This window comes from Jaculus jaculus, chromosome 9 (genome assembly GCF_020740685.1).
Source record: "Jaculus jaculus isolate mJacJac1 chromosome 9, mJacJac1.mat.Y.cur, whole genome shotgun sequence".
Classification (NCBI taxonomy): Eukaryota; Metazoa; Chordata; class Mammalia; order Rodentia; family Dipodidae; genus Jaculus; species Jaculus jaculus.
The window spans coordinates 78,922,843-79,210,032 of NC_059110.1; the positions used below are offsets into that span (position 1 = coordinate 78,922,843).

Here is a 287,190-nt window from a genome sequence, read left to right on the forward strand (position 1 = left end):
TTCACAGTCCACACAGGGCCTCACACGTGTACCTTCAGCTCAGCCAGAGCTTGCTGCCAGAATATCCAAACCTGTGTTCACCCCCTTTTTCTCCACCCTTCCTAGGGTGTTCCAAGTGCTGGGTCTTCCTTACTGATCTGTTGTTTTGTCTTGTTTTTTGTTTTTCCAGGTAGGGTCTCAATCTAGTCCAGGCTGACCTGGAGTCACTCTCTAGTCTTCGGGTGGCCTTGAACTCATGGTGATCCTCCTACCTCTGCCTCCCAAGTGCTGGGATCAAAGGTGAATGCCACCATGCCCGGCTATTGCTTTGTTTTCTGAGGCAGAGTCTCATATATCCCAGAGAATGCCTCCAACCTCCCAAATGCTAGGATTACATGTATGTACTACGACACCTAGTTTAGAGGTTGTTGGACATTCAACCAGCAGCTTCTGCCAAGCGAGAGAAATATTTTACCAATTGAGCTACATTTCTTGCCCCTTACTGACTTTTCTTAAGTCACAGCCTTTCACTGTTTCCCTGGCTGGCTGGCCTTGTATAGCTGTACTTGGGTGTGTCTGTTCCTCTGAGCCACCCCTCTGCCTCAGCTAGTGTGTTCAGATGAGCATCTCTCTTATTTCAGTGTTTGTAAACCATGCTTCAACCTCTTCCTTCCTGGTAGAATCATTCATTCCCATCCCTGTGCCCTTGGGTCTTAGAGCTTTGGTCCCTCCCTCCCAATTCCAGCACCTTAAAATCCTTTATGGATATCCTTCCAAGATCCCTCCCTGCTGCTGTGAGGCATCTCTGAGACTATCTCAGGTGTGAGGAGCTGGCTACCACCACCTTTTCTGCTCCGAAAGCTCTTCTTTTTTATTATAGCCCCAGCTCCCAGGCACTGCATGTGGGCTCTTTGCTTTCTGCAGCCTTCCACTCTGCCCCCTTCCACTCTTACTCTTGGGGACCCTCAACCTCCACTTGTATCGAGCTCTTTCCCATCCCTGTCTCCGTGCCTCCCTCCCTAGCCTAGTCATGCATTTATTTCCCTTCTGCTTTGCTTCTTTCACAAGCATGTCCCACTTACACACCCACTCCCCTGCCTTCCTAGTCTTGAACTCCCGCTTGTGGGCTGCCAGTCACTGCCTGTATTGAAACTTGCTGTAGATTCCTGTCCATTGCTGGGGTGGGTCTTGAGCACCCTGAGTCTTTGTCCTTGGGAGCTCATGAGAGTGTGGGAGAATTGCAGTGAACTTTGTGACTCTGAGAGTCTGTGCATTAGGAAGACAGGAGCATTTTGATCCTGGCCATATGGGCTCTGCCATTGACCTCTAACCCTGGGTTCCCTGTAGCCTAAGCTGAGAGACACTGATTCCTTAGTAAGTCATGGGAAGCAAGGAGTCCTAGGACCACGGACACACTGGTTCAGCCACCAGAACATGTGTGGCCATGCTCGGGACCTCCCAAGAGAGCTCTAGCTCCAGGGCAGGCTTGAGGGGGCAGACTTACCCAGAGACTGAGAAAGGTCACGCGTGTGCTTTGGATTTAACACCAGCTCACATCTACCCCACATTTCACAACTCTCAGATGCATTTACATACATGCTGTCCTCTGTGAGTCATAAACCACCCTCTCCCCCGTCTTATATGCCAGCAGTAGCTCAGCTGGCTAAAATCTCATGTGACCTATGCCTCTGTGGTCCTAATATGGAAAATAGAGATACAGAAAGCATCCTTGCAGGGTTACTGTGAGAATTAAAGGATTTAGTGATAAAAACACCCAGATCAGCACCTGCTAATGAGTGCTCAATAAATGTTAATTCAGGTTTCTCACAGCAAACCTCATAAGTGGAAGCCTTGGCGTGTACTGAGGCACTGGGTTCTGAAATGCTTTCCTGCTTGCTTTGTCCTCTCACTCCAATGTGGCTCGTCACCATACCCTCAGCTGGACAGCCACTTAGCAACACTTTCCTAGCCTTGGCATTGGCTGCCCCATCCAGCTGGGTTGCTTGGCTTGCCTTAGATCCATACCCTTGTCCTTGGACTTCAAGGCTACCTTCCAAGGCACTTCCTATCCAAGTACTAACCAGGCTTAACTCTGCTCAGCTTATAACATTGGGTGTGTTCAGGATAGTATGGCATTAGACAAGAACTTTCTGAACCACAGCCTTTTGGTGTAGACACATTATTAGTCACCTTTACAGATGAAGAAATTGAATCTTATGGAAATGAAGGGACTTGGTCAAGGTCATATAGATAGAGTGACAAAGCCAGAAATCTCAGCATGTATCTTTCAACTTCTGGTCCAGTGTCCTTACATTGGTCACAGTTATGTCTTTGAAGTGGATAACTCTTTGAGACAGGATCTCAAGTAGCCTAGGCTGGCCTCAAACTCACTATGTAGCTGAGGATGACCTCGAACTTCTGATCCTCCTGCCCCCACATCCCAAGTGCTGAGATTACAGGTATGTGCCACCATGCTCAGTTTATGCTGGAGATGGAACTCAGTGCTTCATGAATGCTAGGCAAGCACTCTACCAACTGAGCTACTTTCTTGGCTTTCAAGTAGACAACTCTTTTTTTTTAAATATCTCAAAAATAACTTTATTTTCCCACTTGATGGATTACTATGCCAGCATAAACATTTATATTTTATAAAGGTTATTTCTTTATTTTTATTAGATATGGACATACTTAGTGTGTAACCATCACATGTTGATACCATTGTTTCCCTCATCCCTGCCCATTTTCCACAGAGGCCCTCCTCATTCGGATGCAGGTGAACCCCATGGGGATTGTGGGTCATACATTGTGAGGACAGCAGTCGGTCATGGGGGGAGAGGCAACTTGTGGCTCTAATAATCTTTCTGCCTCCTGTTCCATAAAATGCTCTGAGCCATGTTGGGTGTGTTTTAAGTCTACTTCAGTGATGGGCACTTAGCAGCCTCTATATCTCTGGTTTGGTAGGTCCTCAGTGTCTATCTCCTTCACCCTTGTGCTGATACCAGGTTCACTGAGAAAGCAGCACTCTTGCTCATTTCCCCAGTTCCTCTGTGGTTTCAGCTGGGGCTGTGGTGAAGTGTGATGGGTCATTTCTCTCCTCAGGTCCTGCTCCCATCTGAAAAAGAGAAGCAGATTCTCCACCAGAGAGTGAAGTCAGGACCAGTTAAACCATTATTAATTTAGAGTTTAAAGGGTGTAGAACCCTTATAGCTCAGTATTAGTGGGAGCTTGACATTGGAAAGCAAAATCATTATTTGGATATGATTCTCACTTTTTTTCCAATTCCAGATATGGTTTCCTTTCCACTGAATGGATTCATTAGCCAGTCCAAGAGCAATTGGTTACCCACCCTGGCTGTGTGCCACTATTGCACTTGTGTGAGCATCATGTCAGGTTGTTTGCTTCTGAGTAGCTTAGACTTTGAGTTGCTCAGACAGATGTTGGCCACTTTCCCCAGTAACTCATGTAGCACCTTCCAGCACTAGATGGGCTAACTGTCTGGGACTGGCTCTCTTCCGAATTCCAACCAGGTCTCTCCATGGTCTGTGCTGACAGCGTATAGTGTCTTTAGCAGTAGGGTCTTATCTTTATCCTCTGGTGGGTAACAATGTGTTAAGACAGAAGTCTGTCTTGTTTTGGGAGACCTGATCAACACCTTGTTGTGGATGTTAACCATGTCCTGGTACAGGGAATTATAGGCAAGCACCAAGGGAAAAGTAAAAAAAGAAAAAAAAAAAAGAGAAAAACAGAATCTAAGGTTAGGCTTCATCTTACCCTCTCCAGGGTCCTTCAATTCAGATGCTCCCCTGAGGTCCTATTGAGGGTTTCACCTTTTAGTTTAACTTCTAGCATATAGGATTCTGTGGTACCAGTTCAAATTGGATTCAGTTTTATTGTTGTTATTTTGATTTTTGTTTTTCAAGGTAGGGTCTCACTCTAGCTCAAGCTGACCTGGAATTCATTGTGTAGTCTCAGGGTGGCCTTGAACTCATGGTGATCCTCCTACCTCAGCCTCCAGAGTGCTGGGATTAAAGGCGTGCACCACCATGCCCAACTTGGATCCAGTTTTGAATCCCCCCTCAGGATGATCCAGGTTAGGAACAGCAAATGAGACCATATAACTATTGCCTTTCTGTGATTGTGTGAGTTCACTTAGAATAATCTGTTCCAAGTTCGACCATTTTTCTACAAATTTCATTGTGCCATTTTTTCTTACTGCTGAGTAGAATTCAATCATGTAGATATACCATATCTTGGTTATCCAATAATGGGTACCTGGGTTGATTCCACTTCTTAGCTATTATGAATTGAGCAGCTATAAACATGGTTGAGCAAATGTCTCTGAACTGAGGTGTGGAGCTTTTAAAGTAAATGCCTAGTAAGGAAATAATAGAGTCTATTGGTAACTCTATATTCATCTTTTTCAGGAGTCTCCAAATTGATTTCCACAGTGGTTGTAAAAGCTTACATTCCCACCAACAGTGAATGAATGTTCCTCTACATCCTCTCCAGCATTTGTTTTCATTTGATTTTTTAATGTTTGTTATACTGACTGGGGTAAGGTGGAATCTCATGGTTGTTATAATTTGCAGTTCCTTAATGGTTAGCGATATTGAACATTTTCTTAAGTGTTTGTTAGCCATTTGTAATTCTTTCTGTGAGAACTCCCTATTCAGTTCTCTGCCCTACCTTTGGAGTGAGTTGTTTGATTTTTTTTTTTATTGTTCAAGTTTTATTTTTTTACTTCTTTATAGATCCTAGATATTAGGCTTCTGTCAGTAGTATAGCTGGCAAAGATTTTCTCCCATTCAGTGGGTAACCTATTGGCCCTGCTTATGGTATGTTTGTCTGTACAAAAGCTTTTTAGCTTCATGAGATCCTATTGGTTGAGTGCTTGTTTAATTTCCTGAGATACTGGGATTTTGTTCAGGAAGTCTTTCCCAGTCATATTATAGAGTGTGCCTCCTATTTTTTCTTCTAATAGTTGAGGAGTTTCAGGTCTTATATTTAGGTCTTTAATCCATTTGGACTTGATTTTTGTGTATGGTAAAATGAGTGGGTCTAATTTCATTTTTCTACATATGATCATCCAATTTGTCCAACACTATTTGTTGAAGATGCTGTCTTTTCTCCATTCTACATTATTGGCACCTTTGTCAAAGATCAAGTAGCTGAAGTTAATTGACCTAAAGTCTGGGTCTTCAATTTTGTTCCACTGGTCTGTTTTTATTACAGTACCATGCTGTTTTGTTATTATGGCTTTGTAATATAGTTTTAGAACAGGTATGGTGATACCTCCAGTGTTGTTCCTCCCCCCCCCCCAGGATATGTTTGGATATCCTAGGTCTATTGCCATCCCACATAAATTTTGAGATCATTTTTTTCAATCTCTGCGAAGAATGATGCTGGTATTTTTATTGGTATTGCATTAAATCTGTATATTGCTTTGGTAGAATTGCCACTTTCACAATATTAATTCTACCTATCCAGGGGCATGGATGGTCTTTCCATCTTCTCAAGTCCTCCTTGATTTCTTTCTTGAGTTTTTTTTTTTTTTAAATAGATCTTCCACCTCCTTATTTAGTGTTGCTCTAAGGTTTTTTTTTTTTTTTTTTTTTTGATGCTATTGAAAATGGGACAGCCTCACTGATTTCTTTCTCTGTGTATTTTTCCTTTGCATATAGAAAAGCTACTGGGTTTTGTGCAGTTGATTTTGTATCCTGCCACTTTGCTGAAGGAATTTATCACCTTTAGGAGTTTTGAGATGAAGGTTCTTGGGTCACTTATGTACAGGATCATGTCATCTACAAATAGGGCTAACTTGACCTCTTCCTTTCCAATTTGAATCCCTTTTATTTCTTTTTCCTGTCTTATTGCTTGGGCTAGTACTTCCAGTACTATGTTGAAGAGCAGTGGTGAGAGTGGACACCCCTATGTTGTTCCCAATTTCAGAGGGAACTCCTTTAGTCTTTCCTCATTAAGTATTATTGGGCTTTAGGAGCTTTATATATAGCCTTTTTTGTGTTAAGATATAAACCCTCTATGCCTATTCTTTCCATTTTTTTTTCAAGCATTCTTTTTTAAAAATTTCGTTTGTTTATAATTTATTTGAGAGCAACAGACAGACAGACAGAGAGAATGGGTGCACCAGGGCCTCCAGCCACTGCAAACAAACTACAGATGCATGCACCACCTTGTGCATTTGGCTTATGTGGGTACTGGGGAGTTGAGCCTTGAACCAGGGTCCTTAGGCTTCACAGGCAAGCACTTAACCACTAAGCCATCTTTCTCTCCAGCCCCTCTTTCCAGTGTTTTGATCATGAAGTGGTATCATATTTTGTTGAAGGCCTTCTTTACATCCTTTAAGATGATTGTGTGGTTCTTATGGTTAAGTTTATTTATGTGATGTGTTATGTTGATTGATTTCCATATGTTCAACCATCCTTGCATCCCTGGGGTGAAGCCTTCTTGATTGAGGTGGATAATGCTTTTGATGTGTTGTGTGTTTGCAAGGATTTTGTTTAGGATCTTTGCATCTAAGTTCATTGGGGATATACTTTTTCTTTTCTTGTTGCATCTATGTCTTGTTTTGGTATTAGGGTGATTTGAGTTTCATAAAAGGAGTCAGGGAAGATTCCCTTGTCTCTGATTATTTGAAGCAGTTCTTCAATGAAGGTGTGATAGAATTCGGGTGAGAAGCCATCTGGTCTAGACTTGTGGGGGGGTTGGGTTGATGACCTTTTCAATCTCCATGGATGTGATAGGTTTGTTTAGGAGACTAATGTGCTCCGAGTTTAGTTTTGGTAGGTGGTATGTGTCTAAGAATTCATCAATTTCTTCCAGATTATTCAGTTTTGTCGGTTAGAGGTTTTAGAAGTATGCCATGATGATTCTTCCAATTTCATTGATGTCTGTTGTGACCTCTCCTTTTTCATTTCTGATTTTGTTAATTTGAGACTTCTCTCTTTTTGTTGTTTGATCAAATTGGGCAGGGGTGTGTCAGTCTTGTTTATTTTTTTCAAAGAACCAGGCTCTTCACTGATTTTTAAATTGTTTTCTTAGTTTCCAGTTCATTAATTCTGTTCTAATCTTGATTCTTTCTTTCCATTTGGAGCTCTTTGGGTTGGATTCTTCTTATTTTTCTATTGCCTTTAGTTGGACAGTTAGGTTATTAATTTGGGACCTCTATATCTTTGTAATGAAGGCATTTAGTGCTGTGAGTTTTTCCTTTAGGACTGTCTTTATTGCATCCCATAAGTTTTGGTAGGTTGGTTTTCATTATCATTCAATTCTAGGAATTTTTTTCTTCCTCGATACACTCATTGTTTAAAAGCATGTTGTTTAGTCTCCAGGAGCTGGTGGAGTTCTTAATGTGTCTCTTGTCTGACGTGATGCAGAAGTTACTTCACTTTTTCCTACTTTATGGAGGCACGCTTTATGGCTTAATATATGATGAGTTTTGGAGACGGTTCCATGGGCTGCTGAGAAGAATATGTATTCTGTAGAGTTGGAGTGGAAACTTCTGTAGATACCTTCTAGATCTAGTTGACCTATGATATTGTTGAGCTCTATTATTTCCCTGTTGATTTTTCTGCTTGGATGATCTGTCTATTGATGATGGTGTATTCAAGTCTCTGACTATGATGGTGTTGGTGTTTATTTCTGTTTTATTGTTAACTAGATTCTGTTTTATAAACTGCTGAACCTGGGTTTGGTGCATATATATTTATGATTGTAATGTGCCCATGTTAGACCATTCCCTTGATGAGTAAGAAGTGGCCTTCTTTGTTCTTTTGAAATACTTTTGCTTTTTTTTTTTTGGTTTTTCGAGGTAGGGTCTCACTCTAGCCCAGGCTGACCTGGAATTCATTATGGAGTCTCAGGGTGGCCTCGAACTCAAGGCAATCCTCCTCTGCCTCCCGAGTGCTGGGATTAAAGGCGTGTGCCACCACGCCCGGCCTTTTGAAATACTTTTGATTTGAAGTCTATTTTATCAGATATTACTATAAAACACCCTCTTGTTTTTTATTTTCATTTGCTTGGAATATCATTTTCTATCCTTTCACCCTGAGGAGGTATCTGTCTTTAGTGGTAAGATGGGTTTCTTGAAGACAGCAGATAGAAGGATCCAGTTTTTTTATCCATCCTGACGACCTGTGTCTTTTGATGAGCAAGTTAAAACCATTAATATTTAAAGTTATTACTGTGAAGTTTGAATTCATCCCTGCCATGATGAGGTGTTTTATGGGGTTTGGTGCTTTCTTGTGTTTTGCACTCCTTTAAGCCTGGTCTATTTTTGGTTATTATGATCTTCTTATTGGCTCTTGAGATTGGTTGGTTGACTCTTCTGTGTGGACTAGTCCCTCAAGGATTCTCTGTAGGCTTGGCTTTGTGTTCATATAACCATCATGGGAAGTTTTTCTTTCACCATCTATTACAAGGGATACTTTTGATACTTTTGCTGGGTAGAGTAGCTTGGGTTGGAAGCCATAGCTTTTCAGACTTTGAAGTGTTCCATTCTGGGCCCTTCTGGCTTTCAGGGTTTCCATTGAGAATTTTGATATAATTCTGATGGCATTGTCTTTTTATGTTGTGAATTGTTTCTCTCTTGCTGCTTTTAGCACTCTTTGTTTTCATTGTTAAGAGTTTTAACTATGATGTGTCTTGAAGAGTTTCTTCTTTGGTCCCATCTGTTTGGTGTTCTGTGGGCTTCTTGTATCTGGATGGGCCTTTCTTTTAGAGATTCAGAAAATTTTCGTCAATAATTTTGTTGAATACAGTCTCTATGCCTCTGGCCTGGATGTCCTCTTCTTCTGGTATAACCATGATCCTGATGTTTGGTCGTTTTAGGTGTCCCACAGTTCCCTCATATTCTGTTACTTGAGTTCTTGAACTTAGTGACGTTTTTGGCCTTTTGATCAATTGCTTCTGTCTTGTCTTCCAGATCAGAGGTTCTGTCTTCCACATGAGTAACTCTGTTAGTGAGGGGTTCTAGAAAGGCTTTTATAATTTCTATTTGATTCTTGTTTTCTCTTGTGTTATTTTGCATTGTGTCCATCTCCTTTTTGAGGTATGATTTAGTTCTAGTTCTGATTTTCTTGATTCTTCCTGGAATTCATCCTTGCATTTTATCAAGTCTTCATTAAGCCTAATCAACCACTTGTTGAAATATTCCATTTCTTGACTTACCTTAAATTCATTCATATCTCTTTTGAGGTTCTAACATTTTCTTCAATCAAGTTAAGCCTACTGTCAAAAGTTGAATGCTTGGGCTGGAGAGATGGCTTAGTGGTTAAGCGCTTGCCTGTGAAGCCTAAGGACCGCAGTTTGAGGCTCGATTCCCCAGGTCCCATGTTAGCCAGATGCACAAGGGGGCGCATGTGTCTGGAGTTCGTTTGCAGTGGCTGGAAGCCCTGGTGTGCCCATTCTCTCCCTCTCTATCGCTCTCAAATAAATAAATAAAAATTAAAAATTTTTTTTAAAAGTTGAATGCTCTAAGAGACAATTTTGTTTAATTTCTTTGATATGATTGTTGGTTTTTTGATGGTTTGCTTCCAGTTCAGCAATTCTTTTTATCAGGGTCTCATTGGTTGCTGTGTTTTCATTTTGGGGATGAATTTCTGTTTATTTTTCTATGATTTCATTGAAGGCTTCCACTGTAGGACTAGGCATCCTTGGTGAAGATCTTTCAGTTTTTTGACTTTCGTTGGCTTTTTTTGCATTGTTGTCTACCCATTTTAAAGAGACTCTTTATTTTATTGAGGAGGAAGTAAGTTTTTTTCCTTTGGCCCATGCACCCTCTGACTGAGGTAAACAGGGATGTTGGTAGCCAGTGGCCAGTCAGGATACCAGAGCAAAAGGCCTGATTCACAGCCCACACAAGGACCAGGCACAATGGGATCTACCAGGACCAGGGAAGTGGGAGGAGCCAGGGAACAGGGCTCTGGCCTACCCATTCCTTGTCATGCCTACCCACACACCCTCCTGCGCAGGGTACATGGACCAGGGAGCTGGAGGAGCCAGTCAGAAACACGTATCTGGCCTATTCACTCTACCCTGCCATGCCCGCCCTGTACACTGTCTGGCCACACCACAGCGCCCCCAAGTAGAAAACTCTTACATGGTCTAGCAGATCTTGGCAGCCGGGAAACTCAAGTGCAGCCTTCATGTTTAAAGGCAGCAAATCTTTGCTGTGGTCCTGCTCTGTGGTAGTTGTCTGCTTGGTCCTGGGCCTGTAAGGGTGACTGAAATGTGCTTCATTTGCTAAGGAAGCCCAACTCAGAGCCCAGGTCCCAGCTGCTACCTCCATCCTAGTCCCTCCCTTACCCCTATTCTCCTGCTGGAGCTGGACCCTGCCTGAAGTCCTGTGTGTCCTCAGAGTAGTGACAGACACTTCGTGCCTGGTACTTGCTGTGTGTTGGTGCTTGAATTCCATCAATACCTTTGATTCTCACACTAACTCAAATATTAGATTATTCACTCATCTTACCAGTGAAAGAAGCCATGTGAAGTAGAGATTTTATTACTACAAAGTAGCTGTCACTGAGTCAATCCAAGTACAGTGTTCTTTCCAATGCACCACAGTGACCCTCCTTGGGCCCTGGTGTCCAGACTGGTCCCTCCAGAATTTTCTGCCAAGACCTAGGCTTTGCTGTAGAGGCTTCAGCCACTCACTGTGCTGGGTCTCACCGGACCTCTGGTGCCAGGTGGCATGTGCTGACCTGGATGTGCTGGTGCCTGCCCTGGGCCTGGCTTGATCTTGGCTTGCTGTAAGCTGTCCAGCAGTATTTTGCACAGATGGCCTCCTGCCCAGGTCAGCTCAGTGGTTCACTCACCACTCTAGTTTCCTCCTTTGCTCTTTCCACTGCCCTGCTGCCACAGACATGGTACTCAGGCATAGCTTTCTCACGTTGCACCACATGGGCACCAAGGGCCTATTTAGCAGCCATGGCAAAAAGATAACTCTCGGGCTGGAGAGATGGCTCAAGCAGTTAAGGCGCTTGCCTGAAGAGCCTCATGACCCAGTTTTGATTCCCTAGCACCCACATAAAGCCAGATGCAGAAAGTGGCGCACACATCTGGAGTTCATTTGCAATGGCTAGAAGCCCTGGAGCACCCGTTCTCTTTCTCTGCTTGAAAATAAATAAATAAATAAATAAATAAATAAATAAATAAATAAATTTTTTTAAAAGACACTTATTCTCATAAGGATCAGCAGATGCCCCTTGGCTATAGCTCCCCAGGACAGGACAGCAGGATTAGATGAGAGTGGGGCCTATTATTGGAGGTGGGTCAGTTAGTGCTGCTCTGATTGGTCAGATGAGAATCACATGCCCTCTCTGGAACAGAATGGCTCAGCATCATCTCAATGGCAGGGTCCAGACCTGTGTGGACAGTACCCCATAGTGAAACTGAGGCTTTGCGTCCCAGGTCAGGAGAGCACGATGCACGAGTCAGACTGCCATCACACCTGGAACAAGCAGCACGGCTGAGGGTGCCGCTCAGAGGTGGTGTGTGTTAGCATGCAGTAGGCCAGGGCTCAAACCCAGCACACACACACACACACACACACACACACACACACACACACCTTCTTAAGACTAGGTAATAACAAACTGAAATTTGCATTATATTAAGGGTCACTGTTTCTGTGGAAAAGTCAGAATGAAAAGGAGCTGAAGTTGAGGGAAGGTGTGCTGGGCTACACATGGAAAGGAGGGGTTCTGCTGAGTGAGGATGGTAGTTGGGATGGAGGAGTATTTGATTTGGACCTTAAAGGGGAGAAGGGCCCTCCAGACAGAGGGAACAGCATGAACAATGTCGCAAGTCTTGAGGGAGGGTGAACATAGGTGTGAATAGATCATGACTAGACAATAACGGACCAGGGGCTTCTCCATGTCAGAGACAGCACAGGTGAACAGGAGAGCCTTGTGGCCGGGGTGGAGTGGGGCCTAGTGTGTATGAGGCAGTGGCAGCAGCTCCAGCATCACACAGGTTTTCTTCCTGGCAAGGAATCTTATCCTGCTTCAAGAAGATGTCCTTGAAGGAAACAGGCAACCTTCCCCCACCCATCCCTCCCTTCTCTTGAAAGCATGATCTGCCCGATTGCCCTCTCTCGAGTTCTCTAATCTCTATTTCATGTCTAAATGGGGATGTCTATAGGGAGCCCCAGGCCCTTGCCAAGTGCTCCATTTGTATTAATCAATCCCTGTGAGATCCAGCCCGGCATAAACTCTAGCCTCATGAAAACTGCACAGAGTCTGCAGGCACTGACTCTTATGGTGACTGGAACTATTGCACTGAGAACAATGGGAAGGGGACTATCAGGCAGATATTGAAGGCTGAGTGGCTGTGTCAAGGCTATAGTTGGAGCCCCATGGTTCATCTGCAAGTGTGCCCTCCCGCCTCAGCCTGGTCTCACCAGCGTCAGCTCTCAGAGACGGATCATGCATCTGCTCAGTGTGGAGTCTTAGCAATCCTCAGAGACCTGCAGAATCTCCTCCCAGCCCTCCAATGAGAAGCTGGCAGTCTTCGTCACCCATGTCAGGGGCTCTGGCCAATGTTTATTTTAGTGTCAGGAAGAAATTATAGGCATGTGTGCTGTAAATGTGAGGCTGACTGGGTGGCCAGGTCTGGGACTTGTGCTCTTTTTCTCAGTGTGTCCTGCCCTCCTTTTCCAGGCTGGGGCCTAACATTGACACAGTAGCACTGCAGTGTTGTCTTACGACCTGCTGTATGAAAGACCACTTGGGCCCAGGGGATAGGGATGCTGGCTTGGCTCACTAAAACTTTTAATCAACTCAGATAATTGTCCACAGCTTTAGACATGAACAAGCCCTAGACTCCTCATAGCAACTCAAGGGGTCTGTTTCCCATCTCAGCAAAGGGATCTGCTGAAACAAGTGTTACTGCTAATTTGAAATGCTGAAATTCCTTACAAACCAGATGTGGTGATACATATCTGTAATCCCAGCTACTTGGGAAGATGAGGCAGGAGAATAACAAGGTTGAGCCCAGCCTAGGCTACATAGTGAGTTCAAAGCCAGCCTGGAGAACTTAGGGTGACCATGCCTCAAAAGTGAAAAAGGGAGACTGGGGCTGGAGAGATGGCTTAGTGGTTAAGGTGCTTGCCTACAAAGCCTAAGGACCTAGGTTCAGTTCCCCCAGGACCCACATAAGCCAGATGCACAAGGTGTCACATGCATCTGGAGTTTGTTTGCAATGGCTGGAGACCCTAGCATGCCCATCCTCCCCCAATAAAAAAAAGGAGGGGGAGGAAGCTTGGCTCAGTGGTTAAGGCATTTGCCTAAAAAGCCTAACAATCTGGGTTTGATTCCTTGGTACCAACAAAAACCCAGATGCATAAAGTGGCACATGTATTTAGAGTTTGTAGTGGCTAGAGGTCCTAGTGTACCCATTCTTTTTCTCCCTCCCTCCCTCTCTCCTTGCACATAAAATTTCTTAAAAAATAAAATAAAATAAAAAAGACTGGAGAGATGGCTTAGTGGTTAAAGTACTTGTCTGTGAAGCCAAAGGACCCAGGTTCAATTCCCCAGAACCCACATAAACCAGATGCACAAGGTGGTGAAAGCATGTGGAGTTCATTTGCAGTGGCTAGAGGCCCTGGTGTGCCCATTCTCTCTAATAAATAAAAACTTTAAAAACAAAAGTAAAAAGAGGGCTGGAGAGATGACTTAATGGTTAAGGCGCTTGCCAATGAATCCTACGGACCCATGTTCAACTCTTCAGATCCCACATAATCCAGACACACAAGGTGGCACATACATCTGGAGTTGGACTGCAGTGGCTGTAGGCCCTGATGTGCCAATTCTCTCTCGCTCCCGATTTCACTATTGAATTAAATAAAAAAGAAAAGAAAAAGTTAAATGGTCAGGCTGGTGGCTCACTTCTATAATCCCAGTACTCAGGCTGAAGTAGGAAGATCACTATGAATATGAGGCCAGCCTGAGCTATAGAGTGAATTCCAGGTTAGCTCAGGCTAAAGTGAGACCCTGCCTCAAGAAATAAAACAAGCTGGGTGTAGTGGTGCATGCCTTTAAACCCAGCATTGGGGGACAGGGGTAGGAGGATTTTCACATGTTCAAGGCCACCCTGATGTCACATAGTGAATTCTAGGTCAGCCTGGGCTACAGTGAGACCCTACCTCAAAACAACAACAAAAACAAACAAATAAACAACAACAAAAAACACTCTCAAAACAAAACAAAGCAAAACGTGAAAAGAAATATAGTCCAAACAAAGTATTTACCTAAAATGTGCAAAGGCCTGAATTGGGTCCCCAGCACTGATGAGAAAGAGTTAGACCTCTGGACTTTATAAAAACACAGGTAAAAATGCATACACATATACAGTTATATACACCACATGCACATATATGCACATACACTTATAGGCACATACCTTCTGTATGCACTTGCACACACGCACACAAATGCATGTCCAGTTTTAGTGCTCTGAGTCTCCAGGTCAAGGAAGCCCAGGCTTTAGGTTAGGAGCCTAAAGAGAATGGTTTGGAGGCCTGGCCCCACCCCTTCAACACTCAAGTTGTTTCTGCACTTAGCAGTGTCCTTTTTTCAGTATCCCACTCGGGTAAACAGGAGCTTGTTACCGCATTTTCTGCAAATGGGAACAAAAGCCCAGAGTGGGACAGGAGTTCCAGAAAAATCACAGCCATCGTGGGACCAGACCCCAGGCCTGTGGCTGGTTCCGCTCCAGCTCAGTCACCTTTCCTCTGACTGGTGGTTAGTCCTTGCTCGCTTTCCAAGCACAAACAAAACAAAAACTGCCTCATCCCCCACCCCAGGAATTTCTAATTCCTTTCACTGCAGGGAAGGCAGCAGAAATCTACTTCTCAAATTCAGGTTCTCTGGCTCTTGGCCTAAGAAGGCTCCTAGTAAATTTTACTGTTAGGTTTCGGGATTCACAATGGAGGGCCAAGACAGTTTCTTGGCTTTGAGACTTTATTGTAATGGGGGAGAGGGAGAAAGTAGGCATGGGGGGTGGCAGGGGTGAGGAGAAGGAAGAAAAGGAGGATTACATGCAAACACACCTAGAGCAGGAAAGCCAGAAAAGGACCAGGGAGAGGATTTTATGGAGGGAGCAAAATTTCTCTGTGAGGGAAGGGCTGGTGTGCAGAGGTGTGAAGCTGGGGGAAGGTGGTCTTACCCTCTTACACCAGAAGTGTCTTCAATGACCATACCTGGAGGCAATCAGGTGGTAATGATGCAGGATTTTGTGGTTCAGGAGGGGTCCCCCAGAATTTATGAATCCCAGGTTTTGGGTTTTGTCCTACCTTTGATAAAGAATTAATAAAGACTGAAGCCAGGCGTGGTTGTGCATGCCTTTAATCCCAGCACTTGGGAGTCAGAGGTAAGAGGATCGCCATGAATTCAAGGCCACCCTGAGTCTACATAGTGAATTCCAGCTCAGCCTAAACTACAGTGAGACCATACCTCAAAAACAACAACAAAAAAAAAAAAAGGCTGGAGAGATGGCTTAGTGGTTAAGGGCTTGCCTGTGAAACCTAAGGACCTCTGTTCAAGGCTCAATTCCCCAGGACCCACATTAGCCAGATGCACAAGGGGGCGCACGCGTCTGGAGTTCATTTTCATGGCTGGAGGCCCTGGTGCGCCCATTCTCTCTCTCTCTCTCTCTCTCTCTCTCTCTCTCTCTCTCTCTCTGTCACTCTCAAATAAATAGCTAAAAACAAACAAAAAATTAAAAGTATTTTAAAAAATTAGTAAAGATGGACTCAAGAAGGATAAATTATTAAGTTTATTTAGGAAGAAATCTCAAATTGTGGGGTTTATTTAAAGAAGATTGGGTTCTAGGAAGGGAGGCTAAACACAGGGAAAATAGGAAGCACCCATGTGAAAACACTGTATAGTTTATAAGGTTTATTTAAGAGAAATCTTTTGAAAAGAACTGGAACACAGTTCTAAGCACATATACATCCAAGAGACTCAGAAAACACACATGGCATCCACCATGTGCTTTCCTAAAAAGTATCAAGCACAAGAGAAATTGAGGGTCTCTGGGAAAAACTGAAGTAAAGCCACAAGCATGCAGACTTGAGAGAAACTGAGGCTCTTAAAGAAAAATTAGGACTGGAGAGGTGGCTTAGCACTTAAGGTGCTTGCCTGCAAAGGTTCAATTCCCAGGACCCACGTAAGCCAGATGCACAAGGTGGTGGATGCTCTGGAGTTCCTTTGCAGTGGCTGGGTGACTGGAGACCCTGGTGCACCCGTTCTGTCTTTCTCTTTCTCAAATAAATAAAAATAGTTGTAGTCAGGTTTGCATTGCTGGTGGAAACCACCCAAACAAGAGCAGCTTGTGGGAAAAAAGAGGTTTATTTTGGCTTGCAGGCTCAAGAGGAAGCTCTACGATGGCAGGGGAAACGATGGCATGAGCAGAGGGTGGACATCACCCCCTGGCCAACATCAGGTGGACAGTAGCAGCAGGAGAATGTGCTAAACACTGGCATAGGGAAACTGGCTATAACACCCATAAGCCCATCCCAAAAAATACACTACCTCCAGAAGGTATTAATTCCCAAATCTCTATCAGCTGGGAATCTAGCATTCAGGATACCTAAGTTTATGGGGACACCTGAATCAAAACACCACAATAGTTAAAGAGAAATTAAGGTCAAGCTGCACGCATGTGAACTTGAGAGAAACTGGGGCTTTTAAAGAGAAGCTTCTAGCATGTGAAAAGCAGAATCTAGGAGCCTATGTAGGGAAACCTGGGAGGAACCCACATGACAATTAAAAGGACAATCGTTGAGGTTCAGGAAAAATACTGACGGGACAGATATCAAAGCCGAGACCAAGAGATTGCTAGAGGAAAGGAGTAACGATGAGAATTACACTCATGGTTACCCCTTGTTTAGAGAAATTACACAGGTAGCAAGCCTACAGCTGGTGAGAGCATCTACATGGTAGATTCAGAAACCAGAGGACAGTCATGCATGTCATCAAAGAGAGTAACTACCCCAAACTATAAAGCAGAGATAAGCAGACAAGTTTAGCTCAAGAAACAATGTAATGAATGGTGGGGTAGAGGTCAAACTCGTGTGTTCTCTCTTGAAGGCCACAATCTTTATAGCATCAGATTCAGGTATGTAAGGGGCAGACCTGATTGGCTGATAAATTTGGAGGATGAACCTGAGGGTCGGCCCACCCAGGTAGCGCAGTAGACTGTGGACAGCAGGGGGCGCTGTGGATCAGTCTCAATCTGACATTTTTGTCAAGAGTTTCTGTAGGACGTAGGTAGGACCTCTTGGTTCTCCTTGAGCTTCAATTCCTGAGACTGCCTTTTAAAAAGCTAGGTTTTCTCCTATCCTCCTGTAGCATGATCAGGTGGCAGGGGAGTGAGAGGGATGGGTTGAGAACTCCGGGACTCTAACATGCAGCTTGAAATAGAATTTGACAATCCTAGATGTCCTTATTTCCTTAAGATGAAATATTGCAATGTTGTGGCATTGAAAAACATACAACCTGTGGCAGCCTCAATCCAAAATCAACATCCTCTTTATTTTTTTAAATTTTTTTTTGTTTTTGTTTTAATTTAGTTATTTGAGAGTGACAGACAGAGAAAGAGGCAGATAGAGAATTGGTGTGCCAGGGCCTCCAGCCACTGCAAACAAATTCCAGATGCATGTGCCTCCCTGTGCATCTGGCTAATGTGGGTCCTGGGGAATTGAGCCTCGACCCGGGGTCCTTAGGCTTCACAGGCAAGCGCTTAACCACTAGGGCATCCCTCCGGCCCCTCAGCATCCTCTTTAGTCTGGCGGAGGCCTCTGGCCCCTGTCAGTAGTTTCCAACAGAGGAGGCACAAGACTCCTGAAAGGGGCGGTGCTGAATGCCCACTTCAGGTAAGAAGTGCCAGGCTTGGCTCACAGGCTCCTACAAGGCAAAGAGCTGCACTTGCTGAAGGTTTCTGGAACTCACAACCTTGGGAAGCTTTTTTTTTTTACAATTAATTTTTATTTTTATTTTTTGCCAGGAGGAGCTTTGGGGATTGTTGGCTCCACAACAACTTATATACCCAGTGTCTTGATTTGGAACTCATGCTATATGGTCCCCGTGGAAATTGTTCAGTCCTCGAAGGTGGCCATTTGGCTGCAGAACTACATCTCCCACTTTAAAGATCCCTGCTCTCCAGGTCCCACACCTTGGACGTATTCTTGAACCCTGCCATTAGCCAGTCAACCCTGGCTTGAGTACCGTGAATAGATGATTCTCCTTCGGACCGGTTCGTAGGTCTATTATATAGAAAGTCACCGTGAGCCAAGGTCTTTGCAAAAAGACAGTTGCTGTGATTCATGGTTCTCTGCCCTTTCTGGATGCTTCAGTTCCTGTCTGTTGCCAATCCTGTACTCAAGGCTTCCTTTGACCCTCTGAGACCCCAACAGACTGCTAAGCAAACTCCCTCTGGGCTTCCAAAAGCCTGAGGTCTGTGTTTGCACCTTACGGTGGTTACACATGTGTCATCCAGATCCCCTGACTGCTGCAAACGACACAGCCTGCACACTAACACACATTGCCACTTCTCCTGGCAGTGAAGGTTGGAAGGAAATTTCTCTTGGGGACACAGAGAGAGTAAAACAGACTCTTCATCATAAGTCAGGGCTGGTTCCCTACATCTCCACTGGAGGGTGTGAACTAGGATCTGGAGCCTGAAGTATCTGTCAGCCCCAGTGACACCGCTACTGCCCTATATTTTTGACATCCTCTCCTATCCTGGATAGTGCTTCTCCAATGGTGCTGGGCTGGTACCTGGACCGGTGAGTGAGATTAGGACACTGTGGACAGGGTCAGGTTACCTTCTAAGCTATTTGCCTTCCTCAGTGTGAAGAAGGTCCCACCCACATAGGATTCACTCTCCAGGTACTCAGAACTTGTCCATCATACTCTACAACACATCACTGTCAGGTTCTGGTTCAAGATAGAGAGGAACCAGACAACCATCTTAACATTTTTCAATTATTTATTACTTTATTACTATTATTTGAGAGAGAGAGAATAGGCACGCGAGGGCCTTTCAGCCACTGTGAACCAGATGTGTGCACCCCCTTGTGTGCATGTGCAACCCTGCACTCTTGCATCACTCTGTGCCTCTGATTATGTGGGACCTGGAGATTCAAACATGCATTCTTAGGCTTCACAGGCAAGCGCCTTAACCACTAAGCCATCTCTCAGCCCTATTTTAACTTTTTTTTTTTTTTCCTAGCTCAGGCTGACCAGGAATTCACTATGTAGTTTCAGGGTGGCCTTGAACTCATGGCAATTCTCCTACCTCTGCCTGCCTCCCAAGTGCTGAGATTAAAGGTATGTGCCATGACGCCCAGCTTTTGTTTTTTTTTTTAACTTAATACCAAGAGAAACCAGAGGGATAAGAAGCTTTGAGATGCTGAGCAACAGAACGGAGTGGGGTTTTAAGGGTTATTGGGGAAAGGAGGGAAACTGCCCCGTAATGGAGGTGTCTTGCTTGATGTGCTGAGGTGGGGGCTAGCAGAAGGTGGCATTCCCACTTCAGCCCAGTGGTACTCAATTACTATAAGACAAGGTAGTTCCAGAAACCCAGACCTAGTCTGAGCATTCCCAGGTGAGAAGAGGGAGGGGATATGAGATGGGGAGGCTCTCATACAGTCTCTGCCCCTTGCAGATTCCATGACTGAAGGCGGAAGCTTCCATGAACACTTTCCCTTTAGCCTTTGCTTCCTGCCTTTAGGATGGATTTACATAAAACAACCAGAGGGGATTTCTAAAACCACTTTCCTATTCCCCAGCAGCCCTTCTTGGCCAAGATGTTTCCTTGATGGACAGCGATCCTTCAGTTTGTAATTTAATTGGCACCTACTTTGTGAAATGTCTCCCAGGGAGATTTACAGGAGAGGCTGGGAAAGGGATGTTTCCATCTTCGTGTTGCCCGGAGTCCCTGGAGTGTCCTTTTGCTCGGCATGTAATCTAGTATATCTTTAATAAGTGGAGTCAATTCACTTTCAAAACCCTTGTAAAATTCAGCCTTTTAGTCATTCCAACCAGAAGCATTCAAATTGCAATATGAATAGATAGCCCAGCAGCCCAGGAGATCTGCCTAGGAGACCAGGTTGGCAGCTACATTGACATCCGTGGGAGGCTTCTGCCCAGACAAAGACAGCCATATCTATGCCTGGGAGAATCCTGCTGACTCAGTGCCTTCAAGCCTCCTGTACTTGCCAGGGCACCTCTCATGGGGATTCGGAAAGCCACAGGATCGCAGACAGGCTGCCAAGGCTCTGAGAAGCCCTTGGGACTAGCAGGCTCCCTGCTCAAACAAGGAATCACTCAGATAAGGCAGGCCAGTGAATAGCCTGAGGTTGTACCTCAGTTAGAGGCTTTTTGACATCCTGTGTCTTATTTCTGTATTTTTCCTTGTCTTCTTCCCTTCTGTGGTTAAGAAGAGAGTACAAGGTTGGAGATTCCCTGCTGGTTAAGGTGCTTGCCTGCAAAGCTTAACAACCCAGGTTCATTTCCCCAGTACCCACATACAGCCAGATGCACAAAGTGGTGCATACATCTGGAGTTTGTTTGTAGTGGCTGGAGGCCCTGGCGTACCTATTCTCTCTCTGCATGCAAACAGATAATTTTTTTTTTTTTAAAAAAAAGAAGAGAGTGTAGGCATCAGAAGCTTTAGATTTGAATTCTTCCTTTGTCACTTATAAGCCATGGGACCTTAAGAAAGATGCCTAACTTCTATGAGCCTCAGCTTTCTAGTCTTTAAAATAGGACATGGTCAGTGTCTTCCTCATTCTGTTTCTATGAAGATGAAAAGGAAGAGGTAACAAATAGAAAGCACATAAACACTTTCAGGCACATGATAGTGAACATCTGTTACTGTTATTACTATTATCTTTATGGAATAAAAATGTGTTATTACAATTGAGAGAAGTAGAACAAATATGCTGGCAGAGTTAGAAAACTAGGAAAGCCTCCCTAACAGGGAGGGATTTCTTCCACACAAGCTTTGAGCTGTTAGAGTCTCTCACCTTCCCTTTCTCCCTCCCTCCTCCTCCCTCTCCAGTGTTGGGGCTCAAACTCAGTCTTCTGTGTGTTAGGTAAGAACTCTACTGCAGAGCCACACCCCACCTTCAAGGTTCATTTCTGTTTTAAATGTCACCTTTCCATGATGGCTTCCACTAAGACCCTCCACACTTCTCCTGCCTCTGGGGAAGGTGTGGTGGGTACCATGCGCTCTAATATGGAGGAGAGAGGAAAAATTCCCCATTCCAGAGCTTGGTGAGGTTGCAGCCACTGCTGCCTATACAGGAGACTCCAGGAAGGAGTGATGGAACCCTGCACTGTTACATGTCAAAACATTTGAGCTCTAAAACCTGGCCAGGTTACTGGGCTTTGGTCTTATCATCAGTCAAGCACAGGCATTGATAGAAAGACCTCTCCAGAGACTACTTGGTGATGAACAACTTAGGAAAACAGAACATACCATGTAAGGCTCCAAGAATCTCTCCTGTGAGAACAGGCCAAGGGCAGGGAATGTTTTTTGCCACACCCATCACTTCTTAGAGTTAAAATAATCTTTGGCCACTCTGAGTTTCGGTTTCCTTACCTGTCCAATGGCAATGGTCAACAGAATGCTCTCTTCATTATGCTGTTGTGGGGAGAGCTCAAAGGTCATTTAGAGGAATGGGAAAAATTAAGCGAGGTACAGTGTGCATCAAAATAGTAAAACTAACCTAATATCCGTTGAGGCTAAATCCTGAAAAAAATGAAAAATAAGCCAACAGACAAGTATTCTATGATCTCACTCATGTGGAATGTAAAAAGGTCAACCTGACAGGTTGAGAGTAGAATGTGGGTGCCAGAGGCTGGGTAGAGGGAGAGGTCAGTTGGCAGATACAAAAAAGGAGCACTGGTGTTCTGCTGTACTGAATGGTGACTTTCATAGTGTATGGTATATTTCAAATTAGCTACAAGCAAATGTTCAACATTCTCTCTACAGAAAAATGACACACGCTTAGAGTGATTATATACATGTATACATATAATGTCCTTGATTTGATCATTGCATGATGTTATATGTATCAGAACACCACCATGTGTCTGTCAAAAATAAAACTTAGAATAATAATAATAAAGGGAACAGTAAGATGCAGACACACTACCCACTGCTATGCCCCTATATAATGTTTTAATGCATACACTCAGTTGTAGAATATTGGTGCACACACATCTGTGGGGAAAACTTTAGAAGGCAGATTGCAAATATGTAAATTTTAGAAAGGCTGCCCATTCAGATTGGGGTTTGAAGGCAAATAAAGGACTGTTCCCAGCCTGTTGGGAGATGCCACAAACTGATGGAAAGCATAGCAACTGACCTTGGGTTTGCACATCTCAGGTGAAAACCAAATGATGGCTCGGGCTCCAAGGACCCCTCAGGTTTTTCCAGCAGTGCCCCTCTGGGTGCCCTGTGCTTTACCAGCACACCCAGGCCTAGAAGCTGTGATGCATTCCAGAGCAGTGGAGTCAGGAAGGCAAGCCTTACCTGAGGCAAGGTGGAACACTGCCATAATAGATGTAGACAGCTTAATACATGCTGATAAAGCCCCATCTATTACACAATCTGTTTACATAATCTGATAGCAAATTCCTGCCCTCTTGGCTAATAGCACAGCATTAGTGATCACCCCCCCACCAAACACACACACACATTTAAGCATTGCTCCTTTAGTGCCTTATCACCCACAACTGTGTTTGACTTTCTGAGTTCTGGCATCTGTTATAAATAAATGCCACGTGTCGGGGGAGGGGGGGGGCGAGCTGGACATCCTGCTCCACTGGGTCTTTGCGAGGGGTGCGGACATGGAAGGCTTTCCACCCAGGCCTGACTTTCGTGTGGTTCAAGTTTAGGTGGAAAACAACAGGACTTGCCTGGGCTCAATTTAAACAGTCTTTACCTTAAAACAAATGTAAAGTACAGGTCCACTTGCAGAAGCAGGTAAACTGTGGGTGGCATTTCCATGGACAGTGGGGAGGGGTTGCAACAGATCCCACTGGATAGCCCCACTGAGTTCTCTCCTTACTGTCCCTCAGCTTAGAGCTATTGCATTTCTTCCTGCTCCGCTTGACACCCCCTTTTTTTATACACAAAACTTTTTACTGATGTCCATAATTATAGATAATACACCATAATTTCCTCCCCTCCCCCACTTTCCTCTTCTCAAATCCACTCTCCATCATATCTTCTCCCACTCTCAATTAGTCTCTTTTATTTTGATGTCATTATTTATTTTGATGTCATCATCTTTTACTCCTAATATGTGGGTCCTTTGACATCCTTTTTCTTTGAAAACCTTCCCATCACCTCACCAGACTCTTTCTAAAATCGTATGTGCAAGGACGGCTGGTAAGGGAGACAGAAGCCCACAGAACAGCACTCAAGCAAAGGAAAGCAAGGCAGAACCGCTGCAAGCTGTTCTGACATCCCAAGCCAAAACCTGATGAGGGCCAGCTTTTCTTTGAGTCTTGCTACGTAGCCCAGGCTGGCCTAGTCTCCCAAGTACTGGGATTCTAGGCATGTGCTACCACACTCGGCCAGTTCAACAGATTCTTCAGGATGTCCTCCAGTATCCTTTGGGCACAGAGAATCCTTGCACATATACACTGTCTAGCTTCTTTAGCCCACCCTGGTGGGAACAGTGTGGGGCAGGGGACACACTAATGGGAAAGTGCAACTTTCAGCTTGATCTGCCAAGTAGGATTTGTCTTGCCTGAGGCCCTTAGGGGTTCCCTAAGAGGCCACTGGTCAACATTAAGGGGACCTTCCTGTTTATTCAAGAGACCACAAATGAGACCCTGGGTGACACAGTGCCTCCTTTACAGCTTGTGCCTTAAGGGTGAGGCTATGGATGTATACAGAACTGGGGAAAGTGGCTCTCTCTAGGCTTGTGGGGACAGTCAGAGTCCTACTCCTTCCAGGAGTAAAGGCAGAAGCCCACACAAGATGGGCCCCAGATGCCAGTGAAGTAGCAGGAGTGACTCAATGGAAAGATACCCTGCATCAGTGTCCTGGACACTGGGCAAAATTAGGTAGCCTAGGGCAAGAAGGCAAGGGTGAGAACCAGAACACAGCAGTTCTGGAAGGCTGCAAAGACGAGCAGCTCAATCTGGAGTTGCTTTCTGTGACTGGAGGTGGTCCCCACAGATGGCAATGGAAGGACTTTGAAATGTGGGACTTAGTGAGGAGGTGGCTCACAGGACTTACAGCCAGGAGAACCCTGTGGAAGGGAGGAAGCTGCCATTGGCTCAGGTGAGGGGTGACCACAGGCTAATGGGGGCACATGAGCTGAGGAGAAAGGGGCCTGTGGCAACTTGGGAGAGATTTTCGGAGAAAGGGTGCCACAGTGCTGGGCCTCAGACAAGTATGCTCATCCTTGTCCATCATATCCTCTGGGCCATGGTCCATGGGCCCAGTTTGTGAAGGACACTGTGCAAGGCCACAAACCTGCTAGACACTTTGCCATCCTCCCCGAGGTGTGCATGATTCCCACGCAACTGCCTGTCATGATGTGATGTGGCACAAATCCCACTGGAGGTTATCCTACACGGAAGTCTATCCCAGAGGGGACAGAGAGACATTGAAATAAACTGGGCCTGGTGCAGCTGGCTTTCCATGGGCCATGCTGGCTTCCAGTGACTGTCACCTTTCCAAGGGTTGGGACGCCATCTGTCCAGGACTGATATCAAGGCCTGAGGTGTTTTGTGTTGAGGAATCAGCCTGCCACCAGTTCCCACTGCCTACCTGCCCGGATCTCTGCAATCTGTCCACATCTGTGTCCAAGTCCTCGGCGGGAACTGGCAGGCTGAACCTCTGCCCCACTTCCCCAGTTCTCAGGATTTAATGCTGTCTGAGCCCTGCAGCAGCTGTCCACTGTGAAGGCAAAGACACAATGAAGTGTGTATGGTTAGTGAACTGGGCCAGAAGCCCAGGTGTCAAAGAAAGACCTGGGTCTGGAACCTGCTGGGAGCCAGAGGCCGAAAGCATGGTGGACTCCTGTTCCTCCCTCCTCTAGGCAGCAAGGTCAGCTGCTGTAAATTGCTAGTTATTCCTTTCTTCAATTAAGGATGAGTCTTTTAATGCAGGAAGTGAACTCCCACCACTTAATCTAATGGCCTTGAGTCCCGATGTGTCGATGTGTCGGCTCTGTTTGAAGGCAGGACCAGAACTGCCTTGGCTGTGCTGTGCTGCTTGCTGGATTCCATATCCATCTCTCAGTGAGGGTTTCACACTGGGCTGGGGCTGCAAGGAAGGCTTAGAGGGGAGCTAGATGGAGCTGGGGAATCAGGGTTTGGGGTTGTCTTTCAGTTCAAGAGCTAAGTAAGGGAGGGTGAATTAATGAGATGACTTGGAAAGTTCCAGTGGCTTAGCACCTTACTTGTATACATCACCCATCCCTCCTAAGGGCACTAGTTTAGGTTTGTGATGACTAACCTGAGAGAGAGGAGGATCCCAGTGGCTCTGATAAGGTCTTCTACCAACTGTAAGCAGGATGCGTTTGCCTCGGTCAGTGTGTGTGAGTGTGCACACATGTATTCATACATGCATGTATGCATGCATATGCACATAGGAGACTGCCAGGAAACAGGGCTGCTGACGGCCGGTGATCACTGCTGCTGATGCAAGCCAAGAGGTGGGAAGGTGCCGGGGCCCCGCTGCACACCTTCTGTATTGTGTCTTCTGTGGCCATTTGTGCACTCACAGACAAGGTGGCCATATCAGGACATTGTGCAGGCTGCCAGGACTATGAAATTCCCACACCGGCAGGGGTCAGGGCACACACCTGAAATTGAATTCCATAGGACCATCAGCAATGAACTTTCTTAGCCTGTTTCCTTCTGTGTAAACTAAGATGGCTAAACAAGAGGATTCCAGAAAGCCAGGAGCATACTGTGTACCCGCCCATCCCCCGTTCACTGCTGTTCTAGTCCTGGGAAGTTCTGCAATGGTCAGTCCATGCTCTCCCTGCTGGTGACCAGTACATGAGCTGGTGAGCACATTTTGATTCATGACTTGGAGGCTTTTGAAATTCTAGGTCTATAGGGGCCTACATTTCTGACTTGTTCTGGCATTCAGAGGGGACAGACTCATGAATGGGTCAGAAGAATGCAGACTTCAGTTTAGATGAGAAGAACATTCTTTCGTCGTTGTTGTTGCTTCGAGGTAAGGTCTCACTCTAGCCCAGGCTGACCTGGATCTCACTCTGTATTCGCAGGCTGGCCTTGAACTCACGGTGATACTCCTACCTCTGTCACCTGAGTGCAGGGATTAACGGTGGCACCACCACACCCAGCTGGCTGGAAGAACATTCTTGCTGCTCATGCTAGTTGTGTGTCAAAAGAGAAGCGCTCTTGCCTGAGGTACTCAGGCCTTGGGTAGAATCACGAGGGAATAGAAGGGCTGCTTAACAGGCCATGGAGGCAGTCAAAGCCTCAGGATGGGGCATGCTGGATTACAAGTCCTCTGAGGCCACATGGCAGGGCAGGAACCATCTGATGCACAAGGTGGGAAGAAAGCTGGGCTCTGAGTAGTCAGAACCGTCCTCTGAAGAACAGCTGTCATGCACTGGGTCCAGCGGCAGGGAGTCTAGCAGCAGACTTGGGAGATTTTAGGAGCTACCAGGGGCTGGTCAGACATCCCTTAGACCCACCTAGCTGGCCTGGTCCTGGGCAGAAGAGAGAGGCCTCCTCTTCCTTGGGACCCTACCTCTCAGGCCCTACCTACCAAAAATGGCCACCTCCTGCCCTCCGTGCTGACTGGTATGTGGATCTGCTGCGGTCACTGGACAGAAGCCACAACCCAATGCTTCCCAGAGGCCTGCTCACTAGACTGTCTGCACCCCACGAAGAAGGTGGGAAAGTGGAAGGGTGGTGCACTGTCCCCTTCGAGCCCTAGTACCCCATAAAACCTGCTCATTCTGGAATCCAACGCAGATTTAATGGTGCAGCAGTTAGCCAAAGGCATCCTAACGACCCCTCTCTGGCTGGGGCAGGCTCTTAGGACACAGCCCCCTTGAGGGTGGTGGGGAGGGGGCTGGTGGAGGAGACCCCCGCCCCGCCACATTGTCCCTGATAGCTGACTTTCTTGATTTCCTGGGAACCTCCTTGGTCCCTGTCTTCCTTCCTTCCTCTTCCACTCTCTTCTGCAATTTCTCCGAATTTCTTTTTGTCTCCCATGGGTGTTTCTGCCCTGAGTGTCTCAGGATCACCGCGCCCCTGTCCCCATCCCTGTCTGGCCCTCAGTGTCTGGGGCTATGATCCGGAGTTTCTCGCTCGGTCCCGGCTTCGCCTCTCCGCGCGGGTCCGGGTCTCGGTGGCCGCCCGCCCCCCGCCCCACCTCGGCCGCCCCCCGCGCGCCGCAGCGCCGAGGCCGCGCGTGCCGGAGCGCGATGGGCTGGGGCGCGGCGGCCGCGGCCCCGGGGCGGGGGTGCGGGCCCGTGGGGGCGGCGTCGGGCGCCTTCCTCCGTCTGGCCCTCCCCGGCGGCGCGCGGAGGAAGGGGGCGGGGGGCCGGCGCGGCCGCCGCTCGGCGCCTTTAAGGGAGCGGGAGGGAGCGGCGAGGCGGCGGCGGCTGCGGTGGCGGCAGCCGAGGAGGCGAGCGGGGCGGGGGCGCGGCGCGGAGTCCGCTCGGGCCGGAGGCGCCGCGGCGGCCGGGGCCGGGGCCCGCGAGCGGCGAGGAGCGCGGGCAGCGCAGCGGGAGCCCGCCGCCCGGGACATGGCCAAGGCGGGCGGTGCAGGTGAGGGCGGGCGCGGGGCGGGGAGGGGCGGGCAGGGCCGGGGGAGGGACCCGCGCGGCGCGGGGCGGGGAGGGGCGGCCGGCCCAGGTGAGCCCCTGGCGCAGGTGAGAGGAGGTGCCGGGGGCTGTCCCGAGGGCTGCGCGCGCTCCGCGTCCTTCCGGCGCCCCCCGGTCACCTCGTGGGACGCCGCGTCCCTCTTGGAGAGCCCCGCAGGAAAGGGCAAGGTCTGCAGCTCCTCTGTTCCAGTCCTGCTGTTGGTTGGGAGCTACCTCCGGAGGCCCGGGGAAGACCCAGGCACCGGGACCGAAGGGGATGTCCCGCAGCCGCCGATCCATCCCACGCCCCCGCCACGCAAAGCCGGACGCGCCCCCTCGCCCTAATCACTCTATCTAGGGCATGGCAGTCCCCCACCCCACCCCCAGCTCGACCAGAGGATTCTGTTCTCTGGTCTGGTGGCCGGTGGCAGGAGGGGTGTTCCGCTGGTGCGGGCTAGGGAGCCGCCCCACCTCCCCCCACCTGACCTGGGGTAGGCTCAGGTGTTGGGGGAAGTCTGCAGGTGGGCTCTCTGCTGGGGTCCAGGGGCCTCTGTCCTCCGCAGGCTTTGCATTGTAGCCCGTGGTTCGGAGGAAGTGGGCGTTAGTGATTCCTTCATTCATCCACCTAGACATTCATTCACCAGTATCTGGCCTCTGTCAGGCCCTAAGCTGGGGTGCTGGAATCTGGAGAGGACCAGAACCAGTCCCGGTTTTGAACCCTGGGACCTCAAGGGACTCTGGGAGGCCAGGTTCAGGAAAACCTGTGCCCACAGGGCTGGCCATACGCAGGCCATGGCAGGGATGAGTTTAGCAGTCCTGAGCTTGGGAGCTGGCGTGTGAGAATCTGCCATGAACTCACACTCAGCTCATGACGTTGACAAGTGCCGTGCCATTCCCCTCAGCGGCCCGTGTGAACCCCACCTTTCCAACCACAAGGCATGGCAGTGATGGAATGCGTGTGAAGTCACCCGTCCACACTTTCAGACGTGAGCGCCACTGGGCTGGGTGCGTAAATCCTCCCTGCTCGGCTCTGCCCTACATACTGCGGTGACCCTTGCCAGGTCCTAATCCCTGTGCCAGTGCTGACAGTGTGACTTAGGCGCCTGAGTCTAGACTCCCTTTCTCAACCTGAAGAGCCCTGTCACAGTGGGGCTAGCTGTGTGAGACACCCAAGTACCAAACACATCTAAATACCCCCTTTCTCGCTTCCCTCCTGTGCCCCTCCTGATGGAGGCACAGTGAGATGACACCAGGAGGCAGGAAAAGGCTCCCTGCTCCCTTCTCTCTCCCTGGGCCAGGATCCCTTCCCACCCTCTTTTCACAATGGGAGGCTGTGTGTCCTGCCTACTGCCCACTCTGTATGTGCATCACGTGTGCACACATTCCTGGGTGCCTGGGCTCAGGTTTCCTGCCAGGGCACAGTGGTGGTAGCAGTAACAGTTAGCCACTTGTACTTGCACTGTACACCTAGCAATTTCTAAAGTCTTTTGCTCCCCGGTGGTTCTTGGAGGCAGCAAAAGACCATTTTCCTTTAAGACTTTGGAAACAGGTCCTCAGAGAAAGAGCTCGCTCAAGGTGGCCAGAGAGCCTGGACTCAAGGCCAAGTCTGTTGGACTGTAAGGACTTTTCACCATGCTCTCACTGAATTGAGAGTGGGACAGCCCCAGGTCCTCCGCCTTGGCCTATGTATTCTTTGATTCATGGGAAATTGTACCAGTGACAGGTGAGGAAAGTTCCCTGCTCCAGGCACTGTGGCCTTGTGTTATTCTAACACTCGGTTTTCCTGTTTCAATTTCACGCTTCGCCCTTTCCCTCCGGGCAAGCCAGACTCCCCTGCTCTGACCCACCTGCTTGGCCTCTCCCTTGCTCAGCTGCCACCTGGAGGAGGCTCTGCAGAAGGCCCTGGCAAGCTCTGACTACTTTCCCCCTCTCTCCAGACAACTTTGCATTTTGCAAATGCCGCTTCTCTTCTTTTTTTCAGGGGGGATGAGATGGGGGGATGTTCAAGGTAGGATCTTGCTCTAGTCCACAGTGACCTGAAATTAGTCTCAGGCTGACCTCAAACTCACAGATATCCTCCTACCTTAGCCTTACAAATGCTGGGATTAAAGGCATGTGCCACCACGCCTGGGTTCCCTTCTTTTCTTTAAGCTCCTAAACCCAGTGACTTGAAAACATAGGATTGTTTGTACATGGGAATCCTACCTCCTTCACCAGCCATATCTGTGCAGGATACATTGGTGAGCTTTTTTTTTAAAAAAAAATTTTTTTTTGGTTTATTTATTTATTTGAGAGCAACAGACAGAGAAAGGCAGATAGAGATGGGCACACCAGGGCCTCCAGCCACTGCAAACGAACTCCAAATGTGTGTGCCCCCTTGTGTATCTGGCTAATGTGGGTCCTGGGGAATCGAGCCTCGAACCAGGGTCCTTAGGTTTCACAGGCAAGCGCTTAACCGCTAAGCCATCTCTCCAGCCCCATTGGTGAGCTTCAAAACAGACAACCTGAGTCCCCCTCTTCTCTTTCTCTCTTCTCTCCCTTCCTCTCTCTCAGCAGGGTCTCACTGTAGCCCAGGTTGTCCTGAAACTTACTCTGTAGTCCAGGCCAGCCTTGAACTTACAATGATCCTCCTACCTCAACCTCCCAAGTGCTGTGATTAAAGGTCTGTACCACCATCCCTGGCCCAAGTTTACAGCTGGGGAAACTGAGTCCCAGGGAGAAGATATATGAGAGGTGTGGTGCTATCCAGATTGAAGGACAGAATGGCCAGGCCTTCCTTCTGCAGGGTGAGAGCAGCTAAAGGGATGCTGGAGGCCTGCACTAGGGGCCACAGGAACCTGCCGATAAGCGAGCTATCTGCTTCCTGACCTACCTGGGCTTTCCTCTCAAAACTGACTAGTAGCCCACCGACTGAGGGAAGAGACCAGGGTCTAGGTCTTGGGCTTCCATGGTCTCTGGCTCCAGGTCATCACATTGTGCTGAATGTCATTGCTAGAATTGTCCAGTATACAGCCTGAGCAGCCAGCCGTGGCTATGCCAGCTGAGCCAGAAGCTGGGGAGAGGCAGGCAGTTCAAGGACTTCCATGGAGCTAGGAGAAGCCAGGCACAAGAGGAAATGTCATCAGATTCCAGAAACGGTGGGCTAAATCTGCAGAAGGCAGATCCAACTGGGTTATTACCAGTTTCTGATTTCTTTAAAAGAAGCTTTATTTATTTGCAAGCAGAAAGACACACACACAGAGAGAATGAGAATGAATATGAATGAGAATAGGTGCACCAGGGCCCCAGCCACTGCACATGAACTCCAGATGTTTGTGCTACCCTGTGCATCTGGCTTTATGTGAGGAGCAGGGGGAAGACTCAGGACTCTATGATCATTCCCAGTATGGAGCCATAGAACAGAAGAGAAAACGAAGGCCTAGCCCATAGTGAAGGCCAGCTTCCTCTAGGAGATGGGCCTTCAAGGCTAGCAGAATTGGGACAGAAGGTAGCAAAAGCCAGGCTTCCAGGTTCTGCAAAAGCTGGGAAGAGTGTGCAGGGGCTGCCATGAGGCAGGCAGGAAGTACCCTATCTGGATGGGGTAGTGGGTTCCTAGAGGCACCATGCAGAGGGCAAAAAGAGCTCCAGAGAGCATGGAGCCAGCAGCATGGCAATAAGTCTTGGTTGTTTGGACAGATCCCTCTGGCACTACGTGAGGGCTTTGGTGAGGTTGGAGGGCCGCCAACCAGCAGCTGCCTTTGAAGGGTAGGGCTTGCTCTGGTTCCTGGCAGCAGTCTTGCCCCTCCCTTCCTGTGCACCTCTGTGTGGCCCTCTGCATCCCAACAGGCCAGCAGCATTGCTTTGTTGCTCTGGGATAGTGCAAGTGAGACGCTCCAGGTTCCTAGGCCAGGCAGAGACAGAGCAGGGTCTGGGCAGCTCCAGGGCTAGGACAGGCATGTTTGGAGAGCCCAAGAGGAGGCCACAGGGCTGGGCAGGCATTCCAGGCTGGAGGAACCAGTTTATGCCATTCTCAGGTGTTGGCTTGGGCTCCACAGGGAGGAGCTGCTCTGGAGAACAGTTAGCCTAGTAAAGTACTGCCCTGCCTGGCTCCAACCAGGAGGGGAGATGCAGGCACTGAGGTTTACAGCCCTGATTAACAAGGGGACATTGAGGGCCCAGTTATGTGTCCAGGGGCACAGGAAAGCATACTGACAGACCTTTGGAGCTGGATGTTCAGGCTTGTGTTGGGACCTTCATGGAGTCCTTCAGGAGATGTGTGTGTGTGTGTGTGTGTGTGTGTGTGTATGTGTGTGTGTGTGTGTGTGTCCTCACACCTTCTCTCAGGTGTACTTTGCTCTGCGGTGCCCAGGCATAGGGACCAGGGACCAGTGGCCCAGAGGAGGAAATGGCTGGAAGTGTGGAACAGGGAGCAGGACTTCTCTGCACTTTAGGAATTAACGCACATCTGGGAAACCTTAGGGACTTGGATCTCCCACTTACACTGTCGCAGGCTTAGGGTACCAGGATAATGTTCCTGTTTGATTTGGGGAGGGTCTACAGAACCCCCCCCCCCACACACACACACAGTGTTTTGCCCAGGAACCCTTCCTGGGTGTGTCGTAGTAAGACAGCACTCAGGTCCCTATAGAATCACCTTTCGTGGTGAAAACCTCGAGGCCCCAGTTTGAGACCCTTTGCAACTTCAGTCTTGGTATGGAGTCACCAAATGAGCAAATATGGTGTACCCCTTCTAGCATGTAACCGTGGGACTGGAGACTACCCCCTAGGTAGGTCCCAGTGACTTGCCTGTGTTTGGGCCTGACCCAGAATGTAAAGACATGGCTGGGCATCCTCCCTGCTGCTCTTTGGGGCTGTGGTTCAAGGTTGCAGTGTTTTTTCACATGCATCTCAGTCTACTGATTGTTCATGGATGGATGAGGCTTGGAGAGGCTTCTAGTCCACTTGTTAAATGTGCATGTTAGAAAACTGAGCCCAGCAAGGCAAATAGTCTTTCTTTAAGGATAAGGGCAGGAGTATGGATTCCAGAGACAGGCTTCGGTGGTTGGAGGCTTTGAGCAGAAACCAGCTGCCTTCTCCAGAATTCTCTGATTCCAGGGGAGTGAGAAAAGGTCCAGGGATCTGCCTACTGCTGGCTCCTTTCTTCTGGAAGCCTTTGGCATGCTTTCTCTTCTGATAGCCTGATAACATCTCTTGAGGATGGGATTATTCCCATTTTATGGAAGAAAAAAAATTGAGTCCCAGAAGGATCAAATGTCTGGTTCTAGATTCATCCATGAAGTTGGAGATGTGAAATTCATACCTTTCCACCCATCATTCCTGGGAGCTGCATTGTCTAACCTGTTATGGCTTGACTTTGAACTGACCACTCTGGGCCACAGTTTTTGCATTTGCAAAGTGAAAATGGGAAGAAGAGTTTGGGCTCCAGAGGAGCTTAGAGATTTTTGCAGCAGCAGCAGCTCTGCTCTTTGTGTCTTCAGGCCTGTAGCCTTTCCTGCCCAGGAAAGGACCTCAGCTAACCTCACAAGGATGGGGTTTGGAGGACTTAGGGATTGAGGGTCTCTGGAGAGCTGATGTGGAGAGCACAGCCTGCACCTTCTAGGGGTCTCCATCTGCAGTTAAGGCCTCTGGAAGGGGGTGGCCAGGCCCTCCTGAGGGAAGGGCTGGGGGTGGGAGGAGGGAGGAGAGCATGCATAAGAAATGAGTTTGGGAATCAAATGAGATCTGAGCTCCCCACCCACTCCCTCCAATCTCTCTACTCTCTCTCTTTTAAAATTCTTGTTTTCTAAAGAGAAAGAAAATGCAAAATTGCACCCCCTTTTGCAAGGGAATGGGAGTCTCAGTGAGTCACTCCGGAGATAAATGCCACCCCCAGGGTCCCACGTGTGTGCCTGTGGAGGCCCGCACAGCTGTATGGCCATAGCCCCTGAGGGTATGCATGTGGGAAGGGTGGACAGGGGGCCTTTGGCTTGTCTTAGTTCTGGGTGGGAGCTGGGTATCAGCAGAGGGACCTAGGCAGCTGGCCTGTGTTCTCTCGCCTCCCCCAGAAGAGACCAGGCAGAGGCCTGTGTGACCATCATCAGCATCCCCTCAGAGGCTGGGGTATGGTGTGGGGTGTGGCATGGCAGAGCCTCCTCTGGCTGGTGTGGTCCATAGTGTGGTACACTGGAGGCTTAAGGAGCCAGAGGTTGGCCTGTGCAGCCGGCTTCAAGGAAGCAGGGCTGAAGGGAAGGGATGGACCCATCTGCCCTTTGAAATTGGCATCCTCAGGTCAAGTTGACCTGGCTTGGTATGTGATGGAGGCCCTTCTCCACCTCGGTTGGCATGAAAACAGAGAGTGGTTGGGAGCCTGGGGAGTCAAAGCCCCCTGTCTCTGGGGACAGTCAGCCCATGGCAGGCAAGGCCAGGAGGAGGTGTTCCACTTCCCCACGAGCCATTATTCTGGGGGGAGGGAAAGTAGCCGTATGTTAGCTGGGGATGCCAAACAAGGGTTGGAAACAAAAATAGAAACACGCTGGCTCTGTCTGGGAGGGGCGCTGGGCGCTGGTGGCTCTGAGAGGCCTCTTCTGAGCCGACTGCTGCTGACGCTCTGTTTGCTTGGCTCTGGATATTTGCAGAGCACGTCCCATCCTGCACTCCTACCCTCCTCAGGGACAGACTTAGGTGTGCAAGATTTGTGACTGTGAGCTGAAGGAGGGTTGACAATCGGAAGGCTTTGTGCTTGTCCCTGGAGCTTGTCCTTCAGAGGTTCTGAGCATCCCTGGCCACCCATCACTCAGACACCTTTGACCTTTTCTGGATTGTCCCTGATTGGTTCTGATCCCCAGTCTCCTGGACCAGAACTCCCCTTTGGCACTGTGGTGGTATCATGGCTCTCACTTCCTGCCCCAAGAGTCTGGCCCACACCAAGCAACTTTAGAGTCATTCCTGGTGGCAAAAGGAGCTATTTTGAGCCTCTCATTAGGGGCCTGTGGGTGGGGGATGTGTTTATCCCTTGCTGCTTTTGTTTCCTTCTTGTGTAGTATAATCTGAGGCAGGGACGAGAGCGTTACCCACCCTGCCTCTGGGGGTCTGCTGGCAATGCCTGGCATTGTGATTTGGCACCAAATGGAAGGGCCTGGGGACAGAGGCAACCTTGGGCTCCATCCTTGCAATCTGGGAGTCGCAGGTGAGATGGAGTGTCTGTATTGAGTCATACTGGCCATTGCTAGGATTTGGGATCAGAGTGGTTAGGTGGGGAGCTAGCTGCCCCTCCTGCTGTTTGCTTCAGGTTGGTGGCTGGCGGTCACCTTCGATGGCCTTACTAAAACTGGGCTCACTGTTTCACTGAGGTGGTTGTCCCTGCAAGAACCTACAAAACATCCTCCAAGGAGCTTCTTGCTCCACCTTGGCCTCCCACTTCGTGGATGGGTGCATGGATCTCTATCTCTTACTCTCCTGCTCCCTGGAAGGGGGTCCTGGGGTGATTAGAGAGGGTGCATTCCTCTATCTCCTGAGCTGCCCTGTGTCATCCTTCAGGTGACAGTGGTAGGTGCTGTAGCGCTCTGTAGGGGGAGAGCAGAGCCTCTACCTTCTGGAGCTAGAATCTGGTGGGACAAAAGGGGGGCCATCTGGGCCTCGGGAAAATTGTTCCAAAGAATTCAGAACTGTTGGGAACCTAATTGGCAGAGAAAATGAAAGTATAATAGATAGCCAAAGCTATTAATCACTCATTATCTCCTAAATAAAGTAATTAAGGGGTATTTAAATGGCATATTTATAAGATACCAGCAGGTCTTCAAAAAGCACATCTTTCCCAAAGCAATTGGTTTGGCCAACTGGGCTGGGCATGGAGAGTAGTGTTCTACTCTCCACACCCCCACTCAGCTGCCCCTTCCCTTCCCCCTAGGAAAGGGCCATGACTATAAGCAAGGCAGCTTCCCTAGAGCTTGAGTCTTCCTTGTCTGCACCCCGGAATCCTAAGCCTTCCTGTGTGAACTCCCCTGACCTGTGGGAAGGTGAAATGAAATTCATGTGAATACTGTATAGCATCTTAGGTATGCTGTGACAATAACCTGTAAGTTACTGGATGCATCTCTGAGGGCTATGTTGGGTACCACTTGTGGCCGGGGCTGGACTCCTCCTCCTGTGCCTACTTTTGTCACTTGGTGTGTAACTGGGTTGAGGCTGGGTCTGTGGTCAGATTCGTGGCTTGCTTTGAGGCTGGTCGATGTCTGTGGCTGAGCTGAAGGTTTGGGTTGTGGTTGAGGTCAAGGGTTGGACGATGGCTGGTCTCATGACCTGAGTCACTGTCAGCTTGTGCACACATCCACAGTCCTTGAGTATGTTACCCATGGACCTGCCTGTCCTCCTGAAGGAGGAACCCTTCTCGGGTCCTCCAGGATGTTGGCTCCTGAAGCTGGATACCTCAGCAGACAGGCCCTCTGAGGTTCTTGACAGTCCCCTGAAACAGCCCAGCACACAGCTCATCAGTGGCACATCTAGCATTTTAGAAGATAGTTAGGACTGTTTCTATAGCAACCAACCCCCAACTGGCACTGGTTTCCTTCAATAATGCCTTTTTCTGGAAGCAGCCTCTCCTGGCCTCTCATCCTTCCCTGGGTGGCCACACAGCCCCTTCAAGGCTGGGCATGGGCTGACTGGCCCTAGACTGTCTGGTCCCCCACATGCACCCTAACCTACCAAGGAGGCTTGAGGGGGAAGCTCCCCAGAGAACAGCTTTTTCAAGGTCCTCACTGTGCTGGGCCACACTGAGTCCAAGAGCTTTTGTACCCAGCTGTGGGCTGGGAGGGGCCATGGGTGTCCTGCCACGTATCTGCTCAGAGTGAGCCCATGGCCTGGTGGCGCAGGCCAGTGGGGACACTGAGGAGGCAGGCACTAGCCCAGCCCTGGGTAGGGAAAACATCTCCTGCTTCTCCCAGCAGGAATGGGAAAGGGGTGAGATGGGAATGGAAGACTAGAATAAATGCCTGGAGAAGAGAAACCATGAAGGTTCCCAGCAGTCTGTGGCTGGAGCCCAGCCTGGTGTGAACAGAAGGGCTAGGAGAGAGGTCATTCCCTGAGTACAGGCAGGAGAAAGGAGGGACGCCCTTTCCAGGGGCCATAGGAGAAGTGCCTGTCCTTGGAAGCATTCACATAGGAAGAAGCAAAGAAAACTTCGTAGATAATCATGACTTATTACACCATTTAACCAGCCCTTTTACAGCACTGAAGGAGTCTGCGCACTATGCTAAACCCTTTTCAAATATTCACTCATTTGCACCTGTTTTACTCCATGTAAACACAACCATTATGCTTATTTAACAGAGGGGGAAACTGAGGCACAGAGTAATTGGTGAGCATCTGGGATTGGAACCAGGCCATTGGAAGTGGGCAGGTTCCCTGAAGGGAGGAGGAAAGCAGCTCAGTGGAGAAAGAGGAGGAGGAAGAAGAGTGAGAGAGGAGGCAGATCCCCGAGAGTCACCTGTCTGTCTATGGAGCCTGCCCAACTCCACAAAGCTCCACATGCACACATTCCCTCCGGATTCCTGCACCCCAGGGCAGCCTGAGGGATGGTGAGGTATGTTTAGTGTGTAACTCTGTATGCGCACCCAGGCCTGAGCATTTCAGCTGCATGGCTCAGAGTCTGACACTGGAGACAGTTTGTAGAGTCTACTCTCTGTGTCGTGGTGGACGGTGGAGGAGTGTACGGGCTGCACCCTCACCGCCTGCTCACCCTGTTGTCTGCTGGCAGGTAGGTGCTCCAGCCCATAGGGTCACCAGAATAGGGTCAGGTGCAGACCTGAGCAGGGCTGGACTGTTACTCAGAGGCAGCTAGGTACATACAATACGGGACCAGTGCTGGGAAGTCCCTGGCCAGGTTCAGATGCATTTGCTCTGTCCTGGAACTGGAGAGCCTCTGTGTTATGTGGATACCCCCAGAGCCATGCCTCCTAGCAGATGTCCAAGTCTCCTGCCTTGCCCTGACATACTGGGCCCCTTACTCTCAGGGAAAAAGTTACAGGTCTACTCTCTGGAAATGGTTCCGTCACCGTGGAGCCATACTTCCTCCTCCACTCTGCCTCAGCCTGCTCCTCCCCCCATACCTCTTCCTTTGAGGCGCAGCTTGAGTTCCGTCTCCTCCCCACCATCTAGAAAGACCGCTGGGCCTCCCCAGCCTGCAGGGCCCCACCTCAGCATGGTCCACCCCTGTGGCCCTGGCTGCACAGATTCAGCTTGTATGGAATCTGGCACAAGGGCCAGGCTGCCTGCCCTCTTTTCTGAGCAGGGCAAGACAGAGCAAGGCTGTGCCCCTGGGATGGCACACCCCAGTGCAGGGACAGTTCCAACTCTTCTGTGTCCCACACTCCTCTCCTCCTCCCCCAGGCACCATCTGGCCCAAGGTCTGGTCCAGGGAGTGAGTCTTGGCCAATGCCTCTACGTTTTCCTGTGTGCAGCCGCCTCTTTCCTGTGAGGTGTCCTCTCCTTCGGACAGGACTGTTGAGCACAAGCCAGTGTCCCCTTTAGGCTGGACTGCAGGGTCTGTGGGACAGTGGTTACTGTTTGTCTGTTGCTGAGATGAGGCCCTTGGGTAGCTGGAGCTAGTGATCCACATTTAATACCTTTAGCTGCACTTGTGCAGGAGACTTAGGCCCACGACAAGTTCTAGGAGACCACACTGGGCCCAAGGTGGTGGGTCAGTGGGTCTGGAGGCACAGTTGGGGTGACTCAAACAGCCCTTCTTCCTCATGGCCAGTTTAGGGGCTATCAAGGAGCCGTAGTTTCTTTCCTGGCAGGGCTGAAGTATTCCCTTCTCTCTGATGATGATTTTGGGCTTTAAGTCCGTGTGATCTTCAGGTGGAGGTGGGCTGAGGCTTGGAGGAGCTCTGCAGCCTGGGGGAAGACTGACGATAGCTTCGAGCCCCTTTGCAATCTTGCTCTGCCTTGAGCATGGGCTCTAGAGCTGACACATCTACCATCTCCATAGTGCCAGGAAGCAGGCTGCACACACTGGTGGCTGATCTCATTTAAACCTTCTAATAGAGAGGTAGGCTCTTGATACCCATCTTATAGATGAGAAGACCAAGGCTCAGAAAGGTTAACTTGCTTTAAATCAGACTAGCAGGTGATAGCACTGAATCCAGGCTTGTGTCACTCCAAAGCCAATGTGCCAACCTGCCTATTAAATCTTCCCTCATGCCTGAGAGCCAGTTTGTGTGTTGTTTAGGAACAGTCTCAGGAAGGGAGAGTGGCAGATCAGGCATATACCCCTCTAAGGAATATAGGCACACACAGCCATGCAGATTGAGTGACAGACACTTGTATCATACTAGGCCCTTCCCTACAGTAAAGAAGACATCCAAGGCTGGGAAGATAGCTCAGTGATTAAGGCACTTTTCTGCAAAGCCCAAATACCTGGGTTCAATTCCCCAGTCCCACATAAAGCCAGATGTACAAAGTGGTGCATGCATCTGGAGTTGTTTGCAACAGCTACAGGCCCTGGTGTGCCCATTCGCTCTCTGTCTCTCACCGCTTACAAATAATAAATAAATAAATAAACAAAATATATAAAGAAGGCATCCATTGAGGTTTTCCCACAGACACAAGAATACCCAGACACTAAAATGCAGACCTGCTAGGTGGATGATTCTAGAACTAAGGACCAAGGCTCCTAAGAGGAAGGCAGAGACTGCTATGATCCTCATCCAGCCACCCAACAGCAGGTGCTCAGTTATCGCTGGCCAAGAGAGGGAGTAGTGCAGAGAGGAGGAAGTTGCCTGTCCTGAGCTGCCGTAGTGGCCCCGCACAGTGCTCTGAGCACAGACCCCAGAGTGAGACAGATCTGCATTTCCATCCTGTCTCTACTGTTCACTGGCCTTGTGTCCTCCAGCAAATGCCTTTGCATCTCTGAGTCTGCCCACTCCTGTAAGTAGGGATTTGTCATGACCACCCCACTGGGCTTGGTCAGGGTGACTTTAGGTAACACGGGGAAAGCTGCTAACAGCTTGTCTGGCATCCTGCGCGCTCTCAGCAAGTCCTTGTTACTCACTCGCTACTTTGTCAGCCACTTCTTGGCCCTCTTCTGTATGGGGTCATGTATTAGACTCAGAAAATGCAGAGCAACTTAGCTCAGGGGCCCACCTTAAGGAGACTGTGCTTCTGGGACTCTGACCTCGCTGTCCTAGGCATCATGCCCTCCTCTTCTGACTCTGAAGACCTTTTGCAGCCTTTGGCATACCTCCCGTGTAGCCCCCCCACTCCCGCCCCCAGGAGACTTTCTGACACTCTTGGGCATCTGTATTTCTTTCTGCTTGTAATAGATGACAGACTCTGGGGAGAGGGAGGAACTGAAAACTCACCTGCTTCAAGCTTCCATCATGGCCCCACTTAGCCTGGATCCATTTGCTTTCTTGTTTCTTTTCTTTCTTTCCTTTTTTCCGCCCTCCCTCCCTCCCTCCCTTCCTTCCTTCCTTTCTTCTTTCTCTCCCTTTCTTTTGTTTTTTTGAGGTAGGGTCTTGCTCTAGTTCAAGCTGGCCTGGAATTCACTATGTAGTCGCAAGTTGACCTTGAACTCATGGCGATCCTTCGACCTCTGCCTCCTGCGTGCGTGCACCACCATACCCAGCTCCTCTCTTGTTTTAATGTCTCTCTCTCCAGAGGTTGTTTTGTATATACCCTGCCTGAGAGGTATGGTCTCCTTGTAGCCCAGGCTGACCTGAAATTCATTTTGTAGTCCCAAGCTGGCCTTGAACTCACACAACATTTCTCCTGCCTGTACTTGGATTACAGGTCTGTGTTACTGTGCTCTGCCTGACCTATGTCTTCTTTAAACAAGCTTACCATTACATTAAAAATCCACACAGGTATGCAGTTTGAAATGCTAGGAAGGTGATAGTAAACAAGACAGAATATTCAATTGAAAAGAAATTCAGGGCTAGTGAGATGGCTCAATGGTTAAGGTATTTGCTTGTAAAGGCTAAGGACCCAGGCTTGATTCCCCACTACCCACATAAAGCCAGGTGCTCAAAGTGGCACATGTATCTGGAATTCATTTGCAATGGCTGGAAGTCCTGGCATGCTCATTCTCTCTCAATCTGTCTCTCTCTCCTTGCAAATAAATAAAATAAAAACAAAAGAGGGCTGGAGAGATGGCTCAGTAGTTAAGGCACTTGCCTGCAAAGCCTGAGGACCCAGGTTCAATTCCCCAGTTCCCACATAAAGTCAGATGCACAAGGTGGTACATGTACCTGGAGTTCATTTGTAGCATTGGAGATCCTGGCACACCCATTCTCTCTCTCTCTCTCTCAAATAAATAAAATATTTAAAAAATAAAAAGAAAAGCAACTTAAGGATATATGTTAACCAAAAGGGAGGTCCCCAACAGTAAGATGGAGGACTGAGGAGCCGTCAGCTGCGCATGTGCAGAGACAGGGAGCCGGCAGTGTGGTTCAGCCTATGTAGCTGACATAGAGACCATGTGATGAGCGTGGCGGATTCCTCATCATGCTCCTTCAGCAGCTGTTGAGGTCCATGCTTGTGTGCCTGTCTAGTGGAAGGGACAGTCTGAGTTCTTCATCACCCTTTCCAGTGCTGGCCGGACCGTGGTTGTTTACTTGTTCCAGATGGTCCCCTGCAGAACATAAGCTTGCTGTGAGTCCCATCCTGTGCATTTTCTTCACCAGTGTCCGCAGCACTCCATGCGGTGTTTATGGAGTGGGGAGCTTCCTTTCATGACCACCAGTCCTTTCTTTCTCTTTTCTTGCCCCCTCTGACACAGCCTCCCTGTTCCTGCTCCTGCACTGCTCTGGGACTCCCAGAGGGATGCAGGGATCAGAGGCGATGAGCCCTGCGTAGAGGGAGGCTATGAGTATGCTGTGTGAGCACTCCAGAGTTCTCTTTTTCTTAGTCTCAGTGCACACTGTGAGCAGGAGCTTGGTAGAAAGGTCCATGCCTTTGGTCTTGGGTGGAGCATGTACTGTGCGTACATGAGCCCCTCCAAATGTAGAAACCTCTCACTCATCCATTCTTTTCATATAAGGAACTAATAGGTGCCAATGAAAATCTAGATGATTCCATCACTCCCTAAACTCTTGTTGACTGAGATTCCATACTCAGGAATTGAGTACATAAGAATGATAAATTTTCCTTATCATCCAAGTTCCTGCTTCTTAGGAATATAACAGATTTGGATAGCAAGGGATATTTGGATATTAGTTTAGTATGTATTAATATAGGAGGTAGGATAGTTTTTAATACCTTTGGTATTTGTTTATTGAGAAAAATATATTAAGTTAATGTAAATTTGGAAAGAATTTTAAATGATTGTATTTTTGAATCACAAAAATCTCCACGTATATTTGATTTATACCTAAGTATTTTTTTTTTTAAAATTTTTATTAACATTTTCCATGATTATAAAATATATCCCATGGTAAGATTTATACCTAAGTATTTTATACTATGGTAAACATTTAAAAAAATTTTAATTCTAGCTATTTATTATCAGTGACTCACATATATTATATATATATATATATATATATACACATTTGTATACATATATATATATTTTTGTTTGTTTGTTTGTTTGTTTTTGTTTTTCGAGATAAGGTCTCACTCTAGCCCAGGCTGACCTGGAATTCAACTATGTCATCTCAGGGTGGCCTTGAACTCATGGCAGTACTCCTACATTCTGCCTTCTGAGTGCTGGGATTAAAGGCGTGTGCCACCACGCCTGGCCTGACTCTTATGTTTTGATCCCAGTTCCATGATATACTTGCCTTTTAGTTCTATTAGCTTTTTTTCCTTTTTGGTAGCATTTGTACTTGTTTTCCATGTGGGCAATCATGTCATCTGAGCAACAAACAGGTTTGTCTCTTTCTTTCCAATCTGTATGTTTCATTTCTTTTTCTTTATTGCACTAGCTTAAACTTCCCCCACATACATTTGGAAAACAGTCCCACGTCAGTGGTTATTGTGCATTGGAATTCTCAGATATCCCTGCAGTAAATCCAAAGGCCAAGGTCACCCTCCCTTTTGTCCACCCTGGTGGGGCTCACAAGTTTCAGGGGACCTCATGAGGAGTATGGGGTAGAACTGATTTTCCATCTAAAAGTGACTCCACATAGGTGTTCCTGGTGGCCTCTGCTTTTCTGTGTCTCAGAATGTTCTCTGTCTTGGCTCCAAGCTGTGTCTATGTATACTGTATATGTATGTGGGAGTTTGTGGGGGCTAGAGCAGGAGCACTAGGCAGGTGGGCCATGTCCCTAGTACTTGACTTTGGCCTTTCCTTCCAGGAACTGGTTATGTACAGAGTAGAGAGCAGTGCCAGCCTCCTACAGGGTGCTGGGTGTGGTGAGCTGGGACCACAATAGGTTCCCCCATGGACTGCTTGAGGCTGGGGAGCTGTCCACCTCCCACTTGCTTTTTTTTTTTTTTCCCCCAAGGTAGGGTTTCACTCTAGCCCAGGCTGACCTGGAATTCACTATGCAGTCTCAGGGTGGCTTCGAACTCTCGGCGATCCTCCTACTTCTGCCTCTCAAGTGCTGGGATTAAAGGCATGCACCACCACACCTGTCTCCCACTTGCTTTTTGACACCTACTGTATGTCAGATGGACTTTTCAAATCTAAGGGTTAAATTTGGAGGGGGTTCTCTGTTCCTTGTCAGTTTCTCGTTATGTATATGTGAAAATTGAGGCAGCAACACTGTTGATAGAAGAACCCAGAGCTCTGTAGCCAAAGCCTCCACTCTAGGGAAAATGTAACCCATGTGCATGGAATTTTTACTGTATTTTATTGAAAATGGAATGATTGTAAGGTGTAGCCTTATTTGTATATATCACCAAGAAAGAATAAACAATGCCACTTAAAATCCTGATGTAGCATCACTTAAGTTACAGTCCAGTTTCAAAGATGTGCCTTAGAACTGTTTCTTCTGCCTCTTATCAAATTCAACTGTATATACAAAAGTCTTTACTGACATTTAAGTGCATATCTTCAAAAACATTTTAATGCATCTATAATGTATTTATGGAATAATTATTGTTCTTTTGATACTCACTGGATGTTAAGCATTGTACTGAACACTTGGATACATTTTGTTTAATCCTTGAATAAGTTTGCAAGGCAGGTATGGGCTACCCCCACAGTATGGATGAGGAAACTGAGGCACAGAGAGGAGAACAACTCATTTGACATCACACAGCTTCTAAGAGGCAAGTCGTGAGCTTGAATCTAGGCCTCTTAAACTTCAGAGCTGAGCTCTTAACCAACATGCTATGATATCCTTCAGCAGACTCCTTCCCCCCTCCCTTCCTCCCTCCTTTCCTTCCCTCCTTCCTTCCTTCCTTTCTTTTCTTCCTTTTTTTTTAAGATGGGTCCAGAGTGTTCTGGAATTTCCTTGTGTGTTTGTTGCTGCTTTTTTCTCTCCTAACCGTACCCCTGGGCATTTTCCCATGTCACTACAGAGCTACTTCATCCTTCCAGCATGTGCTGGGAACCCACTAGTTTTGGTATATATGGATGTAGGCAGCTCATACTGTATGGGTGGACACTGGAGTTTCTTCTGCAGCATTTGTTTTACTGGGACCCTGAGATGACCACCTATGTACCTCTGTCTTCAGGGACTTCTCTGATTATTTACTCAGGACAACTACCAGCTTGATTTTCTTCTAGTACTTCCATGGTTTTACTTTTTTTTAAATTATTGACAACTTCCATAATTATAGATAATAAACCATGATAATTCCCCCCCCCCAACACTTTCCCCTTTACAACTCTAGTCTCCATCATATCTCCTACCCCTCTCAATCAGTCTCTCTTTTCCTCTTATTGTACTGGTCTTGTGCAGGTAGAGCCAAGCATTGTAAGATCATGGATTTTCAGGGCATTTTGTATCTGAAAAAGTACATTGTCAGGAGTCCTAGCCTTCCTTTGGCTTTTATAGTCTTTCTGCCACTTCCTCTGCAATGAACTCTGAGCCTCGGAAGGTGTGATACAGATGTTTCAGTTCTGAGCACTCTTTTGTCACTTCTCAGCACCATGGTGTCTTTTGAGTCATCCCAGAGGTCACCACCATCTGAAAGAGAAGCTTCACCAACCAAAAGTAAGAGTAGCATTAATATATGGGTATGAACATTAAGAGCAGTGCTTACCGGGGCAGTTTGGTTAGTAGAGTATATGCATTTAGTCATACACCAGCAGATGTTACGCCCCTAGGGCTTTCCCTATCACAGGTTTTCAGTATCAAGCATTCCTTCCCATGGAGCAGGCCTCCAGTCCAATTAGAGAGCAGTTGGCTTTCTACATAACAGACATGACATTATTACCTTCATTGGCTCATTTGGCCTGGCTGGTCAAACTTAAGGCTTGCAGTATCCACTGTTGTTTATCTCCACTGATGACTTCTCTCTTTCCCATGGAGCTGCATGCAACATAGTTTTTTTTTTTTTTCTAGCTTTCTGTCAGTTGGTCTACACAGAGGAAGTTTTAAACTAAGCTCCAGCAAGATTTCTCAGTGACCTTGCAGCCCAAGCATGTAAAGTCTTCAGCAATAGGGTCTTACCATCTATTCTTAGTTTGGGAAACCAAGAGCTTCTGCAATGGCCTGTAATGTTTGGGGACATCTGGGACCTCCCTGGCCAGCAACTCACTGGAAGGTATTCTATCCCTGGCACTGAAAATTTTCTAGTAACAACCTATGGCTTCTGGGTGTGCCATTGTCCAAAAAGGTAGGTTTCCATATGACTTATTCATACCCTCTTAGATTTTGATTAACTCTCCCCCACCCTTCCTTTACTCAGTCTCTTCTCCTGCCCTCACTTATGCCTTTCCACCCTCAGTAATCTGTTTTTCTACTTACATATATACAATACCATCCCTTTAAGTTCTTCCCTCTCCTCCCTCCATCATAGCCCCTTTCTAGCTTACTGGCCTGAGCTACCAAGTTTTATTTCAACTCACATATGAGTGCAAACATTTGTAGCTAGGAGTCACATATGATTTATTTATTTTGGTGCTGCGGACCAAACCTAGATCCTTGCATTTACTAGAAAAGTGCTCATCCACTGAGCTAAAACCCCAATACCTAGGATACACATATGAGAGAGAACATGTGGTGCTTGGCTTTCTGGGCCTGGGTTACCTCACTAAGTATAATACTTTGTAGGTCCATCCATTTTCCTGAAAATTTCATAATTTCATTTTTTTTTTTTTTACTGCTGAATAGAACTCCATTGAATAAAAACACCACATCTTCATTATCCATTCATCAGCTGAGAGACATCTAGGCTGGTTCCATTTCCTAGCTATTGTGAATAGAGTGGCAATAAACACGGATGTGCAGGTGTCTTTAAGGTAGTGTGATGAGACCTTAAGACACGTGTCTAGAAGTGGTATAGCTGGTTCATGTGGTAAATCTATTTTTTTAGCTGTCTCAGGAACCTTCACACTGCTTTCCACCATGGCTATACCAGTTTACATTCCCACCAACAGTGTAGAAGGGTTCTTTTTTTGCATCTTTGCCAGCATTTATTGTCATTTAACTTCTTGATAATAGCCATTCTGAGAGGAGTGATATAGAATCTCAAAGTAGTTTTAATTTTCATTTTCCTGATGACTAAGGATGTAGAACATTTTTAAAAAATTATTTATTTATCTTTTTTTTATTTCAGTTTTCTGAGGTAGGGTCTTACACCAGGTCAGGCTAACCTAGAATTCACTATGTAGTCTCAGGGTGGCCTCGAACTCTTGGTGATCCTCCTACCTCTGCCTCCCAAGTGCTGGGATTCAGGTGTGCACCACCACACCTGGCTTATTTATCTTTTAATTTTATTTATTTTAGAGAGAGAAAGAGAGAGGGAGAGAATGGGCATGCCAGGGCCTCCATCCAGTGCAAACAAACTCCAGATGCATGCACCACCTTGTGCATCTGGGTTATGTGGGACCTGGGTAATTGAACTGAGGTCCTTTGGCTTTGCATGCAAACACCTTAACCACTAAGCCATCTTTCCAGCCCTTAGATTTATTTTCTTTGTTTATTTTTATGTATTTATTTGATAGCTACAGACAGAGAGAGAAAGAGGCAGAGAGAGAGAGAGAGAGAATGGGCGCACCAGGGCCTCCAGCCACTGCAAACAAACTCCAGATGCGTGCGCCCTCTTGTGTATCTGGCTAACGTGGGTCCTGGAGAATCGAGCCTTGAACTGGCATCCTTAGGCTTCACAGGCAAGCGCTTAACCGCTAAGACATCTCTCCAGCCCTAGATTTATTTTTTTAATGACAAATTCCATAATTATAGACAATAACCTATGGTAATTCCCTCCCTCCCCTAACTTTCTCTTTGCAACTCTACTCCCCATCATGTCCCTTTCCCATCTTAATTAGTCTCTCTTTTATTTTGATATCATTATCTTTTCCTTCTATTATGATGGTCTTGTGTAGGTAGTGTCAGGAACTGGGAATTCATGGATATTCAAGCCATTTTGTGTCTAGAGGAGTGCGTTTTAAGGAGTGCTAACCTTCTTTTGGCTCTTACATTCTTTCCATCACCTCTTCTGCAGTGGACCCTGAGCCTTGGAAGGTGTGTGAGTGCTGAGTAGTCATATGTCACTTCTTCTCAGCACCATGGTGCTTTCTGAGTCATCCCAAGGTCACTGCCATCTGAAAAAAGAAGCTTCTCTAACCAAAAGTGAGAGTAACATTAATATATGGGTATGAACATTAAAAGAAGTGCTTACTGGGCAGTTTGGTGAGCATAGTATATACATTTAGCCAGATACCACCATACATTATACTCCTAGGGCTCATGACTACCTCTGTTGTAGGTTTTCAGTATTAGGCATGTATTCCCTCCCATGGAGTGAGCCTCCAGTCCAATTAGAGAGTGGTTGGTTTCCCCCATAACGGACATGCCACTATTATACCCGTTGGCTCATTTGGCCTGGATGGCCAAATTTAACGCTTGCAGTATTCACTGTTTAGTATCTTCACTGGTGATTTCTCTCTCTCCCATTGAATTGCATGAAGTGTAACGTTCTAGCTTTCTGTCAGCTGGTTTACATGGAAGAGGTTTAAAGCTCAGCTCCAGCAGGATTCCTGAGTGACCTTGCAGCCAAAGTATGTGTAGTCTTCAGCAATAGGGTCTTATCATTTATTCCTGGTGGGAAACCCAGAACTTCTGCAATGGCCTGTAATGTTTTGAGGGTATCCAGGGATTCCTTGGCCAACAAGTCACTGGGAGGTATTCCATCCCTGGAACTGAAAATGTTCTAGTAACAATCTATGGCTTCTGGGTGTGCCATTGTCCATAAAAGTAGGTTTCTATATGACTTATTTATATCCTCTTAAATTTTGATTATCCCTCTCTCTATCATTCCTTTACTCAGTCTCTTCCCCTGACCTCACTTAGGCCTATCCACCTCCAGTAATCTGTTCTTCTACTTACATATGTACAATACCATCCCTTAAGTCCTTTTTCTATTCCCTTTATATCCCCTTTCTAGCTTACTGGCTTCTGCTATTGAGTTTTATTCCAACGCAAATAGAAGTCCAATCATTTGTAGCTAGAATTCACTTATGAAAACATATGACATTTGGCTTTCTGGGCTTAGGCTACCTCCCTAAGTATAATCCTTTCTAAACACCCATTTTCGTGAATATTTCACAATTTCATTTTTCTTTACTGCTGAGTAGAGCTCCATTGTATAAATGTGCCACATCTTCATTATCCACTTATCAGTTGAGGGACATCTAGGCTGGTTCCATTTCCTAGCTATTGTGAAAAGAACAGCAATAAACATGGATATGCAAGTATCTCTAAGGTAGTGAGATGAGTCCTTAGGATATATGCCTAGGAGTACTACAGCTAGGTCATATGGTAAATCTATTTTTAGCTGTCTTAGGAACTTCCACACTGATTTCCACAATGGCTGTACCAGATTGCATTCCCCCCAACAGTCTAGAAAGGTTCCTTTTTCTGTATCCTCACCAGAATTTATTGTCATTTGTTTTCTTGATGATAGCCATTCTGAGAAGAGTGAAATGGAATTGCAAAGTAGTTTTATTTTGCGTTTCTCTGATGGCTAGGAATGTGGAACATGTTTTCAGATGTTTATACGCCATCTGTAGCTCTTCTTTTGAGAACTTTCTATTTAGTTCCATAGCCCATTTTTAATTAGGTTGTTTGATTTCTTATAATTTAGTTTTCTGAGTTCTTTGTATATCCTGAATACTAATCCTCTGTCAGATGAATAGCTGGCAAAGATTTTCTCTCATTCTGTAGGTTGCTTCTTTGCTCTATTCACAGTGTCTTTTGCTATATAAAAGTGTTGTGATTTCATGAGGTCCCAGTGTTTGATTAGTGGTTTTATTTCTTGAGCCACTGGGGTGATAGTCACAAAGCCATTCCCTATACCCGTATGTTGAAGGGTTTTCCCTACTTTTTTCTCTAGAAGTTTCAGAGTTTCAGGTCTGTTATTAAGGTCTTTGATCCATCTGGACTTAATTCTTGTGCATGGAGAGAGATAAGGAGCTAGTTTAATCCTTCTACATAGAGATATCCAGTTTTCTGAGCACCATTTGTTGAAGAGGCTATCTTTTCTCCAATGACGACTGTTGGCATTTTTGTTGAGGATCAGGTGGCTGCAGCTGCCCAGACTTACATGTGGGTCCTCTATTCTGTTCCATTTATCTAAATGCCTTTTTTGTGCCAGTACCATGCTATTTTTCTAACTATGGCTCTGTAATATAGGTTAAAATCAGGTATGGTGATACCACCAGCCTTGTATATTTTTTGCTCAAATGTTTTTGGATATTTGAGAGTTTTTTGTGCTTCCAAATGAATTTTAGAATTGTTTTTTTCTATTTCTGTGAAGAATGCCATTGGAATTAAAAAAATGTTTTATTTTTATTTATTTATTTGAGAGTGAGAGAGAGATACAGAAATAGGGAGGTAGAGAGAGAGAGAATGGGCATGCCAGGGTCTCCAGCGACTGCAAACATACTCCAAATGCATGCACCTCCTTGTGCATCTGACTTATGTGGGTCCTGGGGAGTCAAACCTGGGTCCTTTGGGTTTACAAGCAAGTGCCTTAACTGCTAAGCCATATCTCCAGCCCTGCCATTGGAATTTTGATGAGGATTGCATTAAATGTGTAGATTGCTTTTGGTAACATTGCCATTTTTACAATATTGATTCTTCCAATCCAAGAACATGGGATGTCTTTCCATTTCCTAGTGTCTTTTGCAGTGTCTCTCTTGAGTGTTTTAAAGTTTTCATTGTAGAGATCCTTCATCTCCTTGGTTAAGTTTATTCCAATGTCCTTTTTTTCTGAGGCAATTATGAATGGAAATGATTCCCTGATTTCATCCTCAGCGTGTTTGTTATTAGTATATAGGAAGGCTACTGGTTTATATGTCTTTATTTTATATCCTGCTATGTTGCTAAAAGTGTTTATCAGTTCTAACAGTTTGCTGATAGAGTCTTTAGTGTCCTTTATGTATAGAATCATGTCATCTGCAAATAATGATAACTTGATCTCTTCCTTTCCAATTTGTATCCCTTTTATGTGTGTCTCTTGCCTTCATTGCTATGGCTAAGACTTCCAGTACTATGTTAAATAAAAGTGGGGACAGTGGACACCCCTGTCTTGTTACTGATTTTAGTGGAAAAGTTTTTCCCCATTTAGTATTATGTTGGCTGTAGGTTTGTCATAAATAGCCTGTATTATGTTGAGATATGTTCCTTCTACTCCCAGTTTCTGTAGGACTTTTACCATGAAGTGATGTTGGGTTTTGTTGAATGCCTTTTCTACATCTATTGAGATGATCATGTGATTATTTTTTGTCCTTCAGTCAATTTATATAGTGTATTACATTATTGATTTGCATATATTGCACCATCCCTGAATCTCTGCGATAAAGCCTACTTGGTCAGGGTGAATGATCATTTTGGTATATTCTTGTATTCTGTTTGCCAATATCTTGTTGAGAATTTTTGCCTCTATGTTCATGAGGGAGATTGGTCTATAATTTTTTTTTCCTGTTCTGTCTTTGTCTGGTTTTGGTATCAGGTGATGCTGGGTTCATAGAAGGAGTTTGGTTGAGTCCCTTCCTTTTCTGTTTTATGGAAAAGTTTGAGAAGCATTGTTGTTAGTTCTTCTATGAAGGTTTGGTAAAATTTACCAGTGAATCCATCTGGGCCTGGACTATTATTTGATTGGGAGGTTTTTGTTTTTAATAACTGCTTGGATCTCTACACATGTTATAGGTCTATTTAAGTGGTTAATCTCATCTTGATTTAATTTTGGTATGTCATATAAATCAAGGAAATCATTTCTTTCAGATTTTTGAACTTAGTGGAGTATATGTTCTTAAAGTTTGTTCTAATGATTTTCTGAATTTCTTTGGTATCTGTTGTATGGATGCCTTTTTCATCTCTAATTTTATTAATTTGTGTCTCTTCTCTTTCTTTTTGTCAGATTTGCTAAGGGTTTATCAATCTTGTTTATCCTTTAAAAGAACCAACTCTTTGTTTCATTGGTACTTTGTAATTGTTTTTTTGTTTCTATTTCATTAATTTCTGCCCTAATCTTTATTATTTCTTCCCATCTACTGATTTTTGGTTTGCTTTGTTCTTCTTTTTCCAAGGCCTTAAGGTAGGGCATTAAGTTGTTTACTTGTGGGCTTTCTAATTTCTTAATATAGGCACTTAAAGTTATAAATTTCCCTCTTAGGACTGCTTCCATCGTGTCTCAAAGGTTTTGATATGTTGCATTCTCATTATCATTTGAATCTATGAATTTTTTGATTTTCTTCTTGATTTCCTCATTGACCCATTCATCATTTAGTAGTATATTATTTAGTTTCCATGATTTTGTGTACACTGTATAACTTTTCTTGCTGTTGACTTGTACTTTAATCCCATTGTGATCAGATACAGTGCAAGGAATTATTTAAATTTTCCTGTATTTGTTAAGGTTTGCTTTGTGTCCTAATATGTGGTCTATTTTAGAGAATGTTCCATGTGCTGCTGTAAAGAATGTGTATTGTGCAGCATTTAGATGAAATGTCCTGTATATATGTTAGGTCCATTTGTTCTATGACTATGACCTCATTTAATCCGGGTGCTTCTTTTTTTTTTTTTTTTTTTGCCAGGATGACCTGTCAATTGATAAGAGTGGGGTTTTGAAGTCACCCACTACAACTGTGTTTAGTGTTATCTGTGACCTTAATTCTAAAAGCGTTTGTTTGATATAGTTGGGAGCCCCATGTTAGGTGCATATATATTCAGTATTGTAATGTCCTCCTGTTGGAGTGTGCATTTAAGCAATATAAAGTGACATTTTTTTTAATCTTTCCTAACTAATGTTGGTTTGAATTCTATCCTGTCAGATATTAGGATGGCTACACCAGCTTGTTTTCTAGGCCCCTTTGCTTAAAGTATTGTTTTCCAACCTTTCACTCCAAAGTAGTGTTCATCTTTTATGGAAAAGTGAGTTTCTTGGAGGCAACAAATAGAAAGATCCTGCTTTTTAACCCAGTCTGCAAACCTGTGTCTTTTGGTTGGGGCATTGAAGCTGTTGATTTTAAGAGTTATTATTCAAAGGTGTATATTTTTTCTTGCCATTCTTCTTGTTTTGTAGTTCTGGTTTTTCCTTTACCCTCTTGTATTTACTATTATTTGAGTGTGGTCTATTTTTTCCTGGTTCCTTATATATGTGCTTTTCTTTCTCTTCCACATGGAGGAGGTTTTAATTTTTATAATTAGGTTTGACTCTATCTTCAGTCACCAGCATTTCACACATCCAGTAGGTGTGCAAAGGTTTCATAGGTATGAGGGTGCTGCGTAAACCTCAGAATGCTCAGTAGACAGAACCAGAGAATGGGGGGCTTGCTTCTAGCACCGACTGTGCACCTGGCCTTGGTCCCAGGGCAGGAGGTGTGATGGAGCAGAGTTCAGAGCAGGAGGCCACTCTGTGCTTCTGTAGGCTCAGGAGGATCTTTAGCTTTGCACCCTGCAGCCATCATTTCTGAGCCTTCTGATACCCAGATACCAAATACACAGTAGTTCTGATCTTAACCATCTGAAGTTTGATCATTATCATCATTTGTAGAGGGGGAAACTGAGGCTGCGGGTGGAAAGTGAAAATGACCTTGCAGCTGCTAGTGGTAGAAACAGGGCAGAGTTGATACTCAAGTCTTCTTGAACTTGGGCTTGGACTTGTTTTCTCTCTGTTGGAGACTGAGTCCTGATCTGGCCTGCCCATCCTGTGTGTGGGTGACATTACTGGTGTTATCAAGACATCTGGTTTCACCTCCTCTACCCTCTTGTAGTTGGTCAAGGTCATATGACTTGCCTTGGCAGTGAAAAGAGGACAGAACATGTCATTTCTGGGCAGAGGTATTTAAGACTGGACCTGGTTTTCTATGCTCTTCTCCCTTGCTTTGCTAGACCTTGGAATCTCATTTTGTGTTGTCATAAGGAGGTGGCTCCTTTGAATGAGCACAATGACCAGAGGCCCCTCTGGCCCATGTGAGTGGGCAGCAAACTGGTATTGCTATAAGCAACTGGGGTAATCTTAAAGCAGCTCAGTTTATCTTATGCCAACTGATACACTGTGTCCTTGGCCAAGTCTCTTAGCTACCTCCAACTCTTGTCCTGTGGAGCTTCCTTAGAGAGGGTTTCAGGCTTACATGAAGGCACCACAGTGGGAAGGGTTAGTCTGGCCTGGGGCTGCAGAGGAAGAGGGCACAGATGTGGGTGTATGGCTGACCCTTGTGCAGAAGGTCTGAGACTGCCTCTGTCATATTGGACAACCGCTTAGTCTTGATTAACATGTGTGTTCACCTTGGCAGGTGGCCCTTCCCCGGGCGGCGGCACCCCCTGGCACCTTCGGAATGTTCTTAGTGACTCAGTGGAGAGCTCAGATGATGAATTCTTTGATGCTAGAGGTGAGTAAACTCCATGCCCACACCACTGGCTGGGTACTCTTTCTAGTGGCCCAAGAAAAGGATCACTTCTGGGGGTTAGTATTCCTTTCCCCTCAGACTTGCCCTTTGACACCCTATACTCATCCAGGTGGCGAGAGCAGGGGCTCAGTACCCATCTGTTTACTCTTTGAAGTTTTACCAACCCACACCCATGTGCGTGGAGCTGGGCTTGGTGTTTGGGTTACTGTGGAACATGGTGGGCATGGCCACTGCTCTCATCAGCTTCCAGTCTAGCACATGAGGTAAATGCTGCTAAAGACACCGAGGAAAATGCAGTCACTGATGGGGACTGATGTCATCAAGCAAAACGTAGCAGCTTATATGTGAGAGGATAAGGTCGGGCCGTCTGATTTGGTATAGGTGAGGTGTTCTTTCTGCAGAGCCAAGAAAGAAGAGCTGGCTAGGTGAGGGGCATTCCAGATACAAAAGACAGGAAGCATGGTAGCTCTGGACTAAGAAAACTTGAAGAACATTTCAGGCTTTGAAAGAAAGCCTATGTGGCAGGGTGGTGATACCCCAGGGGCTGGGATGCCTATGGTCTGTAGGTGACTTCTAAGATTGGCCTTATAGATGTAACGAGAGCCAGAGAGTTACAGTGGCCACTGGGGATGCTCATAGGTGCCATGGTGCATGGTGAGCATCAAAATAGTAACTAAAGGGACACCAAGTGATATTTCAGGCAGAAAATGCATGCACCAGCAAAGGCTCAGAGGTATGAGCATGCCAGACAGATACCAGGGGAGTGGGAGGTGAGTCAGCCTGAAAATCAGGAGGGAAGACACAGTAGCCATGCTCAGCTGGGTTGGGAAAAGGCAGTCAGCAGCACCAATGGTCTGCTCCCCAGCCAGCCTGCTTGGAAAGTCTTGGCTCTGTTGGAAGTCACCATAGTCAGTGTGTTGACTTATGTTTGAGAAGGTTCCAGGCAAACAAGGTCTTCAAGATGATGTGCTAGGTGAGATCTGGATTCAGAGAAGGACAGTGGAGACATGGTCTCAACATCCCCTTAACTTGTTCTCTGGTCTAAAGCAGCTCTTTTCCTTCCCCTGGCCTTAGTTTCCCTATCCTTATCAGCACTATGCAAATGGTGAATACCAATTTGGGTGAATTTTAGAGAAGTGTAGCTGGGTAGGAAAGCACTGTCCCTGCTGATGCCTCCCAGATCCTTGGCTCTGGGAAGAGAACCTCCTCCCCATCAACAGCCTTAAACTATCCCATTGGGGGTTCATGTCCTGTCTCCCTCCCTGTCTGGTTGCTCATGGCCATTTCTCCATACAACTGCCATTGTGTAGCACAACTACTACGTATTTTGTGGTTTTGTTTTATTTTTCAAGGTAGGGTCTCATTCCAGCTCAAGCTGACCTAGAATTCACAATGTAGTCTCAGGGTGGCATCAAAGTCATGGTGATCCTCCTACCTCTGGCTCCCGCGTGCTGGGATTAAAGGTGTGTGCCACCATGCCCAGCTTAACTACTATGTCTTGATGGACAAGAGAGTTTCATTTTGATATTTCTGCAGTTCATCAGGGCTCTGTGTCCCCAGGCAAGATGATGGTTTGCTGCAGGAGGCAGGTGTATCTGTTGACCCCTGGTCAGTGCTCCCTCTTGTAACCTGCTCATATGTTCTTGCATGTCCAGCAGCTGTGAGTCCTTCCTGCTCCCCTCTCTGGGGACTGTCGTCTTCCTCAGCTACCCTTCCTTCCCATGTTTGTCTTCTCCTCTGCCATCTCAGTGAACTTGGCCTTTTTTAAAATAGTTTTTTTTTGGTTTTTCTTTAATTTACTTTTATTATTTATTTATTTGCAAGGAGAGAGAGAGAGAAGAGAGACAGAGAGAATGGGCATACCATGGCCTATAGCCACTGCAAACAAACTCCAGACGCATGTGCCCCTTGTGCATCTGGCTTATGTGGGTCCTGGAGAATCAAATCTGGGTCCTTAGACTTTGCTGTCATATGCCTTAACCACTAAGTCATCTCTGCAGCCCTTGGCCTTTCTTCTCAGTTGCCCCACCTGCTCTTCCTTCCCTGTGTCTCACCACCACCTTCTTTTCTTTTTCTCTGCTACTCTCCCAGTATCCTTCTAGGGTGTGACCTCAAACTCAGACTATCTTTAATCTAGGAGGCCCCTTAATTTTTTTTTTTTTGAGGTAGGGTTTTACCCTAGCCCAGGCTGACCTGGAACTCCCTATGTAGTCTCAGGGTGGTCCTGAACTCATGGCGATCCTCCTGAGTGCTAGAATTAAAGGTGTGCACCACCATACCCAGCTCCCTTAAGATCTTTGAGTCCAATATTTCCACCTTATTTTATAAGTGGGAAACTGAGGCTAGGGAAACTTGGGTAAGACCACACATACCAAACCAGGGGCTACGATTCTACTTCATTTGCTCCCTTCTTCAAGAAGTGCTTAACTGGGCATCTAACTGCCCAGTGCCAGGCACCATCCTCTGTGTACAGGAGCAGACCACCCCACCCCAATCCTTATGGTTTTGTGGTGGTGGGTGGCAGGTGGCAAGTGGAAGACAATGCACAAATAAGGTGGATTGAGAATTGCCATAAACAAAGCAGCATGAGGGAACATTTACCTCTCGAAAGAAGCTATATGAATGGTAAACAATCACATGAAAAGTTGCTTAATGTTACCAGTCATCAAGGAAATGCAAGTGAAAACTGCCAAGATCCTGGCAGGTACCTATTAGAATAGCTTATTAAAATGACTGACCTGGGCTGGAGGGAAGGCTCAGTGGTCAGGATGCTTTCATGTGAAGATTGACAGCCCTGGTTTGATTCCCCAGTACCCACATAAAGCCAGATGCACAAAGTGGTGTGTGTGTCTGGAGCTGGTTTGCATTGGCTGGAAGCCCTGGCACATCCATTCTTTCTTTCTACCTGTCTCTCTCAAATAAATAAATAAAAACACTTTTTAAAAAAGTGACTGACAGATTGGAGGGATTGCTTAGTGGTTAAGGCATTTGCCTGCAAAGCCAAAGGACCCAGGTTCAATTTCCCCAGACCCATGTTAGCCAGATGCACAAGGAAGTGCACACGTTTGGAGTTTTTTTTTTTTTGCAGTGGCTAGAGAATCTGATGTAGCCATTCTCTCTCTCTTTCTCTCCCTCCCTTCCTTCTTCTTTTCCTCTTTCTCTGTCAAATAAAAATAAAATATTTTAAAAAAGACTGACTGAAGCCAGGTATGGTGGTGCATACTTTTAACCCCAATACTCATGAGGCAGAGGTAGGTGGATCGCTGTGTTTGAGGCCACCCTGAGACTACACAGTGAGTCTGAACTAGAGACCCTACCTTGAAAAGCCAAAATAAAACAAAACAAACAAAACACACAAAAAAAAACCAAAAACAAAAAACCCTCCCCAAACCAAAAACGGCTATGACTACCTGAATGTGGAAGAACTGGACCTTTCAAGCTGTGCTGGTGATAATGCAAAAGTTTGAAAATGATGACAAGCATGAGAGAAAGGCGGGGCGACCGCTGGGCGGTGGAGAGAAGGGCGGGGCCACCGCTGGGCCGTGGAGCGCCTGCGCAGCACGCGCCGGCCCTGACTCTGCTCGAAGGCACTTACTTCAGACGAGAACTGGTGCTAGCTTTCTTTATTCTAGCCCCAAAATGAAAACACTCAAATGCCATCAGTGAGTGAACAGATAAACAAAGTGTGCTTTAGGAAAAAGGAATAAACTGAGGTGTGCAGCACTGTGGAAATTCTTAATAGTCTAAGAGAACAATGTCAGACTGAAACAGCACTGTATGATCCCATTGACATAAGACTAGGAAATACCATCCACTGTAGGGACAGGAGCAGATGAGGGGTCTCTTAGAGTTCAGGAAGGGGATGATGGGTTTGTGGACAGTGTCTTGAAGGGGCGATTACTGGTATTTGCATATACCAAAACATCACATTGTGCTTTTTTATATTTTATTTTATTTATTTTAAAGAAAGAGGGGGGAGAAAGAGAGAGAGGAAGCAGCAGAGAGAGAGAGAATGGGTGCACCAGGGCCTCCAGCCACTGCAAATGAACTCTAGACACATGTGTCACCTTGTGCATCTCCTTATGTGGGTTCTGGGGAATGGAACCTGGGTCCTTAGGCTTCAGAGGCAAGAGCCTTAACCACTAAGCTATCTCTCTATCCTGCATTGTGCTTTTTAAATATAAACAGTTTAGCCAGGCATGGTGGTGCACGCTTTTAGTCCCAGTGCTCAGGAGGCAGAGGTAGGAGAATCACCGTGAGTTCAAGGCCACCCTGAGACTACATAGTGAATTCCAGGTCAGCCTGGGCTAGAGTGATAAATATAAACAGTTCAGTTTGCATCAAGTATACATGAGTAAGACTGTTAAAAAATGGAGGTTTATTCTCCATAAAATACAAGGGAACGTGAGCAAGTGGCTGGGAAGGAGGTCCCCAAAAGATAGGGCCCTGAGCCAAAAACTGAATAACTCCAGGACAGCCATGTGTGGAGCTGGTGGAAGAGTGTTCTGGATAGTGGGAACAGCTGGCATAGAGCATTGCCAGGAGGAATGAAATTGGCATTTTAAAATATTTTTTTCAGGGCCTCTAGCCACTGCAAACACACTCCAAATGCATGCACCCCCTTGTACATCTGACTTATGTGGGACCTGGGAAATTGAACCAGGGTCCTTAGGCTTTGCAGGCAAATGCCTTAACCACTAAGCCATTTCCCCAGCCCTTAAAATATTTTTATTTATTTACAAGCAGAGATACAGAATGAGGGGGGATGGGTGCACCAGGGCTTCTTGCCACTGCAAATGAACTCTAAATGGATGCACCACTTTGTGCATCTGGCTTTATGTAGGTACTGGGGAATTGACCCCAGGCTGTCAGGCTTTGTATGCAAATGCCTTTAAGTGCTGAACCTTTTCTCCAGGCCAAAATTAGCATTTTTTAGATTTTAGCATTTTTATTCACAACTTTCATATATGTACATAATGTATTTTGATCATAATCTTCTCCCATATGCTCCTCCCATCCTTTGGCTTTGGGCAAGGCATGGAGGCTGGTGAGCAAGAAGAGCCGCTTGGTGCTGCCGCCCCACTGTGCTCCAGACTCAGCCCAGGAGCCTTGTCTACAGGAGTCTTCCCTGTGTGCTCAGGTTGGCTCTGGGTGCCCGTATCTGTGCCCCAGGCAGCCAGAGATACAAACACAGAATCTCTAGTATGAGATAAGACTTGCCAAATGGAACCAGGCCTGGACCTTGAGTAACTGCACTGGCCATTGTGAGTAATGAAGGCTGCTGGCCGATGGGCAGCCTGGTTGGAAAACATGGGTAAGAAGAGTTTAGAAGGCCAGGTAGAAGACAGCCCAGGTTTTACAGGGTTCTGGCCATGAAAGGCTAAGTCCCGAGGAGCATTTTGCAGAATGTTGAGGCTAGACTACCTTGAAGCCTCTCTGCAGCTCTGAATACTTTGTGGGGCACTGAAGCAGGCTTGCCAGCCCTATTGTTTGTAAATAATCCAGGTCCATTCCTTCACTCTGATGGGAATACTTGTTTTCTTTTGGTTCTCCTCCCCAGCATCCAAGTAATGACTCCTCCCTTGTGAATATGCACAAACAAGCTGGGCTTAACCACTGCATGGCCAGCCACAGGAGAGGCTGGCAGTGGTGGAGCCTGGTTATGCTCTGGCTCTGAGGAGCTTCACCAAGAGCAAAGCACAGGGGAGGGGAATTCTCCAGCTTGAGGACCTTCTGTCCTTTGTCCATGTTGTGTATTATCTGTTCTCCATCTTCTGGTAGTTAGGGTTGGCCGGTCCTTTCTACCCACCAGGTCGGAGGCTGAGGTCTGTGGAGTTGGATGCCAGACTAGACAATCTGTTCATACCTCTAGCTCCCTGGTTTCCATAGAAACCAGGAGATGAAGGTGATGCTTAGTTAAATAATCCCATTTTATAGATGAGGACTCTAGGGCAAGGTCAGGTCTCATAGCTAATGAAGGGCTTCATTTAGATCTTGCTTTCATGGACTTGTTTTTTTTTTTTTTTTTTCTGTGATAATAGACACACTCCTGGAGTATCCAAGGGGGGACAAGAGGGAAGGGGAAGAGATGGGGTCAGAGGATCTGGTATTTTGTCATAGTCATGCTACTGACTGGCTGTATGAGCTCAGGCAACTCTCAAGTCTTTGGTTACAGTCCTTCTCTGGAAACAATAGGGATGGATGATTTATCTCATGGGTGAAGAGGCAGGAAGGCACTATAGGAAGGGGAGTGAAGATTGCTGCACAGGGGAACTGTTGTAGATGCAAGCCCTGAGTGTCTCATTGTCCCTCTGCCCTCTGGCAGCCTTTCCTTACATTGGGGGAAGGGAGGTAGAGAAGCAAATGCTTTGAGCTGGCCCCGAAGCTTCTGGGGGTAGGTGGAATGGGGCCATCACACGAGGAAGAGCAGTGGAGGAGTGTAAGGTGGGGTCTGTGCTAACTGAAGGGGAAGGCAAGGCCCCAGATCAGTGTGTATCCAGGTTCCTGGAAAGACTGGGGCTGCGGACCTGATACGGATGATATTTGATGTGTCTTCTGGAGAAGGGAACTGGGCCCTTGGGTCCCCAAGCTAGAGGCAAAGCTTCCCTGGCACAGGATGAGACTTCCTGAGCCCTAAAAGGAAGGAAAGTTCCTAGGCCCGGGCAGCTGTCCTGAAAGTGCACACGTAGACTTCAGCCAGGGGTCAAGGTCAGGGTTGTGCTGATGGTGGGTGAGCTCAGCCTGGAGTCTGGGCAGGAATTGGAGTGCTGTGGATGTGACTTGTCCATACTATGAGTCACCAAGGGATGAGAATCAGCATGCTGGAAAGAGTTATGAGAAGCAAAGTCAATACCCAGGATGGTTGCCCAGTTGATCCCTCTGGGTCCTCTGAGGGTGCTGTGGGGAGGCAGTTTTCCCAGTAGAGAAAGTAGAGCAAGGCTAGAGCTGTGCCTCAAGTGCTGTGCCAGATCAACTCTAAAAGGAGCCATCTCTGTGTGTGTGTGTGTGTGTGTGTGTGTGTGTGTGCGCGCACATGCTCTAGCATACATGACACCTCTCAGGGGATAAACTCATTGCTTTCAGAGTGAAGTTCTGAAGGCTGAGTGTGGAGACTGGGGGTAGGTAAGAGGCCCAGAGAGGGAGAGGGAGGCAGCCTGAGAACCAGGGGGCAGGAAGGAGGGTCAGGGAAAAGGGACAACCTGGGGAAGATTCAAGAAAGCAGAGAGGGAGGGAGTAAGAGTGGAGAGGCGCGCACTCACATACACACACATGCCCATGCACACAGCAAGAGAGAAGTGGGAAATTGAAACAGACAATGATCCAGAGGACAGACCGAGCCCAAGGGACAGGAAAAGCCTTGTATGGGGTAAGGATGCTGAGGAGATAAAACCTAGAGGAAGAAAATCCCCAGTGTAGTGACAGAGTTCTAAAAGGAAGCTCTTCCACACAGAAAACATGAGATCCTGAGAGAGGAGAGAGGGACAGATATGGGATGAGGGTTGAGCAAAGAAGGGAGAACAAAGCCACCCAGAGACTGTCAGGAAATGCAGAGACCCATGGGAAGGGACCCAGGGAGAACTGATCTGAAGGGGCAGGGCAGGAGGGGACCCAGCTGGGCCTGTGAGAGAAAGAGGTATTCCATGGAAAGCAAGAGGCCAAGACCAGAGGGAGCCAGCCTGGCCACACACAGACTTAGAAGAGAGAAGAGCCCAGGGCTGCACCAGCAGCATAGCCAGGGCTCCACCAAGGCTGTGACAGCCTCGCTTGCTTCTGGGATAGAACTTTCTGTATGGTAGGAAACATGGAAGAGCTGCATGTGCTGAGCACCTGCTGCATACCAGACCCTGGACCTGGAAACCTGCTATCTGGTCTTCCCATGTCTGGGTTCTTCACACCTCTCGTTTTCAGTAGAGCAGTGATTATATCCCCTATGCACATAGCAGATCTTCTAGAATCTAGTCACTGCAGGATGGATGTTAGAACAGACAAAGAAGTACCTCCTTGCTTGAGACAGAGAATTCAAGGTGTGTTACAAGCTGAGCCTGACTGCCTTGCTCTGGAGCAGGGACAGAAGTCATAGGAGATAATAGCATGGCTGGGACCAGGAATGAACAGTGGCAGTGTGATGATGTCAACCGTCAGGGTATATTGTCTCCATTTGGGTCCTTGCTATGTGCTCACAGCTCTTGTGGACACACGACCTGCCTCATCTCATTTAATCATCTCAGTCATCCTATAACAAGGTGTGACACTGATACTGTTTTACAGATGAGGAAACTGAGGCTTATAAAGCTGGAAGTACTTGTCCAAGGTCACCTAGCTAGCAGGCAGTGGGCCTAGGATTGAAAATAGTCCATCTAACCCCATAACTGAGCTTTTAACCTCTTTATGAGTCTGCTTCCTCAAGAACAATACCACGTTATATCTTTGCACAGCATTTTGGCTTGGTAGTTCTGTCAAATTTATTACATGTGTTGTCCCCGTGGAAGCTTGCTGCAGTTAGAAAGCTAGAGGTTTTATTGCCATTTTAAGGGATAAGAAAACAAACAGAGGCAGAGAGACATGTGCAAGAGCACAAAGCTCACCCATAGCAGAGTCTGCACGAGAGCCTGGCCAGAGCCCTTACCTGATGCCACTTATGGGTATAAACTCATCCCCAGAGGGCACATACCAGTGTGGGGCTGTCTGGGTGTATATGTGCTTCTTGGCTAAGCATCTGATATAGAATGTCCAGAGCAGGTTATCAAGACTGTTGGATTCTTAAACTTAAAAAAAAAAAGTTATTTATGAGAGAGAGATAGAGAGACTTGGCACACCAGGGCCTCCAGTCACTGCAGTCCAGCTCCAGGTGCGTGCACCAGCTTGTGTGTATGTGTGACCTTGTGTCACCTTGTACATCTGGATTATGTGGGTCCTGGGGAGTCAACCACAGGTCCTCAGGCTTTGCAGACAAGTGCCTTAATTGCTAAGCCATCTCTACAGCCCCTAAATGTTTTTTAAAGACAGGGTCTTGCTATGTAGCTCAGGCTGGCCTCAAACTCATGATCTTCCTGACTCAGACTCCTAGATTCTGGAATCATAGGTGTTCCAGTTAACTTCTCAGTGCTGGATAAATATCGAAGCAGACAGTTTGTGGGAGGAAGGAGGTTTCTTTCAGGTTTACAGAGTCCAGGGGAGCACCATCAATGGAGGAAGAAGCTGGCTCCCTTTCATAGATGCAAACAGAGATACTAACAACAGCCAGCAGCACGGAACAGCATGAACAGCCAGAACTCAAAACTGCCTTGAACACACCTAGTAGGGCTGGACTGGAGATCCTCCCCCAAACCCGCCTAGGGCTAGACCCCAGGGTCCACCCCCGTGGCATGCCCCCTCTAGCAGGGCCTGCTAGGGGCTGAAGTTATAAGCTCTACTTTAATAAAATACCTGGGTCTATGAGGCCATACATTTACACTACCACATTCAAACTACCACCTCTTGGCTTAAGGAGTTCCTTAGATAATATGTCTGGGTTTGGCTCCTGGCTCTAGGTAGTGATCTTGGGCAAGAATTGTTCAACTACTGTGTACCTCAGTTTTCTTACCAATAAAATAAAGTCATTAATAGTTGTTTCTTGTTAAATTTTTTGTGTGTATAAACATGCATGTATATTTGTGTTTTGACACATGTAAATGTGTAGATACATGTGCATGGAGAGATTAACACTGGCTGTCTTCCTCAACCACTGTCCATCTTATGTTTATTGAGATAGGCTCTTTTTTTTTAAAATTATTTTTTGTTTTTTTCTGAGGTAGGGTCTCACACTAGCTCATGCTGACCTGGAATTCACTATGTAGTCTAGGGTGGCCTTGAACTCACAGTGATCCTCCTACCTCTGTCTCCTTAGTGCTGGGATTAAATGCATGCGCCATCATTCCTGGCTTAAATTATTTTTAAAATATATTTATTTATTTATTTTGCAAGCACAGAGAGATAGAGAGAAGAGAGACAGAAAAATGGTCATGCCAGGGCCTCTAGTCACTACAAACAAATTCCAGGTGCATGTGCCATTTTGTGCCTCTGGTTTTAAGTGGGTCCTGGGAAATTGAACCTGGATCATTAGGTTTGCAGAAGTGCCTTAACCAATAAGCCAGGATCTTACACCAAACCCAGAGCTCACCAATTTAGCCAGATTAGATAACTGGCTTGCCCCAAGGATCTGCCTGTCTCCCCTATTCTGTACTGGGAGGTGGGAAACACCACACTTGGCATTTATGTGGGTGCTGGGGAACTGAACTCAAACTCTTACACTTATGAGGAAAATGCTTTACTAACTGAGCCATCTTCCTTGCCCCTTGTTAGAATTTTTATGGGTGTTAATATTTTCAAATTCCTTGTACCAGTCTCACCAGTAAGAGCCTCTTCATAAGGCTGTGACATTAGTCAAATAGGTAATTATAATAAGGATAAGGCAGGAGGCAGTGACTCAGGCAGAAATGGGATCTGGATTACAGAGCTCCAGTGTGAATCAGAACGCTGGACAGTTCCCATAGCTTTGGCTCCACCATATTGTTTCCATTTGCTGGATGAAGGTGTCTGCCAGGGCAGCAGATCTCACCTCTTTATTCTTAATTATTGCCAGATCTCACCCCTTCATTCTTAATTATCATGAGCGTGTAGGTTCTCCTCACAACCTTGCTTCCTCATTTATCAGGGAGGATGTGAAGCTCATCACCAGAAAGGGTCATCTCATTGGGATTGGAGGCAAGGAGGAGGAGAAAGCCTGTTGCTCTGGGTTTGTTTTTGCAGGATGATGGACTGTATATCAGGCATGTGTGTTGGTGGCAAGAGATTCATCAGCCTGTGTGACTAGGAAATATGACCTCACTGATTCCTTCAAGAATAATTAGTAAGCTCAGGCGGGGAAAGAAAGGACAAGAACAGAGACAATACTGGGAGAAGGGAGGGTAGAATGAAGTAACTTAAAGGTTTCTATAGGGGCTAGAGTGATGGCTCAGCAGTTAAGGTGCTTGCCTGCAATGCCTAATGACCCTGGTTTGATTTCCCAGTACCTATGTAAAGCCAGATGTACAAAGTGATGAATGTATTTGGAGTCTGCTGTGGCTAATGGTGCTGGTACACCCATTCTTTCTCCCTACCCCTCACTCCTTGAAAGTAAATAAATAAATAAAATATTTTATGAGAGAGAGAGAGAAAAACTAGAGAGAGAGAGAGAGAATTAGAATGAATTGGCATGCCAGGGCCTCCATCCATTCCAATCGAACTCCAGTTGTGTGTGCCAACTTGTGTGCATGTGCAACCTTGTGCATGCATTTCCTTGTGTGTCTGGCTTATGTGGGATATGGAAAGTTGAACATGGATCTTTAGGCTTCACAGGCAAGTGCCTTAACCACTAAGCCATCTCTCTAGCCCAAAGAAAATATTTTTAAAAAGATCCCTGGGCAGAGAGATGGCTTAGTGGTTAAGGCACTTGCCTGCAAAGCCCAAGGACCCAGGTTCAATGCCTCAGTACCCACATAAACCAGATGTACATGGTAGAATCCATTTGCAGTGGCTAGAGGCCCTGGAGCACCCATTCTCTTCCTTCCTTCCTTCCTTCTTCTCTCTCTCTCTCTCTCTCATATAAATAAATAAATAAAAATAAAAAAGGTTCCTATAGCTGAGATGGGAACTAAAGGCTCTGTATAGCTCATGCAGCTTAGAATCAAATGACTTCTGTTCTGTACTTAGCCCAGCGGTGCTCCTGTACCCCTCAAACCCTGATCCACTCAAGCCTTGCTGGTGAGTTAGTTCTCATGTGAAGAAATGAGCACAATGCCTTTCATCTATGGGCACTTTGTGTGCACCAAGGCCTTTATATTCCATTTCATGAGATCCTGCAAACAACTCTGTGAGTTGGCACATTGCCAGATTCATTTCACTAATGGGAAAACTGAGGTGCAGAGCAGTCCAGTCATTTCCAAAGAAAAATTGCTGACAAATAATGAGGTTTTGTCCTTTGTTTCCAAACACACTGCCTTTCAAGAAATACTACTCCCAGTGCCAGGCATGGATGGCTGCCTCCTCCTTACTTTCTCCCACTATGACATGTGATGGCCTGGAAAGGTGCAGCAACATTGCCTCCTTGCAATGGCACATTCCAGAATGTTTTATTTTATTTTATTTTTTTATTTTTTGTGTTTTTGAGGTAGAGTCTCACTCTGGTCGAGGCTGACCTGGAATTCACTATATAGTCTCAGGGTGGCCTCCAACTCACAGTGATTCTCCTACCTCTGCCTCCCAAGTGCTGGGATTAAAGGCGTGTGCCACCACGCCTGGCCAGAATGTTTTATTTTGACACTTACTACAGTACCTCCAGTAGTTCACATCTTGCGCTGGGGGAGTAGCTCAGTGGTTGATCCCTTGCCTACCATGTCCAAGGCCCTGGATTTAAGTGTACTTCAACTCATGCATGAAATAAGTAACCCTCAGACAGTTAGAGCCTCCTATAGCCCTGTCTGCTCACAGCCATCTCTCTTCCTTCCTATAGAGGAGGTGGCTGAAGGAAAGAATGCCATCCTCATTGGAATGAGCCAGTGGAACTCCAATGACCTGGTGGAGCAGATCGAGACCATGGGGAAGTTAGATGAGCATCAAGGTGAGCTTCTGCCTCTCCCAAGCCCAGACTGTGAATGTAGGCGGCTGCAGCGTGGTGTGTGCTGCCCATTCGGATCTCCTATGGAGAGTTATCCATCTGGGCATCTTCCCTCACAGCATCCTTGAACTCTGTCACCTACAGGAACTCTGGGGCATCTGTGGGGCTGTCTGTGGCACACAACTCCAGAGTATCTCCTTTCTCTGTAGAATGAGCACTGAGGAACATGGGTGACTAAGGGCAGGTACTGGGCCCAAGCTCCTGAACGGCCACATCTGTGGGGTTGAGCGCTGATAGGTAAGGGAGGCTGGCAACTGGAGGGGCCTTTGAGTAGGGTCAGGAGCTGAGGTTGAGACAGACAGACAGAATGGTTGTGCTAGGGCCTTCAGCCACCACAGATGAACTCCAGACATGTGTGCCCACTTGTTTGCATGTGTGACATTGCGTACTTGTGTCACTGTGCATCTGGCTTATGTGGGACCTGGAGATTTGAACATGTGTTCTTAGGCTTAAAAGGCAATCACCTCAACCACTAAGCAATCTCTCCAGCCTTCCTTTATTTTTGTAAATAAGGCTTGGATATTTTGTCCTTTTAAAAATATTTGTGACCCCCCCCCCCTCTTTCTCTCGCATAAGTGTGTGCATGCATACGTGCATGTGTATGGGTGCACCAGGGTCTCTTGCTGCTGCAAATGAAAACCGGGTGCTTGCACCACTATTGCATCTGGATTTATGTGGGTGCTGGGTAATCAAACCCAGGCAGGCAGGCTTTGCCTGAAAGCACGTTTAACCACTGAGCTATCTCCCCAGCCCCTCCTTTGCATTTTTAATTTTTCTATTTTTGTTATTTATGTGTGTGTATTTGTATGTGTGTATACGTATGGGTATGTGCATATGACAGTACACTTGTGGAGGTCAGAGGATAACCTCAGGGTATTTCTTCTCTCCTTCTACCTTATTTTGAGAAAGGGTCTCTCTTGTCACTGCTACTTGTGAGCTTCCAAATTCTCATGGCTCCACCTCCCATTGCTGCACGTTCATTGGTATTACATCACTTCATCCAGCTTTATGTGGGTGCTGAGGAGGATCTAACTCAGATCAGCAGGCTTGTGAGCAAGTGCCTTTAACTTTGACCTATCTCTCTAGTCTGCTTTTTTTTTTTTTTTTTTTTTTTTTTTTTTTTTTTGGTTTTTCAAGGTAGGGTCTCACTCTGGACCAGGCTGACCTGGATTTAACTATGTAGTCTCAGGGTGGCCTCGAACTCATGGGGATCCTCTTACCTCTGCCTCCCAAGTGCTGGGATTAAAGGCATGCGCCACCACGCCCAGCTTAGTCTGCTCTTTTGAAATACCTGGTCCTGGGCAATGCTAATATATAAAGAAAACAGGTTGGATTGACCCATAGTTACGGTGGCTGGGAAGTCCAAAGAGCATGATGTTCACACCTAGTGAGGGTCTCCTGGCCATGTCCCAATAGTGGGGAGTGTGTGTGAGAAGAGCAAGCAGTGTGAGCCAGAAAGGTCTCATTTCAGGAGAGAAAGCAAGAGATCAGGGAGGGTCCAGGTACCCTCTTTTGTAATAATCTGTTTTTGAGGAAACTAACTCACCCACAAAACCAGCATTAGTCCCTTTACAAGGCAATTATAGTCCAATTTCCTACTAGGTTCCACCTCTTCAAGGCTCTACCATCTCCCAATAATATTACATTAGTGACCAAACTCTAGCACATGAACCTTTGAAGTCAAGCACATTTAAACCCTAGCACTCTGGCTGGAGAGATTACTTAGTGGTTAAGACAGTTGCCTGTGAAGCCTAAAGACCCAGGTTTGTTTCCCAGTACCCACATAAGCCAGATGCACAAAGGTAGTGCATATATCTGGGGTTTGCAGTGGCTGGAAGTTGTGGTATGCCCATTCTTTTATCTGCCTCTCTCTCTCCCTCTCCTGTCTCTCTGATAAATAAATAAATAAATAAATAATTTAAAAACCCTAGCACTCATTTCCTCTTCTCCACCTTTTCTTGGCTCTGTCATTCTATAGTTCATGGCCTGGGACAAAGTTCCTGAGTAGGTAAGGCCCTCCTATCAGGAACTATCCAGCCAAATGGTCCTGGCCTAACCCACGAGAATAGCCATCTTACTCCTAGCACCTGCTCCTTTTCTTCTGGCCCATCCAGCTCCCCAGGATCAGGACCCTTCCCATGCCAGTGCACCATCTGGAGAGACGGTCAGGCCCAAGATGATGGTTCCATTTTACAACTGAAGAACCCGAGAGAAGTTGGGTCTGAGTTTTGTCCAGGGTCCTTCTAGGCTCTTAATTCCCAGTCCTGGGCTTCACTGCCAAGACTGGACAGAGGCTTGGCACAGTTTGGGCTCCCACAAAGTTAGACCAGAGAAACCCAGTCTTAAAAGAAAATGTTCCATGAGCCACTGTTAGTCACATCCAAGGAAGGGAGGGCTCTGCATGTAGCTTCCAAAACCAATTTAGAGGTACTGTTCCAACCTTGCAGCCATATATCTGCAGATGAACCCTTGCTCTGCTGTTTCCTTCACTGCAAGAGTCCCAGATGCTACCTGAAAGGGTTCATGTATTCCAGAACTTGCTTTTTAGCCATGCTTAGTAGCCGTCAAGAAACAAACGAAGTCTGTCTTCACCACTCAGCTGGCTCTCCTCCTCTCACTCCCACCCCTGCCTGTCTGCTAAAGGATGTGTGACTCAGACCCAGGGTGAGCTCAGCATGGGGTGAGGGAAAGGCAGTGTGAGGTGAAGGGTGCGGGGCATAGGGGAGAAGGAAGCAGAAGGGAGGTCCCTGGGAGAAACAGAAACCTATGGAGTGTGAGGATGAGGTTTGAACCTTAGTTTTGGCACTCTGGCTTTGTGGCCAGAGAAAATCTTATGACCTCTCTGACCTTCAATTTTTCTTTTTTTTTTTTAAATTTGTTAGTTAGTTTGTTTATTTATATTCAAGCAGAGAAACAGAGAGAATAAGACAGGTGGGAGAATAGGTGCACCAGGACCTCATGCCTCATGCCCCTGCAAATGAACCAGCTTGTTTCTTTACAGAAAGGGATACTAATAAAAAACAATATTTTGAGATTGAGGTGATACATACAAAATGCGTTCAACAACAGGTTGCTACAATGATGGAAGGCAGTGGGCAATCTTGCACAGGGGTGGTCCTAACCAAGCTTTGTGGTGCCCATGCATGACTGAATTAGGGCAGCAATTAGCTTCAGTGCAAGAGCTGAAGCTGTGTCTTCCTGGTGCAGAATGCAGGATGAGAGAAGGAAGAGTGGTTAGGAAGAACAAACCAGGTGCTTTTCCAGCTCCTTCTGAGTCCCACTCCCCTCTGGGATCATGTGAGTTCCCATGGCCCACAGGACATGCACATCAGTGTTCATTTCAGCAGTCATTTATGGAGCATAGCAGGAACCCAGCCTGTGCTCGATGTGGCAGAACAAGGAGAAGCAGGACTGCATTGTCACTGGAGGGGTCTGAGCTCAGTGGTAAGATGCTCCACAAGAGGCAGGCGGAGCAAAGGGCTAGAGAGAGTGGCTCTAGAGACTATATGGGGAGAGGAATTTCTGAGAATGCTTGCTGGAAAATTGCAATGAACATTGATGGTCTAGACAGAGCTAACCGTCCTGCCTCCTTCACGTTTCTGTCCTTAAACACAGTGCTCATTCCCGAGGCCTGCCTCTGGTAGCAATACCATGGCCAGTCACGGGCACCTCAGCCTCCCTCCATGATGATCTCGCAGGGTCTCCAGACTTGGATTTCTCGGTTGCGTCCTGCCTATATGACCCAACAACCTCTCATGCTCTGTAACTTGCAAATGGAGCTGGCCTTCCTCTGATACTTGAATTATGCCTTTTATTCTATACGAAACCATTTGTATCATATGTCACACAGGCACTTCTCAACTGCTCCAATATCCAGTTCTTGAGAATGTCAATTCTGTGCACAGTGTACCTACATCCATATGCTCCTGGGGTTTCCTTACTTATTTGTGTTTTCTTTTTTTTTTTTTTCTTTCTTTCTTTCTTTTTTCTTTTTTTTTTTTTCTTTTTTTTAGTTATTAGTTTTCTGAGCTAGGGTTTTGCTCTAGCCCAGGCTCACCAGAAATTCACTATGTAGTCTCAGGCTGGCCTTGAACTCACAGTGATCCTCCTACCTCTGCCTCCCAAATGCTGGGATTAAAGGTGTGTGCCACCATGCCTGGCTATCCTAATTTATTTATTTTTATTGTGGACTCATCGTAGCCATCCCCTTTTCTTTCCTGGGGATATTGGTGTGCCCTGGAACATGCAAATGTCCTTATGGTGACTAGGCTCATGTTTCTTTCTGTGGACTTGAGTGATTCAATTCCCTTGACTCTTTTATATGCTCAATTTACAGTCTAGGGTTTCTGCTCTATGTGGATGGCGTAAATTTAGACCTTGCACCCATATATGGCACAGGCTTAGGGTGTTAATTACTCATGTGTGACTTTTTTCTTTTTCACAGTCCGTGAATGGTTTCTTTGCTGCTGTCCCAAAGAAGTGGGGTGTGGTATGTGTGTGTATGTTCTTTTATGGCTGGAACAGATCCTCATGGACCCCTACTGAGAAGGGGTTCCACTTTAGCTCTTCCTCATCCACAGGCTGTGGTCAAGTTGGAAGTTGGCAGTTCATCCTCAGCCCCTAGCCTGAGAGCCTGCATTCATGTGATTTGAGGGTCCTGGGTCTCCCACATTGCAGCTCCTGCCTCCTCCTCCAGGGCACATCTGTCTTTGCTCTTATCCTTTGTATATCATATACAAAGCCTGTTAGTAAGATGTGCATTTTGGGTGATGTACATGTCACCAGCGTATATGTATTTTTACTAGGGTTTTTAGCATCAGCTCAGTGTACCTGACTTATTGTTGTCATCTGGTAATTGCTTGTCTGGGTATTTTTGCTTAGCATTCTTTTGATTTGTGGTAAAATACACATAACATAAAATTTACTTGTTTAGCCAAGTAGCATTGTTATATCATTGCATGGCATCACCACCCACCTCGGCAACTTGTTCTCATCTGAGATTGGCTCTCTGCCACGCAGCTAATTCCCCAGCTCAGCCCCCCACAACCAGCATTGTACTTTCTGTCTGTATGAACTTGACTTCTCTGGGTGTCCCATAAATGTATCATACGGTGTTTGTCCTTTTGCTTCTGGCTTTTTCATTAGCACAGTGTTTTTTTAGATGCATCCACATTGTAGCATCGATTCATTCCATTTTGTTGTTGAATAATTTTCCTCTTTTTCTCTCTCTCTTTCTCCCTCCCTCTCTCTCTCTCTGTGTGTGTGTGTGTGTGTGTAATCTACTGATGGACATTTGAGTTTTTTCTTTTCTTAGCTATTGTGACTAATGCTGCTGTGAACATTAGTGTGCAAATATTCACCTTATTCTTGAATACAGTCTTGTTGGATAAAAAAATCAAATAATACAAATAAAACCAAAATGTCTTTCTTCAGTATTCTTTCTATTGCAGACCTAATTGTAGCTTTGATCATAGTGCATAATCCTATGGTTCACTGTAGACATTAGTATAGCAAATTACTTGTTTCTTAACAGTAAGTCTTAGAGAGCTTTTCATATGAGGAAGTACAGATTCACCTTATTGTTTTCACCCGTACTATTGTGTTCTGTACAGTGATGTTCTATAATTTATATAACTGTTTTATAGTGGTAGACATTGGAATTTCCCATTATTAAAATAATGGGATAAAAAAATAAAAAATAAAATAATGGGATATAACATAAATATGAACACTGAAAATAATAAGAGTTGCTGCCAAATGATTTTCCATGAAGACTGTACAATGTGTATTTACACACTCACTATGTCCTATAATGTTGTGGGATATTATCCAACTAAAATTTTATCTGATTGAAGAATGAAAATACTTTATTGTTTTTATCTTTATTTAATTTCTGATGAGATTAAACATATCTTTGAGTGTTGATTAAGCCTATTTTTTCTTCTGACTTTCTTTTACAAATTTGTTTATTTATTTATTTGCACGTGTGCATGTGTTGAAGGTTTTGAGGCACAGCAGGGCATCTTGTCTCTGTGCAAATGTGTCTTGTGCCACTTTTTGCAACTGGCTTACATGGGCATCTTGTGCCACTTTGTATATCTGACTTAGGTGGGTACAGGGGAATTGAACCTGGGTCATTAGGCTTTGCAGGCAAGCACCCAACTGCTAAGCCATCTGTCTAATCCAAGAATGTGACTTTTTAAACCTAGGCCAGCAGCTTTGCAAGTAAGTGCCTTGAATCACTGAGCCATGCTCCCAGCCCCTCTTCTGACTTTCTTAAACATAATTTTTGTCCATCTCCTATTGGATTATTTGTTTTATTCTTTCCTTCCTTCCTTTCTTTTCTTTTTCTTTTTCCTTCAAGGTAGGATCTCTGGCCTAGGCTGACCTGGAACTCATTCTGTAGTTCCAGGCTGGCCTTAAACTCAGTGATCCTCCTGCCCTTGCCTCCTGAGTGATAAGATTAAAGGCATGTACCATCATGCCTGGCCTCTCCTTATTTTCTTTTAAGGAAATTTTTATATATTCTGGATATAAACTGTCCTCTATTGAATTATTACTTTTCTCTTTGCCATTACCAAGTCTGATAGGCAGCAATTTAAGACCAGAAGGGATTATATTGGCTCACCGTTCAGGGGATACAGCCCATTATGGCTGGGATGGCATGGTGGTGGGATCTTGCTTGAATCTCCTTGGATCAGGAAGCAAGAGAATACCTGCGCTCAGCCTTGCTTTCTCCTGTTGCCCATGAGATGGTGCTGCCCACATTCAGGGCAGGTCTTCCTACTTCATCTAATCCTCATGGAAACACCCTCAATGAGACATCCAAAGATGTGCCTCCCTAAGACCCTAGGCATTTCTTAATACAATCAAGTTGACAATAAAAAAAATTACACTCACAGCTATATATCTGAAATATTGCCAGTTTGTTAAAATTTCAGAATGTCAGTTGATTCTTTGTTCTTCTTAGTGTCATATCATTTAAAAATCTTAAGCTATATCCTTGCCAATACTTCTATTGCTTCTTTTTCTTTTCATTGTTTTGTTATTTATTTCTGATCCTCGTACCTCTGCCTCCTGAGTGCTGGGATTAAAGGCATGTGCCACCATGCCTGGCTTCTGATTTTAATTTTTAATTTTTATTTGAGACAGAGAGAGGGGAGAGAGACAGAATGGATGCGCCAGGGCCTCTAGCCACTTCAAACGAACTCCAGATGAATGCGCTACCTTGTGCATCTGGCTTATGTGGGACCTGGAGAATTGAATTTGAGTCCTTAGGCTTTGCAAGCAAGCACCTTAACCACTAAGCCATCTCTCTAGCCCTATTTTTCTTATTCTTTTTACAAGTTTATTACTTTGTGATTAGAGAATGTGACTTAAAAATTTAATATTTTATTTATTTGAGAGAGAGAGGAAAAGAGGCAGATAGAAAGAGAGAGGATGGGTGTGCAGGGCTTCTAACTACTGCAAATGAACTCCAGACACATGTGCCACTTTGTATATCTGACTTAGGTGGGTACAGGGGAATTGAACCTGGGTCATTAGGCTTTGCAGGCAAGCACCCAACTGCTAAGCCATCTGTCTAGTCCAAGAATGTGACTTTTTAAAAAATACTTTTATTTATTTATTTGCAGTAAGAAAGAGATGGGGAGAATGGGCATGGGAATTCCAAGGCCTCCAGCCACTGCAAATAGATTCCAGACGCATGTGCTACTTCATGGATCTTGCTTATAATGTGTACTGGGGAATCAAACCTGGGCCATCTGGTTTTGCAAGCAAGTGCCTTAATTTAACTGCTAAGACATCTCTCTAGCTCAAGAATTGCTTAAAAATGTTATTTTTTTTTTCAGAGTTCTTATCTAACACATGGCCTCTCTCTCTTTCATATGAGGCTTTATTTTTATTTTTATTTTTTGGTTTTTCGAGGTAGGATCTCACTCTAGCTCAGGCTGACCTGGAATTCACTATGTAATCTCACGGTGGCCTTGAACTCTTGGCGATCCTCCTACCTTTGCCTCCCAAGTACTGGGATTAAAGGCATGCACCACCATACCTGGCTCATATGAGGTTTAAAAATATATAGTACTTCTGTATGTTTGGTCCCAAGTTGTCTATTTAGTAGATCAAATATATCAATTAGTATAGCTTTTTCTTCTTTTTTTATATTTGTGATTGGGAAAAATCAGATTTCTTGCATATCTTGTTTTATTTCTAAAAAAAATTACACTTAAACACTCATTTGAAATTTGGTGTTTTCTGTCAGGATCTGGATTAGACTGGTATTTACATGCTCTTGATGAACAGTGAAGACCATTGGTGCCTCTTCTTCAACTCCTACCCATTTAGTTTCAAATTGTTGTCAGTTTTTTTTTGTTTTTTTTTTGTTTTTTCCTTTGATGTAGGGTCTCATTGTAACCCAGGCTGACCTGGAATTCACTTTGTAGACTCAGCTGGCCTCAAACTCACAGCGATCCTCCTACCTCTGCCCCCTCAGTGCTGAGATTAAAGGCATGAACCATCAGGCTGGGCTCAGATTGTGTCAATTCTTATTTCAATTTAATGTTAATGTTTAATGTTTTTCTTTGGGGCAGGGATTTATCCTCATTGTAGTGGTTATTGCTGTGACCTCGCTGCTCTTTCTTTTTGCCCTTCCCCAACCCTCTTCCTCATTCTTCCTCAGTAAATTATAGAAATATGACTCAGTCACATTCATCCTTTTTAGTGTATAGTTCTCACTGCTACTAAAGTTTCCAACTTCCTCTCCTGAATTTATTTCTGGTTTTCACTAGAATATGTCTGATTAATTCTGTAGGTAGGACTGTGAATAATAACTTCCCAAGTCCTTGGATTTCTAAAGATGCCTGTAATTTGCCTTCTAATTTGAAGATTCAAGATTGCTTATATCTGTAATCATTTTCTTATTTACCTCTGAAGATAATTGTCCATGGTTTTCTTGCAAATAGTACTGTTGGTGAGGAATTAGAGATAAACTTAATCCCCATTCCTTTTTGGGTAATCTGGGTTTTTCTCTCCTGGAAGCCTTTTAAGTGTTTAAATCTCTATTCTTCACATCCTGAAATCACAGTGTTGCTGAGGGAGATTTTTGCTGTCATTGTGCTTGCACCTGGTTGTTCTTGTTCATTGCTGTGAACTTTTCTTTTATTGTTCTTTCAAGTGTTTCTTTCCCTGTTTCGTCCTTCTAATGTTTATATTAGACAGATGCTGGAATTTTTCTGTGTCTCAACTTGTCCTTCTATCTTGTTTATTGGTTTTGTTTGGGTTCTGGAAGTTTTTCTTGGCTCTGAAAAAACATTTTGTCTATTTTCCTTTCATCAGCTCTTTCCATTCTGCTGGTCAGCATCTGTGGATTTCTTTCTTTTCAACATCACCTTTTTGTCTTTTTGTTTTCATTTGCTCTGGTTTTTTTTTCTGGCTAATAACCTGGTGTGCGTTTATATAGGAACCACTGGTTCATTCTGACTTAAAAAAAACTCTTTCTGCCTATTCTATTGAATTTTAGAATTTTCTGGCAAGAACAAGATGAGTGAGAACGTGCCACACAGTAAAGACTGGATTAATTAACCCAAGATTTCAAGTGAGATTATAGCACAGGGCAGGGGCCATCTGATTCTAATCATGTAAGAAAGCATACACCTGTCATTTACACTGTCCAAGTGAAATAGGACTTGCCAATTCATTTTTTTAAATTGATATGTAATTCACATACTGTGAAACTCACCCTTTTAATAGCTACAATAATGTGGTCTTAGTATACTTGTGAAGTTGTCAGCCATAACTACTATCTAGTTCCAGACCATTTCATGATCTTCTAGAGAAACTTGTAATAGGTTGTCAGGAAGAAAGAACTGATAGAATGAATACATATCATAAAAGGAGCTTTATTAGCTTAGCTTACACAATAGGGGCTGTGTAGTTCAACAATTGTCATCTGCATGCTGGAGAGGTTGAGAATCAGGAGATGCTTAGTGCACAAAGCTGCACATATCCCAAGCTGATACTGAAGGCCTAGAAGATTCCTCAAGGGTTGCTGGCCTTCAGTACATATTGGAAGGTCAAAGAAGTGGAAGTGTGATGTCATCAAGGAGAGATAGTAGAGGCAGGCAGCATAGATAGGGGAACTCACCAGCAGGAGGCAAAGGTGGGCAGGCAGGCAAGCAGCAGTGGGTTTTCCTTATACCTGGGCTGTCCACCAGTATGTTCATCCAGTCTAGAGGAGGGTCTTCTGCCTTCAACTGATCCTTCAGCTAATCCTGAAAATGCCCTCATGGACCTCCAGAGTCATCCCTCTTAGTTGATTCCAGATCCAATCAAGTTGACAATTGAGATTAACCATCATACAACCCCATATTGATTAGCAGATCTTCCTCCCATCCTTCTTATCCCTCTCCCCTGGGATTTCATATAAATATAATCAAACTGTGTGTGGCTCTGTGCCTGTGACTTCTTTCTCATGGCAAAATAGCCTTGAGGTTCATCTGCATTGTAGCATCAGTCAGTCCTTTATTCCAGTTTATGGCTGAATATTGTTCTGTTGTGTAAACAGACCACATTTTACTTATCTACCTATCAGTTGACGGATATCTAAATTGCTTCCACTTTTGGCTATTTTGATTGTTTTATTTAATTTTTTTTATTTGTTTGAGAGAAAGAGAGAAAGAGAGAGAGAGAGAGAGAAAGAGAGAGAGAGAGAGAATGGGTGTACCAGGGCCTCCAGCCACTGCAAATGAACTCCAGACGCATGCGCCTTCTTTTGCATATGGCTTATGTGGGTCCTGGGGAATCAAACCTGGGTCCTTTGGCTTTGAGGGCAAGTGCCTTAACTGCTAAGTTATCTCTCCAGCCCACTTTTTTTTTTTTTATTAGATTCAGTTATTTTTTATTTTATTTTTATTTATACTTTTGGCTATTTTGAATAATGTTTAAGTAGTCACATACATACAAGCTTTTTTTTTTGTCTCTGAGTGTATATACATTCAACTATCTTGGTACATTCCTAGGAGTAGAAATTTCTACATAATACAGCAATTTTATTTAACTTTTTTTTTTCGAGGTAGGGTATCACTGTAGCCCAGGCTAACCTGGAATTCACTATATAGTCTCAGGCTGGCTTTGAACTCATAGTGATCCTCCTACTTCTGCCTCTGGAATTAAAGGTGTAGTGGGATTAAAGGTATGCACTACCACTCCCAGCTTTATTTAACTTTTTGAAGACTTGCCAGACTTCCAAAGCAGCTGTACCATTTTCCATTCCCACCACGTGCTCCTTTTCCCCAGACTCTCACCAATGTTCTTATTCTCTTCCTGTTTGGTTCTAGTCAGTGGAAAGTGATTGCTCGTGGTGGTTTGACTTTTCATTTCGATAAGGACTGATGATGGTGAGCATCTTTTCTGTGATCTCTGGTCACTTATTTCTCTTTTGGAGAAATGCCCATTCAAATGTTTTGCTCATTGAGCTGTCTTTCTGTTAAGCTGGAAGAGCTGGAACTTTATCAGATGAATGTCATATAAATATTCCACTCCCCCATCTTGTGGTTGTCAGTTCATTTTCCTAATAATATCTTTTGAAATTTTATTTATTTGCCTATATGTACATATGTATGTATGTATGTATGTATGTATGTATGGGTACACAGGGGTCTCTTGACATTGCAAACAAATACTACTTTGCATCTGGCTTTATGTGGGTATTGGAAAGGGAACCTGGGATGGTAGGCTTTGTAAACAAGTGTCTTTAACTGCTGAGTCATCTCCAAGGACCTACATTGATACGTATATGTTCAGTAATCTTGCATTCCTGGTCCTTGACAGGTCTTGCCATGTTGCTGCATGTTGAAGTCAGCTTCATGTTGCTGGGATGAACTTCTAAAGCAAACACAGTTTATGGGAGGAAGGGATTTATTTGAAGCTTGCATATCCAGGGGAAGTTCCATAATGGCAGAAGAAGCTGGCCTGCCTTCATAGGTCCAAGCAGAGAGATCACCAAACAGCAGCCCCACGAGCAAGCCCACACAGCAGGGAGCTAGCAGGCAGCAGGGACCCAGGCAGAGCTGAGAAAGTTCCGCACACCTTTGGCCTGGAAATCTGATCCACCCCCAGTGACACCTCCTCCAGCCAGGTGGCTGGAAATTCAGGTTTTAATAAAACACCTGAGACTACTGGGGGATATACATTAAACTACCACAGGAAACTTTTATGCTCAGGCCTCATATGACTTTCAGAATAATTTGTACTAATGGCCTGTGAGCTGTCCCTTAAACAACTATCTAAAGCCAGAGCTCTTGTTCCTCAGAAAACAGTGTTAGCATTTTTACTGACAGGAAGGAAGCAGCCATTGCCTACATATTTCTCATCAGTTTCTCTGCCTCCAGCCTTCTAAAGATCTATTTTTTCCCTCTAGTTCATACCCAACTCTGGGTTATTGCATCCAGATACATACTTGCCACAGAGGAGTTGCTGGACCGTCTTAGTATCAGTTAAGAATTTCTCAGAAGAGCCGGGCGTGGTGGCGCACGCCTTTAATCCCAGCACATGGGAGGCAGAAGTAGGAGGATCACTGTGAGTTTGAGGTCACCCTGAGACTACATAGTGAATTCCAGGTCAACCTGAGTTAGAGTGAGACCCTACTTCGAAAAAAAAAAAAAAAAAAAAAAAAAAGAATTTCTTAGAAGCCAGGAGTGGTGGCAAAGGGAGGAGGATCACCTTGAGTGAATTCCAGGTCAACCTGAGCTATAGTGAGACGCAACCTCAAAAAAAAAAAAAAAAAAAAAAAAAGAACAATTAAGGATTAGATAGTCCACAGAAATCACACACATTTCCCTGTACTGTCTTTGCTGGTTTCCTTGATTTTTACTTAGTTATTTAAATATTTAGCAGTGTTTGGGTGTGTGCTCTACTTTGTCTTTGCCCTTGCCTGTTACCTATCTGAGTGACAGATTTGTCTGTTGACTGCAGCCTGCTGTCATGCAATCATTAGGGCCTGTTAGTATAAGTCACTGGGGGATTGAGCAGCTTCTGATTTAACCCTTTTGAGTATTTTCAGCTGCCCTGGGTGTCCTGTCCCTCAGAGGCCCATCCTTCCTCACACTTAGAGAGAGTCTTTGCTTGGCACAAGCAGGGATCAGGGAAGAGCTGTCTCATGTGCTGCAGAAGCCCGGCCCTTGAAGATACTTGCAAAATTCCATGGCCAAAGGTTCGTATCACTGAGCTAGCTGTGTCCTCTGAGCCGCCTCCACTGGTCCTTAGACATTCCTTTGCAGAATTAAGGCTAGGCTTTCCTCTCTCCTGGGCTGGCTATTATGGGCATGTGGCCTTCGCTGTCACACATAGCTCCACACTTAGATTGGAGCTGTCCCCATGCTGAAATTATTTTTTAAAAAGTAAGTTTATTTACTTATGATAAAGAGAGAGAGAGAGAGAGAGAGAGAGAGAGAGGAAGAGAATGGGCATGCTAGGGCCTCCAGTCACTGCAAACCAACTCCAGATGCATGCGCCACCATGTGCATCTGGCTTACATGGGTTCTGGGGAAGCAAATCTGGGTCCTTAGGCTTTGCAGCAACCACTAAGCCATCTCTCCAGCCCCATGTTGAAATTCTTAATGATTATGAGTAAGGGGCTCCATGCTTCCCTATTGTGCTGGGTCCTGCCAATTCTGTAGTCAGCCTGGCTCCCTCCATCTCTCAGCCAGTATAGATACCACAGATTGGGGTGGGGGTGGAAGGTAATGATTTTTTGAGGGGGCGGTGCTGTACAGTGTTGATTTGCAAAGGATATCCTTTCTTACTTTACATTGCTGTTGAGGAATAATTCATAGGAAAGCAATTAATGTCATTTTTAGAGATTTGGGGCATGTAGTCAATTTACCATATTTATGCAATCCCACTGTGATACTTCTAAAATAGAAGTCAGTAGCATTGTTCTGCTGTGGAATTAGGAACTAGGTCTTTGCTACCTGAAGACTGGAGCACAAAGCCCCCAGCCTGGCAGGAAAGGCTAGCCAGTTTGGTCCTAGCCCTCTTTCTAACAATTGCACTTTTCCAGGGCTAGTCAGGCTTCTGTTGTGACAGGAATCAAACATCCTTGTGCAGCTGCCATGGGGACCAATGAAGGGACATCAAACCATTGCTAAATCCCCTGATCCCTGAATGGTGTTCATGCCACCCAAGCTTTCCTCTCTTATGCCAATGGACAGGGACCTGCTTGCTGGCACTCAAGCCCACCTGGACTCTTTCATCTTCCTGCCTTTGTCCCTGTCCTCCTTTGCCGCTCCTTCCCGGGCAGGTAGGTAGTGCTGAGGGAAGGGCCAGGCCTGCTGGTTCCTCCCTGGGGGTTGAGGGGATGATGAGCGTCGGACAACCCAGACCTCTCCTGGCCACCGGAGAAAAACCACACTGAGTCTGGAGTCTTTTTGATGCAGGAACTTGCAGAAAAAAAAACTGCTTTATTGCTATGAGCAGTTGCCTATATCATGTTGAGGACGAAGGCGGGGATTTTAGGATGGGGGAAGAGGTAAGGGCCAATAGTAAACTTTAACTATTGAAATGGTAATTACAATTGCCACAGGGAGGTGGCAGGCCAGAAGCCATTAGGCGTCTTGCTGAGTCCTAGCTGGCCAGAGACAGGTCACCAAACTTTAGCTAGACTCAGGAAGTTCCACTAGGCCTCACGCCTGGGCCTTTCAGAGCCCAACTCTCCTTGGCTTCATCTCTAGCTGTGCTCTTCCTTCAGGAAGCTATCCTGATAGCCCAGCCTTTACTTTCCTTCTTGCCACGCATAGTTTATCTGTCCTTCATCTGCTCCCCGCCCAAATGCTTACAGTTTGTTGTGCCTTTCTGGGTGTGCACTTTCCCTCCCTGCCCTGGCATGTAAGGCCCTCTTGTCCTCAAAGCAGTAAAGGGATCTGAGGCATCTGTTACAGTTAGCTTTATGTTGCTGGACAAACACCCAAGCAAAAGCAGCTTATCTTTCAGGCTTACAAATTTCAGAAGTACAACATCAGTGGCAGAGGAAGTGGCATCATTTACACATGTCCATGCAAAGAGACATAACAAAACAGCCAGCAAACACCAACACTAGCAAGCCCCACAGAAACTCCCAGAGCTCAAAGTACTCTCTGCACACCTTAGGGTTGGACTCAGATCTGTCCCCAAACACACCTTAGGGCTGGACTCCAAGATCCCCTTCTCGCGCCAGGCTGCTGGAGACCCAAGTTACAAGCTCAATTCTTTGAAAATTTTTAAAAAATATTTATTTATTTATCTGCAAGAAGAGAGAGAGAGAGAGAGAGAGAGGGAGAGAAACAGAAAAAGAGAGGAGAGACAGTCAGAGAGAATGGGTGTGTCAGAGCCTCTAGCCACTGCAAACTCCAGAAGCAGGTGCCACTTTGTGCATCTGACGACATGGGTATTGGGGAATCAAACCTGGGTCCTTAGGCTTCACAGGCAAGTCTCTCAACTGCCAAGCCATCCCTCCAGCCCACAAGCTGAATTTTTAATCACAAATACCTCAGTCTATGGGGCTACACTTTCAAACTACCACAGCCTTCATGTGTTCCCTCACTCAATCATTATTCTGTATTAGATGCTCTGCCAGTGGACACTGGCGATACGTGGATCATTCAGGAGGTGGCTCAGGTTTGACTGGGTGCAGTCAGGTTTGCTGAGCTAACTGCTGTAACGAAATGGGAGCGAAGTGCAGAGGGAGCCACGGAGATGTGGAGCAGAGACTTGGAGGCTCCTGAGCTCCTCTGGGTTCAGGACAGATCAAGGAGGACATAGCCTACATACATAGGGGCAAGAATAAAGATGTGGAGGGATGTGAGAGATTTGGGAAGCACATGAAGTTTATCTTTATTTTTTAAATTTTTTGAGGTAGAGTCTTACTCTAGTCCAGGCTGATCTAGCACTCACTCTGTAGTCTCAGGCTGGTCTCAAACTCACAGTGATCCTCCTAACTCTGCTTCCCTAGTGCTGGGATTAAAAAAGGCATGGACCACCACACCCAGCAAGTTCATCTTTTTTTTTCCCTGTTTTATTATTATTATTAAACTTTATTTTTATTTATTTATTTGAGATAGAAAGAGGAAGAGAGAGGGAGAGAGAGAATGGGCACACCAGGACCTCCAGCCATTGCAAATGAACTCCAGATGCATGTGCCCCTTTGTGCATCAGGCTTACTTGGGTTCTGGGGAATTGAACCAAGGTCCTTTGGCTTTGCAGGCAAACACCTTAACTGCTAAGCCATCTCTCCAGCCCTAGCTTTCTTTTTCTTTCCTTTTCTTTTCCTTCTCTTCTCTTCTTTCTTTCATTTTTTATTTTTTATTTTTTTTGAGGTAGAGTCTCACTCCAGCCCAGGCTGACGTGGAATTCACTGTGTAATCTCGGGCTGGCCTCCAACTCACAGAGATTGTCCTGCCTCTGCCTCCCAAGTGCTGGGATTAAAGGCATGCACCACCATGCCTAGCTCCAGTCCTGTTTTCTAAAAAATATTTTTTATTAGTGTCAGGGCTACCTTCTTCCTGAGACAGTCCCTAGCCCTAACCAACTAGCTGCCCCTTTGGTTCACCTGAGCCAGAAGACAACTCACCACTACAAGGTTGTGTGTATATGTGTGTGTGTGTGTGTGTGTATACATACATACATATATATATATATATATATATATATATATATATATATATACACACACATATATGAAACCTTCTATATATATAACCCATATATAGGGGAGGGCATGCTCTCGGAGCTGCCTGACCACTTTGGAACTTCCATCTGTGGGTGAGCCGAGGAGAAGACTCCCTAGCCCTTACTCTCCACATGGGTTCTTTATCCCCTCCAGCTCCCCACATGGCAGGAGCTCCTTGAATTTTCTTTTCTCTCTTTTTTTTCCATAGTTTTTTTCCAGGCCCTCCACGTGGGATCTCTAGCCACGTGAATGCCTTTCCTTGGATCTGTATTTCCTTCAATAACTATAATAATAATATTGGGGTGTAAGTGTAGATGCCTCAGATCGGGGGATGGGAGATGAGTGTGAATTTTTATCTGCAGGTTGGGGGAGGCTCAGTGTTCTGGGAATACCCTGAGCAAAAGGGGTGAGTCTTTCCTTGCGAGCCTCCTTAATAAGCTCAGCTACCCGCTGGGAAGAATCTGCTTAGGGCTCTCAGTGCCTAGACACAGTAAAGCACAGGGCAAATGTGGTTTTACCTGTCCCTGCGGCTGCTCCCATAGGCTGCCCAGACACCACCTGGCAAAGCAGGTAGAGAATTCCCAGGTCCTCCTTCTCCAGGTCCCAGTGGCTGAAGTCTTCACCCAGCAGCTAGCCAATCCTTCCCTTGGAAGCAGGGAGAACCACACGTGTGTTGAAAACGATCTGGTTGGTGGCAACACATTTTGCTTCTCTTGCTGGAATGAACTGGTGGTATGCTGGAGGCAGGGTGGGAAGAGGAAGTCTAAGGTCATCCAGGAAGGTGTTAGTGAGGACTTAAGAGTCTCTTCTTAGGGGAGATGCTGAGGCTAGACTCCCAGGATCGTGTGAATTTGGGAAAGGCAGAAGTGGAGGCACTAGAGCCTGGGCAGCAGCAGCAGCCCCCTTGCTTGCAACAGCCCCTGGCACTCCTGCAGTAGAAGCCAGCTCTAGTAGAGGTGAGACAGTAGGGCCCAGGGGCCCCCAAAAACTCCAGGCCAAGTGGGGTCTCATTTAGGCAGTGGCTGAGCCAGCTGCACAGTTAGTTAATTACCCTCGTCCTGGGAGCCTGCTAATCAGGAAGCCGAGACTCAGCTCAACTCATTCCTCCTATTTGCTGGTGGTGGCTTTCAGGGAAGATGGAGCAGGCTGTGCTGAGCAGACAAGATCAGCCTCCTGCTATTGCACCCCTGCCCACTTATATTGTCAATAGTAGGCCTATTATGGTGATACATACCTGTAAACCCCACATTTGGGAGACTGAGGAAAGATGGCAAGTTCCAGGCCAGCCTAGACTATATAGCAAAACCATGTCTCGAAAAAGAAAATGAAACAATGAAAAGGGTAGACTCAAACAGGCGTGGTGGTGCATGACTTCAATACCAGCACTCAGAAGGTGGAGGTAGGACTGCTGTGAGTTTGAGGCCAGTTTGATACTACATAGTGAATTCTAGGATTCTAAGTCAGCCGAGGCTAGAGCGAGACCCTGCCTCAAAAAACCGAAAAACCAAAACAAACAAACAAAAAAGCCCCAAAAGAAAAGACAAGGCAGAGTCTCTTTCTTTCTGTCTTGCCTTGGTGGCCTTCTCACTCATCAGTCTCCAGACTTCTTGGATGCCTAGCTCAGGCTTCGCTGCAGGGAAAGCTAAGTCTGCAGGAAACACTGGTCAGTCCCCAAGACTCTGGGGTGTTCTCAGCACCCGTTGTAGGCAGCTCTTTCTCTGCTTCCCTCTTGCCACTCTCAGCCCAACCTCAGCCTCCTCTGCCTTGGTGAGCCCTGACCCACCCAGATACCTGAGCCCTTCCAGGAAGCCCCTCTTAGAATCTCCTGGAGGAGCCTAGTGAAAAAGCCCTCACTGGACCTGGGAGGAGGAAACCCACCATTTATGCAAACATCTGCTAAGTGACTGAGTCCCTCTGGGCCTCGCTCGCCATTCTGTGAAGGGACCTGTTTTGCAAGATGTAAATAGCTGTGATTTCTTATGTGAGCAGCACCAGCTGGGGCATAGGGCACCTGCACACGCAGGTGAAGTTTGCATGGTCTACACAGCCATGGCCCACTGACCTCTGTGGGAGCCCGGGAGCCTGGCTCTGACCTCCTTCCTACCACGCCCTTCTTCCTGTCTATGAGCATCTTGTGTGCTGGCATCTCAAGGTCATGGGCCTCCTGCCCTCACTCCTGTTCCCCCAGCAGCCTGGCTTTCAGGTCCTGCTCTACCTTCCCACCAGAGATTCTTTTAAAAATAAAATTTAAAATTTATTTTCTTTTACAGTGAGAGAGAAAGAGGAACAGAGAGAGAGAGAGAGAGAGAGAGAGAGAGAGAGAGAGAGAGAGAATTGGCACGCCAGGGCCTCAGCCACCACAATTGAACTCCAGACACTTGAACCACCTAGTGAACATGGGCAACCTTGCACTTGCCTCACTTTTGTGTGTCTGGTTTATGAGGGAACAGGAGAGTTGAACATGGGTCCTTAGACTTCTCAGGCAAGTGCCTTAACCACTAAGCCATCTCTCCAGCTTCCCCTTCCCACACCAGGGATTCTTGCTGGAGGAAATGTGTTTGCTTTGTGCTAATGAAAGCATTGAATGGGACCAGTGGCTCATAAACAGACTAGGTGTGGCATAGCTTTGGGCCTGGGGGAAGGACTCAGACGATGAATCAGACTGGGCCCATCCCTCAGCTGGGAGCCTTTCTCTCCTGGGCTCTAGCATATAGGAAGTGCCAGAGCCATTTCTGCTGTCAGGCCTCCAAAAGGCCCTGGGTTTTGGTTTTACTGTTCTCAATTCTGGTGATAGAACGTGACCTTGCCCAGGCACACAGGTCCTGTGGGCCTCAGGTGGTGCCCAGGTGTGATGCCTGTCTGGTCCCTGATCTGAGATCTGTGTGTGTGATGCTGGGTCTTTCCTTGTTTCTACCCCCATCTGGGTCACCACAGTCTATAGCTACCTCATCATGCTGGGCAGGAGCCAGTCCACAAGGACCTAGACCTTTCTTCTCTGACTGAGTCCCTCTTTGCTTGGCACAAGCAGGGATCAGGGAAGAGCAGCACACTGTCTCATGTGCTGCAGAAGCCCAGCCCTTGAAGATACTTGCAAAATTCCATGGCCAAAGGTTCCTACCCCTGAGCTAGCTGTGTCCTCTGAGCCGCCTCCACTGGTCCTTAGACATTCCTTTGCAGAATCAAGGCTAGGCTTTCCTTTCTCCTGGGCTGGCTATTGTGGGCATGTGGCCTTCACTGTCACACAGGCTCCACACTTAGATTGGAGCTGTCCCCATGTTGAAATTATTTTAAAAAGTAAGTTTATTTATTTATGATAAAGAGAGAGAGAGGCCGAGGTAGAAGGATTGCTGTGAGTTCAAGGCCACCCTGAGACTACAGAGTGAATTCCAGGTCACCCTGAGCTAGAGTGAGACCCTACCTCAAAAAACAAAACAAAACTAAACTTAAAAAAGGTAAATCAGTGAATAAAACAGTAAAGGAAACTTCCCTTCACTGAAAAGAGGAGGAAGACTGATTAGGATCCACGTAACATGAACTGAGAAGGCAGCTGTGGCAGGCAGAGGGCTCCGGCAGCAGGGTGAGGAGATCCAAAGGATGCTGTCGTGGGTGGTGAATGCAGAAGCAGGCATGTCTGGAAGAGGAGTCACTCACTGGGCCCTGAAGGACTTGGCGGGGTAGACTGGCTGACCTGGAGTCCTGCAGGGGAGGGGATGTGGCATCCTCTACTGGCCCCAGGAGAACTGTGGGCAGTCTTCCTTGTCTGTGCCTTGGAGGCCCTCCTCTTAGGACCAGGGTCCTTTGCAAGCTGCAGATACGTTTGTGAGGGAGCTCAGAGTCTGTAGGGAAGCTCTGGTCAAGGTGAGTATGGGGAAGTGTCCACAGAAGCTGGGAAGAGGCAAAACACACAGATGGAGAACCGAGGAGAGGGGCTGGGTAGATGTCTCTGTGGGTAGTGTTCGCTGTGCAAGCATGAAAACCTGAGCTTTTCTCTTTTATACTTATTTATTTGCAAGGAGAGAGAGAGGATGCATGAGCCACTTTGTGCATCTGCCTTTAGGTGGGTATTGGGGAATAGAACTTGGGTTGCCAGGCTTTTCAAACCAGCATCTTTAACAGCCCAGAACCTGAGTTAGTATCCCCAGTACCCACATAAGAGCTGGCTGTGATGGCATGTACCTGTAATTTCAGTGCTGGGGAGATGGAGCAGGAGTCTAGCCAAATCAGTGAGTCCCAGGTTCAGCAAGAAACCCTGCCTCAAAAAATAAGGTGGAAAATGACTGAAGAAGATACCCAATGTTGACCTCTGATTTCCACAAGCATGTGTGTGGCCACATACATATGAACATGCATACATACTATACATGCAGGGAAAAAAAAGGAACCAAGGAAAGGTTTGGGTTGGAGAGACATTTGTTTACTGTTGCCTGGGCACGGTGCCTAGCCCTGGCCCTCAGAGAACAGGATAAGGGAGGTGGACAGCAGCAGCTGTCAGCAGCATCTGTCAGCAGCTGCTTTCCAAGGTAAGAAAGGAGAGAGCCAGTGAAGATGGCCATGAGGTTGGAGCAGCATCAGGGAGCCAGGCCAGCATTCAGCAGTGGCATCATGGAGCTTCAGGTCTGGGTTTCACACGAAGTCCAGGAGCTAAGCCGCCAGCAGCTCCTAGGAAACTGTACCGAAGAGCTGAGCAGGGACTGGTCTGCTCACATTTCTTTTCTTTCCACAGGAGATGGTTCCGTACCATGCACGTCCAGCATCCTTCAGGAGAAACAGCGTGAGTGATTCCTGGCCCTGTGGAGTCTTTGCTTTCCCTTGGATGGGTGAAGCCCCTTGAACCTCATCCCTTCTCATCCTCCCAGAGCCCAGGGGACTTTTCCCTAGTTCACTCACAGGCAGAAGCAGAGGGCCTGTGCTCACTAAACCTGGTTTAGGGCCATTGTCCTAAGGCCTCTGGCTTCTGAATCCCCCACACTGGGCTGCTTGGTGTTGGAGCCAAAGTGAGGGTGAAGATGGTCACCCAAGGGTAAGGGGTGTGCCAGAGCAGACAGGACCGTGGGACGCCTGGTGAGTGTCCCTTCCACATGGACAAACGAAAGAGAAGAGGGGCAGGACTAGGGATCCAGTCTTGAGCTGGCAAGACTATTTCCTTTGGATGTCAACTTCCGGGAGCCATAGGAGCTACTGTGGTGACCAGGATCCGAGTGAATGAGGTCACGGAAGGCTGTGACACAGGACATAGTTCTTAAAGTCTCTTCACAAAGCACTCGTCTCTGCAGAGCCTGGGGCCCTGCGGTCAAGTTCTGGGATTTCCTGTCCTTGTCACTCTTTGGATCATACTGGCATCCCTATTCCTTCTGCTTTTTTTGTGTGTGAGATGAGCATAGGATTGGACTCAATAAAGGCATCCTAGCCAGGTGTAGTGGCTCACATTTTTAATCCCAGCACTTGGGAGGCAAGGGTAAGAGTATTGCCATAAGTTCAAAGCCACCCTGAGACTACAGAGTGAGTTCCAGGTCAGCCTGGACTAGAGTGAGACCTCACCTTGTAAAACTAAAAATCCAAAAGAGAAAAACATTCTGTGGACAAGCTAGATGTGGCTTGGTAGGTTGTGCCTGCGTCACATATCTTTGCTATGGGCACTATTGACTTCCACATGAGGCTGAGGCTGCGGGAGAGAGCCCAGACTCCCCTGCTTCTCCCTTCTGCTGTTCTGATAGTGGTTTTACCTTCAGAGGTGCTCAGCTCACTCTGCCCAACCCAGCTGCCTGGGCCCTAGCTTGAGACCTTCCCACCAGCTCTCTCCCACTCGGCTGTTGCTGCACATCCTTGGAGGGTGTGACAGCCTCGTTGTAGGCAACCTACATTCTCACCGGAGCCGCCGCACAGGTCTGCAGTGCAGCTTTCCCGCTTTCGGATGCCGTGGTATAATTCAAAGGTACAGGCCCTGCTGCATTGAGGGATGGGGGATATTAGTGATCCTGTCAAAGGCAGCCCCAGAGCTCAGCCTCAAGAGCACAAACAAGAGGATGGGCAGGGCAGGGCTGGGCGGGGACAGAAAGGCAGTCCAAAATGTACCTGCAGGATTTTGATTTGTGGAGGAGACTGAATGGCGATAGAGAGATGAATGCCATTCAAGGAGAAGTTGGGCACAAAGTTGCCAACACAGGGGACGTAACACAGAACTCCAGGCAGGGCCACAGGGGGAACCCAGAGGCGATGTCAGAGGACAGAAGTGAGTGAGGGGAAGGGCGGCTGCAGTGTGTGTTAAAAGGAGGGTGGGGGCAGGGTGGGGCGGGGTGCTGGGAAGATGGCCCAGCAACTAAAGGTGCTGGCTTCCAATGCCTGTGTAGCAGCCTGGGTTCAAGTCCCCAGCCACCCAGGTAACTCAGATGCAAAAAAAAAAAAAAAAAAAAAAAAAAAATTGGCGTAAGGATCTGGTGGCAAGAGGCCCTAGTGTGTCTCCCCCTCCACACCTTGTAATAAATACTTAAAAAGTAAGGGCAGGGACATAGGTCAGGATGAGCCACTTTGACTGTGGATCCCCAGCTGTTGGCACCTGGGCCTGGTTGACAGGGAATCCTGTCTTTGTGGGTGAGTCTTAGCTACAATAGGTGGCTGGGTGTGGATTAGGGTGGGGGTGGTTGCTTTGAAAGCTATGGTAATGGGCAGTTGTTTGGTTTCTGTAGAAGTCAACCAACATAGGATCCTCTCCCTTGTTGGGAAAGCCCTTGACACAATCATCATTAAGTAAAAAAAATCATGATCTGGACGTGGTGGCACATGCCTTTAATCCCAGCACTCGGGAGGCAGAGGTAGGAGGATCACTGTGAGTTCGAGGCCACCCTGAGACTCCATAGTGAATTCCAGGTCAGCCTGAGCCAGTGAGACCCTACCTTGAAAAACAAAAACAAAAACAACAACAACAACAACAAAAAATTCATGATATATCTACCAGAGATTAAGTGCCGAGACATCCATGCTGGGCCTTTTCTTGATATTTGTTAATTTTTAAAAAATATTTTTGCTTATTTATTTGCAAGTAGACAAGAGACAGGGGGAATGGGTGCACTAGGGCCTCCAGTCACTGCAAAAGGACTCCAGACATATGTACTACTTTGTGCATCTGGCATTATATGGGCACTAGGGAATTGAATTCTGGTCATTAGGCTTTGCAGGCAAGGACCTTAACTGTTAAGCTATCTCCCTAGTCCTCATTTATTATTTTTGAGGCAGAGCCTCACTCTGTTGCTCAGGTTGACCTCAAACTTTTCTTTTTATTTTATTGACAACTTCCATAATTGTAAACAATATCTCATGGTAATTTTCTCCCTCCCCACCCTTTCCCCTTTGAAATTCCACTCTCTGTCATATCCCCTCCCTCTCTATCAGTTTCTCTTTTATTTTTTTGATGTTATGATCTTTCTTCCTACTATGATGGTCTTGTATAGGTAGTTACTGGCATTGTGAGGTCATAGATATTCTGGCCTCAAGCAGTTTTTTTTTTTCTTTTTTGGTTTTTCCTAGAGTCTCACTCTAGCTCAGGCTGACCTGGAATTCACTGTGTAGTCTCAGGGTGGCCTCAAACTCTCGGTGATCATCCTTCTACCTCAGCCTCAGTAAAGATGTATGCCACCACACCTGGCAACAGCCTCAAACTTTTGGCAATATGTTCTGCCTCAGCCTCCCAAGTGCTTGGAGTACAGGTGTAAGCCACACAGCTCAGCTGGTGCCAGGCCTTTAGCAGAAGCTTGGAAGTGAAACCCGCATTGAGGGTTTGTCTCCAAGAGGCCAAACCACAGCTTCCTTTCCCACATTCCCCACAGACAGTTTTGAATTAATGGGACACTTAGTGCCTTCTGGGCCTCTCTGAAAAAAACTTCAATAGCAATAAAGCCATTTATTTGTGGTTATAGATTTTGATCAAAATTATATTGCTGAATGCTATCATCCAACACTGCTCCTTCAAGGTATTTTTAAAATATTTTATTTATTTATTTGAGAGAGAAAGAGGCAGAGAGAGGGAGAGAGAGAGGGGGAATGGGCACACCAGGGCCTCTAGCCACTGCAAACGAACACCAGATGCATGCACCCTCTTGTGCATCTGGCTTATGTGGGTCCTGGAGAATCAAACTGGGATCCTTTGGCTTTGCAAGCAAGTACCTTAACCAATAAGCCATCTCTCCAGCCCAAGGGTATTTTTATGTAAGGAATAATAGCTGATGTGCAAAAGCCTTTAGGATCCATCCAAACAGTGTCTTGGAGATGGTTTAGGCCAGTGAGACCCATGTCTAAACCCAGTATATCCAGCAGAGAGAAACCAGGCCTGGGATGGCCTTTTCTACAATGGTGAATGTCTTCAACTGAGAACATTGCTTTTCACATAATTCTGTACTTATGCCCTGCCTACATTTTTTTTGGGGGGGGGGGTTTCAAGGTAGGGTTTCACTCTAGCTCAGGCTGACCTGGCATTCACTATGTAGTCTCAGAGTAGCCTCGAACTCATGGTGTTCCTCCTACCTCTGCCTCCCGATTGCTGGGATTAAAGGTGTAAACCACCATGCCTGGCTTCAATTTTTTTAAAAATATCTTACTTATTTATTTATGACAGAAAAAGAAACAGAGATAAAGAGAGTATGGGCACACCAGGGCCTCTAGCCACTGCATATGAACTCCACACATGTGACCTGTTGTGCAGCTGGTTTACGTGGGTTCTGGGGAATTGAACCTGGGTCCTTAGGACTTGCAGGCAAATGCCGTAATCACTAAGCCATCTCCCCAGCCTCCAGCTTCAAGTTTTTTTCAATTTTTGGCATTAAAATCATTTTTCTTTTACGACATGATGGTGATAATTGGTGATAATGTGCTTGTTTGTTTTAAATTTGAAATTAGCAAAATAAAACTTTGTGACCCAAATTAAAAAAAAATAGCTGTGCCTTACATTTAAAATGTGTTTTTCCACTGACAGTGCACTTCTATGGATTTTGGTTTTTTAATATTTCCACTGGGTATTTGGAAACACTCTAAAAACAGGGAATGAGATGGGCCAGGAATCAGAAAGTCCAGAGGGCTGGTGTGGTCCTGCTTAAGCTTTAAAGGAAGAAGACCTTAGTTTAAAGCTGTGTTTCTGTCGAGTTGCTGTGATGCCTTAGGAAGGTCACTCAGTGCACTTATGGGAAGATACCTGTACTTTGTACTTCCTTGAGTTGCTGAAGGGATCACAGGTCATCCCCACAGCTCACCAGGATCTGTAGCTGGTGCATAGGAAGTGTCTTAGTATGTTTACTTCTTTTTGGCTTTTGGATAAGCCTTGACAACGGAAGCATCTAGGGCAGGCGTGAAAGGTGCGTCTCGTTGTCTTGTTGGCCCTCTGCTGATGCTGCGGCTGCTTCAGATAGCATTGCGTGGCAGTGTTTCCCCTTTGTATGGTTTGGATATGAGGTGCCTCCCCCTACAGGCTCGTGTGTTGGAGGCTTGGTCCCCAGCTGAGAGGTGGTTAGAACGTGAAGGCTCTACTTTTCTCAATAGATCAAGACATAGATGGACTCATAATTTGATGGCACTATTGGGAGGCGGGGCCTAGGTGGAGGGAGGAGGTTACTGGGCTTGTGTTCTTGGGATATATCTTGTTCTTTGCTCCCTTGTCCATCTCTGTCTGCTTCCTGGTCACTATGAAGTTCCTTCACACCCTTCCACCATGATGTGTTGTCTCACCACAGCCCAGATGTAGCACAGCCAGCTGGCTGTGGACTGAGACCTGAGCCAAAATAAATTCTTACTTCTTTAAATGGTTTCTCTCAGATATTTGGTCATAGCCATGAAAAAGCTAAATGAACACAGCCACTTACTGAGTCTTGCTGGGCCTCTCGGGCAGTGATGTGAGAGAAAGTTTGCATGAATGAGGCTGCCAGGCTCTGTTCTTGGTGGACTTGAGGCTGATGTGTTCTGTAATCCTCCTTCCTTTGTGGCTGCTAGACAGCCCTGCCACTGGACAGATGGCCTGGAAGCCCTTTGCCACTTGGGTGTGCTTGTCATTTAGAGACAAGAGGAAGAAGTCCAGGGAGCCATTGTACATTGGAAGGGGGTCCAGGCTGGTGGCCTTGGGCTAGGGCCCAGGGAACTTGGGTGTTTCCTTCTAGTTTGCTGTGCGGTCTTGGTCCCTATCTGGGGCCTGTCTGTATATGGAGTCCCTCCTGGACTGTCCTTCTAGGGGCTTCTAATTTTCTGTTGCTACCTCTTTGTCTTCTACTTTCCTTTGTCCACATCTCTTTCTATTTTTGTGTTCACGGGCACATTTGTGGTACTTTCCACGTGCCTGAGTATGCCAGATATGGATTTCCTCTTTCCTGAAAAGTGAATGTTACCATCTCACATATCCAAAGCTGAAACCTCGGCTCCTTCCAGAGTCTCCCATGATCACCACCCGGCCAGACTGGACCTCAGGGCAGTACATGGCCTCCAGCAGAGCTCTCCGACTCGTCCCTGCTCTGAGCCCCCATCCTTGCTTTATAGGAAGCCACAGCCTTCTCTCATGGGGCCTGCTTTGTCCCCCTGTACTACCCTCCTAGTCTCTAATGTTTCCCACTCCTGTTCTTCTCTGGAAGTTACAGGAAGTCCTGATCTCCCTTGCTTCCTTTCCTGTGTCTCTCACCACCTCTCCGCACACCTTCCCTCTCCCACCTCCTTTCTGGAGGACTCCCATAGCACAGTCTTCTCATGGGCCAATGACAAGGCCAAGGTCATTCCTTTCCCCACGAGGGGCTGGAGGCAGCCTCTTGCCCAGCAGATGGCAGGAAAGATATGGGTCACAGGGGACTCTCCCCTACTTCCATCATTAGGACTGCCAAATGGATGGCATGCTAAAAGCAAGGAGCAGGCTTCCACATCTGTCTGTGAGCTCTGGCCACCACTCTTGACACTCACTACTCCCAGAAAGGCTAAGGGTAGCATTGCTGGTTTGCGGAGCAGGGAGTCCCCTGCCTGTAACCAAGCCTTATGCAGGTCTTGAAGGAAGAGGTCAGATGGAGATGACCTCCTTAGACGGGCCCATCCCTACTCCTGCTGCCCTCAGCAGTCACTTGGGCTCTCAAGTGCTGCCCAGGCTCTTCCCTATGATCCCAGTGACACTTGAAACTGGCTAGGGCTGCAGCTATAACCACAGTGTCACAGTGAGAAGACAAAGATGGCCTGGAGCTAATGACTTCCCAAGGAAGGTGGCCTATCGGTCTTTCTCCACTCCACTATCCCCAGAGCTTACCATGCATGCCTGATTCGGACTTGAATTCCCTTTTTGTTCCCTGCAGTTTCTCCTCCCAGTTGCCCCAGGTGCGTGGGGAAGTACCTCATTCCCTTCTGCCACACAGGCACTGTCTTAAGAGCCAGTTTCACTATCACTCACCCCTCCTCCGGTCCTTTGGATCCAATACACAGTGTAGGAACATCCGAGGACATCTGAGGCTTCCTTCACCATGGGAATACTTAGCTGCTGTCCCTTTAGACCAGGCCCACATGGCCTTCAACAGTAGTCTAACACATGGCACCCAGACTCACTCCGGCAGTCAATTGGCTTTCTCAAGGACCATTGCTGGCATCAGCTACATCTGTATGGGAGGGCTGTGTTTGCACATCAAGTGGGACTATGAGCCTCCTCTGGGCTCCAGACAAGGACCTGGCAGGGGTCCATATTGAGCTCCAATTCTGGCCCCAGACTGACTGACTCTGTATCTTTACCCTTGTCCTGGCCTCTGTCTGAGCCACCCGTGAAACATAATGTATACCTGACGGGGTCCTGGCTTCAGGTCCTGCCTTTAGCTTGAGCTCAGATCCTCAGCTCCGAGAGGGAAGATGAGGACATCCTGGCATCACCCTCCACAGTAAGGGACAACCCAGTACCTAGGGTCAGTGATCAGAAGCCAACCTCCCTTCCTGTGTACTCTCAATCTGTGGTGCACCCAGGAGGACCCCCAGAGCATGGTGCATGAAACCCCTTGTCCACAGCTGGCCTCCCCTCCTCCGCCTGGTAACTGGTATCTTTTCCTGGCCTGTGTGGGCAGCTTGCTGAGCACAGCTGCAGACAAGCTATATTTAGCCGCCTTTAATGAGCTCAGGGTGGCAGACGTCCGCCTTGGGAGCACTTTCCTTGCATGTGTGCGTATGTCTGTGCTTGGCATTCTTCCTTCCTTCCTTTGTGTGTGTGTACATGTGTGTGTGTCCATCCCTATGGTGTATTCATTTACCTGGGGATAGTGTATGGCGAGTCTGTCTGTGTGGCCTCTGAGTTGTGTGGGGACCTATGCAGCTTCTGACACTTAAGAGGGTGCAGAATGAGAACAAATCATTAGTTTATTTACTTATTTAAAAAATATTTAATGAGCATCTTTATTGGCCAGTACTATGATACCCTCTGGGGATAAAACAGAGCAAAAGCAAATGAACACAGTCTACCTCTTAAGGCTTTTATAGTCTGGGAGATGGAGGAGAAAACAGTAATCATATAACCATAAAATTACAAGTTTAAGGATTTGTCCCAGGAAAGGGAGACTATGTGGGGGAAGGGATGGAAGGCTCCCAAGAGGAAGGGACAAAATGTCCATAGGAAATTTTTAGGTGCAGGAATAGCAAAAAAGTCCATGCATATGACACATGTGGTGAGAGGGGGAAGGGGATGTTTGCAGACAACTGGAGAGGCAGACATGGCTAAGTTTGGAGAGAGAAGAGGAGTGAGAAGGAGGGGTGGGGAGAGTGGGGCCTGTGAGCAGTCCGCAATTGGCCAGGATGTGTAAAGCTGGTGGAAGGGCAGGGCTGAAGGACGAGAGGACAGTTTTGTTGTCACCGTGATAGAATCTAACCTGTGACGTAGTGACAGTTCTAGCAGGAGAAGGAAGTTCACAAGTCCCACGGTCAGGTGGGCCTTGTGAAGGGACTCTATTCACAAATGCCTGACTTGGCAGTGGGTAGTTCCCCGAGGCCATATCCACCCCTGGGGTGGCTACCTGGAGAGCCCCTGGCAGAGAGGCAGCCTCCTTCTCCTTGGCCCATCCTGGCCAGAATCCAGGGACCCTTAGTTTCAGGGACAGAGCAGGCAATGCAGCTCAGGAGGGTGGTAGAGTCCACCCAGTGCTGGCTGCTGCCTCCATGTGGGGAGCCCCACTGTCCTCCGATTCTCTGTAAGGCAGCTCACAGCTCTCACCCAGCGGGCAGGGCAGGGCAGGACAGGACAGGGTAGGTTCTTTTCTTCATTCTCCTGCCACTGTGGCTGAGGGTCCTGTGTCTTCCCCATCACTGCCGTGTGAGGCCTTGAGCCATGCCCATGTGTGCTGGAGCTCTGCACCCATACTTGACAGCACAGAGGTCCTGAGCCCAGCCCCTGACCCCTTCTGCAGCCCTGGACACAAGATGTCTAGGCCTGGTGAGTTCTTCTTCCTTCTGAGGTTGGGAGGGGCCAGGCCCATCTCTTCCTTCAACCCTCCAATAGACTCTGGGGTTGGAACCTCTTCTGGGTTTGAAGGAATCGCTTGTGTTTTCAATTCCTCTTTTCCTGGGAACAAAAGAGCTTTCGGAAACAAAAGCCAGGAAGCTGTGCCACAGAGCTCAAGGCAAAGGAGTCAGCCCTGGCAGAAGTAACAATCAGGATCTCAGAGAGAAGAAAAATCACCAGGCTACATTTATTAAAAAAACCAACCACCCAACCAACTAACAAAAAAAACCTTACTTTTGATTTTTTTTTTTCCCCGAGGTAGGGTTTCACTCTAGTCTAGGCTGACCTGGAATTCACTCTGTACTCTCAGGGCGGCCTCGAATACATGGTGATCCTCCTACCTCTGCCTCCCGAGTGCTGGGATTAAAGACATGCGCCACCACACCCAGCTTGATGTGTTATTTTAGTAGTTCGTGCACGAACAAGGTATAAAACTCACCACGTCCATCTCCCCAGAAGTAGCGAGGATGACGAATTTCATATATTCCATTCCAGACCTAGTCTGTGCAAACATGAACATAGCCATAAATATACACTTCCATGTACTTTTATATATACCCCACACAGATGGGCGCACGCACTCGAGTGTTTCATTCTTCACCTTGCTTTCCTTGAATAACGACACAGCACGATCATCTTGCTGTCTCAGAATGTTCACAAGGACATTGATCTTGCCAATGGGTGTGTCCCACATTGCTATAATGCACTTGACTTAACCTGTCCTCTGTAGGTTGCTTCTCCTCCTTTGCTGTTATAAATCACATGGCAATGGTTAGCATTTTGCACATGGACTTGGCATTGATGGGTCGGTGGGGGGGGGCAACTGCAAGGAATGAAGGAAGCGTGTTTCCCACGGGGTATTGATAGTGGCTGATCTGAGAAATGAAGGCAGGGTATTGTGGGTAGTTTCAGTGAGCACTGCTCCAGCTTTGGGTTCACAGACTGAGTACCTTTTCATGTGTGTGAATCATTCCCGGTCCCTTGGGAGCCATTGCTCTGGAAGGGATGATTGAAGAAGGGCGTGGGCTAGATTGGGCTGTTGCAGTCCTTTGTGAGTGTAGACTTTCAAGCAGGGCCAGGTGCTGGCTTAACAGAGGGTCAGTATGGGGGTCAGACCCCAGTGCTTCAGGAAGCTCATGAACCTGAGGATACAGTCACTACTTACTTTCCCTCCTGACCATGGCTCACTCTGAGAGGAAAGGGCCATGGCCAAGGTATTCATTTGAAAGACCAGAGGCTACTCCTTTGTACTCACTTTCTAATGTCAGCATGAAAGAACCCTGCCCTGTTGACTCAAGTTCAATCCTCACCAGTATCCGTTAGCTTTCCTTGTTGCTAAGGACAAAATATGTGACAGATACAACTTAAAAGAGGAGATATTACTTTGACCCACAGTTTGGCCCATCATGGTGGGAAGACATGGCGTTAGGACTTGTAGAGTGGCTTGTTCACATCTTGGAAGATCAACCAAGAGTGGAACCGGAAGCAGGGCTGAGCTATAACCCTGAAAAGCCTGCCCCTGAGCCTGTATCTACCAGCTACACTCCATGTCCTCAACCTCCCCAAACTGTGCTACCAGCCAGGGACAAGTGTTCAAATGCATGAGCCCATGGGGAAGCCTTTCACACTCAAGCCACAATGTGTACCCACCTCTACGTATATCTCTAGAAAAGTCCCTTAGCCCTTCCAAACCTTGGTTTTCTCCTCTGTAAAAATGGGGAGGGCACCCTTGATCTCCAGGAGGAATGTGAAGATTACCAGAGACACTGGGTGAGGTCTGGAAACCTGAGACCCATCTTAGGAGGACTGTGGAACAAGTTTTCTTGTGGTGCTGTGTGGCAACCTGACTGGGTCTAGTACAAAATGGTGATGGCCAGGACCTGAGGTTTCCCTTGGAGCTGTCTCTCTGCTCAGTTGTGGTACCTAACAGCAGGTTCTTACGAGGTAGCATCTAGTGCACAGACTCTAACAAGGAGCAAGGGTCAGGCCTTCACTGGGCTAGTGTCTTTGTGAAAGGACATTGGCCCACTGTACACATGACCTCAGCCTCATTAGCCAGGTGAAGTCATGTGAATGTGATTAGATTTTAATCCCTGAAAAGGTTCAGGAGGCACAGGAAGTACCTCAGCCTCCAGATGCCCCCCAACCCTGGATGAAAATTTCCTCTCGGCATCCCTGCTAAGTAGCCCCTTGCAACTTGCTTATGTAACCGAGGTGAAGGAGAACTCTGCCTCTAGGCCAGCACGAGACATTCTGGAACACTTGTAAATATTTTCTATGTTGTGTTGAAACCTGGGAACTCTTCAGAAGTCACCCTGTACTGCTGATTGGTGGTCATCATTCCCTCTGCTTCCTGGACTCAAACATGGCTCAGCATAGATCTGCAACATGGACTGCAGCATGGCTGTGCAGCATAGGTCTGCTATGTGGGTGTGCAGAGTGGGTCTGCAGTGTGGATTTCTCAGCATGGCTTTGCAGTGTGGATTTGCAATATGTTTCTGCATGAGAGATCTGCAGGGCCCCTTGGGTCCACTGTTCTCCAGGCTCAGCTCCTCCGTCTCTGACTCACATCCTACAGCTTTCCTGCCAGGCCAATGAACTCCAGACAAGTCCTCAATGTGGCTTGATATGCAAGGGAAGAGGCAAGGATACCCCTTCTCATTGTGAACTGTGGTTTGGGTCTATGTGCCCCAGAGAAGTGACTCCCATAGTTCCATTACTCAGGCTGAGTCAGGCTGTTTGTAGCCTTTGAGCACAGGGACTACACTGCTCTGGGTCATGTGACTTGGTTTTGGTCATATGACCCATGAGCATGAAGCCATCCTTAAAAGCTGGTACTGTTGTCATTTCTTTGGGTGTTTTCAGTCCTGACACAAGTTGAGTGGCAAGTAGCAGAGTTGAAGTCAGGAAGGGATGCTGAGTTAGCTTTTAAACCCAAATGCAGCATTCAACTTCATGCATCCCATTTCACATTTATTCTTTTCCTCCACAAGCATCTCTTTTCCTTTACCTTCCTGACTAGCCTGAATTCTAGAACCCAGGCCAGTGTTTCTCTTTGCTCTGTTGGCAACATGGCATTGCCTGAGGTAGGGGATTGTGACTGGCTCATAAATGTCCAATAGATTTATTCATAAATCCTTTTATGTGTGCATTTGTGTATGTGTGTATGTCTATGGTGTGTGTCTGTGGGCTCATGTGTGCCATGGAACATGTGTGTAGGCCAGAGGACAACCATAGGGTGTTGGTCCTTACCTTTCAATGTGAATACCAAACTAGCTGGCCCACAGGCTTTAAGATCCTCCTGGCTCTGCTTCCCAGTGCTGTCAGGGTTGGGTTTCAGACATGTGCTCTAATTGCTTTATGTGGGTTTGGGGGAATCTGAACTCCATTTGGTCATCAGTCTTGCGCAGCAAGCACTTTTAACCACTGAGCCATCTCCTAGTCCTATAAATACTTTAAAATTATTCATTTGAGAGAGAGTAAGAGAGACAGATAGAGTGAAAGAGAATGGGTGCACCAGGGCCTCTAGCCACTGCAAATGAACTCCAGATGCATCTGGTTTTACATGGGCACTGGGGAATTGAACTCAGGTTCTCAGACTTTGCAGGCAAGTGCCTTAACTGCTGAGCAATCTCTCCAGCTTTCAAGAATACTTTAAAACTAGGCAGAGGTAGGAGGGTCACTGTGAGTTTGAGGCCAGCCTGGGCCTATAAAGTGAGTTCCAGGTTAGCTTGGGCTATAGTGAGACCCTCACTCAAAAACACAACAACAACAAAAGTTTTAAACTAAAAGAAATACAGACTAAGTAGAGAAATATTCAGAAGTAGAGCAAAATAGAAGTGGAGGAAAAAACAGCCACTGTCCTAACATCAGAGAAAATTACATTTGGGGAATATCCTTTGAAAATAAGCCCCCCAGTGGCCTGAGCACACACACGTACACACACACACACACACACACACTCTGGAGGTAGGAGCACTACAGGGGAGGATTACCTGGAGTCTAGCTGGTGAACAAGGCCAGGAGCTTTGAAGTCAGTCTCTATTGATCCCCTAGGGACTGGGCTAGAATGAGAAAGTGGGGCTGTGGGCAGTGTTACTCAGCTTTCTGTTACTGTAACAGGACGCCTGAGACAACTTAAAGAATGTCATTGAACTTAACCAAACTTAACTCACTTTCACCTTTGCATACTGTGCCCCCAAGGACAACTTCACTGGCTAGGAAATTTTTCTGTTTCATGAAAGTTCTAGAGCCTTCAGAAGAGGGCCTGTTGTTTCTGCTACTTCCTGCTGTCCTGCCTGCATCCTGCCATTAGAGATGGTGCCCACTTATTTCTTTTGGCCCAGAGTTTCAGAGGTTTTAGTCTGTGGTTGCTCGACCCTGTTGCTTTGGGCCTGGGTGGTGCAGCACACAATGATGGGAGCCTATGGGCATTTAGGATGTCCAGGAAGCCAGAAGAATAACACAGGAAGAGACTTGGGGGGTTCACTATCCTCTTTTAGGTCACACCTCACCAGACACCATCTCTTAAGGATTCCGCCATCTCTTGATAGTACTATAGGCTCAAGACCAAGCCTTCAACACATGGAATTTTGGAAGCCATTCAAGATATAAACTATAGTGGCCCCCTACCTACTTCACATAGACATGGTCCATTTTTAGCTTTGGAACCTGGGCCCCTATGGAAAATTTTACTAGATAGCAAATTAATGTTCCACAAAATTTCTAGAGGAAGTTTCAGAAGAAGGCTGTCCCATCTGTATCCTGCTTTGGGGAGTGATCCCCACTTATGACAGCTGCCAGCCAGAATCTGTTATCTTCTGTGTGGTCACCAGTGGGCCAGGGCAGGACCTTGTCATGTGGCATGGAGGCTTTCCTCGGTGCCCCCTACTCCCTGGCTGTGTGCTGTGAGCTGCTGTGAGGAGCTGTGTTTCTCCATTGCTGATCCCCTAATTCCTCGTCTTTATTGTGCCCGTGAGTTCTCCGGCAGGGAGCATTCCAAGCGAACCCCACAGTGAGCTGGTGGCCGTAGCTTCCTTTTCTAAGGATCATCTAAACCTTTGTTTTCTCAGCTGGAAAGATGGCTTAGCAGTTAAGGCACTTGCCAGCAAAGCCTAAGGACCCAGCTTCAATTCCCCAGGACCCTTGTAAAGCCAAATGCACAAGGTGGTGCATGCGTCTGGAGTTGGTTTGTCATGGCTGGAGGCCCTGACACACCTATGTGTGCTCTCTCTCTCTTTCTTTCTGACTCTTTTTTTTCTGTCTCTCTCAAATAAATAAATTAATTAAATATTAAAAAAGAAAGCCTTGGTTTCCTTTACATGTGTATGTAAGGTATACATGTGTACATGTGTATGAATATACATGCAGGTGTATGTGCACATGTGTGTACATGCATGTGAAGACCAGAGTTGGCATGGATATTTTCCTTAGCTACCCTCCACCTGTTTTGTTCGTTTGTTTGTTTTTGAGGTAGGATCTCGCTCTAGCCCAGGCTGATCTTGCATTCACTCTGTAGTCTCAGGGTGGCCTCCAACTCAAGGCAATCCACCTACCTCTACCTCCCGGGTGTTGGGATTAAAGGCTTGTGCCACTATGCCTGGCTTCCACCTTATTTTTATTTATTTATTTATTTTTTTGCTTATTTGAGAGTGACAGATGGAGAAAGAGGCAGAGAGAGAGAGAGAGAGAGAGAGAGAGAGAGAGAGAATGGGCACACCAGGGCCTCCAGCCACTACTAACAAACTCCAGATGCATGTGCCACCTTGTGCATCTGGCTATGTGGGTCCTGGGGAATCGAACCTTGAACCAGGGTCCTTAGGCTTCACAGGCACCTCTTAACCACTAAGCCATCTCTCCAGCCCCTCCACCTTATTTTTTGAGATAGGGTTTCACATTGAACCTGGAGTTCACCAATTCAGCTAGACTAAGTAGACAGCAAGCCCCAGGGAACTGCCTTTCTCCATGTCCCCAGAGCTGGGATTACAGGTGCTCGCCACAACCACCTGTCACCTGGGTGCTGGGCAAGCAGTTTAGTCATGGAACCATGTTCCCAGCCCTGTAGACCCTTCCCTCTTAATGGGCTTGCTTGGGAATTAACACCACGCTTCCTAGTTGGATTCAGTGGCTTAGGAAATCCAGGTGGCATTTTCCACCCGCAGTTTTGTGGTACCTCTTCCTTTCTCCTCAAAGTGACTCTCCAGCGATGCCTATGGTTCCACACAGGGCCCAGGGTCTAATTGTGTTGGGCCTGGAGGGCTGGAACTCACCCAGGGCCCACGCTTGCGTTCAGCTTCCCTAGCTGTTTTGAAGGGACACAGGCAGACACTCTGTTCTGCGGTGCTGTGGAGGGGGAAGAGCAGGCACCTCTCTCACTCCGACTGCTGCCATGGCCTGTCTCCTGTGCATATGTGTTCTCCATGGGGGCGGCTTACCTGGGGGGTGAAAACTGTGACTGAAGTCCCCACTTGCTGATGAACGAGGCTCTGGTGCTTCCCAGATATTTTCCAGGTGTGTTGCCAGATCCCACATCATAGCAAAAGAGCAAAGCCATTAACTCGGCACAAAACTGTTTCTGCCTACACATGTGCTTCCATAGTTCGCAGATGACAAGACACCATTTGGCTCCCTCTCAGGACATGCTCCATGGTCTCAGCTGGGCTCAGCTCTGCTCAGTTGACCCCATGAGGGGCTGATACAGGTGACAGTCGCTGCTGGGTAGGAGGGTCTGGCATGATGGAGAGTGAGACTGAGTGGTTGGCATGTGCTCCTGCTGGGCCCCCGCAGTGGCAAGGGGTGGAGACTGTCGAACGCTCCTGCAAGGCTGGGGTGATTTAAAAAAATATTTTATTTATTTAAATATTTATTTGACAGAGAGAGTGAAAGAAAAAGAGAGAGAGAATATAGGCACGCCAGGGCCTCTTGCCACTGCAAATGTACTCCAGATGCATGTGCCCCCTTGTGCATCTGCCTTTATGTGGGTACTGGGGAATTGAACTCTGATCTTTTGGCTTTGCAGGCAAGTGCCTTAACCACTGAACATCTCTCCAGCCCATTTTTATTTTTTAAAATTTTTTTAAATTAATCAATTTATTTATTTGAGAGCGACAGACACAGAGAGAAAGACAGATAGAGGGAGAGAGAGAGAATGGGCGTGCCAGGGCTTCCAGCCTCTGCAAACGAACTCCAGACGCGTGCGCCCCCTTGTGCATCTGGCTAACGTGGGACCTGGGGAACCGAGCCTCGAACTGGGGTCCTTAGGCTTCACAGACAAGCGCTTAACCGCTAAGCCATCTCTCCAGCCCTCTCCAGCCCATTTTTAAAAATATTTATTTATTTGAGAGAGAAAGTGAAAGAGAGAAAGAGGGAGAGAGAGAGAAAGAGAGAGAGAGAAAGAGAGAGAGAGAAAGAGAAAATATAGGGTGATGTTTTGTTTAGGGTACTGAGCATGTGGGTGAGACCTTGGTTTTTGTCTGAGCAGCAGTGTAGTGTGCCAGTAATTAGAAGGGCTGATCACGATCTGTGCCTAGCCAAGGCTGTGATTAAGCAAAAATAGCCTCTATTCTTCGGTGGGCAGGAGGAGCCATGGTGAGCCAGTGTCCCAGAGCTGGGGATGGTGGTGTGCTCACAGCTGACTTGCCTCAAAGCCTTTTGCACAGCCAGCTATGGGTTCATGTACCCCAGATCTGGGCCCCGCAGGGACCCAGCCTGACTGGGGTCATGCAAACAGAAATGGGCAGGAAATGGGAAAGAAGCAGATGACCTGATAATCTGGGTCCCTTGGATGTGGCTCCTCACCACCCAAGACTTCTTGTTGGCCTTTCTTTTCACCAGAGGTTTTAGGGGATCTCTGGAGGTAGAGCTACAGATTCCCAGAGGATTTCAGATACTCTCTGGGACCTTGAGTTCTCCCGAGGACCTGCAAGAAGCATTCTTCCCTGGTTGGGGCTAGATGCGTCCCTGAAACTAGAATTTCCTAAGGTTTTGACAGCTCAGAGATACCTCATAGCTGATACCTCATATGTCTAAACTTTTCACAAAAATGCCAGGCTTCGAAAACTGATAAATCCTGCCATCAATAGTTTCCCAGTCTGATATGAAAATAAAGTAATCCCACTGTAATAGGCCAGGCCTCCTGTTCAGTACACCATGAAACACCAATCTTGGTCTAGGTAGATCCCAGTAGGCTTCTCAGAGGGAGTGGCAATTGAGTGAGGTTTTCGATCTATAGGACATACAGGAGTTTTCTGGCTTGCAAAGGGAGGAAAAGCTCACAAGCAGAGGACTCAGCATAAGCAGTGCGAGGCGGGGTGAGAGTTCTGTCTCATATGATTATTGTAGGATAAATACCTTGTGTGTATGCACGCACGCATGCACATGTATGCACATGCATGTGGAGACAAGAGATTGGCATCCAGCATTGTCTTCTCATGCTTTCCATTGTATTGACTAAGGCAGGGGGTTTCTCACATGAACACAGAGCTCGCTGATTTGGCTGGTTCTGGCTGGCCAGCTTGCCCTAGGGACCTCCTGTCCCCATCTCCTGAGTTCTGGGATTATAGTTTATCCACCATGTTCCCCCAGCATTTATGTTGGGGCTGAGGGTCCTAACTCTGATCTTTATGCTTGTATAGCAAGCACTTTACCTTGCTTTACCTTGGGCCATCTCCCTAGTCCCAGATACCTGGTCCTTCATAGGGCAAAACTTTGTCAGGTGTGGTGGCACATGTCTGTAATCCCAGTACTCAGAAAGCTGAAGCAGGAGATTGTCAAGGGTTGGAGATCAACACAAGCTACATAGTAAGACCCTGTCTCACAAAACTATTAAACAATGGGCTGGAGAGATGACTGAGTGGTTAAGGCACTTGCCTGTGAAGCCTAAGGACCCACATTTGATTCCCCAGTACCCACTTAAACCCGATGCACAAGGTGGTGAATGCATCTAGAGTTCCTTTGCAGTGGCTGGAGGCCCTGACATGCTCATTTTCTCTCTATCTGCCCCTCTCTCCCCCTCTCTCAAATAAATACATATATATGTTTCTTAAAAAAAAAAATTAAACAAAGCAAAACAAAACAAAGAAGGCAAAGCCTTGTGGGAAGGGAACAGATAGACAGAGCAGCCTTGGGGTACTTGTCTGCTGGTCCACTGAGGCCTAGCACTTACTTCTCAAAGGGATAGAACCTAGGTGTGGCAAGGAGGTCTCCCCACCTCCCTGGCTCAGAGCACAGCATTTATGGTTCTGCACATGGAAGGCAGGAAAGTTTGTCCCATATTGTGGAGGAAGGAAGGCTCTTGCTAGGGAGGGGTAAGGATGCTGCAGACATCCCCCTGCCCAGTCTGCAGCCTGACGCTCTCATCCCACTGAGCTGGGAACTACCTCAGCATCCTTTGTGACCGGGATGCAGCACTTAACCACAGGCTAGTTCAATTCCCATGAGCCCCAGGGAGCTGATGCTAGACGGATGGAGGCTGTGAGGCTTCCTCAGTCTCTGTCACCAGTGGTGGTGTAGGATCTAGCCCCCACCTAGTGGAGGGCATGGTGCCCGGGAGACAGCAGGACCCTCACGTCTTCTCTGTAAGTTATTTATAGCCTCGTGATGGTAATTTGTGGCAATCATAGCATTTAATCCTGTAATCACACTGCAAGCAGGCACCCAGCCCAGTGAGGTGGGTGAGCATGCCAGGGCTGGGGAGGGATTTGGCGGAAGGGCAGGGAGTGTGGTGGCGGTGATGTCCCCATCAGCCTCATCCCATCTTGTCGGCCGGCCGTGCCCTGCCCCAGGCCCCTATAATCACAATCACAATGGCAGCTAACAGTAATACACCTTTCGCATCCTCATGCCCTGTTCTAAACCCTTGCCCCCTCTCCATGAAGCAGTTCCTATCACTACGACCATTTCCATATTCCAGGTAGGGAAACTAAGCTGATGAGCCGCATCTTGAACTCACATGCTCTAGCTCCAGAGCTCATGGTTTTGAAGACCGTGCCTCTCTCAGCCCCATGGGTGGGGGTGTCCCACGTTCCCCCTACCACGACCTCAACCTTGCTGCTGCTTCATCTGCCTTCCTCGAGCCGACAGACGCATGCAAGGCCAGGTGCACCACAAAGCCTGCAGCACCCATCTTTACTTTGTATTGGCTTCCTTCCCGGATACAGTCGTTGTCAAGTGACAAATTGTTTCATGTTGGAGAAAGAGGGAAGCAGACATGGGCTTAGAGTCGAGGTGTTCCCACAGTGACTTCTGCAGAGACAGTGCGCTGTCCTTTGTAGAGAGGGGGCCCTCTAGTGGGGAATCCTTCTGTTTTGTGTTTTGTATCCCTGAGCAAGTGACCTGGGTTGTTTGAACCTCAGCTTACTTATCTGTAAAATGGGACTAAGGAAAGAGCACCTCAACTGGAGCTTAATGGTGGAGACTGGATGAAAGAATACATGGCAACCTATAATACCTGGCCCTTAACAAGGGTTCAACAGAACCCATTCCTATGGTCTTTTTTCATCATCCTGTCCTCCCCCTAGCCAGGCCCAGGGCCAGCTTTTGTAGTTAGAAGAGCCAGGTGTGGATTTTAGTCTCAGTCCCCAGAAGGCAGAGGAAGGAGGATGGCGAGTTCCAGGCCAGCCTGGGCTACATATGGAGATCCTGTCTCAACAAACAAACACACACACACACACACACACACACACACAAACAAACTAAGACGCGGCAGAAGCTAAGCCACTGGCAGGAGTATTAGAAAGTGGAAGGTAGAGCCAGGCCCCAGAAAAGTTTGTCTTCTCCCTCGTCAAAGCTAAGCTGATTTACCACCTAGGAAATGATTTTCCTGTCTGTGTGGGAAGCAGCTCTGAGCTCATAATGCGGTTGCCCCAGCCCAGGGTCGTGTCTTGGAGGATAGGAGATTTCAGAACTGCACTTCCCTGAGGAGAAAAGTTCCTCTTTTGGAATTCTGGGCATAGCATCCTGCAGGATGGTGGTGGTGACGGGTAAGGCTGGCGCACGTTGACCCAGACGTAGGCTGGCTAGGAATGCTCATAGAATCTGGGAAAGACATCTCCAGACATGACTCTTGTGGGGGTGGTGGTGGAGGAGAGGGTCGTCCTCATGTGGCCTTGCTTCTGTGAGAAAAGGCAAGTTTCCTGTCAATGTAGGCAAACAAGTGCTTCGCAGTGCAAATGTGGCTTTCAGCCATGTGGTGGTGCCCATCTCCTGGGAGAGAAGCAAGGAGGGAAGGTGGGCTGGGTGAAGGGTGCCAGGCCTTGTTTGGGTCGCGTTGCCTGTGGGATGTCTGAAGCCTCTCTCCACAGGAGTCTGATATGGTGACACTGAAGATTGCTGTGAGATGAGGGCTCAGGACATTATTCTGGAAAGGGCCACAGAGTAACTAATTCAGGCTTTGAGGGCTGTCAGTCCGTTGGCACTATTGAAGTTGGTCACTGAGGTTTGAAAGCAGTCACAGACCATATGTAAATGAATGAGCTGCCTGTGTTCCAATAAAACTTTGTTTACAAAACAAGCTGCAAGCCAGATTCTATTCTGGGCTATAGACTCTGGTGTTGGAGAAGTGGGAGCTCGGGTAGGGGGGCGATAAAGGGTGCTGGGTGCCAAGAAGAACTTCCTAGAGGAGGTATTGGGCTAGGCAGCTGGAAGGAGTGAAGAAAATGCTTCTTTTTCTATTTTCCTTTCTTTTTAAAAATATTTTATTTATTTATGTCCAAGGAAAGATGGAGAGAGAGAAAGAGAGAGGGAGGGAGGGAGAGAATAGCCATGTGCAGGGCATCTAGCAGCTGCAAATGAACTTCAGATGCATGTGCCATTTTGTGCATCTGGCTTTACATGGGCACTGGGGAATTAAACCCAGGTGGTTAGGCTTTTCTGGCAAGCACCGTAACCATGGAGGAATCTCTCCAGTCCTCTTTTTTTTTTTTTTTTTGTGACAGGGTCTCATGTAGCTCACATTAGCCTTGGACTCACTATATAGCTAAAGATGACCTTGAGCTTCTGCTCTTCCTGCCTTTGCCCCCTAAGTTTATGTGGTGCTGGAATCAAACCTAGGGCTTCATGCTAGACAAGCACTCTACTAACTGAACTAAGTCCCTATCCCCATGGAGAGTATTTCTGAGTGATGGGCCTCACCCTAAAGCTCATGGGTGATGCCAGTGTCACCCTGAACACTGGCTTTTATTTTTCATGTGTCCAGTTTCTTCTGGACTATGGTGTCTCATATAGCTTCAACTAGATTTTGTTTATCATGGTGCTTAGACAAAACCCAGGGCTGTGTGTGCTAGGCATATATTATGTCACTGAGCTATATTCCAAGTCCCAATCAGATATTTTAAAATTTATTTTTACTTATTATTTAAGAAAGAGAGAGAGAAAAATGGGCAGGGCCTCCAGCTACTGCAAATAAACTCCAGACATATGTGCCACCTTGTACATCTGGCTTATGTGGGTCCTGGGGAATTGAAACTGGGTCCTTAGGCTTCACAGGTTAATGCCTTAACTGCTGAGCTATCTCTCCAGTCCCCTAATCATATATTTAAAAAAGTATTTTTATCTAGCTGTTTTATTTATGGTAAAAAGATATCTATAGCTGGTCATGGCAAGGCATTCTGGAGATGAATTAGAGGCCACATAGTGAGTCCCTGTTTCAAAAATAAATAAATAAAAACATCAAAACAATTTTTATTTAAAAAAATAAGGACTGGGCTCATGCAGTGATAAAAGCCAAGTCTCTTGATCTGTCTGCCAGGAAAAGCCAAGGAAAGCCTGTGGCGTCTCTGTCCCGGCCCTTTGGCCTGAGCACCAGGGGTGTAAGTCCTTGAGAGTTGGAAGGTGGAACCCATAAACTCAACATCCCAGGGCAGACTGCAGCCATCCAAGCCCTTTTATTCTATTCAGGTCCTCCATGGATTGGATGGTGCCTGCCTGCCTGCCTGCCCTCAGTGTTGCAGTCAGGTTTGCATTGCTGGCAGAAATCACCACACCAAGGGCAGCTTGCGGGAAAAAGGGTTTATTTTGGCTAACAGACTGGAGGGAAAGCTCCATGATGGCAGGGGAAACAATGGCATGAGCAGAGGGTGGACATCACCTCCTGGCCAACATCAGATGGACAACAGGAACAGGAGTGTGCACCAAACACTGGCATGGGGAAACTGGCTGTAACATCTGTGAGCCCACCCCCAACAATACACTGCCTCCAAGGGGTGTCAATTCCCAAATCTCCATCATCTGGGAACCTAGCATTCAGAATATCTAAGTTTATGGAGACACCTGAATCAAACCACCACACTCAGTAGAGGGGCTCTTCTTCCTTTTTTTTTTTGGAGGGGTCTTCTTAACTCAGTCTCCCAGGTCAGGACTAAACCCTCCTGGAAACCCCACCCAGTCACACCCAGAAGTCCCGGGTCCCTAGGTTTCTGGGACATTGCTGAGCCCAGTCACACTGATGAGGGATGGCTCATTACACCCACGGCTTCCCAGCTCTTCTCAGAGGGGCACTGGCTCCAGTTCCCATCTATATCCAGAGGCAAATGTCACAGGACTCTCACACTGCTGCCATTACTGGTGAAAAAAGCAGGACAGCTTTGTTCTAGGATGGGACCATGTCCCGGGGCTACATCCACAGCAGATGGTCTTCTCATGTTGTGTGGACTTCATAGGCAGGAGGCTGGACAGGGTGAGCCTCTCCAGCTCCAGGTGATAATTCCAGTTTCCCAGCTGCTCCTAGAGAATGTCCAGTGCAGTAGGGGAGCCTGGAGATGCTACATTCTCTTTCCGTTCCCTCCACAGGAGAACTGTACCGGGTGTCTCTGAGAAGACAGAGGTTCCCAGCACAGGGAAGCATCGAGATCCACGAAGATAGCGAGGTGTGCTGCGTTTCTGAGGGCATCTGGTCCCATTTGTGGTCAGATTTTAGTTTATGTCTAGCTCTTCATTTGACTTACTATGTGGTCCTGGTCAGCCTGTCCTTCTTTGGGCTTTAGACTCGCATAGGACCAGAAGGGTCTCTCCAGACTCTTCCTGCTATGCCTTCCCCTGGAGGCCTCGCCCTGCTGCAGCCTCCCTCTGAATGCACCAGATAGTCCATCACAGAGCTGCCACTCAGCTACAGTCCCTATAGCGGCATTCTTGTGTGTCTCTGGCCCCTGCTGCCTGTCCGTCCCTATCCCTGTCATGTCTCTCTCAGGAAGGCTGCTCACAGCGCTCTTGCAAGACACATGTCCTCCTGCTGGTGCTGCACGGAGGCAATGTCCTGGATACGGGCTCAGGAGACCCTTCCTGCAAGGCAGCCGACATCCACACCTTCAGCTCTGTGCTGGAGAAGGTCACGCGTGCCCACTTCCCTGCTGCCCTGGGCCACATCCTCATCAAATTTGTCCCCTGTCCTGCCATCTGCTCGGAGGCTTTCTCACTCGTCTCTAAGTGAGTCCACTTCTGTCTGTCTGTGTTACCTGGGGTTAGCATGGGAAGGACTGCTTCTGCCTATGAGGCCTGCTCCTGTCATGGGGGCACTGGCTAAGGATTTTTGGAATGTCAGGTCAGATTGGTGATGAGCATCCGTGGTGGGGAGTTGTCAGTAAGAATTATCTGTTGGGGGCTTGGCATGCCAGGGTCCCCATGATGGCTCAGATCTACTATTTGCGCTCAGTAGATCTGATCCAGTTGGTACAGAACAGAAAACTAAGGCTTTGAGAGGTTCAGTAATTTCCCCAGTTATCCAGAAAGTAGATCCCAGACTCACACTGAGGTAGCCTTACTCCAGAGCCACTTGAGTTCAGCCACGTAGGGACGGATAGGTTCCAGAATGAAGGTGGCCGGGAAGACACCCCGGAGTAGGGTAACTTTAAGTGTGATATCACTGCCAAATGTGCGGCCTCTCGTGACAGCCTGGACGTGAAGCCCAGTTGTGTGGCCTTGGGAAATTGTGTAAGCTCTCCTTGCCTGAGTTTTCACATCTATAAAAATGGGGATAACAACAGTACTGACTGCCTTTTAGAGTGTGAGGGTGCTGGTGTGTATGCAGTGGTAAACTCAGTGCAGCACGCATCTGAACAGCACACGTGGGGGAGGCAGGAGGCACTGTCATCCTTAGAGGCAGGGGCCTCTCTCCCTGGTGGAGAGTGGGCTGAGGGGGAGCCCTCCTGGCTTCCAGCAGAGAGCCAGCTAGTGGGGAGTCGGGAGGGAAGGGGTAGTGTGGACTGAAGCGTAGGCTGAGCACTACAAGTGCTGGCAAGACCCTCTCATGGTGCAAGCTGCTGTCAGTGGGGTCGAGACTAACGCCACCTACTGTGCCGGGACCTAAGCCTTCCAGTGTCCCTGTTGAACTGTAGGAAGGTGGTCCCTGCATCCAGGCGGACATCCAGCGTTTTCATCCGTGCTCTCACACCTGCAGAGCCCATATCCCTGACAGCACTTGGCAAATGCTAAGCTAGGGAGCTGGGAGGTGGTGACATTCTGTAGTTGGGTGAAAGGGAACTGTTCCCCCCCAAACCCATCCCTGCTCCCTCTCTCCCCTGACTTTGCCAGAGCCTCCCCTGAGAGTGCAGGAAACCCCAGCACACTGGGAAAGGAGAGCCTGGGCTCTCAGCCACAGCCTCAGCCTCAGCCGCAGCCAGGTGTGGCTCTGAGGAGGGGCAGCAGAGCAACTGCCCCTGGAGCTCCAGTGTGGGACAAGCCTGAGGCCCCTGCCCCCAAGCTTCCTTCTGTTCAGGAGACAGCATGAGCCACACCTGTCCCTCCCTTTTCCACCCCTCACCCCTGGATAGGGCGCAGAGACCTACCCTATTGTGTTCCTGGGATATCCTCAACACATTTCTCTCAAAGGTTGAAAGCAGGAAGCAGACTATGTCTGTGGTCCTGGCTAACTGTTCACTCCCTGACATGATCCGTGTCAAATCTTGATATGGGCACCCCATACAACCCCAGCCCTGGAATCTGAAGGAGGGCTTGTTGCTCTGTGGTAGGATTTGGGAACCGCTGAGCTGATAACAAAGCTGTGCTCCAGTTACACTTGCAACAGTCCCTGAGTTAATTGTGTTGGTTCACAATCCATGTCAGGACACTGGCCTCCTACCCACCCCAAGGATGTTTGACTGCCAGAGCTGGGTCACCCCTATCTGTGGGAAGACATATGACTGGGCCATTTGAGGGGACAGCAGGAGGGAGTGTACCTCTCTCCCAGGCTGCTCTTGCCAGGGCCATTAATCACCCCTAATCACTGCTGGGAGGGAGCTCCTTCTCGGCTAATTAAAATCTCTCCGGCTGCAATCGAGGCCTGTTTCCTTTAATTTGTGTTCTTTGGGGATGAGGAATGGCTGCCTTGCCCAACCATGTGGACTCTGCCACCTGCTGAGGGTGCCTGAGCCCTGTCACCTGCCCTAGATTCTGTTGGGTCTTGACCTGCACTGGATCCTCCATCAGCCTGTGCTTGGCCTGTGGGGGAAGGGCAGTCTCTGATCAGGAGTTCCCAACCTCCCCATCCCTCCTAAGCAGCCAGGGGACAGAGCCTACCCAGGTGTGGTTGTGGGCCTGAGCTGCCCAGAGGAGGAAGGACTTCTTCATGAAGAGGAAGAGGAATGCAGGGTCCCCTGGGATCTGGCTCCTATAGAGCAAAACTTTCTGCAGAATCAGTGAAGCACACAGGGCCCTCCTACTCAACGGACACAGCTAGATGATCTGATAGGTGGAGCTATCAGATGGTCCACACGCCTAGTGTGCCTTCACTGCTGCCTTCTTGGCATCTCCAAAGCTTTCCCTGAGGCCGGTCTCGTTCAGACCCTCCTCTTCTTCCAGAGCTGCCTCGATGCTGCCTCCTCACCCTGCTCCACACTGGCTGGCTCTCAGCTGACTTCTTCCAGAACTAGGGTGTCCTTGAGGCCATGGGCAGGAGGGCAAGACAGTACTGCTGTGCCCCACTGCATGTTGGCACAGAATGGACACATAGGGAGTTAGCACCGGCTGGATTCCCTGCCTCTCTGTGCCCTGTCCCCATTGCCTGTGCTTTGTCTCACGGAGCCTGACTTGGGCCCCTGGAGCCAGGAGCCATGCTGGACAGTGTGTACACTCTCTGCTGAGTCCTCACTGCTCAGTTCTGGCCAGTCTGGGCTTACCTTGAGCCCCCTGTTTGCAGCCTGAACCCCTACAGCCATGACGAGGGCTGCCTCAGCACCAGCCAGGACCACATTCCCCTGGCCGCACTGCCTCTGCTGGCTATCTCCTCCCCGCAGTACCAGGATGCTGTTGCCACTGTCATCGAGCGAGCCAACCATGTCTACAGCGAGTTCCTCAAGTCCTCTGATGGGATTGGCTTCAGTGGGCAGGTAGGGAAGCCTGCCCACCCTCCTCCCCATACTTGTCACTGCTTGGGGTCTGCCACAGGGATCAAGGAAAACCATTCTAGAACTATAGCACCTGAGAAGCAAGGAAGCTTTTGATTTGGGGTTGTGGCGGTGGAGGGAGTCCCTTCGTTTTACAGACAGGAAAACAGAGGCCGACAAGCGTCCCATGCTTTGATTTGTAGCTCAGTGCTGCTCCTCAGTCAGTCTGATCCCTGAGCATCATAGCCTTACCTTAGATCCCAGGCTCACTGACCCCATAGGAAACCTGCCCCAGAATGGGCCCTGCTCTCTGTCCAGGCTCTGAGTCCCTCTCTAGGGCACACTCTTTATTCTCCCATGGGAATCCGCCTCTGCCTGGCTGGGTGTGGGGTGAGAGGGCTGCTGTGGGCATGCCTCTAGCCCAGCTGTGCCTCTGCAGGTGTGTCTCATCGGGGACTGTGTGGGCGGCCTCCTGGCTTTTGATGCCATCTGTTACAGTGCAGGGCCCTCCGGGGACAGCCCTGGCAGCAGCAGCCGGAAGGGGAGCATCAGCAGCACCCAGGTGTGGCCAGGTGGAGGGACCTGGGAGGGAGTGTCCCTGGAAGCCCTCTCCCAGCCCAGCCCAGCCCAGCCCAGAGGGGCAGAGAGCTCCCTCAGGGACGTAGTGACGACCTTCACATCGGCACCACAACATCCATGGTACAAAGTATTCATGTCAGAATAGCAAGAACATATTAGTACACACTAGAAAACTGAGGCCCAGAGAGGTTGATTGGGGTTTTTGTCCCCTAGAAAGTTGCCCAGTGTCCTGACTGGATGGCCCATCCATATGGACACAAGAGATGGCCTGCGCCTAAAACACAGCCCCCAGCATTACGCCCAGGCTTCCATGTACCTCTTGGAATCATGGCTCCCATACTGTAGGAAGAAGGGGTTCACTTGTGCCTGGGGAAGGAGGTGGGGTCCCAGAGTCTGCTGTGACGGCGGTGCTGCCTGTTCCAGGACACCACCATGGCAGTAGAGGAAGACTGCGGTCTGGCCAGCAGCAAGCGGCTCAGCAAGAGCAACATTGACATCTCCAGTGGGGTGGAGGATGAGGAGCCCAAGAGGCCATTGCCACGGAAACAGAGTGACTCTTCCACCTATGACTGTGAGGCCATCACCCAGCACCATGCCTTTCTCTCAAGGTACCTCCTCCCCAGCCTCTGGCTTTATAGCATCAATGTCCCTGAGAGTGAGGACTTTGGCTCAGAGTCTTAGGGGAGGTCTGGGACTAGTTATCTATCCCAGCCCTCTCCATAGAGTAGGGAGGACATAGGTAGCATGGAAATGCTGGGACCAGGACTTGCCATTGGCTGCATGCTGAGACTGGGAATCTTTTAATCTGCCTCTTGCTCTGCTCAAACTTGGAGAACTGGGGATAACTTCTTCTACCCAAGTCTCAGCTTCCCCATCTACAAAAGGATGGAGCTGCCCAGCTGCTTCCCGGGATAGCTCAGAGGATCCAGTAGGGTTATAGGCTGGGGATGCCTCGTGAGCCGGCCTCTGGGAGTGTCTTTATCATTTCTCGGAGGAGGCAGATGTTGTCATGCCATCAGATCCTGAAGACCTGGGCTCAGCGTTTTGCTTTCCCCATATCTACACCATGAACTGTCCTTCCACTTTTTAGACACCATGGGATAAATGAACCAGCTGCACATTAATTCAGGAAGAAGTGAGCATTCAATGTACACCAGTTGGCAAGGGGCTCCTTTTTACTTTCTTTCTATTCAATTCTCCCCTTTTTTCTTTTCCTCCCTTATTCAAATGACAAGTATTACAAGGTCATCAGAACAGTTGAAAGATCTCACTATTTTTGTATTTTTCCTTTCTGTAGTCTTTATATACTTTGCATATAGTGTTACCTTAAAACAACGATCCCCAAAGCCTCTTATATCATGGTCTTTTCTATATATAATTAAATGTGCATATATTTATGAATATTCTTTATTTATTTATTTATTTATTTATTTATTTATTTATTTATTTATTTGAGAGCGACAGACACAGAGAGAAAGACAGATAGAGGGAGAGAGAGAGAATGGGCGGGCCAGGGCTTCCAGCCTCTGCAAACGAACTCCAGATGCGTGCGCCCCCTTGTGCATCTGGCTAACGTGGGACCTGGGGAACCGAGCCTCGAACCGGGGTCCTTAGGCTTCACAGGCAAGCGCTTAACCGCTAAGCCATCTCTCCAGCCCTATTTATGAATATTCTTAATGGAGTATAGATTTTGGGTGAATGGATACCAGCTTCCTTGTTCTTAGTAAGTGGATTCCTTGGCTTTCTCCAGCTCGTTGTTTATTATGAAAAGCATTGCACTGGTATTGTTGTGCCTAACACATGCATGTGTATGTGAGGCTTCCAGTACTCTTGCTTTGCCCACAGTTTCCTGTTCTTTGATTTCAATTATTCATGATCAATTGTGATCTGAACATACTAACTAGAAAATTCCAGAGGAAGTACACTACATAAATGTTAAGCTGCATGCTGTCCTGGGCGGTATAATGGAGTCTTGTGCTGTTCTATTCTGTCCTGCCGTGGGCCTAAGTCACCCTTTATCCAGTGTACCCACACTGTGTAGGCTACCTGCCTGGGGTTCACTCTCCAACCTCAGTTATCAGATCCACTCTCACGGCACCACAGGTCTTGTGTTCCTGTAACCCTTGTTTTACTTGGTAATGGTCACAGAGTTCAAGGGTAGTGATGCTGGCAACTCAGATAGGATGAAGAGAAGCTGAAAATTGTCCCCTTCAAGTGAAAACAAGAATTGTGATATTTTGAGAGACTGTATCCATGCAACTTACATTATAATGCATCATTATATTTTATTATTAGAGTTGTTTTCTCGCTGTACCTAATGTGTAAACATTGTATCCATAGGGCTTGGTTGGCACTTTGCGCTGAGGTCTCAGGGTGTATCTCTGTGGATAAGTGGGGTGTCTGTATTTCCTGTGGATGGGTCCTGGTGGGAGCTAGTAGGTCACAGGTCCATGTTTAAACCTTGAATATTTAAAGCTCCTTGGACAGACCACGCTTTAGAAAAGCAGCCACATGCAAATGAGGGTTGCAAGGTGAACATCAAATCACTTCTGCTTCACCCTTGAAAACTCCTTGAGGAAAGCACCAATTCTGGAGAGTGACAAAACATCAGAGATTTCTGATGACAGGCCAACACAGCCAGCTTTTCCTCTGGCACAGCAACAGATGGCCATTTTTTTGGCAATTAAGTACTTGGAGTATGTGTAGGGACCACGCAGCATAGGAATATATATGACCAAACATCATTGCCCTTGTCCTCTCTGTGTGATGCTCACAGCTGGAGAGACAGAGGGAGCATGAGGACTGGGCACTCGCCTGGCACACTTGCTCTGTTCAGAGGGTGGGTATCTTGCCTGTAGTGTTTCCACTGTGACTTCTAATACTTTTCTTTCTTCAGCTTGAGTATTTTAGTTGAATTGGCTTTTGTGAAATGACTCATGTTCCATGCAATTCCCCCATGGGTTTTAACTTGTAGGCTGTATAGGTGCTTGCTAGAAGGCCAGTGAGGTGACCATTACTCCCACTGACCTTCACACCCAGCTGTGGATCTGTGGCTTCCAGACTGGGCATACAGGATCCCACATACCTCTGCTTTCCTGAAGCTCTGCTGCTTCTGCCAGAATGGAGGAATAGGGAGATCAAGCTGCATGCATCTGTGTCCATGGAGTGCCTAGAACATGAGCTGTGACCAAAGCTGTAACACTGGCCAGCTTGTCTGACTACTGGCCAGCCGGGGCTTCTCCCACAGACAGTGTGGGAATTCCCAGGGTGGCCGTCAGGAGACAGCATGGTGGGGCAGGCCTGCTGCTGCGGGTGCTCCGTTGTACACAGGGGCTCAAGCTGGCTTTGTAAATAAAGGTGTAGCAGATCACACAAACACATATTTAAAAAAACCATCTGTGGCTATTCTCTTGTTTCTGTGGCCAGATTGAAGTCTATACAGCAGAGGCCACATGTCCCCCAAGCTCTAAAACATTTACCATCTTACTCTTTGGTATCTGCTTTAGCCAAATGTTGGGCCTGGGTGGCCATTGCTGAGAGGGGCAGCAACTTGTGTTGGTGGCAGTAGTGAGTCTGTTTCTGACTCCATCCATATGGTGGAGGATTGGGCACCCCATTCTCAGAATGCAGCTATCCTGTGGACAGTCGCAATTCACAGTCCTGCCTGACCTGTTCTTTCCTGTTCTTCCTCCCTTGGGCAGCATCCACTCCAGTGTGCTGAAGGATGAGGCTGAGGTCCCCACGGCAGGGGCACCCCAGTTTTCTGAGGTCAGCCTTGGTCGCTTTGATTTTGATGTGTCTGACTTCTTCCTCTTTGGTTCACCCCTGGGCCTGGTCCTGGCCATGCGGAGGACGGTGCTGCCTGGTCTGGATGGTGGGTATGGAGTGGGCTGGGGCCTGAGATCTTAGATGTGGGTAGGCTGCCAAGTCACACTATCAAACTGGAGGGAATGGGAGTAGGGAGATTGAGGAGGACACAGTAGATGGAGAGAAGGGACAGGAGATGTGGGAGCTTCCCCAGGTGGGCAATTTTGCTGTCGCTGTCATGTTCCCTGGCTGAATTGCCCCTCTGTCTGGTAGCCATGCCTCTTGGGAAAAGAAGCCACAGACATTCACCTCATCACATAGTAACTCTCCTCCTCTGTGCCCAGCAGACCCCTGTAGGGTCTCACCATCTTCCAACCTAAACCCATCAGGTGCCTTTGTCCATACAGTGCCTGCACCCAAAGCCGTTCCAGTTCCTCCAAAGCACACACATGAGGCCATTTGACCAGAAGGGCCCAAAGTAGAGATTCTGAGGACAGGAGTACAGACCGTCATTCACTGCTTTCTGCCAAGGCTCTGGCTGAAGTGCAGAGAGGAGACAGAGCTCATCATCACCTGTGGGGGTGCAGAGGATCCCTAGAGCTCCCTGAATGCAGCTGTATTGTCCAGTCCGCTGACCTGGGACAGGACAGCAATTGATGTGGCAGAGGCCTCAATGGGGCCACCTGCTGGTCAGTGAGAGAAATGCTTTGCCTACTCTGGCAAACCTTGGACTAGATGGAGCAGTAGGTGGAGGAACTGAGTGTTGTCTGGGCCTCCCCTGGGAGCCTGAGCAAGGGGCCACTGACCTGACTGAAGGAACCTGGATATGCTTCGTAGATCAGGTAGCAAATGAGTGGAAGCTGGAGGAATGAAATGATGTGGAAATAGCAGAGGGAGGGCCTTAGAGTTTGAAGGAGGGCCTGACTGCTTGTAGGAGGCAGTCAGGAAGCCTGAGGGAGAATGTGTAGATAGTTTCCAGGGCTCAGTGCCGGATGTCTATAATGTCACATCTGGATAGGCAGAGTGGAAAGGCCTTGAATGTCAAACTGGACATTTTGTTTAAATTGGTAGCAAAGAGTCATGGAAAGATTCTTGAGCAGGAGAGAAGGAATGATAACCGTCCAGGGAGCATTTCAGGCTAAGGAGGCAAGTCCTAGAAAGGGGTTTCTGCATGTCTTTCCATTCACCCCAGGTTCCCAGGTGCGTCCTGCCTGCAGCCAAGTCTATAGCTTCTTCCACTGTGCGGACCCGTCTGCCTCACGGCTGGAGCCCCTGCTGGAGCCCAAGTTTCACCTGGTGCCTCCTGTCAGTGTGCCCCGCTACCAGAGGTTCCCCCTGGGTGACGGACAGTCTCTCCTGCTTGGTAGGTTCTGGAGCTACAAGAGAGTGCTGAGCTGGAGGGTGGGTCCCACCAAGCCGTTTTCCAGAGCTGCTTTCCCTGGTCTTGCCTCTCAGCTGCCAGCTATGAAATGGCTCACATGAGGGCACGTGCTCTTGGAAGAGAAGGGTGGAAGACAGTTGGTCTTGCTGCCTGTAGAGCAGACATTTGTGCTAAGCATCTGCCCTGAGCGGGGATACGACCTCTGGCTCTCCTGCCCCTGCTGGCTCAGCGTGAGCTCCTGTGGCTAGGACTAGGATAACAATGGGGTTGTCAGCCTTGAGATGAGCCACAGAGGTCCACAGCTAGTGCCATTCCCTAGTGCCCACCCTGGACTCTACAAAGGCACGGCAGGGAATGTGTCATCCTGGTGGCCTTCATGGAAGGGCTAGCCTTTGACCAGGGCCTAGAAGGAAAGTATATTTGGACAAGTGGAGAAATATTAGTAATGGAGGCAATTGCAGGAGCAGGAAAGGGCCAGTAGCCTCCTCCAAGTTCCACAGGTGTTACTGGTGGTGTGGCTAAGGCAACAAATAACCAGGCTCTTGGACATCAGTCTTGGCTCCATATCACCATTGAGGAACTCCAGCCTAAGCCTGCTCAAAGGTTTGGGCCAGAGATGGTGGGGTGCCTGTAGCTCATCCCAGGATTAAAATTTACACCCTCTCCACCTCTCATCTTAGAGAGACTTACATCTCAAAACCCTGCTTTATTTGGAGTGTCCATATGGAGGCAAGGCTCTAACACTTTCTTCCCCAGTCCTGCAATGTTCCATGGTCAGGAGATTCCCTGGACCCCAGAGAACCCACTGTCCTTCTAGCTCCCAGGCTGGAGTTAATTCTATTTACTTTCACTCCCATCATAGGCCTCTGTGGCTCAGAGGAGGAATTTGATAAGAGGACATGGCTAGTCCCTATGCCACGACTTCATCTGGGCTTTGGGAGCTAGCTCCCAGGCTCCTCTTAGCATTTGGGGGTGATACTGAGACTCCCACCCATGCCTGGCGCTCTCACAGCTTAAGAGGAGGTACAACTCAACAGCGTATTATGGCTGAGGAGTCTGTTCAGGCCCCGTGTGTGTGTGTGTGGGGGGGGGGCATGCAGGTGGCCTGTTAGGCCTGGGCTGGCTCTTTGAACTGTCCAGCCTTTTACCCAGCATGGGGTTGGCACAAAGTGGGCTACTCTGCCACTCTGTTGGAGACTTGCTTCCTGCCCTGACCTTGCAATTCCCCCTCCAGCTGATGCCCTGCACATCCACAGCCCCCTTTTCCTGGAGGGCAGTTCCCGGGGAAGCCCTCCGCTTTTGGACGCCCCTGCCTCGCCCTCTCAGGCCCAGAGGTTCCAGCACCCAGGACGGAAGCTGAGCGAGAGTAGCTCCCACAGTGACAGCTCGGAGTCCTCGGATAGCCTGGCACCGATAGGTGCCACCTGCAGTGAGTGAGGTCCTTTTGGTTCTTTTTTGGTCCCGCCAGCATTTGAGGGATAGGACCTTCTCGGGGTGGTTCGAGATCCACAGCTGGGCTTCTGGTCTTCAGCAGGGAGGAGGTCTGAGAGAAATCACGAGGTAGCATTCCTGTCGTTGGAAACTGTGTGTCTGCTGGAGAGTTTGCTTAAGACTGAATCCACATTGAATCATGAGCCTGAGCTCTGAGCAAACTTTGACCTCTGACCCTGGATAGAACCCTCAACTCTAACACTAACACTGTGCTCTGTCTTATTTATTTATTTATTTTGTTTTTTTTGTACATGCTGAGCAAGCATTGTACCAACTGACCTCTAATTTTGAACAGAATCTTTTTGGTTTTTTGAGGTAGGGTCTCTCCTGCCCAGGCTGACCTGGAATTCACTATGTAGTCTCAGGGTGACCTTGAACTCATGGTGATCCTCCTACCTCTGCCTCCTGAATGCTGGGATTAAAGGCCCCGCCTTTAAATAAAATCTTGACCTCTGACCCTGGTCCAGAACTGAGCTTTGACCTCAGACACAGCCCTGACCTCTAACCCTGCACAGGACTCCAGTCTCTGACTGTGGGCCCAACCTTGACCTCAGCAGGCACTGACTACTCCCTGATGGCACACAGAGCTTGTGGAGAATTAGTGTGGAGCAGCATACTGACTAGTTTTCATGGGCCCAGGCTCTCCTTCCTGGGATCATTCTGGAGCTCGTGCCTTAGAGGGCAGGCAGGCAGAGGGGCTGGAGGGTGGTGAGACGGCAGTAGGAGCTACCGTCAGTTCATTCCGGGTAGGTGCTCTGGCCATAAGCATGGTGTTGTGTCACCACTGGGTACGTGTGCAGTAGGAGACTCACTGCCCGTTGGCCTGTCTTCACCTCCTTCTTGGCCCCACAGTCACGGCTAAGTGGTGGGGTACCAAGAGGATTGACTATGCCCTCTACTGCCCTGATGTCCTCACCGCCTTCCCCACTGTGGCCCTGCCCCACCTCTTTCACGCCAGCTACTGGGAGTCTACCGATGTGGTCGCCTTCATCCTGAGACAGGTACTATAGTCTGCTGGCTGGGCCTGACCAGCAGGCACCTTTGGGGGACTTCAGGCTTCTCCTGTGGCCACAGCGAGCAGCTGGCCTCTATCTAACAGTAGTGGGAAGACAGTGATGCCAAGGAATGGTGACAGGCCAGAGAAGGGGATTTTTAAAGAACACTGAGTTTTGCAGCTATCATAATGGTTAAGCAGAGTCTACATAGGATACATGCCAGTGTGTCAGCGCAGGGACTGGAGCAATATGCGCCTGCTCTCCTCTGAGTCTCTCAGTGTTCTTGTCTTTAAATAGCAGGTGAAGCACAGAGGCCAGGGCCTGAGGGTGTCTAGAGGGGAGGAGGATGGGGAAAAGCAGAGGCGATTTGATCCAGCCTGGACGAGTAGGTTGGGCATAATTTTGTCTGGTTCCTCTGGGCTGTGAGCAAGTGAGAGCTATCGCTGGCTTGAGTTTTGAGGAGGAACCTTTGGGGCTTCTGTGAGGGGACAGGAGATGGCATGAGGTCCGCAGGGAGACAAGGGTAGTGCAGGAGCCCCACCTGGAGATGACAGTTTAGGCCAGGAGCTGAGGAGTGGCAAGGTGGGCTCCGGTGGCAGCTCTGGCTGAGGTCCCGGCCGAGGGGAGGGCCGCAGTCCTGCCTTGCCCGCTGAGTAACGGCAGTGCCGCTTCCTGGGACTGCAGCAGAGCACAGCAGGGCTGGGCTCCGGAAGTGGGAGATGCCTGGCACATGCCGAGAAGCAGTGAGCACATGAGCCTGGAGTTTGGGGAGGACATCAGGATTAGACATGAAGATGTGGGTGTCATCAGAGTGTGGCTGGTGTTGGAAACCTGTGATGGGCACAAAGGAAGTCACCACAGATAATCCACTCCAGAAGCCAGAAGAACACCTCCCACAGGTTTCAGGAGGATCAGAGAGGGTGGACAGGCAGGATGGGAATCCCTGAGATTATGGCAAGAGTAGCTTCAGTGGAGTGCTAGGGACAGAAGCTATTTGGGGAGAGAGAGGAGGAGGCAGGCGAGGAAGTGGAGACAGTGTGCAGAAGTCGTGTGGAGCACTGTGAGGGAAACGGGGTACCATGGAAACCAAGAGGCACAAGGGTCTCAAGAGAGGGCAATGTCATTTCAGATGCGCAGTGATAAACATTTTTATATGTTGAAGAGAATGGTCCACCAGGCAGTCTAGTCGGCTATGCAGCATGGGGAGCGCTGTGGGGGCAATGCCTCAGGGAGGAGGAGGGCTGAGGTCAGGACTCCAGCTGGCCTTGGGCAAAAACTATCTGTCACCCAGGAGGGCAGCCAGAGAACAAATGGGTGCCCCAGTTAGGTAGCTGCAGGATTCAAGCATGGAGGACAGAGGTTTCTCCCTAAAACACAGCCACTGAAGAGACAGTGACTGGTCCCAGCTGTCCAGACAGGTGGATAAGGAGACATGTCCCGAGGGTCCAGGCAGGGAGGTGGGGAGGCCAGGATAAGGGCCTGCCTGGCCATATGTGGATGGGTGTTGGCTCCCTGGGGGAGGTAGAGCATTGAGAACATGTAACAGGGCCCTGCTTGCTGTTGGCTAGGTGATGCGCTATGAGAGCGTGAGTGTCAAGGAGAGTGCCGGCCTGGACCCCGCAGCCCTGAGCCCCGCTAACCCCCGGGAGAAGTGGCTGCGCAAGAGGACTCAGGTCAAGCTGCGGGTACGTGCCTGCTGGGGTTCCAGTTCTTGGGCCGGTGGCCTTGGGAATTGGGTGGTCATGTGGCATAAGAGCTTTGATCTGCCTGGCAGAGCTCAGCCTCCACTGAAGATGGAGTATATACTGAGATCTAGACTGGGGCTGGACTAGGTTTGGTCTACTTTGGGTTGGTTGGGGGCTGGGGATTTGGGAGGAAGAAAGAACAGAATGGTAGTCAGCTGATTAGTACAGGCACTACTGGCCAGACAAATAAGCTTTTCTATGCTATTGTCTCTAGTTTTGAATGTTTCCACTGAAAACAGACCTAGGGTGAATAGCTGTTGGATGTGAGCCATAGCAAAGAGAGAGGAATCAAAGGTGACCAGGCAGTTTTCTAGCCCAGGACCCTCAAATGAATGCCAGGCAGTGAGGGCCATTTGTTACTTCAAGGGGTGTGCAGAGTCTCTATGGGCAGCCCGGGGTGCCAAGGAGGCAGTTTTTGTGACTCATGGTGTGCTTATCACTGGGATCCCAAGGAGGCACATCTCTGAGACACTAACAGAAGCTAGCAGGAGACGTGCATGATTCAGTAGGTCCACATCCCTGCAGCCATCCTTACAATGCTTTATGGTAAAGTCCAAGCTGGCTCTTTTCTTTCTGTCTTTCTAGAATGTCACTGCTAACCACCGGGCCAATGATGTGATCGCTGCTGAAGATGGGCCCCAAGTCCTGGTGGGGCGGTTCATGTATGGGCCTCTCGACATGGTGGCTCTGACAGGAGAGAAGGTACCCAGGGCTGAGCATCCATCCCTTCCTCAGCCCACCTGTCCCCATGCCTCCCTCAGTGGTGTCACAGGGCAGGAGGGGTGAGGGTCCTAGGAGGTGGAGCTGCCTATGCTGGGAATCTGGAACAAGAAGTTCGCATCCTGCTTGGCAGGACAGGTGTGAGCAAGGGTAAGGTGGGGGGGCACTGGGTGCATCTGAGGAGGAAGGAAAGCCAGTGTGGCTGCAGTGTGGAGGGAGGTATGAGGATGGAAAACATGAGGACACGTCAGGCAGGAATCTACATTCCAGGGCTAGCTGTCTTGGCTGCCTAGCCTGGGCTCTACAGCCTTCAGCAGGTTCCCTGCCCCTTTCACTGCCTATAGGTGGACATCCTGGTGATGACAGAGCCATCCTCAGGCCGTTGGGTCCACCTGGACACGGAGATCACCAACAACAGTGGTCGAATCATATACAGTGTGCCCCGGCCCCGGCGCCTGGGTGTTGGTGTCTACCCTGTGAAGATGGTGGTCAGGTAGGACCCAGGGGGGCATTCTTAGAGTGGTTTCTCCTACTTCCATGGTCTTCCCAGCCAGGCCTGGCCAGAAGTCAGAGTTCATCTCTGCATGGAGAGAGGAAAACAGAAGAGCCCACCAGCTGTGGTATCAGGAGGGAGGTGCCACCCAGACCCTAGCCCCAGACTGACTGGTTCCAGCTCCAGGCTGACCCCAGGCTGCTACCTTTCAGGGGTGACCAGACCTGTGCGATGAGCTACCTCACAGTGCTGCCCAGAGGCATGGAGTGTGTGGTGTTCAGCATCGATGGGTCCTTTGCTGCCAGCGTGTCTATCATGGGAAGCGACCCCAAAGTCCGGCCAGGTGCGGTGGATGTTGTCCGGTGAGTGCTACCTCTCCTGTGGGAGATGTCTCCCCTGGGGCAGGAGCCAGCAGCTCCCAGAAAGGCGGCGTTTTTCCTGGTGTTTGTTAGGATTTCTGTGGGCCTCTGGGGCCTGGAGTTGAAAAGTCTGGCTTCACCTCTAGTAATAATTCACTGCGGGCCCTTGGCAAGACCACTCCCCTCTGTAGACCTTAGCTCATTCATTTTCCCCTCCCCCTCCCTTGAGGGCAGTTGAGGCCAGGATCTGCAGTAGAGATTTTGCTGCCTGTGGAAAAAACCGAGTCCAGTGAGGGAAAAGAAGTCTTGGGGATGAGGAACTGTAATCCAGGACTCCAAGGGCTCAGACCCCAAGAGTGTACAGAGGAATTTGTGGGAGCTGGGATAGCTAGTGCCCTATCTACCCTGGTTATAAAGATGGTTTGGGGAGAGAAAATGGGCTGGTTTCTGAAGGACTTTTGGCCTTCAGCTGTCCACTGGCTCTGTGGGCAAGGCCCTGGGCAGTCCCACTCGGAAGGCTGGCTCCCTTATCTCACGGCAGGGACAGGGGGCTCTCTCCTTCACTGAGGTGCCTGTCACACTTTCCTAGTCTTCTTAGCAACATAGTGCAGGATGACCCCGCACCCCCATGTTCCAGTGGTCTCACACGTGCATTTTTACAGCCTTCCCGATGTCTCAAATCACTGTTCTGCTTTAGAATCCCCAATATACGGTGGGCAGTTGGTGATTAGTGTGAAAGTGCCCAAACAGGTCTGGGCACATCTGCATCTTGTTGCATCTTGTTGTGAAGTCCAGGAAAAAGGGAAAAGAGTCTATTTTTCCTGGAGGAGGGGCCTTGAAGGATGCAGGGTGTGGACAGGAGATGGAGCCAAGGCTGTCTAGGGGAGGGGTCTGAGCTGCCACAGGCCTTGTCCCGGCACAGCAGAACAGCCACACAGAGGCTGGGAAATCTCATTTGCTAGGGCAGAAACTGCAGTAGGTCTCAAGTGCAGAGGGAGGACTTGAAATGTTATCTCAGGGAACTAGGGATGTTTTTAGGCAAAGAAGCAAGGGAGTTAGATTTATGGAAACAGCACCAAAGACGATAATAAAACCAACTGTATTTGACATACTATGGAAACACATTTGGGATTAATTCTCTCATCTCTGGGATAATCGCATAGGGTAGTTTTAATGACAATATCCACTTTGTAAATGGAAAACATCCTGAGTGTGCAAGGTTGCACAAGATTAGATGGAAGTGAAATGACTGGAGGGAAAAAGCCCCTGGGGCTTTTGTCGTGGCCCAGGAGTGAGATGGGACCTGAGTTAGGATAAGAGGGTGAAGGTAGAGCAAAACCTGGCTGGCTGGAGGAGGAGGGAAGCAGACAGAGGGGGAAGGGGAGAACCAAGTGGTTAGTGTCTGGCTCCAGAAAGGCTAGGAGAAGCTGGAGGAGAAGCCGGAGCCACGGATGGCAAGAGTGGTTTGGCTGTCCCACGCGGTACTTACAGGCCATCCAAAGGTGATGTCCTGAACTCACCGGGCTCAGCTTGCCATTTCCTCTGGCGTCTCTGGAGGGCAGCAGGGGACCTGCCAGGCCCCCCCTCCCCCACACACCGCTGGACCCTGCCTTGCCCTCTCGCCAGGCACTGGCAGGACCTGGGCTACATGATCCTTTACATCACGGGGCGGCCGGACATGCAGAAGCAGCGGGTGGTGTCGTGGCTGTCCCAGCACAACTTCCCACAGGGCATGATCTTCTTTTCGGACGGACTGGTGCACGACCCACTGCGGCAGAAGGCCATCTTCCTCCGCAACCTCATGCAAGAGGTGAGCGATTCAAGGGCGCGGTCTCGGAAGCATTCCCTCATTGGCCGATGGGAGGCTTAGGCCACACCTCCTCCTCTACGCCCCTCCCCTCCTCTCAACTGGGTGGGGCTGCGCATCCCAAGGGCTCTGCTGGTGCCTAGGGTATGCGCTGCTTGCCAAGCAGGCTGACCTCAGCCCCAGGAGGCAGGTGTGCGCCTACCTCACAGGTGTTCGTCCTTTACAATCTCCTAAACTGTCACCTCTACATCTGGTTATTCATTCAACAGCTGTCTCCATGCTGAATGTGTTCCTTACTCTGTGGCTGGTGCCGGGGCTGTTACAGACAAACAGAACCCAGTCTGCTGCTTTCTCCAGCCCGTGACCTGGAGCTGTGCTTCTCACAGTGCCTGGGAATCATAGGCCCCACCTCGAAAAAAAAAAAAAAAGAAGAAGAAGAAAGGAAGGGAGAAAGGAAAAGAAAACAAATACAAATGGGAACTCAGGGAGGAGACTTGGGCATCTTTTCCAAGGCCCTCCAGAGGATTCTGATGCACAGAGAAACACTGAGCATCACAGCAGCAGTGGATAAATGAGAAGTATACAGATTCAAATTTCAGTGTTCACAAATAAAGTTTTATTGGCTCTCAGCCAAGCTCATTTGTTTGTGAACTATCTGTGGCCGCCTTTGCGTTGCACTGGGAGAGCTGAGGAGCTGTAGCAGCAGAGCGCAAAGCCTAAAATATTTATTATCTGGCTTTTCCACAGAAAAAGTCTGCCAATTCCTGATCTAGAGGAAAAAGGGCATGTAAATTTTGATTATTGGTGTGTGGCAAGAGAAGGGCCAATTTGGCAAACAGAGAAAGGACTTAGGTTGGGAAGGCTTCTGGTAGGTGGTAACTTCTGAGTTTAGTCTTGAACTGTGAGCATGGATTGTCAGGTAGACAATGAAACAGTGTGGGGCCAACCTGGGGAAACACAAAGAGATGACGATGGAAAGGAAATCAAGCTGTACTTGGGAGCAGCATTGTAAGGGAATGCATGTGCCAATAGTAATTTATAGGCATATTTAAACAGACAGAGGTAAAGGAACATTTTAAAGGCAAAAAAGGATTACACAAGACATCCTGAGACAATATTTGGCCGCAACCATTAAAAACAAGGGTGACTTCAGTCAGAGGTTGAATAGACAGTAGCTGAGTAGATGTCCTTGAAGAAGCACTTTCTATAAAAGGTTGTTATGGCCTTTTGTGTAGGATTGTGGTCCAGGCAGTCATGAGTGAGAACCCTTCCTTCATGGTTTCTTGGCTTTATGTTTTTGTTATGGTTGACTCATGTGATAATTATATATACTTTTAATTTATTTTTTATTTACTTATTTGAGAGAGTGAGAAAGAAAGAGAGAGCAGATAGGGAGAAGGAGAAAGAGAATGGGTACTCCAGGGCCTCTAACCACTGCAAACGAACTCCAGATGCATGTGCCACCTTGTGCATATGACTGATGTGGGTCCTGGGGAATTGAACAAGGGTCCTTTGGCTTTGCAGACAAGCACTTTAACTGCTAAGCCATCCCTCCAACCCCTAATTTTTTTATTTTTTTTATTTTTTACAACTTTCACCATGTGAAGGGGCAAGAAAGTACCCAGAACATTCTCAGGCTGCAGGAATGCAGGGTGAGGGTATGTGCAGGCAAGGTCAGACTGCAAGTGAAAACTTATCCTTGAGGTCACAAGGGACTTGAGCTTGGCAGGCCATAAAAAATTTGAAAACCAGGCCAAGATCACTGGCTCTGTGCGAAGGTAGCCAAGCAGCCACTGGGGAGTTTCAGGCCAGGGAATGGCAATGTTTAATTTGGGTTGCAGAGAGATCCCTCTGGTGGCTTTGTGAGGAACATGCTGGCAGAGGAAAGGAGAGGCAGGAGGGCCAGTTAAGAGGTTGCCCCTCCCCCCACTGCACCAGCAAGAAAGGGAAGACCAGAATCCAAGTGGTGACCGTGGGATGGAGTGAAAGTCGTGTGCAGTGGGGAGAGTCAGGAAGTGGAGTTGTCAGGACTTGGTGATGGTTGGATATGGGGGTGAGTAACTCAGATGTCCTGTTAGGTGACAAGGAGAGATCCAGGTGCCACTTGGCTGACTTCCATGGAGGCAGATCCTTTATATGTGTTGCTCATTGATGTATCTCCAGGATTTGGGGCAATAATGGATGGCACACAGGAGAAGCTCAGTAAACACTAGTAAGATGAATGCATGAATGGAGGAGTGAACAAAATGAGAGGGGACACAAGAGAAGGACCACGCATAGGACATGTGAGGTCAGTTGTGGACATGTGGAGACTGACATGGCCCCAGCATGTGGCTTGGGGACAGTGGCCTGGGCTGCAGGTGGAGACTGGAGTCTGACGTGTAAGTCAGGTCACTGATGCCTGGGGAAGGCAGACATCCTGGAGAGTGGTAGGAGCAGATGAAGCTGAGCTGGGTCTCTGAGAGCAGGATGAGGAATAGCTGAGGAGCCTGAGGGAGAGTTATGGATGGTGAGGGGGCAGCAAAGAAGGGCTCCAGATGTCAGGGGAGGGGAGTGTTTCCAGCAGACAAACCCTTTCTTGTGAAAGTAGGCCAGCGATAACTGTCCACCGGATGATCTTAGTGAGGAAGGGACACCTGGGAAGGCCAATGGGGCAGAGCATTAGGGTGAAGAGTGAAGGTGGGTTGCCTGCTAGAGGGGTCCTGAGGGTGGGAGGTGGCTGGCTCTCAATGTGGAATGTGTCACTCACTTTTCCATTCTCGTGTCAGGTATCAGAGAAATCAAGGGAGGAGAGGGTTATTCTGGTTCATGGTTTCAGAGATTTCAGTCCATGGTCCACAGGCTCCATTGCTCAGTGAGGGCAGTGAGGTAGAGTAACCATGGTGGGCATGTGGTAGAGGAAAGATTCTTACGTCATGCTGGCTGGGAACAGAGCTAGTCGGAGGAAAGACCTGGGGACAAGAAATACCATTCAAAGGGACTGGACAGATAACTCAGTGATTAAAGGTGCTTACTTGCAAAGCCTGAAAGCTCAGGTTCAATTCCACAGTACCCACATAAAGCTAGATGCACAAAGTGATCCATGCATCTGGCATTTCTTTGTAGTGGCAAGAGGCCCTGGTGTGCTCATTCCCTCTCTCACTCTATCTCTCTCTCCATGCTTGTAAGTAAATAAAAATATTTTTAAAAACTACCCTTCATGGGCTGGAGCAATGGCTTATTAGCAGTTAAGGTATTTGCCTGTGCAGCCAGAGGACTTAAGTTCGATTCTCCAGGTCCCACGTTAGCCAGATGCACAAGGGGGCACATGCATCTGAAGTTTGTTTGCAGTGGCTGGAGGCCCTGGCATGCCCATTCTCACTCACTCTGTCTTGTCTCTAATAAAAATAAATCTTAAAAAAAGTACCCTTCAAAGACCTCCCCTACTACCTACTTCCTCCAACATGGCCCCTCCTGTAGTAAATAGTGTATTCAGTATGGATTTACCAATGGCTCATCACCCCATTGAAATTAGCATCTTCATCATCCGGTCAGCTCTCAGTGGTGCCACCACCCGAGGACCATGAGCTGCGGGGCGCATTTCATTTCCAAATCATAGCAGGCAGTAAGTGATCCCAGTGATGTGGTTTTAGAGGGAAGGACACCGTGACTCAGACTGAAGTCCCTGGTGAACTTGAGAGGACAGAGGGTGACATTGGCAGGAGGTACACAGTGAGGTCAGCCAGTGGCAGAGCACTTCAAAGGAGGATGTAGTTCCCACCAGCTGTGTTGGCAGGAGGGGAGGTAGGATGAAAGGGTCCCTGGAACAAGGGAGACCATTTTCCAAACTGGATCAGAGTATCCAGGGAACTCATCAGACCAGCCAGCCAGCAGGAGGCAGTGGGACATATGGCAAGCTCAGAGCTATCCTCCAATTCTGGTTCTGAGATTCCTGAACCAGGATTTTAACCTGCTTATCCACAAAGGATCACTTGGACCCATGGTCAGACAGCCTACCATCTGTAGTGCTGCCTGCAAATGGGGTCAGTAAGTAATGTGGTCATTCCTGGGTAGAGCCCTAGAGCTGTGTCTCAGACCTGGGGTAGAGAGAGGGCTAGTCACTCTAGAGGTTAGTTCCCAGCACAAGGTGGCCCCATCTCTTGGTGTCTGAGTGCAGATGAAGGGTCTCCCAGCAGGGGCTCCCTAGACACCTTCCCATCCAGGGAGGCTGGGTCCCTCCTCCTCCACCAGATGCCTTGTATTGCAGTGTTTCATCAAGATCAGTGCTGCCTATGGCTCCACCAAGGACATCTCTGTCTACAGTGTGCTGGGCCTGCCGGCCTCCCAGATCTTCATTGTGGGCAGGCCCACCAAGAAATATCAAGCCCAGTGCCAGGTGAGTAGGGGGCCAGGGAAAGGGGTGGGACGGACGAGTCAGTAGTTCATTAAGTCATCGGTTACTTGCTCATTCTTTCATTTGTGCAACCAGTCAAATCAACAGACACTATCATTGCTTCGGGCTAGGCCCTGTGCTGGACACTGGAGAATTCCTAGCTGAGTCAGACATGGTGGCATCTAGTCTAGCGGGGAGGGCTGAGAAAACTTGCTGGCAATACCAGTGTAGTGTTTCCAGGGTCCTGGGGAGGATCCTGGATCCTAGACTTCCCCCGGCAAAGCTAACTTCCAGGAGATTGCAGGATTACCAGGGAGGGTCTGAGTTTGGAAGCAGCGTGCTCTGGTGAGATTCCGTACCAGCATAAGTGCTCTGGCTTCTGGAAAGTAACTGAGCTTTGCTTCTGCTTCTGCTTCGTGGGGTCCCAGAAAATGCAGACTCCCTAGCAGGGTGTCCCAAGGAAGTGGGCAGTGTTGGGGGGCAGGATGCGGTGCTAGCCTGACGTCTGTCCCCTCCGCAGTTCCTGAGTGAAGGCTACGCGGCCCATCTGGCTGCGCTGGAGGCCAGCCACCGCTCGCGTCCCAAGAAGAACAACTCCCGCATGATCCTGCGCAAGGGCAGCTTCGGCCTGCACGCGCAGCCGGAGTTTCTGCGCAAGCGCAACCACCTGCGCAGGACCATGTCCGTGCAGCAGCCGGACCCCCCGGCTGCCAACCCTAAGCCCGAGCGGGCGCAGAGTCAGCCAGAGTCTGACAAGGACCACGAGCGGTCGCTGCCCGCGCTCAGCTGGGCACGTGGGCCCCCCAAGTTCGAGTCGGTGCCCTGAGCCGCGGGTGATGCACAGAACATGGGGCCCAGCCAGGTGTCCTGCAGGGACGGGGGAGGGGCTGCCTTCTCCCGGACACAGGCGCTTTCCTGCTTCTTCCCTCCCGTGTCTGTCCATCAGTGTCCGACCACAGCAGGGAGGGAACTTACCCTGGCCTTGGGAGGCTGCCCGGGCTAACAAACGAACAAGCAAACAAAAAACCCCGGGATCTCAGTGCAGCAGCTGCCGCCTCCCCACATCCATGCTGGCAAGCCCGAGTGAAGGTTGATGTATGTGTGTGTGATCTTGGGGCCAGGCCCGAGTGCTTGGGCGGAGTCGGCCGTCCTTCTAAGTCCTGAGGCTTCCAGCGGCGCTAGGCAGGCTCAACCCCGGGAGCTCTCAGCGCCATGCACCCACAGCCAGTGGCAGGTGCAGCAACTTGGCTCTCTGGAGAAGAGGGTGGCATTTGCTTTTGCCCCCTCTGTGATATTTCAGGCACCACTTCGGAGTAGACTCACTTATGATAAAGTGATCACTTTCTGGGAGTGAGAGGATGGTCCTTGGGCTCAGTCTCATGTTTGGAGTCTGTCCACAAACCTGGGGATACTGCCTGGTGCTGACGGTCTGGGTCTGTCTTGCAGCTGTCCTTGGTCCCCTACTTCTCGTCCTCCATATCCTTGCTCTCCTGAGACCCTGGAGGGCAGGTGTTCTTCTTCCTTGAACCTTGCTGTGGACCCTCCTTGTGACTGTGCAGCTGTGGCGGGCTCTGGCCCACTTGGGCTGTGTGCCTTGAGCCTTTAGCTAACCCTCCCTTTCTCATATAACTGGAGGGGTTCCCCAGCTCACATGAGACTGCCCTGTACTTTTGCACCTCCACCCAGGTGAGGCTTTTCAGAATGCCCAGTGGTTCCCACCTCAACCCCTGCTTCAGAGGGGTTGTGGGTGGTCTAGGACGGATGAGTTCTTGGCCCAGGACCTCAGAGGAAGCCACTGCTATACAGGGAGCCCACTAGTTTGAGTTGCAGATGTCTGAAAGAGATATCTGAAACAGCATTCCCCCTCCCCCCCCACCACCCAACCAACACAGGGTACTGCCCTGGCACCCCTGCCCACAGCTCTACTCAGACAGATGTCTTCCTTTCGTTTTCTGGAAGGCATAGAGCTGAGATCCCAGGGTTTGGGGATTTGTGGAGTTTTGGCTCAAACTGTTGTATTCTCTTTCCTTCATTTTGCCACTCAGTTTGGTTTGAGTCTGGAACCTCCTTCCTGAGTGGTCAGACCCCTGAGAGTGGCAGGGCAGGGCTCTCTTGGGCTCTTCTAAGCCTGCCGAGGCCCTCCCCTTGCTCCTGAGCCCTTGGTCTTGTTCCCTGGCCCAGGAGAGTGGGGTTGCCTGGCTTCCTTGGAACCCCCACAAGCAGCTGCTGAGGCCAGGCCCAGACATCTGTGCCCACAGCAGGCCCCTGTGTCAGCTCAGTGTTGCTTCTGCTCAATGTCTACCTCTTGCAGCTCCCATGCAGCCCATGGCAGCTGCTGGTGGGAGTGATTGGCACCATATTGTGAATCTCATGGCAAACTGGGTGCCCCATTGGGGCTAGAGGGGGTGCAGACTCACTGTGTCCACCCTGCTTCTCCAGCTTGCCAGCTCCTGCCCCCTCTGCCGGACCTGTCTTGCCAACTTTTCTGCTTCACTCTTGACATTGTGTTCTGCACCCAAGCCTGGGCACTGCCTTCAAGACTACTGTGAGGGTGAAGAGGGTCCAGACCAGCCTCAGCTTCTTTTCTCATGCCCGCCCCCCCTTGACATGCCATGTTCTTGGCTCTGTTGACACCAGCTCAAATGGCCTAGCCACTTCAATGCTAGTCTTTCCACTCCTCAAAAAATGCTTTGATTCAAGTGTCTGATTCTTTCACAGTCCATCATCACATATTGGCAGGAGCCACAGTCTAACTTTAAAATGATTAAATATTTAGTTTTTTCCCCCTTGTTCTAAGAACCCCATGCTGGGGGTGGAGAGAGTGAGAGCATACTCTTAGGAGCCAGAACTCCCAGGGTGGTCAAGTCAGTGACAAGGTTTTGTGGACCCAGCAGGAGACCTCACCCCTCCTTTGGTGGAGCCCCTCACTGGGGCTTGGATGACCCCTTTTTAGATGCTGATGGTGTACAGGGAGGTATTGTGAATACCTTCTGAGCAGTAGCTGGCTGGTGTGAATGTGTACTCACGGTTCTGTTTCGTGGTGTTTCAGTGCTGCTTCTGTGGCAGCCACGTGCTCCTCCTGCATGGTCTCTTCCAGTGCTTTGTTCAGTCACGCTTGTGTCAGGGACAAAAGAATCTAGTCTTGTTCCCCAAGGGAGTGCTGTGACCCTGATCCAGCTGTTCTCTAGAGACCTCTCCTAGCTCCCGATGTGCCTGGCCCTCCAGCAACTGGAAACTGAACTTCCTGCCTGACCAAAGCTCCCCGTTTTTGAGTGGCATGTTTGTTCTTCCCATGTGGTGGTTGTCCTGACCTGGTTAAGGAATGCCTAGCATCTTCCTATATCATTTACCCTGTTGGGGGTTCAGGATGCATTCTTTGCCAAGGTCTGCTCTTCCAGCATCATGCCCTCCTCACTCACTCCTTCCTGAAGCACCATGACATACTAAACAAACAAACAAACAAACAAACAAGCATATCCCTTCCGTGCATTTGGATGTCCAGCCTTCTTGCCTGGGTGCTGGGCTACAACACTTGCATTCCTGAGAATGCCTTGCTGGTTCTCTGCAGGAGGGGAGGCTGGATCTGATGGTTTCTAACTGTACCGTTAAGCACTTTGGAGCCCACAGCTGTGACCCACAAGTGTCCCAAAGACACAGTATGGCACCCATCTTTAAATGAATGCCAACCCCCAGGGCAGTGGGTCTTGGTCCAGAGGTGATGATAGTTTTGCACACACACTCCCCCACTCAGCTCAGGGGTAGTCCTGTCCGGGAGGGGCACCCTGACAGAAGGAGCCTCGCAGTTTACCCCGCCTTAAACAACCAACTTCTCAGCTGAATCCCCAGGGGTTCGGGTGCCAAGTGCTCTGGAAAAAAATATCCCCTCTCTCCATTTCCTTCTGGCTTTGGGGGAACTTTCTAAAATACCTGAATTAGGGTTCAGCAAGGCCCAGCTGGGTTCTACTCTCCTGGCTGAGAAACCAAGGTTGGGAGGGAATCAGCTTGACTTCACCCACTGGGCAGGAGTGGCAGGTGACACCAAGGAGGGGTGGGCCACAGAAGGGCTGCTGGTGTGGGACCCCTGTCCTTTTCTTTGTTTACTCAGTGGTGGCAGCCAGTCTGACCTTGTCTGCGGTCTGCCTGTCCCTGTGTGTAACTTCCAGTATTCATGTGATGGATGGTTCAGCGGTGGAAAAGGTTTAATGAACCTCTGGCTGCCTTGTACAAAATCCGTTAGAAGAGAAAAATGTAAAATATCTGATTTCTAACAAGACAAAAACAGCATTATGGAGTTAAAAGATTTTTACAATTGGTCTTGATTTTGATGTGAGCTGTTTTTAACTCTCAAATGTTGTCACTTAAATAAAAACCTTATTTGCCTTTCAAATATGCTCTGCTTTGGACTGAGACAGCTTTCCCTTTACTCTTGTTCTCCCTGAGCTGGGGGTGGGGATGAGGGATAATGCTGGGCCCCAGACCCAAGGTCCGGTTTCCCTCCACCATGTCAGTGTGTACGTGTGCGCATGCCCACACAAGTGCACACATCAAGGGGACAGTGTGAAAAGAAAAAAAAGTAAGATGTGGGAAATGAGTCTTTATTAGGAAAAATCAGTGTGATCTAGGAAACTGACACATTGGTTTCATAATTCACAAAGGGCAGAAACTGCTCTTGAACAGAGTCCCCTCCCTGCATGCCCATGTAGCCCACACAGACTGCATAAACAGCTCCAAGAGCTGAGGTCATACAGTCCGCAAACATTTCTTCTCCTGTCCTCTGGAACCCTGGTGGGGGAGCAGGGGTGGAAATGGACCTTCAAGCCTCTGCACTGGAGATTCACAGGTGAGGCTCATGGATGACCCCTGCAGGGTCCTAGCTATGGTCTCAGGGCTTTCTGGCATCTTCTGGTAACTTCTCATCATGGGTGGGGCAATGGTGAGACTCGAGTGTGGGATGAATGTCTAGGTTCAAAAGTCCCCTGGGAGAGCAGGGATGATTTTCCTTGCCTCTCCAAGGTCTCCCCAAATCACTCTCAGGCAGTGGCCAGTGGTCACTGGTGGGGCCAGATTTGGCTGAAGCAGAAGTGCTGTAGGCTGTGTTAGTCAAATTCTTGTTAGTGTTGACTACAGGTGCTGATGACTGCTGTCTCCTCCCAGAAGCTCACGGGGTGGATAGCACAGATATCTTGGTGGCTTGGTAGGACAGGACTTGTTTTCTATAAGAGAGGGGAGGTAGGACATCGTAGCTTGTCCCTGAAGTGGGCTGGGAGGTGGGTCTCAGTCCTGGAGCGTCCCAGCTTGCTCAAGGAGTGATGGAGCAGTGAGGTGAGCAGCCTTAACTCCAAGCACGTAGAAGACGGGGACGCTTCCTACTCTGCTGTGCCCACCCAGCCTGTGGGTTTCTCCAAAACCATGCAAAGGAGGTGGAGGAGACTGAGGAAGACATTTTGGAGGGGGCATGACCTGAAGAGTGCTGTCCTCAGTCACGGATGAGGGCGGCGGTCGTGTTGCCACTAGGGATGGAGGAGGGGGAGGGTTGATGAGGTGGGGTGCTGCGAGCTCTGAAGGCCTCCGAGGCTAGACAGGACCACAGCCTGGACGCGTGGTGGGAACATGGCCACTGGACAGACACGGGCCTGCAGAGCCGTGCCTAAGGACTAAACAAATGGGAAAACAAAGTGGCCCCAGACTAGGGCAGAGCCAGAACCAAAGCTCTGCCACCAGGATGGAGCCCTGAGCAGATAAACCAGGGACCCCTAGCAACCATGTCGCTTTTGTTAAGTCCATGGGGAGAAAGCACACAGAGGAGCCATGCAGGATAGTGGAGGAAGGGCAGGCCTTCCAGGAAGCAGGTAGCCAGTGAGGTTCTAAGAGCTGGAGGAAAGTGGGAGGCCAGAGCCCAGAGGATGCATACATCCAGGATGCCTCCTTCACCATCACCCCAGTTCAGGGCTTCCCCCGCTTTTCCTGTTTGCAGCAAGGAGACTGAGGTCCAGAGAGGAGAAGGGACTAGTTAGGGTCATATGGCAGATCAGCGTTGGAACCAGCAGCCTTTCTACAAAGATGGTGTGGCTCAAGGGACCTTGGCCATTTCACTTTGAAACTAGGGATGCAACTCACCTCTCTTCAGCCACAATGGCTTCGTCCAGTTTTCGAGACAGCTTCTGGAGATGCTGGATTCCTGCCCCCACCAGCTCTAGGTCGCTGTCTGACTCACTGAGCACAAGGAAAAGCCACACCAGGGGCTAGCTGGAGTTCTGTGACAGTGGCCCTACCCCACCCAGCGCTGTCTGCAGGTCCAGGTGGCTGACCCTAGGAGGCTGTGAAAGCCTCACTACAGACCTCCACTCTGAAAAGTGACATACAGGCCTCGAGCCCAAGGCCACAGGCAAGTCATTTTGCAATGAAATGAGAGCTGCTGTTGCCCTTGAATCTGAGCCTTAGACCCCCAGGAGTGCTCTCAGGAGGACTGAGAGCATGGGACTATTGCCTTGTTCTGTTGCAGCTAGGGGAACAAGCACTGAAGGACTTCCACAGGTCCTCTCTAGATCCAGGGTAGAGCTGGGCCAGCACTTAGACATGACAGCTCAGTGTGCTCGGCCCCACGGGGTTCTGAGAAGACTCTGGAGTCCAGGAAGTTTTGGGGGTACATGGAAGGGAAAACATGCCTGGACTTGCCTGGGAGTGCAGAGGGGCTCTGTTGAAGAGCAGGGACTCTGCAGGGCAGCCTCTTTCCTCAGCCGGCGCCGTGGGTGGGCAGACAGGCGGGAATGCCCCCCTTCCTGGAGGTTCCTGGTGACCCTACACAGCCGAGTGTTCTTCTGGCTTGGGCTGGGTGGTGGGGAGCCTCTGTCCTTCTGCACCCCTCTCTTCCTTCTCCTGGCTATCACCTGAGTATCCATCAGCCACTTGGTGCCACTCTGACAAGACTCCTGAATCCTCTGTGACAGGTGCATGTGGGAAGGTTAGCCCAGACAGGATGGAGGGGAGCTTCTAGGCTCACACTGTCCCTCCAGCTAGAGCCCACCAACTGCCCCACAGTTGCTGCCTCCTCTCCAGGGTGAGGGCTGGGTGACTTCATGTGAGACAGTATTCCTTGGCAGGGATCAGTTCAGAGCTCAGGAACACAGCCATCAGCAGCAGAAGGGCCACACTTAACAAGCAGAGACAGACCCCAAGAATCAAGGTGACCCAGTTCCCTGGACCCCAGATCACTCCCCTTCCTCCTCCCCCATAGCTCACATAGACCCTTTATGGCAGTTCTGATCATGACACAGGGCCAAGGCTCAACTTTTGGACCTTTCATATGACCTGGTTGAAAGGGTCTGCTATAGTCTTTGCCTTGGCAAACTGAGCTCAGAAGTTAGAGCAAGGCCCAAGGTTAGGTTTCATGAGTTGGGTGACCATGGACAAGATGTCTCATTTCACATATTTGAGCTGTAGGTGCTGAAAGCAATCTTAAGATTCGTCTAAGTTATGGCTAGCCTTGTGCTAGAAGACCTCTGTACAAAGTTGCCACTATCAGCATGCCCTGACTCAGCACACAGGATCCTTTTAATCTCCCTGTTGTCTTGCTCAGTACTCAGGCTGAGGCTCCCCATTCCTTCTCTTCAGAACCTTGCTTCCTCTCAGTTCTCAGTCTGGACTCACACCATTCCACTTGCCTTGTGCCTCTGCATACCCTCCCTTTCCTGGGTTAGCTCAGTACAGTGCCCTCCTCTGGGAAGTCTTCAAGGACCAAGCTTGAGACTGGTGTACCCTTAGTAAGCCACTTGGTTTCTGATCACATTACAGAGCATATTATCTTGTGCTGTGAGCACCAATTTCCCCCATGACCCTGTTTCATTCACCCACTCAACTACTTGAGCATCTATGTGTCAGGGACTGTTTGGGGTGCTGGAGAAACTCCTGTCCTCATGAAGTCTATTTTGGAGGGTTTCCTGGGGCTAGGAGCTGTCAGCACAAGAACACCCTCTATAAACATGATTAGTCATGTCATTATTACCTGGGACATGGCACCCAAGGCACTCTTAGCTGAGCGAGCTGCAGCCTGGAGGCCCTGCTGTTCGGGCTCTGGGGCTTCTAGGCGTTTCCAAGAGGGGCCAGTCCCAAGGTTGAGGCTGACAGCTCTCAGGGGCAGCCTCCTTTGGAACTGTCTGCACAGGGATCCCAGGGGATGCATGGATGTCTCCAGATGACCCGCGGAGGATCGAGCCACCTCCTTCTGATGCTCTTCCTTCAGAAGTGATTGCCTGCGCAAGGAGGCCCTCACACTCTGCCACTGCGATGCCATGTGCCTGGTCCAGTCTCCTAGTCCTTTCAGATCCTGGGGAGGTCAAAAGGGCAGGTTACCAAGGCACTCTCCAGCCCCATTTCAGGCTCCACTGACGCCTGGACAAAAGAGAAGAAATGGAGTGGAGGCTCTTGGGGCGGGGCATTTTGGACAGTTGTGGGTAGGTACCAGAAGGAAGCTGCTTCCTGGAACGAGGGTGGTCAGCAACGTTCCATCTGTCTCAGCTTCAAGTTACCAAAGCTGTTGTCTGTCTTCCCATCCCAGCCGCCTTTTTGTAGTCTCGGCGGGAAGGAGGCAGACGCTCACCGTGCCTAGGCGCGGCTCAAGGACGCGATCAACTTTTGCACAAACTTACCCTGGCCATACACGCTCCCGCCCAGACCCCGGCCTCCTCATCAGGTCCTAGGATTCCATGGGACGCCAGCAATTTTCGGATACTCCCACCCTCCCCGGGGCCCGGCCTAGCCTGCCTCCTCCAGGGGCTGCCCCGCGAAGCCCCTTCCCTTGGAGCCCCAGCCCCTCGGCGTCTCGGCCGGCGCTCACCCTGCAGCCCGCGAAGCAGGACCCGACGCTCGGCACCTCGGCTCCCCGACCACCACAGCGGATTTGAAAGTCCGCGCGGACCCGCCCCGGCAAGATGATTGGCTCAGAGTCTGTCGCTCCTGGAATCTGATTGGTCCTTTTCTTTCGCGTCCGTACGTCCTGCTTTGGGGTTGGCCCTGCCACCTCCATTCATAGCTCTGGACCCCCTCTGGGCTTGCTGCAGAGGGTCCAGACCAGTTTCTGAATCCGACCCCGGTCGCCCACCCAGCCCGTGCGCCACCTTCCGGATGGTCGGCCTCGCCCCGTCCGAGCGCACGCCGGGTCTCGAACCATCGCTGCATCTAGGCTGGCCTGCGGGATGGCGGCAGAGGCGGGAGTGTCAGGCACCAAGGAGGCCCAGAGGCGGGCATTCTGGCCCTCGAAGCCCCTTAGCTCGCAGCAGTGCTAGTTCCCTAGGGACCCATCCCACACCTAGTAGTTTTGCAGGGAACCTGGGGTTGGGGCAACGGAGCTCTGGGTTCCCTGGGTGGTTTGGTTTCAAATTCCCCGTCCCCCGCCCCCACCCTCTCGGAGAAGGCCCTGCCTCTGCTCTGGGTTCTTTATTTAAAAAAATTTTTTATTAGCATTTTCCATGTCATGCTCTGGGTTCTTTAAACTCATTTACTGCAGGGGGCAGACCAGAGGATTTCTCCCATCCTGGGCCTGCTCAGAGAGCGCCTCAGCTCCTCGCATTGCTCCACCCATCCTTCCCTCTTCCCCTTGGCATCGCAGCAAGCCTAAAAATCAAACTTGAAAGCTCTCTAGCACCTCGCACCGGGCTTTTGTGTGGGGTGTGTGTGTGCCTGTGGAGGCCACGGATTAACAATGGGGTGCCTTCCTTATTTGCTCGGTCTTACTATTGAGCCAGTTGAATAATTGAACCCAGCACGCTGATTCGGCTAGTACAGCTAGCTTGTCCCAGGGATCAGCCTCACAAACACTGGGATTACAGATGAGGTCCCACCTTTCCATGGGTCCTGAGCCTCTGAACTCAGGTCCCCATGCCTGTGGGAAACCATTTACCAACTGAGCCCCACTCAGGCCCAGGCTGACCTAGAATTCACTATATAGTCTCAGGGTGGCCTCCAAGTCACAGTGATCCTCCTGCCTCAGCCGCCTGAGTGCTGGAATGAAAGGTCTGCGCCACCACACCAGGTCGACAGGCTGTTTGATTTTGAGACAGTTATCTTCCTATGTAGTCTAGGATGGTCTCAAAGTTGCCTTCCTCTGGCCTCAGACTCCAAAGTGCTGGGATCATAGACATGTGCCACCCCATCTCTGCTTTCTTACTTGCTTTTACCTGACTTCAAAGCAGTGGCATCCCCTTCCCTTGTCCTGGCCTGGGATGACAGACTTCTAGGGCATCTTCAGCTTTCCAGCTCATATCTGGATCAGCTCACTCATTCTTTCAGCCTCTGTGTTCCCCCTCGCCTCATGATGAGAATGGTTAACTTATATATGGCATGCTAAACATGTCATATGTACCCATGAACTCATTTCACCCCCACTACTGCTGACAACTTAGTGAGGAAGCTGAAATGTAAAGAGATTAAACTGGGCTCAGATTTCATTCAGTATGAGAGTATAGCAGGGCCAAGGATAAAAACACCATCGGTTCAGGACCAGGGTCCATGCTCACCAGGGCCCACCCCACACTACCCTTCCTCAGCCTGTGTGCTTCCAGCCCTAGCCCAATCTCTTCCCTGACTCCAACAGCTAACAATGTCAGGGACCCCATGGTCTCCTTATACCAACCCCAGCAAGAGCCATGCTGTTACCTCCCACCTCCTTCCCCTTTCCTTCCTCTGGGCTTCCCACCCCTTATCAGCAGGAGCTTGTGGTTAAGCAGTTAAGCACTGGGCTAAAAATGAAGTCAGAGGGCTGGAGAGATGGCTTAGTGGTTAAGACACTTGCCTGCAAAGCCAAAAGACCCAGATTTGATTCCCCAGGACCCACATAAAGCCAGATGTACAAGGTGGCACATGTGTCTGGAGTTTGTTTGCAGTGGCTGGAGGCCCTGGTGCACCCATTCTCTCTCTCCCTGCCACTTTCTCTCTCTCTTTCCATATATATATGCATATATATATACCTGCCCCCTCTCAAATAAGTAAATAAAATATTTTACAAAAATGAGATGTAGATAACTGATGGCTAGCCCTGCAATACATGACCCATATACCCTAAGAAGAAGAGTCCCTGTGGAGGGGAGAGGACAGGGAGGAGGCTAACAATGGTACCAACTGGACTGCTTTTACTGAATACAAAACTAATAAAAATAAAGAAGAAAACCTGAAAAAAAGGAGATGTAGAGGTCAACAAAATGCCCAGGGCTCAGGTTCAGTGTGTGGGAAGAGATGGGGATTTTCGGATCAAATCACAGTAATCAGTTCACCAGAGAGCCATGTGATCTAAAGCTGAGACTTGGAGCATGAGCTAACCAGGCAAAGCACATGTTTGAATGTATTTGTGTGTTTGTATGTTTGTGGTCTTCTTGGCACAAGGCATGTCATATTCAAGGTCTCCGGCACTCATTGTGAGAAACCCAGCACACATTTATATGCATCCCAAAGTAAATCTTCATGAAAGGGCTAAGGATGCAGTGATGGGAGGTGATGTTTTATTTTCTGTTTCACTCTGGAAGACTGAGGCTCACAACTGCTTTAGTGTTGCCTGTGTGCTTCCAGCCCCAGCCCAATCTCTTCCCTGACTCCAACAGCTAACAATGTCCGGGACCCCATGGTCTCCTTATACCAACCCCAGCAAGAGCCATTCTGTTACCTCCCACCTCCTTCCCCTTTCCTTCAGGTGCAGGACAGGGCTTGAAAGCCACTGCTCTGCCTGTTCACTTTCTATCCGTCCCCCTCCACACCATGGGACTGTTTATCACTGGTCACTGAGATGAGACCTTTTATGCCAGTTGTTCTTGTGATTGTAATAGGGGAATACATATGATGAGTTGGGAAGAAAGAATTGTTTCTATGAAAACCAAATTCAAAGTTGTTGGGCCCAGAAAGGCCCAGGCGTGAGGCCTAGTGGAACTTCCTGAGTCTAGCTAAAGTTTGGTGACCTGTCTCTGGCCAGCTAGGACTCAGCAAGAATCCTAATGGCTTCTGGCCTGCTACTTCCACGCAGGACTTGAAATTACCATTTCAATAGTCACAGTTTACTATTGGCCCTTACCTCTTCCCCATCCTAAAATCCCCACCTTCGTCCCCAACATGATATAGGCAACTGCTCATAGCAATGTGGCTAGGAGAGGTTTCTGAGTCGTCGTACGCTCATCTTCCTCCTTAACCCTTTGGGAGGAACCAGCAGGCCTGGTCCTTCCACAGCACTGCCTGCCCCCACTGGTGGAGCCCAGCAAAAGTGTGGAAAGAACTCAATGACCATGTAACACTTAGAAACAAGTTGTGAAATACAAGCACCTTGTCACAGATGTCTCCCCAGCACTCACTGCAGTGCCTGGCACGTTACAGGCATCCGTAATAATAGCACACATTTTTTGGAGCCTTTTACCACGTGTCAGAAACTCAGCTAAGTTCAAGTGCATAGACTTCCTTCCTTTTTAGTTCTCATGGCAAGGAAGTATAGTGCTAATTTTATTCCCATGATAAAACTGGAGATTTAGGCAGAAGTGTCTTGTCCAAGATTGCGGGGATAGTGAGGGCTGGAGCTTAAGTCCTTGCTGTCTGCGTTCTTCACTTTAGCTTACGCATCTCTGTCAGGCCTCTGGAGTGCATGCATGCGTGTGTGCAGAGTCCTCACTGCTGACAGCTTGCTGCTCAGAATGGTAACTGGTAGGCCAGATTAATGCTGAGTAGTCTCCATGGCAACAAAACAAGGCAGAAGTATTTTCTTCTGAATGGGAAGCTGGTCCCCTCGGCCTTGCACAGAAGATGGCTCTAGGATGGGAGGGAGACTCTACGAAGGCCTGGAGCCTGCTGCTCTTCTCCATGAAGAAAACCCAGCCAGTAGCTTCAGCCTGCCTTGGCCTCTGTTGGGGAAGGGGATGAAAGATGAGCTCCGGCCCCTCCCCTCTCCTACCCCCTCTCCAACCCAGTTTGCCCCACGCCTTGGATCTAATACATATCATTCTTATGGAAGAAACTGACCTTGAATAGGTTATGTCCAACACTTTTGATGTGCTGAATGTCATGAACTTGAAGCACTTTGGCAGTAGGAGGGATAAGGGATACTGGAACCTTCCCTGTGCTAGAGGTCCCAGAAGCTTCTCCAGATTTGTGACCTGCAGCTGAGGGGCCGGGGGGGGGGGGGCAATGTCAGGGAGTGTGGAACACTGCCCACATTGCAGTACTGAATGAGGGCTGAGACAAATAGAGAGCAGACCCCAGCCTACTGGGGCCTGAGGCCTGCTGTTTAGGCTGGAGCTTAGACTGGATCTGAAGGTAGGGGCGTCACAGCTGAATTTGAAGAGAGGAGCACATGATCAAAGCACCAGTTGAGCAATATCCTTGGGGAGCTCAGCAGGGACCAGAGGCCTGCAGAGATCAGTCTGGAAGCTGTGGCTTGAGACCAGGCATAGCACTAACAGTAGACCCTCCTTCAGCAGTGAAGCCTGGGCCCTGACACTAATCTCTGTCGCCCCTTCCTAAACTGCTGTGCACCTTTTGAGCCTCTGCTTGGTGGGTGATGGAAATGGGTAATATCAAGTATTATGAGATAAGACACAGTTAGGTTCCTTAGAAACTGTACACTTATAAAGCAAACATTCATGTGACCTGCGGGGCTCCTTCCCGCACAGGTAGTGCCGAGGGAAGGACCAGGCCTGCTGGTTCCTCCCTAGGGGTTGAGGGGATGATGAACGTTGGACGACTTAGAAACCTCTCCTGGCCACCGGAGAAAAACCACACTGAGTCGGGAGTCTTTGCAATGCAGGAACAACTCGCTTTATTACTCTGAGCAGTTGCCTATATCATGTTGGGGATGAAGGCGGGGATTTTAGGGTGGGAGAAGAGGTAAGGGCCAATAGTAAACTTTAACTATTGAAATGGTAATTACAATTACCACGAGGAAGTAGCAGGCCAGAAGCCCTTAGGCATCCTGCTGAGTCATAGCTGGCCAGAGACAGGTCGCCAAACTTTAGCTAGGCTCAGGAAGTTCCACTAGACCTCACGCCTAGGCCTTTCAGGGCCCAACAGTGACCCTCCTATATTTCAGGGGCAAGCATTGCCAAGAACTCAGAAGCAGTCCCTGGCTCCCTGGTGTGTTCTTCCTCCCCACTAGACATCTATGGCAGTCATTTTTATTTTCTTTGGAGTTTTCTGACTATGTGATCTTCTGAGCACTCATGCTCCTCTAGGCTGCTGTGTGGTTGGAAAAAGATGGAAGTAAAGAGGAAAGGGTCTCTGCACCTTTTCCCTTAGCTCCTTTCAAAACAGAGAGGGATATGGGCCCTGGGGCGGGGCTTGCACTCAGGGCAGGCTTCCTGGAGGAGCCAGGCTGGGTTCACAATTAAATAATTAGCTCAGGGATGGTGTCCTCCAAGTCAAGTGGAAGCCAAGACGTTCAAGAGTTCTGGACATCAGGTGCCACTTACATGCGAGCTCCAGGCATCTGGACTTCCTGAGAAGAGAGATTGAAGAAGAGTGGATTTCCCACTTCAGTAGGAAATGGAGTTGAGAGGAAGGGAGGCATCCAAAGGGATGAAGCTAGTAAATATGACGTGGAATAAGTCCTTTGAATGCAACTTGGACAGCTCCTAGACAAGTTCTTATGTCTTCTTATGGCAAGCTCACGTCTGCTCTCTCCTCACAAGTCAGTATCCAGAAGGACTCTGCACCCTCCACCTGCCTCAGGGATCTGGGTGAGAAGCATGAAAACTTGAGCTGGCCACAAGGTGGCGCCAAACACATTGTTTTCTCTTAGCTCTTGAAGGAGGTCACTAGGCCTAAAGCAGAGGCCTTCCTAAAGGATGGGGAAAACCCCACACTCCACCCAGACCTTTCAATGGAGGCAGGAACCCAGTGTCACAATGTTCCCCAAACCTGCCTTGCAACTTCATCCCTTAGTTTCCCCAAAGCCCAAAGTCAGCCTGCTTCCCTCTGGCCCCATCTCCTAGTCTTCAGGTCAGATCTTGGAGGAGGTGCTAAGAGATTCAGAATGTGAGACTGGGGTCAACACCCCAGGAGTAGGAAGATCAGAGGCAGCATTGGGCCTTCCCACCCTTTCTCTGTCAGTGGTGCCTAGCCTTTCTAGGTCCCTTCCCTCTTTTTCTTCCTTCCTTCCTTTTCTTTTTCTTTTTCTTTTTTTTTTTTTTGAGGTAGAGTCTTGGAATTCACTATGTGAGTGAGCCTCAAATTCACTGCCTCCCAATTACTTGGATTAAAGGTGTGAACCACAATGCCTTACTCCCCCCCGATTTTTTTAAAAGTGTGAGTGGAGGCTGGAGTTCAGTGGTTAAAGGCACTTGCTTGCAAAGCCTGCCAGCCTAGGCTTAATTCCCCAGCCACCTATGTTAAAGCTGGATGTGCATTCATTTGCAGTAGCAAGAGACCCTGGCATGTTCCCATAAATAAACAATATTTAAAAAATAAAGCGTGTGTGTGTGTGTGTGTGTGTGTGTGTGTGTGTGCATGTGCCATGGTGCATGTGTGGAGGTCCAAGGAGAACCTCAGGGTGTTTGTCCTCTCCTTTTATCTTGCTTCAGATAGGATTCCTTCCCTTTAAAAATATTTATTTGCAAGGAGAGAGAGAGAGGGAGGAGAGGGAAAGAAAGAGAGAGAAGAGAGAGAGAGAGAGAAAATGGGTGCACTAGGGCCTCCAGCCACTGCAAATGAACTCCAGATGCATATGCCATTATGTGCATCTGGCTTTATGCGGTACTAGGGAATTGAACTTGGGTTGTTAGGCTTTTCAGGCAAGTGCCTTAACTGTGGAACCACCTCTCCAGCCTCATGTTTTCATAGTGCTGCTGCCCCACAAGATTTTAGTTTCTCCTAGCTCTGCTTCCTGTTGAAATAGGTGCATTGGGATTACAGATGCATCTCTCAGGAGATTATCTGTTCTTCACTTTGTGACCAGCTTTCTGTAGGTGTTGGGGAATTGAACTCAGGCCAAAAGGTTTGCAAGCAAATGTGCTTAACTGCTGAGCCACCACTTTGTTTCTGACTGTATGTGGGTGCTGGGGCATTGAACTCTGGCCTTATAAGCACGCTCCTTTAACTTCTGATCCAGCTGTCTAGCACTTCTTCCTTACCTTTGCAAAGACACCTTCTTGGGGTGGCACAAAAGCAAAGCCTAACACAATCACAGTGGGCACAAGAGGTCCTGGATGGGTGAAGACAAAGCTGCCTGTGGTCACCAGAGAGGCCAGGGTGAGCATCCCACCTCCTTCCTTCAGCCCTTCCTGCTGGGAAAATCCTCCCAAGTGTCCCCCAGCTCTGTTGGGATTATCTAAACCCTCTCTGGCCTCTCTTGAGTGTCAGCTGCCTGAGTGTCCCCCGCCCTTGAGGGATTATCTAAGCTGCACTGGCCTCTCGTAGTGTCCCCTGACTCCTGTGGTATTAGCAAGCTTGTGCTGGCCTTTCCTCCATGTCAGCATGGATGCTGCTCTGCTCCTCAATGTGGAGGGTGTCAAGAAGACCATTCTGCATGGGGGCACAGGGGAGCTCCCCAACTTCATCACAGGCTCCCGAGTGAGTGTTCCTCTGCCCGATGCCCGCCCCCAGCCCACTGTTGCATTTCAGCTGTGCCCAAGGCATGGCAAACTACCTTGGACTCTGCCAAAAACTAGTCAGGTGGGCCCTTCCTGGAATCGTCCCACCTGGGCATCTAGGATACCCTGTGGTGATGACCCATTTTGGTACGTTGCAGGATAAACTTCAGCATGGGCTGTGAGGAGATGCTTTGGGAAAATTCCCAGAGCCTCAAATGTTGAATGAGAAGAAAGGGCCCCTGGGAATCAGTGTTTGTCCTCATACTTCAGACCCTGGGGGAGGCGCAGAAATGTCTCTGGCCGTATGGAAGCTTATTTAAGGAAGGGCTTCCCGACAACCAGACCTGCGAGGAAGGACGTGGGGTCCATTGGGAGGGAATGGGCTTCTCATGTCAAGGTGGGTACAGGTTCTTGGGTGCTCTGGGGGTTTCTGAGGGATCTTAGCTTATCAGGTGTGGGTGAGCTGACCCTGAGGACAGCCCTGGGAGCCTGTGACAGTGGGATGGCTTCTGATGCATCTTGGGAGATTCATCTGAACCAGACCCCTCCGTCCTGGGGACCAGGTGACCTTTCATTTCCGCACCATGAAGTGCGATGAGGAGCGCACGGTGATCGATGATAGCAGGCCCGTGGGCCAGCCCATGCAGATCATCATTGGGAACATGTTCAAGCTGGACGTGTGGGAGACGCTGCTGGCATCCATGCGGGTTGGCGAAGTAGCCGAGTTCTGGTGTGACACCATTGTAAGTAGGCCGTGCTGGCCCCTTCCTTGGATCCGCTTCCCCTGTGCCCTTTGCAGAACTGCTGAGTTTTGGGGAAGTTGGGGTAAGAACAAAACTCTCTGTCCTGGGATTCAAACCCTCATTCAAATCCTGAGGGCAGGCCACACTGAGAGGACAGATTCTAAAAGTGTCGGTGCATGCTGTCTGAGGGTGTGTGGGAGGAGGGAGCCTGTCCCCCTCACACCCTTTATTGTTATTATTTTGCATTTTTTGTGTGAGGTATTCATGTGTGTATATGTGTACCTATGTGTGTGGACATATATGTGGAGGACAAGATCAATGATGAGTGTCTTCCTCAAGTGCTCGCCACCTTGGTTTTTAGACACAGGGTCTTGCTGAACCTGGAGCTCACCCATTCAGTTCGACTAACTGGTCAGCAGGTCCTAGGAATGCTGTCTCTGCCCTCCCAGAGCTGCAATCGCAATTGCGTGCTGCTGTGCTGGCTGGTCATCCAAACCGAGGTCCTTACGCGACGCAGCAGGCACTTCGCTGGCTGAGCCATCTCCCCAGCATCTTCCACCTGCCCTTGCTGTGCATTGAAAGGGCCTGGACACTGTGGCCACTGGTCACTTTTTGCCTCTTCCTCCTACTAAGAATGCCTTTTTTTTTTTTTTTTTTTTTTTTGTGTGTGTGTGTGTATGTGTGAGCTCAAGTTGTGTTTTAAGACATTCTTCTAGGTGAAACATTCAAGTTGAAAATAAAATCCAGACCTGGATATTGAAGGCATATTGCTGATATAGTTATATCATAAAGTAAGCACTAAAAGTACAGCATGAGCAAAAATATAAATCTATCAAGTCTGACAGTTAGTGGAAAATGCCATAAAGTTGATGTTATGACAAATTAGGTAGGTCTAATGAAAGCTACTGAAATATATAAAAGTAAGCAAATAGACAATAAGATAAAGAGGAGTGAGAAATATAATTTTTTCATATCTTATGTAATTCATAAATTATTTTTGTAACTTATACTCCTGCTTCCATGGCCGCAAACTCACAGACTGTTAAGCAAACATTTCATATGCAAATTTTCAGAAATACACAAAAGCCAACAAATAACGAACTTCCAAGTCCTTGTTACCCAAGGCCGGCCACTATTAACCCGTGACCCACTCCACTGAGTCTGCTCTCTTCACCCCGCACATTGACAGCCGATTCCAGACACTGCACTGTTTCTTCTGGGAATAATGAAGTTTGAAACTGTAAAGTGGGATCACATTTGAGAAACATCACTCCAATATCATCATTCAGTTTTTAATCCCCTCAGGGTACCTCTGTCATGCTCTCTAATCACCAGTCTCTGTGAGAACATTTCTGGCCATCTCCTCATTTAGTCTTTGTTGATGAGTGAGGCAGGAGCCAAACAAGGTCCATGCTTTGGGAATGGTCAAGGAGGCAGCTCTGGGTCTCTGGTTTTAAATTTTTTATAATTTAATTTATTTATTAGCAAGCAAAGAGAGTTAGAAGAGAGAACGGGCATGCTGGGGTTGCTAGCCACTGTAAACAAACTCCAGACACATACACCACTTTGTGCATCTGGGCTTTACATGGGTACTGGGAATCAAACTTGGATCATTAGGCTTTGCAGGCAAGCGCCTTAACCATCGAGCCATCTCTCCAGCCTTCCTCTCTGTTTTTGAACCAGGAGTTGCTGAGGGAACTGGGCTAGCTGTCCTGTGGAGCTGCACATTTGGATTCTGCTATGACATGATTGTCTGGCTCGTTCTTTTATTCCCATATATTTGATAAATAAGGGTGTGATCTAGAGGGCCCAATAAGACTCAGGTTCCTTCTCTTCCCTTCTTCCCTCTGCTTCTTTCCTTCTCCCCTCCATGCCTCCCTCCCTTTTATTTGGCAGCAGTATGTTATGGATGGCACTGTGTACTTTTCTTGAGAGGAACGCCATGCCTGTCTTTCTTAGGCAAGATTAAGATTGATGGGCAGGTTCAGGTGTTGACAACCTGAGCCATCCATCTCACAGCTCCCCTGGATTCTCACCATAGATAGTGGGTAGGCAAGCTCATTATTTCCTGGGGTTAATAGTTACCTTTTGAAAGAGAAGTTTGGGAGACAGATCTCCGTTTAAGCTCGGTTCTGTCTTCTTTAGTGAAGTAATCTGGAGGGTCCATTCTCCCTCTACTACTGGATTTACTCATGTATAAATTTAAAAAGGTATAGGCTAAGGACTGTTCTAGGAAACAGGTGCATGATACAAATGAGAGTAAGTCATAATATGGCATGGAGCAATTGAAATGCAGGAACTATTATTTTGAGCTAGGATAATTTTAAAGATTAACTCCAACATTTTAGTAATGAGGAAACTTGTTTCATTTTTTGTTGTTTCTTTACGTGCAGGCAGAAGGAACGTAAGAGGGAGGCAGGGGTGGGGTGTGGCACACTAGAGCCCTGTGTCACTGCAAAGGCACTCCGGATGCATGAGTCACTTTGTGCGTCTGGCTTCATGTGGGTGCTGGAGAATCGAGCCTGGGCTGGCAGGCTGTGGACAAACAAGCACCTTTAACCACTGAGCCATCTCCCCCAGCCCAGGAAACTAAAGTTTTAGAAAGAGAAAAAAAATCTTTCCCTAAATCAAACAAGTTGAGGGATGGGATCCAAGTCCTATCCCTCGTTCTCTTCTTTAGACTTTTATTTGACATACATATAGACAATATCCCATGATCATAATCCCCTCCCACCACCCTTCCTCCCCACCCCTGCATCTCACCTCCACTAAATCCCTTCTTTCCAATTAGTTTCTCTTCTATTTTAAGTTCATCATATCCCGCTCCCCCGCTCCTATTTTGCACATCTTGTGTAGGTAGCATCAGCCACTGTGAGGTCATGAATATCAAGGCCACATTGTGTCTGTAAGAGAGTATGATGAAGAACTTATCTACTTCCTTTGGCTCTTACATTCTTCCTTCCAACTCTTCTGCAGTGGTTCCTGAGCTTTTAGGGGGTGTGATAGAGATGTCTAATTTAATGTTGAACACACCACTGTCACTTCTCAGTACTCTTGGTGGTTTTGAGTCTCCCCAGTGGTCACCACCATCTGAAAAGAGAAGCTTCTCTAACCAAAAGTGAGAGTAGTATTAATGTATGGGAATAAACATAAGTATTCTTTTAAATATTTTATTTATTTATTTAGGGGAGAGAGAGAGAGAGAGAGAGAGAGAGAGAGAGGGAATATGGGTACATCAGGGCTGCCACTGCAAACTAATTCCAGATGCATGTAACACCTTGTGCATTTGGTTTATGTGGATACTGGGGAATTGAACCTGGGTCCTTAGGCTTCTCAGGCAAGTGCTTTAACTGTTAAGCCATCTCTCCAGCTCCTATCAACATAACTATTTCAAGGTCAGTTTGGTGGGCATTATATATCCATTTAGCCAGACAACAGTAGTAGTTTCTTCCTCTAGGGCTTATGGCCTTCCCAGCCATAGGTTTTGATTAGGTTTTCAGTACCAGAGAGCAGTTGGTTTTCTCCATAACAGACATGCCACCATTGTACCAGTTGACACATTTTGCCTGGCTGGCCAGCCATAAGGCTTACAGGGTCCACTGTTGGTTAAGCTCATTGGTGTCTTTTCTCCCCCAACAGGCTGCTCATATAAGTCTTTCTAGCATGCTGACAGCTAGTCAATGGGGAGGAGGCTTCCAGCTCAGCTCCAGCCAGATTTCTCAGTGTCCTGCAGCCCAAGCATGTGGTGTCTTTAGCAATAGGATCTTACCATCTAGTTCTGGTGGGCAACCAAGAGCTTTACCAATAGTCTGTCATGTTTTGGGGATATCAGGGGTCTCCCTGACCAACAACTCACTGATAGGTATTCCACCTCTGCCACTGAATTTTTATTGTAACAATGTATGGCTTTTTGTTCACAGCATTATCTGCCCCATAGGGTACTTATACCTAGACTCTCTCCTTTTTAAAACATATATATTATTTAGCTAGTAAAGAAGTAATGGCTTATTCATAACATTTTAAGTTTTGATTAACTTCCTCCTACTACCTTTCTTTCTTCCATCCCCTCTCCTGACTCCACTTAGGCCATTTCAACCCCAATATTCTGCCTACCTACTTACATACCTACTATGTCCTTCCTATAAGCCCCCCCACCCCCATGGCCTCTTTCTAGCTTCCTGGCCTCTACTACTGACTCTCACTCCAACTCACATACTAATCTAAACACTTGTAGCTAGGATCCACACATGAGAGAGAAGCATGCAGCATTTGATTTTCTGAGCCTGGGTTCCCTCAGTGTTATCGTTTCCTGATCTATCCGATTCTCTGCAAATTTCATAATTTAATTTTTATTTACAGCTGAATACAACTCCATTGTGTAAATGTACCACATCTTCTTTATCCATTCATTAGTTGATAGGCATCTAGGCTGATACCATTTCCTAGCTATTGGGAATAGAACAGCAATAAGCATGGACAGGCAAGTATCTCCATAGTAATGTGTAGAGTCCTTAGGATATATGTCAAGAAGTAGTATAGTTGGGCCATATGGTAAATCTATTTTTAGCAGTCTCAGGAACCTACATGCTGATTTTCACAATGGCTGTACCTGGTCCTCTTCATGTGGGGAGGCCATTTCTTGTTAGTGTCTAATAGAGTCAGGATGCAATAGCACCCTTTGCCAATAGTGGGTGCCAACCAACATGTTGCTCCTGTGTTATTATTCAGCACACTTAGCTGAGCACCTTTTCTTTGTACCAGCCCCTGTGTTATTATTCATTCTGGCTTAAGGTAAAAATGTTTTATTTGGCCTTCCGCCTTGGAGTGCTGGGAACTGGGGTGGCTGCGCCCTGCCCCGTCCATGAAGGAGAGGCGGGTGTGCTGGGCGCCCGCCACCTGGACTGGCAGCGTCTGGACGAGCGCACGGAGGATGCGGTGGGTGCAGACAGCTGCTCAGCTAGTTCAAGGCGAGCTGTCCCCAGCAATGGATAAAATATTTCCATAAAAGAAGAGATTATTTAAAATTCAAGGAAAAGTTTGATGCAGGACAGTTTCAGCCTTCAAAATCAACTGAAAACTCCTAGGCTCTTCCTAAACTTCTTATAGAGGCGGAACGTATTCTTCTGGACATTCAAAAATGCATTGATGATTCTGGGACAACAGCAGTTTGAATTATGGTACATGTCAATACTTCCTCCTGTGTGTGACATTTAACTAAAATGGCTAAGGATGAAGAAAGCATCAGTGGTTGGGGGTGTGGAGGATGGTTGCCCATGAAGGGGTTGCCCAAAGGCTCTGGTATGGTGATGGTAGACCAAAGACACACTTCTCTCAACCTGGACTGTGCTGTAGAGAGCTTGGCATACTAGAATCAACCACCATGCTGAGGAAATTCAGACGCACAGTGTGATCAATGAGCCATATTGCAAATATTTGACATGTCATTGGAAGAACTTGGTTAAAAAAATAAAAGGCACTGTCCTAAAGCCTATAAAAAAATGTTTTATTTTCATCAACTCAGGACTTCCTCAAATTGGCGTATCCTGTGATTCGTAAATTTAGAATTTTAACTATTGCTTTGCTTGCAAAGACGAACCTCTGTGCTTGTGAGACCCATGTATACCTTGGCTTCAGGCAATGTGCTGCCAAGGCTTTGTCACCAGGAAGAGCCCCTCTCCCTAGGGTGCATATTTGCTAACATAGAAAGGCTGACTGCACAGGAAGGCTGTCAATACATTCTTGATTAGTTGATCGATCTGTTGTTTGCAAAGCTACAGGATGTGGCTTCTTTGGAGATATGGGTGCAGCTTTGTCCCCTGTAGAATCTGTGTTCTTTTGGTCACATCAGTAGTGACAAGTATGCTGCCCAACTCACAGGTTGCTAACTTTTGTCACATAGTGGCTGTCAATATTCTCATTGCCCTTAGCCCCTCTTCTCGGGTCACAACTGGGACACACACATTTACACATATATGTGCGTACACACATGGCTTCCTCTTACATAGCCACACCTTATTACTTTATTCAACTCTCGAGCCATCCACCCAGACATCAGTTCATTCATACTTCTCTTCAACCAATGTTCAGTCATAATCCAGTCTTCCATCACTAAGTCCCCACATCCACCCCTACATCCATCTAGATCTCTTCCTCCTCTCTCATTATCTTTTCCCCTGCAATTAGCAAGCTTTCACTGGGAACCTGATTTGTCCTGTACTGGATATTAGGAATGAGCCAGTTCCTCAAGGAACTAAATTCTGGAGAAGGAAGAGGCATGAAAGCCATGATAATGCAGGACTGTAGCATAGAGTGCTTTGGGACCAGACAAGGGGATGGCTAACTGCTTTAGGGTCTTGGAGGGACTTCTTCAAGAAGGCGACTTTAAGCTGGGTCTTGAAGAATAAATAAGGATTTCACCAGACCTAGAAAGTGTGTTTGTGTGTGTGTGTGGGGGGGGTCTGGAAAGATGGCTTTGTAGGTAGGCCACTTTCCTGTGAAGCCTAAGGACCCAGGTTTGACTCCCCAGAAGCCACCTAAGCCAGATGCACAAGGTGATGCATGTGCACAGGTGGCCCATGGGTACAAGGTGGTGCACACATCTGGAGTTCATTTGCAGTGGCTAAGGCCCTGGCGTGCCAATTCTCTCTCTCTCTCTCATAGGAAAAGGGTGTGTGTGCGCGCATGTGTCGCATCCAGCCCAGGAACTGAAAGGGCTTTCTACCCTCCCTTTTGTTAGCCTCCTCTGTGAAGTGACCAGAGTCCTAGACAGACTCAGCCATGAGTGGGCAATCACAGGACCGAACAGGCCTGGCTTTCCCCAAAAGATGCTAGATGTCCCTCCCTGGACAGTCCTAGCTGGGTCCTCTCGAAGTTTTGGTCTGTGCAAGATTGGGGCCCCACCTCCCTGTCTCCTAATCCTGAGGCCAGGGCGAGGGCTTCTGAGGTTCCGTCCCCTGTGTCTCCCTCTCATCTCCATGTGGGACCTATTGCTTGCACCTAGTTTGTGGGCCAGGAAACTGGGACCTCATTCCACAAATAACTAGGTCCTGGTTGCTCTTGGCAGAGGGCAGCTGCTTCTGCTCTCCAGAAAGGGCAGGGCCCCAGAGCAGCTGGGCACTTGCTCTGCGTGCCAGCCAGGACTTCACACTTGCCTGTGAATACCCATGTGTTTAAACACTGGCTGTTAACTTAGAAACAAACCCCCAAGACTACCCACCAAAACCACACACATGGTGAGTGACTGGTAAAGCCCAGCTGGGAGTCAGATGCTGCCCTTGGCACAATATTGCTGGGCTCCCCTGTGGGTGCAGCCACAGTAGGCCGAGTCCCTGGATGTCTAGAGGCCCCTGAGTGACTGTGGCTGTCCCTGTGACCTGCAGCCTGGCTGGAGTGAGGAGGACAGGCACAGCACTGGGGTCTGTACCCTCTCCTCCAAGTTGCAGCCTGGAGGGGAAGACTTGCCCCTCCCCCCCTTCTCCTAGATTTCATCCTGCTGCTGGCATCGTACCACAGCCTGGGCTTGTGGGATAGGCCTTTGTCTGAGGCTCTGTCCCAATAACTGCCTGGCCAGGATCCGTGCTCTTCTCACTTGCAGGGTACAGGGGCCCTGTTGAAGTCATCCATCCAACGAGCTGGTGGAACAGCTGCTCCCTCCTTCAGCCCAACCTTAATCCCTGTAGATGCCTGCCATCTGGCCTGGGGGATCTGAGCTAATCCAGGCCATTGGGGGTGGGGAAGATAACCGTGAGCCCCCAGCTTCTGCTTTTTTCCCCTCTTCTAGCAGTGGGTGGTCCTGGAGCTGTGTGTGGAAGCCTGAGCCTGGCTATCTTAGATCCCCATATGGAGATATGGATTCCGATGCCTTAGTCAGGGAAACCAAAGCCCAGCACTGAGTACACCTGCTGAGCTCCTCCCAGGTCCACCCAGGCGGGGTGAAGCTGTAACGGCTCTGACCTATATCCACACTGTCCCATTTTATTTATTTATTTATTTATTTATTTATTTATTTATTTATTTATTTATTTATTTATTTATATAGAGAGGAAGAGACTGATAGAGAGAATGGGTGCCAGGGCCTCCAGACACTGCCAATGAACTCTAGATGCATGTGCCACCTTGTGCATCTGGCTTACATGGGTCCTGGGGAGTTGAACCTAGGTCCTTAGGCTTTGCAGGTAAGCTCTTTAACCACTAAGTCATTTCTGCAGTCCCCACACACTGTCCCACTTAATACCACAACTGCCCCAGTTCTGGACAGGACATCCCAGGGATCTGGGATCCCTGATTTATGGTGAGCCAGGATCACTGATAATTAGCCTCCTGGGGGAGTGGTTCTCTGGGAACTGGGACCTTGTCTCTACTGCTGCTTGCTGGGAACTGGGTTTGTGGAACTCAGGTGTCCTTGGGAGAAAGAAGTGTTATACTGACCACAGGGCTAGCAAGCCTCAGCATGCAGCTAAAAGCGCAGGCTAGGGAGGGAAGTTTGACTTCTGCCTGTGTCACTGGCTAGCTGTGTGGCTTTATGTAAGTGGCTTGACCTCTCTGGGATCCAGTTTCCTCAACTATAACATGTTGATATTAATAGCATCCTCCGTTGCCAGTTCAGGACGGTGTAAAATAAAATGTTCTGCCAGAACACTGTGGACCACAGTGGTTATTAATGGGTGTCCTGGGGCAACAGGATTCTGCTGTGATGGGCACAGAGTGGGCCTGGCTAGCTCTGGACAGTTATCCTAGACCCCACCCATCTGTCTTGCCCACAGCACACCGGGGTCTACCCCATGCTTTCCCGGAGCCTGCGGCAGGTGGCTGAAGGCAAGGACCCCACGGAATGGCACGTGCACACATGTGGGCTGGCCAACATGTTCGCCTACCACACACTGGGCTATGAGGACCTGGATGAGCTGCAGAAGGACCCGCAGCCACTAATCTTTGTCATCGAGCTGCTGCAGGTGGTGCCCGGTGGAGAGGGTGGGGCTGGCCCATGTCAGAGAGGGGCATCATGGGTATTCCCAAGCCCATGCCCACTATGCATGCCCCCACGTTCCTCTGGGTAACAAGGAAGTGTTTGGGGACTACAGGGGAATTGGAATTTAAAAAAAAAAATTCTGCCTTTTCCAAAGAAAACGTGCATTTAGAACCAATGTTTGAAAAGTGTGATTCTTTTTAATTTTGGAAGCAGTTTTCCTGATCCGTCATCTGCTTCCTGTTCAGTTTTCAAAGGCTTTAGTTTGCAGTCTCCTCCTTGGTCCCTGTGGTACATGGGTTTGCGCTCGGTTCTGGAATAGTGAGCGAGCCTGCATGAAACTGCACATTCTGTCACCCAGACCCCAGCGTGCCTGAGAGCCCATGTTGGTGGGCATCGGTGCCAGGGCCACAGCCAGTTCAGGACTCTGTTACGACCAAAACGGAGGCTTGGCCTGATACCTACATGGGGAAGTAAAAATGCAGGTAAAGACCGAGCGGTTGTAATTACGGTCTGCGCCGCCCAAGGGCGCCCCTACACGGTGCCCTTCGTAGACACTGCTCAGTTGTATTGTCACAAGCGTTCCAGCAGGTGGCAGTAAAGTGTCTGGATCTAAGGAAGCCAGTATTCATGACAGCTTGGTGACTTTTGGAAGCAAATTGTCTCAAAGGTAGGAAATGTTTCTGTAATTGTCCAAAGGCACTGATTTAGGGTAGGGCCGTGTGGCTTCCTTTCCTGGTTCATCCCACTTGACCGACAAACCTGACTCGGCGGTGGAGAACCCGCAGGAGCTGACTTCAGCCACATGTGGGGCCACCTGGCTGGGTCCCTGCCCTCCTGACCTGCCGCTTCCGGGCCAGGTGGAAGCCCCGAGCGAGTACCAGAGGGAAACGTGGAACCTGAACAACGAGGAGAGGATGCAGGCTGTGCCCATCCTCCACGGAGAGGGCAACCGGCTCTTTAAGCTGGGCCGCTACAACAAGGCAGCCGGCAAGTACCAGGAGGCCATCGTTTGTCTGAGAAACCTGCAGACCAAGGTGAGGGCCCGGCTCCTGCAGGGTGGGCGGGAGGTGGGGACAGGGCTGGGCGCCAGCCTGTGGCTGAGTTTGTGTCCCGCAGGAGAAGCCGTGGGAGGCGCAGTGGCTGAAGCTGGAGAAGATGATCAACACTCTGATCCTCAACTACTGCCAGTGCCTACTCAAGAGAGAGGAGTTCTACGAGGTGCTGGAGCACACCAGCGACATCCTGCGCCACCACCCAGGTGCCAGCGGGGCGGGTGTCTGCAGGAGAGGAAGGTGGGCCTGCCCTTGTCTTCCCATGTGGTGACGGCCCAGGGCCCCTTTCCACCAGCAGGGCCTCCCCAGCCACAATACCCTATGGTGTGCTGATCTGGTAAGCCTTGTTTATGGGCGGGTGGGAGGGGCCTTGAATATTTGCTTGTTTACTGAGACAGGGTCTGGCTAGGTAGCCTAAGCTGGCCTAGCGTTCATGATCCTCCTGCCTCAGTCTCCTAAACACTGAGGTTACAGGTGTGCACCACCACACCTGGCTTGTGGGAGGTGTTTATTTTTATTTATTTAATCATTTAGTCATCTATTTTTAATCATTAATTAATTTTGAGAGAGGAAAGAGAGAGAGAGAGAGAGAGAATGGGTATTGTCAGGATCACTTACCACTGCAAATGGACTCCAGATGCGTGCACCACTTTGTGTACCTGGCTTTATGTGGGTAATGGGGAATGGAACTCTGGGTGGACAGGCTTTGCAATCAAGTGCCTTTAACCTCTGAGCTATCTCCTCAGCCAGGGAGGTGTTCTTAAAGCACGCGTGTGGTCACATGTTCTAGCTGTGACTTTGTGGAGTCGCAGTTGGGCTTTTAAAGGAGGAGACAAGCCATCTGTACCGGTATTGGCCGTGGGTCTGTGTAAAACTTGTAAAGATGGTATCTTAATAATGCTGTCACACCATCATGCACTTGCTGGAGGTGCAAAGTCCTCCACCCTTATCTTACTAATCCTCATAGTCACCGAAGGGAGAAGACACAGCTTGGGGAACCCTATATGGAAAGCAATGCCAAGTTCTGAATCAAAAAGCGGTCACAGCCCTGGGGGTCCATGCTGGGTGGGAGCAGTTGCCACTGTTACCATCAGTATTTCTATCGTACGGCTGTGGAAATGGGGGCCAGGAGGTCTGGATAGGCTGAGGATCGGGGCTGGGTTCTGGGTTGATCCTCTGGAGAGTCCCACGTTAGACAAGTGGGTGTAGCGAGTTCCTCCCGTAGGGATCGTGAAGGCTTACTACTTGCGCGCGCGCGCTCACGCCGAGGTGTGGAACGCGGCCGAGGCCAAGGCGGACCTGGAGAAAGTGCTGGAACTGGAGCCGGCCATGCGCAAGGCGGTGCAACGGGAGCTGCGGTTGCTGGAGAGCCGCCTGGCCGACCAGCAGGAGGAGGAGCGGCGGCGCTGCAGGAGCATGCTGGGCTAGGGCGCCTACGCCCACCGTCCGTCCCCAGGCTCCAGGTCCCCAAGGGGTACGCGGAACCCGGGCGACACCTCTGTATCCCAGACCTATGGGCCTCCAGCAGTGAGCGCATAGCTTGGGCATCTCTGATCCATTGACCAAGATTTTGACATCACTTTAAAACATTTACGATTAAGTTTTGAGGGCTGGGAATATAGCTTAGTGATAGAGTGCTTTCTTAGCAAATCTGAGGCCCTGGGTTTGACCCCTGCCCTCAAGCACCAGTGATAAACACACTCGTGCATGCATGAATGAATAAATAAATAAAATGATCAAAGTCACACATGCTTGTGGAAAAACAAAAGCCAAGCAAACAAACCCCCTAGAAAACCAAAGGGCACAGAATGGCTCCCACTGGAGTAGTTGTTTTTTTTTTTTTAAATTTTTTTTTTTTTTTTCCGAGGTAGGGACTTACTCTCCACCCAGGGTTACCTGGAATTCACTATGTAGTCTCAGGATGGCCTTGAACTTACTGCGACCCACCAACCTTTGCTTCCCGAGTGCTGGGATTAAAGGCGTGCCCACCAAGCCCCTACTTTTATTCTTCTGACAATTTCTCTGTCTCCAAATATTTATTCACACCATAGCCTGTCCTCCCTGTGCCATTGTATCCTGTGTCAATGACAAACAAAGGCTGAAGTATTTGATGCACCCTCTTCCTTCCCTTTCTTACAAATATGAGAAAGAAAGAGGCAGATGGAGAGAAAGAATGGGCACATGAGGGCTTCTAGCCACTGCAAACAAATTTCAGACGCATGCCCCACCTTGTGCATCTGGCTTTATGTGGTCACTGGGGAATCGAATCTGGGTCCTCCTTAACCGTTAAGCCATCTCTCCAGTCCTTCTCATTTTAGCCAGCTGTGTTTTGGGGGTTCTCTCGGTTCTTTCTGTCACCTTACTCACTAGATGTAGAACTATCCAGAATCTCTGACTTTAGCTGGTCTGGCGGCTCCTTCAGTGCAGGAAGAGGGTTGTAGCATGGGGATCCACCCCCCTCTCCCTAACGGTGGGTGTATTTTCTTTCCCATCATCCTGGCTGTTAACATCTACCTTGTGCTCTGCAAACACAATGAGGTCTTCTAAGCTTGGTCCTTAGGTTGGCTGAAAAATTTGAAAATCAATAAACAATATTTACATGATTATGGTTGTGGAAGCCTGTTTCCTGCAGGGCTTTGATTGTAGTTTTTCTCCCGTGGTTTCAGTTCTGTGACCGTGGGCCACAAGGGCAAGGACACTCCTGGCATAAGGAGAGGCAGCCTGTACCTTCACACTTCCTGCTTCATGATCCCTGCTGGGATCTGGCTTACGTGGGTCCTGGGGAGTAGAACCTGGGTGCCTTATCTGCTGACCCATCTCTCTAGTCCCTATTATTATTTTTGAGATAAAGGTCTCAACCATGTGTCCAAGGTTGGCTTGGAATTTGCAGTCCTCCTGCGTCAGCTTTCCAAGTGCTGGGATTACAGGCACGTGCCACTACTCCTGGCATCTTACCTAGTTTCTGTGTGTAGCATCCTCACCCCTGCTTTTCTCCCAGGGGCAGTGAGATCCTCAGAGACATACTCACAGATTCCCAGCTGGACTAATGCCCCAGTGCAGCCCAGGACACTCCTTGGTCCTGTGCGGCCCTCCCTGAGAGGACATCTCCACTTCTGATACCCCAGGATATTTGCAAGTCCAGTGAGGAAGGTAGCAGGAGGGTGGGACAAATGTAGAGAGCAGCAGGAGGTACTCTGGAGACAGGGAGCCCTGGTCCTGTTGGGTGGCGCACGGGACAGTTCAAGGGCTGTGTTTAGGCACTAGTGGGAGGTGGAAGTGGGGAGGGATGCAGGAAGCGCTCCATCTAGGGTTCTGGTGCCTGGATGGGCTTCTCTCTTCAGCAGAAAAAAACAGCCTCCCTGGAACTCCTGGCTGACTGGGCCTGGGCAGGAGTCCTGGGGAAGTTGCTTGAGGGCTCCTTTTCCAGATCTATCTGGAGGGTGTTATTTCTAAAATCCCACCAGGGGGCAGCAAAGAACAGGTAGTTGGAGGTCCCTGGACCAGGTGCAAGGCTTGTGGGGCTGATGACCTGCCCTGGCCACCTCTAATGCCTACTGCATCAGGCCCACTGGCGACAGCTAATTAGGCACCCAGAACCAAGGAATGGAACCAGTAGACCAGACAGCCCAGCTCGAGTTCCCATGTGCCGCCTGGAAACCGAGGTTTAGAGAGGGCCTGAACTTGACAGATTTGCTTCCAGCCTGGTGTACATCCTACATGAGCACCCAGGTTTCAGACTTCTGGCTGGAACTTTCTGAGTGCACTGGCTGCTCCCCTCAGCAGATAGTTCAGTGGGGAATGACGTGTTTAAGAGAGACAGGAGAGGGATGAAGAGATGGCTTAGTGCTAAGGCACTTGCCTACAAAGCCAAAGGACCCAGGCTCTATTCTCCAAGACCTGTATAAGCCAGATGCACAGGGTGGCACGTGCATCTGGAGTTGGTTTGCAGTGGCTGGAGGCCCCAGAGTGCCCATTCTCTCTCTCCCTCTTTCCCTCTCAAATAAATACATAAGAATAACTTTTTAAAAAAAGAGAGGAGAGGTTGGAACGTTAGCTCAGAGTTGGAGCACTTGTCTAGCAAGCACAAGGTCCTGGGATCAGTCCCTAGTGCCTGGGGGGAAAATTGCAGGAAGAGAAAGGAAAGGGAGAGAACTGAATACATACATGAGGAACACGTCAGCCCTCCAGTGCCTTTGCTTGGGGGCATTTAGCAAGGCCAAGAAGAGAAGGTTTTGTGCTGGTTTTCCAGCCCCTCCCTGTGTGTGTGCACGTGCGTGCGTGCGTGTGTGTCACAGTGCACATGTGGAAATCAGAGGTGGGCTTTTTGAATTTGCATGTAGCAGTAGTGCCCTCTCTCTAGGCTCTGAGATGTCTCCCCTACCATTCCTCGATGTTTTCTCTACTGTCCCTTCTGTCCTTCGTTCTGTTACAGTTGCCTGTTTTCAGTCTTTTTCCCCCCTAGGCTGCTTTGGCGTGGTACCTAAGCAGCCATCTTAACCGGAAGTCCTACAGCTGCCTGTTTTCAAAGGCGTCTGTCTTCTGCCAGGATGCTTCTGGGCAGGCCAGCTATCTTCCAGGCTGGAGGAAGGACAGCAGAGCTGAGAGAGGCTGACAACATATCCAGGTGAACCAGCCAGTCCAGACAGGGCCAGGATTTGAGTTCAGGTTCAGAAGTCACAGAATGAGACCAGAGTTGGCATTTTCCTGCCCTACCTCTATCCTGACCTCCTGCACAGACCTCCCTCAGTCGGTGTCGATTCCTGCCCGCAAGTGTAGAGCTACCTGTCCTGGGAAAGGCTCTGCCAGTAGCAAGTACCAAGTACCAAGGCTCCGTGACTGTCACAGGTGGAACCTGGCACAGGAAGCAAGCACACACGCAGTGCTGGATTGTCATAAGGCCAAGGTGCCTCTGCCTGTTTGGGGCAAAAGGCCAGGCAACCTTGGTCACATTTAATTGAGCCAAGAGTTAATTTGAACAGCTCATGCTTTGCAGGGGGTTCACTCGAGCCTTGGAACAGAATCACAGCACTATTTCCAAACCGTCTTCCCACCTTCCCCAAAGTGGGCATCATAGCACCCCAATGGCTGAGGAGCCACTGCTCAGGGAGGCAGATGGCCTGCTGGGTCACATGGCTCTAAGTGGAAGAATCCAAAAGTGATGCACCTGGGCTGGGACCAAACCTTGGAGCCCTTTCACCTTATGCCTGATGGTCAACAAGTGGCCAGGTGGCCAGAGATTTTTTTTTGAGGTAAGGTCTCACTCTAGCCCTGGCTGTCCTTGAAGCCACAGTGATCCTCCTACCTCTGCCTCTCAAGGAGAGGGGCCTCCTGCATCCTGTCTGCCTCTGTTAGATCCCTTAGACTCCTCCATCTAAGAGCCTCGTAAGAGTGTTCACAGCTGCTCTGATTCAAGACAGCACTGGGCATGCCCAGCCTGGGGGAAGCAGTACAGGCACACCGGCTCACTGACGTGGCCGCCCTTGGCTGCTCCTCCAAGCAACGACCCTCTCCCTGGAAGACAAGGGAGTCCCAGCCTTGCGGAGACATCTCTGCACATGTCCATGTCCAGTTTCGTTTTCTGTGATAGCTAACACCTGCACACTTTCTTTCTGGACTTGTCAGGTTTCATGGCTGGAAGTACCGTGTTAAGCTTCACCTTGATTGACTGGTCCATGGCGGGGGGTGAGGGGTGCGACCACCTGCAATTTGGGAGGGAGCCTGTTCCCTACTCTGCCTTCTTCATCTGCCCTTTGGTTTTCAGGGGAGGGCAGGCAAACCCTCATTCTAGTGTATGGTGCTTGTGAGTCTGTGCAGCTCCCGGCCCAACTAGGGTTGCTCCATGCCGCCGGTGTTCTCGTTAGTGAGAGACTAGGATGAACAAGGACTCACGTCCCCTCTCGCCACCCACAGCAATATCATTTGAAGACACAGTGGGGTGCTCGTCTTTCTTCTGTGTCTCAAGGCTGGCGGCTTTTTACTGTGTGTGACAGCTCTGAAGGGCAGAGGGGTTACATGGGGGCAGTAGCTGTAACCATGGCTAACCCAACCTGGGGGCTCAGAAATGAATGAGCCCATTCCTCCCAAGAGAGGAGATGCGTCTCAGTTCTTCACCGTGCAAAGACCCTCAGTAATGGTCTAGTCCCATACATTTAGGCATATGGAGAAACTGAGGCCTACAGGGAAGAGACATTACCAAGATTACAACAGCAAGTCTGGTGGGACCAGGGAAGGGTTAAAATGTGTTGGCTTCTGGCTGGGTGTGGTGGCACACTCCTTTAATCCCAGCATTTGGGAGGCAGAGTAGGAGGATTACTGTGAGACTGAGGCCAATCTAAGAATCTAAGACTATGTAGTGAATTCCAGTCAGCCTGGGCTAGAGTGAGACAGTACTTAGAAAAATAAATAGAAAAAAAATATTGGCTTCTGGTTTGATATTCTGTCAACCTCCTCACAATTTTTAGCTCTTTTTTTTCTCCCTCTTTTCCTCACTCTCTCCCATCCCTTTCCCCTCCCCCTCCCTTCTTCCTTCTTTCCAATGGTAGCGGCATTTTATTTAGTCTTTAGAGCGTGTTGCAGGATGGAGCCTTGACTTGCACTTGCTAGGCAAGTGTTCCATTGCAGCCGCATCCACATCCACATCTGCATCCTCACCACACCCTTTCTTTCTGTCCTATTCCTTATCTTCCTCTACTCTGGTGGCATTAAAGGACTTTCTACTCTTTCTAAACCATCACCCCTTTCCTCCTCTTCCCCCTCATTTCATTTCTTATGTGCCTCTGACTTATGGCAGGCTTGATTCTTGTGGCAGTCTGTGTAGCAGTCAGCTCTCTAGCTCTTTGCCTGCCATGGAAAGTAAAGGGAAGGGAAGGGAAGGGAAGGGAAGGGAAGGGAAGGGAAGGGAAGGGAAGGGAAGGGAAGGGAAGGGAAGGGAAGGGAGGGGAGGGGAAGGGAAGGGAGGCTAGGGGAAGGGAAGGGAAGGGAGGGGAAGGGAGGAAGGGAAGGGAAGGGAAGGGAAGGGAAGGAGGGTAGGGGAAGAGAAGGGAGGGGAAGGGAAGGAAAGAGAAGGGAAGGGAAAGGAAAGGGAAGGGAGGGGAAGGAAGGGAGGGGAAGAAATGGAGGGGAAAGATAGACACTGACCTCTGGTTGGCTGAAGACAAGATCCCAAGCAGGCTTGCCAATTCCGTCTGGGGGAGCCAGGAGAAAGGTCTCTGGGGACAGAGGCAGAACTGTCCAGTCTCTAGGTGGGGGTGAGACAAGGGCTTGGTAATTGGGAGTCACAGAGTTGAGTGTGTGAGGATTCCTGATAGCATGCTCCTGCTGCAGTTGGCTGTGAATACAGTTCCTGCAAAGCTAATCAGCCCCTGTATGGTCTGCTGCCCTTCAGACAGGGATGCGTCCTCTAGGAAAGAAAACACCATGTACTTAAAAACACCTTCCCACCATCCTTGGCAGGACGCAGACACGCAAAGTAGACAGGTCAGGCGCTTTGCTTGCTGAGCCTCACTGCTTGTCAAGCTGGGCTCAGAGCTGCAGGGAAGTGGCAATGTCTCTCCTCACCACTTCTCATGGGCTGTAGTGGGGACCCTGAGGCCATGTCTCTTATCTGAGCATCAAAATACACATCCAAGCTGGGTGTGGTGGTGCACACCTTTAATCCCAGCACATTGGAGGCTGAGTAGAAGGATCACTGTGAGTTTGAGTCCAGCCTGAGACTAATTCCAGATTAGCCTGGGCTAGAGCAAGACCCTACCAAAAAGCAAAAACCAAAACCAAAACCAAAACAAACCAAGAGTACACATCCCTCTTTCTTCCTAGCCTCTGTGCTGTCTTCTGGGATGGGAGACTTGAGACTGGGTGATGCCCAAAGGCTCTTCCATGATGAGTGGGCAAGCTCGAGGACCCCCTCCTGACTACCACCTGAGATTCAGGGCATGCTTCTAGTCCAAGTTCGATGGCCTGGAAGCCAGGAGCGCTGATATGGAAGGTCCAGTTGAAAGGCAGAACAGGCCCATATCTGAATCTTGAGGCAGTCGGGCAGGAGAGGCACCCTCAGTGGTAAGGAGGGCCAGGCTTGTTCTATTCAGGCCTTCACCTGATTGGAGGAGACTTCCCTCACAAGAGGGAGGATAATCTGTTCCTCTCAGCCTTGGATTCACATGTTAATTCCATGCCAGAGCACCCTCATAGGCTGACAGGAGATGTTTAACCAAATGTCTGAGCACCCAGGGGCCCACTTCAGTTGTTACAAGACTGTTTTCACCCAGAATGTTGTAGGTCAAGGCATTGGTCCTCCTGAGTGAGAAGCTTGTCCCGGGCTTGTCTCTGGGCCGCTGAGGGTTTTCTGGTGATCTCCAGTGGCCTTGGATTGTGGATGTCTCACAGTCTCTGTCATCTTTCCATGGCTCACCAACTTTCCCTAGGAGGGTGATATTGTATGGGTGCCAGGAATGGTGTTTGTCTTGCCTGAGAAAGGACACAGTCTATTGTCTGAGCAGTAGATGCCAGGGCCAGTCTATGGTCTGTTCTAGGAGGTAGGGAGGAGTGTGTGTGGGGGGGAAGAGGAATGAATATGAGATTTAAGGCCTGAAAGAGCTTGTATGTCACGGGATGCCATGTGAGATGAGCTGTGCAGTCCAATGGGCCCATATAGAGGGGGTCTTGAGAGCCAGTGAGGAATCTATGAGGAGTTTAGATAGGAAAGGGACACCATCAGATTAGTGTTCTAGAAAGCTCTCTGTGGAAGGTAATGAGGTTGTGTTGAAAGAGGGATACCAGGGCTGGAGAAATGGCTTAGCAGTTAAGGCACTTGCCTGCAAAACTGAAGGACCCAAGTTTGATTCCCCAGGAACCACATAAGTTAGATGCACAAGGTGGTGCATGCATCTGGAATTTGTTTGCAGTGGCTGGAGGTCCTGACATGCCCATTCTCTCTCTCTCTCTCTGTCTCTTCTCTCTCAATTAAATAAATAAAAATAAAATAGCAAAAATAACTGACTGCTGCTCCCACAATGCGTAAACTACAACCCCATGAGGAATACCTGCAACTCTACTGAGGAGTGTCCCCAACCGAATGGGGCGGGGACGAGGTAAAAGAGGGCACCAACACATGATGTATCCATACGAAACATCTTGTCAATATTAATAATAGTAAACATTTTAAATGAGAGAGAGAAAGCGACCAGCACAGAGACTGCAGCAGTAGTCCAGGCGAGACGGCAGGGTTGGGAGGACGGAAGGGGCCTATGGAGGATGCTGATGCAGAAATCTTCTAATATGGCGGGTGAAGGTCGGGAGGGCTGCTGTGCATGCTGCATGCTGTGCAACTGAAGCCCTCACCCTTTACCTCACTGTCATCTCTGAGATATGCGCAGTGATAGTCTGTGCCCAGCAGATGGCAGGAAAGAGTTTGAGGAAGGGCCTCTTTCAGAGTCATCATACTGGATGGGTCAGAGGATCTGTGTTGGAACTCAGTTGGCCTGTGAATGTTAGCTTAAAAGGGCCTGAGGATGTCCAGTTCTGACTCTGGGCGGTATCAGTAGGCCAAAACCCAAAGTGGACATGACAATCACCTCAGTTGATTCTGGGACCCCGGGCTTTCTTTCTCTGCAGCAGACTGGCATCCACAAAGGTTAGGTACCAGGGAAGGGTGTCTGGGGCTGGGATCAAAGGTTAAGACAGGGTGAGGAATGCTGGCTTCTGAGTTGGTTGCTCCAAAGCTCTGGAGGAATTTCTGTCCTGTGTACCCCGGATCTATCTTCCTGGGGTTCTGTCCTTAAAGCAGAGGGGAGCCTTTCTGCTCAGTTGGAACATAATTTCCTGCTCTTCCTCCAAGGACTAATGACTCCCACATGGCTCCATACCCTCTACCATGCAATACTTTAGCCAGCTCTGAGTTTGGCTCGGTCATCTATCATGCTGGCTGTCCCCTATGGGCCTCAATCTGTACTTGGCCCTGCTCTACCTGGCTCTAGTGTGCATACAAACCCATGGCTCCCTGGGTGTCCAGCTGGATACTTCAATAGACACCCCAGGGCAGGAACATAAAGGTACTTGCTTCTTGGGTGGGGAGGACCTTCTCTTGACCTGACTGTCAGAGGTCGTGCCTCCATTGGTGCAGGCCTGGGCACCCAGCCTGTGCTAGATCAGTTTCTTACTGCTGCTGTAAAAAGGCACACCAACCTGATAGTGTCACATGCAATCATCTCTGGATCCCTGAAGGCTGCAAGGGGTTTTGTGGGCCCCAGGGCTGGCAGGGGTGAGTTCCCTCAGGAGGTTTGGGAAGTGGCACACTCCTTACTTCTAGAGGCTGCCTACATTTTTTGGCTCATGGCCACTGTAGTAGACAGCTACATGTTGCTGGGATAAACTTCTAGAGCAGGAAAAGTTATGGAAGGAAGGGATTTATTGGAGCAGGGGAAGTTCTATAATGGCAGAAAAAGCTGGCCTGCTTTCACAGGTCCAAGCAGGGAGAGAAAAAAAATAAAAAACACAGGCCACCAAAGAGCAAGGAAGCACACTTAGGAACTCCAGGCAAAGCTCAGACACTCACTTTGCAGATCTTTATACTGGAATTCCAATCTACCCCCACATCCAAGGGCTGGACCCTAGGACCCACCCACAGTAACACCTCCTCCAGTCAGGTGACTACAGATCTAAATTACAAACTTCAATAAAATCCTGAAAATGTTGGGGGGTATCCATTCAAGCTACCACAACCACCTTATTCCAAACATTTCTTCCCTTACCATATCTCTGTCTCTGACTCTTTTGCCTCTCTCCCTTAGGGATGCTTAGGGTGACTGTTCCCACACAGGACCTTGAACTCCTGATTCTCTGCCTCTTCTTTCCTGGTCTATATTAGGACTACAGGTGTGAGCCATCGTACCCAGTTTATGTGGTGATGAGGATTGAACCCAAGTTCTCATTTATGCTGGATAAACACTCTACCAAGTGAGCTGCATTTTCAAATCCTGTCTTTTAAATTAAAATTTAAAGTTAGCATACAAAGTGATGAGTTTCATTAAGGCATTTTTATATGTATATATTATCATACTTTTTCTTATTTATTCTTTCCCCCTCACCCACCCTCATTCCCTCTGCCCCCTTCTGGCTTGTTGGGTCAGCTTCTAGTTGCTGGGATGAACATTCAACCAGACACAGTTTATATGGAGAAAGAGATTTATTTCAGGCTTACAGATCCAGGGGAAGTAACATCAATGGCAAAGGAAGCTGGCTTTCTTTCATAGATCCAAGCAGAGAGAAATCACCAATAATTGGCACCACAAACATGAACATCCAGTGCCTAGACTGCTCTCACCACACCTCTGGTTGGAATTCTGATCTGCCCCCAAACACACCTTAGGGCTGGACCCCAGGATCTGCCTCCAGTGACACCTCCTCTAGCAGGCTGCTAGACACTTAAGCAGGAAGCTTAACCTTAATAAGAAATCCCTGAGGCTTTGGGGACATGCATTCACAGTCAAACCACCACGTGGCGATCCCCTCTCCCTGCAAATAGTCTTCCCTTCTGCTTCCATGTCACATGGAAGCCACTACCCTTTCTTTCCCTCCCTTAAGATCTCTTCTTTCCCTCTCATGGCTCCCTTCTTTTTTCACGTCTCCCTCCACCCATCTTCTCTCTATCACACATACAAAGTTCAGATTCTGCATATGAGAGAAAACAAGCAGCATTTGTCTTCCTGAGTCTGGCTGATTTGGCTTAATATATGACTTCCAGTTGCAGCCATTTTCCTCAGATGCCAGGATTTCATTTTTCTTTGTGGCTGCATAAAAATCCATTTTATATACATACCAACATTTTCTTTATTCATCTGTTGATAGTCATCTAAGCTATTCTATTCTATTATGCATAGTGCAGTTAGAAATATGGATGTGCAAGTATTTCTGTGGTATGCTGACCTGCCCTCTGGGGATGTCCTTGGGGGTGGTATCCTTGGGTCATATGGTAGCTCTAATTTTAGTTTTTTGAGGAACCCCCATACTGACTTCCATAGTGGCTTCACAAGTTTATACTCCCACTCATCAGTGACATGCACAGTTTGTTCAACATCTCTGAGCCATTGTTTCTCTGCTGGAGAACATAATCAATGCTACTGCACTGAGTGGTTGGGAAGGCTAAATTAATGCACACGAGACACCTTGATGGGCTGCTTCTATTGCTATGACTTTTATGTACCCTACCACCCCTGGGTCACCTTTGTGTAAACCTTCCCAAGCGTAGCATCTTCTTTCTCTATTCTGGAAGTAGCCCTCCTCTGTGGCTTTAAGTAAGAGTGCTTTCCCTCTCCCTGGCCCTAGCTCTTGCCAGTTGGCTCAGGAGTGCTGGATCAGCTGCTGCCTGCTCTGTCTCAATGTGCATAGTGTGACCTTTCAGGTCGATCCTTTTTGGGATAAGTGTTGCAAATGAGGGCTTCAATTCATTCACAGCTTCTCTTCAGGATCTCTTTGGGGAATTTGAAGCAAGAGAAGAGACACCATCATCCTAGCTTGGTATTCATGCTGCTGATAAATGCATCTCTCTTAGAGAGGTCATTTCTTCTGACCCTCAGGGCTGCTCAGGCAGTTCCTGGGCTCTGGGAAGCCATCATCTGTGTGGCTCACCAATGGCCCAGAGTTCAGATGGAGCAAGGAACAAGACAGACTGCTTTTGCCCACCAGGAGCTAAGGCTGGGCAGGGGGTGGCACAGCATCAAAGAGTGTTCCTCAGATTTGCTTAGGCCACCAGAAGTTCTGCCCCCCTCAACATGTGGCTTCTTTCCTCCCAGACTTATTTTGCCCACCGGGAGCTGAAGCTAGGCAGTAGAAACACGTCAAAGAGTGTTTTTTGGAGTCATCAGCAGCTCCCCCAATGGCTTCTTCCCTCCCAGCCTTGTTTTGGTTGATTTAAGAGAGCTGCCTTTCATGGCAATGGTGTCTGACCAAGCATGGACACTGGCTGCCCGGCAGGCTTGGAATGGGAATGACCAGTTAGTAGGGGAATTCCTCAGCTAAGATGCTGAGGGGACATTCCATTCCCTTCTCAAGGAGCCTCTTTATGGCTGGTGAGCACACTTGGTTATTCCTGAGGGGAGGCAAACAACTTGAGAACCTGGAAGTATGGCAGAGAGAACTGTGGCAGGCAGAGTGGACGGCCACAGAGCTGTTTCCTCTAACCATGGGTGCATCCTTACGGCTTTCCCCTGGTTGGTGGGAGGGGTGGTGTTGCAGGCTGCTCCCAGCCTCAGCCTGGAACACCTTTGCAGGGTCTCTTTCTTACTGCTCCCAGATGAGATCATGGTGTCTGGGAAGGTGACAGAGCCCCAGGCACAGCAGATCTGGACTGAAGAACTGCTCACACACCTCACACGAGGCAGGAGAAAGCGGTACTGCGTTCAGCCAGTGAAATCTTCTGAGACCTTTCCAGAGGTGCTAGACAGCCCCCTGGAGAACCCTCTTTTTCAAGGTTTTTTATCTGACATCTTGTGGTGTCTGATTCTGTTTGAACTGCTAGAACAATACCACAGCCTGTGCAATTTATGAAGAGCAGAAATCTATTTCTCACAGTTCTGGAGGTTGGAAAATCCAAGGTCAAGGTGCTGGCAGGTTTGTTGTCTGGTGAGGAGCTTGGCTGCACTTTCAAGATGGCTCCTTGAACACTGTGTCCTCCAAAGGGAATACTGTGTCCTCATGTGGGAGAAGGGCAACAAGGATGACTGACTCTTTGCCAAGACTTTCTGTAGGACATTTGATCCCAATCTGGAGACCACACTGGTCATGACTCACTTGCCTCCTGTAGGTCCTGCTTGGTAGTACCATAGCACTGGCTATTCACTTTCAGCATTGAATGTGAACAAACAACTGCAGCAGAGATGAGCTGAGGAGCAGGTTTACTACTTGGGAATGGATTGCAGTCACAAAACAGGCTTCTTTGGTTTGACTGTATCCCCACAGAGATGGGAAGTGTATGGGTAGCAAGGCACTCCTCAGGGTCAAGTAAGCACTTCACAATGCTATAAGGCCAGGGTCACAATTCTGCAGCCTTGATGGGGACTGATGAGCGCACACCAAATGGCTCTGGGGAATAGGAATCCCCTCCATAGAAGGATGTTGTACTCTGGTAATTTGGGTGAAAACCACATCCAGCTCTTGTAGGTGGAGGGACTGAATCTGGGGTCAGAATGTTACCATCTCATTCTAGTTAATAACAACAGTATCCACATTTCCCCGTGGTGGAGCTGACATAAAGTATTTGACTCTTTTGGGCTGGAGAGATGGCTTAGCAGTTAAGCGCTGGCCTGTGAAGCCTAAGGACCCCGGTTCGAGGCTCGATTCCCCAGGACCCACGTTAGCCAGATGCAGAAGGGGGGTGCATGCATCTGGAGTTCATTTGCAGTGGCTGTAAGCCCTGACGCGCCCATTCTTTCTCTCTCTCCCTCCTTCTGTCTGTCTGTTGCTCTCAAATAACTAAATAAAAAAATTAAAAAAAAAGTATTTGACTCTCTTTGACCTAAGCTTGAGAGACCTTTTCCTTGGTGGCTGTAGGAAGGGAACATGTTAGATGACTTTGGAAGCCCAGTGCTCTTCTGGTATAGGGCCTCAGAACACTCACTCCTTTGTGGGAGCATCAGGGGCTATGGTGTGGCTAGATTTCCCTGGTGATTTCACACCCCTCCATCATAGTGAGGAATTGTTCTCAGCCTCTTCTTCACAGGTGACTTCCTTCCACATGTGTGAGGACCTCACAGGATGGACTTAGAACCAACAGGGTTGCGAGGTCCCCAGTGTCATCTCACAGAGCTGCTTGCTCTGTGAGTGGCCAGCCCTCCCCACTAGCTAGTGACTGCTCACCAGCAGGTCTCCTGAGGGGCCACAATGAAATCTAACAGTCAAGCCACCTTGGAAAGCATGAATTTATGGATGGAGGCATTTTTCATTTATGTTAGATAACATTTTAATTCCCTGAAGCATGCTGGGAGCATTTTAAGTCTACTTCAGTGGTGGGTAATTAGGGGCCTCTGGATCTCTGGTTTGGTAGGTGTTGAGTGTCCTCAGTATCTTTCTCAGTTACCCTTGGCTGATATCAGATTCACTAAGAAAGCCGCACTCTTGCTTATTTCTCTAATTCCTCTGTGGTGTCAGCTGGGGCCCGGGTGGAGTGCACTGGGTTGTTTGTGTCCTCAGGTCCAACTCCCATCTGAAAAAGAGAAGCAGATTCTTCAAACTATTATTAATTTAGAGAGAATTTAAAGAGTGTAGATCCTCTTATAGCACAAGATTAGTGGGAGCTTAACAATGGAAAGCAGAATCATTATCTGGATATGATTCTCACTTGTTTCCAAGGTCCAGATACAGTTACCTTTCCACTGAGCAGATCTGTTAGCTAATGATGGTTGCCCATCATGGCTGTGTACCACTTGCGCTTGTGTGAGTATCACAGCAGGTGGTTTGCTGCTAAGTCGCTTAGACTTTGAGTTGCTTGGACAGATATTGGCCACTTTCCCCTGGTCACTCATGCACCTTCCAGCATAGTCTGGGGACTGGCTCTCTTCTGAATTCCAACCAGGTCCCTCCATGGTCTGTGCCCATAGTGTATGGTGTCTTCAGCAGTAGGGTGTTACTATTAACCTCTGGTGGGTAATCAAGTGCTTTGACAGAAGTCTATCTTGTTTTGGGAGATCTAGTAGATCTCTCTGATCAATAGCTCATTGTGGATGTAAACCACATCCTGATACAGGGAGTTACAAGCCAGTGCCAAGGGAGAAGGAAAAGACAGAGAAGAAACATCAACAGGACAAATTTAAGGTTAGGTATCATCTTACCCTCTCCAGGGCCCTTTGATTCAGGTGCTTCCCCTAGGGTCCTATTGAGGGTTCAACCTTTAGTCTAACTTCCAGGATATAGGATTATATGGTTCTAATTCAATTTGGGTTCAGTTTTGTGTTCCCCTCACCTTTCCCCTAAGCCTTCCCCTCCCCATTGTCCAAGCCTTGAGATGCTATTCAGGTACGTCAGCAGCTCAGGCTGATCCAGGTTAGGAACTGCAGATGAGTGAGACCATGCAACAGTTTTCTTTCTGTGATTGTGTGAGTTCGCTTAGAATGATCTGTTCCAAGTTCAACCATTTCTCTACAAATTTCATTGTGTCATTTGTTCTTACTGATGAGTAGAATTCCATTGTGTAGATATACCACATCTTGGCTATCCATTCATCCAATGATGGGCACCTGGGTTGAGTCCAGTTTTTAGGTATTATGAATTGATCAGCTATAAACATGGTAGAGCAAATATCTCTGCACTGATGTGGAGCTTTTAGGGTAAATTCCCAGTAAGGGAATAACAGGGTCTGTTAGTAACTCTATATTAGTGCTTTTCAGGAGTCTCTATATTGATTTCCATAGTGGTTGTACCAGATTACATTCCCACCAACAGTTCCTATTTCTCCACTTCCTCACCAGCATTTGTTTTCATTTGATTTTTTAATGTTTGCTATCCTTACTGGGGTAAGATGGAATCTCATAGTTGCTTTAATTTTATTTCCCTAATGGTTAGGGATGTTGAGCATTTTCTTAAGTGTGTGTTAGCCATTTGTAATTCTTCCTTTAAGAACTCCCTATTTAGTTCTGTGCCCCACTTTTGGAGTGGGTTGTTTGATTCTTTATTGTGTACTTTTTTGAGTTCTTTGTAGATTCTAGATATTAGGCTGCTGTCAGTGGTATAGCTGGTGAAGATTTTCTCCCATTCAGTGGGTAATCTATTGGCTTTGCTTATGGTATATTTGTCTGTGCAAAAGCTTTTTAGCTTCATGAGATCCCATTGGTTGAGAGCTTGTTTAGTTTCCTGGGCTACTGGGGTTTTGTTCAAGAAGTCTTTTCCCAGCCTATATTGTGGAGAGTACCTCCTATTTTTTCTTCCAGTAGTTGGGTTTCAGGTCTTATACTGAGGTCTTTAATCCATTTGGACTTTATTTTTGTGTATGGTGAAATGAGTGGGTTTAATTTCATTTTTCTACATATGGTTATTCAATTTGTCAAATACCATTTGTTGAAGATGCTTTCTTTTCTCTAGCCTACATTACTGGCACCTTTGTCAAAGATCAAGTAGCTGTGGTTACTTGATCTAAGGTCTGGGTCTTCACTTCTGTTCCATTGATCTATGTTTCTGTTTTTATTCCAGTGCCAGGTTGTTTTTGTCACTATGGCTTTGTAATATATACTTCCAGAGCTATTTTATTGTTTTTTTCTTTGCTGAGGATATGTTTGGACATCCAAGGCCTTCTGCCATTCCATATAAATTTTGAGATCATTTTTTCAGTCTCTGTGGATAATGATGCTGGTATTTTTATTGGTATTGTGTTAAATATGTATATTGCTTTTGGTAGAATTGCCATTTCATAATATTAATTCTACCTATCCAGGAACATGGGAGGTCTTTCTATCTTCTCAAGTCCTCCTTAATTTCTTTCTTGAGCTTTCTAATGTTTTCATTATATAAGTCACCTCATTGGTTAGTGTTATTCCAAGGTTTTTAATTTTTTTTTTTTTTTTGGTTTTTCGAGGTAGGGTCTCACTCTAGCCCAGGCTGACCTGGAATTCACTATGGAGTCTCAGGGTGGCCTTGAACTCACAGCGAGCCTCCTACCTCTGCCTCCTGAGTGCTGGGATTAAAGGCATGTGCCACCACGCCCGGCTGGTTTTTAATTTTTTTTTTTTTTTGTTGCTACTGAAAATGGGACAGCCTCACTGATGTCTTTCTCTGTATATTTGTCCTTTGCAAATAGAAAAGCTACTGATTTTTGTGCATTGATTTTGTATACTGTCACTTTGCTGAAGGAATTTATCACTTTTAGAAATTTTGAATGGAGACTTTCGGGTCACTTATATATAGGATCATGTCATCTGCAAATAGGGCTAACTTGACTTCTTTCTTTCCAAATTGAATCCCTTTTATTTATTTCTCCTATCTTATTGCTTGAGTTAGTGCTTCTAGTATATGTTGAAGAGCAGTGGTGAGAGTGGAGGGGCCCCTCTTCTTTTGTCATGGTGAATCCCTTTGTTAGATCCCCTTTGTTAGACAATGTCCTCTGTGCTGGTTATATTGCTAGGCTCTGCTGTGAGAAATACTCTTCTCTCTTCTCAACCTCTGGCTGAGATACTTCTTTGGGGAGAGGGGAGCTCAGGCCCCATTATTGAAGAATAGTGAAATTTTCCATGATGGTCATGAGTAATAGCCCCAAAGGCATCCATATGTCAATCCCCAGTGTCAATAAACAAAGGAGGATACAGGGCAAAGGGCATTTAGCTAGCAGATGGAATTAAAGTTGCTAAACAGCTGATCTTAAAACAGGGGCATTATGTGGTTTGAATGTCCATTCAGAGTCCTTTGAACTGAAGTGGGAAGAGAGAGCCAGAGATGTGTTGGCCTCATAAGGACTTGGCTTTGGAGATGTGGAAGGATCATGGCCAGCCTCCAGAATCTGGAACAGTTAGAAAATGTATTCATGCATAGAGCATTCAGTGAGGGACCCAGTTCTGACAACATTGTGAGTCCCATTTTGGACTTTTGAACTCTGTAACTATAAGATAATAAGTGTGTGTTGTTTTAAGCCACATGGTACAGACATTTGTTATGGAGTAGTAGGGTATGTAAAGCTATGGTCTTGGGGGAACAGTTTCAGGTAACAAGAACAAATCTTAGATGGGAGGGCCATCACTGAGTTTGCCACACACTGGTTCCTGGCTCAGCTAGTGTTAAGTGGTCAGCAACATCCAGGGTCAAATGAGTTACATTTCATGCTGAATTTCTTGTCTGATTCCACTTCATTGGACACACAAATAGGGCATTTTACTTGTCATCTCTGTCTTCCTCTCATCCTTCCTATATCTCTAGTTCCCTTTCCTTTTGAGGTAGGGTTGAGTTTAAGCTCAGTCTCTCATTATGTAGCCCAGGCTGGCCTTGAAATTACCACCCCATGCCTCAGCCTATTGAGTGATGGGATTATAAGCATGTACCACCATGCTGAGCTTTGTATTTTCATCCATATCCTACCATTTTCTAAGCTGACTTTTGTGAAATGTTTTACCCCCTAACACAGGAGTTTCCTGGTTTTTAAACTATTCAAGACTGACAGTTTCTAGAAAGTCTATCTATTTCTACCCATATTGCCAAAAATCAGATCAGCAAACCAGCTAAGTGCTGAATGGAGAAACGTATTCCTCCAGGATGGGATGTGCGTGCACCATGGAGACAGGTGGGTGATGGGTAGGCTCATGGAGCACTGCTTTCTAAATGTAATCCCAGGTGCGGTGTTGGTGGCATATGGTGGACACAGCTGCCTCCTAGGGCAATCCCAAGTACCTTAAACAGTGTGAAAAGTTGTTTCCCACTTGTCTTTGGGATATCTTGGACATTGGAATAAAGGCCATACAGTATTTCTCAGCAGGCCCCACTGTATTCAGGACAGGAGCTGCATTTGGTAGCAAGGACTCTTACCTGGCATCTTGGATATTATGTTTTCTAGGGCTTGACCTTACAGCCACCCACAGAGCAAGTAAAACTTACAGCAGTAATCAAATTCATCAGTAAGGACTTCTCCCCATTAAAACCCAGATCGTTCTGTAAGTAAATCTCAAATGGAAATGCATCTAATTACAACTATAATAATACTGCCCAATTTGCTTCTCCCTTTGTACAGTATTATCCTGGCTAATTTTATCCTTCTTCAAATTGCCAATTTAAAAATATAGCCATTGTAAAGGTGCACCAAGATAAGCCCTCAATTTTTAGTTTCGGCTTCAATCTTATTCTACTGGAACTTCTTTCAGTAGTGGGTTTTCTCTTTGCAACCTGACACAGCTTGTTAAATTCCACCAGGTAAAGAAACATGCATTCCAGTGTCCAGTAAATAAAAAGCAAAATGGGGCTGGAGAGATGGCTTAGTGGTTAAGTTGCTTGTCTGCAAAGCCTAAGAACACATGTTCAGTTCTCCAGAACCCACATAAGCCAGTGGCACAAACGTGAAGCAAGTGCAAGGTTGCACATGTCCACTAGGTGGCACAAGCCTCTGGAGTTCGATTGCAGTGGCTGAGGCCCTGGTGCCCCAATTCTCTCTCTCTTTAAAGGAAAATAGATTAAAAAAAAAAAGTAAAATGACTAAACCCAACACTATCTAAAGAGACACATAGCCTGCAATGTGGCTCAGAGGTAGAGCACTTGCTTATCATGTGTGAGGTACTTATCATGAGGGTTGGTCCTCAGGCAGCTCCCATGTGATGAACAGCTCCAGGTGTATGAATGTAACTTGAGTAGCAAAACGTGAATGTCGGACACAGAAGGAGTCAGGAAGCTGGATGGCAGAGTGGAGAGAAGCCAGGTATTGCTGTTCAAAGAAGCTCAGTGGACCACAGGTCTGTGTTTCATACCCTCTAATCCATAGAAAAAATGCTTTAATGGCTGGAGGGATGGCTTAGCAGTTAAGGTACTTGCCTGCAAAGCCAAAGGACCAAGCTTCAATTCCTCAGGACCCATGTAAGCTAGATGAATAAGGTGGTGCATGCATCTTGAGTTTGTTTGCAGTTGCTAGAGGCCCTGGTGTGCCCATTCTCTTCCTCTTTCTCTCTGTCTCTCTGTCTCTGTCTCTCTCTCCCTCCTTCTCTCTGTCAAATAAATAAATCAAAATAAAATATATTAAAAATTCATTAAGATGATAAAACCTGAAGCCTCACATTGTCCATGTATCAGGATGAGGTTTGATTCATAACAGCATTTTTTTTTAGAAAGACATTCCTTTTTTGTTCATTTTTATTTATTTATTTTTGAGTGTGACAGAGAGAGAGAGAGAGAGAGAGAGAATGGGTGCACCAGGGCTTCTAGCCACTGCTAACGAACTCCAGACGCGTGCACCCCCTTGTGCATCTGGCTAACGTGGGTCCTGGGGAATCGAGCCTCGAAGCAGGGTCCTTAGGCTTCACAGGCAAGCACTTAACCGCTAAGCCATCTCTCCAGCCCCATAACAGCATTTTGTTTTTTCGAGGTAGGGTTTCACTCTAGTCTAGGCTGACCTGGAATCCACTATTCAGTCTCAGGGTGTCCTCAAACTCACGGTGATCTTCCTACCTCTGCCTCTTGAGTGCTGGGATTAAAGGCGTGTGCCACCACGCTCAGCTCTTATAACAGCATTTTTATATTAGGTGGTTCTAAAGAGTTTGTCTTTGTTTAAAATTGTTCTTAACCTGGAAAAAATGCAGAATTATAAGAAAATGTTCTATTTATTTTTGGAAAAGCCTTTTTGACAATAAGTATGCAATGGGAGAAAGGGTATGTTTAATACAAAGGAACCCATATGAAAGATACCATTAATTCTAATTGTTTAGCTGAGGGTCTAGTAGAGAGTCCAGTAGAGACTTCTGAACAAGCATGTAGTCTCCACACACAATTAGCTGGGTAGCAATGCTGACAGTTGCACTGGCTTTGAGTGATTACTGCACATACGATCCTACTTCCAGAAATGATCATTTACCCAGGTCAAGGGCACTGCCCTTCTCTTGAAATTCTAGCCAATTGACTTGAGCAGGGCTGCTGAGGCCTGACAACCTGTGGGGATGTGAACCAGAGTTTTTTCTATGTTTTCTTTCTCATTCTTTCTTTCTTCCCTCCCTCCTTCTCTTCTACCCTCTTTCTTTCTTTCTCTTACTTTTAAGGCAGGGTCTCCCTCTAGCCCAGGCTGTCCTGGAACTTATTCTGTAGCCCCAGGCTGGCCTTCAACTCAAAGAAATCCTCCTCCTCAGCCTCCCAAGTGCTGGAACTAAAGGCATGTACCACCACACCCAGCTAGAGCTTTCTTTTTTAATTTTTATTTATTTTTTTGAGAGCGACAGAGAGAGAAAGAGGGTGAGGGAGAGAGAGAGAGAGAGAGAGAATGGGCATGCCAGGGCTTCCAGACAGTGCAAATAAAGTCCAGACGCGTGCGCCCCCTTGTGTATGTGGCTAATGTGGGTCCTGGGGAATCCAGCCTCAAACCGGGGTCCTTAGGCTTCACAGGCAAGCGCTTAACCGCTAAGCCGTCTCTCCAGCCCCCGAGCTTTCCTTTTAGGGCAGTTGTTAGCCTGCTCAGAATCAGGAGCACTTTGTATGCCCGGTCTGAAGTTACTGACTTCAGGTGTTAACTGTTCTTGTCCTGTTAGGAAGACCAAGTGTCAGCACCCTCAGATCCCTCTTCCCAACTCTTTCTCTACTTTTCCATCCTCCTGGTGCAGTTAAATCACAATCTTGGTTAAATCAATCCTCGTTTTTCTGACTCTCTACTATAGACAATATGATGAACTTCTTTGTATGTCCTTGTTTGGGGTTTGCCCTCCTTATATATGGTTCAACCTAATCCTGTCTCCATGAGCTTGAACATCAGGGATAAGCTGGAGACCCACACAGTCCTATCTCCAGCCCGCTGCTACCTTGAATTCTAGTCCCCCATACCCAAACACCACCTCGCCATCTTCACCTGGCCATCCAATTAGTTCCCAATCTCAATGTGCCTAAGACATTACTCTTAACACATCCCATGTTCACCAACACTCTACCCACCCCAACCCCCGGTGCCCTATGCCAGTTGCCCAGGGCCAAGCTTGGGGCTGGAGGTTGCCCATGCCACCCTTGCTCTCCCCTCCACATCCCGTCTGTCCCTTACTATCTCTCACTGCTGTGCCCTTCGTCCACACCCAAGGCTTTACAGGGTGTCTTGCAACCTTCCCCCTCCCCAACTGCTTCCTGACAGTCTGTTTCTACACAGTAGCGGGAGTGACTTTTTTTCTCGAAGGATGAGTTCAAGCATGTCGCTCCTCTATTCTGATCTGTGGCAGTGTGAGTGTCCACACTGCCACAGAAGCCCTACGTGTGCCTCTTGATCTGCTGGGAGCCCTCCTTCACAGAACCTCTGCTGCTCCCCTCTGCCAACCCCCCTATGGTTTCCTCATCCTCTCTTTCAGGGGCGCCTTTTCTGATGGTGCTGTCTAAAGTCTAGTCTCCATCTCTACCCTGCCACTCCCCTCCCGTGTGATTTCCTCCATGATATTATCCAATACCCAGCTTCTTAAACTATGGGATGTGCTTTATGGGGGTCACATAATTGAAGGTGAGGTTGTGAAAAATTTGGCAACCATGAAAGGTTTGTGAACACACAACATTCAAAATGAACTCAAAGTTACAAACTCATTGAATTCAGGGTGTTTCTTACAGCACTCACCCATGTTACACTGTGTGACTTCCCTGCAGCCTTGGTTCTGAACATATGACACGTGTGCTTTGTCACCGGCCACACTACACAGCGCTACGCCCACCTTTTCTGAGACATCATGGCTCAGCTGCAAGGCTGTTATGAGCTGCGGTGTTTGCACAGTATAAAGTGTTCTTCTCTTATATGAACATAATGCTTAATTGAGGAAAAATACTTATAATGTTTTTTCTACCATCACACCTTAGTATGTTTAAGTATTAATAAGTATGTCTTTGGATTAGTTAGAATTAGAATGTTTGATTTTAAAAATTGCTGTTTGAGTTTTTGGCTTGTGTTTCATAAAAAAAAAATTGTAGCCTGGCATGGTGGTGCACACCTTTAATCCCACCACTTGGGAGGCAGAGGTAGGAGGATCACCATGAGATTGAGGCCACCCTGAGACTACATAGTGAATTCCAGGTCAGTCTGGGCTAGAGTGAGACCTGACCTCAGAAAACCAAAAAAAAAAAAAAAAAAAAAAAAAAAACACAAAAAAACCAAAAAAAAAAATATTGTTCAGTGAACTTTGGTTTGAGATTAAGACAGAATTTCTGAAATGGTTCCAAACATATTTCTGTCATTTTATACTATGTATTTATGTGACATGCATTTTCAGCATTGACAACTATAAAATCAAAATATTGATAACTCTGAACAAACATTGAAAATACTGTAAGTCCTACAGTATCAAATATTCAGTCAAGATTTCTTTATGTAAAACTAAACAAGAACATCCAGCTTATTGGTATGTAAATTTGATTTTGTCTTTTATAAATGGTAAATTATATGTCTCCCAAAGATGTGTTTTAAAATAAATTTCTTTATGACTTATTACCAGTAAATATTTTGATTTGTATACTTATTTTGTATACCTATATGTCTAGGATCAAGTGGAAATGTCTTGGGTGGAAAGGGATCATGAGTGGGAAGGTTTAAGATGTGCGGTATAACTGGCTGCAGATTGCATTTATTTCCATTCTAGTCTGATTTCCTACACTAGAATGTATAGACCTCATGAAGATAGGGCTTTTTATTTGCTTTACTTGCTATTATATTCTGAGTGCTCAGAATGGGGTCCAGCCTTTAGAAGATGCTCAATAAATAATGCCTAAGAATGGCTTTGTTGAGCCTTTTAGATATAATCAGCAATCTTTCAAATTCTCCTTTTGTGCTGGAAGGTCTCTCAATGTTTTCTCTTACCTGTTCAGTAATTAGGTCATCATTACTTTTAAAGTTTTCCTTGTGACTTTCCTTCTACATCCCACTTTTTGTTGTTCAGGGTAACTGCAAGGTTGTTATTTTGGGTCTCCCCATGCCTCTTCTATGCCATCCTCCTTGTCTTCTGAAGCCTACCTCTTCTTTTTAACTTTTTCCTTTTAACTCCTTTGTTTGGTGTAGCAGATCCTCCAGCTGTTTTCTGAGAGAAGGTTTATGGGAAACGTTCTATCGTTTGAGGTCACACAATGACTGACAATATCTTCCCCTTCACTCCTCACTGAGACCTGGCTAGTTATAGAATTCTAAATTAGAAATCACACTTCCAGGATTTGGAATACCCATTTCCGGTGTATTCCAGTTTCTGTTGCTAAGAGAGTGTGTTAGTGCCCTAGGGCTGTCAACACAAAGTCTCACACACTGAGGGGCTTTAAAATAGCGATATATGGTCTCTCTGTTCTAGAAGCCAGAAGTCTGACATCAAAGTCTCACACACTGAGGGGCTTTCAAAATAGCAATATATGGCCTCTCTGTTCTAGAAGCCAGAGTCTGACATCAAAGTGTTGGCAGTGGGGTTTTTTTTTTTTTTTTTGGTATAAATTTGGTCAGTTTACCTTTTATTTAATTCAATAGGTTAAATTCTGAAACAGTTTCTGCCATATGAGGTAAATGGCAATCAAATTATGATAGCAATACTCATTGAAATAGTCTGCAACAACTAAAAATATTTACCAAATGTGTATAAAGCATACATATACGATAAAACACAAAGGAAAAGGGAAAAGTTCAAGAATAAGACTGTCTCTAATGAGAGGGTATGTTTGAGCTGGCCACCTATACTGGGTAGTTTTCTTAAATTCTGTGATGGGGTTTGAGGACACAGTGCGTTGGTAGAGCACTTCCCTAGCATGTACAAGGCACTGGGTTTGATTTCCAGCAAACACACACACACACATGCGCACACACACACACACACACACACACACACACATACACACTACATGGTAGGTTTATGTAAACATGTTTGTGATAGTATGCATTGCATATTTTCTAAAAAAATATTTGCTTATTTGCAAGGAGAAAGAGAGTGAGAGTGAGAGTGAGATATTGGGCATGCCAGGGCCTATAGCTGCAGCAAATGATCTCCAGATGGATGTGTTGCTTTGTACATCTGGCTTTACGAGGATCCTGGGGAATCAAACCCAGGCAGTTAGGCTTTATAGGCAAGCACACTGACTGTTGAGGCATCTCTCCAGTCTCACTGTGTCTTTTTTATAGTAATAAATGTTTCATGATACATTCTTAACAGCTTTTTTTTAATAGTGAAAAAAAAGGTGTATTTAGAATTAACCAGCTGGATCCAGTTTAGATGATCCCAATTTTGTTGGCAACATCCAAAGCATCATAATCGGGAGCCAGCCGAACATAGGCCTTCTTCTCTCCCTCAGGCCTGGTCAGGGCGTTGACTTTGGCCACATCAGTGTCATAGAGTTTCTTCACAGCCTGTTTGATCTGGTGCTTGTTAGCCTTGACGTCCACAGTGAACACCAGGGTGGTGTTGTCTTCTATCTTCTTCATGGCAGACTTGGTGGTCAGGGGGTCTTGATGATGGCACAGTGGTCAAGCTTGTTTCTCCTGGGGGCGCTCTTCCAGGGGTTTTTAGGCTGCCTCCGGACGCGCAGTATCTTGGGTCCCCGAAAGGTGGGTGACGTGCGGATCTTTTTCTTTTTGTGGCTGTGGACGCCTTTCAGCACGGCCTTCTTGGCTTTCAGGGCCTTTGCTTTGGCTTCAGCTTTGGGAGGGGCAGGAGCTTCCTTCTTCGCTTTCGGCGTCATCTTGGCGAAAAGCCTTAACAGCTTTTTTAAAGTGCTGATTTTGGTTTAAGACTACATGATGTCACACTATGCACAGGGCAAAGGTTTCCAAGTATTCAGACTGCAGCAGATGAAGAGAAGACATCTGAATGGTTAGTGGAATTACTTGCTTACGGCCTCACCTTAGTAACTAGTCACATCTGCTGTGACCCTATTTCTGAGCAAGGTCACATTCTGACTTCAGACTTCCAACATATAAACTTGGTAGTGAGGGGACAAAACTCAATCTATGACATGCCAAATCATTTTTATTCTGTCTGTAAGAGAGAGATATAGAGAGAAATAGAGATATAGAGAGAATATGAGTGTGTGTGGAGGCCAGAGGAGAACCTCAGCTGCTGGTCCTCACCTTTCACCTTGTTTGAAGTAGGAGTCTCCCATCGTTCACTGCCGAACATGTAGGATAGCTGGCCTATGGGAGCCTGGGAGTCTCCTGTCCCAGCCTCCTAGCTCATTGTAGGTGCACTGAGATGAGAGATACTTGTACTACAGTATCCAGCTCTATGTGGATTCTAGGGGTCCAAACTCAGGTACAGTGATCCCACAAACCCTCCCTGCTGCTCCCCAAGACCCTTCTGAAATAAGCGGACTGCAGGTGAGATGCCACTGAGAGAAGGCAACAAGATCAGCCCGCAGCACAATTGTAAATGGCACAGATGGCATCTCGGTGGCTGAAGCAGGAGACCCAGGATAAAGGAGCAAGTGGACTTGATCGCCCCCTCCCCAGAATTGTAAACATTAGGGGACTCTGGTGATCACAACCTGTCCCAGAATGCTGCTCTCTGAACCTAGCAACCATGTCACCATCATCAGAGCAGCTGTGACTACTCGAAGGAGTCCCTCAAGATTGAGGAGTTGATTGTGTCTGGTCAGGAGCATTGTTGGTCTTCTGCTTTCCAGTTTAGCCAGAGGGAGGCCTTGGCTGGAGGTGGAATGGAAAAAGAGAGAGGCTGCTTTAAAAAGAAATTAAATTTTAATTAATTAGAAACTTTATTGTGTAGACAAATCATATGTTGGTCCCATTCCCCTTGTATTATCCTATTATATCCCCGTGACCCACCTCCATTCCACCGAGGACCCTTCTCAGTGGGGTTATTGGTATTCACCATGGGGTTATGGGTCATGAATGAAGCAGCCAGTCACTGTGTGTGTGGGGGGGAGTGGGGATTGCCTCTGGATACTCTTTGTCAACCTGTGGGTCTTATAATCTTTATGCCCCCTCTTCCACAATGTTCCCTGAACCTTGGTGGGTGTTTTCAGTCTACTTCAGTGTTCAGCTCTTGGCAACTTCTGGATTCTGCTTTGCTATATTTTGAGTGTCCTCAGTGTTTATCACCATCTCCCTGGCACAGGTCGTCAGGCTCGCCGTGAGAGCAGCACTCATGTTTAACTCACCTTTTCCTCTGTGGTGTCATCTGGACCCTGACTGATGTGCAGGAGGGGCTCATCTCTTGACAGGGAGTCAGCTATCCTTTCTTGTCACGTTGATGGATTTTTGGCTCTCCCTGGTTTTCTCTGCCTTCTGTAAACAACAACAATAACAACACCCCCCGCCAAAAAACCCCCAACAGATTCTCTAACTGAGAATGAGAGCAGCATGGATTAAAGGGGACAAGCAGTTAATTAAGAGAGATTTTGATGGATGTAGCCACTCTTTTTGGTAAGACTGGTGGGATCTTGTTTCTAGAGTCTATGACCTTCATCTCCAGAAGATTCTGACTTGGTTCCCAGTACCAGCTATCAGTTCCTTCTCACTGAGCTGGCCTCTTATCTCACCAGAGAGCCATTGGTTACCAGTATAGGCTGAGTGCCACTATCACATAGGAATGGAATGTGTTTATCTTGTCTGGCTGACTGATTTTGTATCCAGGAAGATCCCCAGCTAGTTCACAATGCTGGTGGCTATTTTCCCATAGCAGCTCATGTAGCACTTTCCAGACTGTGAGGACTAGCTATTGGGGAGCTGGCATCCTTCTAAATTCCAGTGAGCTCTCTTGATGTCCTGTGTCAGCAACTTATGGTGTTTTCGACAATAGGGTCTTACCTTTTAGCTCTGGCAGGTAATCAAATGCTTTTGTAGAAGAGGCTGGGATTAAAAAAACCCCACACATATATATTTTTATTTTAGAGAGAGAGAGAGAAAGAGAGAGAGAATTGGTGCATGAGGGCCTCAGCCACTGCAATCTATCTCCAGATGCTTGTACCACCTTGTGGGCATGTGCAACCTTGCACTTGCCTCACTTTGTGTGTCTGTCTTACATGGGATCTGGAGAAGATTGAACATGGGTCTTTAGGTTTTGTAGGCCAGCGCCTTAACTGCTAAGCCATCTCTCCAGCCTGAGCCCAGGATTTTATACTCTTGCTTCCCCTGCCCATTGCCTTGGGCTGGTTAGATGTCTTGGCTTGGCTACAGCTCTGCCTCTCAGTGCTCTCTCCAGCTCTTCTTCCAGTGGCTGGAGAGTGAGGGCAGCAGCATCGGATTGTACCAGCCTGGACGACTTCCGGGAACCTTGCCCCTATTCTCTGCAATAGTGTTACTGCCCAAGACTGCCTCATCACCTCATGCATACTGGCTTAGGTCATTTGTTTCCAGAGGAGACTGGTCCCCATGGCCCCTTTCCTCCCTCCATCAAACACCTCCTACTCACTCCTGTTACTCTCCAGATCAATTTCCTTGTTTTATTTTTCTTGTGCTTCTGAGAATTGGGACAGAGGTGTTTACTCCTTTACTGTTTTCTCCACCACACTAAGTTGCAGGCTGCAGGGACATATCCTGTATGCACCCTCATATCTCCAGCCCCTCACGAGTGTCTGGGGACTTAGCAAAGGTTCTAAGGCTGAGAGACTGGAAATGCACCTCTCTGAAACAGCCTGCTGCCTATCTCCATGCTGGCCAGCCACAGGATGATCTGGAGGCACCCTCCTTTGCCTCTCCAGCCCCAGTACTTGCCCAGTAAGCAGTGGAGAGGTAAAAAATACCTGGCTGCATGGATGTGGAAGCAGCCTTTGTTTACTTGTGGCTTGAGACCAGATGCTCCATGTGGCTTGGCGAATTGTTTTCTCATGAGTTCTTTGTTGTTTTATTTCACTGTTGTTTTTCCAAAGGTGTGCTCCTCCGTGTGCTGGCAGAGATGGCTTTGAACTGGCCTGATCAAACACAGGGCAGCTGTGTGAGGTGAGAATTCACTGCTCAGGGGAGAAAGAAGCTGAGCCAGGCAGAGAAAAACTAAAAACAAAAACAAAAAACCAAGAAGACAACAGTAACAGTGCAAGCAGAGTTTGAAGCCCAAATGAGTGTCACCCTGCTGAAGCAGGACTGCAGTGGCTGTGGGGATGTGCAGGGACTAGCTTGTCCAGATCAGGTGTCAACGGTGTGGCTGTCCGCAGACTTCCCCCTGGGCAACTGTGTCCACATCTACTGATCTCTTCCTCCAGTTGCAGAATGGAAGCAAAGTCCTGGGCTCTGGGGACACACAGGTCTGAACGCTGTTCTTGGTTCTGCTACATGACCTTAACCTCTTCAAGCTGCATCTCGTCGCTGCACGCCAGGAAGCCCAGGAAAGCTTGGGGCTGGCAGTTAGTAGAGAGATGTGAGGGCACAGGGGAGTTCTTGCTGCGTGCAATAAGCTGCCCTTTGCCGGAGGTGTTCGACTTTTTGGTGTGCTTCATACCCCGGATGTGGGGAGGGAGGGCCAGGGTGGTCAGCCTGGACAGCCCCTGTTAGCAACCAAGGGATGTTTTGATTTTGTAAAGCAGAGAGCCTGGGACTCCATGTGTCAGTGCACTGTCTGGCAATTAAAATCGAGAGTTTAATCTGAAGAGAGTTCCAGCTCCGTTGTTTGCCCTTTTAATCTTGCCGTTGCCATGGGAACAGCAAGTGATTGCAATCACCACTGTTTGTATTGTGAGCTTGCTCCCATCAATGAAGCTTTTGAAAAATAAGAAATAAAAATCTTGACTTCGGCACACCACTCATTACTATTCAAAACAAACCCCTGAGAAGTTCCGTCAGATGTTTCCTTCCCAGCACACACTCAGATGTTCCCACAGCCCAGCTTCTGACCTGCTTGCTTTTCTTTCCCCCTTCCTTCCTGCCTTCTTTTCTTCCTTCTTTTATCTTCCTTCCTTCCTTTTATTTTTCAAAAAATATTTTATATATTTATTTGACAGAGAGAAAGAGGGAGAGAGAAAGAGATAGATAGATAGAGAGAGAGAATGAATGAATATGACTATGCTAGGGCCTCAACTGACTGCAAACTCCAGACACATGTACCACCTTGTGCACTTGGCTTTATGTGGGTCCTGGGGAATCAAACTAGGGTTCCTAGGTTTTGTAGGCAAGCACTTTAACTGCTGCCCAGTCTCTCTGGCCCTGACCTGATTTCTTTTTGCTCCTCTTTGCCTGGTTGCTCTGTGTTTTCCTCAGAGCAGGGTGGATGCTGGCTGAGCCAGGACCCCACAATCTGCTGGCAGAGGCCTGGCCACCTAGATATTTTCTCCCAGTAATGGTGGAGATATAGGGGTTGCCTGAACCTCTTGTTAGTAGCTCATTATCGCAATCGTGATCACTTCTTGAAAATGAGGGAGACAGACGCTGCCCAGGGCCATGTTAGGTCTGAGACATGTAGGGATTGTTGGGCTGATAGCTGCTGGCGGCAGTTTTGGCAGCTGCCAGCCAATCTTCTGGCTCCTTCTGGAGTGAGATCATCCCAGCCATTTTTGAGTGAACCCCACATGCCTCTGCCACTCCTTTCAGCCTACAGGATGGTTTATGGAGAGAATGTGAAAATATTGGCCCAATGCCTGGACACAATTGATTATAGCATTTTTCTTTGAGTAGAGAGAGATTCCAGTGAACATTGATCCAACCCTGCATGTAACAGCTGAGAATAAAGTCTTGGGTGAAGAAGGGACTTGCCAGAGGTCATGGACTAAGAGAATGTCTTCCAGTCCTTGTCTGCTGATTTTCTGTAAATCTGGTCTCATTTGTGAGACTGCCTTAGGGTGCTTTATTCCATAAACCTTACAAAGTCCAATCTATTTTTTATTGAAATATGTACATATTGAAAGAGAAGATACAAGTTGGTATAAAGATCTTCAATATGCATAAAATTCTAGAAATCCAAATTTAGTGGCTACGAGGCTCTCAAGTCAGAACCTCAGGCTGGAAGAAAAGTTGGGACCTCACTGACTCCCTGGGTCTGGTTCCAGTACCTTCTAGCTGTGTTATATTGAGGGATCCACTTTGCCTCTCAGACTTTAGCATCTGTTTCTTTAAAATGGGGAGAGCAGGGGCTGGAGGGATGGCTTACCAGTTAAGGCACTTGCCTGAGAAGCCTAGCGACCCCTGTTTGACCCTCCAGATGCCACTTAAGACAGACAAAAGTGAGGTAAGCACAAGGTCGTACATGCCCACTAGATGGCGCAAGCATCTGGAGTTCAATTTCAGTGGCTGAGGCCCTGGCCCAACAATTCTCCCCCCCCCCAACTTTGCAAAACAAAAAAAGAATGAGGAAAGTGGGCATTGTGGTTTGAATGTGAAACATCCTCCACACTCCTGGTTGCCCTGGTGGTGGCACTGTTTTAGGAAGCCATGGAACCTTTGGGACACGAGGCATAGCATGTGGAGGTGGAGCAGGAGGGTGGCTCTTTGATGGTTATATCTACCCCTGGTTCTAGCCTGCCACGAGTTCCCACAACATGACTCCACCACACCTCCCCCTACTGGATGAATTGAAACTTCACTGAAATTGTGAGCCAAAACAAACTTTTTCTCCCTCAAGTTGTTTCTGTCAGGTACTTCACAGGGATGCATACATACCTACCACAGTGGGACTTGTCTTGTTTGCCTCATGTCTGATATGAGGGTTCACTGAACCTCTGAACATAGCAGCATGTAAAAGACAGTACAGTGCAATTACACTTGTCTATTGTGGCCAGAGAGTCTTAAGAGCTAGGTAGTCCATTTCTGGATGGGAATAGAATTCCTCAGCTACACTAAGTGTCTACATGACAGACCCAAGTTTCACTCTTTTTTTTTAAAACCTTCCAAAAAATTTTATTTGTTTATTTATTTGAGAGAGAGAAAGAGGGAGGGAGAGACAGAGAGAAAGAGAGGGAGGAGAGTGAGAGTGGGCACACCAGGGCCTCCAGCCACTGCAAAGGAACTCCATATGCATGTGCCACCTTGTGCATCTGGCTTATGTGAATCCTGGAGAATTGAACCAGAATCCTTTGGCTTTGCAGGCAAACGCCTTAATCACTAAGCCATCCCTCCAGTCCCTAAAGTTTCACTCTTATTTGGATTAAAAATCGTCCTCTTTTGTTACTTTGGTATTACACAGGTCTAAGATTCCTTAAGTTTTTTAATAAAACCTAGAGTGGCATCTTTTCCAGAAATATTATCTGTCTTAATGCACTCCCTGACAGAGACAAAACTTTTCTTTTTGATTTTTTGAGGTCACTATCTTGTTTCCAAGTGTGACTGACCCTGGTGTGTGCTCCACGCACACCATTGGGCCAGGCTGGGACCAGCTGCTGCTCCTTGGCTGAGTTCCTTCTCCTGCCTCCTGTTTTGTTTTGTTTTGTTTTTCCAGTTGAGTATCTCACAAGCAGCAGGACTCTTCTCTCAGGGGCTGTTTCTAAGGGTCTTGGCCTTTAGTTTTGGTGGTGCTTTGGAACCATCAACACCAATAGGTGGATCAAACCTAGGGCTTCATGTGTTAGCCAAGTACTGTACCACAATGAGCCACATCCCCAGCTCTTGACTTTTGACTTTTTCTTCTTCTTTTTTTTTTTTCTTCAAGGTAGCCCAAGGCTGACCTGGAAGTCACTATGTAATCTCAGGGTGGCCTTGAACTCACAGCTATCCTCCTACCCCTGCTTTCTGAGTGCTGGGATTAAAAGCATGTACCACCACACCTGGCTTTGACATTTTTTAAATAAGCAACTAGAACTCTCTCCCCTCAACAGGTTCTGGAGTGGAAGCCCAGATTTCAAGTTGATAGAGCTGGGAAGCGAGGGTCCAGATGCTTGATGTCCCATCCCCTTCACAGCCCTGTTACACCCTCTGGGATTCAGAAGGCTATAAGGCATAATACCTGTGCAGGCGTTTTGGTGAGTGGAGTGCTGAGAACCATCAACACGAGTAGTCTCAGCTCTGGTTCTCAGAAGGATCTAGGAGAGAGAAATCCCACTAGTGGCTTCAGAGAACTTCCCATGTGAGATGTTAGAAGTGTTCAAGCCCTGTCAGCTGGGCTGGTGGATCTGCCATGCATGGTCAGGATGGGATGCGTGTGTCTCATGTTTTTCTGTGGGTGGTAGGCACGTGGCAAGGTGAACTGAGATGGAGGTGACACTTCAGCATCCTGGGCTGGGAAATGGGGATGCAGACATACAATCTGAGGACCTGACTCCGACAGTACAGATACCCTTAGGTCCAGCAGGAAGAGAGAGGACAAAGGGGCTCAGAGGGTGTTGGGAAGGATCCTCAAAGCCACCATCCCTGCTGGGGCAGGGGAGTGACTCTACCTTCAGTTCTGTCCTTCCAAGGCCATTGAACACCCCCCTTTCTGCTCATCTCAGAATTTTATGTGCCTAGAAGAGAGCCAGGGAGACTGTTGTCAAAATGACCAAGTTCACTTTGGGCACATTGAAGGAGGAAAAAAAAAAGCTATTTCCTAGTGTCTAAATCTCATTAAAAAAAGCAATTTTGCAATCAATTACAATGCAATTTAGCCACTAACTATTTAATTATATATTTTTAAAAAAGGCCAAATAGAAGAAGCAGCCAAAGAGAGTTATTCCCCTCCTTGTATTTATGAGCTGAACCGAGAGAGGCTGTCTTTGGGTGAGCATCACACTGTAGGATGAGTGGCCAGCTTGACCCAATTATGGTCCAAGTGAAACTTTCCAAGTCAGTATATTATAGTAGCCCATGGAGATAGCCTCAATTTGAGTAGGCTGCAGTGGGAGAGATCCATTTTTCTACAAGAGCTCGGACCTTTCTTATTCTGTCATGCACTATAAAAATTGTATAATTCTATGTGGCCTTTATTAAAGGAACATTATTTCTATAAATTACATTTTAATTCTATAGAACTTGCCTTCTGGAACTATCTCAATAAAAAAAATTAGGGGATGAAATAGAGTCTTGGGTCTAGAGAGCTCGAAATACCAAGATTTGGGAAAGAAAAATAGACAGAAATGTTGGTATCAGACAGGTTTGTTCCCTCTCTTGGGAAACTGGACACTGGATAAGGAGAGACGGGGTGGCATCTGCAGCTGCTTGGTGCGGAGGGCTGATGCATCTGAAGGTCCACGCCTGCAGAAAGGGCGCTCAGCTCTGCAGGGGCTCTGTGCTCTTCCATCCATCCTCACTCCTTCTCCAGGGACGAGCATGGCAAACTGGCTACATCATGGAGTGCTTTCTAGAAACCTTCTCTTCAGGTCCATCCTGACTCACAGGTCTCCAGGTCCCTTTGCTCTGCTTCCCACTCTTCCTTGCACTCGCTCCCACAGTCTGAAGAGCTGTCCACTGGGCCCTTCTTGCTGGGGCAGGGTGCATCTTTGGAAATAGTCAAGGGAAGTGTGCTTTTGGTTTTCTTCTGACTGTTGTAATTGTGAGGAATAGAGATATAGCAGTTGAGGGTATCTTTTTGGTCGTAAGTGACAGAGGACATGTTACTTGCAGACAATAAAGGACCAATGCCATTCCTCTTGCTTTTTGTTTTATTTTTGAGGTAGGGTCTCACTCTAGCCCAGGCTGACCTGGAATTTACTATGTAGTCTCAGGCTAGCCTTGAACTCACAGCAATCCTCCTACCTCTGCCTCCCGAGTGCTGAGATTAAAGAAGGGTGCTACCACGTCCAGCTTCCTTCTTGCTTTTCAAACTGTCTGCATGCATGTTGTATGGGGGCTGGCAGGTACCATTCAGAGAAATGACATATTTCCTGCATAGCTCACTTACAGCCTGGTGTCCCCCACACCTTGGCCATGAGATGTATTCAATAAGTCTTTAAACACATGAAACTGCATTAAGAACCTCTGTTGCTAGTCCCTGGGTTGAGTGCTAATGGTGACCCCAGCGTAGGCTGTGATTCTGGTTGTGGCCTGAGATCTCATCTCAGCCATGGGCTAAGTTCTGACCCTTTTTCTAGACTGAGCTCTGGCCTCAGGCTAGGGCTTAGGTCCAAATGCCAGCCCCAGGCTAAGCCTGGATCTTTGCCTTGATTGCATGATTGAGCTGAAGCCAAGCCCAGCCACTCTGCTCCCAAGCACCTGCCATCACCACATCACCGAAGGACATGGCTCTCCTTCACCTGGGACATGACTGGCACCTAGGTTCTGGATCCACAGAGCCTGAGGTCATCATAGATGGAGAAACCCTCCAGGTCCTAGCTGCTACAGCTGAGGATGAATGAAGGGGCCTGGTAAGGAGGGGGTGCTGACTGTGGGAAGGTAGCTATCAATAGTGAGAATGAGCAGAACTGGTGAGACAGCTGCTGCTCACGTGGTGCTCACAGAGTTCCAGGCCCTGGGGTCAGCGCTTGGCCACATTGCTTCACCAACAGCACTGTCAAGTTAGTGTCCTTACTGTCTCCATTTTACAGATGGCTCAGTGACTGGACGAGTGTCGTACAGCGGCCCAGGCAAGACTCAGCCCTGGGCCTTGATGATTTCACTCAAGATGCTTTAAAACTCATGCTGCTTGCCGAGAATGACTTTCCGTAGATGCATGACAAGCCCTGTTTGCACGTTGAGAAGATGATTTGGGTGGTGGTGGGGTGCCCATATGGAGTAGGTCAGAGGGAGAGATTAGAGACTGCTTCAGGATTCAGCGTGAACCCTCTGCAAAGAGAAGCCAAGCTGCTCGAGTCTATGAATTTGACTGTGTGAACCTGTCCCAGGACATGGATGTGTCAGGCGGAGACAGTCACAGCAAAGCCTGGGGTTGGTTCTCAAGCCCGGCTTCTTTTACTCAGTTTGAGTATACCTACTGAGCCAGCCTGACCATTCTGTTTCCTCTCTCGCTAATTCCCGACTAGCCTGGCTCTGAGCCGCATGGCACAGACAGAACACATAATTATGTATTGATTTCCTCCCAAAGATGCATGGTCTTGAGTGAAGGAGGCACTTCTGTGGCCCTGCATAAACACAGTCTGAGGAAAGGGTTTGATTTGAGGGAGAAGTCCGAGAAGCCTGACTGCGGGGCGGGCAGGGGAGGGCTGACACAATGCGGGAGGGGACTTCCCTTGTCTGTGCTTTGTCATTGGAGGAGCAGCACATCATGGCCCCCTGGGGATTCGGGCACAGCTTGAGGCTGGCTGGGGGGAACGTGTAGTGGGGGAAAGAACCCTTCTTTCAGCCTCCATCAAGTGAGCAGAGATGCTGCTTGTCAGTTTGTCCATCTGTCCATTTGTCCATACCCTTCCCTCAGTGCCATTTTCTCTGATTCCCCTCAGGTGATTAAGTGTCATGGAGGGTTAACAGATGGCATGTCCTCACTTCCCCAGGCCTCTAGGGGCCTTCAAAACACAAGCCAAGTGCTCTTACCTCAAAATTATATTAAGGAGTTTAATTAACAGAAATGACTTCATAACCCATAGATCATTCTGGAGAGCGAGTGCCACATGCAGACACAGGCAGGCCCTTCGCTGTCTCCTATGACTCTGGGGACCCAGTCCATCATCTAGAGTCATCAGACCCAGTTGTGACCCTTTCTTGTTCCTCAAATAAAATTAGGGAAGGGAGTCTGGGGCTTTCTCAGGTAAGTTTCAAAGAGTTTCCCTGGCCACGATTTCCACAGAAGGCACTGGAATGGTCCCTCCTTCAAACTCTCCAGGGGAAGATCCAGATCTTAGATTTGGATAGATAACTACCCATCTGCCACCTTTATGGATTCAAGGTGGGGTTTACAAGCCACCTGAGTAACATGGGCTTTCCCTGTACCTGAGAGGCCACATTACCCCCTGATTGAGGTGGGTGGAGACACAGTGCACTCACTTTATATGCCCATCAGAGGCCATAGCTGCTTTTCATTGTTGTCCCAGACACTTCCTCTGGGACAGTTCCTTTTCTCCCAAGAACCCCACTCATGGTCCTTGTGGGGGACACATGGACTCTGAGAATGCACTGCCTTTCTACGGTGTGATTTGTGGTCCCAAGCCTTGTTGGAACAGTTCTCAATCCGACAGGGCTCAGCTGTCACTACTGCACCATAGGGGCCACCTCAACATCAGAGTGCAGTTTCCATCTTTGAACCAAAGATGGAGAATGCCTAGTTCTTCTACTACGTTCTCAACAAATTACCCATTGTCCTGCTGGACTGCAAGGGTCTAGATACTCCTGTTGATTCCAGTCTTGCTCACAGTTATCCGAGTCTAGAACATAAGATTTTGGCGCCTAGTTTGTGCTGAATAGTATCAAGAGAATTTTATGTTTTGCTTTCTCCTGAACATTTCCAACAGTGTCTGATGACAATGATGTTCAGAATATCTGAGTCACTCATGCATTCCTCCTGTGTCACTCTCATGTGTTGCTTTGCATTTACATTAAAATATTTTTATTTGTAAAGTAAGGTGGAGTCTGACATGGTGGCACATGCCTTTAATTCCAGCACTTGAGAGGCAGAGGTAGGAGAATAGCTTTGAGTTCGAGGCCAGCCTAAGACTACAAAAACAAACAAAAGTGAGGTGGAGAGGGATTAAGAAAAATACTCACTGTGAGAGCTCTTGCCCATGCATGCACAGACACACAGATATACACACACATATACAAAGATATATATATACACACATGCACATGGTGTGCCCATATGCACACACATGTGCATGCAAATAAATGTCATGATCAAGGGCTGGGGATGAAGCTCAGCTGGGAGAGTACTTACATAGCATGCACAAACCCCTGGATTTGATCCCCAATACCACAGAAGCTGGGCATGGTGGTGCATGCCTGTAATCCCAGTACTCAAGAGGTTTAGGCAGAAGGATCAGGAGTTCAAGATCATTCTCAGCTACATTGCAAGTTAAGGTCAGCCTGGACTACATGAGACCCTGTCTCAAAATGTATCATGATTGGTTGAAACTGTGAATTTAGACTGTTTTTTTGTTGTTGTTTTGTTTTGTTTTCAAAGTAGGGTCTCACTTTGGCCTAGGCTGACCTGGAATTCACTATGCAGTCTCAGGGTGGCTTCGAACTCAGGGCGATCTTCCTACCTCTGCCTCCCAAGTGCTGGGATTAAAGGCATGTGCCACCATACCTGGCTCCAAACATGCTTTTTGTAAAAAGAGAGTGGCATGTTAGCTAGAGGATACTGTAAAATCAAATTATGCCTCCGCTGATAATCTAGCTGTGAACAGAAGCTTGCTTTCTTCTCTTTACATGTCAATTATTGGTTTCTCTTATTTTTTTCCCTCCATTGTAATGGTCTGTGAGTTAGTTTTCACAATAAAATGGTGGAAAACATAAAAAAAAATATTTTTATTTGCAAAAAGGGGGGAGAAAGGAGAGAGACAGAATGAGAATGGGCATGGCAGGACCTCCTCTTGCTGCAAATGAGCTCCAGACATATGTGCCACTTTGGGCATCTGGCTTAACATAGGTACTGGGGAACTGAAACAAGGCCACGAGGCTTTGCAAGCAAGTACCTTTAGCCACTGAGCCATCTCTCTAGCCTTTGCTTTGCTTTTAAATACAGGAGGTTGATTGCTTCATGCCTCCCAGTATAATTAGGCCCAAGCATTCACATGCTGAAAGCATAGTGCTTTATTATAAAGTATTTCTCTTCTCTCTCAAATGATGCTTAGTGAATTATTTTAAGGATTTAAACATCGCCCCTAGGTTGGCTCTCATTTAAAGGATAGCAAAGGATACTGGGGCACAGTATACAATGGCTATAAAATCCCACCCTTCCAGTACCAATTCCCACTGACTTGCAGGCAGGTCAACCTATTTGTCTAGTAAGACCTTCAGCCAATTACATGAAGCCACTGACTTTCAGGAGGGCAATTACTTTATTCAGTTGACCAATTCAAATGCTAACTTCTCTAAGTCCACCCTGACAAAAGGATCCAGAAGAATGCTTGTCTAAGTATCTGGATACAAGTTGGTGTGTAAAATTGACATCACAAAGCATTACATGACTTTAAAAAAAAAAACACATATATTTATTTATTTGCAAGCAGAGAGAGATAGAGCAAAGAGACAAAGAAAATGGTTGTTCCAGACCCTCCATCCACTGTAGACCAACCCTAGATGCATGTGCCACTTTGTGCAGAGAGCTTTACATGGGTGCTGGGGAATGAACCTGGGTCATTAGGTTTTGCAGCCAAGTGCCTTAACTGCTGAGCCATCTCTTCAGCCTAAGAGTTATATGACTTTTAAGACCCTAATGCTTCTATGTTCATCCTCCTGGAATATCATCCTAGGTCCATCCATCATGCAAAGTAGTTAGTCCAGTTTGCAGGAGGATAGGGATGAGCTGAGGAGCACCCACTGACAGCCAGACCAACTTCTAGGCTTGTGAGCAAAGCTATCTTGGACCTCCCAATCCAGACAAACTGTCAGCTTTCACAGGTACACAAGGGAACCCAGCAGAGCAACAGCCCAGCCAACATCGAGAAGCATGAAAAACAGCAGATTGTTTTTGAAGGTATTAAGTTTCAGGGTGATTTTTTTTTTTTTTATAATCAGTAGTAAACTGATACAAGAACCTTACACAAATATTTGGTTATAAAAAGGATTGAGAGCCAAATCAAATAGAAATGCATTGAGCCCCTGCCAGATGCTTGGACAGACCATTATATGGCAGAGTCTGAGATTGGAGGATGTAGTTTAAGATTGGCATTTGGCTTTAGGAGAAGATGGAACCCCATTGCCACCACTGTTGGTCATAGAAGTGACTGGGCTTTGGGAGAAGGTGGAGGCTGTTACTGTAACTAGGGTACAAAGTCAAGGTTTTACCAGCAGTAGGATGACCAGGATGAGAATGTGCCACCTTCAATCAAGGCACTTATGCCATCAGCTCTCCCACTTGCCAACTCCAGGTCTCAAATTGACAAATGAGAGACAAAGTAAAACTCTGTTCCTTAGGTTGGCTGTTAGTTACCTTCATATCACTGTGACAAAAATACCGACAGATGGGCTGGAGAGATTGCTTAGTGGTTAAGCACTTGCCTGTGAAGTCTAAAGACCCCAGTTCAAGGCTCAATTCCCCAGGACCCACATTAGCCAGATGCACAAGGGGCTCATGCATCTGGAGTTCGTTTGCAGTGGCTGAAGGCCCTGGCATGCCCATCTTTCTCTCTCTCTCTCTCCCTGACTCTTTCTCTGTCTGTCACTCGCAAATAAATAAATAAAAATAATTTAAAAAAATACCTGACAGAAACAGCTTAAGGGAGGAAAGGTTTATATTGGCTCATGGTTTTAGAGGAGTTTTAGGCCATTATAAGAAGCAGGGTGAAGGGGCTTGGTTGGCAGCAGTGGGAATATGAGGCAGCAGCTTGTTCACATGGTGGCAGACATGAAGCAGAGCACTTGGGGCCAGAAACAGGGCCACGTATAACATTCAAAGGCCCACATCTACTTCTACCAGTCATGCCTCCTTCCTAGAGGCTACATAGTTTTTGAAATAGCACCATAGGCTGGGGACCAGTGTTCAAAATGAGCCTGTGGGGGGCTGGAGAGATGGCTTAGCGGTTAAGCGCTTGCCTGTGAAGCCTAAGGACCCTGGTTCGAGGCTCGGTTCCCCAGGTCCCACGTTAACCAGATGCACAAGGGGGCGCACGTGTCTGGAGTTCGTTTGCAGAGGCTGGAAGCCCTGGTGCGCCCATCCTCTCTCTCTCCCTCTATCTGTCTTTCTCCCTGTGTCTGTCACTCTCAAATAAATAAATAAATAATGAACAACAAAATGAGCCTGTGGGAGAGAATTCCAGGTACAAATCAAAACATAATGGTGGCTGAAAATACTGACTCATTTATGATAAAGCAACACCAAATACTAACGTAAGTGTAAAATGGTGTAATAATGGTCTGTTTTTATCCTATAATAAGTATTTCCTTATTTTTATAAAAGAACTATAAAAATACCAGGTATAAAATAAAATACTTTGGGCTTATCTTCAGTTTTGATAATGCTTTATATCAGGCTATGTGTTACAGATAATAATTGTGGACCCTGGGTAAAACATGGACAGCAACTATTTGAAGACACTACAGATTGTCCCAAAATGGACAAACAATGAAAGGGATTTTATTCCTCAAAAGGACTACACTGGGTGAGATGTCCATTTAAATGGCTGTCTTAAGGGCCCTCACTCAGTCTGTAATCGGGACTGGGGCTGAAACTCAAACTGAGTTCCTCCTCAGTTTTACTGGCTTGGAGTTCAAGATTTCCAGGGCGGATTCAGGTTGGAAGTGTGAAGGCTGAAAGGAGACAGTGCCATGGGAAGATTATCAACTCAACATATAACCTCCCCTCAACTCTCTGGTTGACCTCTGAAATAATACATGTTCAGGGGAGACACCAAGAAGCTCAGACAAAAAAAGCAACAAAGGATGGGCTAAAGCAATCAAATGCAGAGTTTTTAGAAAAAAAGAATTTGGAGTTTGATTTCTATCAAGCTAGAGATGATTAGTGGAATCTTGATTTTCCTTCCATTAGAGCCAGGACTTGCTGTATTGTTAAAGGCCAAAGTGAAGCAGGTCTTCCCTAACAGTGAATCAAATGAACCCTTTAAATTCAAGGTAATCAATCTCCTGTTAGAATGAAAATCTGCACTCATCTTGGAAAAAAATACAGAGCCCACCATCTCTGCAATGTTTTACCCAAAATAACCAGTATACAATCAAATATCACTATACAAGGAGGCACAGGAAAATTGTGATTGTCCAAAGAATAAAGAAGGTAATAGAGACAGACTTCAAAAAGACCCAAATGTGGGAGGGGATATGATGGAGAACAGAGTTGTGAACGGGAAAGTGTGTGTGTGTGTGTGTGTGTGTGTGTGTGTGTGTGTGGGTATTACCATGGTTTACTGTCTGTAATTATGAAAGCTGTCAATAAAAAAACTAATTAAAAAATGACACAAATGCTGGAATTAGCTGACAAAGTCTTTAAAAAGAAGACATTAAATGACATAGACTTGGTTATAATGATAAGCAGATGGGAAGAGGATGAATGTAAGAACCAAAAGGAAATTTCAGAATTTAAAAGCAAAATGTGAAATGAAAAAATTCATCTACTAATGGGCTTTACTAGCAAATTAGAGATGGCAGAATAGGTAAGCAAAATTGAAGATAGAGCAAAAGAAATCATCCAGTTTATAGGTTAATTGACATGAAATTGAACATTATCTTAGTGACTTGTGTGATAATATTAACTGGGCTATCTTATGTGTAATTAGACAACTAGAAAGGAAGAGAAAAAGAGAGAATTGGGCAAAGAAAATGTATAGGAAAAACAATGCATCAAATTTCCCAAGCAGTTCAGCATACTCTATGGTTGCATAAATACAAAGGCAATTATACTTAGTCATATCAACATCAAAGGACTGAAGAGCAAAGAAAGGGGAAAATTGAAAGCACAGATAAGAATACCTTACCTACAGAGGAGCACTGATACAAATGATGATGGATTTCTCATCCAAACAATGGTGACCATAAGACAATGGAATGATGTCTTTAATATACTGAGAGGAAAAAAAGAAGATCCAACCATCCAACTCAAAATTGTATATTCAGTGAAAAATATCCTTTTCATATCAAAATGAAGGCAATATCAGGCCATTTTCAGATAAACCAAAGACAAGCAGACATGTACATTGCAAAACGCTAAAGGGAAATTCTTCAAGATAAATAGGAATGACATCAGATGGCAACGCAGAAAGAATGAAGGACACCAGCAATGAGACAAAATGTAAATAACAATATTTTCCCTTTTTTATGTCTTTGAAAGACAAATGACTACCCCAAGGAAAAAGAATAGTCTTAAATTATATGGCTTACATGAAAATGGAAAATGTAATAACAGAGAACCATCAAGGAAGGGCTGAACCAATGGAATTCTGTTGTAGATTCTTACATTAAAAGGAAAAACACTTTGCTTCCCCAGCATTGCTGATGTTCCCTTTAATTGGTGTGATGGGGACCAGGATGGAACAAGCAGCACAAATGGTCAGGGAAGAGAAGGGAGGGACAGGATCTGCCAGCATCTACAGTAGAGGCTCCAGTAGAGACCAAAGTGGTCCTTGAGCTTGTGTCACTTTTTTTTAATGAGGCAAGTCCAACAGACTGGCCTTTTTATTTTAGACACACACACACACACACACACACAGAGAGAGAAAGAGAGAGAGAGAGAGAGAGAGAGAGAGAGAGAGAGAGGGAGAGAGAGAGAATTGTTGTGCCAGGGCCTCAGCCTCCATAAAACACCAGATGCTTGCACCACCTAGTGGGCATGTGCAACCTTGCACTTGCCTCACCTTTGTGCATCTGGCTTACGTGGGATCTGGAGAGTTGAACACTGGTCCTTAGGCTTCTCAGGCAAGTGCCTTAACTGCTAAGCTATCTCTCTCTCCAACCCAACTTTTGGGGTCACTAAGGGCTCAGAGCAGGGACCATACAGCCACAGAGAGAAGCGGCCACTCATGGTCTTTTGGCTTTGAATCGATAATCTTCCTTCTTTACATCTTTCAGATGAGACAGTGAGGTCCAGAGCAGTGAATCACTTCTCTGGAAGTAGACTAAGGTGACAGGTTTCTGGGCCTTAATCCCCTGGCACCTTTGTTAAACCTACTTCCTTTATGCCCTCTCCAGAGGCGGTGGGGAAGGTTGACACCCCGGCACCTGGAGATCACCTGCAGAGCCTCAGAAGTGCAGTTACAGGGCTGTTCATCTCCCATTGCTGCAGGCAGCAGGGGCCATGTTACTTCTTACTGCAGGGAACTATTCCCCAGGACTCCCGATACAGCAGCGTGCCCAGCTTTTATCTTGTTTCCATCAATCAGCACCATCTGTTTGGAACATGAGCTTGGGCTTCTTGCAGGTACTTTATCACTAATAGGATGGGTCATTGCCGCAGGGTGTGGGCGCTGAGGTGTGCCCACTGTGGGGCTGGGAAGATGTCATTTTTGAGGCTGCAGCTCGGCTGCTGCAGAGCCTATCTGGAGTGAGAAACTTTCACAGTCAGTAGGATCTTGCCAGGGCCAGTTTGCTTGCTAGCCTTGAGTCAGCATAGGGTTCCTATCCTGTCTGTAGAGGGTGCTCCATTGGCTGTCACTGCATTACTTCGAAAAGCTTCTTTCATCATATATAACATGTATCTCCTGTGAAACATGAAGCTTTCTCCCTTCGTAAAACAAATAAAAAGGATTTTTTAATAGTTTGCTTTCAAAATTATTTGGTCAGAAGGAAATAATATAATTATACAATCTAAATTTCTATGATCATGAAGTTAATGTGATGTCCAATTTTATAAGCTCTAAGTTTGACTTTGCAGTTTTCTTTCATCTTTTTGGAACTAACCCTTCCTTTTCAGGCCTTAAATATTTTTGCCCCAGGTGTTTCCTGTTTGCATACACTAAATAATATGACCTCACATAGGAAAGGAAGAAGTCAGGAGACCTGGAGCTCCTATCTTAGCTCTGCCACCTACTAGCTGTACGACCCTGGGCTGGGCCTGGGCCTTTCTGAGCCTCGGCTTTCTCAGTGGGACAAGGAGAGAAGTGTAGTGGACTATGCATTGTCCATTCTGAGCTATCCCTTTCTGAGTTAGACAGGAGGGCAGGTAGGTTCAAATGCAGATCTTTGATCGAGGGTAGCTGGTGGTCAGATCCCCTTACTTGGGTGGTAAGGGGTTAACCAGCTGGCATGCAAGCCAAGATCAGGGCCTGTTTGTGCTTCTGTTGCCCGGCAACAACTGCTTCTGTGGAGTAATGACTCAGATGGGTTCTGAGTGGGCTCCAGCCACACAGTACTTCCTTCCTGCCTCTGCCTCTCTGCCATGTACCTGTGGCCTGAAGTGCAGCTGGAGTCGCTCCTGACTTCTTCCAGCTCCTCTGGGTGTAGGGGTGCCTCCAGCACAGCATCAGGCTGCTCTCCATGTCTGTGCAGGATAGGAAGGCTGGGGACATTCTGCACTGAGATTCTCTCAAATCCGTCCAGGGTTCATGAGCGTCATGGACCCCAGTCCTTAGCTCTCTATGGTAGACTCCAGGAATCCCCATCTCCGTCACCCAGCATTCTTCTCCAGCTTTGCAGAACGTCTCACCAATTCTCTGGGCATTTACCTACCCATTATTATGCTCTGGTAGGTTCTATTTCTTCTTGTTTTATTCCTTTAGAAATGAACTTTGAAATATCTCCTCTTCTATGAAGGTCTTCCCTCTCTTTGACCCCTCATATAGTGTGGATGTGGTTTGTTCCCCAGGTTAATGTGCTGGGGGCTGGTTTCCCAATGTGGTGGTATTGAAGTGGTGAGGCCTTAAGAAGGGTCTAGTGCTAGGTAATTAGGTCATTTTCCTCGGAAGGGATTAGTGTGAGGCTTGAGGGAGAGTTCTCAAGAGAATGGTAAACTGAGGCCACCCCATGGGCTTGACTTCTACACACATAGTCATTTGTGTTCCTGTCTCCTGGCCATGTTATAACACATCCAAGGGGCTGTTTGCTGAGCAGAGAGGACCATCCAGTCTTTAACATTCAGCTTCCCAAACTGTTCATTAAATAAATCTCTCTTCTTTAGAAAGTAGTTAGGCACTCAGTGTTAGGCACTCTGTTAAGGCAACAAGAAATAAACTAGTATACCTGCATATCTGCCTTGGAAGGCATCTCCCGGAACTCTTTTTGGGGTAGTAGACCTTGGGTGTAGCAGACATGCTGTTGTTCACTTTTTAGGTACTCCAGTTTCCATGTGAATCTATACTTCTATATTGGTTACACAGTTAGTAGTGGAATCGCTGAGTCATACAAGCACATATTCACTACAAGAAAGTGCCAAGCTATTTCCTACACTGATTATTCCAGTCTACATCATCAGCAATACATGAGAGCTACGTTATTCCACACCCTGACAAACATTTGATAATGTCAGTCTATTTGACGTTAGCACAACTGGTGGATGTGTCATGGTATTCCATTGTGATTTAGCTTGCATTTCCTTGACAATTAATGGTGGCAGTCATTCTTTGATGTACTTCTTGGCCATTTGCACATACTCTTTTGTGAACATCTCAAAACCTTTTGTTCGTTTTTTGGTCTATTACTGAAGTTTTTATTCTTATTCATTTATTTGAGAGAGAGGGACAGAGAAAAAGAGGTGGATAGAAAGAGTATTGGCACACCAGGCCCTCCTGCCATTGCAAACAAATTCCAAATGCATGTGCCACTTTGTGATCTGGCTTTATGTGGGTGCTGGGGAATCAAATCTGTGCTGTCGGGCTTTTAGGCTTCGCAAACAAGCACATATAACTGCTGAGCCATCTCTCCACTCCTTATTATTGAATTTTAAGAGGTTTTATTTGGTGTGTGTGTGTGTGTGTGTGTGTGTGTATGTGTGCCACAGTGTGAGTGTGGAGGTCAGAGGACAACTTTTGGGTGTCAGCCATAACTTTCCATCTCATTTGAGGCAGAGTTTCTCAATGTATATCATCTATTCACCAAGGTAAATGGTCTGCTATTTTACTGGAAAATTCTATCTCTGCCTCCCATCTCAGAGTAGGTATGCTAGGATTACTAAAGCCCATAACAGCTTCTGGCTCTTATGTGGGGTCTGGGGATCTGAACTCAGGAGCTCAGGCTTGTGCAGCAAGTGTTTTATCCACTGAACCCTTTCCATCTAGAATATTTTTCTTTCTCAAATATACTTTGGGTTAAAATCTTTTGTCAGATATATGGCTTACTAAAGTGTTTTCTTTGTGGCTTGTTTGCTCATTTTGCTAATGATATCTTTTGAAAAGGATATACTTTCATTTTTACTTCTTTTGCTTTTCAGTGTAGGGTCTCATTGTAGCCCAGGCTGACCTGGAATTCACTCTGTAGTCTCAGGGTGGCCTCGAACGCCTACCTCTGCCTCCGGAGTGCTGGGACTAATGACATAAACCACCATGCCTGGCCATATGTCCATTTTGATGCATTCCACATTATGGGTCTGCCTACATTTTCTTTGAAAGTTTGTTTTGTGGTAACCTTGATTAGAAATTTTTTTCTTCAAGGTCATTGGGCCAAAACTTACAAATAATAAATGGATCTTTCTTTCTCCTTTTGTCATCTTGTGTGACTGGAAGGAGCTAACAAAACTTAGGTCACAGGGAAGCCATAATAAGAGGAGTTTTGGATCTCAGTCACTGCATGAAGGACAATGACCAAACTGGATCACATTCATTGGGCTGGGTGCGTGTGGCAGGAATGAAAGAATACCTCTTGTGTTTGAGCTACGAACATTTTATCATTCCATTTGTTACGGCAGCCTATCCTGCTCTAAAACTGACTAATTCTTTAGGTATACAGATACTATGCTTTGTTCATAATTCCCAACAATGTTCTGTTATTGACTAGAAACCTGCCACATTTCAATACTTTTCCATGTTCCAAAACTTCCATGGTAGTTTGAATGTATGTTCCATAGCCTCAGATATTTTATTAAAATTAGACCTTACAACATAAGCCCCTGGTAGGCAGATCCCTGCTAGAGGCAGTGTGTCACTGGGGGCGGGGGGGGGAGGATCTTGAGTCTAACCCTAAGGTGTGTTTGGGGGGATCTCGAGTCCAGCCCTAAGGTGTGTTTGGGGGATCTTGAGTCTAGCCCTAAGGTGTGTTTGGGGGGAATCTTGAGTCCAGCCCTAAGGTGTGTTTGGGGGAATCTTGAGTCCAGCCCTAAGGTGTGTTTGGGGGAATCTTGAGAATCCAGCCCTAAGGTGTGTTTGGGGGGATCTTGAGTCCAGCCCTAATGTGTGTTTGGGGAAATCTTGAGTCCAGCCCTGAGGTGTGTTTGGGGGGATCTCGAGTCAGCCCTAAGGTGTGTTTGGGGGTTCTTGAGAATCCAGTGCTAAGGTGTGTGGAGAGTATTTGGAGCTAGCTGCTGTTGCTGCTTGCTGGCTTTTTGGGTATCTCTCTGCTTGGACCAAAGGAAATCTGGAAATGAACAAGCTTCTTGCACCATTGATGGTGCTCTCCTGGAATTTGTAAGCCTTAAAAAACTCTCTTCTCTCATAAACTGTTTCTGATCAGGTGTTTGTCTGTCAAAGGGTGTTGGAGACGAGGAGATGAGCCCTGAACAGACCTTTGCCCTGAGATAACCTCTGTCCTGAGCAATTTCTGCCCTGAGCAACTTCTGACCTTTCCTCATCCCCCCACCCTGCCATACGTAACTGATTCCATCCCCTCACCCTGCCACACCTGACTAATTAACACCCTGCCTGGCAACTGCAGAGAACTATACCCTGAATTCTTGGAATAACTGCAAACTGTCCTAGGCCAAAGGCCAAGAAGACGCTGTAACTTTCCACCACCTGCCTCCTCCAGCCCCCCCCCTCACCCAAGACCCTAACCCTAACCCTTAAAAAAAAACCTTAAAAAAAGGCCGCTGTGGCTCAATAAAATTGGACTCTTGACAAGTGTACATTTGCTTGAGTCTCTTCCTCTCTCTCGCCCATCTTATTTCAGGTTAGGGTCCCCCTCGCCCCCACGAATAACGAGGTCCCGTGGGTCAGGACAAAAGGGAGATTTGACTGAAACACCTTCCTTTTCTGAACAAGTCAGACCAGACAATAACTCCAGAAGGGTTTGTGCATGTCTCAGCTGAAGTGTTAGGACATGGCAAAGAGCCAGGACCAGGTTGTGGTTGAGAAGACTTGGTGCTGTTTCCCTGTTCTCTTGTCCATTCAAAGTGGTGATGCTGTAAATCCACTCATCATTCTCTTTCCTTCTGTCCGTTCCCTCATTATCATTGATTGTGCCTATAAATTTATGCGGCTCTCCATTGGTTTTTATCTTGGGACTGTCTTTTATCTCTGCTTCACCATGCTATTATCATGCTTCTTAGACCTGATTGAGTTTTACCTCATTCACTCTCCCTGGTTAGTTGTTTATTATAGTGCACATTTCTACCAGATCTACCCATAATCTCTTTTGTATTTTATATTTAGCTAGTTCTTGTTTGCTGTAAATCGCTTTATTTGTTGAGTAGTAACACAATAATATTTTGTTGTATATTTTAAAAATATTATTTATTTATTTGAAAGAGAGATAGAGAGATATGAAGAGAAATAGGGACACACAGAGAGAATTGGTATGCCAGGGCCTCAGCCACTGTAAACAAATTGCAGAATCATGCACCACCTTTGTATTTGGTTTACATGTGTCCTGGGGAATTGAACCTGAGTCCTTAGACTTTGCAGGCAAGTGCCTTAACCACTAAGCAATCTCTCCAGCCCTAATATAATAATATTTATAAACTATATGTAAGGAACAAAATTGTGTATAAAACTATATATATTATTGATGCAACAAATTCCCATTTATCACTAATCAATGCAATGAGAGATTACTAATTCCTTAGCATTCCCTTTCTATCTTTATCAAGTCCCATTCCTTCACAGATATAACGACTGTCTTGAATTTTGTGCTTATCATTCTCTAGCTCTGCTAAAAAACAACTTCACCTTTAAGTTGTGTTATGTAATTTATGCTTTCAATAGCAATGTGTGAGCTTACTGAGCAATAATTTAGATATGAAACCCACCTATTCTGGATGTGTAATTCAATGATTAGTAGTAAGTACATACAGTTGTGCAACTTCCACTTTTAGAGTATTTCATTCTCCACAAACGGACTGCTTGCACTCATTTTCTGTCATTTAGAAGTACATTCTAAGCTGGGTGTGGTGGTGCATGCCTTTAATCCCAGCACTCGGGAGGCAGAGGTAGGAGGATTGCCATGAGTTCAAGGCCACCCTGAGATAACAGAGTTAATTCCAGGTCAGCCTGGACCAGAGTGAGACCCTACCTCGAAAAACCAAAAAAAAAAAAAAAAAAAAAAAAAAAAATAGAAGTACATTCTAAGCTACTCCTGGTATGTGCACCTGCAATCTCAGCACTTGGGAGGCAGAGGCAGGAAGAGCACAAGTTTAAAGCCAGCCTGAGCTACATAATCAGACACTGTCTTGAAAAACCAAGTGCTTGGATTGTAGCTCAGTGTTAGGGTGCTTCTTCGGCATTCCTTAGGACTTGGGTTATCCTTAGCACCTCAAAAAGGTACATTCCACTGGGTATGAATTTGATATTGAGTTTTTCATACCTTAGAGAATATTCATATTATCTTCTTTTGTGCATATCTTAAAGTATTTTGTCCATTTTCACATTCTGTCATTTTTTGTTGTTGGCTAATAGAAATTCTTTATATATGCTGGTGATAAGTCCCTTCTTGTTATGATTTTTTTTTCTCAGATGTGGCATACTTGCTTTGTTAACAATTTATTTTGATGAGTAGAAATTTAACTTTTGATATTAAGAGATACTATTGAAAGATGTGTATTCTTTTTTGCCATTTTTTGTAGTTCTTCTGGTTTTACCTTTGCTCTATTGTGTTAACTAGTACTTAAGTATTGCTTATTTTTTTCCCTGTTCCTTATATGTGTGCTTTTCTTTTTCTTCAGCATGGAGGATTCTTTCAAGAATTTTCTGTAGAGCTGGTTTTGTCTTCAAATACTCCTTTAGCTTGCTTTTGTTGTGGAATGTCCTTATTTCTCCATCTTGTGATCTGCTCCTCTGTTGTTTACTGCCGCTCTCCCTTCATGTTTCTAGAGTTTGTGGAGAGCTCCGGTGTGAGTGGAAACTTCCCTCACTTGGCTTTTCCTGCAGCTCGAGCCGAGCCTTGCAGCTTTCTGGTGCACTGCTGCTGCCATGGTCGGTGGACCTGCCGGGGCATTTTTGCCGGCCTGTGCTGGCTCTGGATGCTCTGAGTCTCTTCTACTTCTCCACTGCCATTTCAATTTCCTATACACCTCCCATTTTAGTGAAAGTGTGCATTTTGCTGAGTTTTTTTGGTGTTTTTTCCCCCTAAGCTGCTTTGGCGTGGTGCCTACGCCGCCATCTTAACCAGAAGTTTCTAATATTTCCTATTTTTAATAAATGTAGGATCTGTAGTAATGGCCCTTTATTTTTATTTTAAAAACATGTTAATTAGAAATTACATTTTAATACTGGTGTTATTATATGAAGTTCATTCATTGGCTGGGTCAGAACAAACAGCTTGACAAGAACTCTGGCCCTGGCCACTTCATTCAGGAGGACTGTCTTTTATCTGGATTGTTTTATGTGCAACGGCTGCAAGATGACTTATAGTTAAAATGTGACTAATGATATGCCTGGGTTGATAGTCTTGAGATGATCTGTAAAGTACTGTGAAGCCCGAGGAGGTGCTGGAGAATGGAACAGACTGTGGCTCAGATAAACAAGCAGTATTGAAGTCATTCAGATACCATATCCAAAAGTCTCTTCCTAACTACAGAGGCCTCTGTGTGTGTGTGTGTGTGTGTGTGTGTGTGTGTGTGTGTGTGTGCGCGCACGCGCGTGCGCGCGCACTGTAAGCCTCTGGAAAACATGAACCCAGCTGAACCTCTGACGTCCTGAATGACGAGCAATGCCAGCACGAAGCTGTCTGCAGTCTCCAGAGCTTTAGTTGTCTTAATGGAAGACAAAATTTGAAGCATCCTCATTTGAATTTAATTTAATACATCATCCAGAAAAGTGACATCTCGTTGGATCTTTGCTCCCTGCACTATTACAAAGGGCAGATTTTTAATACTAGCAGTGTTTTCGTCTTTTTTTTTTTCCCTGTCTTATTAGCAGATTCATAATCTTGCTGGGACATCAGTTTCATTCAGTGTTTCAAGTAACTCATCCTGACTTTGCTGACTGTCTCTCCTGTGTGGCCAGCGTTTACATCATTGCTCGTCCTGTTTCTTCCCACTTTCTGCTTCCATTGAGATTTGTTAGTTCTTTTGCATTTTGGTGGTCTGGATCATTGATTTGTGTCTTTTTTTTTTTTTTATTAACATAGAGATTATGGTTGCTCCAGGACGTCTTGCCACTGCAAACTCCAGATGCATGTGTCCCTTTGTGCATCTGGTTTTACATGGGTTCTGGGGAATAAAACCTGGTCAGTCAGGCTTTGCACACAAGCACCTTTAACTGCTGAGCCACTTTCCAGCCCTGTGGATTACAATTTTTAATAAATGTGTTACTTTCATTCTCATTTAGTTTGACATCTTTTCAGTTTCCTTGGTTCTTGATACTCTTGCCCTTTGGTACCCAGGTGTTAACTGCAACATGGCAGAGGTTAAATTGTTAGAACCAATACCTTTGCACAGTCAGGAAATCTGAAACCCGGAGGAAGTTAAGGAAGCAGCCAAGGTCGCCGAGTAAGTCAGTATCAGCTTGTGCATAAGTCATTCACCTCTTCTGCATAGTGTGGCCTGTTGCAGTAAGTCACTCACTCGCTGCAACCTCACACAATCTATAGCAGCTGATTTTTCACAGGTGATTAAATACAGAGGATAGAGATGAAGAGATTTTCTTGCTGCCTCCATTCAGGAGCCCTTTCTTCTCAGGATACCTAGGAGAAAAAGGAAGGGGTCCATGACACATACTACTGTTTCTTGGTAGCCCGAGGTCCTCAAAGACTTGTTTACTCTAAGGACTGATGTACTGAGGACTGAAGTCAGAGCTTAGAACAGGAGCATGGGGGATTTGGGGCTTAATTACCCTGAGCAGTTGGGAAGGCAAGGAGAAGAGGAAAGCCCTTTGGAGGGAACAGTTAATTATTTGTGTACACAAATCATAGTGCCTATTGCAACATGTTTACAAACTGTTGAGTACCAGCGAAAGAGCACGCGTATGTGCGCTTTGGTTACAGCAACTTGTTCAGCTATCTCTCAATCTGTCAGAAAGTAGTGCTGCCACAAAAGCCCTATGGTTTATTTTTTCTGCTTAAGCAAAATGTAAATCATCTGGCTCATTAATATCTGGGTGCTCTAATCCATTATTAGAGGAGAAAAGTAAAATCTTGCAAGAAGATGAATGCTTGCTTTTAGGGTGATTGATAACACAAAGCCCCTGGCCCATTCATCACTCCGCCACTGGCCTCAGTAGGGAAAAGAAGGACGGAAGCACACTGAGAATGCTGTGGGCTGAGGCAGAGTCCACCCAAATGTGTCTCTGTAATGTCCCCTCATCTAAGGTGTTGCTGGCAGGTTCGCATTGCTGGCAGAAAACACCCGACCAAGAGCAACTTGTGGGAAAAAGACTTACTTTGGCTTATAGGCTCAAAGGGAAGCTGCATAATGGCAGGGGAAAATGATGGCATGAGCAGGGGGTGGACATCACCTCCTCGCCAACATCAGGTGGACAACAGGAACAGGAGAGTGTGCCAAACACTGGCAAGGGGAAGCTGGCTATAACACCCATAAGCCCACCCCCAACAATACAATGCCTCCAGGAGGCTTCAATTCCCAAATTGCCATCAGCTGGGAACCTAGCATTCAGAACACCTAAGTTTATGGGGGACACTTGAATCAAACCTCTACATAAGGTCTCCACTAGCTCCCTGGTGCCTTTGCTTAAAGGACAGAATTCCAGCTCCTAGTGAACTGTGATGCTGCCCACACCCTGGGACATCTGCTGTGTTCTTAGCCCTGGACAGTAGAGATGTAGAAGAAAGCAAGGAAGGCTTCTGTCCTCTTGGATAATTTTCTGTGCAGTACAAGAGGCAAGGACAGTTCGTGGAGAGGAATCAGTGCCCAATGTGACACGGCCAGGAGTGAGAGGGACGGGGCAGCTTCCAGGACTGTCAGAGTGAGGAGCAGGAGAGATTGATGTGTTGGTTGGGTGGTCAGAGAATGCTTCCTGAACCTTATGGTCATAGGTACCAACCCCTGAGTACTAACTCTGCTGAGCATTGTGCTAGAAACTCTTTGGGTATTACTGCTGTTAGTGTCACAGCCCTTACAGGAAGGGATTATTACCTCCTGTTTTGAGAGTGAAATGAATGAGGCTGAGAGAAGTGAAGGCATCTATGTGATGTCCCACACTGAATGCGGGCAGAGTCAGCATAAGATTGGAATCCTGGGAGGCTCTGAGGGCTGCCTGCCCAGGCCAGAGCTTTCAGTGTCCTCATGCTTGGTAGTGTGTGTACAGGAGTGGTGGTGGGGGTAGGGTGTTATGTGACCAGAGGCTGAGAGACCCTCAAGGACTCCAGGGGCTGTGGATTCACATCTAAGGACAGCCTTTGTGCTGGGTCCCAGCTTGGACCTTGCATTGCCAGGCAACACCGTGTTCCTTGGATGTTGGTGCTTTCTTTTGTGAGGAAACATGTGATCTAGCCTCTTCTCTCCAGCTCAGGCCACATCACTTCACAATTAGTGATGGCAGCAGCTCCTAGGCGCCTGGCCTGCAGTGGTATCTGTGTGCAGTGGCTAGCACAAGGGTCCGTTTCAAAGCACAGTTCAGGCAGAGGCATTCCTGTTCTTGCTGTAACAACAGCTTCTGTTTCTGCCAGATTCTCAGCTGAGTGCTCCGGGCCCTGTCCCCGTCCATCTCTCATGTCTCGGAGCTTTTCCTTCCTTTCTGGTTCCCCAGTTGGAAAACTGCTACTTCTCCCTCTCCCACCTCAGTGGATCTCTGATCTGAGAATGTCTGCTCTACTACCACCTCTGCTCCCCTCCAGGCTTTCTGGTGGTCACCATGTCTCCCAGTCTCAGAGGAATAGGTATAAGTCATGTGACCACATGTATACAAGTAGACAGGGAGTTGTGCCTAGTCCTGCCTTTGGCACTTTCCCCAGCCATTGCAGGAGTGTTAACTGAGTGTCCATTTGAGGTTGTCCAGGAGGCTGGACATTCAGGACACTGAAATAAGTGAGGTAGCTCTGGGGTCTGCCTTCATAGAATTCACAGGTGACAGGGATAGACTTCCTGCAAATCACAGCTACCTTGGTGGAGAAATTGGCTGGGCTGAACAGGAAAGAGTGTTGGGAAGAGATGTGCCCCAGACTAGTGTCTGTCTCTGTACGTCATTATGCTGCAAGTGAGGCAAGCACTGATGAGGAAGTAGCCACAGTGTACCCCTGATGTGCCAGGTCCTGGCACAGCCTTGTGACCATGCTGAGAAGGGTCAGTCAGTCTACCTTAGCCGAGTCTGAAGGTTGACTCCCTGTTTTCCCTGATCTAATTAGGATGCATTTTCAGGGGTCAGAATTGCCCCCTGTGAGCCCATTTACAGTGGGGTACTGCTATGAATACTGTCAAGGCAAGCTCTGGTTGTGGTAGCCAAAGAAAGTAGATCTTGGTGCTACTATCTACAGCTCAGCATGATGGGCTCCTGTATTGAAAGACAGGCCTTGTTTACTATGGACAGACTGTAGGTTGAGAGGTTTTATAATTTCCCAGAGAGTTCATTTTACACTCTGCTAAGAGCTCAATGAACTGGTGCAGTGCTGAGACTTCCTTCTGCCTGTGGTGGGGAACAGACTGTGCACTGAGTCTGAAAGGAGTGGCAGGAAGGGACTCCCCCACGAAAACAGCTTCTACTCTCACAGGGTCTCAGACGATGAATGAGGAGCATTTCTCCGTAGGGATCACTTTTACAGGCCCCGGAGCCAGTAGAGAGTCTAATGAGGGACTTTCTCTAGATGTAAGGGAAGGATTCATGGGGGAGGAGGCATAGCGGACAGGGAGTATCTATCCAGAGGAGCCAGCTGAGGTCTGGAGCATCTTACCTGAGACCTGGCAGGAGAGCTCAGCAGGGGACCCATCATAGAGTAGCCCAAGGGATTTTCCATTTCTCTCCGTTTTTCTTTTTCTCTATGTCTGAGGTGATGGGGATAGAACCCAGGCCTCACACCTGCTAGGCAAGTGCTCTACCTCTAGGCTATATCTTCAACCCTGTTTTCTTTTTCATGAATCATAAAAGTAATGTATTCATTTTAGAAAGCTTGAAATTGGAGAAATATATAACAGAATAGGAAATTTGGTACACACTCATGATTCTACATTCAGAGATACCTTTGTGACATTCCCTCGGTCTGGTTTTCTATGCATCACTCACATTCTAACTTCTTATTCACACATGCCCTTTTAAAACACACCTAAGTGTTCTCTGTCTTTCTCCACTAATACATGGCTTGCTTTCTCTCCAACTAGGTGCCTAGGAGATGGTTTCCATGCCTTTGGTTCCACCCTCGCTGCTTCATTCTCTTAAACAGCAGTTTCAGCTCCTTAGAATCATTTTGGAGGCACTAAAACATTCCAAGGCTTCCCAGTCCAACTCCGTGTGAAGCTCTGGGGTGGGATCCAGCTTGAGACTCCCCACGAGATGCACTGCTGAGGCTGAGACCTCTGAGATGGGCTAAACCTTTCTTCCCATGCTAGCCTATGTTGGCTGATGAAACTCCTCACCTACCATGGCCAGGCTTCTTAGACACATCATGACTGGATGGACTTCACATGACCTGAGGCACCAGGGATTCGCTTATATCAATAGATATATTCGAGTGACAGAGAAAGTGCGATGCAGGAAAAAAAGAAACATATAGTAACACTGCCACCACTATCTCCATTCCTTAGCAAGTCCCAGAGGGGTGGTTGGCGCTTGCTTTTTATCTACCTATGACTTTTATCTTCACTACTCTTTGTCTAGACCATGTAACTCTACTGGGATGCTACTTTCTATATTACCTGCCCTCCAGGTTATCTCAATTCTCCCCAGAGGGATTGGTCCAGGGCTTGGCAGGTTTCTCTCATTTGGAGTAGCCAAGTTAAATATAGAGCACACAATTAATATCAAGCGAAGTTGTTTGTTGCTTTTGCTGCATATATACATTTATAATTGGAGAGATGAGGGCAAGCCACAAGAGAAACTAAGTCAGAAAAAGGAACATCGACTGACTGAGCCTCTGACCCTCACTGAGCCTTAAGCCGGCTCTTAGTTTGGACCTCCTAATCCTGGGGGCTGGGGGGAAATAGATTTCCTTTTTGGATTAAATTATTAAGAACTCTGCTTCTGTTACTTGCAAGGAAGAATTCTAAAGTTGCATAAATTGGCATTTGGAATTAGGGTATTGCACGGAGAAGATGCTGAAATGTGACATTTCCAGGTTGAGGACAAATGGAGCAGGCAGACTGCCTGCCTTACAGAGGTGAAGCTGCTGGTGACCTTTGTAGTACAGCTGCCGACTGTACACAGCGTTATCATGTGCTTGCTAGGGTGACACTTCCAGGGGCTTCTGCTGGCTGTATACACTGTTACCGTGTGCTTGCTAGAGTGACACTTCTGGGTAATAGTAGGGTGACACTTCTGGGGCCTTCTGGGTGATACTAGGGTGACATTTCCTGGGACTGCTGGGTGATACTAGGGTGACACATCCAGACACTGCTGGGTTATAGTAGGGTGACACTCCCGCAGACGGCTGGGTGAGACCAGGGTGACACTTCTGGGGACTCCTGGGTGATAGTAGGGTGACATATCCAGACACTGCTGGGCAGTATTAGGATGACAATTCTGGGGACTGCTGCATGATACAAGGGTAATACCTCTGGGCACTGCTGGGTGATATGAAGGTGACATATCCGGCGACTGGTGGGCGATAGCAGGGTGACACTTTGGGGACTGCTGGGTGATAGTAGGGTGCAATTCTGGGGACTGCTGGGTGATACTAGGATAATACTTCCAGGGAGTGCTGGGTGATACTAGGGTGACACATCCAGACACTGATGGGTGATACCAGGGCGATACTTCCAGGGAGTGCTGCGGATTCTAGTATGACAGTTCCAGGGAGTGGTGAGAGATACAAGAGCGACACTCTGGGGACTGCTGGGTGATACTAGGTGACACCTGTGGTGTCTTCTGTGTGATGCTGGGGTGACACTACTGGGGTATTCTGGGTGACAATTCCAGAGACTGCTGGGTGATACTAGGGTGACAGTTCTAGGTAATACTGGGTGATACTAGGGTGACAGTTCTGGGCACTGCTTGGATATACGCTGGTGACCCTTCTGAGGACTGCTCAGTGATAGTAGGGTGACATGTCCAGACACGGCTGGGTGATACTAGGGTGACACTTTTGGGGGCTGCTGGGTGATACTAGGGTGACACATTTGGGGGTTGCTGGGTGATACTACAGTGACACGTCCTGTGACTGCTGGGTGATACTAGGGTGACACTTCTGGGGTCTGCTGGGCAATACAAGGGTGACCTTTCCGGGGACTGTTGGGTGATAGTAGGGTGACACTTCCAGGGTTTTCTGGGTGATATTAGGGTGAAATTTCTGGGGAATCCTGGGTGATACTAGGTGACACTTCCAGGGAGTGCTGGGTGATACTAGAGTGACTCTTCCAGACACTACTGGCTAATACTGGAATAACATTTCCGGGGACTGCTGGGTGGCACTAGGGTGACATCTGTGGGGTCTTCTGCGTGACACTACGGTGACACTTCCAGGGTCTTCTGGGTGAGACGAGGCTGAAACTTCAGGCACCTTCTTTGTGAAACTAAGGAGACACTGGATTATAGTACGGTGACACTTCTGGGGACTGCTGGGTGATACTAGGGTGACACTTCCAGATACTGCTGGGTGGGCGATAGTAGGGTGACCCTTCTGGGGTCTTCTGGGTGATACTAGGGTGACACTTCTGGAGACTGCTGGGTGATACTAGGGTGACATTTCTGGGACTTCAGTTGATACTAGGGTGACATTTCCAGGGACTGCTGGGTGATACTGTGGTGACACTTCTGGGGACTGCTGGGTGAGACTATGGTGCTAGAAGGGTAACTTCCTTGTTTTCCGGGTGGTAGAGAGTGTTGTCTGCTTTTGTGCCTCATGGGAGACCATGTTTATTCTGTAGTAAATGTGTCCCAACAGCCCAGTAGATGTGCAGGAAGGAAGAGCTTGCAGATACTTCCTGCACTTGTTCTCTTTCTTTAGCTGGAGTCCTGATGCTCTAACCTCCATTCATTGTAGAACTGCAGATTGAGAATTTCTTGCTTCCAGTAGGAAGGCAGGAGAATATATGGCAGAGAAATCAAGTTGGAATGGGGAAGAAGTAAAGGAACTAGGTACAGGGCTCCTGCTAAGTGATTTTTCAAATCAGGGACCTTACCTCACAAATATGAACTGATACCTATATTTTCCTTTAAGCTTGTTTTCTGTTGCTGTAACAAAATACATGAGTTTTGGAACTTTATTAAGAAAAGTTTGTTTAGTGTACAGTTTTAGAGATTCAGGTAGGCATGGTGGCTTACACCTATAATTCCAGTATTCCAGAAGCTGAGGTAGGTGGATCCCTGTGAGTTCAAGGCCAGCTTGAGCTATAGATTTAGTTTCAGGCCATCCTGGGAGAGAGAGAAAGAGATATAGATAGATAGATAGATAGATAGATAGATAGATAGATAGATAGGTAGATAGATAGATAGATAGAGATAGATAGATAGATAGATAGATAGATAGATAGATATTATAAAATTCTCTGTCTTGCTCCCTGTCTCATGATGTGATTACTCACTCTTCTACATGCTTTCATCATGGTGCCATGTGCCATGTTGGGATGTAGTCAGAAGGCTCTCACCACCAGAGCTGACCAGATGCTGTAGCCATGTTTTCCTTCTCTTTCTCTCTCTTCCTTCCTTTCTTTCTTTCTTTCTTTCTTTCTTTCTTTCTTTCTTTCTTTCTTTCTTTCTTTCTTTCTTTCTTTTTTTGAGAGAGAGAGAGAAAGAGAGAGAGAGAGAGAGAGAGAGAGAGAGAGAGAGAGAGAGAGAGAGAGAAATGGATGCACCAGTGCCTCCACCACTGCAATTGAACTCCAAATGCACGTACCACCTGCGTGCATGTGTGGCCCTGTGCATATGTCACCTCTTGCATCTGGCTTACTGGGGATCTGAGGAGTCAAACATGGACCCTTAGGCTTTGCAGGAAAGCACCTTAACTGCTAAGCTGTCTCTCCAGCCCTTCCCTTTCTTTTAAACAACCTATTCTTTTAAGAATAAATCCACTCCATGAAACCAGCACTGATCTCTGTCAAAGGTGGCATGTCCACTGTGGTAGAAGAAATATGACAGAGAATCCAGATCCAGGTGATGTTCTAAGTCTCTTTGTCCCAGGCATATCCTGCTTTACAGCGTTCACTGTGCAAACCTTTACCAGGGAGACTGCCTGACCCTGAGCCTTCTACCAATTATCAGCTGCATCTTGCTTGTGATATGTTATCTGGTTAGTGCAGCCATAGATAACTCTCCTGAGTTTCTGTAATTTTCCACTTATAGTCCCCAGTCATGTAGCTCAGAACTTTAACCCACCAATAGTGTGAAGAATTCAGGGTGTTGTCAAACTGCCTGTCATACTGTCTATAAAAACTCTGAGCCAGCTTAGTGCTCAGGCTTTGGAAGTTATTCCCCAGCATGGAAGTTATTCATCCATGTCAACATTGTTTTGATTATTCACTCTGTCTCTGGTACTGGTCCTGTGTGCCTCAATTTCCCATAATACATGACCTAATTTCTCCCACTAGGGCCCACCCATCTCATCCCACCACACTGGAGACTCAACTGCCAGCACGGGGACCTCTGGGGAGCATACTCAAATCATGTCCAACTGCGGAAATGCTGTGCCACAAAGTGTGGTCTGGGGCTTAGAATATGTTTTCCTTTAAGCTTCTAAGTTATTGTTAAATATGTGAATTCTAACTTGTTCTTCATTGTAATGAGTTAGGCATTGCCATTTAATATAGTTATTCCTTAGATTTTGCTGCCTGTTTTTCCATATCTCTCTCATAATTCTATCCTACATCTTAGATCTTTCATTTGGGTCAACTTTTCCTTTTACAGAAAACTGAAGCTTTCAAATCTCCTTTAGCAGGTGTCTATAGTAGTTAATATTCTGTTTTTCTTAGCACAAATGTCTTTATACTCATTGACAGAAATGTTTCTGCATCTAGAATTTTAGGGCAACAGTATTTTTCTTCCAACATCTTGACAGTAAGGTCACCTTCCAGTGTTCTCTATCTCTATTGCTGTGTTCGAGGAGTTACTGGCTCTTTTCACTGTGATTATTTTCTTTGGTGTTCCGTAATGTCCTTAGAAAGGATGTTAATTTATTGTGAATTCATAGACCTTCCCCAGACTGAAAATTGCTGTCCTATATTAGTACTAGAAAATTCTCCACTGTTATCTTGTTCCACATTACTGTTACTTGCTCACTTGTTTCCAGTATCTGAACCTGTATGTCTTTTTTCCCCTTGAAAATTCTTACTTGTAATACTTTCTTTGTTGTATTTTGTGTAATTTTGGTTGTAAGCTGCTCATTACCTATGGGACTTGGGAGGATTCTTGGGACCTTGTTTGGGGTGGCATTTCTCTAGAATTTTATTGCTGCATTTAGTGACCCACTGTTTCTATGACCCTCACAGGTATGTGACTGTGGATCTCACAGTTGTGTAAGAGGTAAGCTGTGTGAACAGTATTTTCTCCATTTAGCTAATGCCAGGGTCAAGACAGGCAAGTCTGTGAAGAGCCAGTTTTACTTGTGTTCACACTTAGCATGTTTGGCCCCTCCGAGCCTCAGCTGCATGTGAGGATTCCACAGTGGATCGCCAGCCTTGGGATATTGTGCTGTGACTGAATTTTCTCTTTCACCCTACTTCAGGTAGCCTCAGAAAAGACCCTCAAAGTCTTTGAGGGTCTGGCAGAAAACCTCTGGGAGAAAACAGACTTTAGCAACCATTTCTTCCCAGACTTATTTCACTTTGTTTTAGGGCTTTGTGGATTTATTACTTTGTGCCAGCTTAGTAATGCATTTAAACAGATTTAAAAATGTTTTATCCAACTACTTCGTAGATTTACCTAGGAAGGTCCTGGAGGGAAGTCAAATCACATCAGATCCAACCCTGTGGTTGGGAACGAGCCATTATGTCATTCTTTATAACTCTAATTTCTTATTAAAATCATTACCAACTCTATCTGTGTGAATTCAGGGTTCCTCTTTTCTTTTCCCTTTGATGGGTAGGTGGAGGTTATAATGCCAGGGTAGAGGTGTGGAAGCAGCATGTACCAGGTCCCAGTCTCATCTCCCCACATGAGTTCAGATGGAGATGGTCTACCTGAGTGACCACTGAGCAACCCATCAATCAGACACCAGATGTTTTCACATCTAGGGGTCCTCAGTGGTTTAATGAGACTCTTGGGGGTTGCACCATCACCCAGTATGACCCGAGCCTTTAGGCCCTTCCCCAAATTACAGAGAAGTGGTGGGTGTGCAGTAAGAATGGACCTTCCTGTTGCTATGATGGGGGCCTGGCCCTGGTCACCTTGCCCTGGGGTGGTGGGGGATCTTGAGTCCTGAGACAGGTTTGAGACATTTGAAGGGCTGGATCCAAAGGTACAGGAGCCCTGTGAGCCCGGTGGTCTAGTGGGCAGGGAGCCCATTTGGGCACCTAGGGCAAGAGGAGAGGGGCAGGTGAATCAGGCCTTACTGGCTTGGGAAAATAAATGTTTTGCAGTGAGAGGGCATTTCACAGCCCAGAAGGTTCCTTTTAAGTCTCTCTGTCTCTGGGTAATGTATCCAGGACTCAAACTTAGGGGGACACTGTTCTGTCCCAGCTTTTCTCCTATTCTCTCCAAACTTTTCTTACCACTTTTTGGTTTTCTTTCCTGCTTTTCCTCCTCTTCTTCCCTTTATATATTTCTCTCCCTCCATCTCTCTTTTTCCATAGGATCTTTCTATGTAGCCCAGGCTGGCCTCAAACTCATGGTCCTCCTTCCTCACTCTCTTGAGTCTTGGGTTCACAGGTGTGCACCACCATGCCTGATTGCCTTTGTTTTTCCTAAAGCACCTATTAGATTTCTCTTTAAAAAATAAATATTTGGGATGGAGAGATGGCTTAATGCACCTGGCTGCAAAGCCAAATGACCCAGGTTCAATTCCCCAGGACTCACATAAGCCAGATGCAGAATGTGGCACATGAGTATGGATGGAGTTTGTTTGCAGCAGCTGGAGGCCGTGGTATGCCCATCCTTTCTCTCTATCTGCCTCTCTCTCTTAAGTAAATATATAAAAATTAAAAAATAAATGAATATTTATGACAGTAACTTAGATTTACAATAGAAAACTTTAAAAATGTAGAAAAGCACAAGCAGGTAATTAACATTTAGCCACAATCCTATCTACTATTCCTTATGACTATTATTTGTATTTTGCTGTATATTGTTATATATTTGCTATATGTAAAATAGAAAATACATAATTCAATAATTTATATTATTAAGTTTGGGTGATATTCTGTGGCATTATTTTATAGACTGCTTTTTCTATTTAATTATGTATTATGAAAAATTTTATTGCTGTAAATATTCTTTGAAATGATTAATTTTCATGGCTCATAGATTCTATTGAAGACATGGAATATGGGGCATTCAATTATATAATGCATTTGTATGTTTCTTCCAAGTTTTTGAGTTTTATAAATAATTTTGATAAATACCTCTGTGTATAATTTTTTTGTGTATACCTCTGATTTTTTACTATGTATATATTGGTATGAATGTATTTGATGGCTCATACTTTTGGTAATCAAATAAAGGTATTCTACAAAATGTGATGTATATTTGTGTTAATGTTATATAAAATGTTATATAAAATGCTAAAAAGTTATCTACTGAAAAATTGTCCAGTACAAATGACATGACTTATGGAAAAATATGTTTGGGGCAGGTTGCTCAAAATTTATGCTACATTGTGACTATAACACAAATAAAAAGTAACACTCTTAACATAAACACTATTTAAAATTAATTATATTCTCAACAAGTAGAGTAACGACACCATTAAATATTGGACTTTTATTTTTGAAAGTTGTTTGCTGGAAGGGAGTGTAAGGAAGATTGCACATGACATTCTGAGTTATGGACAATGTTATAAAGACAAGGACAAAGTATACAGAGGTGGTGGATAACATGTGCTTGAAAGGCACTTGAAATTACCTGAAATTTCAAGGTAGAACACCTAAGAGGAAGAAAGCGGTGAGTAAGGCAGTAGGAACAGCGCCCCCTGCGGCTTCTTGCACTCCCTGAGGGAGTAGACTTCCTCCAGCTGCAGGAACCTGGCGGCTTAGAACAGGGCTTCTGAAACTTTTTCCACTCATGACCCCTTTGGGCCATGACAGTTTTTTACATGACTGTGGGTTCCTGGTAACAAATGATAAATACATTTATTTAAAAAAAACTATTCTTCAGTGTAAATATAATTTTGCCATTTATTAAATATGAAAGAAAATTTACATACTAATGAAATGGATGTGCTTGTAGGTCTAACATAAGAAGATCCAAAGACTTACTAATTTTCTACTTAACATGCTGAGGAATGATAATAGAAACATATTCAAATTCTTTGTTTTGGGGCTGGAGAGATTGCTTAGTGGTTAAGGTGCTTGCCTGCAAAAGCCTAAGGACTCAGGTTTGATTTCCCAATGCCCACGTAAAGCCAGATGCACATGGTGGTGTGTGCATCTGCAGTTTGCATTTGCAGTGGCTAGAGGCCTTGGTGCTCCCATTCTCTCTGTATCTGCCCCTTTCTTTCACTCTGTCTCTCTCTCAAATAAATCAATTAGTTAAAATTTTAAAATAAAATATAAAAAGTCTTTGTTTTTGTATGCACAATAAAAGCACTGCAGTTTGCAACATGCAATGCTCTCGGTTCTAAGTCACAGGGCTTTCGGTAGTGTTTGCTGGAGTTGCATAGCACAGTGCAAAGTGCCCATGCTATGTGTTCAGAACCAAGGCTGCAGGGAAATCTCAGATGCAGCATGAATGAGGGCTGTTAGAAAAGACTCACATTCACCACACATTTGATTTTGAATTAAATTTTGGTTTTTGTATGTTCAGAAATGTTTTACTGTTGGCAAATTTTTAGTCCCCCCCCCCCCCATTCAGATATATATCTCATACAGGGTCCTGACTCACAGTTTAAGAAGCTTGGGCTTGGAGCACAGATTTCAGATCCATGAACCAGTGGACATGTGGGCTCTGTTGGTGAATCTGCCTTTTGTCCATCATGCATGACCTTGTTTTCATTATAGAAGCACACGCTGAGGACAAGCAGACAGAGTGCATGCAGCCATGTCGAGCAGAGATCTTGTTTCTATCGACTCATACTGTTTATTTATAAAAGCCCAGAACAGGACTCTACCCAATGGTGTACTTAGACCTTTAAAATCCCACCCATTCAATAGGTTAACATGGTATGATTTTTTAAATAGCTAAGAAAGATCTTGAATGTTCTCATCACAAAGAAATGATGAATGAGGTGGATATGCTACATTATTACAAAATATGTTCATTGAGGGAGACACTTCATTATGTCCCACAAATATGTACAACTATGTGTTAACTAGAAACAAACTTTTTGAAAAATAAAGAAAATCAGACACCCTCATCACAATGTGCAGTTTTTTAATAGTCAGGGAAGTTGACAATATATCCTTTCACTAATTCTATGCCATCTGTGAATTGCTGGATCTGACTGCTGCTTATTTTTCTATTAGTGTTCATGTTTTTCTTATTGATCTTTTTATATATGAGGGTTATCAATCTTATCTGTGTCATAATTATGTCAGATGTTTTTCTTAGCTTGTCATTTACCTTTCAGTTTTGTTTATGAGTCCTCTAGTGTACAGGAATTTAAAAATGTTGTCACAAAATCCCTGACTTTTCCTGTACCATTTCATCCATATGAAAATTTTTTATGCTTAGAAAATTTTTTCCCTGGTCAGGAGCATATTTACATATATTTTCTTCCAGATTTTTAAAAAATATTTTATGTTATTTATTTATTTGAGAGAGGGAGGGAGAGAGAGAGAGAGAGAGAGAGAGAGAGAGAGAGAGGAGCAGGTAGAGAGAGAATGGGTGTGCCAGGGACTCTAGCTATGCAAATGAATTCCAGACATATGTGCCACCTTGTACATCTGGCTTATGTGGATCCTGGGGAATCAAAACCTGGGTCTTTGGCTTTGCAGGCAAGCACCTTAACCATTAAGCCACCCTTCCTGACCTCTTCTAGATTTTTAAAGATTTTTTTACAGTTAGTTTTTAAATAGCCTAGGAGGGCTGGAGAGATTGCTCAGTGGTTAAGGCACTTGCCTGCAAAGCCTGCCAGCCTGGGTTTGATTCCCTGATACCCACGTTAAACCAGATTCACAAAGTGATGCATGCATCTAGAGTTCATTTGCAGCAGTTGGAGGTCCTAGTACACTTATCTGATCCCTCTCTCTCTCTCTCTCTCTCCCTCTCCCTCTCCTTTCTATCTATTGCTACTTGTAAATAAATAAATGAAAATATTTTGAAAGATTACCCTAGAATTATTCTGCTATGTGGTATGATAGGATGATCTAATAATTTCCCCTTCACATTTGTATTTCCTCCAATATTTAAGATTATATACATATTCCTATGAGCTTCTGATATATATTTTTAACTTTTATTTTATTTATTTGCAATTAGAGAGAGAGATAGAGAGAAGACAGAGAGAATGGGTGCACCAGGGCTTCCAGATACTGCAAACAAACTCCAGACACATGCATGACTTTGTGCATCTGGTTTTATGTGGGTACTGGGGAATTGAATCCGGTGTGTTAGCTTTGCAGGAAAATGCCTTAACTGCTGAGCCATCTCTTCAGCCCCCGATTCTGATATGCTTGATCACACTAATTAATAACTCACTCTTGAAACTAGACCACTTAAGGGTGATGCGTCATAGTTCACTGATCTCTATGTCAGGATTTCCTCTAGTCCTCTACCATTTGAATTATGTCAGCTTCATCCTTAAATATCCCAGAGTCCAGACTCTTTTTATTTATTCACTCAGTTTTCTCAGCTAAAACTTTTATCTGCTTATTTTTCCAGATCATTTTTACATTCATTCACAGAATTTAAATTTTTATATTTTGTTAAATGGTGGGAGGAGGTCAGAGAACTTTACATAAAATAGTAAATAGATTAGGCTTTGCAGACCACATAGAGTCCCGTCTCCTTGTCCTTGTCTTTCTTCTCTTCCATTTTCCAACTTATTAATGTAAAATACATGAAAAGTTTTTTTTTTTTTTTTAAGTTTACAGCTACAGAAAGAGTCTGTGGGCTGGGTTTAAAAATTATTTATTTATATATTGAGAGAGATAGAGAAAGAGGAAAATAGAGAGAGAATGGATGCACCAACTGCAATTGAACTCCAGATGCATGCACTACCTTGTGCATCTGGCTTATGTGGGTACTGGGGAATTGAACCTGGATCCTTTGGCTTTGTAAGCAAGCACCTTCACTGCTAAGCCATCTCTCCAGACCTGTGGGCTGGGTTTTGACTAAGTCATAGCTTGTTGGAGTCTGTACCAAGTGGATTGTTTGTTGCTTGGGGCTGTTGTAGGGAAGTTTCACAAACAGCTTAGCTTAAAGCAGTACCAGTCATTTTGTCCCTGTTCTGGAGACAAGAAGCCGGAACAAGGTAGTGCAGGGCCTTGCTCACGGGGGCAGCTGTGGGACATCCTTCCTCCCCTCTTCCTCTTCTGGTGGATTGCTTGCCATCCGTGCTGCTCTTGGCATGCAACTGCATCATGCCAGTTTCTGCCTCTGTCCTCTGGCCTTCTTCCTGTGTGCCAGTTATCTTCTTATATGGGCACCAGCCGCATTGGATGAGGAGCTTACTTACTCCACAGTAGCCTCTTAGGTCATTGTATCTGCAACATTCCTATTTCCGAAGAACCTCTGCAGTACTGGAGGTTAGAGCTGCACCATATATGTATTCACCCTAGTTCAGGTTCAACCTATAACCTCAGTTAATGTGAAAAAAATAATACAGATATCTCTTTCGTCATTAGGTTGGGGGGAATTTCTGTTATTTGGGTTTTATTTTGGCTTCTCACAGGGCTTTTGATTTTTATGTTTGAGGGCAGTGTGTGTGTGTGTGTGTGTGTGTATGTATGTGCACTTGAGTGCATGTTGCATGTGTGTACATAGTGTGGGCTTGTGCATGTGTGTGTTGCCTTTGATTTTATTAAGCACAACTTTTTTGTGGGGGAAGTGCTTAGGATTATGTCCACATCTCCAAGTTTTTGTTTTTTTCCAAAAAGTGTCTCTTCTTAGCATCCTAGGAGTCTTAGGAGTTTAGAGAACTTGTGAGGTACTTGTGTCTTGTCAGCATTTCAGAAAGCCAGGTGGAGAATCTCATATTTACCAGAGCTATGGCAGCATGAGTCCTTGTGAAGAGATATAGGAAGAGGGACATGGGTTCGTTACATCTTCCTGGGAGTTTACCTTACTAATTCCCCTTCTCCTGAGACAGGGTCTCATGTAGCCCAGGGTCCTGATCTTCAGCTCCTGATCCTCCTGCCTCCACCTCCTAAGTGCTAGGAATCCAGGTGTGCATCACTAAGCCTGCCTCTGATTTTACTTCTCACTGAGAGTAGAAGTCTTTTCAATTTTAATATTTCTATCCAAGAACACTATATTAATTTTATAAATTAACATTAATTTTTAAGCATTAAACATTCTTACAAACCTGTAATAATCCCTGTTTATTCACCAATATGATTTTCAATTTGTCTTGCTGCCACTTGTGCAAGGATTTATGTCTATGTTATTATGTGAGCTTGGTCTTTAGTTTTCTTCATGGTTCCTCCATCTGTGGCTTGGCTTTCTTTATCTGTCTCCACATGGGAAAAGTTTTTTTTTTTCGAGGTAGGGTCTCACTGTAGCCCAGGCTGACCTGGAATTCACTATGGAGTCTCAGGGTGGTCTCAAACTCAGGGCAATCTTCCCACCTCTGCCTCCGAGTGCTGGGATTAAAGGCGTGCGCCACCACGCCCGGCAGGAAAAGTTTTTATAGCACGTGATTTAATCCATCTAGGCAAATCCAAAAGAAGTCACCAGTAAAACTACCAGGCCTTGAGCCCTTTTAGCTTTTATTTATTTATTTATTTTTGAGGTTTCTTTTTTTTTCAAGTCTGCATTTCCTCCTTAGTTATGGTTCCCCTCTGTGTGGACAGACAGACCTGAGTTATCAAAACTCTTGAAATTCCCTCTTGTACCTATGTGCATGAGAAGTGGACAGAGACTTCTGACTCTGAATTCAAGATCAATGACAGGCTTTGGTTATGAGCAGTCCCCTCCGTAGACTAAGTTCATTGATGCATGGTATTAGGAGTGCCTGCAAAGACATTGGCTGGCCATTGCCAATCCAGGCACATGTACAGACATCAGAATGACTGTAGTGAGAGTCTGCCTGGCAAAGTGAGTGTGTTGATATTCAGCTGGTGATTGGTGACACTGGAGTCACCGAGGCAGCACATTTGGTCCATGGCTGTGGACAGTAGCCATCTTCAGCCTTCCCAAGAACCTCAGACAGCCATGTTTTCAGCTTAGCTGGGCGCTCTGAGGACACTGCGGCCTCACCACCACTTTCAACCATGCTCCTATGTCCCCCCGTCCCTCCCCCACGCTTCCCCAGTGCTGGGTGGACCAGCCCATCAGATCATCGGATTTCTGGCTGTTCTTTAGAGCTGCCAGATCCAATATGCTTCCCCATGTGCTGGAACCTTTTTTTTTTTTTTTGCAATTCTTCCATGTGTTTCTGGAAAGTGTGAAGAAATTTAATGATCTTTTCTGGGGTTATTAAACCAACAGCTGTTGCCATTAATAGAGGACATTCATTTCTGTGAGGAAGAAACACTAGTTATAGCTCCAGCCTGTTATGTGAACTCTCGGCAATGACTACAGCATTTGTCTCAAAACTGGGGTGATGAACATGGGGGTTCCGATGCCAGCTTTGAACATGATTCATCTTCAAAGTGTGGACTCCCTTGCTTCTTTTTTCGCACTCCAGGCAGCTTTCGAGGCAAAATGTATAATTGGCAAAAAACAAAATCCAATCTACCAGCCGTTGGCTTTCTTTGAAAATGAAGAAGCGTGAGTGTGAAAAAGCCAAGATTACATTTTACTGTGTGTTTCAAATTATGGTTCATTTTCGGGTGGAATGTTAGCGGCCCAGAGAAACCAACATTTATAGTTTGAATTGAAGGGTTTTTCTTGAAAAGTAGGAGGCATGGCTGAGCTAACACACTAGCAATAAGGGGGAGAAGGTCAGGCAGAAATGCTTTGGCCTGGCCTCCACTTGCCCCATAAGCAGAGTAGATCTCACTGCATTAAGGCAGGAGTCAGGGGGTACCTATCTTACCATAATGCACAGAGAGAGGAAAGTGGGAGGAATCTGGATGGTCTCATCCTGGTAGCCCTGACAAGTCTTTCCTGGGCAGCTGGTTCTCCAGGCTGGCTGCTGGCAAAGCTGAGCAGGTAAAGCTCTATATAGATCCCATTCTGATGAGAAGCCAGGGTGCAGGTGGTCAATGGTCAGAGAAGGAACCAAGAAGGCCTCCTTTGCAACTTGGCAATGAGCTTTGGCCCTTGGTACTCTTCTTGCATTGTGGGGTCATGTAACCCCAAGATGAAGGTGGATTCTTAGTAGTCTGCTTAGTATATCCTGGATTAGACTGGTGGGGAGGGTCTGGGTTTGACCTGAGACCTGACATCAGGGACACTAGGATCTGCTGCTTTAGGGACTCTTGCCTGAAGTCTTTTCTTGTTCAAGGGTGTGAAAAGTCAAAATCCATAACATAAAACACAGTGCTCAGTAGCTGGGGGTAAGAAAGAGCACTGCAAGCACATGGCTCTTCCCAGCTCCCTTTGAGGGTCAGAGCATAGGCCCTGGGTGGAGGTGCATCACCCTAGGCCAGGCCAGCTCCAGAAGAGCCAGTGTTCCTACCTGAGGTTGGCACTTAGTGAGACTTCCCCCAGTGACCTGCCCTCCCCAGCCACCCAGACTCACATAGACTGTGCCCAGCACATTGTTTACAGAACCACCTCTCTGCTGGGCACCGTGATGATCCTTATGCCTCTGACATCTCCATCCTCAGAGCATAGGTGAGTGAGCGTCCAGGATCACATACATGCTTCTACTGGCATGATCACTCCATGTGCAGTCCAGTTCTCTCACTAGCTCCATAAGGCCAGGACCTGCTCCCTGCTTGGTGGTCTTTATGCCCTCCTGTGTATCTGGTGTGTGTGTGTGTGTGTGTGTGTGTGTGTGTTTTCAGGAGTTTCAGAGTCAAAGCTAAACAATACAGCTCTGATATTTGGGAGGCCACATTCAATTCATTTATTTTTCTTACTTACGGCAAGCTGAGAAGTGTAAGAACAGAGCTGTGCGTGCTCCGTCCGTGAACATGCTTGCCATGGTAGTTAGAGCAGGGAGGGCAGGAATCACAGCCTGAGTGGCCCCAAGGCTTCACAAGAGCCCATGTTCCGCAGCCAGGCCATGCTCTAGGGGAAAGCCATGACTTAGGTTTGCTACAACAACAGCCCATTAAATTAATGGTTGCTGCCAAGTCCTTCTGCAGCAATGGCCTCTTTTGTCTGAAGTCCCTTCCTGCCCCCACTTACTGAGTATCTGAGTATGTACTAGACACTGGGTGAAGGGCTGGGACTCAACGTTTTGCTCCTCAGGGAACCTGCCGTGGAAATAGACATTCAAGCCACATCCTACCATTGCCAAGTAGAGACCCATGAAAGGGGCTGTAGGGCACAAAATAGTGGTACTCCTTGAAGTCTTGCTGTTTAGGGAAGGTTTCTGGAGGAGGTGACATATAGTTTCAGTGCTAAAGAACAAGAAGACTTCAGCAGACCTCAGAGAGTGGAGAATGCTCCAAGCAGAAAGGTCAACAGGACAGGGGCCCCATAGTGAGTGGAAGTTTGGAGCTGGGATGTGGCACAGGAGGTGGAAGAAGCCACCAGGCTGCAGAGGCAGGCCAGGGAAAGAGATTCTCAGGCATACTTCTCTAATTAACCATTCCCTGACTTTTCCAGGCTGTCAGGTTATAGCAGTGGCCCTAACTGCCTCATTGATGCATTTGTTGTGACTTCCCTTTGGCTTCACACTCTGTCCTACACACCCATTAGAATATAAAATCTGGGGAAGTGAAAAATAATGGGTTCTGTGGAGTTTGCTTATGAACTAAGGCTCTGGTAAAAGCTTTAATCACGTCACATGGGGAATCTGTATCTGTTGTGGGAAAAAGAGAAAGGAAAAAAAAAAAAGACAATCTCTTCAGTATGGTTGTGTTTGTTCCCACTAGGCTTTGAGAGGAAAGCCAGCCCTCACTGGGATGGGAGAATTAGGTGCAGCCTCTCTGCAGGCTGTCTGTCCTGTGGTGTTTCCCATCTTTTGTGTTGTGCTGTGTTCTCAGAATGATGGATCCACCATGGCAGCTTTAGACCACTGTCTGAAATTCCCAGCAAGCATGTGTTGGTACCATCACTCCCCTCCTCTCTGCTTCCATTCCACTGAGGGCCCTCCTCAGTGGGGTTTCTGGTATCCCCTATGGAGTTATGGGTCATGAATTGTTTTGCCCCATTCATTCCCCCGAGGTGGGGGGATTCAGAGAATACCCGCACCCAATACACCATAGTCACTGACTGGTGCATGAAGGCAGACCCTGGGAAAATCATGAGTAGAATGGGCCGGAGCAGAGCTCAGCAGTGGAGGGCTTGCCTAGCATGTGTGAGGTCCTGGGTTTGATTCCCAGAACTGCAAAACAAATAGCAAAATCATACAGAAGAAAGAAAATCAGAGGCAGATTTCTCCTGGAGAAGTCAGTGGATTTGGAAGGAGTTGAGAACTCCATGCTGTTCTGAGAAACTCACACCAAAGCAAATCCTTCTCCAGCCAGAGCCAAATGTATTCTGTGATGGTTAATCTTGTCACTTGATGAAATTTAGAATCACAGTGGAAACAAACCTCTGGGCATGTTGATGAAAGACTTTCTGGATTAGGTTAATTAATGTGGCAAGACTCCCCCCTTAACTGTGGGCTGAGTGTCCTGGAATATATAAAATAGAGAAAGCTGGCACATGGTGGCACATGCCTTTAGTGCCAGCACTTGGGAAGCAGAGATAGGAGAACTGCTGTGAGTTCAAGACTATCCTGAAACTACAGAATGAGTTCCAGGTTAGCCTGAGCTATAGAGTGGGATCCTAAACCGCCCCTCTTCCCCACTAAAAAACAAACAAACAAAACCAAACAAAAAACAAAAACAAACAAAAAAAAACCCCCAAGAACCAAAAGGGAGCTGCTGAGCACCATCATTCACCGTTCTCGGTCTTGGGGATGCAATGTGACAACCTGCTTCGTGTTCCTGGGCCACACCTCCTCTGCCATGGTGGACCTTGCTCTCATACTGTCAGCCACCATCAGCCCTTCCTTCTTTCCTTAAGTTGCTTTTGTCAGGAACTTTGTTGTAGCAGTGAGAGAAGTAACTCATTCAGATTTCATTTTCAAATAAAAATTCTTTCAAAGAACTTTCTCCTCTGTGTTGACTGAAGCAACTTTATTATAATGCTATTTAAATATGTATCCATGGAAAGCTGGAGTAAATTTTGCTGATGGCTCTCTTATGACTAGGAAGTTAACACAAATGGACAAGCTATAGAACAGCAAACTATCAAATAAATAAAATCAAATTAAAAACATTAATTTAATGGGCTGTTGTTGTAGCAAACCTAAGTCATGGCTTTCCCCTAGAGCATGGCCTGGCTGCGGAACATGGGCTCTTTTGTGAAGCCTTGAGGCCACTCAGGCTGTGATTCCTGCCCTCCCTGCTCTAACTACCATGGCAAGCATGTTCATGGACGGAGCACGCACAGCTCTGTTCTTACACTTCTCGGCTTGCTGTAAGTAAGAAAAATAAATGAATTGAATGTGGCCTCCCAAATATCAGAGCTGTATTGTTGAGCTCTGACTCTGAAACTCCTGAAAACACACACACACACACACACACACACACACACCAGATACACAGGAGGGCATAAAGACCACCAAGCAGGGAGCAGGTCCTGTCCTTATGGAGCTAGTGAGAGAACTGGACTGCACATGGAGTGATCATGCCAGTAGAAGCATGTATGTGATCCTGGACACTCACTCACCTATGCTCTGAGGATGGAGATGTCAGAGGCATAAGGATCATCACGGTGCCCACCAGAAAGTTGGTTCTGTAAACAATGTGAGTCTGGGTGGCTGGGGAGGGCAGGTCACTGGGGACAGTCTCACTAAGTGCCAGCCTCAGGTAGGAACACTGGCTCTTCTGGAGCTGGCCCAGCCTAGGGTGATGCACCTCCACCCAGGGCCTGTGCTCTGACCCTCAAAGGGAGCTAGCTGGGAAGAGTCAAGTGCTTGTAGTGTTGGCCTGCTGGACTCCCTCACCTCCAGCTTGTTTTTGCCCCATGTTCAATGAGTAGGTCGGGTCTGGTCCCCAGGCAAAGCAAATCACAAGACAATTGAGCTGTACCAGAGGCATCATGGGCAAAATACCAAATAAGAGTTATTTAATCACAATCATTTACTAAATTCCTGGGTGAGGGATTGAGCAGAAATAATATTAAGGAATCCAAGGAGAAAATTAGTCACTAGTATAGATCAGTGTAGTACAAGATCAAACTGCGATGTGTAAATAAGCGTGGGAGATGGCACAGAACTCAGCTTCTGAGGGCAGCTGCAAGACATTCTGAGCAGGTAGGGGCTGATGGCTGGTCTAGGAGACAGAGGCCAGGGAAGCAGTGGAAGGGGAAACTGGACATGGGGCACATGGAGAGCCAGGAGGAACCAGTGATATCTCCAGTAATCAAGCCAGGGGCCTCGGTTTTCCAAGCAGGGGTGGGTTGTGATCCTATCTGATCTGCCCAAGGATTCCATCCATCTAGAGGGAGTGTGGAGAAGACTGGAAGGACAGAGGTCAGAGGTGATGGCCACCATCTGAGGGAGAGCAGCCAAGGCCTTGGAGGGGGATAGGAAGGAGACAAGGGTACAAAGAGAAAGAATCCTGTGATGGACTCTCCCCACCCACTCACTTTTGGCTCATGTGAGAGTACATGCAAAAGAATTTCTTAGTCTTCTAGACCGGGGTACAAGAAAGTGCCCCAGGAGCAAGATTTACAACACTGGTGAGGGCTTGGAGGACACCCAGCATTTGTGCCTCCAGTCTCTTCCTTTCCTCCTTAGACATTTTGATGAATTCTGACCACCCCTGTTCTAGCTGTGGCTTGCTGCTGTCTACTGAGTCCAGTAGGTAGCATGCTCATTTGCACATTTAACTACAAGTCATACAGTGAGGTCTTCATCTTCCATGGGAAGTAAGGAGAGCCACTTTCTGAGAAAGGAGAGCTGTGGGTCTCTCTCAGGCAGCTCTGTTGCCGTGTTTGCTAACCCTTTCTCCTGTCCCTCTCCAGGTTCCATGGGAAAGCCAGTGAACTTTCCATGAGGGCCTGGACTCACTGTACCGGGGCTCTGGGGCTCTTCTGCTCCTCAGCTTACCAGTTCGTGAGCTCGATTCAACCGACATTCCTAGTGTGTTGATGCTTCAAGTTCAGGCTCTGAGCAGAGAGCCTACATTGGCTGCACTGTCATGGCCCAGACTCTCTGTTCTACGCAGTGCAGCCCCAGTGTGTCCCTCTGTCCGTTAAGTCCTCTGCTGCACAAAGGCCCTGGCACCCACTTCACTTTTGACAACCATCTGTCCTCTCCTCTCACTGTGGATGCCTCTGCTGCCTTGGCCGGCATATATAAGTGAAGCTGGGCGTGGTGGTGCCCAACTTTAATCCCAGCACTCGGGAGGCAGAGGTAGGAGTATTGTCATGAGTTTGAGGCCACCCTGAGAATACAGAGTTAATTCCAGGTCAGCCTGAGCTAGAATGAGACCCTACCTTGAAAAACCAATATATATGTATATATACACATTGCTGTTTGCATTTGTGGTAGCCAGGAGGGCTGAGCCCCTCCCAAGAGGCCTTCTTGGAGCTGCACTTGTCTGTTGAGCTGGCTGCATTCAACCTAGTGCCTATGGACTCGATGGAACAGACCTGGCCTCTGGAAGCGGAACTGTTCTCCACTCCCTGGGGCACATTTCTCCTGTGTCGGCTGTGCTGCCTGCAGAAGCAGCTGGCTTTTGGTTTGACTCAGAGATGGCTAGGAGTTTTTCTCGTAAACTCACATGAAATCAACTTTTAATGCCCATATCTATTGCTAGGGATAAGAGGCTCCATTCCACAAACATTTCTTGAGCATCTATTTCCTGAGAGATTCCTTGCTGAGTGTGAGGGCAGCATAGCAGGTGAAGGAAGCAAAGACCCCTCTCTCTGGGGATTAATAAAGAAGGGCCACGAGGGAGCTTTTGGGGGGAAGGTAATTTCTATATTTTGGTAAACATTTGTATTCCACTGATATTTGAATTTGTCAAGTTGTGCTGAATGGAACACTTACGATGCGTGCATCTCCCTCATTGTAAGTCTAACCTCCAAACACAGAAAGGAATCGCATGTAAACCCAGAACTCTGGTTTCTCATACACATATTGAAGCATTCAGAGGTGAAGTGTGCAGCTTACTTTGAGTGCATACAGAAAGAATGTGGCTTGGTAGATGAGCACACTGTCAGATATGAAATTAAAGCAAATATTGCAAAATGAAAAGGATTAAAAAGTCTGGGTGGTGGGCACATGAGTGTTCATTGTCTACTTCTTTTCATTAGCCTTACTTTCTTTTTTCTTTTGGTTTTTCAAGGTAGGGTTTCACTCTAGGCCAGGCTTACCTGGAATTCACTATGTAGTCTCAGGGTGGCCTCGAACACTTGGTGATCCTCCTACCTCTGCCTCCCGAGTTCTAGAATTAAAGGTGTGCGCCACCATGCCTGGCTGATTTGCCTTGCTTTTGAACATTTTCATGATATGATGTTAGGGAAATGAAGAGAGAAGTGAAATAGACATAAAAATATTAAAATAAAGTTGGAGAGATGGCTTAGTATTTAAGGTGCTTGTCTGCAAAGCCTAATGACCCAGGTGCAGTTCCTCAGTACCCACATAAAGGCAGATGCACAAAGTGGCACATGTATCTTGAGTTCATTTGCAGCAAGTAGAGGCCCTGGCATGCCCATTTTCTCCCTCTCCCTCTCTCTCTCTGTCTTTTCTTCTCTCTGTCTCTGCTTGTAAATAAATAAATTAATTAATTAAAGTAATCTGTACCCTAATTGACTTTACATTCTAGTGGGAGGAGAAATCTTTAGTGCTTAACAGCTGATAAGTGTTTGGAAGGAGAATAAAGCAGCAGGTGGGTAGGACCTGCAGTGGTGGTTGTATGCAATGTTCACTAGCTTGTCGTGGCAGGCCTGACATGGCATGGAGGTGGGGCATGTATGTATCTGGGAAAGCACTGTAGGCAGAAAAGAATGTTTGCAGAAGTCCTAAGGCCCGATGCTTGGCATGATCACAGAACAAGGAGGCAAGCTGGGCTGGGATGAGGGAGTGAAAGGCTCGAGAGGCATTCAGGCCCCATAGGCACCTTCAGAACCTTGACTTCTGCGCTGAGCAACGTGGGAGCCACTGGAGGGCTTTTGAGCAAGAGAATAGGTGAGCAGAATAATCTGACTTTTATCTTAGAAGACTCAGTGTAAGGTTGAGATGATGATGACTCAATGTGTAAAGAAGTTGCCTTGAGCAGGACGTGGTGGTGCATGCCTTTAATCCCAGCACTTGGGCGGCAGAGGGCAGTGGTAGGAGAATCACCATGAGTTTGAGGCCACCCTGAGACTACATAATAAATTCCAGGTCAGCCTGGGCTAGAGTGAAACCCTATCTTGAAAACGCAAAAAAAAAAAAAAAAAAAAGAAAAAAGAAAAAAGAAAAAAAAACGTGTCCTTGAAAGCAGGAGGCCTGTGTAACAGCTGCATGTGCCAACGTGCCCTTGTAATGCCAGCACCGGGGAGGTGGAGATGGGAGGATCCTTGGGGCTCACTGGGCAGTTAGTCTAGCCAAATCCATGTGCCTCAGGTTCAGTGGGAGACCCTGCCTCAAAAATAAAGTGAAGAGTGACTGAGGAAGACACACAACTTCAATCCTTGGCCTCTGCATGCATGTGCCAGTCCACGCACGTGCATCCCCTGCCATATGGCCATATGCAAGGATGGAAGCCATGGAGGTGTTTCAATGTGTGGTAGGTTGGACTCCTGACTCCTTTTCAAGGATTTCCTTGCAGCACAGTCATGGAGGAGGACTGGAGAGGAGTCCAAGTGACTCTAAGCTTTCCTGTTTGGGAGGCTGATTTGCTGAAGGTCAGGATGGTCTGAGAGGAGGGAGAGCAGGAGCTGGGGTTTGGGGAGGGGCGTTACCACTGTTTACTGGAAACAGAGAAAGCAGAGCGTGGGTAATCTAGAGCCATACAGAGTTGGGTGGGGGATGGAAGTGGCCCATAGTTCTAGTTCAGAGCTACAGTTGGGGCTAGACCCTATAAAAAGTCACAAGGACCAGCCTGCACTGGCACGCAAGCCGGGCTATGGAGGGGCCCATAGTAGAACTGCTATCAGCGGAGTGCATCCGGTCATCCCATCTGAGCCCCTTTGTGGGGAGTGTATGTTCTGTTAGCAGCTACCACATACCGCCCCTGAGGGTTTGCTGCTGTGCTTATCAGAAGGCCTCTGTTCCCCTGACTGCCCCACACAAAGCCAGGGGTAGGACCTGACATTCAGGGGTGGGCTTGGGGACCCCCTAACCAGCCATCCTGATTGGCCGGAAACTGTCCTGATCTCAGCTATAGAGAAAGCTGTGGAATCCTTCCATTCTATGTCATAATGAGTGGTTGGTTGCTCTACTCTGAGCACCTTGTGGGCATGGCTCACAGCCTGCCTATGACATCTTTGCTCTGGCGGGCCCCTGATCATTTGCCATGCCAGCATTTGAAAGGTGGGAAAGATGCTCCTCATTTTGAGAACAAATTTGAGGTATGTGACTATTTACCACCCCCCCATAAAACCCCTTCCTTCCCAGATACCCTTATGCCCACTTCCTGGGACTTGAGGTGAAGAATCTGAGTCACCAGGCAGGGGCAAGTTCTGCCATGTGCCCGAGTGCCTTGGGTCAGTATATAGGCCAACCACCCACTGGTGAGGCTCATGGGTCAGCTACATATTGGCTCTGACTGTCCTGAAGGCCATGGCTTTCTGGAACCATTGACTCTAGAAGCAGAAAGAATGCATTTGGCTGAGTGAAGAATCAAGACTCTGTGATGAGGCCTGGAGAACTCATAGCTCTCCTGCTTGGGACAGTCCACATTTCCCAGCGGAGGTCAGAGTCAGGATGTTCTGGTAAAAAGAGGAACAGAGAATGATATTGATGCTCAATGTTTTGCCATAGCTGAAGTCTAATCATGAGATTGTTAATTAATTAATTCCAGAGGGAAGTAACCCCCAGTGTGCATATAGGTCAGCAGACGGAGAAATTACATCCTAACATGTGAAAATGCTAATTTGGTATGCATATACTATAAATATCATAGCATCACATCAGCCTGGAGTGTGAATTCTATTTCCCACCTAATAGACTCAGCCCTCCCTGCCTTCTTGTTGAATGGAGATTTTAAATGAATAGAAACATGACTAGCAAGAAAGTTTTTTTTTTTATTTCTTTAAGATGGACAATGAAAACATGATTTTGTTAAAAGAAAAGCAATGTACAATTACCTGCATTTAGAAGATATACAACAGAGTTGTCTTTGTCCTGTGGTGCTTCTGGAAATGGCAATTGAAGAAAAATTAAATCTTTAGTCAGGTGGAACAGGAGGTGATCAGATGGGTAATTCTGATCCTTCCCCAAATCATCCTTTAAGTGGCTGACGTTCTGGGTCATTGCACGCAGCCCTGGACCACAGTGGGACTGCACCAACATCCAGAGCGCCTCTCCACACTCACGGAGAGGGAGTGTTGAAATATATCTGTGATTGAAAATACTTAAGTGCGAGGCCTCCAGCGCTCTCCCCTTTCAAGGTGACAGTAATTGAAGGATGGCGCCATGCAATTCTGACATTTATAATCCTGCTGCGGAAAAGGTCAACTTCCTCTTGGATTAGCCCTGGAGCCAGCAGGAAAAGAGCACCAAGATGTCACATTATGTTTCTGATATTTTCAGGGATGCTTTGATTAATAACGGCTTCAATTCACAACCTATAATTATAACCACCCCGACTCTCCACGGTATGAAATGACAGGACTCTAAAGAAATAAAGTCATCACTTCTGCCACAGAAAGCTTTGGATGGAGGGTCGCCCCCCCGAGCTACATGAGAAGTAAACTGTCTTCCTCACTGAGTGACTGCTGGTGCCACAGGGCACATTGAGGCAAACCAGGCAGGGCCTAGAGTACCATTTTTCATGGGAATCTGGCTTTATTTTGAGGGCAAAAGAAAGCAGCAGATGAGGGATGAGCAGGAAGGAATGTACTCTTCTTTGATCTGTTGGAAGATTGCAATCTTATGAGGAGAGGGTAATGGAGGAATGCTGAGACTGGAGGTGGAAATCCCATATCTCTCGCCTATGGAAATTTGAAATTTGAGAGTATATCTAGCTAAACGCAAGCTCTATTCTACAGTGGAACTGTGTGGTTCAGCCTGTTGTGATAGTCATGGCCTGCTGTGGGGAAAACCTTTCACCAAGGAAAGTTGGAGTGAGGGTGAAGAGGAGTTTGTGGGAGAAGTAGTGAGGAGGCAGAACTGATAGCTCTTGAAAGCCAGGCACCTGTGGGTGTGCAGAACAGAGAACCATGGGGATGACTCTGGGATGCTCTTAGTGACCAAAGAGGATTTCAATCAGTGCTGTCTGCTCTGCTTTGCTTGTGAGCACCATGTGAGCCTGGCTTGCTCATGCCAGAGCAGGTCAATGAGCAGAGTATAATGTCTAGTCTGGGCACTGGGTCTCACCAGTCAGACAGCATCTGGGCCAAGTATGACAGGAACAGTTCCAGGAGCTGGGCACCCTTGTGCTTGAGGGGAGGGTCTCTGATGGCTTCTGTTATGGGACACAAGATGCACTCCCATTGTGTGGAAAGAAACCATCTGCTCTCATACCAGGAACACCGTAACAGTACTGTATATTCCTGACATGGGCAACAGAGGTCAGGGTTTGGTATGTTGCCAGGTTCAGAGTTAGCGCTATGTAAGTTGTGGCTCCCTTTAAGGCTTAGTTCTGTGCCAGGATCAAAATTCACTATCTGGCCAGAAATGATGCTCAGGCAGTCAGGAGCTAGAATCAAGGTCAATGTATGGCCAGAATGATCAGTAGGTGAAATTACGGACCCGAGACTGGTTGCCTCAGAATTTACTGGTGGATATTTTTCCTAACTTGTCTGTCACAACAGGCTGAAACATGTGGTTTATGTCCTAGGATGAAACTTGCAGTAGCTAAAAATATTCCTTTAAGTTTCATATTTCCAGAGGGGAGAGAGAGGTTGATTATCCCTGTATCAGTTGCTAAAGGCCAGGGTGGTCTGTGCTCATTATGGCTCTTGTTAAAATGACAGAGGAAACTAAAGGGAGGAAGGGTTTACTTATCAGACTTGTGGTTCTAGAAGTTGAGCCCATCCTGGCAGCAAGGAAGGCATGGCAGAGCAGCTCCAGAGCAGCAAGTATGTTTTGCAGCAGCTCTTCACATCTTGGTGGGCAGGAAGCAGAGTCAAGGCCAGAGGTGGGGCTGGGATGTCACTTTCAAAGGCCTGTCCCCAGCACCCACCTCTGCCAGCTGTGGCTCCTAATCTGTATCAGTTACCTTCTGGTTGCTGGGACAGAATACTTGACAAAACTCAGTTTAAGGGAGGAAGGGTTTATTTCAACTTACAGTTCCAGGTTACAGTCTGCTGTAGCAGGGAAAGCAGGGCAGGAGCAAGAAGCTGGTATCAAGCCATCATATCAGCAGGGAGGAAGTATAGCTCCACGAGTGCTGAGGCTCAGCCAGCTCTTTATTTATATATTTGTAAGTATTATGTATTTATTTATTTGAAAGAGGGAGAGGGGAAGAGAGGGAGAGAGAAAATATGAATATGGGCATACCAGGGCTTCTGATACTGCAAATGCACTTCAGATTCATGTGCTATTTTGTGCATCTGGTTCTATGTGGGCACTGGGGAATTGAACCTAGGCTTTTAGGCTTTGTAAGCAAGCACCTTTAACTGCTGAACCCTTTTTTTTTCTTTTTTCATTTTTTAAAAATTTGATTTATTAGTTTTTTTTTTTCATCAAATACAGGCAGTTTGGTACCATTGTTTAGGCTCATCTATGATCTACCCCCTCCCATTAGACCCTCCTTGTTGATGTAAATGGGTCGTGCATTGTGGAGTTAGTCCCCAGTTATTGGTATGCTAAATGTCTCTGCAAATCATGACCCAACATGTGACTCTGACATTCTTTCTGCCCCCTCTTCCGCAAAATTTCCCTGAGCCATGTTGGGTTCATTTTTGGTCTGCTTCAGTGCTGAGGTGTTGGGGGCCTCTGAGGCTCTGGCTCTCTGATTTGGTAGGAATTGATTTTTCTCTGCGTTGGTCTCCTTCCCCTTTGTGCTGGTATCCGGTTCACAGGAAAACATCACCCCTTTTTTTTCCTTTTAATAGTATTCAGCACCTTAGTCTATGAAATGATGCTGCCCTCAGTTAAGGTGGATCTTCCACTTCAGTGAACTTAATCAATACAATCCCTCACAGGCATGCTCAGAGGCCAGCCTAATCTAGATAATTCCTCATGGGTGATTGATTGTTGGTCCTGTCAAGTTAACAATCAATATAAACTATCACATAACCTAATAGTCACAGTATCATCAAATAATGCCAACCAGCTACCATCTAAGTGTTGAAACATATGAGCCTGTGGGAGACATTTTGGATTCAAATCATAGCAGGGTCCCACTACCACTCCCTAGGTTGGAATCCTAGAGAACCTAGGGCACCTTTATGAGTCATGAAGCCATCCCAATTGTTTGTGTATTCAGAAGCATTCTAGAATCCTCTTGAAGTGCCTGAAGACCCTTAATGGCCAATGATGAATAGGAATTGGCAGAGAGAATGAGAATGAGGAAGATTTAAAAGGAATAACAGTAAATTGATATCTAGTCCAAAGAAAGTTATGATCTCTTTTCCATATCAGTTTCTTCTTGTGTAAAATGGACTGAGCACTGTATCTAGCATAGGGTCATGGCAAGCATTCTGAGCATATGGTCAAACCCAACATCAGCTCTTAACATTCATATTGTTATTATTGTTATTGAAAGATACTAAAGAACCAAATATATCACATAAAATATGTAGGAAGTCTCAGATAGAGACTAGAAAAATTTCAGAACATCAGGGATACTGAGAAAGATCATAAAACCTTTCTGAGAGAGCCAAAAAGAAATAGTGCAACAGATTCTTCATAAAATAATAAGTATGAGAAATGCTGGATACAAGAATACAAGGAGGCATATATTCTAAGCTCTAAGGGAAAATAATTTAAAGCTAGAATTACATACCATGCCTCCAATGCCCTGGAGGGTAAAGATATTTTCAGATAAGCAAGGACCCAGAAAGCTTGCCTCTTATAAGCTATCTGAAAAAATTACTGGAGACATGAAACCTGAATGGAAAAAGACATTGAGATACAAGATGCAATGCGCTATGTAAAAAGCCTAGTAAAATATAGAGTTTGGCAAATAATATTTGGTTGTTGAAATAACAATCTTGAATTAAAATTCCCGAGGATGTAAATGTGGGACAAGAGACAAGAGGCAGGCAGGGAGGGCAGGGGAAGCCAAGGATCTTCTGAATTTGGTTTTGCTCAGCAGAAAGATTAAATACTGGCTGTGTTTAGACACTGCTATATAACATAAATCTAAATAAGGCTGTGCAATATTTAAGGGTATTCTCTGGAAGAATGGAAAAACTATTAGAAGAAAGGGTATTAATGAGTGTCGGGAAATGAATGAGATACTTGGTCCATCTAATTATAAGAAGTAGGGTGTGGATGAGAGTTGGGGTACAAGAAATAAAGTGCAGAATCTATGGAAGACGCAATAAGTAAGCAGTTCCAGGTGCCTGGGAGTGACTTACATGGGGGAAATCTTAAATTACCTGAAAACTAGCTCTGTGCTGCTGAGATGCACAAGCGGCACGGCAATGACATTGCAGTGTGAATAGTAAAGAGACGAAGAGCTCCTAGAACATTCTCCAAACAACAGTGAGAGCAAGTTGGGTGAAAGGGGTTATGCAAAGTTATTTGAAAGATATTTTTGGTGTACAAGCCCACTCTTCTCCAAAGAGCAGAGAGGAACTCCTTTCTGATGTCTGAGTTTCCTGACCATGGGATTCTGAGTTGGTTTCTAGAACTGGTTATAACTTCTTTTCCACTGAGAGAGCCTCATGTTCAACTAGAGAGCAGGTGGTTACACATAAAGGATGTGGGACACAGAGAGAATTTTAGTCAGCTGATAATATACCTTATTTTCTAGTGTACCTTCTGAGCTCTCTATCTCTGAGTCACCCAATCACAAAGATAAAAGTGTCTAGAAAAGTTTTATTTTTTAATTAAAAATATTTATTTATTTGGGAAAGAGTGATAGAGATGGGTTTGAGGGCCCCTTGCCACTGTAAATAAATGCTAGATGCATGTGTCACTTTGTGCAGCTGGCTTTAAATGGGTACTAGAGAATCAAACCCAGTCAGGCAGGTCTAGTAAGCAAGCATCTTTAACCACTGAGCAATCTTCCAAGCTCATAGAAGAGTTTTAATAATGTAAATGTTAGAATTATTCATGTGTACTTGCACATATGTATGTATATGTATGTATACATACATATATAGAGAGACAGAATTTTAGTCCACTGATAATACACCTTATTTTCAAGTGCATAAACTAGAAGTTGACATGAGTTAGGCTCAAATGTAAATCTCAACAGGTTCCAGTAGAGACCACTGACATAACCCAGGCCCCTGCTTGAGCTGTCAGACACATCAAGCATGTGACACCTCTTCATTTGAGAGTAGTGCTGGGTGAAATATATAGTTTACCCTTAAATGTGATAAGAAACTGGAAATCAAGGATCACTGATCTCAAAAACCTTAAAGACATGATTAGCATGTAGGTTTTGTCTTGAGATTACATTAACTGAACTGGATGAACTTGAACTTGGATTTGTGATTGGAAGCAAAGATAAGTGCCAATTGGAAAGTCTACTAGGAAATTCTGTTTCTAGAAAATGGGGCCCTAAAGGTGTATACTTTCATCATAAAGCTAAATGTAATCTTCCATCCTCAAAATTGCCTATATATTTTTAGACAATGTCTCACTCTGTAGCTCAGAGTGTTCTTGAACTCATAATTCTCCTGCCTCAGCCACCTAAATGTTGGGATTATAAATAAACAATACCATGCCCAAATGAAATATATTTTAATTAGTTGATAAAATAATAAGTTTTCATCATGATCTTGGTATGGTAGCCCAAGGTGACCTTGAACATGTCTACATCAACTTTACCTAGATAAAATTGTCTATCTTTAAATTTGGCACTTGGTAGAGGAGGCAGTATTCTATTTTTAGTTAATATGTGTCTACTTTATCCTTTTTTTAAAAAATGTGTTTATTTTTATTTATTTGAGAGTGACAGACAAAGTGGGGTGGGGGAGAGAGAGAATGGGCACACCAGGGCATTCAGCCACTGCAAATGAACTCCAGATGCATGCGCCACCTTGTGCACCTGGCTTACAAGGAATCAACCTTCAAACTGGGGTCTTTAGGCTTCACAAGCAAGCATTTAACCACTAAGCCATTTCTCCAGTCCTACTTTATCTTTTTGATATTTACTTATCAACATGTTTGTTTGTGTGTGAGTATAGTGTGTATGTGTTTATGGGCATGCATGTGTCATGATGTATGTGTGGAGGTCAGAAGAGTTGTCTGTGCTTTGTCCTCTTTGAGACAGGATCTCTTGCTGCTGCAAATGAGTCTGGTCCATGAGCTTTGGATTCTCCACCTTCCATTGATACAGGCACACTGGGATTATGTACAAGCATCACTTTGTGTCTGGCTTTAGGTGGGTGTTAAAAAATTAAACTCTGGGCTGGCAAGCTTTGCAAGCAAGTGCCTTTAACCACTGAGTCATCTACCCAGCCCATGATATGTTGACTTTTAGTTGACATAATATTTATGTGTATTCATGGGTACTATTGAAATAGACATATATAATATATAACACTTCAATCAAGGTAATTAACATTTCCAGCTCCTCAGACATTTTATCATTTTTATGTGCTGAACCTTTTGGACTTTCCCAGTTATCTTAAACATGTAATACACTATAGTCTCATTTTTTTTTTCTGTGCCACAGAACACTAGAATGGATTCCTTCAGTCTAAGTTTATTTTGGTAGCTATAACCTAATCCCTTTCTATTCTTCTCTACTACCCTGTCTAGCCCCTGTTGACCACTCATCTACTTTCTAATTCTATGAAACCAACCTTGTTGCTTCCAAAACTTAGGCCAGGCCTGGAGGCACAAGCCTGTAATCCCAGTGATTTGGGAAGTTGAGGCAGGACTATTGTAAATTCAAGGACAGCCCAGGCAGTTGACTGAGAACGGACTCAAAATAGAATGTAAAACAAGGGCTGTGGATGGTGCTCTGTGGTAGCACTTACTTAGCATATGAGAGGCCCCTGGTTCAGTCCCCAGTACCACATGTCTTTCTGTGCCTGGCTCACTTTATATTCTGTAATTTCATCCATGTTGCTACAAATGACAGGATCTCATACTTTTTTAATGGCTGTGAGAGCACTTATTAAAGGTGCACATTTCTGTTACCAGATATTCCAGTTGCATAAGTTGGCTGTGGGACACTGCAGATGGCTTTTCAACAACTGTCCTCTGTGTTCTGATGAGTCCCCAGACAGTTCTGTACAGTAGAATCACATGGGCAAATCTCAAGCATCTCCACGCACAGACTATATACCCTAAGCTCATAAAATATGAATATTTGGAGGTGTGATTCCTCACCAATAGTATTTTTTTTTTTTTTGTAGTCAGTGAATACAGTCAAGTTGATACCATTGTTAGCCTCCTTCCTGTCCTCCCCCTTGCACAGGGACCCTCCTTGTTGGGGTATATGGGTTGTGCATTGTGGGGTTAGCCTTTAGTTTTGGATAGCAGGAAATGTCTGTGTTTGTCATGACCCAACATGTGGTTTTGATTTTCTTTCTGCCCCCTTTTCCACAAATTTCCCTGAGCCATGTTGGGTTCATATTAGGTCTGCTTCAATGTTGAGATCTTGGGAGCCTCTGTGTCTCTGGATATCTGGTTTGGTAGGTGTTGATTGACCCCAACACTATTTAAAAAATATTTTTATTTATTACTTATTTGCAATGGAGGGGGGAATGGACACAACAGGATTTCTAGCTGTGGCAAACAAACTCCAGAGGCATGCTCCATTTTGTGCACCTGGCTTTATGTGGATACTGAGGAGTCAAACCCTGGTCATTGGGCTTTTCAGACAAGCACCTTAACTGCCGAACCATGTCTCCAGCCCCACCATCACTATTTTTAAAAGGATACTAATACACAGCCAAAATTGAGAGTTACTGTCCTAAACTGTGTGGTTCTTGGAATGATTGATAGACACTTATGCTGGGTAATTATTCTCACCTCATCAATTCACATGTACTTCCATCTATCAGTCTGTCAGTCCAACTGTCCACCCACCCATCCCTCTATGTAGCTATACAACAATTATTTATTGAACTTATTGAATTTACTTTATTTAGTAGTATAGAAATAAAACAAGGAAAGCTAACTGATAAGCAGCTTTTATGTTTGAACTGGTGAGGTTACATATAAAGTATATATTATATCATCATTTGTGTTGGTGAAGAAGTTGGGGAAAGGGGAGATGGCTCAGTTGGTATTTATCATGCAAGGATGAAGGCATGAGTTCAGATCCCCAGGACCCATGTGAAAGCCAGGCATGGTGTCATGTGTTTGTAATCCCAGGGCTGGGAAGGAGACAGAGGTTGCCTAGGACTTGCTGGCCAGCTAGTCTAGCAGAATAGGCAAGCTCCAGGTTCAGTGAGAGACCGTGGCTCGAAGAATAAGGTAGAGAATAATTGAGGAAGACACCCAATGTCAACCTATGGACTCCATATGCAAAAACATGCACTGGCAAACAAATGTGTACCTATATGCATATTGAAACACACATACATGTGCAAAGAAAGAACTTGGAGACAGCACACACACCTAGTAGGAATTGCTGAACAAATTATAGAATTTAGTATTCAGACACTTCCAGAGCTAATCAAGGTAAGTAAAATCTTACATGGTTTGTGTATGTAAAAGTAAAAGATTTACTTGTAGGATTGGTGAATTGCTGGTGGACCTAGTCACTAAGAAGTGACCGGACAATGGGGATGCTAGCTCCATCAAGGGGTTAATCCACTATGAGTTCATAGCTGACTGAGGTATTAGAAAGTGGTGTCTGATTACAGAAGGTGTGTCACTGGAGGTGAGTCATGAGGGTAACAATGGTCCACAGACCACTCCTCTTCCTTCTTTATCTTCCCATCTACCAGAAGACAAGATCTGTGCAACCACACCCTTCCTCCCTATGGCTCTGACTCACCACACCCTTCCTCCATCCCACCCTGACTCACCACACCTTCCTCCCTCCTGCCCTGACTCACCACACCCTTCCTCCCTATGGCTCTGACTCACCACACCCTCCTCCCTCCTGCCCTGACTCACCACACCCTCCTCCATCCTGCTCTGACTCACCACACCTTCCTCCATCCCGCCCTGACTCACCACACCCTTCCTCCATCCTGCGCTGACTCACCACACCTTCCTCCCTCCTGCGCTGACTCACCACACCTTCCTCCATCCTGCCCTGACTCACCACACCCTTCGTCCATCCCACTCTGACTCACCACACCCTTCCTCCCTCCTGCCCTGACTCGCCACACCCTTCCTCCCTCCTGCCCTGACTCACCACACCCTCCTCCATCCTACCCTGACTCACCACACCCTTCCTCCATCCTGCTCTGACTCACCACACCCTCCTCCTGAAAGGCCCAAGAATTCAGAAGCTCAGAAATACTATCATGCTCCAAAGGGAGCTTAAGTGGGCCCCTGCATACCTCAAACTCCAGGCTTTACTCTCCGTAAGCCTTAGTAGCCCGCACCATAAGCCGTAGAAGCCTGCCTCAGACCACCAAGGTCATAGGAGACTGATACCATACTCTGCTACTCCCACCCAAGGACGTGCACAAATGCTGACCACCAAGGTCATAGGAGACTGGTTGGTCCATGAGGGGCTTGAACAAATTAAACTAATTGGCTTTGAAACTATGGAGTGGCACAAACTGATTGGCTTGCACCCGGCGGGCTCCTGATGTTAAAAAAAATGATTGGTCTAATGCACAGGCTTTGTTAGAAACCCTATAAAAACTGTCCTGTTCCTGCATTTGGGGCTCTGCAGTCCTCTGCCCCATGTGGTATACAACTGTGGGCCCCAGTGCACTTGGGATAAAATTCTCTTGCAGTTTGCATCAAGACCGCTTCTCATGAGTGATTTGGGGTGTTGCCATATCTGGGCAGAGCGTGGGGTCCCCATCTTGGGGTTCCTTTATTGGGGGCTCGTCCTGGACCTGAAGGCCCCCCCACACACCCGAGAACCGACTTGGAGGTAAGGGGGAGGGCCCTCTGGAATGAATGTGTGCCGGCCGGTGTTTTCGTTCTGAGTATCTGGTTTCTGGGATGCGTGCTTTTGGCTTGGTTTGATTTATAGCTGTCCTCTAAGGTCATAAAGGACCAGAAGGCCATGATCAGCAGATGTGCTAGGAGGATCACAGGCTGCCACCCTGGGGGACGCCCTGGGAGGTGAGGAGAGCCAGGGATTCCTGGTGGTCTCCTACTGTCGGTCAGAGGACCGAGTTCTGTTGTTAGAGCAGAAGCTTCCTCCTTCGCAGCCGTCCGATTCTTTTGCCTGCTTGTGGAAGACGTGGACGGGTAGCTGGTATCTGGATTTGTTAGTCTCAGTTGTGTGTGTTGTTGTTCTTTGTGCCTTTGTCTATAGTTCTAAAATAGGACAGACAGTGACAACGCCCCTTAGCTTGACTCTTGACCATTGGACTGAAGTTAAGTCTAGGGCCCATAATTTGTCAGTTGAGGTTAGAAGGAGACCCTGGCAAACGTTTTGTGCCTCTGAGTGGCCAACTTATGAGGTTGGATGGCCATCAGAAGGAACCTTTAATTCCGAGACTATTCTGGCTGCTAAAGATATTATTTTTCAGAATGGACCAGGCTCGTCCCAACAAGGAGGCTTATATCCTCACATGGAAGGATTTGGTGGACAACCCCGCACCGTGGGTCAGGCCGTGGCTGAATAAACCAAAGAACTCAAGCTCCAGAGTCCTGACTCTCAAAAATGCAAAAAAGCCCTCTCCTGAGGGAGCCAGACCTTCCCCTCACATCTATCCCGAGATTGAGGAGCCTCTGACATGGCTGGAGACTCAGCCTGCCCCTCCCCCCCTTCCCTAGTCCCAGGAGCCGAGAGAGGGCCCCTCGCCCTTCCCGAAACTCTGCCCTCTGCCCTTCCCAAGCCTCCGCCTCCCGCCCTCCCCGAGCCTACACCTCCTGGCTTGCCCAAGCTTCCTCCCTCCGCCCCTCCTGAGCCCCTGGAAATGGGAGGGCTGGCTGCAAGGACATGGAGCCAGAGAGATGCTACCCCGGAGGGAGCAAATGGAATTGTAACACTGCCACTATGTGAGGCAGGTCCTCCCATGCTGTGGGACCAGCTACAACCCCTCCAATATTGGCCTTTTTTCCTCTGCAGATCTTTATAACTGGAAAGCTAACCACCCCCCTTTTTCAGAGGAACCCCAAGGCCTCACAAGGCTGATGGAGTCTCTTATGTTTTCTCATCAGCCTACTTGGGACGATTGCCAACAGCTGTTGCAGACACTCTTCACAACCGAGGAACGAGAGAGAATTTTAATAGAGGCCAGAAAAAATGTCCCTGGGGCTGATGGGCAGCCCACGCAGCTACAGCATGAGATAGACATGGGGTTCCCTCTGACTCGCCCTGTTTGGGACCACAATACGGCTGAAGGTAGGGAGAACTTAAAAATCTATCACCAGGCTCTGGTGGCGGGTCTCCGAGGTGCCTCCAGAAGGCCCACCAATTTGGCCAAGGTGAGAGAGATGATGCAGGGGCCAACGGAGTCTCCCTCAATGTTTCTTGAGAGGCTCATGGAAGCATTTAGGAGGTTCACACCCTTTGACCCCACCTCTGAGATTCAAAAAGGCTCAATAACATTAGCTTTCATAGGACAGTCAGCTCCTGATATCAGAAAGAAACTTCAGAGATTGGAGGGATTACAGGAAGCTGAGCTGCGTGATTTAGTAAAAGAGGCAGAAAAGGTATATTACAAAAGGGAGACAGAAGAGGAAAAGGAGCAAAGGAAAGAAAGAGAGAGAAGAACACGAGGAGAGACATGAGAAAGAGAGAGAGGAAAGGGTGGATAGGCACAATAGACGACAAGAGAAAAATCTGACCAGGATCCGGGCCACAGTGGTAGAAAAAAAAAAGGAGAAAGAGAGAGAAATATTCGAAAATTTAGGACAGGTCCTAGGCAGATAGGGAACCTGGGCAACAGGACCCGACTTGATAAAGATCAATGTGCCTGTTGCAAGGAGAAAGGGCACTGGGCAAGAGACTGCCCTAAGAAGAACAGCAAAGGACCTAGGGTCCTAACCCTTGGAGAAGATGAAGACTAGGAAGGACGGGGCTTGGAGCCCCTCCCCAAGCCCAGGGTAACTCTGAAGGTGGAGGGGAAGCCAGTCGAATTCCTCGTGGACACTGGTGCTGAACATTCAGTACTCTTGCAACCACTGGGAGGGCTAAAAGATAAAAAATCCTGGGTGCTGGGTGCTACTGGACAACGGCAATATTCATGGACTACCCGAAGAACCATTGACCTTGGAGTGAGATGGGTAACCCACTCATTCTTAGTCATTCCTGAATGTCCAGCACCCCTCCTTGGTAGGGACCTATTAACCAAGATGGGTGTTCAAATTAGAAAAACCAGAAGTGTCTGCTGGAGGTCGACCCATCACTGTGTTGACTCTCCAACTAAATGATGAGTATCAATTATATTCTCCCCTGGTAGAGCCTAATCAAGACCTAAAGCCCTGGTTAGAACAATTTCCCCAAGCCTGGGCAGAAACTGTGGGCATGGGCTTTGCAAAACAAGTACCCCCGCAGGTCATTCAACTAAAAGCCAGTGCTCCTGGGAAGAGGCTAAGAGGAGACAGCCCAGGTGGTCACTGGGAAGTGGACTTCACTGAGGTAAAGCCAGCTAAGTATGGTAATAAGTATTTACTAGTTTTTGTAGATACTTTTTCAGGATGGGTAGAGGCTTATCCTACCAAGAAAGAAACCTCAACCTTGGTGGCTAAGAAGATACTGGAAGAAATTTTCCCAAGATTTGGGATACCCAAGGTAATGGGATCAGACAATGGTCCAGCCTTTGTTGCCCAGGTAAGTCAAGGACTGGCCAAAATATTGGGGATTGATTGGAAATTACATTGTGCATACAGACCCCAAAGTTCAGGACAGGTAGAAAGGATAAATAGAACCATTAAAGAGACCCTCACCAAATTGACCATAGAGACTGGCACTAATGATTGGATAGCTCTCCTACCCCTTGTGCTCTTTAGGGTTAGAAACACACCCGGACAATTTGGACTGACCCTCTATGAATTGCTATATGGGGGGCCTCCTCCACTGGTAGAAATAACCTCTATACATAGTACTGATGTGCTGCTTTCCCAGCCTCTGTTCTCTAGGCTCAAGGCACTCGAGTGGGTGAGACAATGAGCATGGAAGCGACTCCTAGAGGCTTACTCAGGAAAAAGAGACTTACAGGTCCCACATCGCTTCCAGGTGGGAGATTCGGTCTATGTCAGATGCCACTGTGCAGGAAACCTTGAGACTCAGTAGAAGGGCCCCTACCTCATCCTACTGACCACTCCAACAGCTGTGAAAGTTGAAGGAATACTCACCTGGATCCATGCATCTCACGTCAAGCCCGCTCCGCCGCTGGGCCCCAAATGGCAAGCCGAGAGGACAGACAATCCCCTTAAACTTAGGCTTCACCGTGTGGCTTCTCCTTCTCCAGCTAGGTGATGCCTCCAATCCCCATGCCCCTCAAAAGTTGACTTGGCAAGTGCTTTCTCAAATGGGGGATATAATATGGACTGCAACTAGAGAAGCACCCCCCTGGACTTGGTGGCCTGTCCTGACCCCAGACATATGTGCCCTGGTAGCCGGGGCAGAATTTTGGGATATCCCAGAGCTCACCCCGGAGGAGGTCCCCAGAGAAGTCCACTCTCATATGGCTAAGTGGGCACTCACACAAGGGGTCGTCTCTCAAGGCCAATACATGGCAGACAACCCGGGGTGCAACTCTGGGCCAACCCAACGTAGGATGCAGCATACTCCATTTTATGTCTGCCCCCGAACTTCTAAATGAAGTTGTGGAGGGATAAAACAGTTCTACTGTAAATACTGGGGTTGTGAGACTATAGGCAATACCTACTGGCACCCAGTTTCCTCCTGGAACCTGATTACTGTGCAGGAAGGATTAGATGGGAAAAAAGCAGTTCTTCTCAGCATCTCTTTCACCCCCCAAGGTCAAAAGTCCTGAGACTAGATAAAAGGAAAAACTTGGGGACTCAGGTTTTATATGACAGGATGGGATAAGGGCCTAACCTTTACTATACGACTTAAGATAGAGCCTCCCACCCCAAGACCAGTAGGACCTAATAAAGTTCTAGTAGAACAGGGACCCCCTAAAGTGGCATTGCCCAAGCTCCCACCCACAGTGGCAGCCAAGACCCGTCGCATAACCACTAGAACCCCTTTGACTAGCCCACTCCCAGAAGCCCCACACGGGATAGGACAGAGGCTCTTTAACCTTATCCAAGGGGCCTTCCTTGCCATAAATGCCATCAACCCCAATGTTACCTCTGCCTGCTGGCTTTGTTTATCCTCAGGACCACCCTACTATGAGGGGATGGCAACTATGGGAGAGTTTAATATGACTAAAGGACATAATAGCTGGTGTTCATGGGGAACCAAAAACATGTTGACTCTCCCAGAGGTCTCAGGAAGGGGGGCATGTATAGGGAAGGCCTCCCCGTCCCACCAACATCTTTGTAATGTTACTCTGACCTATAGTCAGACCTCAGACAACCAATATCTAGTGCCAGGGTATAACAGGTGGTGGGCATATGATACTGGGCTAACTCCCTGTGTTTCTACCTCAGTTTTTAACCCATCCAAAAATTTCTGTATAATGGTCCAGCTTGTCCCCTGGGTTTACTACCATCCTGAGGAAATAGTCATTGATGAATATGACTATCATCCCACCCGATCCAAAAGGGAGCCTGTAACCCTTACCCTAGCAGTCATACTTGGCTTAGGGATAGCCGCCGATGTGGGGACAGGGACCACAGCCCTGGTCATGGGACCACAACAATTAGAAAGAGGGCTTGGTGAACTACATGCTGTCATAAATGAGGATCTCCAAGCTTTAGAGAAATCTGTTAGTAATCTAGAGGAGTCCTTGACCTCCTTATCCGAAGTGGTTCTACAAAACCGGAGGGGATTAGACCTACTGTTCCTAAAAGAAGGCGGATTATGTGCAGCCTTAAAGGAAGAATGTTGCTTTTATGTAGATCACTCAGGAGCTATCAGAGACTCCATGAGCAAACTCAGGGAAAGACTAGAAAAGCGTCAAACGGAGAGGGAAACTGACCAAGGATGGTTTGAGGGATGGTTCAACAAGTCCCCCTGGATGACTACTCTGCTTTCCACCCTGATGGGACCCTTAATGGTTTTGCTCCTGATGCTTTCAGTTGGGCCTTGCATACTTAATAAGATTTTTACTTTTGTTAGAGAACGAGTGAGCACGGTCCAGATCATGATACTTAGACAACAATACAAGGGCCTTCAGGGCAAAAAGGAAGCTTACATTTAGTCCTTCCAAGTTCTAGGATTAGAACTATTAACAAGAGAAAAAGTGGGAAATGAAAGGCCCAAGAATTTAGAAGCCCAGAAATACTATCACGCTCCAAAGGGAGCTTAAGCGGGCCCCTGCATACCTCAAACTCCAGGCTTTACTCTCTGTTGGAAGCAAGTAAAGAATCCCTCTTCTCATTATATCAGAGCCCGCTCTTAATATAAAACTAGGTAAAAAGGGCATGAGATAGCCCTCAAGGATGGGAAATGAGTAATGAAGTGAACCACTTATTTGGTTTCTGTAAATAGCCTGCACCATAAGCCTTAATAGCTCACACCGTAAGCCTTAGTAGCCTGCACCATAAGCTGTAGCAGCCTGCCTCAGACCACCAAGGTCATAGGAGACTGATACCACACTCTGCTACCCCCACCCAAGGACCTGCGCAAATGCTGACCTCCAAGGTCATAGGAGACTGATACCACACTCTGCTACCCCCACCCAAGGACCTGTGCAAATGATGACCACCAAGGTCATAGGAGACTGGTTGGTCCATGAGGGGCTTGAACAAATTAAACTAATTGGCTTAGAAACTATGGAATGGCACAAACTGACTGGCTTGCACCCCGCGGGCTCCTGATGTTAAAAAAAATGATTGGTCTAATGCACAGGCTTTGTTAGAAACCCTATAAAAACTGTCCCGTTCCTGCATTCGAGGCTCTGCAGTCCTCTACCTCTGTGAGGTGTACAACTGTGGGCCCCAGCACGCTTGGTATAAAATCCTCTTGCAGTTTGCATCAAGACCGCTTCTCATGAGTGATTTGGGGTGTCACCATATCCGGGCAGAGCGTGGGGTCCCCATCTTGGGGTTCCTTCACTTCCTCCCTCCCAGACTCACCACACCCTTCCTCCATCCTGCCCTGACTCACCACACCCTTCCTCCCTCCTGCTGACTCACCATACCTTCCTCCATCCTGCTCTGACTCACCATAATGTAACTAGCCCTAGATAGCCCTTGGTTTACTGAAACATCTGAAGCTGTGAGCAAAGTATTTGTCACATTAGCAGAAAACAAAATAACAACAACAAACAGCTCACAACCCCCTGCCCTGCCATTTCCAGGCTGTATGTTCTTAGAGAAGTGACATAATGACTGTATGCCCCAGTCTCTTCATCTGTGAAATGGAGATAATAGTATCACCATCCTTAAAAGTTGTTTTATTTAAAAGATGATGCATGGAATTTAATGTGGTAATGCATTAAGAGCCTATTGGTATGTCTGGAGGAGTGGAATTGCTCAGCAAGTGCTAGCTGCTACAGCCCTTGCTGCTGCCAGAAGAGTGGCTGCCTGCTATGGACACTGGAGACAGCCAAGTGCATCCATAGAATAAAAAGTACCAGGTGTAGACGCTGAAAACCGAGTTCTATTCCTAATTGTACCACTTATTCCTCCTATAATGTGCGGTAAGGAACAATTATGGAGTGTGTCAGTTAGAATCTCATTACACTTCAGCACTCAAGGCCAACTGTTTGCTTCCTCCATTCAAGTTGTCTCATTTGACCGCTCATGTTCCTCAGTGCTGTTAAACAATGAAGGTATTTCCTTTTCCTAAAGCATGCTTGCTTTGTATCTCATCACCCATCATAGTAGGGTCTGTGTTTCATTAAGAAAGTCCAGTGACCTCACCTACAGAGGCTGCTCCAGCAGGAGGACCAGAGAAATGTCTGCTTGGGGGCTTGTCTGCGTTGCTCCTAGCCATAGAATTTAGTGACTTTGTTTGTTTTTAGATAGGGTTTTGTGTGGTATCCTGGGCTGCTCTTGAACTCATGGCCCTTCTGTTTCAGTCACCTGTGTGTTGTTAAACCCCTTTAGGCAAACCATTGAAAGCTAAAGCACTGCTGGGTGTATACCCAAAACAAATGAAATAAGCATTCAAGAGAGATACCTACACACTCATGTTTATTGCAGCACTATTCAAAATAGCTGAGATAAGCTACCTAAATGCTTGTCAAATAAGTGGGTACATACATACATCCAATGTATGTATGGTATGATCAATACACACTGTATTCATGTATAGAAATATCATAGTGAATCTATTAATATGTGTAATAAAACAAGCCAAACCAATGAAAACATACAAGACTAGAGAAGGCAGCACACTGACCCATGATAACCCGTCACCCAGGTTCAACAGTTGCTAACGATGAGAATTTAACTCAGTGCCTTTAATATGCTAGGTAACTACTCTTACCCCAGCCCTTCACATAGTCGTGTGTGTGTGTGTGTGTGTGTGTGTACATGCATGTGCGAGCATGTGCATGGCTGATATTTCATAAGATGGACCTTGGTTTAAACCTGCATGTAATGGGGGTGGTATCTCAGAGTGTTTTCCAATTCTTACAGTGCCCACCTCCCGGAGGTCAGGAGCCTGCCCCAGCCTGGCATGCAGGAGGAGCTCCCTCTCAGCACAACCGTATGTCACCTGCGTAGGTGGGCCTCTGAGAGGTAGGGTCCAGCCTTGGATGAAGGAAATGGGACAATGGCTGGCCCCATTTGGTGAGTTCTTACTCCAAACTTCACTCATGGCCAACTTTTTTTTTTTTTTTTAACACTCATGCTGTTTGTTCTCTTTGCAGTCAGTAAAAGTAAATGCCATTTCCAGACTGGGAAAGGGACTTCCACTCACTGAAGTTCGAGGAGCCAGTAAGCAGCTGAGTCTGGTTTGAACCTGAGACGGACACTGGAAGGCTCACGCATTGGTATCTCTCCTCTAACATCTAGCGGGTCCCAGGCAGGTAAGAAGGAAGAGACAAGGTGGGTCTTGGAAGCACAGGTGACATTGATGCTGCTTGGACAAAGATGGAAAGAACAGTGTTTGGCAATAAGCAGTGACCTTGGAGAGCCTTTCAGAGGCCTGGAACATCCTTGACACAGGCATTAGAGGCGATGTCTGATTCTGGGCTCTTGTTCTGTCGGGAGCCCTGGTGACATGGTGTCTTTCCAGGGCCACTGTCCTCAGTGGCTTGCCACTGCCCCAGGTTGGTGTTTTCCTCTGCACCATTGACAACATCCCTGCTTGCTTTCTGATTAGCTAAGCCTGAAACTGAACCCAATATTTCAATAAAAGCCTCATTTAAGTTACAAACTTAGGGAGGATTAATACCATGTTTATTGACCAAATTAATTATTGAATGAGTTCCAGGCTCCATACATAACGATTTCAACATTGTCCTTATTAATGGGTTTCCTCCCCAGGAATTGCAACTGCTATTCAAATTGGTTACCCTGTAGCAGCTACTAGAATTTCAGTGAAGGGCTCATTATTTTTGCATATTTCATGCTTCATTTTCTGTGGAGAATGGTTCACATTAGCTAATTGTGGATGTGTTGTTCAGATCTTGGCTGTAGGGTGTCAACTCTACTGGGGAGTGCTGGATCTTGCCACCTGTGGCTCAGACAAGGTATCCTAAGCAAGGTAAAGACAGTGAGAGGAGGTAATACTAAGTTTAAAAAGTAGCTTTTTTTCTGTTTGTGTGTGTCCATGTGAGTGAGTACTGGTGCTCACGGGGAGGTAAGAGGTCACTCTTGGCTGTCAGTTCTCGCCTTCCACCTAGTTTGAGGCAGGATCTCTTTGTTGTCAGTTGTTGTCTCTGCGAAGCTATCACACCCACACACTTTTGGGAATCCTCCCATCTCTGTCTCCCATCTTGCTATAGGCATACATATATCTTATGTGCACATGCTACCATATCCAGCTTGATGTGGGTATTGGGGATTAAAAACTCAGGATTTTACCCACTGAGCATCTCTCTAGCCCCAGCTGCATTTATTAGAGAGAGGGTGGGGGCATAGGCATGCTGGGACCTCTAGCCACTGCAAACAAACTCATATGCGGCAGCACCTTGTGCACCTGGCTTTACATCGGTTCTGGGGAATCGAACACAGGTCCTTAGGCTTTGCAGACAGGTACCTTAACCTCTTATCCATCTCTCTAGCCCCCTTGAAAGTTTCATTTTAATTGGAGTGAAACCAGCACAGTGCAGAAGCTTAGACACCTGGTTCAGAAAGATGAGGATGCCTGTGGTCTTTGCTTTTGCCCCCTCTAAGGGAGCACATGATGACATTTCATCCTCACAGTGTTCTCCAGGGTTTGATGGGGCAGGGAAATTCATCTTCCTATTACATTTGAGAGATATAAGGCAGGAAGCATGTTGTCCAAAGCCGGATGGGACAGTGACAAAGCCAAGCTTTGAACAGCAGCTCAGTGCTTGTAAAGCTGAAGTCTCACCTTCATACATCACAATACTGTCCTATTGAGAGAGTCTTCTGGAGACACACTGAGAATATATATCCTTCTTTTTTTTTTCCCCCCCTGAGGTAGTGTCTCACTCTAGCACAGGCTGACCTGGAATTCACTATATAGTTTCAGGGTGGCCTCGAACTCACTGCAGTCCTCCTACCTGTGCCTCCCAAGTGCTGGGATTAAAGGCGTGTGCCACCATGCCTGGCTTACACTTAGATTTTTGACTGTTAAACGTACCTCTGGGCAATCATGTATTCTGAGTGGGTTTACCCACTTGAGCTCCAGGGCTGAGCATGTGACTCAGGCTGGCCAATCAAATATCCCATGGAGGGTATTATATTTATGCCTATTCTGTCGTAATTATTAATAGCTATTGTTGTATAGCTGTGATCAAAATACTTGACATAACTTATAGGTGGAAAGGTTTATTTTGGCTCATGGTTTCAGAGGGTTCAGCCATGGTCGTTTGGCCCCATGTGCTTGATCAGACATCATAACAGTAGGAGTATGTGGCTGAGGACAGCTGTTCACTAGGTGAAGGCCAGTAAGAAGGAAGAGAAATGAAAGGGTCCATGGCAAGACACACATAATCTGCTTCCTTCAGCTAGGTCCCACCTCTTAAAGTTTCTAGAACCTTCCAAAATAGTGGCACCAGCTGGGGACCATGTGTTAAAGACATGAGCCTGTGGGAGGAATGTCACATTTAAGCCACAACAGCACTCTATTCCACTCTCAAGAATACTCTTGTTAGAGTGCCAGCACACATCTGTAATCCCCCTAGTCAAGAGGAGGACAAAGAGGGACTATGGGTTCCTGGAAAGCCTGGGCCACATAGCAAGACTCTGTATGAAATAACAAGGACAGCAGCAATGGAAACACAAGCAGACCCCCAAACCAAAAACAAAACAAAACAAAACATCAACCCAAACCCTTGTTAGAATCATAGAGTAAATGATCACCTAGACTGGTTTTGTTCTGAGTGAAAGAAGGCTTAAATTGAAGGATGAGTAGATGATGTAGAAAGATAGAGAACTACAGACAGAGAAGGGAGCTTGTGAAAGCCTTGTGGTGGGAGAGAGGACAGGGTGGGATCTGGTTTATGAAGGATCATAAAGGATCATTAGGTTGTAGCATCAAAGGAAGGTAAGGCAGTCCATGGGCCAGGGTAGATGTGGGATAGCTTAAGAAAGGTGAGGCGTGATGCTTGCACGTAAGTTGCTATCACCTGGACCTGAAAATAACCAATGTGTTTTATTACTCTTCATCAAAACCCCACATCTCCCAGGAAACAAGACTATGGTTTGTAGTCCCCTGTTCTGGTCAGTCAGTTGCCATGGCACCTTCTTATGTAACACATTTTAACCATTACTTATTGTGGTTGTTGGTACCATGTTCCCCTGCAGTTAGCAGCAGACAATGCCACTGTCACACTATGTCACAGGCTCAGTATATTTAAAAAAAATTACTACTAAATTATTTTCTCTTAGAGCATGGATCTAAACATTTTCTAATGAGGAGGAGGTTAATTTCTCTTCCTTTGTGATACTGTTGGATTCTGCAACTGCTACAACATAAATTTGTATGATCTTACTCTCAGCAGGAATTAATGAGAAAGTGGTTTTGACAAATAATTATGGGTGAGCTGAAGTGAACCCACCAGAGTGGTTAGCAAATGTGAAGGCTGTGAAGGGTGACATCCCAAGGTTCTCCAGGAGGGCAGGGGACAGGGGCCTTCTGGCCAGGAAAGCACAGCCTCATGGGATGGACTGCTGGTGTGACACACTCATGATTGTCTCCCATGTGGTCACTGCAGACTTGGAATTTCTTGTTATCTATAGGGACAGTTTCTTTCTCCTTCTTTCCTTCCTTCCTTCCTTCCTTCCTTCCTTCCTTCCTTCCTTCCTTCCTTCCTTCCTTCCTTCCTCCCTCCCTCCCCCCTCTCTCTTTCTTTCTTTCTTTCTTTCTTTTTCTCTTCCTTTCTTTCAAAAAACTATTTATTGTCAACTTCCATAAATATAGACAATCATAATCCCCTCTCAATATTCCCCCTCCCAAATCCGCCCTCCACTGAATTCCTTCTTCTTTCTAACTGTTCTCTTTTATTTTGATGCCAGTATTTTTTCCTCCTCCTATTATGCAGGCACTGTGTGGTCATGAACGTCAAAGCCACTTTGTGTCTAGAAGACAGCATAGCAAGAGCATTCCTCCTCTGCCTTTGGCTCTGACATTCTTTTATATTTTTACAGAATTTTTTAAATTAGTTTTGTACACAGTGTATGCAGTCATGTTGGTACCATCATTAGCCTCATCCCTGTCCTCCCCCACTCTGAAGGGACCCTCCTCATTGGGGAATGTGGGTTGTGCATTGTGGGGTTAGCCATCAGTTGTGGGGAGGAGGCAATGTCTCTGTGTATAATGTCCCAACTTGTGGCTACTTGTGGCTCTAACCTTCTTTTTGCCCCCTCTTTTGCAAATTTTCCTGAAACCATAGGGTACTTGGGAAAATTACATTCTGTTTTATTTAAAAAAATATTTCTTTATGGGGCTGGAGAGATGGCTCAACAGTTAAGGTGCTTTCCTGCAAAGCCTAATGATCAGGGTTCGATTCCCTAGTACCTATGTAAGCCAGATCCACAAAGTGGTACATGCATCTGGAGTTCATTTGCAGTGGCTAGAGGCCCTGGTGCATCCATTCTCTCTGTTTACAAATAAATACAAATATTAAAAAACTCCTGAATCTAAACTAGTATTTATTTGCCAAGCAGAAAGAGATAGATTTTATATTTATTTACTTGAGAGGGAGGGAGAGAGAAAAAGAATCAGATAGATGAGAGAGAGAGAGAGAGAGAGAGAGAGAGAAGAGAATAGGTGCACCAGGACCTCCAGCCACTGCAAACCAACTCCAGATGCATGCACCACCTTGTGCATCTGGCTTATGCGGGTACTGGGAAATCCAACCTGGGTCCCTAGGCTTTGCAAGCAAGCACCTTAACCTCTAAGCCATCTCTTTAGCCCAGCTCTAACATTCTTTCTGTCACCTCTTCCACAGTGGTCCCTGAACCTTGAAATTTCATGCTTACCTTGCTCTGTTCCAATATGGATGCTACTTAGCCCTTCATCTAGCAATCCTCGCTGTATGTGCTACAATTTCTAAAACTGTGGGCTGTCACCCCATGAGTAACAGAATCTAGAAGTGGTGAAATATTGGTAACAATAAGTTTCTTTTTTTGTTTTAGATAGGACATGCATGTGCATGTGAAGACAGAGGAGAGAGGAGGGGAGAGGAGAGAGGAGAGAGGAGAGAGGAGAGAGGAGAGAGGAGAGAGAGAGAGAGAGAGAGAGAGAGAGAGAGAGAGAGAGAGAGAGAGAGAGAGAATGAATTGGCCCACCAGGGCCTCAGCCATTGCAATTGAACTCCAGATGTTTGCGCCACTAGTGGGCATGTGCAACCTGGTGCTTGCCTCACTTTTGTGTGTCTGGCTTACCTGGGATCTGGAGAGAGATCAAACATGGGTCTTTAGGCTTCCCAGGCAAGTGCCTTAACCACTAAGCCATCTCTCTAGCACCAATAAAAGGGCTTTGAATGCACAATAAGAAGAAGTTATTAATTCAAAACCAAATGTGTCATGAGTACATGGTGTTTCTAATAATGCTTGCAATGTTACATCATGTGACTGTACCATAGCCGTATTTCTAAACTCACCATGTTCATACTGCCTGGAGCACTGGCGCAGACTCAGCACTCAATAACATTTTTACTGTATATAGAACGTGTTCTGCTCTGACAGAAACATAATGGTGCAGTTATGGAAAACTAGGACTTTTATTATTTTCCTGTCATTCCTCAGTGTATATCATATTAGCATATCTTTGGATTGTCTTGTGTTTGAATTTGTTTTTAATAGTTGCCTTTAAGTTGCTGACCTGAGTTACATTTAACAAATCATCAAGCGAATTTTGGCCTGGGATTAAGACAGAATTTATGAAATGGCCCTAAGCATACTTTTGCCATTTTGTGCCTATGTATTGATGCAAAGTGGCATTCTAAGAATTGATGATTGAAAAATCAAAATCAAAATATTGATTAACTCTGAAAATTATTGAAGATGCTCTGTGTCCTATAGCATCAAATATTCATCCAATAATTAATTTTTTCAAGCAACATGTTGACAGAGAGAGAGAGAGAGAGAGAGAGAGAGAGAGAGAGAGAGAGAGATGGGGGGAGAGAGAATATGAATGTATAGGCATGTCAGGACTTCTTGCTACTGCAAACAAACACCAGATGTATGTGCCACTTTGTGCATCTGGCTTCACATTGGTACTGGGGAATCAAACCTGGGCTGGAAGGCTTTGCAAGTAAGAGCCTTTAATGGCTGAGCCTTTTTTTCAGCCCCACAATATAATTCTTCATGCAAAAATATACAAGTGCATTCATCTTGCTAGTATAAAATTTACTTTCATCCTTAATAAATGGTAAAATTGTGTGTGTGTGTGTGTGTGTGTGTGTATGTGTCAAATACTTGTTTTAAAACAAATTTATTTTTAAAAATTTTATGTATTGGCATGTATATGAGTGTGTGTGTGTGTGTGGTGTGTGTGTGTGTGTGTGCGGAGAGGGTGGTGGCAAGTCTCTTGCCACTGCCAAATAAATGCTTATCCAGCTTTATGTGAGTGGCTTGGGAATTGAACCCAGGCTGGCAGGCTTTACAAGCAAGTGCCTTTATCTTCTGAGCCATCTCCCAACCCCCCAAACAAATTTCCTTATGATTTGTTATTAGCAATGTTTTATATGCCTAGAGGTGCATAAACATTTCTTTGATACAAAGGGGTTCTTGAATAGGAAACGTTTGAGAGGCGCTGGTCTATGCTGCCCTCTTGCCTCCCTGTTCATCTTTTGGTATCCACTGGGCTGTCAAATAGCCACTGTGGCATTATACTTCCTGGGTTCAAGTAGTTTTATTTTACCTAGTACAGGCCCAAAGCACAGAGTAGTGAGGCTGGAAATCGGGATATGCCATGCAGAAGCTGGAACATGCTTCTTTTAAGGACAAAGTAAAAAATTTTTGGCCTAGTAATGAAGGAAAGACAGCTGTATGCTGAGCTGTAGAGTGAGAACAGATCTATCTGTGAATCTGGAAAGAATGAGAAAAGCAATCATGTTTTGTGGTTGTACCTCACACTGCGAAAGTTATAGTCCCACGCTGTGATAAGGACTTAGTTCAGATGGAAGAGTGAGAAGTCAGGAGGTAGGGTATTCTGAGCTTCAGACCTCCTTGGAGGGGCTTGAATCATATCCTTCTCTTCTAAGGAGGGACCACTTACTGTACTGTCACGGGATGAGGGAGGTGATGGTACTCTGTTTGGGGTCGAAACAGTGACACCGTGAACTCAAGGCAGCAGCTTACACATGCCACAGATCTTATGGGAGATGTGTCCTGAAGTTTGTGACCCTCTCAGGTCCAGACAATTCATGGACCTCCACCTTGCCTCAGTCATGGCCCCTCTCTAGGGTTAGGGAGGAAAGTAGTTCTTGACCTCTTCTACTTGGCTGCTCTGCCTTAGAGCACACTGCCATCATCTGCCCCTTGGATCAGTGCATGCCTTGAAAGTGGGGAGCTGCTCAGTTTCTTTCTGTCCTCCTATGCAGCAGAGCCCATCTCGACAAGTGTGTACGTGAATACACGTGTGTCTGTGAGTATGTGAGGCAGGCACATGAGGGCAGGTCTGTTGTGTCCCTCATTAGCTCCTGCAGCTTCTGAGGCTCTGGTGGGCTCTTCTGTATCTGCAGCCATTATTCCAAGGGGTCATTTCTGCTCAAATCCTATGTGACCCTTAGCATCCATTCTACCCTCATCAAACACTAGCCACCAAGCTAGAAACCTCATTTCCTGGACATCCTTATGACTAGGAAAGCCAGATGATCATGTGACTAATTTTGAGCCAGTAGGATAAAAGTATGCTATGGGCAACTTCTAGGTCATTACCTTGAAGACAAAGCCATCTGATTTTTCCCACTGTGTTGCTTATTTGTTGAGAAGTGGCAGGTGTCTGGATATAGCAATGGCAGTCCCTGTAGTTGTGTGGGGTATAGCAGCACCAACTGGCCTGCATGTGGGGTGAAACTATTCACCCTGTCTAGACTCCCACCTGTCTCTGTGAGAGAAATAAAATACCTTACAGTAGCTGCTGCATTCTGAGTCCTCTGTGACAGCTGCAAGTCGGTTATCTAGCCCACATGTCCCAAAGCTCAACACCAAGGCATCTTTGGAAAGGCACTGAGTAGGGGAGGCCACGGGGCAGCCAGTACATTTTTATTTTACAGACAGACAGGGAGACCGAGACCCAGAGAGGGCAGGATTTTGTCCAAAGCCACAGATTAGAGCAGGGAAAACACTCCAGGTCCCCAGCCTCCAGTGTGGTGTGTAATCGCTGTGCCAGGCTATTGCCTGTAACTCTGAATCAAGACCATAATGTTGTTATTAAAATATTTACTTGCATGAAAAATTTCTATTACCTGAAACTCATGTATTATAGATGGAATCAGTAGCTTAGAAGGAAATAAACAAGAAGAATCACTTTAATAACAAAAGCTATGCAGATAAATTCCTCATTTCAGCAAGCTCTTGGCGGTCCCAAATAAATATATCATTTTTATCAGGCAAGTGCTCTAGAAACAGCGTCTTTGAGAAATATGTCAAAATAATCTCCCTGGCTGTGCTCCTTTCTGGAGGAAGGAAATACGGCGGTGACAGCAAAAGGAACGATTAAAAGGACTTTCCTTGCTACAATGCAAGCCGACACAAAGAAGGGTAAAGAGAGCACTGGACAGGGGTCTGTTTCCTTTCAGCTTTCATGTAATGAGGAGGAGGAGGCTGCCTGGGTCAGAGGGAGGGACGACTCTGGCTGCGCGACAGGCACATAGCTCACCTTCGCCGAGCCCCTGTCGGTCTGCCTCATAGAGCTGTTTAGGTGTGGAAAATCAAATGTTGAATGCTATGCACAAATAACGTGGGACTCCATTTAATACTGCGATTGTTGGAGTCATAGATGAGGCGGGAAGGAAGGATGGAGCGTGAGGCTCTGAGGCATCCATTGGCTGGTGTCAGTGTGTGTGTGTGTGTGTGTGTGTGTGTGTGTGTGTGTGTGTGTGCGCACATTTCCTGCCTCTGCCCTATAAATGCCCTCCTGTCTTCCCAGGCCTCCATCCCTCCTTCTCCCTGCAGCTGTCAGCCCCTAACTTCTTGTCCCCATCTCTGCGTACCCTCACAACTACCTTCTCTGATCAAGCCACCTCAGTCTTCATTTTAGGCTCCCTGTCCATCTCTTCCCATACTTGCTTCCACCTGAGCTATTCTGAGGGGGAAGTCATTATCACCCCCTCCTCCAGACTTCCTTTAGGATGAGGCCCAGGGTCTTCACTTTGACACTTGAGGTCCTCTGTACCTCCCCAGCTCTAAAGCAGCCCACTGCTGACCGACGACTTCGTAGTCCCCACCCAGGCCCTGCCTTCCAGGCCCCACACCAGCTCAGGCTGCCACTCGTCGGCCCCAATCATTCTCTTTTTCTTCTGGGTTATGTTTGGTGTTCTGAGGTCCAGTGCAGATGTCTCCTGTGTGGGAAGCCTGTGCTCTGCCTCCTGCACCTATGCCCTCTGCGCTATAGCCCTCCACTTGCTTGCCCTAGGCAGGAAGGTGCAGGAGACAGAGTTGAGGTCCTGCCCACTGAGTATTAGCCCAGCCTCACCAGGAAGGGGTGTGAGGCGTGTGTGTGTGTGTGTGTGTGTGTGTGTGTGTGCGCGTGCATGTGTGAGTGCGTGCGTGTGTGTGTGTGTGCATGTGTGAGTGCGTGTGTGTGTGTGTATACAACTCCTCCTCCTTTAGCAGTAGCATCATATTTCAATCCCAAGACAAGAAGCAAACTTTCCCTTTTTCCTTCCCTGCATTGCCTGTCATTGCCTGCAGTAGTAGTGAGGGCTCATCCCCAAAGCAACCCCACTCCTCAACAAGCCCGCCTGTTCTTCACACCTTGAGTCACTCACGTGGGGGCACCAAACAGTCTCTAAGTATATACATGTGCTTACCACAAAGGGGAACGTGGAAAGATCTGAGCTGTAACCGTATCAATGTTCTTGATCCCAAGAGGCGCCTATACCTATGTAGGGGCTGCCAAAGTGCTCAGGCAGTCTTTAAGTAAGAAAATGGCCATCGTGTGAGGCTAGAAGCTCAAAGCTAGCTCCACGGAATGTGGAGCCTGTGTTCCCTGAGTGACACCTGCGTAAATGTATATGATGCATGTGCATGCATGTCACATGCACACTTATCTGCACACTTGGGTGGTTGTGTGTTTGTGGATTTGCTTGTAGAGGCATGTGTGATTAGTCATACGAACACAGCCTCAGTCACCACTGAATTCTCCCAATATTGTTGATGTGCCTCAATAGCTAGCCTAGAAAAGTAACTTGCCAGTCCTTTCTCTTAAGTTGCGCCCTTGTCAGAGGGGAAGGGCTCTGAGAAGCTAGTCTTCAGTTCCTCATCAGATGTGTCCAACAAAACCGTCTTACCTGCACAGTGACAGGGCCAGGCAAATACACCAGTAATTAACCTTGCAAACTTACTTTTTGCACAGCCTTCATCTGTAGTTTACAATTAATTAGGGGATCCACAAGGGATTGGCTGTGAAGAAGATAATTACACTTCTTCCCTGGGCTTAGAGGAGCTTGGCTAGTCAAGAAGCATCATGTTTTCTTTCCCGAGGAAATTAAACCAGGGCTCCGTGATCAGATTGCTTCTAAATGAGTGAAGGACTGGATTTTGACATTGTGGTCTCATTTCAGCAAGAAAGAGACAGACTGACAAGCTGTTTTGTCACATGCTTGTTTGAGCAGAACATTTTGAGGAATGTCTCTGGGTCTGTTTGCAAAGTGATGCTCCTGGGAGGACAAATATCCACAGTGACCAAACATGACGGGGCCATTTGCCAAGTAATCGCCCCATGCCAGTGGCCAGGAAAAGATGAAACACCTTTCTATTTCCTGCTCTTGGGCTGGAGGGGTTTGCTCAGGGCAAAGAGGCAGAGTACACCAGATGAAATGTCATGGTCATTCTTCACAGCCCTAGACATATGTGTGTGTACACAGAGGTCTAAAATCAGTGGGTTCTGCCCAGGGCCCATCCGTAGCAGGTCCCTTCTGTCTTCCTTAGTCATCACACTCATGACTCATGTTGCTTCCTCAACAACCTTGGCTCCCAGTGGCCAGAGCTGATTGGTCCAAACTGGGGAGAATCCACTCTAGTTGAATTAATCCATTCTTTGTTTCAGAGACTTGAAATCATGAATTAACATATTTGGAAGCAGTATGACCTTGAACTGCATTTGGCAAGGACAGTTCCAGTGATAACCCCACTGGCTTTGGAAAGAAGGAAGGGGAAATGAAATCTCAGAGCCTAGCAGTGGAGCCAGACATTCCTGAGTTTGAATCTTTTTCTTTTCTTCTTATTTTTATTTTGTATTTCTTTTTATTTTTTTGAGGTAGAGTTTCACTCTAGCCCAGGCTGACCTGGAATATACTATGTAGTCTCAGGGTGGTCTTGAACTCACAGAGATCCTCCTACCTCTGCCTCCTAAGTGCTGGGATCAAAAGTGTGTGCCACCACACCCAGCCTGAGTTTGAATCTTGATCCTAGGATTTTGACCTTGAGCAAGTGACTTGTATCTATCCTTTTAAACTTTTGTTTCTGCCAAATGTTATTAAAGAAGAACTATTATCAAGTTACTCTGACTGTTTGTGACACTTCCTGGTAAATAGAATTCAGCTAAAAATTTTTGATGCACTCTTTGCTTTGGGATAGATAGGCCTGTGAATGGGGCTAAAAACTTAGAGATGAAGCGAGAGGGAGTTACATTGTCCTGAATGATGAAGCAGGAGCTGTAGAAGTTTTAGGAGTGAGCTCAGGGAGGAGGCTGAGGCTGAGCGTGAGGGATGAGGGGATCCCAGAAGCTCTAGGGAACAGCCCATATTTCCTTGGTCAGCGCTACACTCCAGTAGAACCTAGATGCCAGTAAGCCTGGGCCGAGTGACCTGACTCTAGTGAGTAGAACATGCCTAGACTGACTATGTGTGACTCCCAAGACTCATTCATAAAAGGAATTTATTTCGGTTTCTTTGCTCTTACCCTTGGAGAAAGTTAGCTGTCATACAACAAGGCCACGGAGTATCCCTGGAAGAAGCCCAGGTAGTAAGGACAGAGGCCTCCCTGCCATGAGGTCATGGAGCAGACCTCTAGCCAACAGCCTTGTGAGTTTGTGCCATGCAGCACAGGCTGCATCTCAGTTTCTTCTGTGACTGTGGCCTGAGTGACAAGTTGGCTTAGCCTTATAGGAAACCTTGAGCCTGAGCTGCCAGCTCAGCTCCTCTCATATCACTGACCTACATAAAGTGCTGTAGGGGCTATTTGTTATGCAGCAATGGATAACTTATGCACAGTCCAGATTTCCTTGCTGTGTTTTATTCCCTTATAAGCATGACTACCAAGATTTTTGACACATGAATAGGTTCAAATTTTCTATAGATAATCAAAAGCACCCTGTTAGTGACTCATGTTTCATTTTCATATATATCTGAAATTTATAGCCTAAGTACAGACTTCTGGAAGGCAGTGTCTCTACTTCCCTGTGTGTGTGTGTTTATGCTGCGTCTCCTGTCACATGTCACCCACCTCCCAGCTTCCAGAAGCTTATTTAGATTCCTTGTCCTGGCTATCTTCCTGCTATCTGTGTCCATGTAGACTTATAATTTCACATTAATAGGATTTCAGGTGAGAAAGGACATAAACAACCACCCTCGTGGAATTGCCACAAGTCCATTTAGGAACGCATCAAAGTTCAGCTGATAGGAAGCCTGGTTGATGCTCACCTCACAAAGAGCCAATCCGCGAACACTGAGTGATGTATTTTCATTTCTCACCTCAAGGCCCACAGGCCTCAGGGAGAAGGTTTGTCCCATCTCCCCAGAAGCTAAGGCCATTCACTATCAAGGATCATATTTTGCTTCTTGGAAGCTTTTCATTTCCTACCCACAAGCCAAGCTTGTCACAGTTTTTCCACGTGACAAAGTCGCTGATGGAGGCTGGAGCCTTAATGAACAAATAATTAGTTTTAAGAACATAACTCGCTACAAAAGCACAACTAATGCCTTTTTAATTGCTTTTGCTCTTGTGTCTTTAGCAGCACACACAGATTCTCATGTTCATGGGATCACAGCTACCTGCAGTGCTGGCTCTCTGGGGAGCGTGGACCCTGCCTGAGAAGCCACAGGGCAAAGGCTTGGGATAGCCACTGGTGGCCCCTCAGGCCACCGCAAGAATTGTAGGGTTAGTATGGCTAACCCCTGGACTCTCAAAATAGTTATAAAAATGGGGTTTTCTGGGCCAGAGCCTCAAAAGCCCAAGGACACAATGGATCCAGGCCTCATAAGGGGAAATCTGGGGTTGTGTGTATGGTGTGGTGTGTATGTGTATGTGCTGATTCAGGTGCCCTGTGTACATGCAGGGGCCAGAGACGAGTACTGGGTGTCTCACTCTACCTGCATGTTTCCTCAAGACAGAGCTGAGTCTGTCACTATTCCAGAGCGTGCCATTTCCACGAGTCCCAGCAATGCTCTGCTCTGTTTGCCATATCACTGGGGGTTCCAGATGCCTAGCTACACTGTGCCAGATATGCATGCCTGTAATCCTAGCTCTGGGGGTTTAGCTGAGGTAAGAGGATCACCATGAGTTCAAGGCCAGCCTGGGCTAGAGAGTGAGTTCCAGGTCAGTCAGGCTAGAGTGAGATTCTGCTCCAAAAGAAACCAACAAATCAGATACTCAGCTGTTTGCATGGGTACCAGGGACTCTCAGGCCCCATCAAGCCGTCCTACTTGCATAGGATGCCCTCACTGACTCAGTGACACAGCCATCTCCCCAGCCCCTTTTGACTGTTCAGGCAAGGGACAGCCCGCTGCCTCACCCCAGAGTCTATAATGTGAAGCAGTGTCCTCACTATTCATTTTGGGTGTGGAGGTTACAGACTGCTGGGGTAGTAGTATGTAAAACAAAGTAATTCTATTTAAACAGCAAAGTGCATGGAAAGGATGCAGTGACAAAAAATTGTGCTGTGCTCTGGATATGAAGTGGCCCCTACATGGCTCATGTGTTGAAGCTTCGTCCCCAGCTGGTGACACTGTTAAAAGGTGACTGGATTGAGGCGGCTCACCTCAATGAGTGAATCCACTGACGAGTTCATACTGAAAGGGTGATTCGGAAGGGCGGGGCCCCGGCTGGAGGCAGTAGGTTGGCAGAGGCTTGCCTTTGAAGAGTGCATCTGGCCCCCAACCCTCCCTCTTATCCTTTTGTGTGGGCCTCCCCCTCCTTCCCGGCCACGAGGCAGGGCGGGCTTCCTCCACGGGCTCTCCTACTGTGGCGTTTCAGCCTTGACGCAGCTCTAAGGAATGGGGCAAGCTGACCATGGGCTGAGACATTTGCAACTGTGAGCCAAAATGGATTTTTTTCTCCTTTTAAGTTTCTTAACTTAGGCATTTTGTCACAGTGATGAAAAGCTAATTACCACAAAGAAGCAGGGCTGAGAGCCAGAAAACTGTTTATTAGAGTCATAATCGTTTCTAATGAATAGGTTGAGGACAGATTTCACTTTCTATGCTTTCTTTTTTTTAAAAAAGTGGTTTGTTTATTTGCAAGCAGAAAAAGACAGGGGGGGAGGGGGGAGGAGGGAGAGAGAAGGAGAGAAACAGACAGACAGACTCTGGAGACTTTAGGGCTTCTTGACACTGCAGGTGCCCTGGCCAGCGGGGAGTTGAACAAGGACTAAAGGGGAAGCTAACCTGGGTGAAAGACAAACAGACACAAGAAGGAGACCATGCTAGACATTTGTCACGGCCTCGAGAGTTTATTCTTACATGTAGGTTTATATAGGGTTGTAGGGGGAAGGGGATGTGGTCAGGGCAAGGAGTTGTAGGGGGAAGGGGACGTAGTTAGGGCAAAGATCACAGAGTTACTGGTTAAACAGCAATGCCTTTGTTTCTTCATTAGCTACTGGCAGGATGGGGGAATGTTTGGCCAGTTGTACGATCCCATTGTTTCTGGTAGTTGAATATTAGGTGAGGAAGTAGAAACTTAACTTGCTATATGGTAGCCTTTGTTAACATGGCCAAGGTTTGGTTCATAGCTCCCAACATGCAGAAAAACTTCAGATACATGGATCACTTTGTACATCTGGCTTTACATGGGTACTGGGGAATCAAACTTAAGCTGGCAGGCTGTGCAAGCAAGCACCTTTAACCACTGAGCAATCTCCTCAGCTCTTCACTCCTATACTTCTAAGGAGTTTTGATAAGGTCTTTTATAAATGTTAATTTTGGAAAACTTTTATTTAAAGTCACAGAAATCATGTTCTAAAGCCTGCTATCTTCCATACACTCCACTCTTTTGCTCATTTATTTGGCCAATAAATATTTCTTGCATGCTAGCTCTAGGTATCTGCTCTTGGCCTGACCACCAAGCAAGGTGACACAGAACCAGTCTTTTGAGACCTCAAGAGTCTTATAGTTTAGTGAAGGAAAAACGAGCCAGAAAGAGCTGACAAAACACACTAAATATTGTTTGAGGTATCATGTTACACACGCAGTGCAATAATTCAGCTTGCTCTTCCCATATCTGATATTATAGGCATCATCCCAGGTCAGTGCAGGAGATTGTACCTGAGTGCAGGGACTTGCCTGTTTTAATCATCTGCATCTAGAACAGCATCTGGCACACAGTGAATGATTATTGCATAAATGAATGCTTTTAAGCATCTCCATAGTGGGTCATTGTAGCATTATACTCTGGCCAAAGACCAAGTTTGTCATGTGGTCCTGCTGTGATGAAGGTATGTCAAACTTCTGAGTCTTCATTTGTTCAGCTCTAAATGGAGATAACACACATCCCACTGAGCTGACATGAGGATTAACACCAGTGAAGCCTTTAAGTGCTCTGTGTGTGTCTGGTACCCAGGGAATGGTAGGTAAATGATCATGATGGACATTTACACTGTCTTCAGTGGTTCACCCTTTGGTAAATAGATATATATGTTGTTTTTTTTTTTTTTTCCTGTGATTCCCTTCAATGCACCTGTGGGACTAGAGAAGCACAGAGCATGTGCAAGTTAAATTTTAAACCAGCAACAGGTTGCATTTTGGACAGCTGGTACATTTTATATTCATGCCAATCCTGGCTTTGCCATTGCTCCAAACTGGTGGGATCACATGGCTTTACAACATCTTGTGATTCCACATTCCTTTGCTCTCAAGGGAGGTTTAGCAACTCAGCATCTATCTGTGCTACTTGTGTGAAAGCCAGCTCCTTCCCACCCGCCTGGCCCAGTATGGAATAGCTTCATCAGAGAAGCCCAGACAAGGAGCGCACAGCAAGGAAAATGGCTTTAGTTGTATCTTTCAAAGAACATTACAAGGACTTTAGTTCAAAACTTCAAAGGATGCTTCTCCAAGCCATTTCTTTTCTTCCCTAGTTCTCACTACTGCCCACCCCACCCTGGCAGACAGAAGTGGCACTAGAGAGCTGGAGTTTGGAGAATAGTCACCAAGTCATAAGCCATGTCCTTGTCACACATGCCTTACTTTTTTGTGTGTATTACCAGTCTGTGCCTTTGGCTCTCTTTTTTCCTATTGTCACATATGTGTGCTTCTTTTTGGTTTGCACAAAGCTATTTCCACATCTGCTGAGAGGAGATCAAGTCAAGGTCTCCTTAAAACAGACAAGGGGCAAAGCCTTATGTCCCTGGAAGCCTTCCTCAAGCTGGGGTGCCAGTGGTTCTTGAAGCTCTGGAAAGTGCCTAAAATCCATTGATGTCCCCTTCTGATAGTCCTTCTCTGCCTCTTCATCCAGCCTTGGATCTTAGGGGTGTCTGTGTCTGGGTAGTGATGCAGTTACCATGGAAACCTAGGCTACATTAAATTGTGTTAGTGGATTGTGGCCAGCATTTTTTTTTCTTTTAAAAATGAAATAGACTACACTAGAATATAAAATATGAGACTGCATCACAGGAGTAAGGGTAAATATTTTTTAATGAAACATGTATATATACATATGCTGGAGTTGTATTTTTCACTCTAGTTTCAGTGGGAGAAATTGAAGCTCAGTGAATCAAGGCTCCTGGTGCCTGGCTGAAAGCTTGGGGTTTGACCTTTTGAGTCTGGTTTGTTGGCCATAGTTGGCCCTTTTATGGTGCTATTTCCCAGGTCATAACCTGTCTCTCCACTAGCCTCATCAGGCCATCATCTCACATGATGTGTTGGTACCGCAAGGACCCATCCTTCTGCTCACAGCCCAGCAGCTGTCTCCCAGCGCTGCCTCACACTGTGCCCGTGTCCCTGTCTCACTTGCCTTGAGCTTACATTTCCCTGGGCTCTTTTGGAAAATCTTTTGCCCACCCCTCATATATTCCTCTCTTTCCCCTGTGTGAGCCACACACTGTTCATTTCTTACTTATCACTTTCCCTTCATCCCTGCCCAGAAGAGCCCTTCTGCCTCACCATGTTTGCCGATCTTCTGCCCACGGTTGCCATTGTTCTCTGTTTGGGGATTCTTATTTTTCCATTTTGTTCAATGCAGTTTTGAATAGATGAAGGTGGATTGGATTTAAGTTCAAAGACTTGAAAGCAGGAAGTAGGGTTTTATTTTGAAAATTGTGGTAAAATGAATATAAAATTAACCATTTAAAGTGAACAGTTTAGTTGTATTTAGTGCACTGATAGTATTCTGTGGCTACCACTGCATTTAGTTTCTAAAAAATATATTTATTGGAATGGAACGATTACTTAGTGGTTAAGGCAATTGCCTGTGAAGCCTAAGGACTCAAAACTCCCCAGGTCCCACATAAGCCAGATGCACAGTGATGCAAGTGTGCAAGGTCCCATGTGTGCACGTGTATCTGGAGCTTGATTGCAGGGGCTGGAGGCCTTGGTGCACCAATTCTCTCTTTTTCTCTCACTCTTGCTCTTTTGCATACAAAAAGGCCAGTCTGTTGGACTTACCTCAAAAAAATTAAAATGATATTTATTTACTTGTAGTTTCTCATCTCCTCCTAGTCTCCACCCTTCCTCCTCCCCTTGCCAGGAGCCTTGGAAGTATGTTAGGTACTGCTAGGAAATCCAGGTTTGTCTTCCCATATCCAGACACTTAACTTACTGACAATTGCAGAATCCCCTTTGTTGCATGAGGTAGCCAGCTCTCAGGTGCTGGGGGCTGGACATGCGCATCATTGAACATTCTTATTCCTCAGAAGAGCATGTTTGAGTTCTTCTTTTGCTTGGTGCCAGAACCACCTAGTAGGTATAAATGGTGGGCAAATGTTTGCAACTAAGACCTGACAATCTTGTTTCATGGACTGCACTTTCTATAAGAGAGGTAGTCTTAGGAGACAGTGGCCCCACTGTCTTGGGTCATTGAAGTACAGGATGATTTTTGCTTGGAATGATGGTTCCACAGGATTTCCTGAAATGAGTGGGTATTAGATGCACTGGCATTGATAGTCTTTCCTTATTTAAGACCATTGCTTTTACACAGACCATTTAGGCATGCCATTCTAGCCATCCTGAATCAGAACTGGCTAGAGAAGGCTTGCCAATGTGATGGGACAAGGCACAGCCATGTGGGCATGGCAGTCCCCCTTTGTGCTCCACATTGCAGCCCCAGCCAGTGTCTCCTGCAGGTGCCTGTAACACTGCTGGGGTCTCTGCTGAGCTTGGGTGCAGGTCAGCTATAGTGCCTGGAAATTAGTGCCACTAGAGCAGCCAAACAAAACAAAGCTCAGTGGGTGTATATTCAGTTTCCTCATTCTGGTGGTGGGGATAGGGTTGTTCCTTGATGATCATGGGGCCAGGGAAGGGGAAGCTGTTCACTAAGCCTGCACATGGTCTTCCTCCTTCCCTGACTCACCCAGGGTCTCCGGTACCCTCCCAAAGTTCATCTTCCAAACAGACAACCTGTTCTCAAATGCTGATCTCCAAATGTTTTTTTTTTTTTTTTTTGGTGAGGGATAGCTGAAGATACAATTGAAAGTAGATGGTGGGAGATAACACATTCTCATGTGCACAATATCCCATGTGCACCCAGAGTTTCCTGTGGGCAGTCCTACCCCTTCTGGCACTGAGCTCCCAGAATAAGCCCATCTTCCTCATGAGACTTCTAAAGTAGGCTCCTGTCACTCTGAACCTCTTTTCAGTGCTTCACGAGGAAAGACCTCTCATCATGAACATTATGATTGGCATCTGTCTGTCACAGATATGGAATTTTAATGGTTACAGGGTTGGTTGTGGGTAAAGCCTGATGATCTTAACTTCCAGAGCTCAGCGTGTCTTCTGACCATGAGAACCAGCAGGTGAAGGGTGGCCCACTCTGCTGCCTCCCATCCAAGGTGTCTTAGCCCGCCATTCACTTGAGCTCATTGTTGAGTCCTAGCCCACCACAGGTTTCCTTTCCAGCTCCAAGGAGAGACAAGTCAAAGGCAGCTTATGTGATTGGCAGTACAGTGGCAATCAGGTGATGTACTCTGCTCACTGCTTTGTGAGGTGCATGTAGCTGTGGGTGCAAGGCCAGTCCTGGGCTCTTGTGCAGTGCTCCAGCATTGGTGACTTTCTGGATAGCCAGCTGACCCCTCTGTTTTGGGACACTTTGTCTTTCTTCATTATACCCATTGAGCCCCCCACAGCCAGCTACTCTCTGAGGCTCTAACTTGGGAACCTTCAGTTGTTTGGATCACCCTCTGCTGCCCAAGCATCGGGTTCCTTCATGGGCCAATAACTTATCCATGAGCCCCTGTCCTGGGTATGCAAAAACTTCTGTTGAGTTTCCCACCTCAAAACTGTAGCCAGCAAGCAGGATGCAAGACTCCCCTTCCTGTACCCCACCTCATTTCGCTGACAGCTCAGCTATTTCTCTTCCACTGCTCTTCCGTCCTGGGGGTGAGGACAGTAGGTGCCTTAGCCACCATCCATCAGACTCATGTGTTTCCCTCAAGCCGCCCTTCTTCCACTGGTGTGGAGCCTTTACACAGCACTGAGCAGGCAGATCAGCACAGCTTGAGTCGTCAGCCTTCACATCTCACAGCCCTTTTCTCCTGCTCTGAAGCTGAGAAAATGGTGCTCGTGGTTCACTGGTCCCAGCAATTCACACTTAGGAGCAAATGGTGACCCCAGTTCTCAGCTCTAAATGAAGATATGTGTGTGGGGCAGGGAAGAAGGGACAGAGCCAGCTGTCCTGTCTGAGGCCCCAGACTTTTTTCTCTATAGAAATAATCCTCCAGCCCTTGGTGGCTTGAAGCAGCAGGTGGAAACAGATGGCAGTAGCCTCTCGGCATCCTGTGATCCTGGGGCGAGTCCAAATGCAGAGAGAGAGAGAGAGAGAGAGAGAGAGAGAGAGAGAGAGAGGTCAGAATGGCTACAGAGGAGCAAGGCTTGGCAAAGTCCTTCAGAAGCGGCCTGGGGGCCTGGCACAGAGGAAGTGTTCACAGGGAGCTCATGCATTCTAAATCCACTTTGCAGTTACTGCTGCCCATGGCTGTTTGCTGCCTGTTTGGTTTGGGGCCTGCAACAGATGGAGAGGTGGGCTCTCCAGTGGGCCTGGAGCGTGGGCTTTCGGGAGTGCTAATGTTTCTCAGATCTCCTTTGCAAAGCGCCAACTGTGACAACACTGTAGCTCAGGCCAAGAAATGGAGGCGCTGCCAGGTGGTGGTGGGAGGGGCTGCTTCTTAATTAAGGCTTTTGGGTGATGGGTGTGGTCTGTAAATAGTTTATGCACCTGGTACGACTAGTAGGCTGCAATGCCCCTGGACCTTGTCCAAGGGGGGTCCAGCTCCTCATGAGAACAACAGGAGAAATGGGGCCTTCCTACTGAAGAGTTATAATCTGTCCCACATGGGAGCACTGCATAGCTGGTAACGGTGAGTCAGAACTCAAGCTTACCATTGGACAAACCTGGACTTTGAACTTCAGCCCAAGTATAAAACAAGGCAGTTCTGTAAACTTCACAAGAGTATTGTGAGGACAAAGCACAATGATGTGGACAGAACCCCTCAGCTTGGAATCTGCCCCTTAGTGATGTTTGGGGGCTGTTTGAGTGCCTATCCTGTTGGTGATGCTGTGTGTTAACAGATAGGATGTGATGCCTGGCTATGTGGTCAAACATCACTGGAACAGTTTTAGTGAAGATATTGTTAAGAGATGAGATAATAATGGGCTGGAGAGATGGCTTAATGTTTAAGGTGCTTGCCTGCAAAGCCAAAGGGCCAATGTTTAATTCTCTAGGATCCATGGAGGCCATATGCACAAGGTGGCACATGTGTCTGGAGTTCATTTGCAGTGGCTGCAGGTTCTGGTGTGCCTATCCCCTCTCTCTCACGTAAATAAATAAAATTAAAATATTTTTTAAAAAGAGATGAGATGAGCATTTAAATAAACAGACTAAGAAATGCTGATAGGTTCTCCTCCATGATATGGGTGGGCCTTATCCATGAATTGATGGCCTTAAAATAATAATAATAAAAAAAGACCATCTTCCCTTGACGTGGGAATTTTGCTAACAGACTACCTTTGGAGTCTTAATTCATACTTCTCACAGGGTCTCAGGCTGCCAACTTACCCTGTAGATTGTAGACTGATCAAGCTTCATGATCATGTGAGCCAATCACTCTCTCTCTCATCCAACCTATTATGTTGCTTCTGAAGAGCCTTTGTTAATACCTCTATAAGTGGGAGAATGTTTTGATAATATATGGTTTTATCCATATGGAATAACATGTGATGATTAAAAGGGAGAACCCAGGTGATCTCCGTTTTTTAACAAGAGGCATTTGTGCTTAGGTCAAGTACATATCTACACGTTTCTTGAGTGGAAAGATTGGAAGAAACACCTAAGATGACCCGGGGAGGAATAGAGGTGTTTTTTATTGCTTTGCTATGTGATTTTAGCATACACTACTTTTGCCATTGTAAAGATGATAAAAAATATACATATGATTAGGCATTTGTTGATTTTTAAAAAATATTTTATAAATTTATTTTAGAGAGAGGGAGAGAGAGAGAGAGGCAGAAAGAGAGATATAATGGGTGTTCCAGGGCATCCAGCTACTGCAAACAAACTCCAGACACATGCACCACCTTGTACATCTGGCTTACATGGGTACTGGGGAATCTAACCAGGATCCTTAGGCTTTGCAGGCAAGTGCCTTAACCACTAATCCATCTCTCTAGTCCCATTTGTTGATTTGAATCTTCCTCCTCAGTCCCCATGTCTGGAGGAAAGCGGGGCAGCACAGCACAATTCTGTCTGCAGCGCCTGCCTTGTGTTGGTCTTTACAAAGGATCAGCCCAAATGAGGAGGTGCTGCGTACAGTGTCCTAAGCCTGCTCTGGTCTCCAGGCCTTATCCACACAGGCCTTGCTGTAAATGAGAACCCAAGGCTGAGAGTGGTTGAAATGCATCACCTGCTACAGTCCTTGGCACTGAGTTCTAGCTTAGCACAGTAATCTAACAGGCATATCTAGGGAAGCAAAACCCTAGTTGCCATTGTGGGACGACACTAACGTGTAAGCCTTCTGCCCCAAAGCTGTGGAGAGTGTGCACAGTGAGCAGTTCCCTTGGCCGGGAGCTGTCCCAGAGTTCTGAAAAGTCAATTATGACCAAGTTTCTACTTCATTCAACCTGGATCGAAGGTATGCTAGGCAGGAGCCATTCTGGAAGTTTAGAAGAACAGGATTCTGGTCAGAATGTTCTGGCCTTTGGAATGAGGCCAATTTGACATTATCAGGGAAATGTCAAGCAGCTTGAACCTCTTGACTTTGATCCCTTTGCAGGGTCAGCAGCTCACAATTGGAATTGACTGTTAGTTTGACTGACTTGGTTGGATCGATGCATGGTTTGGTTCTGCTGCCAAGATGCACCTCCCACCTCCACCTTCACAGAAGAGTTGGATTCTCTTTACTGAGACCATGGAGGGCTCTGGCACGAAGCAAGGGTCCCCAGCCCTTCCCCAGGTCAGTGTCCTTGGATCCCTCCCATCTGATACTCACTGGGGAATGACTCACTGTTGCCAGTGTCAGGTAAGATCCCCCGTAAGAACCTGGATTTGGGCAAAATCCTACCTTTCAGGCAAGTAGGAGTGCTTTATGCACAGCATAATGAGGGGCTCTCCATGGAGTGAGTCTCATACGGCCTGAGCTCAGACACTTGTATTCTTTTCTTTTTAACATTTATTTATTTAGTTATTTGAGAGTGACAGAGAGAGAAAGAAGCAGATCTATATATAGAGAGAATGGGCACGTCAGTGCCACCAGCCACTGCAAAGGAATTCCAGATGGATGTGCCCCCTTGTGCATTGGGATAATGTGGGTCCTGGGGAATTGAGCCTCGAACCAGGGTCCTTAGGCTTCACAGGCATGAGCTTAACGCTAGGCCATTTCTCCAGCCCCACTTGTTTTCTTTTTAAAGGCCTAGTTGAGAAGTTCTGGGAGGGTATGACGAGATAGCTGCTCATTCCACGACAGTGTCACACCTGATCTGTGTAGTGTCAGACAAAGGTGGAGAGAGAGGAAGCTGAAGACAGCCTCTATGTCCCGGGGCCCTGCTCCCTGCAGGCCAGCTGGTTCCCAAGAGATGCCTTCTCTCCTAACCACATCTTGTCTGTGTGTGGAGAAAGAGTTGGTGAGAGGCTGACAATCTCTGTAATCATCACTCCTTCTGTGTTGGAATATGAGAAGTTTCCAGCAGGCTCATGTGCCCCGGGCAGTGGCACTATTTTGAATGGTTGTGGAACCCTTGGAAGTGAAGTCTTGCTGGAGGGGTGGGTCTTCGTGCTTTGTGGCTCGACCCCACATCCTCTCTCTGATTGCTCACTTCGGACTCAACGTGACCAGCTGCCTCATGCTCCTGCTGCCGTGCTTCCGCCACTATCATGGACTGTGTCTCCTTAAGCTGTGAGCCAGAATACGCCCTTCTTCCCTGAAGTCGCTTCTTTTTAGGTATTTGGTTACAGCAGGGAGGAGGAGGAGGGAGGGAGGAGGGGGGTGGCTGGGTAGTAGCAGGAGCCTGGCTGGTGTTGGCTGGAAGTTCTAAACCATTGCTCCACTCTGGGATGATCCCCACCTGGACTGGCCTCTCTCCAGCCTCCCAGTGTGGAGAGGGCTAGGGGTCTATCACCAGCTGAGGCCTGTGGCTTCTCTAAGGTAAAGAGAGATGTCTGGCATTAGGAGACGTCTGCATGTCTGCCCTGGCTCTGACACTATCGTGGTTCATGCCATAGTCTGGGAAAAATTCTAATGAAAAGGCATTTATTTTTCACAGTTCTGGAGGCTAGGAAGCCCACAGTCAGGTGACAGCAGGTTTAGTGTCTGGTGAGGGCTAGTTTGCCAGCCGCTACCAAGATGGTGCCTGAGTCCTCTGGAGAGGAGGGACACTTCTCTCCACATAGTAGTTTTCAGGACAGAGAACCCATGACTGCATTTTTTATAGTGGCATTTATGGGGACAGAGTCCTCACTTGCCAGCACTGCTGAGGATTAAGGTTTCCTGAGAGCTCTGGAGGGGCACACATTCAAACTGTAGCAGATGGGACCTGCTGTGAGATTGAGTGAATGACTGCTCCTATCACCCACCTCTGCGCTCTTCTTGAGGGACAAGCTTCCATGTTCCTCCTCTTGTTTAAGCTGATTATCATGTTCCAATTGGCAGACATCAAAATGTAGTAAAACAAAAGCCAAAATATTTCATCATATTCAGTAACACTAGATAAATAGGCTGGAGACATGGCTCAGTGGTTAAGACACTTTCCTGTGAAAGCCTAAAGACCTGTGTTCAATTCCCCAGTACCCATGTAAGCCAGATACATAAGGTGGTGCGTGTGTCTGGAGTTTGTTTGCATTGGTTAGAGGCTGTGGCATGCTCATTCTCTGTATCTGCCTCTTTCTCTTTCTCTTAAATAAATAAATATATAAAATATTAAAAAAGTAATGGGTCATTATAGCCAACGGACACAGAAATAGGCAGAGGAGATAGTAAAGTCCCTTTTTACCCAACCCTGTTCTCCATAGGCAGCAACCACTAGCAGTCTGAGGACACCCAGTCCTTGGTTTTGACTGTAGTATCTTTATTTTTTCAATTGTGGGCTTTACCAATAAACTCCAAAATTTCAATACTAGAAGACAAGTTGGAAAATCTTTACCTTGAGTTTTGGCAAAAGCTCTTGCTGGCTCAGTGGGAGGCTCTGGAGGTGCCAACCATCACCACACTCCCTCTCACAAAGGCACTGATTGTTATATTTCATTAGGCTGGAAACTGCATATGCGGCTCAATTCCTTAAGTTTCCTGTCTTTTCATCCTAACCTCAGGCTCCCTGGATAGCTTACTAAAGAAATGCTGTCAACTTACCTCTTGTGACTGCCTTTGGCTGACCACTGGTTTCATTAAGGTTTCCAATGCATTGATGGCACATGTGTGTGTGTGTGTGTGTGTGTGTGTGTAATTGAGGTAGCTCTGTGGAAGACTTCTGCTGTCTGGATGCAGTAGGCTTTCATTCAAGGTGGTTCCCAAGAGTCATGCCCATGGAATCTGAATGGCCTTTGTGGTAGGTGAGCCTCTTAATCTGGAGGATAAGAACAGAGCCTGTCTTGTGAGGAGATCTCTGCACCTCTCCAGAAGGTGCTTTTGTGAGGAGATGAGCTTTAAACCTTATCCTTTGGGAGTAGTCTTTCCCTATATCCTTACGAGACCTAGCTCACTGGAGGTTAAGAGGGATGAGGCTGCCTGACGGAGGGCAGGGCTTCAGGGATGAGCACGTGGCGGTTCCTGCTCCCTATAGTAGCCAGCAGACTCTTCAAGGTTGGCATTCCTTCTCTTTTTTCTTCTCTTCCCCTCCCCCTCCCCTGCCTTTCCCTCCCCTTTCCTATCCTCCCCTCCCCTCCTCTCCTCTCTTCTTTCTTTTTTGGTTTTCCAAGGTAGGGTTTCACTCTAGCCCAGGTTGACCTGGAATTTACTATGTACTCTCAGGGTGGCCTTGAACTCTCAGTGATCCTCCTACCTTTGCCTCCTGAGTGCTGGGATTACAGGCGTGCGCCACCACGCCTGGCGCTGTGTTCTTTCTGCATCACGAAAACGAGTTACTCCCTCATACTGCTGCCATGTTGACTGACACCTCTGAAACTGAGCCAAGATGAACCCTTCTCTCTTTAATCGCTTCTGCCAGGTGATTTTGGTTTCCTTGGCTAGGCAGGCAGACAGGGAGAAGGGCCCTTGGTAGGTAACACAAGGTAGTGAAGCCGGTGATCCCACTTCCTCCTTCCTGGCCTGGCTGTTTTCCTGCCGGCAGGCTGGCTCAAAGAGCTTTCTGGGACTTGTGCATCCAGCCAGTGCCTTCACTTTCATTTAAGCTGACCAATCACAGCCTCTGGGTGCGGGAGCTTCTCCCATTCAATAAAAGTTCAGTCCCCACCAGAACGGTGGGTGTTCCCAGCTCTGGAAATTCCCTCTGCTCATGGTGCTTTCTTTCCTTTTTTTCTTTCTTTCTTTTTTGGTTTTTTGAAGTAAGGTCTTGCACTAGTCCAGGGTGACCTGGAATTCACTATGTAGTTTATGTAGTTTCAGGGTGGCCTTGAACTCTTGTTGATCTTCCTATCTGTGCCTCCCGAGTGCTGGGATTAAAGGCAGGTGCCACCACTGTTTGGCTTTTTCTTTCCTTCTTACTCTCAAATGAACTTTATTCTTTTAAAATACTTTGCTGTCTCTTAATTCTTTGATTGGCAGAGAAAACAAACCCAATACCCCTGGACAGTATGAACACACTGTACATTGAGGTCTCAGCTCTGTCTTACTCCTACCTCTAGGGTGGCTCCACTGATGATGGTGATGATAATGATGATGACACTGATTATTACTTACAAAATAGAAGCACCTATTCATCTTATTTGCTGGATTTTGTTGCCCTTCACTCTACTTTGAATATCTCTCTCAACTCTGCTTTGCTCTTTGTAACAGCTGTGTAATATTCTATAGCATACGAGGCATTAAGGTTCAGTTTTGTATTTTTAAGCAACTCTATAAGAACCATCCTTGCTCATACATCTTTTGGACTGGTACTTTTATTTCTGTTGGATTGAATCCCAGAAGCAGCATTGCACTTGGGTCAAAGGGACTCCACATCTCTAACTTTAATGAATCCTGTTAGATTACTTTCCAAAATGGCTGAAATAACTCACAGTTCCATACCAGGGGATGTGAATGCCCCTTCCCTCATACTCTGGCCAGTGCTAGACTTGGAGGCTCACTTTTTCTTTTTCTTTCTTTTTTTTTTTCTCAGTTGCATTTCCCTGAAAACTCAGGCATTTTGCCTTAGTGCTAACTTGTGCTCTATCTTTACAGATGCATTGGGGTTGGGTTGCAATTCAATCCCAGAAGGATAGAAGATGAAAGCTTTTGAGAAGGTCAAGAATCTGGCAGAAGCTGGGATATGTCGCTTATGTCATGGGTGCCTCCTGGTGGTGTCTAGTGCCCCATCTCATGCAGATGGATGCATGACATTGTGGCACACTGAGACAGACTAGAATAATGGAATTGAGGTTGATATAAACAGGGACTTAGGTGGATGGTAGTGAGTTTTTCCTACTTGGGAGGATTTAAGCAGATATCAGAAAAATTCAATTCAGGGAAAATAGAGTGAGGTTGTGAGAGCAGATAGGGGCAGAGAGGAGATCCTGAGAGGTGGCCAAGCACAACATGTCTACTATGCATCCTGGAGCCTGCCCTCTGGTGTCCAGTGAGCCAGGAGCAATGGAAGAGCACAACAGAGAGGACTTGGAAAACCTACTTCTTTGAGCTGTGGAGACAGCTTGCTGTTGGAGCTAATCTGCTGATAGGTTATCCCAGTTTGCTTAGGAATGAAGGGTGTTCTGGAATGTGGAAAGTTGGAGTGAGCTGAGCATCTTACCAGGAGCAACTCTGAAGGGAAAAGCTTTAAAGAAGCATATAAAACCCTAGGCGCGTGCGGTTTCCAGGTTAGACTGCGCACAGAGCTGATGGACAGGCACTCTAGCCAGTCACATCACGGAGCTGAGGCATCTGGCGAGACACAGTGTGAATGTGATGGGGACTTCTGTGGGCCACTGACCTTTACAAATTTTAGGGCAGAGGCCAGACTAGGGTTGTCCCTCACGGAGCACCAATCTGACATGAGTCTTCCCATCTGTCCCAAGAGAACCTGTATTGGGTCATCGGGTGCCATCCCCAAAACACATGCCCTTGTCCTTCATTACTGGAATCTGTGAGTGTTACCTTATATAACAAAGGAGTGATAAATTAAGAATCTTGAAAGAAATAAATTATTCAGAGGACCCTATACACTAGCATACATGTTCTTACAGAAAGGGTCATGAGGGTGGGTTTATACAGACACAGGACAAGGGATGTGATGGCAGAAGTAGGGCTTGGGGTCATGCAGCCACATGCCTGGGAACATTGCAACAGCCTCCAGAAGCCAGAAGCAGCAAACTGTCCTTCAGGCGCCCCAGAGGGAGTATGGCACTGCTGCCCCCTTGCTTTCAAGATTCTGGTCCCATACTGGTGGGAGGACACATTCCTGTGTTTGAAGTCACCATGTCAGTGGTAAGTGGCTATAGGAGTCACTGGGGCAGTGCCCAGTGGCCGAGCTCGGCAGGCCTGGGGCCATGACTCCATTTGATAAGCTGCTGTCTGCGATCTATGAACGATGGGGAGCTGGTGTGAGGTTGTGAGTGTTGGGCAATAGGATGGGAGATTCTGCCCTGAGCCTGCTGAGCTCCAGCTTTAATTCAAGGGTAACATGAGCTAGCCTCTGCTTTGTTTAAGAACTGGGGCCGCATCCCCCCATGCAGTCAAGCATCAGATTCCACAGGCAGCTAGTGTTCAGGAGGGAAAAAGACATGCACAGCTCTGGCAACGTGTAGAGAACAGAAACTGGTAGCAGAGCAGGAAAGCAGGCCTGCTTGGCAGCGGAGTTGGTGCTAATTCATTCAAACAACTTCTCCCATTGGCTCAGCCTTTTCCAGCTCATAAGGTGTTTTATATCCCTTTCCTGGCCCGATCCACCAGGATCCTGGGAGGTAGACAGGGAGGGTGTTGCTGTGTCGGGAAGATGTTGTTACAGTGACTGGAAAGGTACTAGCATTCCCAGGCCTCGCAGCTGGTAAGTGGAGGAGGCAAGGCTCCCATCTCCTCTCCAGCGCTCACTTCTCAGCCTCCAGGGGCTTCCGAGGGGTTCAGACAGGTTTCATGATATGTGTCATCATCTGTGCTTCAGGGGTGCTCCTGAAATGCTCACCTCTGTGTGCAGACATCTCTGGTGGGGCTCCCTTGCAGCAGATCCTGGATATGAAGATGTACATTACAAAGTATTTTGGACACCTGTGGCTTGGAAGGGGAGAAGGGAAGTGGGAGTGGACAGAGCGAGAAGTTGAGCTGAAGCTACTCACCTAGGCTGGGCTCAGGTGTCAGAATGGCCTTTGATGGATATCTCAAGTTGGATAAAGAAAACTGGGTCTTTTTTTAGTATTTCTTAAAGAGAGAAAGAGAGAGAGAAAGAGAGAGACAGACAGAGACATACAAAGAGAGACTGAGAGAACTGGTACACCAGGGCCTTGGCCACTGCAATCAAACTCTAGATGCTTGCACTACCTAGTGGGCATGTTTGATCTTGTGCTTGCCTCACCTTTGTGCATCTGGCTTATGTGGGATCTGGAGAGTTGAACATTGGTCCTTAGTCTTTGCAGGTAAGTGTCATAACCGCTAAGTCATCTCTTGAGCACCCCCTGTTTTCTTTTTGAGGTAGGGTCTCCCTCTAGCCCAGGCTGACCTGGAATTTACTATGTAGTCTCAGGCTGGCCTGAAACTCACAGGGATCCTCCTACCTCTGCCTCCTGAGTGCTGGGATTAAAGGCATGTGCCACCATGCCTGGCTTGGGTCTTTTATTTCATTGTCTGGACTGATTAGTGTTTTGATGTGGGCTGCTCCAGGACAGGGGTCTGGCCCTGGGCAAAGGACCTTCCTCAGCTCAGTGTTCTCTGGACGTTTCACAAATGTTAGCCATTTTTCATCACTATTACAAAATACCTGATGTAAATAACTTAGAGAAAATTTGTTTTGGCTCACAGTTTGAGAGACTTTAGTCCCTCATGGTGAGGAGTGCATGGTGGAGCAGAGCAGCTCACATAAGGGTGGCCAGGAAGCAGAATGTTTGTCTAAGCTCACATGATTTCTCCTTTATTCCATGCAACTTTCCAGCCTGTGAGATGGTATCATTGGTGTCATCTATTCAGGGAGGGTCTGTCCCTCTTCATTAATTCTCCTTGGAAATGCCCTCACAGAATGCTCTCCTAGGTCTTTCTCAGTCTAACTAGGCTGTCAATCAAGATGAACCATCCTAGTAGGAGAAGTTGCTGCCTCAGCACTTCTGCAGGTGGGTGGTGTCCTCATTTCTAATGGCCTTAGTGAGGCTGT

General features: G+C 47.0%; 3 protein-coding genes and 2 pseudogenes across 9 annotated transcripts; 3 read left to right on the plus strand and 2 right to left on the minus strand.

Annotated features, from left to right (window-relative positions):
- The first annotated feature begins 29,794 nt into the window (after positions 1-29,794).
- Pitpnm3 (PITPNM family member 3) lies at positions 29,795-134,858 on the plus strand. Of its 2 annotated transcripts, none has more exons than XM_045158777.1 (20): positions 29,795-29,831; positions 53,655-53,750; positions 66,298-66,405; positions 87,888-87,935; positions 110,421-110,497; positions 110,818-111,053; positions 113,761-113,950; positions 114,387-114,509; positions 114,950-115,134; positions 118,228-118,400; positions 119,526-119,696; positions 120,949-121,143; positions 122,058-122,206; positions 123,769-123,885; positions 124,531-124,647; positions 125,010-125,158; positions 125,371-125,520; positions 127,144-127,327; positions 131,571-131,699; positions 132,217-134,858. In XM_045158777.1, exons 1-20 carry the CDS (start codon positions 29,810-29,812, stop codon positions 132,520-132,522), a joined length of 2,925 nt encoding a protein of 974 aa, XP_045014712.1. In that variant the 5' UTR covers positions 29,795-29,809; the 3' UTR covers positions 132,523-134,858. The 2 variants fall into 2 exon arrangements, with proteins under 2 accessions (XP_045014712.1, XP_045014713.1); XM_045158778.1 differs by lacking the exon at positions 29,795-29,831 and adding an exon at positions 45,481-45,529.
- A 1,417-nt stretch (positions 134,859-136,275) lies between these two features.
- Positions 136,276-140,597, minus strand: Pimreg (PICALM interacting mitotic regulator). Of its 6 annotated transcripts, none has more exons than XM_004665710.2 (6): positions 140,530-140,597; positions 139,699-140,019; positions 138,372-138,634; positions 137,814-137,909; positions 137,157-137,206; positions 136,276-136,909 (listed from the first exon to the last, which is right to left on the minus strand). In XM_004665710.2, the coding sequence occupies exons 2-5, from the start codon at positions 139,984-139,986 to the stop codon at positions 137,173-137,175; spliced, it is 681 nt and encodes a 226-aa protein (XP_004665767.1). In that variant the 5' UTR covers positions 139,987-140,019; positions 140,530-140,597; the 3' UTR covers positions 136,276-136,909; positions 137,157-137,172. The 6 variants fall into 6 exon arrangements, 5 of the variants coding, with proteins under 5 accessions (XP_004665767.1, XP_045015706.1, XP_045015708.1 ...); XR_006639002.1 differs by having other exon boundaries at positions 137,157-137,350; XM_045159771.1 differs by lacking the exon at positions 137,157-137,206.
- A 7,530-nt stretch (positions 140,598-148,127) lies between these two features.
- Positions 148,128-160,434, plus strand: Aipl1 (aryl hydrocarbon receptor interacting protein like 1). Its single transcript, XM_004665711.2, has 6 exons — positions 148,128-148,223; positions 148,807-148,986; positions 157,749-157,937; positions 158,812-158,988; positions 159,071-159,212; positions 160,232-160,434. Exons 1-6 carry the CDS (start codon positions 148,128-148,130, stop codon positions 160,432-160,434), a joined length of 987 nt encoding a protein of 328 aa, XP_004665768.2.
- On the plus strand, positions 153,459-154,082 carry LOC105944580 (annotated as a pseudogene).
- Positions 160,435-184,809: 24,375 nt separating the features above from the next.
- On the minus strand, positions 184,810-185,319 carry LOC101596350 (annotated as a pseudogene).
- Between the last annotated feature and the right edge of the window lie 101,871 nt (positions 185,320-287,190).

Coding starts and splice junctions, on each gene's coding strand:
- Aipl1 (XM_004665711.2), top strand. CDS start 148,128: ATGGATGCTGCTCTGCTCCTCAATGTGGAGGGTGTCAAGAAGACCATT. Junction 158,989..159,070: donor TGAGAAACCTGCAGACCAAG/GTGAGGGCCCGG, acceptor TGTGTCCCGCAG/GAGAAGCCGTGGGAGGCGCA. Junction 159,213..160,231: donor CATCCTGCGCCACCACCCAG/GTGCCAGCGGGG, acceptor TTCCTCCCGTAG/GGATCGTGAAGGCTTACTAC.
- Pitpnm3 (XM_045158778.1), top strand. CDS start 45,499: ATGGCTTCTGGGTGTGCCATTGTCCAAAAAG. Junction 114,510..114,949: donor GGAGCATCAGCAGCACCCAG/GTGTGGCCAGGT, acceptor TGCCTGTTCCAG/GACACCACCATGGCAGTAGA. Junction 124,648..125,009: donor TGGCTCTGACAGGAGAGAAG/GTACCCAGGGCT, acceptor CACTGCCTATAG/GTGGACATCCTGGTGATGAC.
- Pimreg (XM_045159771.1), bottom strand. CDS start 139,986: ATGGCATCGCAGTGGCAGAGTGTGAGGGCCTCCTTGCGCAGGCAATCA. Junction 138,635..139,698: donor CCTTGGGTGCCATGTCCCAG/GTAATAATGACA, acceptor CACCTGTCACAG/AGGATTCAGGAGTCTTGTCA. Junction 136,910..137,813: donor GCCATTGTGGCTGAAGAGAG/GTGAGTTGCATC, acceptor CCTCTCTTATAG/AAAACAAGTCCTGTCCTACC.